Source organism: Thunnus albacares, chromosome 17 (assembly GCF_914725855.1).
Source record: "Thunnus albacares chromosome 17, fThuAlb1.1, whole genome shotgun sequence".
Classification (NCBI taxonomy): domain Eukaryota; kingdom Metazoa; phylum Chordata; class Actinopteri; order Scombriformes; family Scombridae; genus Thunnus; species Thunnus albacares.
The window spans coordinates 20984618-21272975 of NC_058122.1; the positions used below are offsets into that span (position 1 = coordinate 20984618).

Genomic DNA, 288358 nt, shown 5'->3' on the forward strand with positions numbered 1-288358 from the left:
AAACCTTCCCTGACAGTCAAGATATTTGTTTATTAAAGAATATTACAGTTCTGTACAGCATGTTAGCTCTTTGCAATTGTTAATGAGGGTTTTTTTTTGTTTTTTTTTATCAGAGTGATGGTGTGAAAATAATCTGCCAGCATGTTTTAACATTATTTCTCTCCTCCTTTCCTTCCAATGTACCATGAGGAAGAAATATTATAATGACTTATGAACTAATTGTCATGATTTAGTGTCTTTTATGCAGTATTAAAGTTTATTATGCTTTACAGTGAATATACAATGGACATGTGGCTTGAAGAAGTGGGCCTATTCTGTTTCCAACCATGTTTTTTTCCAATAATAGCACACTAGACTTATAGTCAAAAGATGCCAACACATCTGAAGAGTGTGATGAACTAAAAGCCAGGCTGAATCAGTGGATATTTTTATACCATTTTTCCCAATATACCCTTTAGGCCTACTGCACACGCACTAACAAAGACACTATTTGGAATTGAAGGCGATTTTATTTGTATATCCACATATCACAAATCACAAATTTGCCTCAGGGGGGGTTTACAATCTGTACAACATCCTCTATCCTTAGACCCTCGATTTAGATATGGAAAATCTCTCCCCCCCAAAAACCCCTTTAACAATGAAAAAGAAAAAAGAAACAGCAACAGAGGAGACAGACATGCAATAGAAGTGTGTATAGAATAGACCAGATAACAAATTACAGAAGTACAGCATGGAAAAACGGGATAGATTAATAACATATATGAAGTGTCTGAACAGTAGGACGCTGAGCACCGACGTTACCAACAGCTCAGTGTGTGAGTCTGCTTTGCTTGGACACCTAAATAACAGATGTGTTGAGATACTCACCTAACAAGGCTTTGTGTCCAATCATGTTACAACTAAATATAAAATCTTTATATTAAAATCATGAATAAATTAAAAAAGAAAGAATTTTGAATTGTGGTAAGTAAATAGATACAGAAAAATATATATTTCATTTATTTTATCTATTTCTTTTGAAAATATTCACTGGTAGTGTTAACATGCTACAATTCATTCAATGCTGATATTGCTGTTCATAATCACACAAATAATCAATTCAATAATAATTACACTGATCACAACACTCTTCCTGTTAGTCAGGAATTAAATGAAATATTGCAGTTCCCACTGTGACCACTGGAGGGCAGAAAACACTCATAAATCTAAAATACACTCAATTATAGTTACTCCTCTAGTGTCAAGTCCATGGGTGGATTACAGAACGGGTTTACCAGGCCCAGGCCCAGGGGCCCTAGGGCTCAGGGGGCCCCTAAGCCAAAGCCTCTGAGTGAAGTTGCTGTTTTTAACTTTGCATTTTTTGTTGCATAGTCAAAGGGCTTAGTCATTCATGTTGATAATAGAGCCCCAAAAGCCCTACTGAAAAACTGAAGGAACAGCCTAAACATTCACTTTGGAGATGTCACAAGAAAAAAGCCATCATGATACCTAATCCTGTTGAACAGGTGAATTTAGTTATTGTGCTGTTAGCTGCAAGTCAGTGTACCTGCCCTGCTGGGGGGGTGGGTGGCCCTTTTACGCATCCATGGCCAGGGGCCCATTGTCCTCTATCTGCCTATGGTCAAGTCAGACACGATACTATACTAATCCTTACTAATACTAATACTTCTGGTAAAAACTTTAAAAATACAGCAATAAAAAGAATGAAAGTACTCACCAGAAGTGTTTGTATGCTATTATGTGTTCTTGACACCGGTGGGAACATCTTTAAGCAGATAAACTTGTCTCCGCACCACAAAACTGTTTAAATAATTCTTTATAAATACATGTCCTTTATATATATATATATATATATATATATATATATATATATATATATATATATATATATATATATATATATATATGTTGCTGTTATAAAATCACACCACTGAGTTGATCATTCGCAGTATGGGAATCTGTCTGATCAAATTTGCTGATAAGTAATTTTCCATGGCTCCAAAGTGCACTGCAGTGATTTCCAGCTCTTTACACCATAGCTCTTGGACCGGAGCCCTCCAATAATTTGGTCCAAGAGTTAGACAACACAGATATACAAATGATTCACCCAGCTACAAATCAAACACCAAACACATATCCTAACACTAGCGGGCATTATCTGTAGCCATGCCTTTCTGTCACAAGCCTAAAGCATAGCTGATTGATGGTCCCAAGGGTCACAATGCAGGACAGAGATGGACAGATGGTGACGCACTGAAGCTGAGGGTATTTTCGTGACAATCGGAGAGCCTGCAGGCCACTGTTCACCCTCCTCTCCCACTCCGTCTAGATTTCAGGTGGCCAATTCTCCATAGAGTTGTTACCTTGGAAACAGCACCTTATGTATTTATAGAGAGCGACTGAGTAGACATGGAGAAGGGAGAGCAAGAGACACGGACTCTGGTACGGGTTTTCATTTAGCTTGGAGCGCACACACTGGGTTAGGAAGGTGCGAAGAGGGGTGGGAATTTATACTTTTCATTTGCCGAGACTGTCTTTAATTTACCAGCAGCTTAGCACAGGGAAGCCTATACCAAAGTGATGAACTAATGTCTGATCACATCCTTGTAGACACATCATTTCTCACTTCCAGTAGCTGCTGCTTGCCCTTTATATTGGTATTACAAGACGCTTGATGACTTGATCTGATCACTTTCACTGGTTGAACACATTTGCCATCTGCCCTCAAATATATCTCATCTTTCCTGCCAACATCTACCTCAGTCTCATATGCTCCGCCTATCAAATTAGGCTGAAATGACCTGAAATAATTCAAACAGGCTATGTAGAATCACACTCTGAGCTGCATTTGACCTTTGGCTGGTGCGCTCTGTGGATCCGCTAAGTCTCACCTGGATGTATGACATCACAATCCTTTGTTTCACAGCACATTAACCCTTCCTTCACCCCAACATGATGACGACTTTTCAGCATCCCTATTTATTACTTCTCCCTGACCTTCATCCCAGGAGAGCAGAGGCACTGCACCGTTGTTTGTCATCGACCAGCTGTATCAATGTTCAACCTTTTAAGATCAATCAAAGGATATCGGTTGTGAATTGTAAAGGGTAGGGGGAGTAAATGAAGAAGTAGTCGTATACACATCGTCCAGTATCTCATATCACTTTTACCTTTGCTTTGTGTGAATGTTGAGCAGCAACAAACAACAGAAAAGGAGGTGTAAAAGGTTGTGTTTACTATGGACTACAGTGATTAAGTTCACTGACAGTGCAGATAAATCTTTCTTTCCATCACAACATTTTCTATCTACGTGCTCAGACCGTGTATGTGTAACATTAATGGTCACTTGCATTTCTTGGCGTGCAGAAGTCACAGAAGGCGCTCAGCGGTGTGTCTGTGGCTGGGCTAGTATTTTATATCCTGTCCATACACCCACACAGACCAAGGGTAACAGAGTTCACCAGTGACTATACTATACTTTCTATAAAAGACAAGTCATTTCTAGCCTTTCACATTGCCATGGAAACACAGAATTTGTTCAGTTGATTGGTTGTGAACTAACACTGACCGAGGCTAAGAACTCTTTCATTTCATAATACAGTTGAATCTGTAATCTAGTGGTCAAAGAAGGATGTCTGCTGCTGTCAGCTAGATCATTTATTATGATTAAAACCTTACAGTAAATGCAGTCACTGTTGTGCGCTCCGTTAAATGTATTGCATGTCTATTCAAACTTTTTGATAAGGTTTTGTATATTAACAAGAATTATTTTGATCCAACTTTGGAGAGCAGGTCAACCATTAATTACAAGGTCTGTAGTTTGATCCTCGACTCCTCCTTGTCAACATGTGGATATGTCTTTGAGCAAGACACTGAGCCTAAAGCCTATTAATACAATCGATATACCGTTTTAACCTATTTAATCTGTACCCATCATAACAGGACATGACTGTCATGTAAACTGAAATATACTCTCTTTTATTTGTGGAACTGTACATGTGGTCATCATGCTTATTGTCTGGTGTCTTGTAAACCAGTATAGGCTGGGCACCAGAAAAGGTGCATGGCACTCAGATAAACAAATCAATCAATTAACCAAGTTAACAAAACACACACAAAAATACAGCATGAGTGACACTGTAATTTATACAGCAGAAAAACATTTTCTTTAATGAATAGTGTAGAAAAAAACCTTTTTTGTGCACAAAAGTGTCTTTGGCCCATCAGAAAGCTCATTAAAACACACACACATCACACACACACACACACACCACTGACCTGAAAATCAGCATTTTACCAATTGGGGATAGGGCTTTTGTCCCCGATTGCACAAGCCGTCCCCAATCAACTTGTGTGTTTGTGTCCCCAAAAGTGAGTTAAGGCATACTCACTCACACACACACACACACAAACAACAACATTGACAATATGAATGAATGAAGTGCGGTGCAAAGGTTGAATTATTCATTTGATGAAAGAAAGAAGAAATGTAAAATTAGAAAATGCAATTTCTGAAGAAATTGCGTGTGATTGCTGAAAGCTGAAATTGATTGAGTTGCATTGCTGGAAGCTGAATAGTATTGTAATTCTACCAAGGTACAACAGTCACATTTGTTCTTCAATCACTTTTACTGTTTTCCGATGATTGGCTACCAAATTGGAGTGGGCAGGGTTTTTTGGGAATAGAAGGCTCTCACTCTTCAATGCAATGACTAATTTCAACCAAAATTGGGTCACATGTGCACAGAGGCCCCTTGAGCGAGCCTATAAAATTTCATTCAATTTCGTCAGTGGGGGGAGGTGGGGTGGGTGGGTTGGGGCTACAGGAGGGTTTATGGGAATAAAAGGCTTTAACTCTTCAATGCAATGACTAATTTCAACCGAAATTGGACCAAATGTCCATCTGAGCCCTGAGTGAGCATATAAAATCTTATGCAATTTCACTACTGGGTGGCTCTACAGTTAATGCAAATTTTTGAATAACTGAATTTCTATTAACATTACAGGGCTGGTACTTGTAACATAGGTGCCCCCAGTCCATTCTCCGCATATTAACACAAAAGACTGATTGCACCACCTTGTGGCCATTTATGATGCAATTTGACTTTTGCCTTTGGCTTTCGGCCTGAGAAGGGTTTGTCTGCGGACTGCAAGACAGAGGTGTAACATGAAGGCAGGGTAACATGTAGCAGGGGGTGTAACTTGAAGTTGTCCAAATCACACAGAACCACATGAGATGTCAATACAAGATGTTGTCGGCAAGATGTCAGATTGTGTAGAGACAGCAGTAAGAATATTTTCCTGAGATAACTGTTCAAATTGAAGTGTATAAGTCATTTTTCATACAGTAGTAATATAGCATATATTGTGGCACATATGCAGACCCATGAGAAGTCAGCTGTTAAACATGGAGGTTTCAGTTTAAATAAATGTTGCAGATCTTGTGTACAAATGTACAAATTGTCCACTAATAATATTAAGCATTATATTTCCAAAGTTAATTTGTATAAAGTTTTAATTTTGAACATTGCCTTAAGAATAACGTATGTATGAGTAGTTTGTAAACCGGATTTCTCTTTGTTTGTAGGACAGCACATAAAATGTGGATGTGTCAAAAGCCACCATTATTGCTGCTGCTATTGTGCAAGGATTATAACCTGGCAAAATTTATTTTTGAGCCATGTGCAGAAATGTGGGTTAGCTGACCCATCAACAGGTCCCTGTGCCTCTGCACCTACCGGCGCCTCTTTAGCTACCACTGTCTCTGCAGCCTCCAGCGTCTCTGCACCCTCCAATGTCTCTGCACCCTCCAGCATCTCTGCAGTGTCCAATGTCTCTGCAGCCTCTGGTGTCTCTGCAGCCTCCAACATCTCTGCACCTCCAGTGTCGCTGTACCCTCCAGCCTCTCTGCAGCCTCCAGCACCTCTGCAGCCTTAAGCATCTCTGCAACATCCAGTGTCTCTGCAGCCTCCAGCAACTCTGCAGCCTCCAACATCTCTGCACCTCCAATGTCTCTGTACCTTCCAGTGTCTCTGCACGCTCCAGCCTCTCTGCAGCCTCCAGCACCTCTGCAGCCTCAAGCGTCTCTGCAACATCCAGTGTCTCTGCAGCCTCCAGCGTCTCTGCAGCCTCCAGGGTTTCTGCATCCACCATCATCTCTTCACGCTCCATCGTCTCTGCACCCTCCAGCAACTTTGCACCCTCTATCATGTCTTCACGCTCCAGTGTCTCTGCAGCCTCAAGCGTCTCTGCAGCCTCCATTGTCTCTGCAGCCTCCATCGTCTCTGCAGCCTCTAGTGTCTCTGCACCCTCCATCATCTCTGCAGCCTCCAACGCCTCTGCACCCTCCATCGCCTCTGCATGCTCCAGTGTCCAGTGCTTGACAGCCCGCAGGACAACAACTTCCTATCCAACAGTCATTACACTGTCTACCAGTGATGACACACCTGGCTGAATATCTTGTGTCTTGAATATATGAATTACAGGAAAATGTGTACAAAATGATGCACAAGAAATCTGTTTTTCTATTTGATGTAATGCAGCAGCCATAAAACAATGGCATCTTGGCTTTGAATATTTCACTATAATACACTTAACATCACACATGAAATCTAATATTGTAGGAGCATCAGTGGGTACATTTTTCCTTAAAGAGGTATCTAAGCTGAGTAACCTGGAAATTGTTTGTATCTGATATAAATGACAGCATTATCAACATGATGTAGCTTCAATGAAATGCTGCAACTAGCAAGACACAGAATGTGACCTTTTTTATACAACAGAATATGTTGCATTTTCATACAGTATGACGGAATATTTAGCTGATTTCTACAGCAACTCAACTCTCGCAAGATTTCAGAGCGAGACTTGGTTACACACAATAACAGACCGGACACTTACAATACCAATCTGAGCCTGTCAGTAGCAAAAACAAGCACTTTTAGTGGATGTATATTGATGGTGCACTACTGCCCCAAAGGATTACATTGCAGCCCTTTTATTGGCTGCCTGCAGCGCTCTCGCTAAATACTGGACCAGTTTCAAAAATTGTTGATTTCATTCTGCTCTCTGAAGCCAGTTAGTTACATTTGCCTCGTTGACAGTCATTTACATGTACTTTGACTAATTACCCTTCTGAGCTTGTCTGCAAAATGTTGACAACATAGCAGCGAGAGCATGATTGTCATACATTTTAAATATTGCCAATACTAACAATGACAAATTGTACACTCATTCATTACATACTCTGCGGTGGAGGAACTCAATGCACACTGCTCTGCACAGTTTTGCCTTTCTCCTTTTGCAACTGCTGAGAAGAATTTTAGTTTTACAGACACCTCAACTCACCAGTACTCTATGTGGTGAAACGACATACAGCAACATTTTGATTAAAAAAAAAAAAGAAGCTAGATTTACATTGATCAATCATGCACTTATCACATCTCTTTTAAGCAGCTGGTGAGATGGACACAACTGTTTCCCTTTGTTTAATGATTTGATGAATAATTGCCACCACCGCACATAAATCGAGTAAAAAAATATTATTAAACGTATCAGTTTAGTGTGTTGATAAACTATCATTTGCAAAAATCTTTTTTTTAATCACAAGTTGTTTTGATCTGTCAAAATGGGAGATCTAAAGGATGTTAGAGGCTGAGTCAGTCTGTAAAAAGCAAAGCAAATTTCACCTAAAACAAAGATAAATCTGAAACTTTTTGACCTACATAAACATTTTTTACATCAAATTATGTTGTGATTCTCCTCTCTGACATATTCAAAAATCATATAATCATATACAATACATTCCACGTTTTGCCAAGTCCTTGTGATTCTAACAATAAAAGAATCTCGCTCTGTAGGCTTATAGTTCTGGAGAAAATGGACATTATGTGGAAAAATGCTCCATTTGGGCTCAAACTACATTGTATCTTTATTTTCAAGGTACTTGAAGTTATCCCAGCAAGAATATAGCCTGCTTGGTAAGTTGGTGCTCGGCATATGGGAGCTGCTGGCTTGAGTCTTCATTGGTCTGTTGATTTTATTTTTTCTGATTTGTCTGTTCTGGGCTACTGTAGAAACATGGTGGTGCAACATGGCGGGCACTGTGGGAGAGGACCCTCTTCCTTGTGTCTTTTCCTTGCATCTTAGTCCCTCCCGCCATGCGAGGAGAGAGGACATGAGGAAATATATTTTTAGAGACATGAGACGTCATGTGTGTCATGTGAAGCAGCGTCCGTTTCTGATGATGGCGGCAATTGATCACAGCTGGATCAGCTGTCAGTCAGCTTTAACAGCTGTAGTGACTTCTGATGGAGGTCTGCACACATGTGCACTGTGCTAATACTAATAAAGGTGCACAGTTATCACTGCCAGCAGCTGTTTTCTCCCTGCAGCCTGTTACCTGTTCAACAAACACCTGCACATGAATAAAAACCTGCATTCAGTATTTATATTGTGTACTGTGTCCCACTCAGACACACATGAACCATTTCTACTGACAGAATGTGTTTGTATTATTTATTCATTATTTGCCTCTGTATTTATTGATATTCTAATTCTGAATTAATTGTTTAACAACCCAGAATATGATTAGGGTGTCTTTTGAACACTGGAAATTATTTATTAGGGTAAATGTTTCAGGAAAAATTTAAATTATGTAACTTATATCAAACCTGATGCTCATGAATAAAAGTTAATGGGGGAAAAATCTTTCTAATAAATGATGAAAGTTGTTCATGGTTCTTTTGTGGATCAGATTAACAAGTAACGGATGTTTAACTAGATGGTGAATTGGAAAACAAAGAAAATATAAAACTCGGGAGTGATACACTTGAGTTTAATGTGTAATCTGTCTCCACTCAGTGTGATGTTGTGATGTATCAGATCAGTCCGATCAGCTGCAGCATCCAGTCAATAACTGATATTGAAAAGACTTCCGTGAAGGCTGCTGTCGTGCATCCTTCTTGATCCTCAGAAATAAGAGTTTTGAAATGGCCTTCAAAATGGCAGACCAGAACGACTTCTGGTTCCACCAAGGAGCGAGGAAAGATGAAATAAGAGACTTGAGATGCACCCCCTATGTAGATATAAGGGGCTCATTCTAAGCTAACGAAAACACAACAATTCTTAGTTTTAAGTGATTATACACTAATGAAAACATATGGAGCCCCCTAAATATTACACACTGGTCCTTTAACTTTTCAATCATCCTCTATGATGGTTATTAACACAACGGGTGTAATTCTCCCTCCGACCACAGCGTTGACTGCAATGGCGGAGTGGCGCTGTTCGTATTTCCGCTCGTTCTATGCGGAGTGAAGACCGCAGAAGCAGCGACTCAATGGCTATTCGTTGAAAATTTTGACCAAACTATGAGATATTCCTGTGTTTTTGTTTGAATGAAACTCGCAAAACTTTCAGACTGTGTTAGTCTAAAAGACTTTTTAAAGTGTTAGTTATATAAATGACTGACTTTAGGAATTCTGCACGTTGTTGTCTGAGCTGTCAGAAAATGATCCGGAATCTTTCCAGACTGATACTGACACAAGACAGAAGAGTTACGTTAGCTTGTTTTTTTTTTTTTTTAGTACACATGCACACTTAGATTTCCCAGTTATTGACCTTCTATCATGAAATGTATTATTTTAATTCAGTTTCTTTCTTGCTTACACCTACCCCCCTAAATCTGTCTTCTGTGTTTTGATAACAGGCTGCAGGTTCAGTAAATCCAGATTTCTTTAGTTCTGCCTTTCACTGCTTTAAATCAGTGCCGTTCAGGTCCATTCAGCTGCAGAAGAACTATGAGGCAGGATGTGGAGCAGCAAGACTGATTGATATGTTTGTGAATGTATTAATGTATTTTATAACTTTGCTTATATGTCTTCTTGGTAAAAGCTGAGTCACAAACTGTTGCTGCAGCTGGAGCTACAGAAACAGCAGATAACCTGCTCAGCCTTCTTCTTGTCATCACCTCTGACCCTCAGCAGTGGCCTTCACCCGGGCCTCTAATCCTGCAGGTCTGGTGGCTCCAGGATGAGGATACCACAGTTTCAGCATCATGCTTTCTCCAAAGCTGATCTGTAGAGTGCTGGTAATCTCACTGTCTTGTGCATATTTTCTTTACAGTCACCAGAGACCCCGCCTGATCTGAACAGAAGGATTCTCTGTGATAACAGCAGATGGATGCATCTATAACTCTGTGACATCATCAGGAGATCTGGATCAATGGACCTGCTTCTGCTTGTCAAGTAAATATGCACTTTATTTGTTGATTTCATAGTGCAATTTTATTTTGTGTAAAAGTTGCTATTACTTAAATAATGTTTATTTTGCTTGTCTGCTTTTCTAAATTTAACCCGGTAGAAGCTCCTATGCCTCCTTGAATTGGTCTCATCTTCATGTCAGAGCAGTCCTACATTTTACAGAACATAATTTTACTGTGTGAGTGTTTGAAACATTGCAAATGATCTGAAAAAGACTAAATTGGACAATTTTTTCATTAAAATCTTTCTGTTGTTACTGTTATCAAAATTACATTTACACAGAACATTGTGATGGTAAATTAAAATAAATCAATAGCTACGGGAGTAAATATTTACTCCCATCGTCAGATACTCACAGGTGTCCCCCATCCATCCGCTCTACATATAAACAAGAGGGACTGATTGCACCACCTTGTGGTTGTTTATGGCACGCTGTGACTTCTGACTCATCTTGGTCTTTCAGCCTGTGATCTGCCTACAGCAGCGCATGCTTTGGGGGTGGCCACGCCAGGTTGCCAGCACAACTTTTCTAGTTACAGATTACCATATTACAGATGCATAAACACGAAAGCAGTATTTTAATGTCGTAGTTGGTCGACATGGAGCTAATATTAACAGTTTTACCCTCTTTGTCAGTTTGATTTATAACAAGTGAACGTATGTTATAAATTAATAATATGTTTTGTATAAAATCTTAATAAGAAGCTAAACTATAGATTTAAAGCAGATGGCAGTGGTGTGAAGAGTGAAATATTTCCCTCTGAAATGTATCGGAGTAAAAGCAGAAACTGGCAAAAAATGGAAATATTTGAATATTTAAATTTTGTCATTCTTTTAAAAAATAAATTTAATAACAAACAACAAAACAAATAAAAAAATAACTTAAAAAACATCAATAGACTGCCATATAAACATAAAAAAACCCTGGCACCCTGATATTTTCTTCCATTCTGTTAATTAAGACGTTGCAGCCTTAACGTACGATAATCATCACAGATATGGCAAGTTTTCAAGTACCTCAAATCTGTATCTAAGTACAACACTTGAATGAACTTTGTTATCTTTCTCACCAGGTTATGGGGTTTAATTGCAGCATATTGCATCTGTAGCTTGACGTGTGTGTTTTGTTTGAGTTTCTTTGCAGGGATGTAACAACGCTTGTTGTCTTGCACACAGACTATTGTATAGTTTCTATAGCTTTATGTTTTCTCTTTTTTTCCTGTTTACACTGATGGTCATCTGCTGCCTACCAATAAGAAGTGATTATCTGTTCCTAGCCATGAATTTCTGTGAGTTTAATATGTTAATTATCTGCTGCATAGCTGATGTGCCTTAGCCTGCTGCTGTATCTCAGGTGGTTTGCTGATTTTATATCAATCTCAATAGGCGGCTAGTGCCCGGTCGTGACACACAGTATATTCCCCTCGTGGTCTGAGGTGCCTTGCGGTACAGCGAACGCATCCCGGCCCACACATAATGATTTTTATTATTGTTCTTTGTGACCTGGCTGACTGAATGTGGCTCATTGTTTAAAATGATTAGATGATAAATGTTTGTCATATAACTGGAACAGTCTCAGTTCACTGTAGACTGCAGACTTAGGGGACATAAGGTGGAGTGATATCCATCATTGTTGACATTTAGGCCAGCACCATACCTCTTAGATGTCCCTCCTGTACCCAGAGGATGCCACATACAGCACCGCTAGCTCTGAATGAACAGTGTCATTGGATAGTGCTCTGAAGGTTGCAGTGAGACATGCAGCTGTGCGCATTAGTGCATGTGCATGCATACGGTCTGTTTATGCGTGCATGTTGCGAAGGCTGAAGGTTGAAAGACGATTGATGTGTTATGACAGCTACCTCTTCCTCTCATATACAGTGAGAACACCTCTGCCTCCTGCCTGACCGGATTGTCTTTTCTTCCTATGTCCGAGTCACACGCTTTCATTGACATTCTCTCTCAGCCTCCCCCCAATAACCTCAGGTGGCCAGTTTCCACTGAAGCGAGGGCAGATCTATTGTGCCACAGAATGTACTGAAGGGTTTCTGGGTCGATGAGCTCGTACAGGACAACCAGGACAAACTGGGATTTTCTTAACTCCTTAAGGACAACCATAATTTTCTTTAGGGTCATGCATATAAAACTTGTAAAATAATAATCTAAAAAAGAACAGGAAGTCATTTTTGATTCTCATAATTGACTCTGCACCATGTTCAGTTCCAGAGCCAACAATAAAACAGCAGATGTCACTTTATTAGAAAACAGTGGCAGAGTGTGCTCATCAACTCCACAGAGTTACTTACTCAGCAAGTTGTAGCTCTGCAATAAGCTGCTTCCTTCTTGGGACCAACAAGGCAGCCAATATACAGCGTAAAAGCCCTGAGGCGAAACATCTCATCAGCCTTACCTAATCTCCTATACCGCTTTCTTAAACAATGTATCAGACAATAATATGGTAATCTGTTTCACAAATGATGCAGATCGTAGCAATTATCACAATATGACAACTACAGTGTCCTTGGGCTGATCCTCTATGGCCTAATAGAGGTACCATTAAACAAACGAGCATAATGCATTATGTTTGTTTGTTTAACAGTACACAACATGAAATACAGTCACACAGCAGCGGTATATAAGGAGAAATCGAACATAGGACACTTGTATATATATTACCTGTCAAGTGCATATGTGTGGTGTGAGGTACTCCATGTCAACATATATCACATGAAATGGACCAATGAAAATGCCACCGCGGGATGTAAATAGTGGAAGCTTTTTGTTCTTGTTAGCAGCCTGCTTATGTTGTTAATCATAGCTTATTATAGAGAAATTTTATATTGTTGTATTGTTCTTGCCAATTGTCCATTGGACACTAGAGGAAGGAGGCACGGGCTCATCCTGCCCATCAAATCCTTCAATTGGTACACCTTTTGTGGGCTGTGTATCCTTTGAAGGATGTATTTTAAACGGTTAACAAGGCCGCTCCAAGTCAACCGTAATGAGGCTGAGTCCCATATTGCAGCAAGTGTGCACGAGTGCTACGGTAGGATAATATGAATACCTTTATTTTACATATTTAATGGGTTGATGAACAGATACTTGGTTGCAGATGTAATTGCAGTCAATAATTAATTGCCTGTATGATTCCTTCAGATCATACTCTGTATTTAAATTATAGTAGCCTTCAATTCTACATCATTCGGGTTATGAAATTTCAATGGGTTTTGGTGCCATAGAGACTATAAACTGCTATAAGATCTAGTCATGTAATTAAGGTACTGATCAGCAAAACTATCAGCCCCCTGCAGACATTTCATTCATGTGCTACAGTTGGAATTGCCACTTTAAAACTAATGTAATGTTCCAATCTCAATATGGGATCATTTGCTATAAATAGTACCAAACCCCTACTTGGCAATATACTTCTCACCATTTGTGTAGTTATTGATGGTAAACAGTAAATCTGCACGACCTTGTATTTTCCTGTGTATTTGTTTTATAAAGATTAATCCATGGTTGTTGTTGTGTATAATTGTCCAGAGATGGATGTTTTTTTTTGTGTGCAAATACACTTGAATTTTATGTATTTTTGCTAAATATGATCACATTTTGGTGACCTAGGGTGCACTTGCGAAAGACTTGTAAACTTACATCAGTTTTACTTTAACTTGATATGAGAAATAATGTGCTGTTTCGTGGTTTCGTCGTCTTGTTTGTAGATCGGGTGGACAGGCGCGAGCTGAAAGGCGGATGTATCCTCCCCATGAGCCTGTGAACCAGCTGGACATGACGGACAGGCCGGTGTGTTGTGTAAGTCAAGTGCAGCCTCAGCATACATTATTCATGGCTCTCATCATGAAGAGGCGCTCTTTTATCTCTCCATCTCCTGCCATTTCACTTCCTCTTCTCTCTTGTTCCCCCTCTTACAGTACTTTCTTATTTCATCAGCACCCATTATCCACTACAGCAAACTTTACAAAGAGTAGCCTCTCTCCATTTGGCAGCAGTGCACCGAATCTTATTCTCATCCACAATTACTGATAGTTTACAACTGCCTCACTATTTGTTCTTGATTTTAATGCATCTGTTTGCTTTTTTTAGCCACTTGTTGCTCATTTTTTGTCCTTTATCCTCCATCAGATACAATATTGTGCTTCATTAATTTCAGTGCGGATTTTTTTCCCCCCTGCATTGTGCTTTCAAGGTCATTCTTGAAAAGCTGACATAACGTTGGACTCTGCCCTAGTTCTGGGCTGTGATGACTGGAGGTGATAGTTGCCGGGATTCAGAAGAGTAATAATTTATGCTTGCAAACAAACATCCAGCAGGGCAGAGCCACAGGCCACACTGATGCTGAAGTTGCCCTCCCGTGGCGTCCTTGTCATTCTCACCTGCCACTGCACTCCGGTTGCCATGCCAATCCACTACAAGCTCGCCTTGGGCCCAACACAGCTTCATCATTAGCTGCTGTTGTCACTTGGGGATATTTCAAGTGTTCACTCTTCTCTCTCCCTTCCACTCACTCTTTCTCGCATCACCAGCATCACCCTCCCCCCTCATCCTCCCCCATTCCTGGTACAGTAGATGCTTCAAGCATTTCTCCACCCGCCCCCCTGCTAGCTCAGCTGCTGAGCCCCACGCAGGACCATGTCCCTGGACTCCCCTTTATTACCATATCATGAGATGCGCCTAAGGCATGTAGCAATGCAGCGTGCCGCCTGTGTCTTTAAGAGAGAGAGAGAGTATAATGTGTAATGGGGGGGAAATAAGGCATGGAGCGAGCAAGTGAGAGAGAGTGGGAGAGGGTGTGTGAATTTATCACGGGCAAAAATTTTGCGCTTCATTCTTAGCTGTGTGCTGAGCATCCCTGCACCGGCATGCTCAGTCTCCCAAGGCTCATACTGCTGAAGAGTACGCCCCTCACTCTCTCTCTCCCTCTCAGGCTCTCCCACCCGACCTCTCCCTCTCCATCACACACGCATACACACACACACTCACACACGCACGTGCTCGCAGTCACACACGCGCAGTGCTGTCAGGAGCGCCGCTGCTGGATCACAGCCATCTCGCGCAGGAGGTTCCAGAGGAGGGAAGAGAAAGCCAAAGCGAGAGCGAGACAAAGGGAAGGAGGACGGTAGAAGGAGCGGAGCGAATAGGAGCGCGGGGAACCGGCACAAGGAAGGAGAGACCTAGCGCTTTGTGAAGAACAGAAAGCGAGGGACAGGAGGAGGGAGGAGGAGAGAGGAAAAAAAGAGGAGGGGGAACAGGAAACGCGATCACTTTCAGCTGCAGCGGTCCGTGTCGCAGCATGGGCAATGCACCATCCCAAGGCATGTCAACCCTATCTCCATGCATACTTGTGTAGCAGGTATTTTTTTGATTCTGTGTGTTGTGCTGTCCAACCGGCTGGCTGTCCTCCTGTCACATCCTGTGAAAGCAGGGGATGGGGGTTGGGCTGAGGGCTCACGGAGAGAAGCATCACTTGAGGAGAGTGATGCTGTAAGGTAGCATCAGTTAATGAGTAGTAGGTTAGGAGTGAGGCACCTAGGGAGAGGCTCGCAGGGATGTTGAATATGAGGATGTGAGGGCAGAGGTGCTGGAAACACTGGGTGGAGGCACCATGTGTGGGAGCAGCAAGAAATGGGAGGGGGCTGGTGTAGAGCAGAAGTACCATCAGTGAAGCAGGTGGTGCTGGTGGGTGTGAGTCTGTGTGTATATGTGTGTGTGTATAAGAGAGAGGGAGGTGACTAGTGAGAGAGATTTTTGTCAGGTGTGTAGTTGAGCGCAAAGTGTGAAAAGTGTGACCGTGGTTGTGTGTGTACGTGTGTGTGTGTGTGTGTGTGTGTTGGAGTGGTGGTTGCAACTGCCGCTGTCAACCACATGGAAGACCTCTGGGAAGTGAAGCGCTTCAAGGGGTGTGTGTGAGTGCGAAAGACGAATGGATGGAGAAGAAACAAAGCAGAATAAGACAAATAACAAACAAAAAATCGGTGGATGTAATGATAGCTTAATGAAGGCACTAGGCAGCTTTGCCTAGAGAGAATGGGGGATGGTACTGTAAATGGATGAACGGGTGGGTCAATCCCTTCATGTGATGCTCTCTCTATTCCCTTTTGGCCACTATCTCTTTTTCTTCTCCCTCTTTCAATCTTTTTATCTGTCTTTTCATCTCTTTATGTCACACACGGGGTGAAATAGCTGTTAGGAGCTTTACAGCCTGAACATGCTGTGCTTGAATATTAACTGAAGGTCTCATTGATTCCTGGTTGGAGGCAGGCATATGTCTAGATACTCTACATGCAGTATATTCTGTGCATTTGCATTTGTGTCCGTGTTTGACCACCTGTGTTTCAAGGAGAAGGGCGTGTGGGGAAATGTAGAGACCAATGATAAAGAAAGAGTGGAAAGGATGTGTGGAAAGGGTGTGTGCGTGTGTGTGGGGAGGGGGGTTAAAATAAGGAAGAATTGAGGGAAAAAGATCACATGGCATGTAGAAACAATCCTGGGATGGAAAAGCTTCTCTGACAGGCAACAAAGGGAGTACATCCAGTATGAAGATGCAAAGAAATAAAGCAAAGAGAAAAGGGGAAAGGCATAAACGCTCACTTCTCTGAGAGACAGGCAGCACAGCACAGCTCGGGGAATTCATCCACCTTCATTTCCCTCCCTAACTCTTCATTCTCTCTCACCTCTTTCTCCCTATTTTCTTCCTCCCCTCCTCTTCATCCCGTGCTTGCCTATCACCCAGGGACGGTCTGGTTAGCTAGTGGAGAGCCAGAGACCGAGAAAAAGGATATGAAAGACGGGGAAAGAATGAAAGGAAGTTTGAAAGAACAAAAGACAAAAAAAGGGTTGGCACGTAGATGGACAGGTAAGTTGCGATGCCAGGTTCTTTCGGTGGCAAAGTAACAACGTAATTCTCTTTAACAGTGTCTAAATAAGGTCATTACTTCAAATGATTGCAAGGGCCCAACAGTGGAATAGCAAACAGCTCTTTGAACCCGTTTGCTTGTGAGCTTCTTCTGCACTGGTGTAGAATATTGATGCTGTCAACTTGTGTGGTCAGTTTCTTTGCTGCTGTGCTTTGCTTTTTTTGCAGATGACCTTTTGAAAGGTTCCTTGCTCTAGTGAGGGTTCATTTCTCCAAGTTAATATTTGAATTCGCTTGTCAGACACTCTTATCAGTCTCTTTTAATGCAGGGGAAATCACTCAGGTCAGGCTCAGGTGAAGGCAGATTTAAGTGTCATGAGACCTTTTGCGCCGGACAGAGGTCTGAGTGTGTATTGGATTTTTTTTTTTTTTTTGCGTTATCACTTTAAAGCTTGTCCTTGGACTTCTGTCTGCAGTCAGTATCTATCGTAGAGGGACTGACATGGATTAGGCTGAATACTGAGCCATGGGTGTCTTTTTATGTTAAAACAGAGAATAGATTCGGCTGAATGTGTTTGAGCAATTACATTATTTTTCATAGAGGCACAACAGTTTGAATGGTGCTGTTTTGTTTTGAACAATAATTGAATAATTTGCCGAAACAAAAGATTTCCAGCTGTATAGATCTGCAGTATTCAGAAATATCATTGCTGTCGGTGGCAATTAAAGGCACTAATTTAACCTAATGCGGCCACAAACAATGCTAATGGTTGGGATGTGCATTCAAGCCAACTGTGAGCCAACAATTTGTCAGATCAGGCTTAGCTTTACCGAGCTTGCCAGTAAACAAATATGGCATTCACATTTGGTAATCACAATTTAACCACTGCCCATCATGGCAAATAGAAACACCAATATAAGCCCATTAGAGTTGTTCCAGTTCACACAGCTAGACTAAACCGTAAAGAATAGATTAAGCGGAGTCAAGCATTAAGCCCAGTATTAGCCTGCTGGAGAGCTAATGCTTATCATAATGTTGCCATTGTGCAGAGACGGCAGATCCTGGTAGCTTTTTGCTTTCATGTTATACCTAGTATGTTCAGCTTAGGTTTATGTCAACACGCATGTCTGTCTATCTGCTGATCCTCTCTAGTGAGGCAAAGCCAGAGTTGTGTCTTAGAGCGGCCTGCAGTGACTGAGATGCTGTTATACGGCATACTGAAGTGATGATACACTATATAAAAGGAGAATGTGAGCCAAGACGTGAACATGGCATGGTTGATGATGACATATGATGAGAACTGTATGTGATGAAGGAGGGGATGTATTTGTATGGTAACATGCTGGATATAAACCAAATCCAATACCATCTGGACTTGGATGAAAGTGTGAGGTAATGTGTAGAGCATTAGACTCTTGGTCGACTGGTCTAATTGACATGCTCTCGTCCGACCAAATTCTCATTGGTCGAATAATCGATGTGTTACTTTCATTAAGAGAAAAGTACATCAGTAGCCTTCCAGGATTAATCCATTATTTCCTGCAGCGTGAGGGACAGACTAAGGGACCCAACCTAATGGAGACTTCTAGGTCTAACTGTACTCAATGTTTACTGAGCGTACTAAACATTTACTGAATCAGTGTTTCTCCTAAAATTATAACAACGAGAACCCCTGCCAGGCCAAAGAAATATTTTTTAATGCCAAAAGTAACGCCAAATGTCCATTCACCCAAATCAATACCGTTTGGGAGCCTCCATACAGTGCTGCTCGGATACGTGAGTCAACCTCTGTGCTGTTGCCTGGGAAACTCTTGGTGGTGTAGCTCCGTTAAGGAATAGGACACTGCGAAATATGTGTGCGTAGCAGTTGGGAAACAGTGAATGGCAGAAAAGTGATGGTGAACGCAGCAGAGGAAAAGGTTAGCAGTAAGTCGTCAGTCTGGCAGTAAATGTACAGTACAGAATACAGCGGGTTGCCACCCATTGTTGAATTTCTTCAAATTTGGCACAAACGTCCACTCGGACTCATGGATAAACTGATTAGGTTGTCAAAGGTCAAGGTCACTGTAACCTCACATCCATCCCATTCTCGTGAATGCGATATCTCAGGAACACCTGTAGGGAATTTCATTACATCTGACACAAACGTCCACTTGGACTCAAGGATGAACTGATTAGAATTTGGTGGTCAAAGGTCAAGGTCACTGTGACCTCACTAAACACGTTTTTATGCCTCCGACAACAGCCGTGGCCAAAGACATTATGTTTCCGGGTTGTCCATCCCATTCTCGTAAATACGATATCTCAGGAACACCTTGAGAGAATTTCTCAAATTTGGCACAAACGTCCACTTGGACTCAAGGATGAACTGATTAGAATTTGGTGGTCAAAGGTCAAGGTTACTGTGACGTCACAAAACATGTTTTTGGCCATAACTCAAGAATACAACTTTGCGGTCTATCAGAATAAGCTTTATCGGCCAAACATGTGAACACATACATGGAAAATACACTTCACACATTTTATTAAATTCCTTCAAAATCTTCACCACAAATAGGCGATTATATGAGTCTGGACAGACATGGATGTAAACTGCAACTCAACTGGTTGGCAGAGACATACAACCTCGAGACAATATTTCAAGTTTTCTTTAATTTGTTAAAATCCAGTGACAGAAAATGTGGTGTACTTTGTCTTCATAGTGGTGCAGACATATTGGCAACATGACGACACACTCTGTGCAGCCGAGTGGATATACTGTAGGAGTATGAATGTGGGAGGATGAACCTTTGTAAACTTTCCTGAGTGATTTCTCTCATATTTCTTTCTGACATCGATAAATTCCCATATACATCATAATAATTAGTACCAAACTGATGTAAGCTTCATGATTACATTTGGTAAGGGAAAGAAGCAGATAATTGTTTTTGTGAAAGTATAATAAATCTTTTTTTTTAAGGCAGCTGGGCTCTGTTGGTCTGTTTACCATCCTTTCATTTCAGAGGACAATACTGCAAGCAATAGACAGCTGGACTGCACTGAGTCATGACATCATGTGCCTGTCAGATATTTATCTAGCATGCAAGGACACAACCTCGAATGAACCACATTATATCCTTGAGTATTTGGTAGAAATGTTTGTTCATCACCAAATCCACAATTGCTCTAAGCTTTAAAGCATCTGTCACTGACAGCATCATGCAGTCGTGTGTATATCTCAGTATGTTTGTGGAGTCATTGTTTTGTAGTTATGCACCTGCTTATTCCCTAGGTCTGTGCCACACAAAGCTCCATGAATGCTGCCTTGTGATTGGCTGATGATGATGCAATGTTTTATGGCAGCGAAGCTGCATGTTTTGAGGGCATTTCTGAAGTAATTGACCCTGCTGGGAATAGTGTTGCTGGAGTTGTACTGATGTGAAAGTAAATCAGCTAAACAAAATATTAACATGATGTAGAGACTCCGCGCATTTTGGGTCACAACCTCTTCTGCATAAATGACGTTGAGCACATAATCATGGTGTGATGGGAAATTGCCAGACTTCTCTGTCCAAACCAGCAAGCTGTTCCTTATGTTACGTTTGCTTCATACAGCGTCCTTGTCACAGCAGGTCATAAATGCACCAGGGCCTGAGATCATGTATGTGCCCCCACATGCATGTGTGCAAATGTGCACTTTGCATTTGTGTACGGCAGAGGGGTAATGATATACATGCAGCAGTTGAGCATTGTAGGAGGAAATTGATTGAGGCATGTGTCAATGGAATATATTGTTCTATGAAAAATTGATCATTACAGAGCTTGGACTATCTTCACATCCCATGCGTGAGTCTTTGCATTTTCCCAGATTCCACGTTCTTGTCAGGATTCCTTAATGTGAACTGACGCCGTATGTCAAAAATCAGACTCTCTGTGAATGGTTTGTGCTTTTTACTCCTGAGGTTTGTGGCTTATATGATGAATCTCTCCATAGTTGCAGTGGTGAGCACTGTAGTAAGCTCTCAAGTTCATTAATGATTCAAGAGTTTAAATATTACATGCATTTTTCAAATCTCCTTGTTTCCATGCCACAATAATGTGTGGGGCAGAGTTTAATATCTGTGCACAATGATGGGACAGATAAGTATTAGCTGTTCATGCAAATTCTTGTTTTTTTTTTTTATAAAAAAAAGATAAGTGTCCAAGTTATGGTAAAATCACAGTATTTTAGCCTCTGTAGAATGGAAATAAAACATCTCCAGTTTCATTTAATTTTGACCTTTTCAGAGGAAAATATAACAAAGTAAAGAAAACAGAAAAAGAGAGATATTGACAGGTTACTGTTGCTAAGCAGTCTGTGACCTTCTGTTCTCTGAAAGCCCTCTGGTTGCTCTGTTAAATGTTATTGTGAAGTTATTTGTCCCACTTATCTACCTAAAAATATTAAGTCAAACATGTTGTGCTCGAATAAATTATTTAGTAGTAAATTACTGTAATTAAGGAAATAAACATCACTTTTATTAAGTAATATTTAAAAATTTCGCCTACCTGATGACAAGATCTGTTTGTTCTGGCCACATGTAGACTATTTCACCTTTAGGAATAGATTGGGTGGATGCAGTTAAAAATGTAAGAGACAGATGGAATAAAATGGGTAACTTGAGTGAAGCTGTATTACTACAACTCCTAGTCAGCCTTCTCTTAAACATCTGTAGTAGCTGCAGCTGGTTGGTTAGAATCCCAAAAAAAGAGCAGAAGATGAAAACAAACTTAAACCACAGCAGCTTGTACAACACGATCCTGAAGTGATTTCACTGCGGGTCCAACAGTCCAATATTTACTTCATTGTCCTTTAAATTTTTCCCCCCACTCACAAAGCTCTAGTCGGTCCGCCGCGATGTGTGCTTCATGAAAGCTCCAGCCTCTGAGTCATAAAAACAACTTGTCGTATATTCAGGTGTTCTGTAGTGAGACATAACAAAATGGACCCTAAATCAAAAGTAGCTTTGTGACGACTATTTTAGAGACCCGAGTGGTGCAGAGCTACTTTGTGCTGCAGGAAAGGAAAGAAAGAAGAGGAAGAAGATCCACATTTAGAAGCGGGGTTGTGATGTTCTTGGCAAAATGTAATGTGTGACACAAAAGTTAAGACTACAGATAATGAGAGTACCATGTCATTGCATATAAGGGATGCAAAATTCTGTTCCCTTTTGGCCACTATCTCTTTTTTATCCCTCTTTTTTTATCTTTCTCTTAATCTCTTTATTTCACACACTCTGGGCGAAATACCAGTCGTGAGCTTTGCAGCCTGAACATGCTGTGCTTGAATATTAACTGAAGGTCTCTGCGATTCCTGGTGAGAGGCAGGAATACGTCTAGATATGTAAACACTGTATTTCTACATGCAGCGTATTCTGTGCATTTGCATTTGTGTCCGTGCGTGACACGTGTTTCAAGGAGAAGGGGGGTGTGGGGAAATGTAGAGACCGATGGATAAGGAAAGAGTGTGTGTTTGTGTGTGTGTGTGTGTGTGTGTGTGGAGGGTTGAGGGAAATAGATCTCATGGCATGTTGAATCACTCCTGGGATGGAAAAGCTTCTCTGACAGACAACAAAGGGAACACATCCAGTACGAAGAAGGGAAAGGGATTAATGTTCATTTTTCAGAGAGAAGGGCAACACCGCACAGCTCGGGGGATTCATCCACCTTCATTTCCCTCTCTAACTCTTCATTCTCTCTCACCTCTTTCTCCCTAATTTCTTCCTCCCCTCCTCTTCATCGCATGCTTGCCTATCACCTAGGGACAGTCTGGTTAGCTAGTGGGGAGCCAGAGACTGAGAAAGAGGATATGAAAGACGGAAGTTTGAAAGAACAAAAGACAAAAAAAAAGTGTTGGCACGTAGACGGACCGGTAAGTTGCGATGCCAAGTTCTAGCGGTGGCAGGGCAGCAATATAACTCTCTTTAACAATGCTGAGTGTCTAAATAAGGTCATTACTTCCACTACTTTTCCGTTTGTTGGCTATTTCACAGTTTATTAGTCGGTTGAAATGTACCCTTCCAGTAATTACATTACTTCCTGACAGTATCTGAAGGCAGCATCTGCTTTGCTGCTTTAGTGACAGTTGGTACAGTGCAATCAATTTGTGAGAATTTAGAAGATAATGAGATAAATATTCAAATTTAGTAGGCAGAAGGCAATCGTTTGGCTTCAGATCTCAACTTTTTTTTTTTTTTTGCAGCGTTTAATGGTCACTTCTTGCCTTTTTTTTTTTTTTTGGATCTTTGAAAAGCTTTTCTGTTCTGCAGAAATATGAAGTGAAGCTGCTCAGACTACAGACTTCACCATGTGAGTGTTCACATAGATGACTGACTGGATGTGTGCTGTAGTCAGTGTTTTCAAGATGGTGACATCTTACTCATTAATGTTCATCCGGTTTAGTTCTGCAGAATTTAGGCATCGTTATAAAATCAGCCTGTGGCGATTTTAAAATCATTGGATAGTGTGTGCCTGTGTGTATGTGTGTATGTGAATTTTTAGGTTTGTACTCAGATATTTCAAACCTTTATTCACTGGATAAACCTCCTGATTTAGTCCTGCTGTATAGAACGGAGGCTCTTGACACTCTTACACACTTTTAGCCATTTTGCTGAGAATCTATATTTCTCTTGAATAGTTTTAACTGTCAATTCAATACTTTTGCTTCATCCACTTTTTTGCATGTTGCGATTTTTTCTTTGCAGCCATGTCACAGTCAAACAACCATCTGTTTATTATTTACTACAAGTAAGCCTTCAAGTTAAGAGATGTCTTCTCTGTCAGATTGGAGACGGGCTGTGAAGTCAGTCAGACAATCATTTGCCCTCTCTGGTGTTTTCATATCCACTCGCAGACAGACGCACATCACCCCAGTAAAGACTGGAACGTCAAATACGATATCAGGGCGATATTAAGGTTTTTGTACGTATAAAAGTATTAACTTTTTATATTTCTCTCTTTGTAGGCCTCAATCTAGAAATAAAAGACTACTGCAGGTGGAAAAATAAGTTGACATGTGAACCTTTTGACAAGATTTATGCACCAAGATGCTACTTTGTTTATGTAATATTAAGAGAACATTTATATCTGCAGAACCAAATCTCTTGTTGTGTAACAGAGACGTCTTACATCCCATATGAGCCTCACCTGGTGTTTTTGCATACCTGAAATAGCAGCATGCATAGACTCTGCTTTTAATAAATTCAGTAGAAATGGGACACACATTGTCAGATTCAAATACATCTGCTTCCTCCCTGCACGAGATAGCGCTAGTCTAAACATAGGGGGATGCAGATCATATTGCAATGTTCACCTTTCCCGCAAGGTTGTGTTTTGTTACAGGGGGACGTGTTTTTGTGGTTATTATTAAACATTTAAAACCAGGTGAATGTTTAAAAGCGTTGAGAGCGAGTTGAGCTGAATCACTTACGAACATGTTACCTCCGCGTGTAGGTAAGAGCGCGCGTTTCATATTTCAGATACCTCTGGGCTAAAGACTCATTTCTGGCATCTGTGTCACATCACAAATGGTGCTGAACTGCGTTTTTCCTCTTTCAGGTTTCTCAGTCGCTTCAGTCGTTCCTTAAAACTTCCCCCAGAAGAAAGGGAGAAAGGAAGAAAAGGGGGGGGGGGGGGAGGTAGAAGAAATGAAACCGGTGGTGTTAGTGAGTTGCTAGAAGAAGCAGTAATAGTCTTCTTTCTTCTCCCTCGTCTTCTCACTCAGACCGTTTCCTCCTACGTTCTCCTCCCATCACTTCTGATTTTCATTCCCAAGATGCTCAGGCAGGAATACAAAGCAGGCAGCGTAGGCTCTGATGATTTTGGGCAGATTAGCCTCCTTCTGCTACTGACTGGATCCAAATATCCCTCATCTCATTCTGGTCCTGGTCTCAGTAGACTCCTTCACCATCTCCCTCTTTTGCCCTTCCTCTCTGCATGACACGCCTGACTCTCACTCTCACCCTCTTTCAAACTAAAAAGATGTAAACTGAAAAGAGAGAGATTTAGTATCACTTTGCAAAAATTGAAACATCATGTTTTGAACTGCCCTCGGCTACAATTTAGATTTCAATCTTTACTCCGTCCCAGTCAACATTTAAACATCCGTAACATCTACTGTCATTTATGTTTCAATCTCTTAAATCCGATTGGTGTGGCATCCAATTTAAATGCTAGTTCATTTCAACATGTGCATATCCTTGTGTGTATGTGTGTGTGTGTGTGTGCTCTGTGCTGCACTTTCTTTCAAGTCTCTGCAGTAAGAATGGCAATGCTCTGCTGAAACCTTTAGGATCACTTCTCATTTCCTTCCTCATTTTCCCCACTAGGAGCTACCCTTCTCACAAGGAAACCAATTCCCAATGTTATTGCCCGCTAATATACATGTAATGACTTGTAACCAGCTGAGAAGCAGATACCGACTTGCATTATCCAGTAGTCCAGCCGAGCCTTAGATGAAGGATTTTTTTTTTTTTTGTGTGTAACGTGATGTTGCAGAAACATTGCATTTGAAATACATGGATGAGCCCAAACCCACTGCCAGAAACTATTAGAGCATCGAGAATGAAAAGGTCAGATCTGTTTTCCCCCGAGACGGACCTGTATCCCTCCGGTTCATCCGATGCTGCGTGTGTTTTGTGTCTCCGGATCGATTAGCCGGTTGGCATCCGTCTCCTCAGTCTGGGGCATTAATGGAAAACCGGGAGCTCTAACATAGTGCATGACATTGGCATTTTTGAAACATAGCCAGCCTGCAACAGGAATAAAAGACAGGCGAGAGAGAGATATATACACTTTCTTAGATTATGAGCAGAGAAAGGTGTTAAAATGGATTGGATTTCTCACTGTGGCGAGCAGAAGGTGAGAAAGAGAAAGAGGGAGGAAAATGGCTGTGCTGAAGATGACTGGTTATTGTTTCTGGTGGTAGTGAGTCACTCATTGATCATAATTGCAGCAGCAAGGAGTTGCCTTCTAATGTTTGACCTTGTTCAATAACAGGAGCTCTATCGAGGACTGCATGCAGAGGTAATCACAAAGCCAGAGCTCAGCCTGCAGGTTATAACAAGGAGTGTGGTCGTGTTCCTTCTTTTGGGTCTGTTTTTTTGTTTATTTCTCTGTTTTATGCATTTTTTTTAGACCGCAACTAATGATTATTTTCATTAGATTGTTTTGTCAGCTATTTTTTTGATTAATCAATCCCCTGCTTAGTCTGTAAAATGTTAGAAAGTAGTGAGAGAGCCCAAGGTGACCCAAAAATATTCAATTTACAATTATATAAAACAAACAGGGAGCTAATCCTCAACATTTTTAGAAGCTGGAAGCAGCAAATATTTGATCATTGTCGTTTTCTAAATGATTTAAACCATGAATCAGTCATCAGAATTGATAGGCTAAATGATAACCTCTCAGCACTACCCTGTATATTTTAGAATTAAAGCCTAAATATATTCCGATGTCACACAGACGCGCTGAAAATCATATGTGCATACACGAACACATGCAGCTAATCATTTGCAAATCAATGCATGCACGCACACAGCTGACAGACACCTGACAAATATAAAAGCTCCTCTGTGCACCGAGCCCTACATTCCTCCCACAGTTACTAGGAAACAGGAGGCTCACAGAGCGGTTGGCTGAGGCTGTGGAGGTGTGGCGAGGCAGCAGACCGGCAGCGAGAGGGTAACGTGATTATGAGGAGGGAGGCTCCGGGGTTAAACACTGTATAAATGCTAGATGCTGAATAGATTACTGTGTCATCCAGTTTGTTGGCATCAGTACGCTGACACCCGTGCACGTGTTGCACGCTCTCTGTTTTGGTCTTAAGCTTGGTTCAGTGATGGTGAATACATATCATAGCAGCTCATACATTATCTCCTCTTCTTCCTCCGCACCTAAACTCAGCAGCCATCCAGAACGTTTACTTGTTTGTTTCTTGAAGTTTGTCCCCTAAAGACACACCTTCAGAGTGTCCGACATTGTAAATTCACGTTATCTCCGGTGTGATAAATGCGTCTACATTCCTAATGACCCCACTTACCAGATCTTTTTAGACTGATAAACAATGTGTTAACCTCATTGTGCATGCATGTTGTATCGCCCGGCCATACATCAAGCAACCCATCTTCCAGTAGGTGTTTGGAAACAAAGTGCAGGGATGGCAGAGATTGTTTTGGCACACATCCATGTGTATCTGTTTAATGCACGCTCATGTCTATTTGTGTATTCGCCTGCCTTTATTTTGTTTTTGTGTAGGTAGTTTTAGTACAAGATTTTAGTTCTATCATTTCAGTCTCTGCAGAGGGGTGGGTACGACGGTATTGCTTCCTTTCGGTTTGGCTGATGTGCTTCTGCTTGGCTGTTTGTCCAATGTTACAGCTTTCTGTCCTGTCCCCGTGCTACCTCTTGGCACACCAGGAAGCCAAAGGCCATCATGGTAAAATATCAGCTCCACCTTCTAGATGGCAGCAGGAATCCTGCATCAACGGATGCAGCGAGAAGCTTCAGGGTCTGGCAACAGGGCTCATCCAGCCCGGCCCACTCCCTCCTACTGCCAAACAGATGCTCTGGAGATGGAGGAGCGTACACAGATGGGTCGCTGCCTGTCATTCAGACCTCCATGATATTTGTTCATTGATTTGAATATTGCCAGGAATTTAATTTCTAAAAATGTGGGATGGTGTCAGAGATAAAGTCACAGTCATATGAAGATTATTGTGTTTTGCATTTATTCCCTACGAGATTGTTTCTCTGTCCATATCAGATGTCTGTTCACATTACAGCTCATTTAATCAATATCACTCATCTCTTCTTAATATTCATACCTTCGTAGGATTGTTAATGCATGGTGTGTTCCGGGGATGAGTTTGTATTTTACTGGTTTCATTAAAAGACATTCTGTTTCTCAGCTGTGGAAAATGCCAGAAAAAGGTTGCTCAAGCCACTGTGGACCTTCACTTATTGCTTTGTGTCTTTAAAACTGCACACATGCTTACTTTGTCTCTCTCTCGCCTGCGTTGTGTCAAGCGCAACACGAGAGCACATCTCCAGTGGAGAAAATCACCTATGGTTAGTGTTAGACGCGTTGCCGGGAGAAAGAATAATCACGTCTGTTGACATCAGCATATAAAAGGCACATGTGTGTTACACTGTATACAATAAATCAACAGTAACACTCTTTGACGCGCTTGCATTGTGGACATTGACGTGTTTTAAATTAAATAGAGCCCTCAGTAGATATTAGATGTGATGTGTTTAATAAATTCTGACTCCCAGCTGAGTCCAGAGAACAAATTGACAATTCCGTTGTAGCTCACTGGGTTATCATTGACCGTCCCGTTGTTTGTCACAGCACAGCGCTTGTTATAACGCAAGACAATCGATGTCAAGTATGGCGATGAAATGTCGAGGACACAAAGTTGTCGTGCCTTTGTAGTTTTGTATCTCCACTGAGCACGTGCGCTCTGACTCACACACACACACGCACATGCACACACAAACCGAGAGAGAGAGAGAGAGATGGCGAGGAGTATCTTTATTTGAAGTCGCTTCTTCCTGCATTAGTAGTCTGTTCTGGTGTGGTGTGTGTAAGCACGTTAAACACAAACAGTTGTTGCACAGCATGCAAATGGGATCTGTAGGAGAGAGGTCTCACCTTGTGCAGGCAAACAAAGAGCTTTTGTGTGTTTGCACATGTTTTTTCATTTTACTCCAATGTTAGCATAGCTTCTGTAAAAAATCTTAGCGGATATATAAATGAGGGTTTCAAGTCTCGTTATCAATTAGAGTTGATTGTTTAGTCCGTAAAATGTCAGGAAATGGTGAACAATTTTCCAGAGCCCAGGGTAATGTCTTCAGATTGTTTCCTTTTGTCAAAAAATTTAAACATGTTCAGTTTACAATGATATAAAACAGAGAAAAGTCTCCTCACAGTGGTGTAGCTGGCATTTGTGCCTGATCATTTCAGCATATACAAGTGCCAGTATACAGTGCATATTTTTGCATGAATATTTTGTATTGTGTATATTTTTTTGTGTGCGTGCCCCCAAGTGTGACAATGTGTGTGTGTGTGTGTGTGTTGGTGTGTGTCCCCCTCTTCAGCTGTTTGTGATAATGACAGCCGGCTGTGTTTGAATGATTCATAGCTGAATGCTAATGAGACATGCTGCAGATGTCTTGGAAAAGCCATGCTGTGCCCTTTAGGTGTCACTCAGCCCTCGGGGATGCCGGTCACCTGCACATCTCGCTTTTGTGGCTCCATACTAACACAAGCTTAATGGAAAACGCCAACTGACACAGCAAGTTCTTACATTTCCTATTAAGTTGGAGGCTTGATTGAACTTTTTTTTTAACTCCGTGTGCTGTGCTGTCATGGCACTTCATGACACTTGTACAATGCGTACACGATTGAAAGCAACATGAAGGCCAGATTAAAATAGATTAATCATTTCTGCAGATGTTCTACAATAGATGAGTTGTTTGGGAAGAGAGTACAACAAAAATATCAGAGAGGAAGGTCACAGGGAGGAAGAACATCAGCATTGTGCAGTGGAGGGAGGCCAAGGAGCTGTCTAATAACAATAGGAAGCTGCTTTGGCCTTCAAAAAAGGCCTCATTGCTCTCTTCTTCTCTTCATCTCCTTCTTTGCTCTCTCTCCCTTTTTTCTTGTTTTGTCTTCACGGTCGAATATACCTGATGCTGCCTGAACATAGCATGAGTCGGTATTGATTTCTCTTCCCGCTGCTCTGTTGGTGGGTGTTTGACGCAGGAGTTCAGGGACACACGGGGCTTTGTTGCGGCACTTTGTTCCCTTTTTCCACTCCGGTCCAGCCTATCCATACATCACAAAAACGCTCTATCTCTGTGTGCCGCCCACCTGACAGTTTGCCCTCTGAATGCGGCCCCACTGGCGTCACAGTCTAGAGCCCACGGGGCCTGCGTGACTTTTCAGTGAAGCAGCAGGATGCACTGAAATCTCAGCGGAGTCTTTTAAATGGTGAAGAAAATATCCTAGTGATTGATTCCAGAGCACCTTGGAAATCCATGTATATTAAACAGTTTGAAAACGTGGAAATTCGACAGACTAATGGAGTTTAAAATGGCTGTCGATAGAGTTACTTGATATGAGTTTAGAGCCAAGAGTACGTATAATGTGTTATTTATTGCTATAAACCTCTATGTTTTCACCACTGCAAGATTGAGACTTTAGGTAGCTCTGGAGGGGAGCATGAACAGTGCATATATACCCTGTGACACGTAGCAAGATGCTGATAGAGAAAATAGGTTTTCAGGGTCTTTAAGTGTGTAGTTCAATCAATGTATAGTCTAGAAAATAGTTTGGAAAATGTATATTCTCTACCCCTACTTTAGAAAAACATTGATATCAAGGGCTTCTGCTCAGCATGTGACAGTTTCATTCATACATTTTCAGCGTAAACATGCTGAAACTGTACAGTCAATCGACAGATAGACAGATCAATATCAAAATTCTGAACACTTGCTGGATCCATCCGGTCAATTATGAAGATTGAGACTGCTTTTTTTCTGTTTTGTGTGACTTCAGTAGTAAGTAGAACAGCTTCAGGTTAAGGACTAGGCGCTGCGGTCATGTGATGTGCATCTTGACCAGTAGGCTACCAGGACACACCATGAGTTCATATAATAAAACAGGACTACAAAGAAATGTTGAAATAATACGAGAATATTTGTCTTTTTTATTTGGCTCAGTATAGGAATTAATAATCTTTAAACAATTTTGTTGTGGTTTGATTCTTGAAATATGCAAATATGTTTTCTCATAACAGAGACGGTGGCATTATGGTGTGAAAACTAAGCAATCTACTTTTCAGACTTGACGGACAAATCAAGACCAGTTGTAACATGTTTTATAACCAAGGGATTATGGAGCTTGACAACATTATTGATGTTTGATGAGATTTAATCATCCTAAAATAAGATATTATAACTTTCTTGCATTTCCTCAACCTTATATGTAGCAACATTTATACCACCCGAAAATATCAACAGCTATATAGAAAACCTGTACTGGGGAGCGTTCCAGTGGTTAGGGGGTTAAGACGCCAACCACAAACTCTCTCTCTCTCTTCCTCATTTCCTGTCATCTCTCCACCGGCTGTAATAAAGGCACAAAAAATGATGGACAGATTAGTCAATAATGAAAATAATCTATTTTAAATTTCATTACACATCAGACAGTTTTCACACCGACCGGAGACTATAACAACTGGTTTTTAGCTGATTCATTCAACTGGTAAGGCCAACTCTCTCAGCATACTATTAATTTCCTTGGCTTTGCTTGAATTAATAGCACACCAGTCAACCAGCATAATGAATTCCAGGCACTGTTCAGACCCTGTAGACCACTTAAACGGAAGCTGCTGGTGTCAATTCCCACAGCTTCTGTTGTAAATCAGCGTAAGAGCAATTAAGAGATATTGGGCTGTGACACCTGTATCTCCTTTCAGCATCAAGTGTATATTACTGTCACTGGGAGTTCAAGGGTCGGCTTTTTATCCCGTCTCTTTGCCCCGGTACGGTTACACGGTCCCTGGCTCTTGTGTGCAAAGTCCTCCTCTTGGGATAGAGATGCCTGGGTCTAGTTTTGCACCTGTGCCTCATTCACAAAGAGTCACGTCTGTCTTTCACTGTCATTAACATACCCATCATATTACTCTTCCCTCTCTGACACATAATCACTTTAATTGGACTAAAGCTAAAAAAAAAAAATGAGGCAATTTATGATGGATAGGAGATAAGAGAGGCGTTTGGCAGAATTGAGATGAAATCCTGTGTTTCTTCTCAAATATATGAGTAGGTTTAGGGGTTATCTCTATGTGTATGTGTGTTTTTGCATATTATCTCTGGGATTAAGAGGGGTAATTGTCTGTCTTGCTGTAGATTTGACAGCAGTCTTTTTTTTTTTTTTCTGTAGCCATTTTGTGCATGTGCAGCGTAACATCAGCAGAGCCAGGGGTGTTTTAATACTCATTTCTCTCTCATGTTATCATCCATCACCGGCTTCTGGAAATCTAATTCACTACAACTCATGTCTCATGACAGAAACACTCGTACCGTAAATCTAGCACACTGGTCAATTCATTTCAGTCACATTTGATTGATTTTAATCGCTTTTCATTGCAGTATCTTTGGCAGATTACATTTTTTTGTATTCATCTTAAAGCTGGAAAAACAAAAAGTAGGTTTGGGGTTAGATTACAGCAACATCACTCTGCATTATCGATCTGCAGCTTTTGCTTATTATAGAACAGACAAGGGTGTGCTGTTATTGTAACCAAGACGTATTGGGGGGGACTCTGTGTTACTGTGTGGTTTTGTTATATGACTGCAGGATATAATTAAACGTTTGCTCTTTAGTTTTGTTCTTTTTACATTTCAGTTTTTATCTTTAAAATCTCAGACAGAGCTGAGCTGTACATACATGGAAGTTGGGGAAAACCATTAGTCAAGTATGATTTGGCATCGCTGTCTCTCACTGGTTAAGACCCTGTAGCTATGACATCCACACATATGAGCATCAGATATCACAATAACAGCAAGAGAAATGTATGCTTCCACTGAATTCCTTTGATTATTTGCTAGTTATATGTATAAAGGATTGTTTCAGTGCCATCTTGTTCCCTGCATCAAACACAACGTGCAGTGTTTAAAATCTTGGCAGCTTCAGGCCGGCTATGAAGACACAGATCACAGAACCTTTTGCATTGATTTCAAACTCTGCTTTCCCGGTGGCTTTTGCTCACGAAAACTAAAGTGATCCTTGATTTCTCAAGAACATCTCCACTCACCACAGAGAGGTGGATATAGATTTTTTTTGCTGTCTGGTTTTCTGGCCATTTTCTGTCAAGTGTCATCTTCTTGGCAGTTTTGTCCGTCCCGTCGTCTAGCGTGTCCCGCTTTCTCTCCAAGGACTCGACTTCACATAAGCAGACTTTTGTGTCCTGCTGACTTCTCTCTGCACCGGACCTTTTACTGTTAGATTAGGAGATTAGAAAAAAGTGTGTGTGTTTGTGTACGTGTGCTGAAACTAATCGCATCCTAAAAAAACAGCAGGTATTATTCAGTAGGTGTAACTACGTTTTACTGTCTGTAGTTGGTATTTATCTCATTGTGTTCCTCCAGTGTGTGTCATCGCACGTTACATCACCCCCATATGATCTGACGTGCATATTCGTGTGATTTCCTGTGTACAAATACTGTGTGTGCACACTGCAGGAATATAAATACGTGTCAGAGAGGGACTGTTGAACTGAGCATCTTTCTGATGTCGCACACGCACAAACTGTGGACAATGGCCGCGCGCATCTTTGTAGGGCGGAGCGACTCTCTGAGCGAGCAATTCTGATAGCACCTTGGGCCGCCAGCGCTGTCTCTGCAATCATGCTCCCATTGAGGGCAGCCTTTCATCTCGGGCCTTTCACAGAAACCTTTCAGACAGAGAAAGAGAGCGATGGAAAGAGGGGAGATCAAGGGAGAGAGAAAGTGCAGAGGAAAGGAGAAGGGAAGTGCTTCTGGAGCCCCGAGCGCTCGTCTACAATCCCGACTCTGAATAAGCACGCTGCTGATGAAGAGCGCAGATGTTGAAAGAATGTATAGTAGTGTGTGTGTGTGAAGAAGAAGAAGAAGAAGAAGAGAGCAAGAGGTGCTGTTAGTGGAGCTCTCGTATTGTGGATGTTCACTGTGTAATCTGTGCTATATTCTAACTTCAGTGTCTCTTATAAACATAATCATTGAGGCGTAATGTTACTGTGGGAGGGGAATAGTGTTGTACAGTTTCAATACAGTAGATTGCATTACATTACAGTATTGTACAGTACTGCGCTATGCATGACTCAGTCGGCTGCACAGGTTTCTGTTGGGACGTTGCTGTGCTGAGCTGAGTAAAGCTGTGCAGGTTGAGCCGATGGATAGAGGGTGTTTGCTTGCCATGCAGGGGGAGGAGGGGATGTTTGGTGAGGACTACCAGGTGTTCGTATCTGATGGGCGGGCAGGTGGCCAGGTGTGGGTGCTGGGACGCAGGGATCCTGCTGCAGGAGGTAAGCAGGTCCAGCCACAGGGATCCATTCCCACTTAAGATTCAAAGCCAAGTTCTTATTTTCAAAAGCTACCTTTTTAAAATCAGTCACAGACACCACTGTCTGAGCCAAGGTTTTTGTAGCCCGCAGGTTTGAACTTTGGGACACTCCTGAAATGTCAGCGTGGAGCTCAGGAAAACTAGGCGCTCTTTTTTTGGGCCAAAAACTTTCATCTTTCTTTGTTTGCCATCATCAGGTTTGTTAGTTTTTGCTTTGTGTAGCATTTATCTAAAGCAAACAACTGGCAAGCTTTGTTGCCTCTCATAAATCATTTAGGCCTACTTTGTCTGCCAAGTGGAGCCTTAGAGAACATTTCACACAGCAGCTTGAAACACTTTTTTTTTGCTTTTGGATTCTCTTTGCTCCTGTATTTATACCCCTCTCTGTCTCTCTGTCATTACTGAGTGTTTGTGGTGTGTCAGTATGTATGTGTAAATGTGGTGTGGTCTCTGGCAGGTTTTCTGTGTGTGTGTGTGTGTGTGTGTGTGTGTGTGTGTGTGTGTGTGTGTGTGCTGTGGAGCTCATTTGATGTGCACGAGAATAATTTTGTGGCTTGAGTAAGGGGTGAACGGATGAGCTTCTGTAAAAATCTGAAGCTGCGATTGATCATCGGAGAAGGAATGGGAAAAGGATGTGTAACTTACTGTTTTCCTCCCTTCCCTTTTAACGTCACCGTCTGCCTCCCTTCCTTTCAAATACTGGGATTGTATAGACAGCGAGGCTAATTAGCCAACTCCAAACCATTCAAAATGTTCTTTGAAGCAAATGAAAAACCACGGACTACAGTAAAGAGTCCAATATCTGTTAGAAAAATGACAAGTGATTGTAAGGCAACTATATTATCTCTCCCCGCTATCATAATAATAAATGTGAAAACTGCTATACAGGTAAAAAAAAAAGAAAAAGTGCCTCTTCATGATTAGCGCCAGCATTGACATCACTTCTTTCTCAATATGATTTGGAATGTAGATATGAATTAAACTCATCCACAGTGCATTCATAAAATTAACATCTGCTAGTGTTTTTAACCACTATATTCTGCATACACGGGGAAATATGATGGTAATGACTTCCACCTCTGCAGCAAGACAATCAAACGCTGTTAATTAGTTCTGGCACTATGGCAGTCTCAATCAGGAGAAATTCTCTGCAGCTATGAGCTGTGATACAGAAAGGCAGTGTGTGTATGTGTGTGTGTGTGTGTGTGTTTGTGTGTGCGTGACAGTCCTGATTATTTGGGTAGATGATGATTATGACTGTTATTAATTATGATTATTAAGTCTTGATGATTTTAGCAGCAGAATTTTATCCTGTACTTTAGGTAGCTTATATCAACAACCTGAGATCTTTTTTTTTCGTGAAATTATTTATTTAATTGCAACTATTATCGGTGTGAGAGGATTCCCTGGGAGTGGAGACAGGTTTTTTCTCACATTAACCTGAGTAACCTTCCCACCACTTAGATGACAGCGCTTTCATAGCCGTGTAAAAACCTTAATTTCCATGACAAAGCACTGTCAAGCAAACATCGCTCCGGCCTGCTCTCTAAGCAGCTAGGGTTCATTTTCAAAGAGATCTCAGATGAATTAAGGCAACAAACGCCTCGGTCCCCTGTCAGTCATCATCCTGGTGACAGACTGAGAAATGTCCCTTTGTTTCGTGAAAAACAAAGTGAAGCAGGGCAGAGCTAAATGAAAGAGTGATATTTTGCTGCGTGTGACAGCATAAAAGAGAGACCGGGCGACAGTGGGAGGGATGGCAGGGGTGTGCATGATTGAGATAAGCGACAGATAGATGGGGAGCCAGGCGCGAGTCTTCTCCTACACACTGGGATCCCAGAGATACCTCCCACAGAAACGGTGAAGCACACTGCAGTCGCACTGTCACGCAAGGACATATGAAGGACAGAGAGCGAGAGAGAGAGAGAGAGAGAGAGAGAGAGGGAGAGGACGGCTGCACCTCTGTGGCAGAGAGCGTTCAAACTGAGTGAGAGAGAAAAAGACAGAGCTTTGCCTGCACTGATTCATAGCACTATAGCTCATGAAAACCTGTTATTGCTCAGTTTAAAGGACAAATTGAAAAGTAATTCCACTTTCTTTTTAAAGAAGTGAACAAAAGCACTTTACACTTTCTTATAAATAAATAGTGGCACATACTGTGGTTGGTAATGCCTCATAAATACCATTGTGATGGACGAAACAATCGAAACTCCTAACATCAGAATATCACGTCAAGGAAGAAGGCCACCCCCTGCCTCAAGAACAGATTGAATCCTTAAACAAATCCTTAACTGTGGGTGCAGTGGGATGTCTTTCTTCCAGATGGAAAGTCTTCAGTTCTTTAAGGGATAAAGAAGGCGCAGTTATGTTTTTTAGTGATGTTCAGATCTGCTCAGACCTTGATTTTTAGCCGTAGTTGGTATTCTGTAAGAATACTCATCTTTGCAGCTGCGTTTTGTAATCGTGACTCAGATGCTTAAATGAATTAAATTGAAATATTGGTCCAAAGCTGTTTCAGATTTGATACAGTACATTTATTTGATGCACACTAATGATTTAATGTGACAGTTGAACCACCTTTGACTGTTTGAAAGAAATACCAATTATAATATAATAACATAACTTTGTCCACCATGCGCATTATATTAACAGGTTAGATGTGATGTTTGAAGATCAAATAAACAAAACACCTTCATTCTGAGTAAGCACAGCATCTTGGTCAGCGTGAATCTTTCTCCGCCTCTTCCTGCTTTTCTGAGCGTGACTCTTCCTCATCGCCCGCCTTCTCCTTCCCTTTTCCCGCATCGCTCTCGCTAGTTCTCTTCACCATGACTAAACTGTGAATCCCTGTTAAGTGGCCATGTGATGATGAAATACTGCATCAGGGTCGCTGCTCAAACAACTCTTCCTTTTTTTCCCCTCACTATTTTCAGCCATGTGGACAGCGTGTGCGACTCCAGGGATCGCAGTGTCAGTCAATCAGTCCAACACTTTGGTCCAGATTGAAATTTCTAACTATTGAATCGATTAACTGAATTAACTTGATGCATTTCCAGTTGAAACAGGATGTTTTAACACCTGGAAAGTGTTGAAACACCTTCCAGGAAGTTACTTTTTTACAGCAAGTTGTGACATGGAGGTGACGTGACATTGAAGCATCTATCTTGGGTCTCTTACACACTTATTAACAAGTGTGATAGCGTTCAGGTCTAAGCATCTGAGTGCATCTTTGTCTTACGTAGTTTACATGACAAAGTTGATGCATATTACAGAGGATAAGACCTTTTTATTCAGATAACCATGCAGCATTTCATTGGCACCAAACTCTTTCCAAATGTAGATTAAAAAAAAACCCACCAGCCAAAATAATAAATTTCCTTTTTGTGTCACATATTCATTTGTTTCATTACATGTCATTGAGATAATAAGGTGGCAGCAAGTGACAGTTTAGTGAAGAGCTACAATGTTTAGTAGCTGATGTCCTGTACATTAAACGTCCCTTTGCCTTGGACCGTCTCAAGTGCTACAGTTTCATGGCACTCGAATGGTTTAGACGTGCGTAAAAAAACACATATAGTGCACGTATCTACACCGTATAGCGACAAACATGAGTAAGTTCCTCTGCACCATCATGCCAAACATTTTATTATATGACTATTTTGGTACAAACATTTATCTGCCAGTGTGGCAGATATCCCTCCATGATTTAATTGCCAAACAGAAAATCCACCTGAATTTGCCCCAGTGTTGGTACCAAAAAGCACAGTAGGCTCCATTTTTCCAATTCCCATCTCACCATTTTCTTCACTTGTGAGGAAATGAGCAGTGCAGCCCAGTGTGTCCGCTATAGCGACTTTATATTTTAGCCTTATTCATTGTCTTGACTCCTTTTCTGTGTCACATGCATGTCTTCTCTACTGCCTTCTCTCAGTGCTGCTCTCTCTGCTCCCCTCTCGCCTTCCTTGGTTACTGTAGCTATGCAGAAAGGTGTGGGCATGGCCACTCTGGGATTCTCTGTGATTGGCGTAGATGCTGGTATTTTTGATCCAGGATCAGATCTGACTGAGGACTACAAAGTTCAGTGATTTTTGCCTGGCACACGCCAGTAAGCAAATTAACTACGTCGCAGTGGCCTTTATTCCGTGGAGCTGGCCATGAATAAGTCAGCACCCTACCGTGGGTTACCAGCCTAATGAGCTGGTTGCCGCTGGTTTGCATTGCACTCCAGTCAGCCTTTTTCCCCTGCAGTAATGCAGCCTGAAGACGCTGACTAGACTGCGCCCTTGGCTTTACTCCATCCTGCTGAACCTCGTCTGGGAGGCGAGCGGTTTTGACTAGGGAGGATTGGTCTCATGGGTGAAGGGCTGAGATATCCCCATCATCCCGCTCCTCGTCCTTCTCCTCACCGAGTGAATCTGGGTCAGACCTTGCGTGACGGACAGCCTGCCATTATCACCACTCAGACACACAAAAGGGAAAGGCCAAGAGCTGCAAAGTGCTGGGAGGGTGGAGAGGAGGGGCTGATTGAGAGGAAGAAGACAGAGTGCTTTTCCCCCTTTTCTCCCTCTGGTGTGGCGACAGGATTGGACATTCCTCCCATGGGTGTCTACTCCTGCCTCCCTTTAACACGTTCTCACTCTGCCATCATCCCTGAAAGTAGAAGAGTAGATGCACACACATAATAAGATCACAGCACTGAGCCAGGGGAGTCAGTCAGGCGATGAGTGTATGATGTCTTGGTTTTCTTCTGTGTTGGACTGGTGGAACCGGGTCTTCTTAGGGCTTAGTCAGTGCAGGCTCTCATTTGTCTGAATTCTCACTCTAATAGCCTTAACTTGAAGTCATTCTGTGGTTCACTACACAGGCTGTCATCAACGTGATATTGAGATGACAGGGGCATGTGCCCCACTCTATTTCGAGTCTGTCAACAGATGACGGGGGTCGCGCCCAAACCTAGCCTAGCCTCTCTGTTTCCCCTCAATTCTTTCCCCCTCGCTGTTCACATCGTCATTCTTTTTATTCATTCTGCAAATCTGTCTCTTTCACAGTAACAAATCTTTCTTTTGATTTCTTCTCCATCTCTTTTCAACCATGTTAATGTCTCGCCGTTTACCTCTTATTTCCCTCACTCAGTAGTTATTAACACTTGGCACACTCTGCATGCTCCCTAATTTGTTCTGCCAGTGACACTGATGTGCAGTCAGGTAGGAGAGACAAACAAAGCAAATGTCAAGCCTTTCCTCTGACCTAAAGAATTGGGACTTGATTATTCCCGCTTTAGTGCTCCAGGTGTAAACACACAGGCACATAGACACACGCTGTCGTCGTGTACTTCCTTATTCCTGAGGAGGCCCTAATCACATGCATGCAGAGGTGTCAGCTCCATGGCAATAGCTTCTCTGCAGTAACCTGGGAATCAGATCTCCTATTTGATATTCATTCTGGTGAAGGAGCCTATCAGAGTTCACTAGAGTACTGTGGAAACCAATGAGGTTTATGGAGAAAGATGAGGAATCACAGCAGCAGAGAGCAGGATTAAGCAAGATAGATGGCAGCATTTGGTTGAAGTGTATTAAATATGATGAAGGTCTAGATGGCCGAAGGACAGTGAACCTTGAAACGTGCAAGAGATTCGCTCACATTTAACAGTCATGATAGCTGCAAAATGCACAAACACAAACACAACCTTTCTGCAACCTGATTTTGGTCGTGTGGGGATGTAGTGCGAGAGAATCACGATTCTTTGTGCTTTCATTGTCTCCTCAAAACACTGACTAATCTGAATTAATCCAGGATCTGCTTTAAATGATGGCTAATGTTAGCATGGCTAGACACAGTTGAGTTCTTTTTGAAAGGTTTTCTATGGATTTTTTCTCTTGGTTTGCCAAACAGTCTGTATGTCAGGTAATCCTCTTTGTTTCATTTTGGACCAGTAACACGGAGTTTGTTTGAAAGACTGGGCATTGTAAGTCAAACACCATTTATATCACAATGAAAACACCAGTGCCTCTCATACTGCACAGACTCACCATGGGTGGTTAGGCTTACGGAGGGCATATGATTACCTCGACTCCAGGGCTAGGCTAAGGCTGAAAGCAGGGTTTTAGGTAAAGTCTGGGAGTTCCTTTTGGATCTGTCAGGCTTAAAGTAATAAATCCACACATCTCCCTTGACGGAGGCCAGGATTACTTGTTCTGTACCCACCTGTTAACAGGAGAGTTTGCTTTGGTTTGCTTTGCTGTTTAGGAATAACAGGCTGGTTGACTCCAGTTGTGTATCTGTATAGAATAATTAGAGGTGTCAGAAATGGAAAAAAAGAAAAAGATCAAATCATTATGATCATTGTCATGTAGATGAACCTATTTGTAGCTGTAGCAAGACGAGACACAAGCTCCAGAAATCCCCGGAGACGCAACAGATCTGAGAGCCCAAAACGGCCTCTCAAGAAGAACAAAAGTGGTTGATCTTTTTGTGCATCTTTTTATGGATTTGTGTGCGTGTGTGTGTGTGTGTGTGTGTTTGGTTCATGTAAATGCCTATAGGCACACACAAAGAAGTCCAGAAATGGATCTTTCCTCTCCAATTTAAATGATACTTCAACTGCCAAAATGCCTTTTTGTCTCAAGTTAATCTGTGTACCAAACTGTTTCAAGCTCATTTGGATAATTTTATGTCGGCCAGCGATTGCTGTGGAAAAGCTGTGATTGTCACTCTTTATCACAAAATGAATAAAAGAATGAATACTCTGGGTATATAAAGGATGCACAAAATTGTCTTATAATGTACCCCACATCCTTCCAATGCTAATATGAGAATCAACAGGTTAAATCCTATGTTCCTGGCTTAAGGAGTAGTGTAAGAAAAAAAGAAGGCAATGAAGGCAGCAACAAAGTTTGAGGAACTCAAGGTCTCCTGGAGCATCTTCTAACACTCTGTAGCCATCAGAGGGCACTGTAAAGGCTGGAGTTTTAAAAAAAAAGGCAGACCATTTTGTCAGCAGAATATTGTTGTGTTTTGTATTTAGCACATTTTGTTATGGGGGCAAAGTGCAGCATTGAAAACTGAAAAACTTTTCATCAGTTCCTTAATTGCAAGCTGCACTCTTCTGCAGCGAGCCTATATGCAGATTTCTCTCCCAGATGGCTATACTTGCAGCCAGCTACCAGCTCAAGAGACAGACTCTCCGCCCACACTCATGGCTTTCTGCAACAGCAGACCTGACCTACCAGTCCACACACACACACACACACACACACACACACACACACACACACACACACACACACACACACACACACAGACTCCATATATCAGTCAAAGCTGCTGTATTAATGCTGTTGTTGCTGTTTTCTAAAGCTTTGCCTCCCCTCAGAGCATGTGGCTGCATGTAGTATAGCTGAATCTAATTCTTCCTGAATACCAACATTTTCTCCCTAGATCCTGATATTTGGATTGTTGTGTGTAATGCGAAATGCAAAAAATGATGACATGGGTGTTTTGAGTTCTCTGTGATTAAGTTATAAAACGTCTGTTTCTGCATTAGTTTTATTGAAGTTATATAGTAAAGTTATTTGATTTGAGGGGAAAACACTGTTTTTGGCTGCTGCACACTCAATATGATTTAGGTTTGTTGCTTAAGGATGCTTTGGCAGGTATGGCAGCGGCTTTCATCTCCCGCATCTATTTGGACAACCTTAGCAATCATTAGGCTTGTGTAACATCTAAAGGGACAATTCAACACATATCCAACACATTTTAAGGTGGTCAACATAATGCCAGTGTTGACAGTTATCATTAAGCCATACAGAAACATGATTAAAGAGCTGAAAGTTTTACAGCTAATTTAATCATAAAGCAAGCTGTGTTGATTAAGATAACAAATTTGGCATATGAGATTCAATTAATTTAAAAACATGCCGGTGCTTTATATTCAACCAATATAAAATGCATTTAGTCGTTTTATTTTTTATTTGCCGAGCCTACTCCAGTTTTATTTTATTCCTTGCTAACCAACATATGTTTTAGTGAAACTGACTCATGCTCGGTAGATACAGTGTTGTGGGGGTGTTGATAGTTGACACAGAGCCAGGAGTGAAGAGCCCAAATTAAATTTCATCAAGGACCCCCAGAAGGCCCGGGCTGCCCTCTTGTTCAGAGAGAGCAGAGCATAAACCGTGCAATACCCTCCATAAAACACACATTCCTGCTCTGATTCCAGCTCATTACTGCTGATATTTTAACTTGCTGTTTGATACAGATGTCTCTAACTGCAGCCAATTAAGCAGCCAATTAGTGTATACAGTTCTAGTGATACAGTCTCTTTCTGCGCATACAGATTATACATGTCAACATCTGCGCAGACAAAGACTGAACAGAAACTTTACTTTAACAATGTAAAACTCTCTTCTGGTGCCTCGTTGTCAGCAGAACCTTGTTTTTTTTTTATTTCTTTTTTCTTCCAAGGACGTCTGGATTTGCACTGATAAGGTTGAGAGTAGAACAGTTAAAAAGCTGCTTGCTGAAGCTGCAAAGCCTCTTAAATAGGAAGCGCTCATAATTTGCCACTCTGGAAATATTAATACTATAATGCAGCACATCAATATCAGTGTGTAAGCTAAAGCTAAGATGAATGTGTTTAAGTACGACATTATAACAGAGCAGGAGAAGCGGATGGAGGGTGATAATAGAAGGACAGATTTCAGACATATACAGTATGGTGAGGCAAGTGAAGGTGCACACACATTCATGCACAAAAGCATTCAGAGTGTGGATTTGGGCTCTGCTATCCCCCCCCCCCCCCCCCCCCCAACCTCCACCATAGTTAAAATTCCTGTTGTCATAGCAGCGGTTTGATGTAGTGGTCCTCTCCTGAATGTGATGGCTGCCAGAGTGTAGGGCAGAATGTTAAGATCCAGAGTACCACAAATTAACAGCTGAAAAGAGGGAGTGACAGAGTGTTGGCGTGACGGTGATGGAGCCCACAATGCAGTACTGCGTAACCAATAGCCGATCGATATGTCACACAGTCCTGTCCAACTTCCCGTTGAACAAGCCGGCCTACTCCCTTTGGATCTCCTTCAGACCTGACTGAGTCTTTGTGTCCTCCAGTGCTGAATGCTAATTCGTCCACTGTGCCAGGGGCCCATGTGCGCTCTCTAACAGTCATTAAAAGCTGCTTAGGGCGTCACAGAACACTGCGCTCCGTTCTTTTTTCTCTCTCTGAACCTCGTTGATGCTGATTTGGATGCATTTGTAGTCCTCCGTGCAACGCAATCTACATAATTAATAAAGTTTAATGCATCTTTGGGGTTTTGTGCGAGAATTGTGACAAATATGGTGTAGAGAATAAAATCTTCAACTCTTCAACTCTACGATTAAAAAAAAAAAGCTGATGTAGTTGTAGAAGACACAATGACGGCTCTATTTGGTGCGACCATCCCCTGAACAAGCCTTCAGTGGGTTTTTGAAGGATGAAGACTCCCCTCCTCCTCGTCAAATAACTGGGCGGTCATCAGGGACGGAGGATTGATGGATAGACCTTGAGAGGGCAGCTTCACAGAACTGCTGACGTAGTACAGCAACATGATTAATGTAAAGCCCTGTCTATATTTGGAAGCCTATGTAACAACGGCGTTCTTTTGTATGGAATATGTTAGGTTCCTTTTTCTATATACAGCATATTTAGAGCTTATTATTTTTGATTCAAAGAATAGCATCCAGGAATGTGTTAGTGTTTATTCTGGCAGTTTAAAATGGATCAATAAAACAATCAGACAAAACTGTGTGAACATCATATTTTAAAAATACCATTTGCAGTGCACTTTTTCGTTTAACAGTTTGTTTTTCCACTTACTTAGAGGGACTCTGGTGCATAATCAGCAGCTCATTTGTATTTTTCTCTAAAACTCTACTTACTCCACTAATAGAAAGTAAAAAATACTCTCTATTAGTGGAGTAAGTAGAGTTTTAAACATTGCCAGTGGACCTCATCTGCTGTCAACGGTGGTGATTAGTGTCCACTTGCAACTGGAAATAGGAAACAAATTCTGGTTTATATGAATAAAACAACATGAAATTGTATAAACTGTAATCAATAAGACTTAAGCATTTGGAGTACAGTATGTGGGATGCTGATTTTATTTTTTGTGTCAGTGTATAATTGGTTAATTATGGTTGTTCTCCCTGCTGCAGAACACCATGACAGCTCTGTGGTATTTCTCCTGAAGACCCACAGCTCTTCTCTTAAAATGACAAAGTGAAGCAAAAAAGCGAGAATCCTCCTGCACTCCTTCCACATACTGATTCATTCTCGCAATGATGCATCCATGGCAGGATCAAATCTTGTGATTCGGTAGTTTATAAATGGTGTTAACACATTGCCTTTTTCCAAATATCATAACAGCTGCTGTTTGCTTGCCTCTCAGAGAATTTTTCATGAGGCTAGAAAATGCCAATAAACAAAAACCAAGCCCTTCTTATCCTGGGCTTAGTACAAGCACAAGCAACGACAAACTACATTCAAATGTCTTCTTCCTTTTGCTTTGGTGTGTGCCGTTGTAGAAGCCCCTAGTTAAGTGAGAGGGAATTTCCCTTTGCAAGAGCAGAATAAACAGACAGCACTGTGATTCACTCGTGGTCTCACATTTTTACATTTAAAAAAAAAGCTAACGTCCCAACATGGCTCTGCTGCCTGTTTTGGATCCCTGGCGGACTGATCACATCTAATGTTAATACTATACTGCGGCGCCAGCTCTTCATTGATGGAGAAACTCACCCACACAGTGACGAACACTGACTGACACACATTCAACACCATGCCTGGAAAAAAAAAAACAGAAATACAAACAGTTTAAATAGTTGGTCTCATCACAGCATGTCAGGATGTCTGACTCACTAATGCCATGTCTGACTTGAGTCGTTTGTCACGAGGTGCGGCAGCCAGGCCTGTGGGGCTCCTGATCACATAAACTGAGTTATAGCACCCCCAATAACATTGGATTACCGCAGTGTGGGCGACAGTCAACAACCCCTCTGAGAGACCCTCTGAGAGGTACTGAGGGACAAGGGTAGATACAATATGTAGATGCTGTTGGAACAGAGGAGATAAAAAAAACAGATTAGCAAGAAATATAGAAGAGGGAAAAGAAGTTGGTGCTGGCGCGCCAACTGTACAGTAGCAGAGTGTAAAGGGCCAAACCCAAGTCAATAATAATGGTGTTTTGTGTGTGTGGGTAGTTGGGTATATGAGTGAAAATCTCACTGAAGGTTGTTCAGGGTCACTGATGTTCATTCTTGTGGTCTGCCTCCAGCTGGGGGATCAAAGGAGGGTAAAACTCAGGAAACACATTTTGAGTTGCCTCTGATTTTGTGTGCTGCCTTCACTCTCCTACTCCCCCCAGAGATGGATGTAGCTTACAGTATTTACACACCGCTCACATCAACATCTCCCTGGGTGTAAACCTAAGGTCAGGCTTTTTGACTACTATTGCAGAGAATAGTGTAACACAAAGGTGGAAGTTTGTTGTTTTGTGACTTAATACCTTGTATAAGAAAGCAGAAAAAGTCTGCCGTAAAGTTGGATGTGTTGCCTTTTTTTTTTTTAATCATTTGTCTCAGCACAGACCTCTCCATCTCTGTGACTCACATGTGAGTGCTTCTAGAGATTACCTAAACGATACTCAAGTGCCCTTATTTGAGGCAATCTGGACAGCCCTGCCTATCTATTACTGTTAGCGTCATGATGAGCTCACGGCCATTTACTCAGCAATTCCATCCATCCTCTCTCAGCTCTCTTAACTATCTTTCCTCTTGCACTTCTGTCGAGCTCTTCTCCTATTCTGCTCAACATTTTCCACACAGTTGTGTCCTGTGTGGCCAAGCTAGGGTATAATGAGACAGGTGCTTCTTCCTCAGCCACCCTCTCACACACAAAGATACCTGCTTCATCCCTCTTCCGCCGTCTCTCCCTATCTCTGTGTGCCACTGACTGTTTATGTGCAGCGTTAAAGTAAGATGCGGTTCAAAAGGTCACACTCGCTTTTTCCGTGCTGTTAGTTTAATTTCTCTCTCTGCTTTCTGCCTCGTCTCAGGATGTTGCATTTGAAGACAGCAGCACAGAGGTTGTTGAACCAGAACAAGGCAGCATTAATTAGCTGTATTCTTTGCATCAGGCTGATCTGCTCCTACTTAGCCCATAGCTAGACACCAATTGCACTCACCCATCAAAGTGTTAGAGGAGAAACTTCCTAAAAAGGTATTACATCTAAGGCCATGTTCAGAGTGACATTAGCACCGTGAAAAATATGCAGGGACTTCCAGCAAAAAAGTTAAACTTGTCTGAACATTTGCTCGAGGTTGGCCAGTAAAATAAGTGAAAGCTCACATTTGTGAACATGAACGCTGCTTTTCTTTACCTCGCAACGATCACATCACTGTGATGACTTGTCAGAGATAAAGACATCCTGTTTCCTAGTAATCTGAGCCGCTGCTACAGTATTTTGGCATCTGACAGTCTCTTAAAGTAATGGCTCTGTTTCTCAAACTGGACTTTGTGGATCATATTTCATTGAAACAACATAAGTATCACAGGTAAGATGGGTGTTACATCTACTCAACCAGCTTATTGATGCTGCTCTCACTCTGTCCCCCATCTTTTGACTTTTGGCCCTTTCACACTACCATAATAGAAGATTTTATCCATATTGCCCATTCCTACTTACATGTTTAGAAAGAAAATGAATAAAGATCTATCTGATGTATGAGTGCTGATGAGTGTTTGTTGACTTCTTTGAGGTCTGTACAGATGATCGCAATCCTTTAGTCGTGCTACATTCTACATTTTTCCCACATATGTCAAGAAAGGGTACATTGTTTTCTGACGATCGTGGTAAACACCTGCAATTTGATGATGATAGCTTTCCTACATCAGGCACGGTGGAGATAAGCTATAGAGTGGAGGATGCACAGGTTTCACCTATCCATCCTCATACAATACAAATGATACAGCATCTTCCAGGACAAAAACACTGCAAGGCAAAGAGCAAATGTAAGAGGAAAAGGCGACAGGCAGAGGCAAGAAGGTGTTGGGGGAAAAAAAAAACAATTGGAGAGAGATAGATAGAAATGGAAAGATGTGGGACTGTGATAAGTGATGCTGTGGTTAAGAGCTGAGACATGGCAAACATAGAGAGGAAGGCAGGCGGGACAGAAGGAGGGAAAACGGAAGGTGGAGGGCCGGTGGAAAGGGCGGAGAGCTGAATAAACATCGGGATGATTGAATGCGACGGAGAGAGGCGGAGACGGCCTGTTTTCCAGATGCCTCACGCTAAAGATAAAGGGAAAGAAGTCTCTCCGGGGAAATGCTCAGAGGAAGGAGGAGAGGAAATGGGGAATAGGAAGAGGAGGCAAACAGGGGGCAAGTAAAGTTCTCCCATAATGCAGCAGCAAAGAGCAGGACGGGGTCTTAAGTAGCAGCAAAGAGACGGACAATATATTGTACCCTATGTTCCATAACCAATTATGGCCTGTAATAGCCAAATCATTTATTTGCTGATAGAGCATAATTGCACGTCAGAGGGTTTGACTAGTGGTAACTGAGCTAATAAATCTCGGATGATTTACTGCAACCACACAGGCACACACACTGCCTCACACACACTCACCGTGGATCATTTAGTGTACACAAAAAGAAGGGAGTGTTATCCTATCTGCTTGCTGAATCACAATTCCCTCTTTACTGGAACATTAAGTAAACCTGCCGAGATGCTAATGCAATTACAGCATGCTTGCTCTGTACACAAATCAGAATAATTAAAAGGTCAAAGAGGACACAGTAAGCCATTAATATCTCATCTGTATGTATTTGTAGGTGCTAAATTGCTTGGTGGGTAGAGGGTTGTTTTCAAAGGTAGAGGATACGGTGTTTTGTTTACTTGTTGTTTACTTGTCCTTGTGCAGCATTAGCCCACCGCGTTAGCTTAACAACACGCTTTTCTTCTTCATTCATGCGCACATGCACAAACGTAGGCATCAACACACATATCCCACACAACACGTAGGCTACAGTACATGTCTACAGGCTTATATGCAGTGACTAGTTGAAGGGGAGTGTGTGTGTGTCTGCATGAATACTTGTGTGTGTGTGTGTGTGTGTGAACTCTGTGGGGAGTAAAGCTGCATGTTCAGCAGTTGTCAAGCCCTATGAGGCCATTGTTAACCTTGCATCGCTCAGCAGGTGTAGCTCTGCATAGGGTAAGATATCTGTGGGTGTCATCCTGTGCTCTTCAGTCTAGCCTTTGTCACACAATTACACACACACACACACACACTAAGGCTGCAATTAGACTGCAGCTCATGACAGGTTTTTTTAATCACAGAATTGATAATTTGTCGTCGACATTTTCTTATTTGGGCCACTTTAATATGTGCTTTTGAATTTGTATCTGATGTGTGAGAATGTGACCTCAGTCTAAACAGTTTCAAAATTTAGGCAGCTTTTACAACCGTTCAGTGGGATGTGCATTATGATTTTTTGCAGATGAAGATGTTCAGAAAAGGGGCAGTTTATCATTTTTTTCAATGAATGACCACTAGTAGCACTGTAGACCAATGTTTTTATGAGTGGACCTTCTGTACAAACATGGATGTTAATGCAGGATTGAAAAATGTTTCAGAAACTGGCTCTGCAAATGCTTTATGACGAATGTGTCTGACACATTTGTTAGAACTCGAGGGTAGACAAAGTGCATTTTGATGAGTAACACTGAATGTAAATGTCATTTTGTCTTCACACTTCAATGTGCTGTGCATTATGTAAAGCACTTTGAATTTTCCTTTTGTATGAAATGCGCTGCAGAAATAAACTCGCCTTACAAGAAAACTCAACTTTAATGTCGAAATAAACAAACAAAGGCATCAGTCATTTCATTTAATTACTTCTGTGTGATCCAATTAGCGATTCTAAGCAAACTGTAACTAAGAAGAGCTAATTAGTTAATGAAGTTTGTGAAGTTTTCCCTGAAAGTAATAACACTGAAAAATGGTTCAGCTTCAATCAGTTACTTACTTACTAAATAATACAAGTATGGCAAACATAGCCATACTGTATTACAATATTCATCAATATTGGTAAGTTATAAAATATTAAATCTGATAAATTTATAATATAGTGATATTGATTTAAACGAAAAAATGTAGAAAAAAAGAAAGTTACGGTTAACTGTGAACATGCCCTTGCAGACACACACACGCACACACACACACACACACTCACATACTCAAAGCAGATTCTCTCTCACTGCAGAGATTCGTTCCCTGCTATGCTTTCTGTAGGAGGTCTTCACCTCGAGGGCAGCCTTGACCTCTCCCTTCCTTTTATGAAGGCCTCTCAGGTGCAGATGAAGACTGAATCTAACATGTTAATTTAACATCATCGCTATCTCTAAGGAGCAGGGAGCCAAGCTTGTAATTTCAAACCCCCGTTGTTGGTCAGTGTGGTTCCTGAGCTTTGCCAAGTTTTAGTGTGCAGTGTTGACATGAACCTACAGTAAGCCCAGGCCCACTGGTGTTAATTACCGCACCGCTCCTCTCGCCTCCCCAGCCTGTGATTGGCTATCTTTATCTGAGCGAGGAATCACCCTGGGGGCCATATGTGTGTACACACAGCTTTGATGGGGCTCTTTTTATTAGAGAGGATCAAGATGCAGAGATTGACGATCTTTACTATTCCTGTGGGCAAGAGTTAGCTCCGCTGGTATAGATTTCGGGGATGGATGAAATTAAATTTAAAGACTCTTTCTCAGGTTACGTCAAGAGCGAGAGAAGGGAAAGGGAAAAAAGGAGATGGGGAGGGAGAAGTGGGGGCAGATGGAGGGAGAAGGGGGTGGGGAGAGATGATGATGAGCAGAGGACGGGGGAAGCAGGCAGGGAGCGGAGGTGTTGCCGGGGTGACAGGAGAGAAGGATGAAGTGGGACGTGCCAGTGGAGCGTCAGTAATCTGCTGCTCTGGATGGCTGACAGGACAGTCATACACACACACACATACACACAAACTCCTGCTCAATCCGTGGCCCCGAGCACACAACCAGTGTACACAGGTCCACAGTCAGTGGCTAGCAGGAGGTGGCCGGTCGGCGTGGTGTTTCAGGGCTACAGCAAGCCATGTTTTATCCTGCTGCCCTGCTAGCTTGGCACAGCCACTCAGATGGACATAATGAGGGAAATGGAGAGAGATAGAGAGGAGCGAGCAAGACAGACAGCCAGGGACACACAATCAGACAGAGAGAAAAGAGACAATGTTCAGAACTGGCAGCCTTACTTCTCTCTCTCTCTCTCTCTCTATTGCTTTCTGTGTCTCTCTTCCTGTGTTTTTTCCCACACTCCTCCTTCTTCCTACCACTTTCAAAATCCTTTTGTCCCTCCCTGCCTTTCCTCTCTTTGATTTTTTTTTTTTTTTTTTTTTAAACACAATATTCCGCCTAAGCCAGTGTCCCAGTGAGGTGGCGACGGCTGGGGATGAATGAGGAGATGAGTGGAGGGATGGAATGACCTAGACGAAAAAAGAGAGTGAGGGATAGAGGGCTGAAAGGAGCGCGGATGGAGAATGCTGGGAAACCCTCAGGTGGGCGCTCGGAGTGGTCCCCTATCCTCCTTTTTTGTGTCCCCGTGCCATTTGTTTTTATCTTTTCCCTCAATTTTCTATCCTCCTCCCTCCCCCCTGTTCTCACTTTGTTTTTAGGGCAACCTTTTAGTTGATGCATTTGCTTGGATGCTTGTGGTATTTAATCTTGATAACCTGCAGCATTGAGGGACTCGCCGGATGTGTATATGTGTGACAGTGTGTTTGCGGTGGTTGTCATGAGAGTCACGTAGCTCTGCTGTCTGCTTCTGCCTGCCTCCTGTATGTTCAAAGGCTGTGGAGCTTGGTGGCTCCTCCAGGACTCAAGCTGCTGCTGCTGCTGCTGCCTCATTCATGACGAGCTTCTTCACAAACTCTTTTATGGCTTCCCCTGTACCCTTTGGGACTTTTTAAGTCATTTGTAGCCAGTCAGTTTTAGTTCATTTGATATCTGTTGTTGCTTTTTCTGCTGCCACTAACTGATCGTATTTGCATGTTTGCAAGAGCAGAAATGTTTTTGTTGCTATTGAAGCTGATTTGGATTTTACGCTTACATTTTCTATGAGAACTCCTGCTATCCCGGCTTGTATACTGAACACGCCTGTTTCCAAGGAGATGTCAGTATAGCAAGATAAAAGCCCACAGTCAGTCAATCAGTGTTGCCACTCCCTATTCCAACTATGCCTCATTTTAATTTCCCTGTCCCTCTGCTGTCTGCTCATATTTGGTGACAGTGTATGATCCGATGGAACTAGTTGGAAGATGTTTCCAGGACAGCTGGGCCAGCTAGACTGGTTATTCTTCATAATTATACCACTCTAATGACCTCAGTGACAGCGTGTGTGGGTGTGTGTGTGTGTGTAGTTGGGTGACCAGAATGCTCACAGAGAGACGAGGACACGCTGACAAGCTACTGGGATTTCTCTCACTAGATATTCCTTCGTGATAACCTTTGAATGAAGAGGACCGGTGAGATGCTAACTCAACGCCCTCACACTCCAACACAGTGATGTGACAGTAATGGGTTTGTGTATGGTTGTTTTTTTTTTAGTGTGCCTGTGTGTTGGAGTTCTCATTAGCCTACCGGGTTTTTAGTCAATAGAGGCCAACAACTCTCCTCCCCTGTTATGTTTTTCCCTGAATCACAAATTAGGATGTCTACTTTAGTGTGTGTTTGCAGTGTGTATACCTGTGCATCTGCATATATATATATATATATATATATATATTTGAAGTGTGCATGTGTGAGTGTGTATGAAGCTTGTGCAGTGATCCTTGATTTACTACTTGGCCTTTGTTGCTTCTTGAGAAGAATCTTTTTCCCCTGTTAATTAGCCAAGAGAACCTCCAGAGTTTAAACCATTATTTATTCATCATGCCCTCAGTCCGATCCCATCACTGAAAAGGGTGTGTGTGCGCGTGTGCACGCTCGTGTGCGCATTTAGGATCAATGTCATAAGGATGCAGGGTTCACAGAGTCGGACCATCTAATACAGACGTACGCTTGCAGGTGCATACTTTTAGCAAAGCAGCAGCTTCAGAGATTAAAACAAGGTGAACTCTTCCTGCGTAAATGACTCTCCTCATCCACCTCTTCTAAACACACCCACACAAATGAGTTTACCGAACGCAAGGCGGCTAGAGAATAGGCTGTGGGAGATCAAAAGTGAGCTGCTGACATTTGTGTTTGTGCTGGGATTTCTTACGTCTGTGGAGTGGAGGCGTGTATCACTGTGATGGATCATTGACAGTATGTAAATTGGTGTGTGTGTGAGGAAGCTTGTGTGGCTGAATTTACTACTACCTCCCCACCTACTTTTGATTCAAATGCAGACTGAAGAGCTATTTTTGATTATAGTTGGTCTATAGTCTACAGAAAATATTTGAAAATGACTATCACAGTTTCCCAGAGCCAAAGGTGACATCTTCAGATTGCTTTTTTTGTCCGACCAAGACTCCAAAATCCAAAGATATTCACTTTACAGTATTTCAGCTTAAAAGATTGTTGTGCACTAAATCGAAGTTTCCATTGTTATATGTGTGGTATCAAGCCGTGAGGCACTTTAAAAGATGCAGTTTTCCTCAGCCTCACTTTTCTCCATGCACGGCTTGAACTTCAAACTCAGGATCTGCACTGTTTGTCACTATCATAGAGAAGAGAAGTGAGATGTGAGAGTGAAATTGGTCGTGAAGCAAGAGGAGATGATGAAGGGCTGTGGCAGCATTTCTGAGAGCTCTATCTTACACTCAAAGTGGTGTTTCCTTTTGATATATTTTCTTTTTCCTGTGCACTCACATCGATAGGACATCAACAGTGGACCTCTGGCACAGCTCCCTGTGTTCTCACCACAAGTGTTCAGACTATATTTACAGTCTATCAGCAATAGCAATCTTATTGAAAAATTGTTTTACCTCCGCTGCCTCACTCGCATGCATTCTAATGTACAACGTTCTCACTAATGGATGTACTGCAGCACAAAATCACATAAACAACATCATTAGAGTTAAATGATAATGTAACCGAATACTGTACTGTAGTGATGATACAATATTCATTTAATTATAGTATCACAAATATGATACTTCATTGATTTCTATCAGGAAGCTTTCTTCTCTTGCCACTCCTTTGCAAAGAAGGTCAAAGGTCAGCATTAAGACCATCACTGGAGCTGATAGTGACTCCATGAACCCACACAAGGAGTTGCTTGCTAAAAGCTGCTAAAAATTATACAATATAAAAAGACAAACATCAACCAACCTTCTTAAACAGGGAATGATGAAAATCTGTTTGGCTAGCCTCAATAATAGAATCTGAGGACTTTTATTCTCAAAGTTACAACAAAAATCAGGGCTGTATTGTCAAAACAAGAAAAAACCCAATATTTTGACATGGTAATTGTTCATTAGAACAAAGAAGAAAAGAACCCTGCCAAGACTTTCTCAATGTTTTTATGACCTCCGTCATGTTTTTCTGCCCTTTTTGTCATTATTTGTGACAAACTGTATGAGGTCTAGTTGCAGTCTTGACTAATAATGTTCATAATTATTTAGTCATGCGCTCTTTGTGACCATCAGAGAGGGTGAATGAAAATGTACGGTGCAGTAAAATGGAGTATGAGTTGCTTTCAGTCATTGGCCTGTATAACATGATGTTTACTCTTCTTTGTTGGTTTGTTTGCGATAAATCGATTTGAGTGTGAAACGGACTAGAACTAAATGGCAATATTATATCATTTTTCTGCCTCTATTTCAGGTGAACTGTACTAGAGGTGTGAGAGTGACTTTTACATTACTTTATGAAATCAAATTTATATAAATATTTATATACAATTGTATCAAGGATTTTTAGTAACTCGATCTGCAGCCTGTAACTTTATAGACTGAAGATACTGTTGGTATTTGTTTATTGTATGGAAAATTGCACATTTTTATGTCTATATGGATTATGCCACTTGCTAGGGGAAGTCAGATATCACAAGATAAGGTGGCAGTGAGGAATGAGTGGACCAGACAGAATCATTAAACCATTCATTAGTAATGATCCGTTTGTTTAAATCAGCTTGGAGTTAGCTGTTTACCCATGGCTTCCGGTCATGATTTAGCCGTAGCTTTGGGCCTCCGTCATTCCCTGGGCTCAGCGACAGCTTTATGTCTTGATGATCCACAGTGTTGCGGGGCCAAAGGGCTTTGCTGAGGTCAGTGGGGGGGTCACCTGCGTGACATAGGTTTTGGATGATCCGTGCCGATGCTTAGGGAGACTGGATTTGTGGAGCTTGAATTGACAGGAGGTGATGGTAGAGGGGGGGGCGACATGAGAGCATAGCTGAAACTAGAGGTACCATCTACAGACAGAGAAAATGGAACATTTGTACACATCTGCTCCAACTAGCCAGAGGGTGAGAGGAACAGCAGGTCACGAACAGAATATACCCAGATGTAAGCAGGAGATGAGAGTGGTTAGATTTTTTTTTTAATTAAAGGCAGTGAGAGTGTTGCATTTTAAGGGATTGTAGGAAGGGGATGCAAATAAGAGCCAAGCCAGCCTAAGAGAGACAAAGAAGTTGGAGAGCATGCCGTTAGTGACTGACAAGCTTTTAAGCGGGAACTGGAAATATCTCAAAAGCATCTAGCGAAGCATGAAGAGCTCTACAGTCAGAACTCAAAGGGAAAGTGAAAACGCTCCCAAAAAGAAGAGGGTGCAATAAGACGGAATGGAGGGAAGTTTTGCTTTTGATAAGTTAAAAAACAGCAATGTCAAAGGATAAAGTTGCTTCTGCAGAATCAATCAAATCAAGGTCATTTTTGGCTCGATCGAATCGTTTCAAACGGAGGCTCCGACACTGACAGGAGCACCAACCCGCGGATATAAAGAGACGTGATGGATCTATTTTACCAGCATCGCTAGCATCGTTAGCATAGCCGTGCCATGCTGTGTGTAGCCCATAGACTGTATAAAAATAAGGTGTGGCTGCAGTGTTTTCAGTTTAACAGCACTGTGCTGGGCAGGTGACAGGTGTGTTTACGGTGTTTGTGTGCTCTGAAAGACGTCGCGGTGCAGATATAAAGTCACATAGCTGACAGACTGTTAGCCTAGCATGCTAATCCTACGTACACCTATGGATGAGACCATATGTTTACAGACATCCACAGATAGAAACAGATGAAAAAGCATTGGGAGTTAAAAGATAATTAGAATAATTAAAATTAAAATGAATTATCTTTCAAATCTTTTAATCTCTTTCAAACATCCTAAGTTATGAGTGGACAGTATTGTTCTTGCAACTACATTTATAACCTTTTTTTTTGACTCAAACATAGCTTAACCATATTATGTGATATGCTACTTTGCTACTTCAGTAGAAATATTACCGGGACCACTACAGACCATTGCAGATGAACATTTAATATCCAGGAATTCACATTATAGACACTACCACTGACTAAGCCTGTAACAAACTGGCCACATTGACCATACACGGTCCAGCCATATACTAGGTTTTGACCTAGTATTGTTGCAAATGTGCCAGTCAAACAGGTTGATAGAGGATTTTGGGAGTTTCTGACTGATAGAATAGCGCGCATGTTTTTGGGAGACACTTCTGGTTGTCTATCCATCTGTCTTCCGGGAGTTCTCCGGTGAGATTAATGTCCCACCGTCAAATCCTAGACTCCCACCTGTCAAACACACGCTCCAAAGCCTATTTATAACCAGACACCCACTCACAAACACTAATGAGTCTCTGGGTGAGAAATGGATTTCGAGGACACCTTGCACACCTCTGCTTCCTCCTCTCTGCTCGCTCCTTTCCCATCCCACATCTGGCCCCTGGCCCCAATGCCTGCTTCTTCCCTAAATGTTTTTTTTATTCCTCCACGCCTGCGACAGCTGTGGCCAGAGGCATTATGTTTTCAGGTTGTCCGTCTGTCCCATTCTCGTGAGCTTGATATCTCAGGAACGCCTTGAGGGAATTTCTTCAAATTTGACACAAACGTCCACTTGGACTCAAGGATGAACTGATTAGAATTTGGTGGTCAAAGGTCAAGGTCACTATGACCTCACAAAACACGTTTTTGGCCATAAATCAAGAATTCTTATGTTAATTACAACAAAGTTTCACACAAATGTCTAATAGGATAAAATGATGAAGTGATGACATTTTATATCCAAAAGGTCAAAGGTCACCTTCATTGTGAAATCATAATGTTCCACAAAAAACACTTTTCTGGCCATTATTCAACGCCATTACAGAACAGGAACAGAAGTGGAGATTGTGATTATTTTTCATATTTGGTCGGATACTGAATTAGTGACACTAATCTTGAGTGCCCACCCTGAAACTGTGGTTATTGTGTAGATATTCAGTGCTGCTGGGTTGAAGATGTGCGTGAATCATCCGTGTTTTAGAATTTGTAGCTTCTTTGCAGCAACATCCATATCTGAAGCTTTGTCTGTTGTCATGACTACAACTTTGTGTTCTATCAGAAACGGCTTTATTGGCCAAGCATGTGAACACATACAAGGAAAATACACTTAATGCCTTTTATTAAATTCCTTCAAAGTCCTCACTACAAATATTATTTGAGTCTGGACAGACATGGATGTAAACAGCAACTCGACTGGTTGGCAGAGGCATACAACCGCGAGGTGGTATTTCTAGTTTTTCTCTGCTTCCCTGTGTCCAAACCTCCTCCTGGCTCACTTCTTCCTGTTTTTACTCCAGTTTTCACCTTGCTTTCAGCACTCTCCGCAAACCATCAATCTGTCTCCTCTTCACCAACTTCTTGTAAACCCATTCTCGTCCGTGGCTCTTTAGGGTTTTCATCCACCTCTACTCTTAGCCTTGCTCTCTCACTCGCTGCCTTTGTCTCTCTGTCTCCCTCTCTGTCAATCTCAATCTCTCTCTGTCTCTCAGCTACTTGTGAGTCAGTGCTAGTGCTCACTGGATTAGCTATGGGCTCCTTAGACAAGTGCTGTGGGGCTCTGGGGCAGAACACTTGCAATTGTCAGATTTCAGTTTCATTCAGCCAGCAGGTGGCAAAAAAAAAGGGGAGGAACAATCACTAAAATAGAGACATTTTGCAATGTCTCTATGTATAATAAATGGTAGTCTCACTTGTTAAAGAGCTAGGCCCCACAGGGGTCCTGCTTCAATTTCCCTTTCCATGTAGTGCAAAAGCATTTAGCTCTAAAGGCGTGATAGCCAGTCTATGTTTGTGTATCCAGAGAGGCAGCTTTCCCGTGGGTGTGATTGGCAGCATGGGGCCCGAAGAATGAAGGAAAACATCCAATCAGATTGCCCTCAGGAGTCATCACAAATGCCACTTTTATTTAGTTAAATGTTACTTGGTGCTCTGAGTGTCGGGAATTGGGAAATGTTAGCATGTCTGCATCAAAGCCCCGCAGCTATTGATCCCATCATACCATACAGTAACACTAAATTCAACTAGCAGGACGATTGCAGGGGAGATGGTATTCATTCAGAGATTGAAAATGTTACATCATTTTATATTTAACAACATTGGAATCAAGTAGTGCATTTGATCAAACCTGTCTTGATGTTTGAATGCATCTATTTTGTTTCCTATAAGTTATATCAACCAAAGGAAAAGGAAGGCATTTTTTAAATGCTGAAAACAACATTGCTCAAGTGAAAAAAACAAAGTAAAGTAACCAAATTGCCACAGGATATATTCGAACTTCTCTCATTTGGTTTGATCGGTTTTGACTGCTGCAGTTGAAGAAAAGTTTTGTTGTGGTGGCAGCAACATTTGCTAATCCCTGGGCTGCTGCAGTAAGCCATTTCTGAGTGAGCTGAGGGATCAAGGTTAGTCTGAAAGGAGACAGAAAACTTTGCTGCTCTTTCTTTGACCATCTGTAACTGCAATTTGCAGCAAAAAAAAACCCCTCTTTTGACACATACTTGGGTTTCATTTTCCTCTAAACACATTAATTTTCATTTAACTGGTCTGAGACTGACCTGCAGTTTGTACTTCTCCTCTGTGGGTGGAACAGAGCGTACGGCTGTTTGGTTGTTGTTTATAACACCAGGCTTGTCAGGGGGCTGTCTTTGTTGTTTTTGTTGCTGCAGTGGGCGCTGTGTTGTGTTGGCAGTGACAGCTTGTTAATGTCTAACTCGTCATCTCCTCCTCCTCTTTCGTGCCAACTGGCTGCTCTTCCCCGCTCACCTACAGTACATCACCACAAAAACCCACGCATCCATCTGTACGGCTGCCCCGCCCCTTCATCCCGAGCACCGGTGAAGGAAAAGATAGATAGGGAATCAGGCATTGCAGGGAGGAGAAGGAGAAAAACACAGTGTTGCTTTAAGCATCTGAAGAATCAGCTGATACCCTTTACGCTTGTGTACCGAGATCAATGGAGGTGTGAGCAGTGGATGGAAAAACTTGCGTCCAAACGTAGGCGCACACTCTGCAATGTGACATACATTACAGCATGGCCATTAGTGTCTGGACTAATGTGGTGTACAGGACATCCAGTCAATGACACACAGAAGAGGAAGAAGTGATGTATGAGCAGACTGTGTATTTATTCGAGTCACTCAGGGTCAAGGTAACAGTAAAATCTAGCATGTAAAGGCATCTCAGAAGCACAAGGACATTAAATAATGGTGCAGAATACAGAAAATGCAGCATACTATTATCTCAGCACAACACTATAAGTGAAACTGAATAAAAGCAACACCAGCGACAGAGGATGCAATTATTTATCATGGGAAATGTGTTCCAGATGCCCTCTAAACAAGCTACTCTGCTGCTATGTGGATCCTTGCAGCAACAAAACACTTCAAACTTGAAATACATGAGTTGTAATGAAGCAAAGCTTTTTGCTTTTTTTTTTTTTGTTGCTGTTTGTTTGTTTGATTTTTGCTACTCAGGAAAAAATGTAGACATATAAAAACGGCAGTGTCCACAAGGATCACAAAACTGTGTGCAATTGAAATATTTATACAGGATTCTCCAAGAGTGTGAAAAGTGATAAAAACAAAAACTGCAAAACATAGGCTACATGACTGAATGTTTTCATGCACCGTATTTCTCATAATGACTGTAACAGACAATGATTATAATAACATTTCTATTTTCAGTGGCTGTCATTCTCACTACATAGCAAAGAGCAAAGGTAGAGTTTAGTCTGTCAGGTATTACCATTTTCTTGGCCTCTCTTCTGTGACAGAGACATATAGGCAGGCAGCAGAGGATGATGGGAGATGTGAGGCAGAAGCTGTTTCGCAGGGTATTTTTTAAATTTTTTTTTTTTACCAAGCTCCTCTGCAGCCCACTTTCTGATACCCTCTGGGGAGTAGTGAAACAAGCAATTACTCTAACACCCCAGTAGGGACTGCTGTGTGCCGCTCATCTCCCCCACTCATTCTGGGATCACAACAGGCATGACAAAACCCTCCTAAACGGGCTGGGATGCTAGATATGGGATTTCATCTTTGATCCGTGTCACAGTTTTTACTCTACTTCAAGTGTAGACAGCAACTTTGTATTTGTGACACCGTTTCAACATGTGTCTTTTCTGATCTAACTTTACTCTTAGATCAGAGTTTTCCTTTAACACAAAAGAGAGCGGGTTTGAAAATGTGATTTGAAGATAAAAGCTGAGTATCTAATTTTGATTCTTGAGCCTTTTAAAATCCGTTTCCTGCACGGCAGTCGTATTAAAAACCCACCACCTACCTCCCATCCTCTGATACTCCATTTGTCTTTTCTCTGATGCCGGTCGACAGAGAACAGTTTGTAGTATGACACATGACTGTTTGAATCATAACACGGTAGCTGTGCCATGTTTACTCGACAACTTGTAATCTCCTCTGCCCTACTTGTGCCACATCTGTCACTAGCTGTGTCTCTCACCATCATGCGTGTGCAACCTTTTAAACTGTACGCGTGACGGACAAATGTGTGCGAAATGTGTGTATCATGTGTACGTGGGGGCTAGCTAACAGCAGACTAGTGTTGTGATACAGCTGGCCTGTTGCCAAGACGACCGCTCTGCAGTGACAGCCGCAGTCATACTCGTCTCAGCTAATGACTGGCTGTTTTGATTGATCCCTTTTATTTCTTTTTCAGTTTTTTTTTTTGAGGTCATTTTTTGCTTTCTGCTCTTTTAATAAATTAAAAAAAAAAAGTTCTGGCAGTCGCATTCCAATTAAACTGTCTGGGTAATTCTGGTCGAAGAGGAAAATTGGTCCTGTTATTTTTATGATTTGAAGAAAATAAGCACTTCTGTGGCTGTCCTTGTCTCCCCGTCTACTCTAGGTAGCAGACAGGAGAAACTAATCATATGAACAGAGCTTCTTCTCCAAGGGCTAAAAAACCCTGACAATGACTGTGCTAAAGCAGAGGTGTTAACTTCATGTTTTGCTTCTAGCAATTTGGGCTTGTTCAGAGGCTGTCAGTGCCATTCATTGCCTCTGTTTCACCAAAGTATCACCCCAATTTATGCTCTTCTGTTTAACCTCTGCCACTCTCCCTGAGGTCCCCGTCTGTTGCTTTGTTTCCAAGGCATCAGCTGGTGCTGCATAGTTTTGAGTTTTAATCGTCTGGTGCCCGCTACCTCTACAGCCCAGCTTTCCCATCACACCTGTCATCAACAAACACACCAACTGTGTGCATCAAAAGCCTTTCTGTATGCCTTATTGGTCAGCTACAAAGGCAGCAATCAGCAACTTTTATACATTTGGGTGTTTAAAAAGTCAAATATCAAGGCTACTGCTTAGATTTAATATCATAAGCCCATTAAATTATTATGTTGATGAGAGAAATGCAGCCAAATTTGATGCCAGGCATGCTTTTGTCACAGCAGCAGATGAACTCCAAACTCATTTTTCTCTGTTTCACTGCTCACAGAGTTGCTTCTGTTTGGCTCGTGGAGCTGAATACGACCTCTCTTTAACATTCCCCTTGTCTTTCAGTGCCTCTCCATCGCTCCTGCCTACATCTGTTCTGGTAAATCATTTAATCAGCTGATGTAAGTGATGAATGAATTTCAGTATGTAATGTAATTCACCACTTTGATTGATAACCCATGGCCAGAGCCTAACTAATCTGATAACAGATGTGTTCCTGTGGGAGTGTGCTTGTTAGGTTAGCCTCTTGGCTCTGTCTAGAATGAGAATGGCAGTGTGCTAATACTGCAAGAGGCTTGTCAGCAGGTCTGCAGGGAGTGAAGGCAACAAACTACATGTCAGAGCCAGCTCAGTAATCCTGCCCTGTAAAAGAAGTAACGTTAATGGTGCTTCTCCACCAGCAACTGAGATCCCCTTATTTAACCAGCAGCGATGACAAGATTTAGTGCAAATTACACATCATTACACGATCATTAAGAAACCTTAGGCTCCCAATCTTCGCAGCACAAATCAGAGTTTCAGCTTTCATTCAACCGAAATGATATTAGAATAATAATAATCTTGTTAAAGGCATTATTTTGGTGCCTAAGTGTTTAATTAGATACAAGAAAAACAAAAAAAACAACAGTAGATGCTGTTTGAATACCTTCTATTTCTGTTTGAGTGCTGTAATAATTAAACAAATAGATAAAATCCCATATTTAGTAAAGTCTTTAATGTCAGTAGTCATCTACTTAAGAGATACTCTGATTATTGTCTGGCCTGACAGATCTGACAGGATCAGAGTTGTATTTGCTGGAGTAGGAGTTGAACGTACAAAGTACTTCAGCTCTTGTTAATTAACTTAATGTATTATTTACCCTGTACAATGATTTATTTCCCACCACTGGGAAGGGAACACATAACACTTCCACCCTTTACACAGGTCTTGATTTTTCATGTTACGTCTCCTTTTAGTTTCATTATGTACTTGCTAGTTTCACCCAAAGGAGCATTTTAAGAGATTTAAAACTCTAACATTGGTTCATGCAGTATCTTTAAAAAGCCATCCTGGCTCTCACTCTCCTACATACAGTTTGTTTTGACACCTTTGGATTTCCTGCCGACAGTCTTGGCAACATGCCTGCAGAAGGCTGTTGTGTAATCAGCCTGATGCTGTCAGTATTTTGGCCTCTGTAGAAGAGAAACAGAAAGAGGCTCTGACCTGTCCAAGGCAAGCTTAATGAACCTACAGTCAGTGATGTACAGTAACAAAGTGGAAATGCTGTCTTACTGTACTTAAATATATTTGTAAGGATTTGTTCTTTGCTTAGTCATTCCTCTCTCATCACTTATACTCTGATTACTTGTACTGATATTTTTTAGTATATTTAGCAATTTGTGTGCCTTCAGTGTTGGTGAACGGACCAGAAGTGATGAGGAGGTAATGGGTAGGTATGGTGTCAAGGAGAGGAAAGGTAGTAGTGTAGAGTTGCTAGATGGCTGGGTAACTACTGCAGAAGTGGTGAGGGAGACAGCTAGGAAGGTACTTGGTGTGTGTCATCTGGACAGAGGAAGGAAGACAAGGAGACTTGGTGGTGGAATGAGGAAGTACAGGAAAGTATACAGAGGAAGAGGTTGGTGGAGAGGAAGTGGTATAGCCAGAGAGATAAAGAAAGTAGACAGGAGTACAAGGAGACGCAGCGTAAGGCGAAGAGAGAGATGGCGAAGGCTGAGGAAAAGGCGTATGGTGAGTTGTATGAGAAGTTGAACACTAATGAAGGAGAAAAGGACTTGTACCGATTGGCTAGACAGAGGGACCAAGCTGAGATGGATGTGCAGCAGGTTAGGGTGATGAAGGATAGAGATGGAAATATACTGACTAGCAAGGAGAGTGTGTTGAGAAGGTGGAAGGAGGTACTCTTAGGGGCTGATGGATTAAGAAAACGAGAGAGAGAGATGGTTGGATGATGTGGGGATAGTGAATCAGGAAGTCCGGTGGATTAGCAAGTTAGGGCAGGTATGAAGAGGATGAAGAGTGGAAAGGTGGTTGGTCCATATGACATACTTGTTGAGGCATGGAGATGTTTAGGAGAGATGGCAGTGGAGTTCTTAACTGGACCTCGAAAGTGAGAGGATGCCTGAGGAGTGGAGAAGTAGTGTACCGGTACCAATTTTCAAGAATAAGGATGATGTGCAGAGCTGTAGTAATTACAGAGGTTTAAAGTTGATCAACCACAGCATGAAGTTAAGGGAAAGAGTAGTGGAAGTTAAGTTAAGAGCTGATTACTGAGCAGCAGTATAGTTTCATGCCAGGAAAGAGCACTACAGATGCAATGTTTGCTTTGAGAATGTTGATGGAGAAGTATAGAGAAGGTCAGAAGAATTGTGTCTTTGTGGATCGAGAGAAAGCATACGACAAGGTGCCGAGAGAGGAGATGTGGTGTTGTATGAGGAATGTGTGGTACAGAAGTATGTAAGAGTGGTGCTGGATATGTATGAGGGTGGTGTGACAGTGGTGAGGTGTGCGGTTGGAGGGAAGGACGGGTTCAAGGTGGAGGTGGGATTACACTAAGGACCGCCTCAGAGCCCTTTCTTGTCTGCAACGGTGATAGACAGGTTGACGGACAAGATCAGGCAGGAGTCTCCGTGGAATATGATGTTTGCGGATGACATTGTGATCTATATAGTGAGGTTGGTCATGCACTGGAGAGAAGAAGAATGAAAGTCAGCAGGAGCAAGACAGAATACATATGTGTGAACAGGAGGGAGGACAGCAGAATGGTGGAGGATGCAAAGGAGTAGAGGTGGCGAAGGTGAATGAATTTAAATACACTGTTCGGAGTAACAAGGAGTGCAGAAGACAGGTGAAGAAGAGAGAGCAGGGGTGGAGTGGGTGGAGAAGTGTGTCAGGAGTGATTTGTGACAGAAAGGTACCAGCAAGAGTGAAAGGAAAGGTTTACAAGAGGGTAATGAGACCAGCTGTGTTGTACGGTTTGGAGGCGGTGGCACTGACAAAAAGACAGGAGGCGGAGCTGGAGTTGGCAGAGTTGAAGATGCTAAGATTTTCATCGGGAGTGACGAGGATGTACAGGATTAGGAATGAGTTTATTAGAGGGACAGCTCAGGTCGGACGGTTTGGAGACAAAGCGAGAGACGTTGAGAGATTGAGATGGTTTAGACGTGTGGAGGAGAGATGCTGGTTATATTGGGAGAAGGATGCTGAAGATGCAGCTGCCAGGCAAGAGGAAAAGAGAAAGGCCGAAGAAGGAGGTTTATGGATGTGGTGAGGGAGGACATGCAGGTGGTTGGTGCGACAGAGGAAGATGCAGAGGACAGGAAGATATGGAAATGGATGATCCGCTGTGGTGACCCCTAATGGGAGCAGCCGTATGAAGAAGTAATCTAAACTAATAGTGGCTAATAAGTGCCATAGGGTTGTTTGGTCCATCAGTGAGTGATCCCTTTCATATAACATGTAGTTACTTGATTCATTGTTAATATAAAACATACTTAAGAGAGGCTTTAAGCATGCATTTTTATTACTTTTTACACCATTGCCTACAGTATGTATCTCAGGCTAGACACACAGGAACATAGTCCTATGCTTTACACACACAAAAGAGAGGCACAAGTGTGAAAAGATTTATAACTCCCCTATCGTCCTCTTCCTCCAGCGTTGCTCCCTCCTTCATAATAACCCCGCTCGTCTCATGAATATGCAGACGCTCTGTGTATCAGCACAGATAGGAACGGCTTCTTAAATCTTCCGTTTATGTCCTTAGATTTTCTTTGCCGCTTAAGCTACTCGACAAGATTTCACCCCATCAGTCATATTGCAGTTAGCGGGTGCTTATGTGTATCTGTGTGCGTGTGTGCATGCGTGTGCAGGTATGTATGTGCTCTACTGTTAATAATACAGGGGCTATGGGACAGTTAGTATGGAGTCCTTGGCAGCCATCACAGGAGTATCTCTATTACCAGTGACCTCCACTTGAGTGTTTTTCTGCCCTCTTTTCAAATTTCTTGTTTCCAGTGGCTCCCCCTGTCTGTTGGACAACATGGTGCAGTATAGTAGCTGGAAGGCCTTTTATGTGTTCACATTTCCTTTCAAGTTGCAGTGCTTCCCGGGCGTTCCTTCATGTGGTTCATGTGTGTTCTGAGGAAGATATGTGGTGATGTGTGAGCAAGATAAAAGGACAGCTGGCAAGTTCTGATTGGGCGAATGTTGTCATCCACCTGCATCAGCCAGAGCTGGCCTGTTTGCATGATAAACAGTCACGTTCCAAGCCTCAGGAAAGTCTGGCTTTTCTATCTTTGGTCTATTTCTGTGTCCCCTGTCTTTCTACCAAAGTCTTATTAAATTATAATAAAAATCTGCTTGTTGGGTGTTTTTGCATTTTAAGTCAAAATAAATTGCTGTTTTTATTTTTGAGAAATCTACTGCTAAACTGTTCTGAATTTTATTTAATTGGTTATTTAATTGTCATTTATTGGCCCACTGTTTATGGAGGTCTATTGTGAAGGAATTCAAAACACAGTACAGATAATTACAAAATTGTATCAAATCAAGACAAATACCTAAAAGAAGTCTTTGTTTGCCAGAGTCTAGTGTGTCATTTTGTGAGGACAAGAAGCCAGTTGGATGGTAACATAGGTGATGCTGTTTCCCAACTGCAAAATCAGTCTTTTATGCTTTTTATGCTTTGTTTTGTTGCTGCTTTCATCACTCAGCTCAGTGGCTCAGCAGTGCACTGCATCGTACTGCTCTGCTGAATCCATTGAGATTAGCTTGAAAGCACACTGGGCACTTCATATTGAAGTAATGCCTCCATCTCCGACAGCTGCAGAACATGTACAGAAAGATACTGCTGTGTTTTCTGTCTTTCTTTGTGGCTACAGATTGTTGTTTCTGTGTGTTGTGCTGTGAATATTTTTTTGTGGATATGAAGAGGAAACAAGTAAAGTTTTTGTTTATTGGGGGTACTTGTAGATGGAAAGTAAAAGAGAAAATAAGGTAGAGATAAATGAATGCAGCATCTCTTCTATCAAACCAGGTCTGGTGTGCCCTTCTGTTGCTATTCTTTCAGCCTTGCTTCATTTCACTCTGCATACAGTAGCTCCACTGTGGTTACAGAAATACTGCAGACTATGTAGAGTGAGATAGCTCTTCAATTTCAGCCTTTGCTTTAGTAAGGATCTGCGGTATTGAAGTCTGGAGCAAGACGCTTAATAACTTACCAGCACCAGAGGCTGTTCTGTAACTGACACTGCACTCTGATCTGCATGTGGACAGGGCTCCGACAGGAAGAGATATTTCAAACGGGGATCAATAAGGTATCAGATTAACAATAATTATAATGTGTGGTAATTTAGCATGTTCATTTGCAGGTAGTTTAAAGGAAATATTTGAGTGCTTTGCACATTTCTACACCTCCTTCCAGTCTGCAAAGTTCTGTATGTTTATGCATTTTGTGTGCGAGTGTGTTTATGATCCATGATATTTATGTACATACTGGATGGCGGTGGGCCAAGCTTATTACATTTCACTGAAATGGGTTGTATTGTCAGCAACAGCTTTGTCGTGATGTTATGATGACTCAGGCCTGACGTTTGCTGCCTCTGTCATTCATACTCGCAGTGTATAATGTCCCCGCTTTAATACTTTATGGGCCTATAATATTACCATTTCAGTGTTAATCTGTGTTTTCTGTTTTTTTTGCTCATTTCTGTTGCATTCTTCATCATATGTTTTCAGAAATTTGCATGCTACTTAGTGGAATATGTAATGTGAATTTATAGCACAAAGATACATGTATATTTTAGATTGCATATTCCAAATCATACTATAGTGTTTTAGGACTTTTTTTCAAGTGACTGCTGGTTTCCAGATATTGTGTGAGAATCTACTATGAGAACCCTGAAACTTAGTTTTGATCAGTAGTCTGTTATAAGGAACATCATGTTTGCATTTATTTTGCATGATGGAGTGCAGACTTCAAATCAAACAATACAACTGCGTAACAATGTTCTCTGTGGTGGATAAGCTATCTCAAAGATTCATGTCCCTGCAAAGTGATTTTCATCACATGATGAAATTACTTGAAATGACATCAGCAATGATTTAAAGTACATGTGATTTGTTATAAATGATCAGGCATGCTACAATGCATAAATCCATTGAAGATTGATTTATGTTGTTTTTGACTGGAGTACCCTCCACCTGTGACTACCACTCAATGTTGCGCCCTGTGGAGATCAGAGGTCCAAGCACCACTGTCAGGTGGAGGTGCAGCTCTTTGAAGTAGCTCTGTATGCAAGCAGGCATGGAGCCTCGCTTTCCAAATACCTTATTTTCCATCTACCATCACTTAAATGCTATTACCTCTGCCTGTCTTCATCTACCTTCTTATTGAAGGTAGCTTCCACCTCCCCAGTGAGGTAAACTGAGCAGCACTGATGTAATGAGGTGTGGCTGGAGTGTCTTCTTCTTCGTGCCCAGTGGCAGCAGTGTGCTGGCTACCGTGGTTCAACAACAGGCTGTAATTAAGAGGGTCTGTCACCTGCTGCTGGACTGCCTGTTTTTCTGGAAAAAAAAACAGCTGCCTTTTACCTGGATGACAAGTGAAACAAAGAGGTGCATTATGCATGCTACCTCTTTGTCCCCACCTACCCCTGTGTTTCTCTGTCACACTTACATATCATCTCTTGCATTCATCCTCCAGTTGGATACACACACATTTGTTGTTTTCAGTTATAGACGGCCCCAGAGATGTTGCTGTGGAGCTGAAGCATGCTCTAATTGTTTGAATGCGTGCCTCTGTGTATTAACAGGTGCTTTGGTGGATACACATTACTGCTGCAATTTTAACGTGGCTGTCTCCACAGTACTCCCCATCGTTACCCAGGGAAACAAAGTTTGGAGGTGGGAGGGTTGGTGGGTGGGTAAAGAAGCAGATGATGGATAGACAGAGGGGAGCAATAGGTGAAAAGATGGGCACGTCACTTCTTATTGTATGTGTTTTAATGATCTAGAGGGCGGTCCCGTCACCTTGCGCGGTGCAACAGATTGCAGTTGTCTCTGTCAGTTTTACGCGAGGCTGCCTGGAGCCTTCTGATTGTCTCGGCCCGTTATTATGTCCAGCAGCACAGACATGCCGGCTGACATTCTTCTGATGGCTTGCTCTTGCTGCCTAGCCGTCAATTTCACCCCTTTTAACTCTCCTCTCCTGACACAGTAGTGCTTCAGAGCTTTCGGAGATTACCTTAATGGAGAGAAAAAAGTGAAGTGCACATGCCTGCTGGGTCATGTGTCTTTTTACCCAGAGCCTTGTTGTTTTTAGTGTACTGTATAGCACGCACAACCAGGGAGGATGCTGAAAGAGCGAGATAAGAGAGATGGAAACAAAAGTCACTTTTTTGCTCATTGAAATCCAAATGTCTGCCTTAATATATCCACAGTAGAAAATATCAAAGTCTGTGTCACAGCTCGCCGTCAGTAAGACAAGCATTAAGATTTGAATGATTAGAAATGATGTCATTGTAGCAACAACGTCATAGAAATTCAACAGCCAGTAGATGAGCTGGTTTCGGCAGATTATATGGCCCTCAGTTGTCATTTTAAGGTTTAGTACATGTGGAACCGCAACCCCCTTAGTTGGTTCATGAGTTGTGACCTGCAGGCTTTTAGAGACCTGATTGGTGGGTAGGTTATATTTAATCCTGCCATGCCTCTCTCTCCTTCTAGTTATTTGTGTTAACTGTTCCCACTGGAGCGTATAGAGTTACAATTGCCAATAGCTGTAGGCCTGGCTGATTGGCTTATTTCCTGTTGCCTGTAGACTTAAGAGATGTGCTGCATTTGCAGTTTGCTGTTTTCACCTACTTCTACTTGGTTTCACCTCTTCCCTCCTTCTTCTCTGGTTAATATTCAGCCAGCCTATCCGCCCTGTGCTGTCACAGCCGGCATCCCACAAGGAGCCCTGCCATGCTTGCAGTAAATTAGCCTGTGTATCAGAGGGAAGAGCTTGTCTTGCCTTCCCCGACCATCTGCGTAACCACAGACCTTCTGTGGAGGACACTGCACTATCAGAGAAACTTGGAAAAAACTGTCTCCTTTTTAATAACATAATTCAACATGAGAAAGTAGAAAATAGTCCCCAAAAGTAATGTTTCCTTCATCAGAAAAACTACAGATTTGATGGCACAAAGATGATCAAATGCTTGATTTAATTGCATGTGTAATAAACAGTGAAATATTAAAAGGTAAACAGATGTGAATATGAGATAATGAAGAAAAATAAAACACCAATTTCCCCTGGATATTGCCTGTACAGTATGTGAATAAATATGTTTTATTTATGTCAATCTCTAGCGCACATACATTAAAAGTGAGACAAACAATATGTTTAAAAAGCAAAGGTAAAGAAGTGCATATTGCCAAATTATTTTAAAAGAGTAATGAGGACCAGCCGTGAGTCACAGATCACTAAACACATAATTCTGCCTTTCTGTGGGACTTTGGTGGCAGGTTTCAGCACATTCATTAATACATAGTTTGCCTGGTAAAATGACACCAAAATGTGCTATTTTCAACTGTAGATCATTAATTTTAGCAGCTGTGAAAGTGCAAACACTTCAAAGTCGTCTTGACACGATGTTCTGGATAGAAAGTTTTGTTTCTGGGATTTCTTTAAACTGACGACATGTTTTGGATTTATTACCCTCTTGCTTATTTATTAACTCATGTCACTTAATTCCCCTGCTGTCTAACCGTGCACTATCAACACTACTGAAATCACAGCTAGAGAAGACCTTGTATGTGCCACCGAGGTGAGACAGACAGTATTCAAAGAGCTACGTTTCAAATAGTACACATAAGTAATTAACATATCGCTGCTACAGAGCCCACAAAGACAATCTGTCTGGCATCTGGGAGAGTACTTTATCAAAAGTGTTTGAAGTTTGTTGGGTTTTTTATATATATATATATATGCATTAATTACATTTGACACTGTATTTTCCGACTCACATCCCCTTTTATAGCAGGAGAAGGGAGTACAGTTATACTTGTATCCACCCAAATAATATTTACATGCGTGGGTAAATACAGCATTAAGACAGGAGTTACTCATGTAGCCTTAAGCTGTTACAAAATGTTTGATTTAATTTAGCTCTTAAAGAATCCAGAGCTGTGTTTGCATATGTGAGGTTTGCAGCCCTCTTATCATTCTGGGAGACTCGAAGCCTCTTTCACCCTCCGCTCCCTCTGACCCACTTGTTTAACATGCCCGAAATATAAAGCCACACCGCCTGCCTTTTGCAAATCCGTAAAAGCAGACCCAATCCACTTTTCCCTCTCGCCTCCCGATTCTCCTTACCATACCATATGTCCATGCATATAATGAGCAGCACCTTCTTTTCCCCTGAGTTGAAAGTCCAAATCAGCAGGTGGCTGTAAAGAAGAAAACTCCTTTTCCCACTCTGGGAGTTTGCGGTCTAGGCTTTGGCTGTGGTGATGCATAATAATATTCTCTGTGTTCGTGTGTGTTGATAGTTGTTGTGGGTGTGTTGGCTTAATGCCTCATGTCATGGTCTGAATTTCCCTGCATATACTGTATAAATAACATACTGAAGGCGGTGGAGACTGGTGACTCAAAGTGAAAAGTTGATGAGAATATGTCTCAGTCAAATGGAGGAAAAATGACTGTTAATTACAATCTATTAAACAATAAATAAATAAAAATCTTTCCTGTGATCTGTGGACCAACCTTTTCTGTTAAAAGGAGGTTTTAGGCGTGATCTTTTTTTGCAGAGAAAGACCAAATGGAGTCAGACTGCCTAATCAGGCTGCATTGCTTGTTAGAATTTGTTTTCTAGCTAGTTTTTTTTTTTTTTTGCTTTGCAGTATCTTTTTCTCCATACAGGTAATTTCTCCTCCCCTGTTTGTCTTGTCTTATCTCTCATTGCCCACAACAGCAGGCTCTTTTTATTTAGGCAGTGCAGCGCAGGCCTCATTGGCTGAGCTTACAGATTGTATCGGCTCTGATTGCGTCCTCCCGCTGTCATTCAGGTCGTCTATTATTTACTTGACCAACACGCTGCACCTTTTTCCAGAAGGCTCTGAATCTTTGTAGTTGCAATTTGGCCTGCTGCAGACCCAGACTTGCTGACAGACATTGCTTTCTTGTGATAAAGCATTCAACAGAAACCCACCCCATCATGGCTCTTTTATGTAGGTTTAAATGATGATGGCGTTGCGTGGGCTTGCACAGATTGTTTTGGCTGTCAGGGGTATTGTCTGCCAGCTTATATGGAAATATATTGGCACTGAATGACGAAAGAAAAGATGAATAACCTGTTCCCATTTTCTATTCTTACTCTCCTGCCCACACAACTTTTACTCTCGCCGTGTTCAAGATGAGGGCTTTATAGACAGCTTTGCAAAGTATATCCACAAACTGCAGTTTGGAAAGTTTCCGGGCTGTATCCCAAGCCAGTGGAATACAGAGGGATGCAATTTTGAATAGAATAACCTTGTCAAATTATTTTTGCAAGCCATTAACTTGTTTAGCTGATAACTGTCATATCTATAAATGTTAGTAATATTGTTTTGTTGATGCACAGTGTATTCTTTACACATTTTGTCTAGAGACAGCATAGCCTACTCAGCTTTTCACTGTTGTGGATGCTCAGTCACAATAATAAGCCATCGTACATAGGCCCGGCTCTGCCAGCCATTGTAATGGGGCTCTTGAGTCAGGTCCTTGTTAGCTGATGCACAATAAGCGCCAGCCTAATGAAGTGTAAACCAGAGATCTGGGAGGGTAGGAGGTCCAGATGAGTATGGCCGGCGGCCCCGGTGTGTAGCGGAGAGCTCAATGCTAATGCTATTAGCCAGGAGGTCAGTCCATTTCGCCTCACCCCTGCTCAGTTTATCAGCACTTCATAATGTGCTGGACGTAAGGGCAGGGTGTTGAAACAGCTGATCACACTTGAGTGTGATATCTCTCCGAGAATGAATAGAGTGAAAAACGGGTTCGCAACGAGTGCGCGGTTTGAATGCAGCTCTGTTGGAATGATCACAGACCTTCTGCCCTCAACAGGTTTCCTCTGCGTTAAGGTTTGTCCAGCGGAGAGCGTTGCAGCTCTGTTGGGCCTCCATCTGGCCGGCATTCTCCTCTCTTCCTCTGTGTTCGTTAACAGTCCATTTGTTGCTCCTGCCCCAAGGAGACTTCCTCTGCCGCTCACTTGCTCAGCTCATCTTAATGGTGCTGATGAGCCTTTAATGTACAGATGGTCCAATCCATTCAGCCCTATTAATCTTTGGCACTTTTTTTACTTTTTATGCTTTTAGTTTAGTGCTTTTCATTTATTATCCATCTCTGAAGTGATTGTTTTTTCTACGTGCTTAAAGTGGGAGGTTTATGAGTAGTTTGGTCAAATATGATTAAATATGTTCTGATTTTAAGCAATTTTAAGAATCGTTATGAGCTATTTCTGTGTAAAATTGCACATTTACCATTCTGGAGGTTATTGTAAGACACTATTAGCATTCATAGCAACTCATTTCCCCATACGTATGTTAACCCTTATGAATACATTATAATGCATATATAATGCATTAACTAATTGTAATTCAGAGAAAGTGCTATCATTTCACGATAGCTCTTTTCTGATGGTCATCTGATGTTCCTCTGGTGTGTTTGCTTGCACATCTGTGCACAAACACACTAATTAACCCTTGGCATGTTTTTCTTCTAGCCAACGCCGGGGCCTGTTTTCCCAAGCAAGGTAACTCACCGGGCGAACGGCTCCCTCCCTGCTCTTTTATCACGCTTGAAGTTCATTCGTTTTTCCAGTCACACATTTTTTGTGTAACCATACCGTCTCCTCCCGGCTGTCTCCCTTCCCGTCCTGTGTGCCTTCCACCTCAGGCTGTGTTGTCTGTCAGTTAGAGCGCTGATAAAAAGGCCATGGGCTGTCAAAGTGATGTGCCTCCTTAAAAACGGACATCAGAATCAGTAACCTCCAGACAAGAGACAGAGGGTGTCAAGGGATGGAGGGAAAGCTCGGATAGATGGACAAGAGTTGGTGAGAAAGAGCGAGAACAAGGGCAGAAATAACAGGACTGTTTCCTCGTGTTCCCACCTGATCTTGAAAAACCTCAATTTTTAGTTTTTTTTTTACTCTGTTTCAATAGAAAACTATGAAAGCCACCTAAGATGACAAGCAGACATATCACAATGGAATATCCAGCAAAACAAATTCCGTTTGAGTGTCTTCCTTTGATCTATTGCAGAAGCATTTTACTTTTCTCATTTTTCTTCCCTTCAGAACTTGAAATCAATACTTCTGCAGGGAACTGTTCCGTCCTGGTGGCAAATAGTCTAACATCCCATCCCATTTCTTTCTTTCTCTCTCTCTCTCTCTCTCTCTCTCTCTCCCCTGTCCCCTCTACGCCTTATTTTTCCCACTCTCCTTCTCTCTGCTTCATTTGTTCCCACCTATGTGTGCCTGCTCTGCGCGTATGTACGTCTCCACCCTGAAATCTTTCTGCATGCTTGTGTGGGTGGTGATTCACCTCCTCTTTGCACACTTTCCACCCCTTCCTTCTTTCTTCCCTTCTTTCCTTTCTTTCCTTTATCCTCCCTTCCTCTCTTCTTCTGTCATCGTCCCTCAGATCCCGAGCGTGGTGGCAGTCACATGATCTCGACAGATGATCTGGAGTATCCACGGGAGTACCGGACACTGGGGAACAGCGCTCGGCGGTTCTCCAACGTGGGCCTGGTGCACACGTCGGAGCACCGCCACACCGTCAGCGCCGCCCAGAGTCTGGAGGCCCTTACAAACCTGCACAAGGCTGACATGGAACGCAAGAGGGACGCCTTCATGGATCATCTGAAGAGCAAGTACCAGCAGCAGCAGCAGCAGCAGCTGCAGCATCCACACCACAGCCCACACCACAACCCACCGTCACCCTCGCCCTCCCACGCCAGCATGAGGGGCACGTCAGAGCGGTCTGCACGAGAACAGGTACACAGTTCATCACCGTCTTACCCTTGAACAAAATTGTGATTGCTGACAACATTTGCTGTAGATAAACATACTAATGTCATTGTCAAATAAATTATTTTTATTAGCCTTGCTACATTATTTTGAAATACGTTTGGCATTTAATTTGTTACTCAGTTTATGTTTTTTTGGGCAAGCGAACTGATCAATACTGATGACGTCAGTGCAGTGGAGTTGAGTTGAGTCATATGTATCGTCAGGCAACAAAAAGTCTCTTGACAGATGGCATCCAGAGTGAAAGCAGCACAATGCTGAACATTTTTCTCATTGAGGGAGAGAAAATACATGAGAAAAGCCTGTTAGGTGGTCTTTGTATCTTTATTATTAGAGGTCTTCACCAAACCATCACAGCCAAGCTTTTCTTTGTTTCTCTGCTGGAATTTGTAACACTTGGGTATGTTTCTCTTTTGCTCTTCATAATTCCAACAATTTTTGCATCTTCCAAATCTAGTTTATACTTTGACCACTTTCACAGCCTCAACCTCTTTCTCTCTTTCTCTTTTTCACTCTGTCTCTCACACACATGCAAACACATGCGCACACTGTGCTGTACACAAACACGCTCTCTTTTGTGTCAACACCATTGCTGTGTGTGTAATTAAAAAAGGTTAAATTCAGTGTAATGACATGACAGAAAAGCACATCAGGGGAGATGGGAGAAAATGAAAGGGAGAGAGAGAGAGAGAGAGAGAGAGCCAGTGAGCGTGGGAGGGTGGGTGAAAGACAGGTGGAGTCCGCAGTTGCCGTGGCAACCTCTCCCATATATGGCAAGTAGGGATATCGCATTGCAAAGGTCAGGTTGTGTAGAGAGGGAGGAATCGTACAATAATAAAGAAGAAGAAGGGAGAGAGAAATAACGAGTGGAAGGCAGACAGTTAAAAAAAAAAATGTAAGCAGCAGTCGGGAGAGTGGACAAATCCTGAAGTGACAGGGCATTTTCAGCGCATGGGGGGAGGAAGCAGCAAATCCCAGGATTTCTTGTCATCTCCTGGATGTGCAGAGCATGGACAGCGAGGAAGGAGGGAGGGGAGAAGGAGGGGCTGGAGAGTAGGGCAGCAGCCAGTCAAGCAGCCCGCTGCTCAATTAGCCAGCACCAGCAGGAGCCAGCCACCAATCTGCGAATGAGTTAATCGGCTGGTGTTGTAATGAATTAAATAAAGAGTTTCCGCCGCATGTGCTACTGGAGAGCGAGACAGAGAGCGATTGAGTGAGGGAGAGGGAGGGAGGAGGGTTAGAGAAGCAAAGGGAGGGAGAGAGACGTGCAAAAACGCGATGAGGATTCACTGCACCTGACGGACAGCCTGGGATGACTGGAGTTGTGGACAGGCACAGGTGCACTGCAGGTGAGACGGGACTGGAAGCTTGAAACTGGAAGCTGGAGGATGTTGTAGAGAGGTGTGTGTGTGTGTGTGTGTGTGTGTGCATGTGTGGGATAAGGATGTGCCAGCTGGGATTAGATTCCACGCCTGTTGTGTTTGTTGTGGTGACGTTGTGCATATGCTCAGCAGGCAGAAACCCAGGCTAGACGAAGGCTGAGTGGACGATACTGTAAACTGTACACAGAGCCTTTTGTGCATCTCTCTGAGTGAACGATTATTTGCCGTGCAGACCAGAGTGTGTTAGTAAGTAGAGAGAGAAAGGGGGACATGCTGCGGTAACATTAAAACGCCAAACTGGACAAGAGGAGGTAAGAGGGGAAAAAGAGTAAGAATGATTGAGATGGGGGGGGGGTGCAAAGAGGATGACGACAGAGAAAGAGACAGGGGTGGAGGAGGGGTGATGTGAGTACAGCCTGCTTTACATGCAGGTCAGGTAATACAGCGCTCCACTCAGCGAGGCTCCGTCCTTCTGTTGGAGCTCTGTGGCCATATCAAGTGAGTGCACATACACATGCCTGTGTGCAAATGCATATATGGGTGTCTTTACTTAGCAGTCAGGAATGCATTCATCCCTTCGGCTCAGAGTTCTAATCTGACATCTCAAACATCAGTAACTCTTTCTTCTTGGGGCTTAAAGCTTATTTAATTCAACAGGAGGTTAAAAATGACAAGATGTACATTTCAGCTAAGTAGTAGAGCCTGGGTCAAGAGTTTTGTCTGTCAGGGCTGAAGGAGTTGGTGATATAAAGATTGACAGTATAAAACAATGTCTTGTCAGCACAGATCTCTGCATAGCTTGCTGTGATGATTACCAGGATTGAGAATTGGTAAGGGGATGGGAAACAACATGCAATGAGATAGGCCCTCCTCAGTTTGCTCTCACACCGTCCCCGTGCAATATTTGCAACTCAAAGTCCAAGTTCAGTATTTCTGCAACTGTCAGCGGAGCAACAGTTAAAACAACACCAAGCGGTGAAGAATGAATGTGTTTACCTGAGAACTGTGAATAAGCCTCATTAAAGCAACAAACCGAAAAACACTGACAGAGAAAGACACACAAAACCACAAATCACTTCTGCACCATTAAAGCCAGTCCTCAGAGTCATTTAGCTTTGTGGGAAAATAAAATCATTAATGTCTGAACAAGTGAACAGAATTATTTATGAAGCACCAATAGTGCTCCTGAGCTGCTGTTAGTTCAACAGATCGTCAAGGACGAAGCTCACTGGCTGGTTACACTAAATGAGTGACTGACACATTATCAGATAGTCAAGGCCAATACAAGTCCAACCTGAAAATACATGGTGTATTATCTTTTCCCTGAAAGTGACCCACTTTACCCATGACCTCTCACCCCTGAGCCCGACTGAGAATCATCTCTCTGACCGCTCTTCTCCAGAGGAGGTGCAGATGGTTTATAGTTTCAGAGGTCTGTGGAAAACATGAACTTTTCATGAACTAAGACAAATAGCTTTGTATTGAACTTTGTGAACTTTGCATTTTTGAGATCATACAAGAGGTTTTTTTAAAGGCGTTTCTTTTTTATTAACCCATAATGGAGCATTTAATCCTTCAGACTTTGAGGATACATGGTCTTCATGGGACAGTGACAATATTGAGTCTAGCTAGGAATTACAAATTCTGCTCAGCGACACATCAGAGAGTTGTCTTTAATAATAGCTGCTTTGACATATGCTGGTAGAAAATATATATGCTATGGGGAAAAGGAAGCGTGGGTTGCGATTATGCTCATCATTTTGAATCCCACTTGTCTCAGTGCCAGTGCTAGGCACTTCCAGATATAGGCACTGTTTTCTAACATTTGAAATTATACAGAACACATTTCCCTTTTCCACCAGCCAAACAATACTTGATGGACAGAATAATGCACAATAAAATGCCTTGCAATAACTATTACCTCTTAGAATTGAGGTTATAATGTTCAGTTTTCTTATTCAGAGAACTCTATCAACACTGTTTTTACAAGATGTCATAGTTTGCAGAGTAATGGATTTCATGACATTGCTGTTATTGTGTCTGACTACTACCATTAATTCTAAGCAGGGTTTGACTATGTAGTGCGTTAACACTAGAAAAATAGTAGTTACCTGGATGTAACTGGCTTCACTATTGGTTTACACCTAATAAAAATTTCTTTGCACTCACTGCCTCATCGGGGGGCAGCACACACGCAGCACCCTACCCCTATAAAGCCCCAGTGCTCTTGTCGCTCTTCTCCCTTTGAAACTCAGCAACAAACAGCTGGGGCCAGCTGGGCTTGTAGTCAGAGGGCTAAGCATTTAATCATAGAACTGGTGTTACATCCAGGTAACCACTATTTCTATGTTGTGCATGCTCCACCTTCTAATGGGCTTCGCTATTGGTTAACACCTAAGGTGAAGGCCGTTAGGGATGAGATGTACCCCCAGCTGGACCCAAATCCAGCCACAACCAAGAAACAACAGCAGTCCAGCGGTCTCACACTGCTTGCCTGAGGGTCTTGCGCTGGATTGAAAAAACACCAGCAAGATATCAAAATTTATCAAAAAACACCTCAGTCTGCTCCAGATGAGGTCCCCCCAGACTATGCACTAAGCACTGAATAAGACACAGAACCAGCAGTCATGTCCCAGAGATATGACTGCACAAAGGTCAAAATGGAAGACCAGGAGGTGACCAAATAGATCTCTTCCACTGAGACACCCCTGAAAAGCGCCATAGAGGGCATGATGCTCCTTGTGGAGTGCCCCCTCAGACCTGGTGGGAGAGGGCGGCCCACCGCCTCATAACTTCTACAGATCACATCACAGATCCAGTGAGTTAGCCACACACAGAGTGTGAAGATGGTGAATTTGGAGAAGGTGCATGGGGCCAGAGAGTATCTTAATGGGAGGCGGCAGTATTGGTATCTCCATTCCCTCACTGTGAAGCGCAGGTACTTCTTGTGGAGCGGCAGAATGGGGATGTGGAAGTACACATTGGTCAGGTCTATGTATATCATCCAGTCGCCTGCTGGTTGCACTCCAAAAGCTGTCTGACCATCAGCATGCAAAAGGGCCTCTGCGCAATGTGGTCATTGAGGACGTGCAGGTCCAGTATGGGTCTCATGCCCCCTGATTTCTTGGGCACCAAGAAATATGGGGGGAAGAAGCCTGTCCATGCCTCCAAGTGGGGAACTGAAGATATGGATCCTTTTTGGAGGAGTGTGGCTATTTCCTCCTCCAAGGCCGCCCTCTCAGCAGGGATGGAAAGAGAGGTCTGCAAGTATGCTGCTGAATAGAGGGCAGCAGAACTGAAAAACGTAGCCCCTCCGCAGAGCCAGGCAGAGAGAGGGCCACAGAGCCACACCCACATCGAGTGACAGTCCGTGAGTGGCCGGGCGACAGGCTCGGCGGGGAGAGCTAGAACAGGCCTACTCATCCCGACCTTCCCATCTCAGGAGGGAGCACACGGGGGGCCCTGGCAGAAAGGGTCAGGAAGCAGCTAAGGCTAACAAACATGCCGCTACATCCCTTCCTTCATCCCCTAGCAAGCCACTTGTGTGGGGCGGTGGGAAAGATTTCTTTTCGAGGCTAGGCAAAGCTCCAGCTTCTCGCTTAGGTCCAGTGTGCACACTCAGTGAAGAAAGAACACTCACCTGTGGTGGTCGCCATCTTTCCTCAGAGCTGCGAGGCTAGTTGGGATAACATGTACGCGGCTCCCACCTCTGACCTCACATGTAGACATCTAAGCAGCTGAGCCAACATGGCGGTGGTTTCCGTTAGCTCTTGTATGCACTACTCGAGCCATACGCAGTGTGGAATGGCAGATAATAGCCAGGTGATGAGACATGAATCGGCCACTGGTGGTCAGCACGGAGCGCAGGAGGTTCCCACTTGATGAGGAAGCACTCACTTTAGAGGGTGCTACCCCCAGTAGCGAAGCCCGTTACAGGGCAGAGCAAATACAACATAGCAAGTGATAAAGCACCACTATGCATAATAAAGCTGCTTGATTTTTGACTGCTTTTGATGAACACTATTGTTCCACAATTCAATGTACAAAAGAAACAGAAGACTACTTACAGCTACAAAATATTAAAACAAATTAAGGAGAATGGTCAAACAGCTCCAGGTTTTATTTGCTGTCTTGTTCTGAAAATCGTTTGATTGACAGCACATGCCTTGTATAATTTCCTATATTGATTCCTTGCATACTAACTGCAAAGAATAGCAGTATATGTAAATTAGTATGTTGTACGTGTTGTATACTTAGTGTTTTGTATGGAATGGGTACACAGAATTAGCCTATACAGTATAAAATCTGTAAATGGTTACTCTGTGAGATTTAGGATTATTGGAATAATAACACTTAGTGTATCAAGACCAAGCAAGAATTTCCACCAAAATACAGAAAGAAAAGAGAACAAGAAATGGAGAGAGGGAGAGGAGCATCAAGTGAAAAAGACCAAACGAGGGAACATTAAGTAAAAGATTAGATTACAATAAGGTAATAATCAGTTGAAAACGCTCTCTCTGATGCCAGTGTTTACTGAAATAATCGAGGTCTTTGTTGAGACCATATTAAAATGGAAGGCTGATAATGAAAAACCTCCAACTATCATAAATCAAAACTTTCCTGTCACTGTTTTTTTTTATTTCTGCGCCAGGAGAGTAATATGGGTTCTGCAGAAGGGAGGCTGAATAGACTGAAAATTGCCTGTAGATAAGAATAAGAACTGAAATAAGAGTTTGGATTAGAATTAAAATTCATGAACTCTGTCCAATCTTTTTTAAATTTTCCATGTCATTTTGAGGTATTTCTGGGCCATCAGTAGCTTGGCCTGGTTTTGACTGTGGGGTGATTATGTTTTAATGGAAAGCTCACTTCCTGAGGCCTTGGCCAACATGTGAGCACCTTTTCATACATGGCAGAGCAGAGGGAAGAGCAAAGGAACAAATGAGAGATACAGCACGAGATGTTGAAAATAAGCAGTCGAGGTGGTGGAGTTCAGATGAAAAGAGCACGGCAGGAGAATCGAGAGCGAAAGAGACAGAAGAGAGCGAAGGGACGAGACAGAACGGTTCCTTGCCTGTGGTGGAGAAGTCTGGGAGAGAGGCCAACATCAGAACAACAGAGTGGGCTGCTGTGTGATTCGATTTCACTCTTTTCATTTCCTCCCCTTCACTAGTTACAGCCAACAGCGCAATCTTGTTTCAGGTGTGCTGTAACCCGATGCCTGCAAAACACAGCCACCCCCCCCTCTTAACTCCAATCAAACTTAATGATTGTTGGTTTAGATAGTTGCATTAGTTGCAGCTGTCGACAATATTAATGAGTTTCATAAATGGCCTGTCAGAAAAGGAACACATCACATGAAAACGATTCAGGAAATGCATTGGATTTTGTGTGAAAGGCCTGCAGTCAGACTCTGCCTCCTCTTTAATCAAGTTTGGTCAATGCACCATTCTTCTTTACAAAGGTTTATTTTTTTGTCAGCAAACATAAGCCATTATTAGAGTGGTCAATATCTAACTTTGTTCCATTGTTTCCTTCTCTTCCCTCTTTTGTCCTTCATGAAACTCCACAGCAACAGCCTAACTACTGGAGCTTTAAGGTCAGTGCTGTGTCTAAGTGTCCCTGTGTGTTTGTCATTCCCCCATCTATTGTGTGTGTGTGTGTGTGTGAATATGTGTGTGTGTATGTATTCTGTGCTGTAGGATCACGTCAGACTCCTCAGGCATCACCAGCCTATCTCTCTGATCCGCTGGCTCCTGCAACACCTAACTCACTTGGCATCTCCAGGCTATTCAAGTATATATATATGTGTGTGTGTGTGTGTGTGTGTGTGTGTGTGTGTGTGCGTTGTGGTGGCAGAGATGTCAGGGGTGGCGACAGCTTAAACTTCTCCAGCTCCATTTAATCTGCATAAGACTGCTCTTTTGGGATTTATGATACCTCAGTCTGCTAGCATTAATGGCTAGAAGCCATGTGACCTTGGTGATGTATTACTCAGACTGACTGAGACATTAAGAAGACATTTCAGACGTGCAGCTGAGACATTACTGAAATAATGCTGTGACATTAGCACGGAGGCTTGAGTCATGGCTGGGCTGCTGAATGTGTTTTTATCCACAGGTTGCATAGAGGAAAATCGGGTTGTGTATACTGGAGAAGGCCGGCATCATGTTTGTTCGCTGTTATGCTTCGCAATGTGTATCACTTTGGTGTGGCATTGTACCTCATAGCAGCTGGCAGGGAGCAATACTATCTAAACAGGAAGTTAAAGAACATATTGATGTGTGTGGGCGGGCGTGTGTACGAGGAAAGAGCCCCGGGCATATCTGTGGTGTAGTCTTCCCTGAATCCCTGCTCACAATATCATTTGGACAGGGTGGAAATATCACTGAATATCAATAGCCATATGCCGTGACCCATGGGGAAGGCTAAGCAATTTATCCCTCACTCCCACAAGTACTTTAACCTCAAACAAGAGTGATATGAAATAGAATTTAGAGCCCTGCCTGTCACATAAATCCATCGCACAACCAAATGATTTTAAATCCTGGAGGACTTTGAGGTGTGTTGCAAGGCCTTGTAGGTATGTGAAGAAATGACGCTTCAAACACAAAACAAACAGATTCTTTTTAGAGTTCTTTAGAGTTTTTTTTTAATAAAAGATCTTGAGGGAAAAAAACTGTCATGTTGCCAGTAATACTACAAAACATTTAACACACAATATGTAATATTGTACCGCTAGGGGTCTTTCAATCAAAACAGTAACAAAAGACAGAGTTTGATGATTTCATAACGTAGCCTGGGATCATGGGAGTTGTCTTCATTGTTAAACAACCACCAGTCTTCTGTCAGACAGTGCTCTGAAGTCAGCTGCAGTCAGCTGGTTAAAACCAGTAAAACCACTGAATAAAGCAGTTCCATGTTAAAAATCTGTGTTTCTCCGACACTGTTCGGGGGACAGAGGACGTCCAGTGTTTCGGTATAACTGGTGACCGTGTTAACTGGTGACTCTCAGCTGGTTGCTCATAGTGACGGCAGCTGGCTCCTGAAAGCCTTATCAAATTTACATTAATCAATATACATCTGTGTTTATTATCCAGGTGAACCATTTATGTAAGTTAGATTGTGCTCAGCAAGAAGCATTCACTTTTCTTATAATGTTGGAAACAAACCGTAGCCTATAAGATGGCAGTGCAGCTATGGCATTTTATACAGTTATCCTCAATTGTTCAGTTTGTGGCTAGATATTGTGTAAACTGTGTGGTCACCTGGTTTGACCATCAGTTTGGATACATAATAATAATAATAATATACTGCAACAACATTCAGCCTTTTCTCTAACTACTCTTGTCAAGCTAACATTTAAAACTGAAGAAATGTGAATGCTTCTTGTCGGCGACACCTTTTAATCTACATAATGTAAGACAAAAAGGAGCAAATGAATATATACTGAACATTCAGCTGCCATCAGTATGACAACCACGGACACATCCTGCTGAAAGTCTCCAGTTAACACGGTTTCTCATTAAAGCGAAACACTGGGGGGGCTGCGAGCCGAGCTGCAGCTAACATTTGCTCAGCTTGCTTCTCTGATAACTTAAGATCCAGATGTCTGATGACTGAAATCCTTCATACAGTTAAAATATATAGTTAAAGATCTAATCGTAAAAATGTGGCTTAAAACTTGATAAAAAGTCAATTTATCACAGACCTTCTGGTGGACAACCACAACACACGTATGTACACACAGATGGGGTAAAGGGGATATTATGCCATTGACAGGTAACCAAATGAAAGAGATCATTATCTTGACTTAAATTACAGATTTCTATAGGTTTGAAAATTGTTGGAAACATTTAGGGTGATGTAAGTACACATCTCAACAAAATATATAACATAAGTCTAGTCATTTTTAGACGTTTTAATGTGGAAAAGTTACATAATGGGCTTTTAAATGCTGAGCTTTAAAATGTGTTTCTTATTTTGCTGTAAGTTGCTGTTCTGTTAATCACTCACTATGTTGCTTTGCAGCAGCTAAAAAATGCATTAAGTGATATATCACCGAACAGTGAGAGTTAGAATTTATTTATTTGCTGCACAAAGTGCTACATCGGTAATAAAATGAAAAATGAAACAACCAAATGGTCCAAGTGGCAACAGATCTAAAGCTATTTGCTTTCAGCATATACACTGCTGTTGACACCTTTTATGTTGACACCTCATCCTGCTCAAATTTCACACTAAAGCTTTTGAAAGCCCCATCCTACTCCCTCATCCCACCAGCTCTACTCTAAGCTCAACTCTCTCCCTGGATTCCCCTGCCTGCTGAAAATGAACACCAAATCCAGCTACTATTTACTACCACACTACTCTCATCTCTTACCTTTTAAAAAAAATATTTATATCAAAGCTCTTATCACAATCTTAGCAGACATTTAAACCTTATTTGCTACAATTACAGACATGGGACAAAGAGCAATGCACAGTTAAATGGATAACTAATGAGAGATTGTCTGGAATATGTTTTGAGGCCACTGTTCTTCCTTTCACTCCTATCTATCAGAAAAAAAAGAATCACTACCAGCACTCTAAGGCATCATCTCCCCACCCGAAGAGAACGCCATTTTGCTTCCTTTCTTTCTGAGCAAACCGATTGCACACTCGTGCAATTCGCAGCAATTTGGCAAAGCAATTTGTTCCATGCATGATGACTCCTGGCATTATAAAGAGACAGGACTCGAGGGGTGTGGGGGTTGGGGATTGTGTGCCCAAGCAGAAGATTGTCCTGAGAGTTGGAAAAGATGGAGAGTAATAATGATAGTGGGGGAAGAGCAAGTAGAGACAAACAGATGTGAGAGATGGATCGATTTAGGGAGCTGTTTTCTCTTTCCATTTTCTGAAAATGAGAGGTGTGAAGTTGTTTTTTTGTGTGGAAAAAGAGCCAGGTTATGGGTAGGGGGGGGGGGGGGGGGGGGGGAAATAAATACAGATTCAAATGCAGACAGCAACAGCAAAAGCACCTGGATGCGGCTTTGGCCTCTGCCATGAGAGACCGAGTTAGAGGCAGACATGTTGACATAAAGCAGCTCAGAATCAAAGGTGAGCTTTGGGATTGGTGGGAGAGGACGAATGAGTGACGGGGGATAAAACGTGAAGAGAGGAAGACAGACACAAGCTTTTGAGCAAGAGAAAGAAATCATTAGCGGGAGAAATGATGGAGAAGCTGGAGGAAAAAAAGAACGGATCAAGAAATAGGGATGAGGTGCGAGGATTGTGATTTTATCTATTTAACACCTGTCTTTCGAGTATTATCCCGGAGACAAACACTTCATTCATTGTCATTTCACACACATCAAGCTGACATTTCAGTTGCTAGCATGTATTCTCTCGCTCAAGTCCGGGAGAATGTCATATCACTTAACAGGAAAATTATTACACTCAGGGGAGAAGAGCAAGAAAGAAAAGCCTAGCAGCAGCCACCGTGTGATGAGCCAACCTCTAGATCTCTGGGGTTAAGCTTTCTCTTTAGTCCATAGCCTTCACAGTTACAGCAGACTTTGTTGTATACTATAAGACAACATCATTCTATTGAATTTGCTTTTCTTGCCTTTAGTATCTTCACAATATCACATGAATCTGGCAGCTTCAATTCCCCTTACTTACAGGCAAAATGCATTCTTCTTAGAACATGACAGAAGATCTTTTCTAGACTATTTACAGATAAATGTACACTTAGTTTGACAATAATCTCTTTAAAACCTGGTTTTCCTTTTATTTTTTTGCACCTTTTTTTCCGTCAAAACATTCTTTTTTTTTAAAGTTGACATTTTATGGAAGAACAACTGAAAAATCTCTGTAGTCCTTTGTACAAGGCTATGAGGTTTGCAGACTAAGTAAGACAACATTGAAGTGTTGGGATGTGCTCTTCCAAACATAAAAAGTCATATATTCACCAAGGCCTCCATTACCTTGACCTTAAAAGAGTGTGTGTGTGTGTGTGTGTGTGTGTTTATATGTGTGCGAATGCGCTTATGCTTGTGTGTTCAAGTACACGAAACAAGAAAAGATGTGGTCGGAGGTTGCGTTGAGTTTAATGCAGTTTGTAGCCTAAGGTCTGTTGTCAGGCTGCCGTGTCCCGCTTTCCACTCCACTCGCTTCTGTTCCGTGTAAGATCATCCTGTTCCCTACTTGTTCCCCCTCTTTCGCCGTGCCCTTCTAACAGTGTAGAGTTCTCGACAGTAATTGAGTGCCATTGAAAAAGTCTGGATCGCTCTAAAAGAAAAGGTTTAGGTGGAAGGAGGGATGGAGGGAGGGGTAGAGGGAGGATTGTTGAGGAAAATAAGAAGGAGGTAGAACCAGTTTCCCCTCAAAGGACACTTTGAACACCATCATGTATAGCATTGGCATGTCTGGCACGACCAGATGCATGACCAGATGGTGTATTCACATATAATATTTACAATGTAAAATTACCGCAGTGAGACGATTTCAGTTTTCATATCACATAAACCACCAATATGGAAGTCAGTGTTTTGAGACTGTTGGAACAAGGCAAGATGACTAAGAGCATATATAACAACAGCTGTGGTGAGCTTACACACAGTCATACATGGGGTTTCATTGTCTTGTTGTTGTACATTCATAGTAGTCGCTGAGAGAGTAGAGCATTACTCATTCACTCACCCTACACAGATTTTTTTTTTTTTTCAGCTGGTCCAGAAATTTGACTCTGCACACATCGTGAGAAGGGAGCTCAGTCATCCAGCACCGTAGTCTCAATTCCCTTTTCCCTTTTCATAGAAAGATCCAATAGGTTATTTAGCCTTGAAATAAAATTCTCATATGCAGCAAGAGTTCGAAACACAAGGGTGCTCTGTCTTTCACTCTCAGCAGTGCAGAATAAAATGAACAGATACTCTCAGGAAAAATTCCCTTTGACATGATTGAGACGTGGTGGTCTTCTCAGTCGTTCCGATTCCTCCTGAAAGCTGTTATTGCATTACTGCGCCAAATCAATTGCTGGGTGTAACTTTTACTGCGAAATGGGGTCGGTTTCAGATAATTAGTTCCATTTGTGGCGACCCTTACCAGCCTTACAAGCCAGGTTGTGTCATATTACAGATTCAGTTCCCAGATGGTTTAATACCTGTATTTGTTAAGTGTAGAGTGTAATACGTGTCTTATCAAAACCTTCATCAGCTGCCTGTTTTTATTAGGACTGAGAAGTGATATTTACTCTACAAACTATCTATAACTTTTTTTTGTTCTTAAAGGAATAGTTTGACATTTTTGTGAAATACACTTATTGGCTTTCTTACTGAGAGTTATATGAGAAGATTGATACCATTCACAGGTCTGTACAGTAAATATAAAGCTATTGCAAGCAGCCATTAGCTTAGTTTAGCACAACGACTGAAAACAGGGGGAAACAGCTAGCATGGCTCTGTCTGTAACAAAATCCACTTAGCAGCACATGTAAAGGTCCCTAATAAACATGTCTAGTTTGTTTAATCCATACAAAAAAGCTTTGCTGTCTCACGGTGGGTTATGTGCCAGACTGTTTCTTGGTCGAGACCAGTAACTTCCTGGAGTCTAAGCTGGTTGCCTGGCAACTGCTCAGGGCCAAGATATAGTCGATTTCCCTCAGTTTCCAGTCTGTTTGCTATGCTAAGCTAACTGGCTGCTAGCAGTAGCTTCATATTTACTCCACAGTCAAAGTGGTATCAATCTTCTCGTCTAACTCTTGGTAAGAAAGAGAATAAGTATATTTCCCAAGGTGTTGAACTGTTCCTTTGAATATGAAGTTACTGCATTCATAACTTTTGCTACCTGAAATTGCTGAAACCTAAATGAAATTTATGGGATTCAAAGGGAATCTAATTAATTGAGAATTCAGCACTAGATTCAGATCAGATAAAATGCTTTGGAACCCCAACCCTACTAAGTATAGTATAGTATGTTCATTTTGAATTAACCTCCTACTTTATTTCAGGAGTACGTGCTGCTTCTCTGTGGTGCTGCTGGCTGTGTTGTTGTTCAGTGTGGTCACAGTTTAGATAAATGACCCTATTAGAAAACACGGTGGGGGTTATCTGTCAGCATCGCTGTCCCTCTGCGTGCTCAGACACTGTCTGCCACCACTATCACTGGACACCACCACTATCATTCTGTGTGGGTGTGACTGAATTATGTATGATAGTGACAGAAGGAACATACATTATAAAAAAGGGTTGTTCTGGTTCTCAGTGATGAAGGTTTGTAATTCGCCTAGTGAACACACATGTGACAACATAGCAGTTCATTTAAACAGCAAATGACAAATATTGGTAATAGTTACATGTGGCTACATCCCATGTAGTTAAGTTACTGTTGACTTAAGTGCTGCAACAATTAGTTGATTAGATTTCTATAATTCAATCAACTGCTATGAACTAATTTATATTTATTTAAATTAATATGCATTTATCAAGAAAAATGTAAAACATTTGCCAATTTTAGGTTGTCCAGTGTGACAATTTGCTGCTTTTCTCTAATTAATAATTGTAAATTGAACAAATTTGGGTAACCTTTGGACTATTGATTATACAAAACAACTGATTTGAAAGCAGCAATTTGGGCTCTGGGGCACATGTTTTGACATTTTATTGAATGATTAATCAATTACTTCACGAAAATATATCATTAGTGGCAGCCTTTGTTTACTGTGCAGCATTACCTCCTGGCTTATTGCCCAATTAACAAAATCTTAATGGATGTTTGAGTGTACTCTGTGTAGTATTGTGTGTTTATGAATGAATTCAAACAGCTCACTGCTGAGAGTCAATGAGCACGGAGATGGCCCTCTGTGTAGCTTCTGTCAGAGTTTCACATTAATTAAATACCACATTAATAAAAGCCACAGTAGATCTATGCAGCAGTTTGACTCAGGCAGAGAAGGCAAAGTCCTGGAAAAGTGAGGAAAAAAAACTGTTGTAGTGTCATGGTGCAAGGAGGAGGAGACAGGCACAGCTACTGTACTGTGGCTAAGGATGTTTCTGCCTTTGCCGTCCAAACAATCAGCAGACAGCATTCTGGGAGCTCATTACAGCATCCTCTGAGCTGGAGGAGATGCTACAGCGTAGGGGGATCAGGGAGCCAGTTCACTGAGCTCAGCCCCAGCTGCACTAACAGTCTTTCAGTGAGAAACGCCTGGGCATAGGCCAGCAGGATAAACCCACAGTGACAGCCCGGGATTTACATGAGCTTCTCCTCCCATCCCACAAGCACTCATTTAAAGTTCATAGCAGTGCAGGGACGAGAGTTTGGATAAGAGCATGTGGGAGGTGTGCAAAGTCAAGGAAACATGACTGAACTTATGCTAAGCTGAAGCACAGTTTCTGCCTTAATTTTCCTCATTACCCACCATAGGTGATTCAGGTATGTTGATGCCCCGGAGTGCTGGGCCACTTGAGTACAACTGTACTGTGTGTGTTTTGTGTTGTACTGCAGTATTGAGCTGATGTCAGATACTGTGACGCTAGTAATACTTAGTGAATGGCTGGTAGCTAAACCATTGTCAAGGTCTTGTTAATCTTGTTATGTGGTTCATTGTGTTCTGTCTCATTGTGTGTTCACTGTCTCTTTTCTGGTTGGTCTTACTCCATTGGCCCTGTCCAATCCATTCTCTCTGCCTCGATTTCACTTCTCAGTAAATGACTGTGTGTCTCCATGTGTGTTAACCCCCTGCAGAGCCGCAGTCCAAGGCATTCCCAGTCTACCCAGTCTGGGCTTGCCGACCAGGCCGCCAAGCTCTCCTTTGCCTCCGCTGAATCTTTGGAGACCATGTCAGAAGCCGACATCCCCCTCGGATTCAACCGGATGAACCGATTTCGCCAGAGCTTGCCACTGTCCCGCTCTGCCAGCCAGAATAAGCTACGATCTCCAGGTTAAGATTTGAAGCACTGCAGGCAGGATATGTCACAACATGCTGGTTGGACTTGAAGCAGATTTGCAGCTGTCTGTTTAACCTCATGAAGCCGGTGATGTGCACAATAATGTTTACAGAGGTAGCAGAATGGGAGAAAGTGTTACACTCTCACCTCATTTACTGTAACAGGTTTATTTTAATCTAATTGCTCTGCATAAGAGAACTGGAGAGTAGTCAGTCTTGAGATAACACAGCTTTTTTGAATGGTAAGAGAACAAGTTTAGTGTGAGACTGATCCAGACTCATAAAGACCAAGGTGTAGTGTTTCGTCAAGTATGGTGAGATGAAAAAGTGGCTGTAAAACTAAAGAGGCAGTGACTGATGAGGGCCATTATAGAGGAGGTCAGACAGAAGTAGAACAGCGGAGCTGCCAATCTGTCCTTTCCATGTCTTTATACTAACCACTGTCTTTGTTTTCTTCTCTCCACAACTCGTCTACAATATCTTATTTATTTTTCCTGACTTTTAATCACTGGTCTTTCTTTGCTTTGTGTGTTCTTTTTGTTTGTCCCCCGGTGTAAGAAGATGAATATTCAGGTTAGTCAGGCGTCAGACTCATTATTACCTATAAAATCAAGGGTTGGAGCAAGTTTTTTTATGAAGTGTGGCAATTTATTGGGTAATTCATTAAATATCTAGTATTACTAGATGAAATTATTGATGAAAAGTTTTTTTTTTTTAAAAAGTAGTTCAATCTGCCTCTTTGCACCTTAGCTGTGAATTCTCACACAGCTCCCGCAATCCTATTGTTACATTCAGAAAGAAAGAACTGGTGTTTAATCTGTCACCGATTATTCATGCAGACATCTGATGATAAAAATCATTATATGGATCTTGTATACCAAAAGGCAGAACATTTTGATCTTAATTGACAAAACTGTAACATTCAACATGGCAAAACACGCCACACATTGACAGAACTACTTTGCTACTTGTTCTTTCCATCCACTGTAGCCGTTGCCTTCTGACTAAACTTTTTTTCTCTTCATATCACTCTTTTTTTTTTTTTTGTAGGCGTGCTGTTCCTGCAGTACGGGGATGAGACACGTCGGGTGCACATAACCCATGAGCTGAGCAGCCTGGACACGCTGCACGCCCTCATCGTGCACATGTTCCCTCAGAAGTTGACAGCAGGTATGCTGAAGTCACCCAACACGGCCATATTGATCAAGGATGAGGCGCGCAACGTCTTCTATGAGCTGGAGGACGTCCGGGACATCCAGGACCGCAGTATCATCAAGATTTACCGTAAAGAGCCCATCTACGCCTCCTACCCTGCTGCTGCACACCTGGCTAACGGAGACCTGAGGGTGAGGAGAAGGGAGATGTGGGAGTGGGGATTTGAAGAGGGAAAACTGAGTTATTTGAGAAAGAATGCTGTCTGATCTCCTGTAAGTCTGATGCATGACAACTGAGCCGTCAGTGAGAACTGCTCTGTGCCTCAAAAAAAAAGGTGCTTCTTTGGCAAGGTAATAGTGTTTTTTTTTATATTTCAATGGTAACTTTGACAGGCTATTGCGGTGTATGTGGGTTAGTAATTTAACAGGTATTCCTTCTGGAAGTGTATTTTCTTATCTTCAAGTAGGCCATCTGTTGCTATGCAGACACTAGAGAACAATGTTCCTCTGTAAAATGAGCATATTTTAACATCCAAAGCTATTTCTGCTTCAGTGAAGATCAAGGAAGCCTGGGGGAAACCTTTTTTAATTATTTTTTACAAAACCCTGCTTACCATCTGCATTATTCACAAAATTCTGAGAATACAACTATTAACCATGCAAGCAGGCAGGGAATATATGACAACTGTGCCTGTGTATCTTGTGTGTGCATATACTGTGCTGTGCCATATGTGTTGTGCTCGTGTTTGTTCACGCTTATGTGAGTTTGTGCCTTTGTGTATAAGAAACAGAAAAGGAAAAAGTGGTAAAGAGACAGCTGACCAGCACCCATAAACTGCAGAAGCATATCTACATTTAAATACACCCTTAAGCTAAGTTTGATACCAGGAATGATTTAAGACTGTTATTAAAGAAAAACGATAATCATCATCAAGTTACCACCTATGCACAAGTCATCTCTTTTAATAACTGTTGGAGACTAAACATGGGCTGCATCTCAACAAGCATTTTTTGCTCCTGCAACTGCTGCTAATTTGTCGAGCAATTTCAGGTTTAAGCTGTGTTTTTTATCTATTTCATTGCTTGTTTAAACTGTGTCCACACAGTTTGTACGAACCAGACTACCTCATATAGCTGTGTGAATATATGTATATGAATTTGTCCCAAGGCATAAAGGCTCAGCGGCACAAATTCCTTTGTCACGCTCCAATATTTTCTGTGTATTACACTGTGCCACATGACAAGGTTAGCTAGGATGCTGAGGAGCAAATGAAAAGACGAAAAACAGGGATGAGTTAAGCAACAAAAGTAGTTCTGTGACAAGGGAAAGGAGAGTATTTAGTTTTTGAAAGGTGCAGAAATGAGAAAAATCACAACAGGAATACATCCACAGCATGAAAACAGGCAGCAGTGATTTGAAAAACGCATCTGGGCATATTTAACGATGCTGTACAAAAAAAAGCAGGTAGAGAAAATGAAAGCTAAATTGAAAATGGTGGACATGATTAAGTAGCTTTGTCACCATTCTACTCCAGAGAATAAATTCTTATTTTCAGATAGAGGATTGCCCTGAATACCTGATCAGATTAATTTCATGATGTACCAAAAGCTTTAGCAGAGGACAGAAGAGAAAGGAATACAGGACAACAGAGCTGGAATTGGGCGTTTGTGACCTACTGAAAAATTTCCATTTTGGCCAGACACAATCCATTTTCTTTGATTCTGCCAGATTAAAAAATCAAGAAAACATTTAGAGACTAAATTCTGCCAGTGGGACGATTAATTGGTCTTTTGAATTTCATCATAATCTGTTGGCATCCTCAGACTGTGACAGCCCGTCCAGTGTCACTCAGATCTCAGTGGTCTTCATGTCAAACTGACACAAGGGGAGCACAGCGCTCTCATCTGTAGGTCTCCATGGTAACTTGCATCCCTGCTTTTTCATTTCAGAGGGAGATGGTGTACTCCTCTCGCGATTCCTCCCCAACTCGCCGTCTCAACACCCTCCCCTCCTCCACGGCCTCAGCATCCTCTGGATCTCCATCCCGTTCACGTCTCTCCTACAGCGGGGGCCGTCCTCCATCCTTCGCCGGGTCCCACCCCCAGCATGAACAGCCACGACATCCCCACCATCCCTCAGCCGGCCATGGCGCCAACGCAGGCCTGTCTCCCTCACCCAGCGCCATCCTGGAGCGCCGCGACGTCAAGCCTGACGAAGAGGTTTCTGCGAAAAACATGGCACTGATGAAGAACGAGGGGCTGTACGCAGATCCCTACAGCTTGATGCACGAGGGCCGCCTCAGCATTGCCTCCACGCAGTCGTTAGCTACCATCGGAGACCCCTTTAGCTTCCCCGTTTCCACTGGCCTGTACCGCCGGGGCTCTGTGCGATCCCTCAGCACATATTCAGCAGCTGCTCTTCAGGGGGACCTGGAGGACTCTCTCTACAAGCCTGGAGGTTCGCTCTACTCTGACACGTATTCCTCAGCCACCCTGGGCATGGGTTTTCGCATGCCACCCTCATCCCCACAGAAAATCCCTGACATGCAGCTGAGGGACAGGGACTCATATTCCAGCTCACCCAGCAGAGCCTCTCCGGTCAGACAGACCTTCCGCAAGGACTCGGCCTCCTCCTCTGTGTTTGTGGAGAGCCCAAAGTCAAGGCCTAGCTCCAGTTCAGAGCCTCTGTGTCTGACAGCTGGGCCTGGGGAGGGTGGCAGGGCCACGCCTGGTTTTGGTTCTTCATTATCTGGACCAGACCCTGACAGTAGCAGGTCAGTATGAGTCTGTGTGATGAGGTTTATTAAGGTATCCGGTTGTCCTATTGTACAATTCACACAAGAGCTTTAAGGATTAATTCATATCTGAATATACTTTTTTTGTAACTTCAACTTTGATTGTTGCTTATTTTGTCACAAATACTTAATATTATAGAAAAATACTTGATTTGAAGCTTTGAAAAGTTTTACAGCTTACATTACAGTTTAAAAAAACACACATCTGCGTTAGTGCATTCAGTGTTTTGTGATACAGTTGTGGTGTTTACTATTCTAGGGACCATCGTCTGGAGCGCATGGAGGCCATGGAGAAGCAAATAGCCAGCCTGACTGGCCTAGTCCAAAGTGTACTGACCAGAGCACCAGACAGTGATAGCACGTAAGACTCTCCATTATACCCCATTAACCCTCTAAAAGTCACAGATACAGCTTCAGCTTGAACACATAGGCAGGATTATCGACAGGAATGGCAGCGTGCTATTATCAGGGCCATTATCAGCTCCATAGCAGTGAAGTGGTACACTACTTTGTGTGAGCACAGCACAAGTAAAGAGCACTAAACATTAGCCGCAAGGCACAGTGCTATTGATTTATACATTGATACATAGAGATGTGTAAGATAGCCTTTCTCTAGATTTTGAGTTCCTCATTCATATCGTACATTGTTATCACGGCACTTTACCCTTATGAACACAACAGGGGCTCATTAACAAGAAGATAACTTGTTGATGTAATCAGTCTGATAGTGTTCAGTAGTGGTGCTGTTAGCGTTAGCACTGTAATTGCCTTGCCCTGTGGCCGTTGATCCTCAGATGCGGCCTGCTGCGTCTCTGCATGATGGCGGGCTGCCCTCCGGACCAAGGGACGGAGTTCTCACGGCCATTACCTTTCTCTTCCAGCGAGAAGACCGAAACCAACAGCGACGGCTCCGCCACTGGAAGTGAGTACAGCAGCGTAATGGTGACTTGTGTACTGAACTGTTAACGCAATAGTCTACTTGTTACTAACACCGTTGATGTTTTATTTTCCTACTAACAATGCCCCAGAATTTAGCCAAGGATGATGGACACAAACGAGCAATGATGATGACCTTGTGGTTTAAGTCTGATTTATTCAAATTTGACAAAGCTCTAACAATGGGAGGGAGGACATCAGCCCTGGAATTAAGGGAGATTTTTACCTCATTCATCTCTTTTTCTGACTTTTCTGGCTCCTTTTCTGAGTTTCGCTTTCTTTGTCTCTCTCTGTTAACATTGAAGTGTTTCATTCCAAATTTGAAAAACGCTGATAATAAAAATGATGGCTGGCTTTATAGGCTTTTATGGCTTTATTAAATTGCTCAAGGTAGAGGCTTTTAAAGGGACAGATTAAGTTTTTGTTAAAGATACTTGATAATTGTTCTACCCAGATGATAAATTCAGTGTTAATTTCATCTGAATTTTTCCAGTGTAGAGAAGTCTTTATCCTCACTAAGCACAAATACAGGAAGCCAGGGAAAACGCTGGTAAAGCTCTGTCAAGAGAAGAGAACTGATACCCTCCAACAGCCTCAGAGCTGTTGAAAGGTGTTAAACAAACAAACATACAAGACTGTAAACATAACCTCCTTGGCAAAGTAATAAGACAGACAGCTTTGCAATAATTCTGGATACACAGAGATTGGATTTCTTTACATAAGTGTATTTCTCAAAATATACAACTGTTACTTTAACTTACAAAACAAATGTTTTTTTAAGGACAGAATTTTTGAAATACTGATATGAAACTTAGGAAGGAATCATTTTTCAAAACTGTATATACAGTATACTGAACAACCCTTTGATATCTTCTTTCTTTTCCCTGTTTCTGTTCTCTTTTTTGTTCTACGCTGTTGATATTTTTTAGCGCAGTTTTGGCTCACAAAGGCAAACCTTCACAGGGCCAATACAAGGATATAGTTGTCTTTGTCTGCACTGCCAAAAGACTAAGGAGTCATTTTCTCTGCAGTAGTCAATAAAAATGTTCTCCAGGATCATCATTCTGTAAATATGAACCTTTAAGACCTTCCTTTCCTCTCCCTCTTTGTCTCTGTATCGCCCTCTCATTAATTTCTCGGTAACAAGCGCACTCTTTCTATATTCTAGCTGGACGGCTGAAGAAGAAAGGTAGTTGCCATCTCCTACTCTTATCGCCCTTTTTTATTTCTCCTGTCAGACATCTCTCATGGCTCTCTGCCCTCTGTATGGGTGTGTGGTGTTGCTGGGTAGCTGGCGTTGTCTATCCTCCCGTCTTTCTACTGGTTGGTTTCCCGGAGTGCGGACCGCCCCTTCCCTCGTCCTGTCCCTGTCTCTACTTTTTGAATTTCTGCTTCTTTATGCTTTTGGAAATTTCAAAGGGTTGTTTTGTCATAGACAGGGCACTCCTTTGTGAGTGTGTATGAGATTGTGTGTGTGTGTTGAGGAGGCATATGTGTGTGTGACAATGACCGGGAGAGTTAATGGCCATACTCACAAAGCCCTATGTGATAAGAGCATGGTTATCCCCCCATGTGTCACTACTGAACTGACAAATTGCACTTCTGTATGGGTTACTAATAGCATGAGTACCCATTTCCCCTAGTGGGCCATTAGAGTTTTGTGAATATGGCTTTTTTTGCATTCACACACTTACTTGATCCAGTGTGTGCACATATGAGTGTGTGTCCAGATTTTTTTGTGTGTGTGTATGTACATTTGTTTGGGCCTGTATGCTGTGTGTGTGTGTATGTGTTACTGTTTGTATTGTGTGTCATGCAGGCTGACTGCAAATCTCACCGGAGCGCAGCCCAGCAAACTAACTAATTTGTTTCCCAACGACCTCCCGGTGACCCCCATGTCCTGCTCTGTGATTGGCAGCTCATACACCGTCGGCACCTCTAGCTCTCATGCCGCCGCCACCTTCTAACACGACCCCGGTGAACAGCGTCGGCCGCTTGCAGATGCAGCTCCACCTGCACGGTCTGCAGCAAAACGCCACCGACCTGCGCAAACAGCTCACCCAGCTGCGCAAGATACAGGTATATTTTATCCATCATAAAAACATTGTTCTGATGATTCTTAAACAGTCCTTTCTCGCAAATTATGAGCAAAAACATACAAATGTCATTATCTCGATTTGTCTGAATGATGCACTAAATTCTTTGCATGCTCCCTCCTCTCTCTCTGTAGATGACATGCAAGTCATACACAATGTGAAACCACATTATGCAGTTTACATGTGGTCTCCTTTTGGCGCAGAGGTCCACAGATTGCCTTAGAGTTGAAGGAAATGGCTTAATGAGTCTCCAGTATTTGAAGTATTTCCACATACGTTTATGATGTAGAATGTATGCTATATTTCAACACACATGTACACAGGAGCACTGATTTTGTTGTTTATTTGATCTCGACTTCAATGACGTATCTACTGTAAATAACACCTGTAGGTTCATATAGCAGTGATGCGTGACACATTGAGGGCATTGTATCCTTTGAGGATTAATAATGAAACAGAATGTATGAAAGATAAAAAGCTCAGGTTCAGTTCACGTCACCTGTTATTTTATGAAGATATGGAAAGTCATAATGGATTCAGAATAAAATGAAATGTCAGAAGGAAGGGTTAACAGAAATGGAGAGATGAGGTCCTCATTTATTCCATTTATCTCTGATGCGAGTGGTGCCATGGTTACTGTAGGAGGAGTCAGGTAGCGATGACAAGTTGGATGCTTTCAGTGGCAGAGGAGAGGATTCATGTCTCTTGCAGCTGAAAAAGAGAAAGGAGTAATGGGAGTGACAAAGGATAGGTATGCAGAGCTTTTATTCGTTCCATAACAGCAGTCACGAGGGCTTCTTGAACTGGCAAAGTAGTGAGACGGAGAGGCAAACCCATAGAGGACAGTTTGCTGTTTACCTGCCTGTGTGCCCAAGTGTGACCCTTGCACCTGGACAGTGTTGTTGCCCATGGCGATGGCCGGCAGCTTAAATTTTACATGTGGCTCATAAATTATACAGGCAGCGTGCAGGAGAGACAAGCAGCTTGGAGAGAGGGAGTACAGCGCTGTAAGATTTTTTTTTTTTTAAATCTAAAAATGTGTTTTTCTAGATATAAATAATGTATATTTTTAATATGTTGTAATAATCTCTGTGTTTGGCCAGCTGCATCATCATTCATGGCAGTATAATGGGGAATACTGGGTAATTTTAAATGTTAGTCATATTGTTGTCTTGTTTTACTTCCTGGAACATAAGGCTGATCAATTATTAATTTTTCTTGCTTACCAGGTGCTTTCATCTCAGGGAGTTGTATTACATGGCGCACTCCTGTAGAATATTCCTTTCATAACACTGAGAGGGAGCTGAGTTCACGCTCAGTGCTTCTGTCATGGACATCCTTGGTTCTCCTTAGGGCATCCCGGCTTTGAATGTTAGGGGAAATATTATTTGCTCATGCTAATGCACACAGGGAGACCACAGACAGCTCCTAATCTTCACAACTAAACTACTTGCTGCATTTTGCATTACCTTCAAGAACAAAGCGTTCGGTATGAAGGCTAAAACTGAAAAGCAGTGACTGAAAGAACACCTAAGCAGTCAAGGACAGAGCGAAATGTTCTTCTCGCTTAACAAAGCAGAGAAGGTCGCTCTGTAAAACAAGAGGCCACAGGCTGAACCCCTCAAGGATGTGGCAAAACAAAATGTGCAATATCTATAAATCACTGAGATCTATTTTGAAAAGTCTTGGCTCCATTTCTCCTCCTCGTTGTCCAGCTGTTATGTTGCAGTGGCAGCAATGGGAGATTTCATGACTTCAAAAGGCTATTCTCCAGAGGCCAGAAGGGCTAACATTGATCCAATACATTTACAAGTGAACAACATGCCCCTGCTTCGTAAGAGCAATATATGTTACTGTAACGTACTGTTTGAATGTGTGTGTGCACAGATGGACAACCAGGACTCGGTGCGAACTCTGTTGAAGCGGACAGAAGCAGAGTTGAATGTGCGCGTGGCTGATGCTTTGAGGAAGCAGGAGGATCCTCTGCAGAGACAGCGCCTCCTGGTGGAGGAGGAGAGACTCAAGTACCTAAATGAGGAGGAACTGATCATCCAGCAGCTCCAGTCAGTAACAGGATAAAAGTATTAAAGAGTATTGAGCAATAATGAGAGGGCTTTACAGTTATTGTAGAGGAGTACATGGTTGTTGAAATCCCCAATCTCTCAGTAAATCTTTAGTTTTTTTAATGAGTAATAACCAAAATGTGTTCAGCTCCAATTAGTACTAGTATGAGTGGTTTTTGATTAGTGTATTCATTACATAGTTATACGCTTTAAGGGGAGTTTTTTTTATCACATATTTCATAATTGCTTCAAACATGACAAAGTTCGTATCTGCTTTATAATTAGATGACTCACACTGTAACACAGTGATAGGATGGAATTGTAACTGTAATTAAGCCCGGCATAGAGCAAGATGCTTATTAAGATCTGAGGTATGAGACGGTCCAGCATCTAATTGAAGTGACTGCAGAACCAGAGCAGAGAGCTACCTTGACATTTAATAATCAGATAACTTGCTTCAGTAATTCCTGAGTCTCTCTGTGAGCAGCATAACAGCTCCTGAATCTTACTCTAAGCGGCATTTTGATTGCAGACTAATTGGTTGAACTGTTAGATGATCTCTGCTAATCAATGTGTGTTATTCTGCCTGGCTAATGGCCAATTTATTTTTGTTAATTATACATAGAACTTTGATTCATTTCATAACTTAAAGCAGATTTATTTGACCTAAGTTTGAACAGACCAGATACACATTGGGGCTGAGCAAACTTATATTTGTAAAGATTTTCTGTTACTGTCCATGCTCCTGAAAATGTTATATACAGCTACTCTAAAAGTACCACTTTTACCTCAGTTGTTGCATGAAACCTTTAAATACCCACCCATACTCCTCCAGTTCAGCTGTCTAGAGCTGTTGAGCTAGCTACCAGATGATTTAGACAGTTTATTGGCAGAGGTTCTACTGAACTTGAATAGCATAAATCTGAGATAAATATTCAGTCAAATTTAATTGTAACAGAGGAAAGCCTGGTGTCTGTTCCATTTCAGCGACCTGGAGAAGTCAGTGGAGGAGATCCAGAAGGAGTCGTCTGTCAACCACAAGCTGGTGACAGTGCAGGAGCTGGAGGAGAAGGCCACTGTTCTGAGAAAACTGGGAGAAACCCTCACAGAGCTGAAAAGTGAGTCATGCTGGCGCATTTCATATTATGTGCACAGGCAAAAAAACAGAAAACACAGTCTTTTACTCTGGCAGACAGTTTATAATGCTTTAATTACTCACCAAGGCATTGATTATCTTTTAGTCACCCGCAGCCAGTCTGTAAAACATTTAATCAGTCTCAAATTGCTCAGATTGCACATTGTCTTAATGAACTCCCTGACCATTTACTGTAGTTCAAAAATGTTTTGTTTGATTACCACAAAAGGCTTTCAACATCTTTGACCAGTTGCCTTGTTGCTTCCTGTGATACTCCTCCGCTTTCTCCTGCAGATCAGTTCCCAGGCCTGCAGAGTAAGATGCGGGTGGTGCTCAGGGTGGAAGTGGAAGCCGTCAAATTCCTGAAAGAGGAGCCACACAGGCTCGATGCCCTGTTAAAACGCTGCAAGACTATAACAGACACCCTCGCAACCATGCGCAAGTATGAACCTGCTCTGACTGACAGCAACAGTATATGAGTACCTGCTTTAATCTTACAGCCCTGAATGTGTTGAATTAAAAGAGCTAAATGTAAAGAAAATACTGATGAGCTGTCCTTACAGAGACTTAGTCTATTATACAATTTTAATAATCCTGTAAATACTGATGGAACAGCATTTGTCCAATAAATTCTTACATAGTGACACGTGTAGAGAAATATGTCCAACATTAGCTGACACGAAAAATAATAACAGCTTACCCATTTGTATTCAATTTGAGGAAGGCTTTTCCATTTGTACCTCGGCCAAAGAGATTATGTTTTCACCCCTCTTTGTTTGTGTGTCAGCAGAACATTATGGATTTTTATAAAATGTGGGGGGCAGACTGGCCGTGGACTGAGGAAAATTGATTGGATGTTGTTGTTGATCCAGATCAGAGATTTCCACCATTAAGTGTTTATTGTTTTTAAGCCAAAAGCTCTGAAACTAGCAAAGATGATCAACTTAGTGTATGTAGAAAAGTCCTGAAAAGTGCATTCAAGCAGTTAATATGACCAAATGTCATTATTGGTGACACCCTGATGAAAGACTCATTTCAGTCACAAGAATAAAGGTTTTTTTAATTGTATAGCGAGTACAGACTTGAACTTAAAATGTGCCTTTCAGCATTCTGTCTTCCATCTCATCATCAGCCTTTGGTCCAAAAAGCATCTCACATTCTGGTTTAATTAACCTCAATGATCAAAAGAGCTCATCAAATTATGCTTTTACTCTCATATTTTGTAAGTTAGCAAGTAGCAAATTGGAGATTTATTCAGTTTTGGTGGAGGTTTGCACTGTTTAGAGTGTAACTGTCATATTTTACAATAGTTTCACAGAGTTGATTAATTAATTAATCTCCCATCTCTTACCAAGGCAAGCAAATGAGGGCGTGTGGAAGAAGCAGGAGGACTTTTCTAGTCCTACATCAAAGCACAATGAGGATTTGCGAAAGTTTGCAGACTTTGACATCCCCACCAGCCCACCCCTCACCATCAATGACCTTGGTGGAGGAAACAGCCTGTCCAACTGGAGCCCTCACTCCAGCCTCAGCCGTAGCCATGGGAATCCATCCGGCCCGCACAAGGACAATCACCCACCTGTTCCCCACAAGGGCAAAGCCCTGGAGGAGCTGGAACGCCGTGCTGCTGCTGACAAAGCTTTGTCCGTGGAAGTCCGACTGGTAGGAATGATTTGTGCTACTCTTCACATTTTTTCTTCTCTCTTTTCAACATGTGCGTGGTCTGGATTACGAATCATATCACAACAGTACTGCAACACCACAGTGGCTGTGTTTTCATAAAGTGTTTATCTCTTCACTCCTCAGGCAGCAGAGCGGGACTGGGAGGAGAAGCGGGCCAGTTTGACTCAGTACAGCGCCCAGGACATCAACCGGCTGCTGCAGGAGACCCAGGCTGAGCTAATGAAGGCTATTCCAGACCTAGAGTTTGCTGCCAAACAGATCAAGCCCTCCTCCAACACACCATCCCCCCAGAACCCCCAGACTGGGGTGGCAACCCCAGAGCACCGTGTCAACAAGCCTCAGCACAACAAGATTTCTGGGAAAGAGGGAGGATCGAGGCGTGGCTCTGGTAAGATGGAGAGTTCAGGTCTTCAGTCTACAGCATTACCATGCATCATTGTCAAGCAAAAAAAAAAAAAGCTTCTTCAAATTGTCAACTTTTCAAGAACTAAAAAAAAAAACCTTGGTTACCATGGTAACCGCCATGTATTTTTTATTTAATCCAGTTGGTTTTAAAATATCTTTACAAGCCCTGCAGGTCATCAGATTTTCTCAAGAACAGATGTTAGATAAAACTTAGATAAATTATGAAAAACATCAAAAGTGAGTAGATACTGTAGGAATTTAAAAAAAAAAAAAAAAGTAAATGAAATAAGTCACTCAATATCATCATTCAGTATTGAGTAAAGTAGGTTTCCCACACCACTCATAAATGCCTCTTTGCTTGTTCTAAAATCACTGTTAACGTATTACTGACTCCTTTCTAAGATCGTAATACTTCCCTTTCCAGATGAGCTTACAGTCCCTCGATATCGCACAGAGAAACCCTCCAAGTCTCCTCCTCCTCCACCACCTAGACGCAGTTTCCCATCTTCTCCAGGCCTGACCACCCGCAGTGGGGAGACCCTTATTCCCGGAAAATGCATAAAGGTAACACAGTCATGCAGTTTTCACATGTTCGCCGCATTTATAAAGTAAGTATTCTGCTATTAAAACATTTTATTGACAAATTGACAACATCTTTATCCAACCTTATAGAGAGGCGGTAACGGAAGCTAAGCTCTTTTGTAGACCTAAAGAATATTCTTGTCAGATCAAAACACTATGTGTTAATAAAATGTTCAAGATGCAAACTTTAGACATGGCTTCAGAATCGTTAACATTTTGTATTTGCAGAAGACTGAATCTGAAGAGACCGAAGGCCAGAAGCCTCATGTAAAACTGAGGAGGACAGTGTCTGAAAACCCTCGTCCTGCATCAACACCTCCCACACTAGCATCTGGGGACAAGGAAGAAGGAGAGGAGGAGAAAATTGCTGCTGAATTGGAGGTAAACTAAAACATTGATTGTGCATTACATTGAGTATATCCTCAATAAGATGTTCAATGAGCGGGAAAACTGCACCCTTTTTATTATTTATGTTACAACTACAATCTGCCACTGGGTTTTGTGCGCACACATACTCACGAGCAGAGATGCTCACCATCATTACCACATGTTCAAGCAGCAGGTGCCATATGTCCTCCTGCCCCTGGCACTGGGAGAGCCCAAAGATCACATACTGCTCAGTCACACACATCATCACCCAGGGCTCACAGATCACAGCCAGACAGATGGACCCTAATGGCAGCTTGGACTGTGTTTGAGATGGCTTGCCTGAAATTTGATGGAACACAGAGACAACAAAAGCAGATTTTGATTATTCAGTGGCTGTTGTGTTTTTGTCCAAACATTTACAACCATTTTTGAACCTCCCTTTTCCCCTCCCAGCTATTTGAGAGAGCCCCGCTCAGGCTCGCTCTGCCCTCTCCCCTTTCCCTGCCTGTTAGCCCTCACACCAGGAAAGGCGCACCCCCCCGCAGACTGGACCTGTGGCCCTCTGAGGCCCCAGGCAGTGAGGTAACACTCTGGTTGAACCCGAGTGCTGTGGATTGCTGCCCTATTAGGCCTCTGTGTCTATTCCTTTAACCCCTCTATCACACACACAGAAATCAACAGCTACTGCTCGGCCACTAGCCACATCCGCTCATGCACTCCTCTCGTCTCCTCAAGCTGAAATTAATACAAAGTCTCCCTTCGGCAGATATTAATGCTCACCAGTGTCTCTTTTTGTTGCTGATGTGCATGCATGCTGTGTTGAAAGAATCCCAACCACAAATAGGCAGAATAAACCAAAGCGAGGTCTTATTTTCACACAATTTATGCAGTTATTTGATTGCATTCTGTGGCTTAAACTGGCTCGGGGACTGTGTTACCATATACAATGGAATTAACTTTTTTTTGCCACTCAGGGGCAGAAAAACATTGAAATCACCCGACACACATACAACAGACACTACCATATCAACACTACCATTTAGTTGTTCTGGCAAACATGTTAGCAAACAATTACCTAAGTATACATCCAGCAGAGAAAAGGAACAAATTAAGCATCTGGAGTGTAAGATTAATATTTGTCGCTGCTGTTGTTGTTGCAGCTGTTCAAGTTTATTCACTAGTTAATTGCTATTTGTGTCTGTCACTAGGCAGGTAGGGTACAGAATTTTTTTGCTGTGAATGCAGCTGCCTGTGTTGATGATGGTGATTGAGCCTTATAGTAAATGGAAAAAAGAGGCTTTAAAAAAGGCTCTGCAGAGAATTTTCTGTGGTTTTGACTCTGTGAGCAATAAACTTTTCTCATTAAAGTCATTTGAGTCAATGTGAACACCAAACATACTGATTAATACAAGTTTCACTTCACAGAAAGTAATGAACCACAGTTTTAATTAGCAACCTTCTCTATAACCCTCCTCGGCACATGGGTATTACATTTTGGACACAAACCCACTCACACAATTAGTTCCTTTATACACATAATGAATGCATCACTCCTTCACAACCACATAAAGAACATTCTGTGAGTGTTGTTGCAGTGGGTTTACGGTTGATGTTGCAGTGTTTTTTGTGTGTGTGGGAGCCAATTTGTACGTGTGACCAGCAACTTAAACACTGTATGAAACAGCTGTCCAGCTGTGCCTTACTGGACCGCTCTATACTTGCGAGGGAGCTGCATGAGACAGACCACACAGGCAGCATTTTGGCATCAGATGCAACAGTAAGAAGCCCACACATGTTTACTGATACATACGTAAAGAGGAAGTTAATCTAGAAATACATTACAAGTCAATAACATCACTTAATCACAATGTATCTTGTTGTATTTCTTAGTTGTGCTTTTTTTAAAAAAAACTTTTTAGGCAGCAATCTTCAATTTCACGCAGAAAGTTGTTGGATTGTGCTAAAGCAAAAACCAAATCATTGTGTTTAAATTTAAACTTCAAGTGCTTTCCTCATTTATAGGGAAGGCGCTTGTCTCCTGTCCCCCACATTGTGTTGACAGAGTGTTTGCCAGTTTCACCTACTGCCTCTGAGGATCCTGTCAGAGATACAGCAAATGACTCCGTAGAGGAGAGTCCATCACATGACTGGACTGGAAGGGATTCATTTGGAGGCCCTCCACAGCGAGAGTTGAGGTCTCAGCATTGTTTTGAGGAGGATATAGAATTAAAAGAAGAGTTGGCCCTGCTGTTGACAGAGCTGGAGGTGAGGGTGTTGTCTCTCCTTGAGGCCCAGGAGCTCAGCAGGACTATGGGAGGGATTCTGCAGACTCTGACCATCTCACCACACACTAAAGAAGTCTCTGACGTCCAGCTGAGCGACAGGCCACTCCTAGTGTTTTTCAGGGAGGAAAAAACAGTCAGAGAGGCCTACAGGCTGCTGTATTCTCTTTTGGAGTTGTCTAAGCCGGTGCCCAAACCAAGAATGAAATCCTCCCTCCATCTGGGCCAGCAGAGCTCTCTGGTGAAGGTTCTGAGGAGAGGGATCGAGACAGGGGAGAGGATACTAACACTTCAGCACAACACTGAAATTAAGATGACTCCCGAGGTACAGCAGAGTTCAGTAAACACTACTCCCGAGTCCAGTGGATCAACTCACTCTGTGGACAGTCAAGCCGAACAGAGCCAGAGGAAAGCAAGAGAAGATGTTCGACACAGCACCTACAGGAGGCTAAATAGTTTAGAGGAGACCATTCGTGAGCTGGAGAACACCTTGATAGAGATCGGTGGCCATCCCACTTCGGAGCAGTTCTACACTGAGACAATCTCCAAAAGCTCTCCTGTACAGATGACTGGCAGTCCGACCTCAGAGACCAAGAAGCCTCCAGTCCCACCCAAGCCATCCTCTGTGAGCCCAGCATCGATCCAGGTTCATTACTTACACCTGCTGTGCAGATTCCTGCTCTGAAGCAGCATGCTCTATTTTCTTTCTTCACTTTTTTCTGGGTGACTGTTGGAATTTGCTTTTCAAATTCTTCTGATGTCTGCTCCCTGATGAAATTGGCATCTAATTGTATTTGAAATTGAAAACATGCAAAGGGGACAGACAGCAGACATGTATGCTCTGTGATTAGTGCTGGAGCTGCTATCCTGCTGAGCTGTGTTGTTAATTGTTTCTTTATCAATCTGTCCTGGCATCTGTTTTTTTGTCATTAAATCTAGCCAATTTCACCTTTTGTTACTCTGAGCATACAATAAAAAAAAAAATAAATGCATAGATAATACAACATTTCTAATTTCTTATTTTTTCTCTTCTTCACTTGTCAGCTCGATCAGATGAATCTGTCTTCTCATCTTTGCCCTGCCTTGAAATCAGCTCTCTTTCCTTCAGAAATTGTTTTAAACAAAGTAATAATGGTTTTATGTACATCGTTACTTGTGCTGTACTTACACAAAAGCACAAAATGTCAAACAGAAAAAGCAAAAAAAGAGTAAAATAGCAAAAAAGTACAAAAAAGTAGTATTAGTACAGACAATAGACAAGACAAATATCGCTTTAAATGCACTAATGACCACATGTTGAACTCTATTAGCAGACATTGCGAGTAGCCTGCTTTCAACTCACCTCCAGTTGACCGCAACACAGCAAAGATTAGTAATTATCAGAAGACTTACTGCGTTCCCGTGTCAACTGCCACTATAGTGAGGTGTCTTGACAGCTCGCGTAGTATTCCCTGTAGCGTGTAGCCTCCCACTCAGGGCAGGGCTGCAATACTTGACAGTCACACTGTCACGGTGAGTTTCAGCCCTCTGATATAGAGCCAGGGAGCATTCCCATGGGCATGGCTGAGGATTACAGAGTCTTCACACATTATTTCATCACTCACAACTTCAACCATGTTCATCATTTCTACATGACCCTTCTTCCTAATCTTGTCCAACGTTTGCTAACGTACTAACCAAATTCACATTGACACATCCCCTTTCTAGCCCCACTGCAGTTCAGATTTTAATTAGCACATTAGAATAAGGGTTTATCCATCAAGCACCAAGTATACTGTATATTTTATGTCTGCTTCATATCAAGAGAAGGGTGGGCTAAGAGGGAAGACGAGCAGTTGCCAGTCTTTTTGCCTTGGCTCTTTGACACTTTTACAGTTAATCTTTTATTAGTTTTCCTGTCAGCTAATGTCTCTGTGTGCAGAGGAAGCACAGTTTGATGGAGATTTGAATGAATCTGTATTTGTTTTTTGTGCGTATTTGAGACAGCCGACAGTGTAACTCAGCGGGAAAGATCATTAAGCACACTGTCTCGTGGATCCTACGGAGAAGCGAGGCTACGCAACGTCAATTTTGATGCCCCATTTCTATATTCTTCTCTTTGTCATTTTCTATTGATGTGGAACTCTGTGAAGTGGATAGTTCAGTTACATCAGCTACATGCTATGATCTTAAAAAAACCTCAGTGGTCTCAGGAGATAGACTTGCTTGCCGAAATAAGACTGTACCGAGTTGATGTGTGTCTGAGACGTATACACTAAAGGCACTGAAGAGGAGAAATGACATGTACAACCGTGTACCGCGTGTCCAAGGTCTTACTCACACTCTCTCCTCTCCTTTTCCTCGCAGGGAGGGAATAGTTCCACTGTTGGTAAGGTTCTCCACTCCTCAGCTGCCTCCAAACTGAAGCACCTGCAGCAGAACAGCACAGACAAGTATAAAAGTGGCAAAAGAGATGACTTCCTGAAGATCCAGGGCCAGCAGCAGGTGCAGTATCATCTTTTATATTTAGCTCTGTCAAGGCACACTTGACCTGGCAGCATCTGTGCAGACGGACTGTGTGGTACTTTCCGGATTCTCTCAATAATGGTTGTCTTTTCTGGTGGTGATGGCCTAGGTCATAACCATTTTTTTAATATATTTTCATCATAACATATCATAAAAGTGAGGATGATGATCATTATGAAAACATATTGTATTTTACTATGCCTTCAGTCTGAAATTGGGGCAAAGAGAGGCAATGATCTGTGCCTGCTATAAATCAATACAGATGGGACAGAGAATTCTTTGGATGTGGAACAGTATTAAAAATGTTTCCACATATACAAGCTATGCTAGGATGACCTTGCTCTTCATATAGAAACATAATCTGTCTCGAGCAACCCCTTCAAAGCACAATATCCAGAATTGCCATGCAGCCCCTCTGTATTTTACACACCAAATCAAGCGCCTCCAACTCCGACACGCCTCACCTCCACTCAGTCCTCTCCTGGTCCCGCAGCATTACTGCATGTTCCCATCATTGCCCCCCCCCCCTGCGTAGCTTATATTCATCACACTATGTGTGGCACTCTTTCTAACATTCGAGACATTACCTCATTTTTTTTCTGTTTTTAGAGAGACAACTGCAATGATTAATTGAATTTGAAATCAGTTTAGCTAATGATCAAAAATTCTTTGATGGCAAAGTCAAATTATTGTCACAGTCTCATTATCGTGGGTTTGTTGAAATAGATCAAAGAATCCTCTGCATGCTCTGTGTCCCACAGAGAGATGTGTGTTAGGCAGGTTAAATTAGTGGAGGGTTAGTGCTTCAATTACCTAAACAGTGTTTTTATGTTTGAAATTCTTAAGCTATCTCTAATTATAGTCGCAAAATTCATTAAAAAGTAGAAAACACCTTCATTTAGTGTTATGTATTACCATGATATACCAGTTTAAGTCTCAAATTCTGTTTTAATGGTCTTGTCTGTAGAATGAAGTCTGGAGCCTATTATATTTATTTCTAACAAGCATAAAAAAACTTTTGATTTTTATAAAACTTACTAAACCTTACTGGAGCTTCTTTCTATATATTTATTGTTATACACTTGACTGATAGCCGGCTCTACATTTTTGCAGGTTTAATTAGTTTGCATTTTGGTGTCTTAAAGTAATGCGAGGGACTAGACGCTAAACTAGATGCTAAATGGCCTCTGAAGGCAAGGAAATTGAACTGCTGAAGCATGTCAGTCTAGTAAAGCCAAATGAAGATTTTTGCACCTTGCCTGTGCACAGGAGAGAAAAAAAAAAAAAAGCTTAATGTCAATGTCATTTCAAAAATAACAGGAGCAGTGAAGTGCACCTAAACCGCTATACCCCACAGAATTTGACAGAGCTTTCAGACACACATTCAGTCTTGAGGATTGCAGAAAAATGAATGTGTTAGAGAGAGAGAGAGAGATTGGCGAGATCGCAAGAGTAATGATACTTTGGTCGCCTCAGACTGAGAGAAGATTGGGAGGAATCTCTGCAGTGCTGTGTAATAATCGCCCCTTGAGTCACACTGGCAATCACTGATGATTCAATATGAGGAGGGCAGTTATCTTTCCCCACCATTTAGTCTTTCACGTTTCCTTTCTTTCCTTCTTCCGCTTTCTATACTCTGCAATTTAGGCACGATGCCCCTTTCTCCTTTTTGCTCGTTCCCTGTCAGTCTCTTTCATTCCCTGTGATTCGGAAGCTAAAGTGCATTCCTACACTTGTCTAATGAAAGCAAAATTAATCCCATTATTTCAGTATGACACTCGCACACAGTACGCTCTTTGTCCACAAACTTCAAAACAGTCATTGTGAAAAGCTGTATGTGTGAAAGCGCTATCCTCAGAGGGACAGTGGATACTCAAAGCTAATTGTCAGCGTGGGAAGTCGGTGCCAAGCCGTTTAGGGTGGCAATATACCACAACTGCATGACAAATAACAAAAGGAAACAAAGAACCAGCTGACTTATACCAAGAGAATAAATAGTCTGTCAGCTGTGGCAGTGTTCACAATGGCTAATAACCCGGAATTTGTGGCATTTTGACATATGATGTGCAGCCAGTTAATGAGAGGTCATGTCCTCCATTAGTACACCAGTAGGTAGAGAAAAACTGCCAACTGCCAAACAATGTGGTCCCACTTGCCTAAATAGTACTATTTAAGCAGATACACAATCCAAACTTTAAATGCTAACTCCGCTAACCATGCGGTGCCATGTACAGTAGTAGCGTTAGGTTGGGTGAAAACAACAACAAATATTTTAACACCCTTTTTTAAACCGTGATGAAGCCACGATGCTGAGAGTCTAGCATAGTGTTGTTGGATTCCACAAGCTGTTACGTTTTGAAATGACTTCTCTTTGGTCGGATATCTTGGTGTCTTTTATGTCAAACCAAGAAAACACGGCACAGATCCTGGCAAGTACGCTCCCAGATGGATGGAGAAAAATCTGTCTACTAAATCATTTTAAATTCAGTATAATGAAACAGCTGAGCATGGACTATGCTGAAAAACACGCTGATTATCTGCAGCTCATCTCATCAAATTATCAAGGCGGCTGGCTGATTTGCATAACAGCCTTTAAGAGCTAATTAAGAACTTTTGCCTGCTCTATGTTTACTTTACCCGGTGTTTTTTTTTTTTACCTGTCACTGACTTTTGGCTCATGATCTTTCTCAAGAGAAATCCTAATTATAGCCACTTAAGAATAAAAGGTGATGCATCGTGCTACTTTTTGACAACTAAAACATAAGCAGGTGCTTTTAGAAGAATATATTTGTGCAGAATATGTCAAGTGCAAAACAGTCACTGTCTTCCAGTGTCTGTATTTCCAGGATACCCATATTATGCCTTACAAATGATTTGTAACCTAAAAATTACCACAGTCATTCCTCTCACCCACATTTCACCCTCCAACTCACATTCGCCGGTCACACTTTTGACTGATGTTGTTGTTTTGACAATTAGACATGCCCACCTTGGGTGACTTCTCTTCTTGCCCCACAGCTAAAGGTAAAGGTGTTTCTTCTCTTAAACCTTTCCTGGGCATAACTCCCTGAATGTGACCCCAAACTTTTACCCTCCTTCCATTTCCCATTTGATGTTTAGATGTTCTATTTTCTTTTCTCTGGCCAAATGATAAGTGACATTTCTGGGGCATTTCGAATGGGGCACCAACACGAGGAATGAGCGCGGCACTTTGGCAGTCTCCCAGTGGTCTAATACCCCCCCACCCCTAGCTAATACATGAAAAGATCTGAATCTATAAATACCTTAGGAATCAGTGACACTATACACACAATGACAAATCCCACCAGTTCAGATGAAACGCAGTTGGTGCATATTAACATGTCATGAAAGCCAGATGGAGGGACAGTTTAACATTTTTAAGACATAACTGTGTACCATCTGCAATCAACTAAAACAAGATGCACTGGCACCACTTTTTGGTTTTATGGGGGTCCTGCCAATTTCAGTGCTTTTTTTCTCATCAAGATAAAATATGCTGGTTGAATGAGCTATGATCTATCTGCTCTATACTCTATTGTGGCCTTCAAGCACCTGAAAAGGTTGATCAGATTTCAGGGGTTTTCTCATGCTACCCCTGCCTCCTTCCTGGCCATGCCCATGCAAATGATGTGGTTGCATCAGTATTAGGGTTTTTGCAGAGCATCAGGTTCTTTCTTAGTTTCGCCTCTGATATTATCTGCGTGTGTGTTAGTTGCAGGTGTAATAATTAACAGAGCCTTTCTGATGGTGCTCTGTGCCGCTGTGCTCGGGCTGTCTGCTCACTACTCAGAGGTATTAGGGCATTCCAGGCATGAGAATCCTTCAAATCAGTGTGCTGGATAAGAACAGACAGTTCAAAGCCACAATTTCGCTCCGTTTGCTTTGGCACAGATCAAGGAGGGCATGACAATGTGAATCACTTTCACACTGCAAAACCCTGTTTCCATTTCCCATTTGGCCGCTTATTACTTCTGGCAGTAAAACAGGCTAGTTAAAGGTGCTGGGCAAGAGGTGGGGGTTGTGAAGACCTATCCTGGGAGGCTGTCGTTTGGCAGGCAGCTTTGAGCGCGTGAGATGAAGGGAGGCTGCTCTGCCGCACTCACAGACCAGAATAAATGTGTCGGCCAGGCTTGAGAGGAGTTCCTCGAGCAGAAGGAACAGCCCCGCTCTCTGGGGACGGTTGGCAGCACAGGCTCTGGAGCTGCAACAGAGCAGGTGAAAGCCTCCCAGCAGCGCAGTCTAGACTAGCACACCTGCTCTCCTTTCATATAGAACTAATCCCCGTAATCTCTAAACAAATGTCTTTTAAAACTTTTAGTGCCACAGCAAAACTTTTCTCCTGTTGCTTTTCAGTAAAAGCTTAAATAAAACTCCACGTAAGAATAAATCTTTTCATCACTCTGGTATCTCCTGCACATCAAACATGCAGTGACTGTTTTTACTTAGATTTTTTCACCCAGGCTCCACCTTTGAAACGGAGACAAATACATGTTATGAATGTTACCCATAAGTTTCATACTGCTGGAACAGTGCCATCTAGTGACTCATCCCAGCATTACACAAAAGGGACTAAAGGTGTGATGCTGTCTGTCAATTTGATTATTTTGCATTTTTTAATGAGTAACAATCATTAAAACAAGTGTCAAAATAAAGGTGTAATTCACACTTAGTGTTGCGCCCTATGACAGAAGGTGTGTTTCAGTGGTGTTGGTCATCATGTGGAGATGGCTGCCTGTCTCATGGCTTGCATCACACATGCTGATATCAACTTGAATAATGGTCTCCTGTGTTTGTCTCTTGTTCTATTTTTTTTTACCTTTCCCTCACCCTCACTCCCCCTTACCCTTCCACTACATGTTTCGTCTGGCACTTGTTCCTGCGGCGCAACCTCACCCACCCCGTCACCCTGTGTGAAAACCTGCACCTCCTGGCCCGCGCACCTACTCTCCCTGACTCTCCCTGTGCCTCTGTGACCCTGCAGCAGTGAGCGACCTGTCCATGTCCAGCCTCTTCAGCTTCTTCCTTCTCCTCCTGTTCAGCATCACCTGACTAGAGAGCTACACACATCCGTCTGCCCCCTTATATAATCAGTCCCTCATTCTGTCCCTGTAAGGATCAGGCTGAGACCTTCACATCTCTGGTGTTTACTGCAAAATCTACTCTGAACACCAATCTGTGTGCATTTGTTGATGTGTGTGAGTGTGTGTGTTTGTGTGTGTGTGCGCACAAGCATGCGTGCACAGATGCACGGTTGACTGTAATGGTAAGGGAAGGTGCTGCAGGGGACAGTGCCCAGCCACAACCAATTTTTAAGTCTTTAATTTTTCATTATTTCCCCTTTGATCCCTGAAAACCTCATCTCTTTGCGTTCCTCCCCACCTTCCTGTCTTCTGTGTCCCTGCTCTTCCTGAAGACCTCGGGGACCAACAGCTTCAGTGGCAGTATTGAGCCATACCTCTCTGGTATCAAAACAGGCATTTTGTCAGGCCGAGTGCCCTCTCCTGCAGCAGCGTTTGCCCCTGGCCTGAGGAAGTACCCCCAGGAGGGGGCAATACCCTCCCTGACAGCCTCCCCCAGCCAAGCGAAGGCCCTGCTGGCAAGCCTGTCTGCTTCTGGCTTGAGCGCAGAGGCCCTGCTCCTCTCCTCTACCCTCCGTCATCACCGGCGTCTACGTGAGCAGCGAGCCTCCTCCTTGCCCTTGCCCAGCAGCGAGTCCTCCTCCCCTACTCCCACTGCTACCTCCTCCTCTTCCTCTTCACCCACCACCCCTGCTCCTTCCCTGTCTCCCTCTTCTCCCACTCCTTCGAATCCCCACACCCTCTCCTCTGTGGTTGTTAAGCCCGGCGGTCGTAGCCTTGATAGCTCCAGCCTCAACAACTGCAAGGAGGGTGGCAATGAGTCTGTGAATAAAGACCTCACCCCTGGCAACTCTCAGTGATGAAGATGAGGAAGAGGAACATGGGAGAATGCAAGCACCATCACCCAATGAAAAAACATTAAAAGAAAACCGCTTCATTATGGAAAAATCCAGCATTTTTTTTAGTTTCATATTTTCTTTCGCAACTTTTTCTTCTTTTTCCTCTCTACTTTTGGCCTCAGTCCAGTATGCGCAATCTTCATGTTTCCATGGCAAGAACTACTGACTGTAAACGGAGTCACAATCTTCTTCTTGGACAATTTTCCTAGTCTGATCTGGTTCCATAGTTCCTCTGCAGATCTCCCACACAGTCATACTGCCAGTTTCCCAGATAGAGAGTACACAAATGGGCCTCCCCCTCCCACAAGCTGCCTGTTATAAGCTGATGTGGTCTGGATGGATTTACCGGACGATACCAGTCTCATATTTACCCTCACTCAATGGGCTGTTAGTGGAGTAGATAATATTATCTAGACTGTGACTTTTATCATAGAAGATAGAGCTGCAATAATCACCAAGTGAGTCCAGTAGTTGTGTGTGTTCAGGATAATATTGCTCTCACTTACCTGCATCACCTGGCAGAATGTGAGTCTGCTCAGAAGAGAAAAAAAAAAAAAAAACATGCAGAAGATCAAGGTGATGATTGTGATTTCAAGCTGTTTTGTGTTAAAAGGACATTTGTGGCTCTTATTTTTTTTTGCATCACCTGTGTTTTAAACTCTGAACTGGTGCTATATTTTCCCCTCTGTTCGTACACACTGTGTAAAGAGTTTACATGATTGTCCTCACTCCCCGATCTTAAACCTGTGCTTTGTTTTAACTGTACATTCCACTGCACTGACAGTCTGCATTGATTTCATGTCACAATATTTAAATGTTTATATGCATCCCTACAAAAAGAAATCAGTGCATCTAAAATTAAGAACAATTACAGACAATTTTAAATTTCAATTTCATTTGAAGATGACAGTATATATTGACAAAAGCACATTGTAGGGAGCAGTCTTACAACAGCACATCTCTATTTAAAATATGAGGTAAGATTACCCAGACAGAAGGGAAAATACGTATGATGAATTGTGTACAAATGTTGAATTTCTGTATATGTGTATGAACTAGTTAATTATGACAATCAGGATGTTTCTGCAGTAGCATCTTACAGGTTGCTCTGGCATTGTGGCGCCTGACATCACAAACCTTCCCAAAGACTCGAGCACACACAGTGATGAATAATACATTACACATACACGTTCTGTCACACATGCACTTGTAAAGCCAAGCTGTTTGCAGAAGCACAGACTCTGCCAATTTTTTTTTTTTTTTTTGTTTCAGCAATCTTGTGTGATGCTTCATTTTTCAGTCACATCTGTTGCACCGCTGATTATGAGCACTACTGGTAAAATATGCCATATCAACCAGAACATGATTTTACCCTTTAAGGAATCTGATCTGCAGAATGATAGATTTTCCTTTGGGAGACTTGTTTCTTTTGAACTTCAAAGTTAATCTGCTGGGAAGCAGCTTCCAAAGTTTCAGCAATTTGCTGGCCTTATTGTAGAACATAATACCTTCTTTGAAAAAGAAAAAAAAAAAGAAACGCGTCTTCTCACTGCAGAGAGTTGATCACACTTCAACATCTATGACAGTGTCTCAACTCTGAGCAGTGTTTAAAAGAGAAAGAATGTTAACCAGCACATATTTAGAGACTTCAACTACAGTTTGACCCTTGAATGGACTGAGAGGAGAATTTATAAATATAAAGCGAGCACAGTTTCCTCTCAAACACATGACCCTTTCTTCTAATTTCGACTTTTTGAATCTGAAACTATGACAAGCACAATGCTACAAATGTTTCTTGCAGGCAAAAAAAAAAATCCCCCTCATACCTGCATTTTTAAAATAATGGACATTAGATTACCAATATTAACGTTGCCTCATTTGATTTTATTACCTGCATGTTGAAATAAGAAACATTTATGAATGTTAGGCCTTTGGTGTGCCTCAATGACAGTGGTTGAAATGATCTTTTAAAGCACATCAAAGGCCTGCCAGTGATTCCTTAAATGCGAACCCTGCACAAGGAACCATTTTGAAGCTCCCTGTCTTGTGTTGTTGCCTCAAGGCTGCTCACTGGGGAGGTGACGAGGGCGAACGGACAGTCATAGACAAAGTGATTTTTTTTTTTTTTTTTTTTTTTTTTTTTCAGTTGTTCACCAGAACGACTGTGTGAAATCGATTCTTTGTGGCATTGAGATTAAAACATGTGCAAAGGAGGCTCGTGTCAAAGAGTAGGCAGCTTGAGGAGAGGGGATTAGTTTGGGGACATGTGAAGGCTACTTTAATAAGGTCAGCTTTGACTTGCCTTGTCTCTGTCGAGAGTGCTTGTGATATAAAAGACTCATAGAGATGAGAGGAAGGGTTTGACAGAGAGAGAGCCGTTAAGCGGCTCTTCTTTCCCTGCCCCTTTCACTTTGCTTTGTCTTTGGGGTGGTGCATCTGTGAATTAAAAGCCACTCATTTGATGTTATCCCAGGACAAACGTTAATGGGCCTCTATTATGAACAATGTGTGCAATATGTAATTAGCACTCTGGCAATTTTACCAAGGCAGTGCTCTTTGCCTTTGAGATACTCCTGCCTGTTTGTCTGCAAGGATCTGTAACCATGTTTTTTCCCAGTGCCTCTAAGACTTTCCAGAAAATCCCCGGTTGATCTTGTATTACAGTATTAGATCAGCAACAATGACAGAAAAGCACGTTTACCCAAAGAAGAGGCTGCGAAATTTGGCATGTTCCCATTTTTCGCAGAAAAAAAAAAAAAGAAAAATCGCACTTGAAATGCAGAGTGTGTCAGGTTGCAGCAGTGGCATTTGACTAAACACTCCCCCAGCTCTAACAATGTGTAAAACTGCAGGCTCACAGCACAGCGAATTAAGCCTCACCCTGGGTGCTCTGTAGCTCTGCCAGGCAGGTTCAAGCCCTGGGTTTCATATTGAGTGAAGTCAAATGAAAGAAATTCACTTACTCATGCTGTTCCACACTCAAATCCATAACTCTCCGAGTTAAATTTGCTGCATTTGCGTCTGGTGAGCGTTGGGGAGGAAGTATTCATGCTTGGCTGCTTTCTCCAAGTTAAGTCTGAGATGAAACCCCCCAGAATCGCGTGACAGTGCTCTCTGGAATGATTTTTAAGACAAGTGTTAGTGGACTGTGATTTCAACATGGCTGGAGGCTTAGAGGGCATGTCGAAGACACTCACAGTGGATGCCCCTGGCAATCAGAAAAACTCATGCAAACTTGAAATCAAACATAGAAGAAATATACATATATAAATATATCTAAGTGAGATGTTTGTGTATGATATTATAATTGTGAAGAAAAGTGTGATATATATAGGCCTAGATTAAATTATATACTGTAAAATGTCATCATCTCTTCAGTTTTATATATTAGTGATCATTTTGTACAGATTTTTCTTTTTTAATTCATTGAGAGAGATATTACATTTCACACTGAGATTATTTATTCATATGCAGAACATTTTTATATTTGTTTAAAAATATCTGTATAGATAACAGTTAGCCTCTGTAATATACACTGAAGTTCATTTTTAAATTCTAGGATTTTCTTTATGAACACTTGGTCAGATTTTATGTAATTTTCATTTATGAAAAGCTTGTCCCTGAAAACGCTTGTCCAGCTCATCTGCACCTTTGCCTCCTTACGTGAAAGGTCACTTCAAGGTGTAAGAGGCTGGACCAGTGCCTGTGCTTAGGGGCTTATTTTGCTACTATCTTTTTTTATTTTGTTTTTTGGGGGGGGTTGTTTTCTGTACCTGTGGTCTGTTGTTTTTTTTTTTTGGTTTCACCCCATCCTGTATTTGTGATTCAGCTGGTATTAGTGCTGTTGGAGATGAGAAACACAGATATTGTGGTAACTACTGTGAAAGGTCAGTTTATGGGCCCAAAGGCTTCATATAGAGCCTTGCTGCTTTGACAAAAAATGAAGTTACATGGCTTTAATATTCCTCTGTGTCATGTTTGCATGTTAACAGGAATGGTAGCAATGTGAATGTGCAAAAGCATTCAGAGGCTCTTAATCATCACGACAGGTGGAAGTAAATCTTGTTGCTTATTCTACTCCAGTTGTTGAGTAGCTTTAAGTAGCAGTTAAGCTAAACCACGAAAGTTAAGTAAAACCACCAAGATGGAACAATAAGGGAACTGTGTGGAGTCGTATGGATTTAAAGTTTTAACTCTTTCTTTGTCATTGTATCTTTTTTTTATAATGAACCTACATTCTATAGTATGTACTGTATATGAGATTTTTACATGAATGTGTGGATGTTCAAAAATCTTGGCATCAAACGTAGAAAAACAAAATTGACTTGTAAATAGGCCGAGTCATTCCTAGCGAGTTCAACAAATTGTTATGTCCAAAAGAAAATGTTTTATTAATATGATTAACTATGATGATGGGTACAAAGGTATATACAAAAACAATGCATGTATAGTCTCAAGCAATCGCACGGTGCAGTCGAAAAAATGTTGTCTACATGTTTTCTCAAAAAAATGAGAAAGAGAGAAATAGGAGACAGTTCCATGTTAGAGGTTTACAAACACGAAGAATGAGACATTATTTTGGTATCTGTGACACAGGCATGTTCAGTCTTACTGTGACGTTATGTGGCAATGAAGATGATGATGATGATGATGTAGTGGCTGAGAGTATTGAATGTCCAGAAGGATTCAGAATGCTTGAACGCACCCCAACCAGAATAGTCACCAGTAATGGTGTACTCTTTCCACAGAGTGATTCTCCCATTTGTAGAGTAGTGTGATATAAGAACAAAAATAATACAGAAAATAGATCTATAATACAATGATATATAAATTTTAAAGCCTACTGATACTGGAGATACTAATTTATCAGTGTGGATGCCATGATATTCTGTGAGAAATGTGTGTGTTTTTCCTGTGAGAAGACAGTAGGCAGTTGAACCTGCCTTCTTTTGTACATAATTTGCTGTGATTGTGTGTCCAATAAAGTGCAGCTCTCTTGTACAGTCGTGGCGTCTGATCTTGCTTTATACTGACTCACTGTGTGTCGTCCTGTCAGGAAACGACTGCGTTTCTTTAGCATCAGAAAACGTGGATACAACCTAGATGTTGCATCCGACATCAGGTCAAAGCTCTCGTTTTGTAGAAAAATTAAAATTACAGGAACAATGGTTAAAAAACAGGCTTATTTTAAAATGTTCATGATTTTTTTTTTATTTCTCGATATGTAATAGGTAATAACAGTACAAGTTTGAAACATACAAATCCATGAGGACCTACAGAAAAATGTTCAGCAATGTTTGGAACCAAATTCATTTAATTAAAAAATACAAGTAATTCAAACTTAAGTCTATGTACAAAGCAAATTCATACTAAAATGTAGGCAAATACACACCATGTAGCTATTTTGAACAAGTACATGAACATGCACTTTGACATAGATTATATACAGAACATTTTGAAGCAGGTTCTTTTGTGTGTATGCCTGAGTGTGATTCCAGTTACATTTGCAAAATGTCTTGGTCCAGAAATGGCTCAAGTCTCCTGGCGCTGAGCTGGCCGTCGACCATCTGTCCGCCTGTATGGTGTGTTCCTCAAATCTGAGGCAGAGGAAAGACAGGCATAATGAGATGAAGGTAGAATTTCAACAGCACGTACATGTTGAAATATCCCTGTGTGACTCCTCCAGGAGGCATTATGTTACTGTACCTGTGATGATGTCCTCCAAAGCACCGTCCTTCCCCTCACGTACTTGGGGTTTCACCTGCCTTTTCTTCAGCTCTGCTATCAGGTCCATCTGAGGCATCTTGGGCATCATAGGCCCCTAGAAAAAGTTAAAAATAAAATGAAATATATGATCATTTATGCTGAATTGAGTATTTCTGAGAAAACTGCATCTTTAAAATAACAAAAATACATTAAAACAGATTAACAGTCAATACAAATTTCTGAAATATAATTTCATATCATTGGACCTTAAATTTCTTACCTTTTGTGCTCCAGCCTTGTTAGGAGATGGAGAGTCTCTTACATCGTTGGCCTGACTCTCCATTTTCTTTTTCTGCTGAATCTCTTCCTCTGCTTTCTGTGTTCAATCAAGGACAAAAAGAATTAACTTGCAATGCAACACATCGTAATTGATAAATATCAGAAACCTACCACACATCCTCACCTTATAGGCCTTTATGAAGCGTCCAAACATCGGGAAAAACATTGAAGGCTGTGTGGTTTTCGAGTTCTCTCCAAAATACTCCACCACAGAGCAGTAAGCCTCCTGGAGGGAGCCAGACAGAGCGAGAGAACAACATGAAGCGTACGTGTAAATGCATATGATGAGGTGGGTTTCCAATTGTGTGAAAGTGTTACATGAATTATAGGCTAACCTGTGCTGTCTTGCTGTCTTTGATCAAAGAATCCAGCTGTTCACTGTTTTTTTTGATGAATTCCTTCAACACTGGGCTGTCATCCTGCACCAGGAACTCCTTTTTGGTCATCTCCATTCCTCGTTCTAATGAGCGGATATCTTGAAGAATACCGTCCAGAGACACTGGCGAAGAAACAGAAATTAGTTTATTACCATTCCTGATTTATATAACCAGTTACAAAACTGGATAGGCTGACTGTTTGTGTGAATGTACCAAGTGCTGCCTTGTCCACAAAGTGTAGCTCAGTGTGGAAGTTAGCCAAGTCGGCATATTTTTCCAGGATGATGTTGGTGATGAAGTGAAGCAGAGTCTGTGAGCGGTCAGTGGACTTGGTCTCCAACAGCTGAAAAGTAAAGACAGTGACATAGCTGATTAGTTTAATTAAGTTTTCTTGCAGTGAAAAAGTAAATGTACGAACAAAAGCTACTTACAAGGTCCAGACTCTGCAGCCGAAAACCGTAAGCTGAGCCCCTCTTACTGCTGTTCATATAGTTGCCAAAGGCGAGAACAATCTAAAGGGGAACATATGAGATGATTTATGCAAAAACACACATTTGGAAGCTACATCAATGTGTTGTATTCTCTTTTACATACTTCTAAGATCTTTTTCAATTTGGTTGAAGACTTGATGGACATGGACGCAGCAATGATTGAGTTCAGTTGCTGTGGATGAAATAAAAAACAAACTCAATACATCTGTTGAGGAAAGTTATTTCCAATTCTCTTCTAGTCCAAAATATAATGAACTTTATACACTGACCGGCTGCAGACGTTTCACAGTCTCCGGGAAGTTGCCCATGAAAGTGAGAGTGTTAATTCGCTGGCTCAGACGAGGAATCTTCCCAAAGCGTAAAATAAATTGGTCTTCATCAGTCAGATCATCGAGCGGACGGCCATCCTTCTCGTAGTTAAGCAGCAGCTTCATCTCAAAATCTGATGGTATGAAGGGCTCGAGCAATTCAAGGAAGTCTATGGACAAAGACTCCTGGTCATACCTGCACAAAATAGTAGTAACAGTTAGTGTAGGAGAGGAAGGGTACTGGAAGGGCAGGATGAGTCTGTTTATGAGGAAGATAGTTCAAACAGGTCATACGTCTCTATGGCGGTGCAGATTTTAGATGGGCTCATTCCCCCCTTGCGTAGAGTGATAGCCAGATTCTTTGCCTTGTTGGGGTCAATCAGGGACGTCTTGCTGGGGGCCTTCTGAACCTTCTTCTTCATAGCCGACAGGTCTGTAGGATTACCCTGGGCCTTAGTCTTAAAGTGCTCCTCAAACATCTCCATGTTCAACTCCTGAGGACGGAACAAGAGGCAGAGATAGGAAGCAGAGAAGGTGATGATTTTTTTTTTTTTTAAAAACTCACATAAAACTGCAGTTATCTGTCAGATCATCCTGTACAGTGTATGTGGAAAATCTGCACTTCTTACCTCTAAGACCTGCTCATCATCCAGGTCATTAAAGACGGTGCCTTTCACCTGGTTTGGTTTTAAAGCCTGCCAGTTAAGCAACGGCATCCTGAACTTGGTCTGAATGGTCTTCTTACCCTTAAGCCCTGTGAAACATGCCGTGATGCAGAGGAAGAGAGTCAGGAAGAGAGTGAGGAAAAGAAGAGGAATGATCAAACAGGTTAGATATTTACTGTTCCATCCCTTCTAATTTATGACAGTTTTCAGTATTTTTCAAATCCTACTGTCAAGCGTTTACCTTTGAGACAACGTCCTTACCAGATTGAGTGTTTGGTGCTCCAGGAGGGGGTGGGGGTCCACCACCAGGTGGGGGAGGTGGGGGCGGGGGTCCAGCACCAGGTGGGGGAGGAGGAGGTGGTGGGCCTCCTCCAGGAGCAGGAGGAGGTGGTGGAGGAGGAGGGGGCACAGCACTACCTCCAGCAATGGGTGGAGGTGGAGGTGGAGGAGGCGGTGGAGGAGAGGCACCTGGACCACCAGGAGGGGGAGGGGGAGGAGGAGGAGGGGGCGGAACGGCAGAGTCAGAGACGCTAGATGCTGGGGAGGGAGAATCACTGACAGAGTCTGGAGTGCTGGGCTGGGCGGCTGGGGCTGGGACTTGAACATATTCGACCACTTTGACAGGCACAACCTGGATGTCCAGACCTCCCGAGGCACTGCGTCCCAGTCGGATCAGCCCCTTGTCCTGCAACTCCTGGATCTTCTGCTCCAGCTCTGAAGTCGTCTGTGGGGTGGAGGTGCTCAGACGCTCCCTATCCTTCTCCCTCTCCCTGTCCAGCTCCCGCTCCCTTTCTCTTTGCTGCAAGCCACTAACCTGGGAACAGGACTCTCGCAGACTTTCCTATAAGATACAAACACACATATAGACACACAACTTATCACCACAAAGAGCATATAGAATCTTTCTTCAGGCTTTACATGTGTACATATGTTAAACACATATATGCTTAAAAATGCAAGTTTATTCAGGTTTATTTGATAAGTACAATGAGGATTATTAAAAGTATCATTAAAGTGAACTGCCACTCGTGACCTTATTCTACCTAATAACTGTGAAGATGGCACACCTTACTTGGCTAATTAATCGTATTAAACATTGTACATGTAATGGAGCAGCACTTACTTTGAGCAGCTCAGTCTCCTTGGTGGCCTGCATGAGCTGAGTCTCGAGTTCGGATATTCTCTCTGTGGCCTGACTGTTAATTTCCTGAAGCCGGGCACTCAGCTGCAACACAACATGTAGACAACGTTACTTTAATATCACCTTATACAATACTTTCCAACATCAAAGTCTCCTTTTATTCACCATGATTCCTCTTTTTCTTTATTTTTGCGACTTACCTGTGTGTTATGCTCTTGCAGTTCATCCACATGCTCCAGCACCCCTCCTCTGTTCTCAGCATCCTCCAGCAGTGCTCCTACATCTAAGACATTGTCCAGGTAGGCCTGTATCTGGACCTGCAGCTTCTCGCTCTCTGTTTGCTTCAGGCTCTAACACACAAAACACATATAGTAATGAGCTACGACATGCAGTTTAAGTTATAATATGTATGATAAGTATCCATGGCATGTTTAAAGTGATAATGTACATAGGCACATAGTATACCAATGCAAATCCTTCTGTACTATAATCATTAAAAGGAAATTGTTTTGTCAAATTCATTCATTCATTCATTCAATCTTTATTTATACTCAAGAGACCCTCATTTACATTGAGTCAATTACAAAAACAAAGAAAAGGAAAACAACAACAAAGAAATACACTAACAGAGAAAAGGCAATACCACAATTAGCTCATAAAAAGCCATTAAAACATACCGATTAGGGAAGATAATTTGATAGATTAAGATAAAATAAGATAATTCAGTTATGTAAAACAATTGCAAGTAGAGGATAGGAGGTTAAAGATCAAGTTTCTTAAGTGTCTAAAAGGTATGAGTGTATTCATTTTGAGGAGGTGCTGTATTTTGTTCCAGGAATCAAAAGCAGTCTTTCCAAGTTCAGACCTGACTCGTGGAACATGAAGCAAGAGCCAGTCAGTAGAGAGGGTCTGATAGAGCCCATCTGAGTAACAAAGCAGTTCTGAAAGGTAATATGGTAATTTTCCAATAAGGGCTTTTATGGATAAAAAGGTACCAGTGAGTATCATGTCTCCCTTGGAGAGGAGACCACCCAACCTTATCATATAAAATACAAGGATGTGTTTCATAGACATCACCAGTAATAAATCTCAAGGCAGAGTGATAGACAGTGTTCAGAGGTTTAAGAGTGGAGGAGGATGTGTGTCTATAAATCACATCACTTTAGTCCAAAACTGCCTCACCAAATTTCAGTGTGAGTTTTTCATTGATCCAGACGCCAAGATATTTATATTCTGTGACTCTCAATCATAAATCTGTTCATAGTAGAAATATTAAGGTCATCATAGTCTATAGCTCTGACTCTGGAAAATAGCATGAACTTTGTTTTATCAGCATTCAGTACAAGTCTTAGGTCTTTGAGAGCACCTTGCAGAACACTAAAGGAACGCTGTTTTTCAACTGCTGTCGATGTACAGAATCAGCAACATAATACAGTACTGTGTCATCCGCATACAGATGGGTATGACAGTTTGTCAAAGGTGAAACAATATTGTTGATGTAAATAGTGAAAAGAACTGGACCTGAAATTGAACCCTGTGGAACACCTTTTGTTATTGATAATAACTCAGAACGATAGCCTCCCAATTTAACAGATTGTTGTCTCTTTGATAGGTAGTTCCTGAACCAATTACATGCATTAATATCAAATCCAATATTATGTAGCCTCTGCAAGAGGAGGCAATGGTCTAAAGTATCAGATGCTTTGGTTAAATCAACAAAAAGTGCTGCACAGTGCTTTTTTTTAATCCAAAGCTGATACAATGTTATTTAGGACCAAAGTAACAGCAGTTACAGTACTATACCCCACTCTAAAACCAGGCTGAAATGGGTTCAAGATGGAAGTTTTGGACAGAAATACCTTCAATTGAGCATTAACTAGAGATTCAAGGACTTCTGGCAGCTACAAAATGTTTACTAAAAGCTAAACTAATCTCTTTATGGTCAGACAATAAACAATCATTGACCTTGACCTTGTAGGAACTGAGGGAAAGTTGTTATTTTATTGGAATTTACAGAGTTGAGTAATAGCTAAAGATTAATCAGGAAAATACTCAGATCTGTCTTTCCTCACCATGGATGTACATCTGTTTCTAAGTTGTCTGAAAGCAGTCCAAGGGGAATAATTTCTTTCACTTTGTTTTTTCATTTTTCACATGACTCATTGAAAAAGGATAGATGTTGATTATATTTGATCTTTTTTTTTTTTGTTTGTTTTTTTTTTGTTTTTCCAGTGGACTACACTGATCCCTAACCCAAAACTACATATCAAAAAATCCAACTCACCTCCAAATACTTGTCTAATCCGAGGTGTGTGAACTCATACTGTAGATGGACACGGAAGTTCATGTTCTCCACTGAATGGACCACGATGTTTATGAACTGCATGCATGCCACCTGGACACAGACACAAGGACAGTTAGATCTCAAATACATCCACAGTTTCTTGGAATATTTGTTGAATAGTCATCCTGTGGTATAGGTAAACATTTGTGGACCCACCATGAAGTCAATGTTGCTGTCATCATTGATGAAGTACTCCATCAACTTCTCAAAGCGGTTCCTTTCTTTGCTCACCTGAGGAAAAAAAAAAAAAAAAAACCTGATCTGGATGTGCACAGGGATATGCATTATAACTCTTCCCCACACGGGGGCGTAAGGGGGCATAAAAGCAAAATGAGTCTTTTTCTGAAAGGTCACATATATCATGACATGCAGTAGCTTATCTCAGTCAACATAAGTAGGATGTATTTCTTAATCTTGCATTGTACTTCCACTTAAAAGTACCAGTATAAACACATGTGTGACTGTTCTACATGTGCTAAAAACCCCACAGTGCTTGTGTCAGTCACAAGATGAGTAATCAAAGAAAGGAAGTCATGAACAATGGCGTGACTGAATGAGCAACAGTCAAGGTCAAATGAGGCCATTGTATTATGGGGAAATTAATAATACAAAATTCATTAACCTCTTTGAAGTTATCAAAAGCAGAGAGAATGATGTCATGTCCTCCCCTGACAAGACACACTGCAGCCAGCAACTCCAACACAAGGGCTTTGGTCCTGTCGCAGCAGAGGAGGGGTTAGATATGGATGCAGGCAGACAGATAACACATGTGTTCTCTCACATACAAAGGCACTCACCTGGGATTCTTGCTGTTGAGACTGAGGGTGATCGCATTCACACAGCGTGGGTGAGTCATCACCAGGTTAAAACCAGACTGAAAGCAGAAGGAAAACATAAACAGCTGCCCCCAAAAGTTGCAGGAACTGTGTTTGTGTTTAAGAGAGGAAACCACATTGCAGAATATTAAATATTAAATAACACTGTTGTGTTTTTCATCCAACAAGCAGAGCACTCAACAAACAGCAATGGACACAAGTGGAATTACATATATCACCGGCAAACATTTCTTACTTTGAGAACACATTTTATGACAGAATATGAACTGTTTCTGCACTGTAAGGGAAGCAGAGTATATTGAGACTCTACCTGGTAGTTCATGATGGCCCGCAGGCACATGATGCACACATGTACATCATCTCTCTGGCTGGATGAGTGGGACTTTTTATGCATCTTGTTTCCCAGAGTGTTGCTTATTCTGTAAAGTGATAACAAGTGTATGGACACATGAACAAATACTTAAAGAGAAGGAGAGCTGTGTCCAAATGGTTTGAAGTCGAGGGACCAGAACTGACATGCAAATAGGATTTGTGCACCCTTAGCAGCGGGCCAATTATAACAAGACTTCAGGCAGTGTTTTGGACACTCACTGTGTCTGTGTGACAAGTGAAATGTTGCATCAGGTGAGAGAAATAAATAAAATGCTCAACTAAAGAGCAAAGGAAATGAATGAATGAGAATATGAGAAATGTGAGGTATCCGTCATGGTTGGTAAATCAGCTTCAAGAGGAACTTCTGTCTAGCAATAAAAAAGCCATGAAATTTAATGAGATGGGCAGCAAAAAACACTGTGTTATACACTTAATATCCCCAATACTGAACCAAACCAAAAGGCACATTGATTCAGTTAAAAAGACATTTAGTTGTTTCATATTTTACAGAGACAAAAATCTTCTGCAATTGGTTAATCAACCAGGGTTGTTAATATTTATGAGAGCATTCGAAACCTAAATATGCAAATCATTTCACGAAAAAACAGATAAGGTTTAGTTTGAGACAGCTCAGCCCTTCTGAGAAAATGTCATCTGGTCATCCATATGCCACTATCACACCAACTCCCTTCATGATTCTATTTTCTGATTATATGTGCAACTAGATACGCTGAAAGTTCCTCTTTAATAAAAATCCGATCATATAATTTGTAGAACATCTCAGGGTTTGAGACTCTGTTTCTTTCACATCCTTAGCTTCTTACCTTACAGTCAGCGCTCGAGCAGCTCTGGTCATCCCATGCGAGTGGGAGCTGCTGGAGCTCTTGGTCAAGTCTTCCATTGACCTCTCTGCTGGCTTTCCTTTGTCTGATGCGAGGCTGCCATTTTCAACACTCTCCACATCAAACCTTCACAGTTTAGAGATACAAAATAAGCATCTGTGATGATAAATTACTTCATTGTCTTGCACCATCAGTTTCTGAGAGAGTTTTCACAGCCTGCCGGTACTCACGAGACGTCACACTGTGCATGGGACAGGTATTCCACCAAGATATCCAAACCTTTGTTATCATCATTGAGAAACTCTTGTGCCCATCTACAAAAAGACCCAAAGTAAAAAAAAGTGTAAAATTAACAGAGCACAGGCAGAAAACAGTCAAAGAATAATATTTTATAATTATGAGCCACAGATTCTGCGCTCAGATTGGTGCTTAGTGAACTCCAACTGACCACTAATCATTATAATTGTTAACTTTATCTATCTTAATGAATGCTTCCACAAAGAGTTTTAGACAGAATGTGCTAAAATATGACAAATTATAAGATGAAATATTTGAAAATTAATAAAAGGGCCCCGACAAAAAGCTATAATAAATCACATTACACAAATAATCAATAAACATCAGGTAGGAAAGTTAAAGTTAACATGCTCACCCAATGTGATTGGTGCGAAGGGAAATCTCCAAATCTTTAAGGACCTGGGTGGCTTCTTGGATCCGTTTCTTCTGCTAAAGAAGCAGTAGAGGTGACAGTCAAGACACCACTGTGCAGGTATAAAAACTAAAGATGCGTCAAATATGAAAAGAAGATGATGCTTCACACTGACCCTGCGAGTCACCCCTCCTTGATCTTGGTAGAAGCTCTTGATCTTAGTCAGGTAGGTGGATGGGGGGCTCTTTACTTGGAAACGCTCCTGGGAGAGAAGGGATCACAGAGAGCTGAGTGAAAATGAGCTTTTTACAGTAATTTTATCAACAACCGCAAAAGATGTCTGGACACACATTCACCAGAGTGCAGCATCTGAAGCTATAATTGCTCGCACTGGTAAACACAACAGACACAAACCGCTCTCTGTTTCCATGCCGACGCCTTTATCACTTGCCACCACAGAAACTGTGCTGCAAGGTTTATACACTGCACTCTGCTCTTTACCACATATCCACTCTTGGTGTTTATGCACTGCGTGTCAACTCACTGTCTTAGTGAAGCCGCTGGTGCAAGAAGTTTGCTATGTTTGATGTCATCTATGTTGAGGTGTAATTGTGGAAGTAACTTGTTGTCAATCTTTCAATGTGTGGATAGAAAAAAAAAAGCTCTTACCTGATCACAGACTAGCTCCCACTTCTTTTCGTTATCGTAATTACTCAAAAGCTTCAGTTTATCTGGGGGCAGATTCATGTAGCTCTGGAAGAGAGTGAGAACAAGTCAGTTCATCATAACAACTGCACGGTAATTTAGCACGCAAATTTTACATTTTGTGATTTCTTCACCCTGCCTGCTTATGCAACCATTTTCAAATTTATAAAACCACAGGTGCACTTTCAGTGTAAAACGGAAGGGTGTACACTGAGTGCCGGATGACTCAGTGTTTACATGTGTATGTATTGATGGTTGTCAGGTTACATGTACGTCAGAGAAAGTAAAATTTTACACTAGTTTTGCACTACAATACAACCTGTACAAAAGATGTTTGTCCTCATCATCCTCATTTAAGAAAACCCACTCCACTTCCCAATTTTATTTATTTCTTTGTTTATTTACTTATTTATTTATATGACCAGATTTAAAATATGATCTGTGTCAGCTGTTTATATATAGACATGATTAGATCATTATTTAGATGCCTTCCTGTCAGAAACTGTGTATAATATGTCTATAATCTTCCCAACCTCATGGAGAAGTTTCACATAAATCAAGAACCCCCACCCCCACCTCCACAACATTTCAGTAACGTTGACTCAACCATATACAGAGTTGACATATTGGTGCCTAAAAAGTGCCGTTTCAATTTGAGTTATCACCCCCAGTCTACAGTGAAATGTCTGACATTTAGATGACAGAAGAACTGAAAGGTTTAATGAATGACTGTGACACGAATGTCCAAGTCACCAGACCTCATCCCAAATTAACTTTTATGACAAAACCAAATAAGGGAGTTTGTGTAGAAAAAAAGGACAGTTTTAAAGGGCAAGATGCCTGAACAGATCTAAAGAATTGGAGAGTTGCAAAGCCTGTCTTTGGTCAGTGATTAATTACATTTCTCTTTTTGCACAATTCTCTTTTAGTTTCACAACACTGCATCAATCTACACCAACCCCATCACTTGTTATGCACCTGACCCAAGACTCCAGACACAATAATGACTTACTAGACTAGACATTTCAGTTGAAACTGGGTGGTGATCTAGAATATACCAGTTTGTACATTCAAACGGTGCCTAGTAGTTTCTTTTCCACACCCCAAAAAAAAAGAGAAGCAAAATCGAAAATGCCCCGCTGTTTTGCCGGGGAGTTGGCGGTTTGTTTCTGGCAGGGTAAAGGGAGGGGTCTCACTGTGGGTTTTGTGGCAAAATACTTACATCAAAACACTTTTTAATGACACATATAAGCGTTTGTGTGCCTGAACGTACACACACAACAAGTATAAATTCCCCCAAGTTTAGAAACTGTGCAGAAAAGAAGAAGAAGGCCCACTTCTCATTTCCTCGTAGATTTAGTTACACACACTTAAGGAAGGTACAGAATGGCGTCTCTCTAAAGTTTACTTAGGAAGTATTTTGCTGAAAGAGGAAGTGAGGTCATTCTCTCTTTTATTGCCTCCTTTGTTAATTTTTCCGAGTGAGCAAAATATGTCACACAGACATTGTGAAATGGTTAACCCTAAAGCCACACAACGTCTTCATGCTTTGTTGTATCTTCAAGTATGACGACATTGGAATTCTAACAAGACATTTTGTCAACTTATGTGAAATAATCATATGTGAATTTTAAAATAAATATCAGTATAATGCATAAATAAATAAAGTTACATATAATAATATAGGCCGCGCTTCACCTGTGCCTTGAATAAAACAAGTAAACTGGTTTCAAGTGAAAAAAAAAAGATTCCTTAGATACATAGTTTGACTTTCCAACGTGAGTTTTTGCTCATCTCTTTACACATCCACAGAGTACCTGGATGCTGTTCATCCAGAGGCAAAAGAAAAGATTTTGGCCCATCACTTAACACATGATGTCACACATATGTGGAGCATCATAAGAAGAAAAATAAAAAATATTTTGGGGAGCAGAGACCAAAACTTTAACCATTATGGTGTAAAACTTTTTTTTCTATTTCTTAAAATTATGTTTACACACATATACAGATGGGTGACAAATTAAAAGAAAAACCGGTACGGGTCTGAATGCTTGATCCCTACAGTGAGGGGATCTGATGGCTCCGTTATGCTGTGGGGGGCATTTTGCTGGCATGGTTTGGGTCCACTTGTCCCCTTAGAGGGAAGGATCACTGCAAATCAATACAAAGTTGTTTAGAGTGATCACCTTTATCTTATGATGAAACATTTCCATCCTGATGGGAGTGGTCTCTTCCAGGATGACAATGCCCCAATTCACAGGGCATGAGAGGTCACTGAATGGTTTGATGAGTATGAAAATGATGTGAATCATATGCTATTGCCTTCACAGTCACCAGATCTCAACATAATTGAGCACCTATGGGAGATTTTGGACCGACGTGTTAGGCAGCGTTCTCCACCACCATCATCAAAACACCAAATGAGGGAATATCTTTTGGAAGAATGGTGTCGGGGCAGCTGAGGCTCAGGGGGTAGAGCGGGTTGTCTACTAATCAGAAGATCAGCGGTTCAATTCCCGGCTCCTCCAGTCCACATGTGGAAGTGTCCTTGGGCAAGATACTGAACCCCAAATTGCTCCTGATGGCTGTGTGCATGTGTGTGAATGATTAGATTTCCTCTGATGTGCAGGTTGGGACCTTGCATGGTAGCCCCTGCAATAAGTGTGTGAAAGGGTGAATGTGACTTGTAGTGTAAAAAGTTTTTTGAGTGGTCGGAAGACTAGAAAGGTGCAACACAAGTACAATCCATTTACCATTTGTTCATCCCTCCAGAAGAGTTCAGAGACTTGTACAATCTATGCCAAGGTGCATTGAAGCTGTTCTGGCAGCATGTGGTGACCCAACACCTTACTAAGACACTTGGTTTTTCCTTTAATTTGTCACCCGTCTGTATATACATATAGCCATGGACAACTATATACTGTAAATAAAGCATTACTAATAAACATGCACAAACAGAGAGGGGAAAAAACAAAAAAGGGGGAAAAAGTAGTCAAGAAGTTTCTTTTTTAAAAAAAGGTAGAAAACTTGAGACAACCCGTACAGGTTGACAAAGTCAAACTCCTTATTGATGTTAATGGACACACTGCAGGCTGCTGTGTGTCAGCATGACATCTCTTCTGTTCACTTTTGAAGCTTTTGATGTTTATTAACATAGACCTGCCCAAGAAATTCAAATCAGAGCTTTAAACTGAGTTATATCTTTGTATCTTTCATTTGATATTTGTTTGTTTTTTTCTGCTACAAATATATAGCAAAACTAATCAAAGATACAGTTGCTTTACTGTCCCTTGTTTTGATGTCGTATGGTTTTATTATGTCCCAAACACTTTAAATATTCATCATGAGATTTTATGTTTTCCAAGGTCTTGTAAGACTGTTGAAAGAATGGTGAAACAGTTGCTTTCCGGTCTTATGGTCTCTCTCATGTAAATGTGTTTCTCAACTTCCCCTTGGGGCCAGCTGCCCATGCATGCACTAATCACCCTGTTCCTAGCCTGCCATTTTCAAATCACACAGTAAGGGAAATAAGTACTGATCAGTCTGAACACTTGTTAATGGCACTGGTTTATTTGTGATAAACCAGTAATTTGCTGTTAACCTTTGTGGTATTATTACTGGACAAAATGGACAGGTCAAATGATGCTTTGCTAGATCAAATTTGAAGCAGATACTTTGCAACATCAACATCAGACACATCAAGTCTGTATACAGCTTAAATTGTTTTTAGCAGCACACATTAGACAGAGTGTAACTGCTCAAAACAAGACTCAAAACACTTGCAACTTATAAAAACTTTAAATTCTCTGATAAATTAGTGTGATTTGTTTTTTTCTGTGCCTCTGAATCATATGTATCTGCATAGTTCTCCCAGCCTTTTCATATATATCTAAAAATCTAACTGGCATTATTACACTGGAAATACAGCAAATGCATAATATCTGTGTTTTCATGTGTAGTAAGGGTGTTGCCTTCCCTTCTCCTGTGCAGCCACTCACCAGCACCACGTTGAAGCGTGCCTCCAGCTCCTCCTCTGGAGGCATGGGCAGTTTGGGGGGAGCCGGCTGCTTCTTCTGCAAGGCTGGTGTGGGGTCACTCATACCTGTAGCTGCCCCAACTGAGTTCCTGGCCTCTCGCCCCTCAGCCGGTTCCTGCTCCAAGCCCCCTGCAGCCGCATTCCCCATCACTAATCTCCACAAGTAATCCAGGAGGAAAGCTTTACACAAACACTATTTTTGCTGAAAAATCAGTGTATTCCACAGAGTGACAAAAGGCGCTCACTCCAAATGACAAGATCAAGCAGGCCTATATCAAACTGAGTCTTTGGGCCTTCAGCGAGAGGAACATCAAGCCACTTGTTTACTGCATCCGTCTTGGTCCTGAGGACAGGGTGGATGATGAAAGAAGGTAGTTCGTCCTCATGTCTGTCTTCTCTTCAACCTGTCCCTCTCTGTCTACAAGTATCTTTGAGGATAAGGCAACAAGCCTTGATTGGGCTTGTTAGGGCACCAAGAAAGTAGCACCTATCTATTTCTCACTCACTATTCTCTACGCTAGTTGATCGAAAACTCCTCTGGTGAGTTTGGTATAGGACTGCGTGTGAGAGGAAGGAGAGGGGAGTGTGTGACACATTCTAACACAGACAGAAACCGCAGAAGCATCAAAAGCAGAAGCAGCAGAGTAACTTCCTGTGTATGACAGCAGCAGAACATAGGGGTGGAGGATATGGTAACCGTTAGGCACATCATAAAGTCAGAGGGTGGTTGATGAATTGAAGATAAGGTAGTGCAGGAATTACAAAAAGCACAATGTCCAAAGATGAGTAACCAAATGCTAACCAGGCAGGTGAAGATGTAAAATTAACCAGCAATTAACCAGACACTTTCTCCCACTTTACCATGAATCCACCTGTACTACATGGCAGACAGTCATTCTCTTGATGCCAGCTAAACCTGCATGGGTCAGGGGTTACATCAGGATTACATTTTTTTTGGTCATTTCCCTTCACCTGAGTCCAGATTGTTTGTGGCACTCAGGTAAAGGGGGATCCAGTGTGACAAGGTAGTGATGATTGTCCAACAGCGACCCTCTGTGCTTGAAGCCAATTACTGCATAAATCGCTGCTGCATTCGCGTGTCCCCGGAAACTTATCATTAACCTTCAGAAAACATAGCTACGAGATTTTGAGGCTAAATGAGAACGGTGGACACGGACCCTGTAATACAATTTGGTTCAATCTATTAATATGTATGTATGATAATAAATATATAAAAATTATCACCAGTTGTCTTCGTGCGAAGCCTACTTGCTTTTGGTAAATCTTACATACGAATTAGTTCACTTTAGGAAAATAATTATCGAGTTAGTCGTGGACGCAAGTGTGTAATTCGAGGGTTCACGAATTACTAAAATTTTTACGCCTGATCCAGCTGGGTCTTTTTGCGGATTTGGATATCTGAAAGTAAACGTTTAATCTGCTGCAACTTTTTAAAAGAAGAAATTACAAATTTACGACAAGTACGCGAAGGTAGCAGCGCTATCAGTTATTTAGCATTCCAAAATGACGGACCCGACAACGTCGCCAGAGGACCACTGGAAAGTAAGTATGTTTAACTGATGTTAGCTAACGTCAACCTTTTTGTGTGAAATTGATTTGCACCTCTGCTGTGTGACACCATAGTTGACTAACGAACCTCGTTTTCGTCTAAAAGATTAAGTTTTGCTAACATTACAGTTTAGCTGTGCATTGTTAGCTCGACTGCTAACGTTAGCTAGCTGACGTATGGTAACGTTGCAGAGCTATAGCGGTTGGCTGGTTAAGTAAACAAAATCATGTTCCCCAAATAGAATTTGTTTGTGTGGAAAATATATTATGTTTCTGTTTGTGCATTTATTTTAAACTTCCATGCGAAAGCAAAGTTTAAATTTGTTGAAGAGTCTGCCAGAATGTGCCATTAAGTTACCAAGCTTGTGTTCATTGCTGTTTGCATCACAATCACATGATAATTGAACCTGTGAGAAACACTGCTTCACAACATTGTATATATACTGTATGTGATTAAGAAATGACTTGGTCCACATTCCATTGTCAGAAGTATTGACTGCTCCACAAAACGGTGAATAAATGTCTTAATGTTGCACCTGATTATGATTTACTTAGCTGTCAATCATGCAAAAGCTGCGTGTGAATACGTTTGTGATAAAAAGTTATCAACAAAGATATAGGTCTCAATCTTCCTCATATCAGGGACTCCTAAATAAAGCTGTTGAAACATATCAAACTCTTTTAGGAGGGCAGCATCTGATATAGTTGTTATCAGAAATCCTCATTTATAAATATATGTTTCTGCTCCAGGTGGAGAGAATAAAATATTTGGTCAGAATAGACATTGTCAAATACTAAACATCTATCACGACTCAGTGCTGAAATTAAAGACAGTTTTAAGAGTTTTTACAGGTCGAACCACTTACAGACCCCCAGAGATAACCGGACCCAACTTTGGAGCCACAACTTTAATTAATAATTGGGTCGTGGTGCCCTAGATCAAACAGTGGATCTGTGATGGAAGTACTAATTTGGTGCAGCTCTTTATCCTCCTGCATACATGAATTGGACAAATAAGGGCAATGCTCAGTGGGGGTGTAGACTATCTATCAAGCAGGCAAGCTGTTGGCCCATTGTCAGCGTATTTGGGGCAGCACAATTTTCCCCCCTGTCATTCCAGCCTCTCAGCCTCTATTTTCTCATTTCTCCATCTTCTGTTGTTTGGTGATGGCTCGGCAGACAGACGGGGCTTTCAGCGACAGTGGCTTTGACCCCAGTGAGTATTCAGTCAGTTCATATCCCGTTGTTTGTCCTGATATTCAGGCTATGTGATGGTGAAGTTTTGTTTCTGGTCTTTGAGATTAGTATGTCAATCTATTTCTGCTCTTGCAGTGAAAGATATTTTATGTCTGCTGTCTTGCTCCGTAGGTTTCTTTGCTGAAACTGCCAGAAAGGGTACCGTTGTGTCCAGGGCTAACAGCATCGGCTCGACAAGTGCCTCTTCAGTACCAAATACAGGTATTGTTGTTTCTAGCAGATGGGATCTGACATTGCTGACGAGGTTAAAGAGAGAATTTATGCTTCTTTAACTGTGCCTCTCATTGAATGACTTTCCTGAAATGCATATATTTGTAGTCTTAATTCTGTAGAATATATAATAGAATATTTGGAATTTATAGAATATTATATTACCTTTCATGTCTTTCTACTCATGTGAGTTACTGTACTTTTGGTCAGATTCAGTAGAGGCTCACAGGAAAACAGGTTTCTCTAATAGGATATAAAAGGACAATAATTCTAATGGAGGGCTTTAAAAAAATTAACAGGACCATATACTGTTGTAATTGTTTCCACATTTTTAAGTGTATTACAGCAGTCGACATGACTTGACAGAAGCATGAATCAGCTTTTCTGCGTCCCGCTGAGATGAAAAAATGGCCCAGGGTTGGATAAAGACAGTCTCCATGGTTATAAATCTTATTTAAAGGTACTCTGTCACTGTTAAAGGCATGTTTCTTCATCAGAGTCTTAATATATTCTCAAATAGATGATGAAGACAGTGACTACAGGCATGAGACGTCATATAAGGACTCATATAAAGATCGGCGGAGACAAGCGCACACACAGGCTGAGCAGAAGCGTAGGGATGCTATCAAGGTAAGACTGTTATATAGTAGACTGCAGTAGGATGTAGGTCTCTGAGAAATATTTTTAGATTTTTATTTTTTTCACTTGTTAATAACAACTTTCTTTTTTTTTTAACTGCAGAAAGGCTATGATGACCTCCAGTCAATAGTACCGACCTGCCAGCAGCAGTCTGAATTTGCAGTGGGAGCACAGAAGATCAGCAAGGCTACTATACTGCAGAAAAGTAAGATGTGATCTACAGTTGCTCTCTGCATAAAGGCAGTTTTGTAAACACAAGGATTACCATCGTTATTCAAATAACTGTGACTTTAAGGTTAGAGTGAAATCTTTCAGATTTACACTCACTGGCCACTTTATTAGGTACACCTTGCTAGTACTGGCTTTGACCCACTTTTGCCTTCAGAACTGCCTTAATTCTTTGTGGCATAGATTCAGCAAGGTGCTGGAAACATTCGTCAAGAGATTTTGGTCCATATTGACATGATAGCATCACGCAGTTGCTGCAGATTTGTCGGTTGCACATCCACGATTCAAATCTCCTGTTCCACCCAGGGTCGGCTCTAGCACATTTGGTGTCCTAGGCGAGCTTCACTCGCCTCTCCCCACTATTTATAATTTAAATAGAAGTTTAAATAGAGCAGTTTTTAGTCTGACAGCTGGGGTCTATTCCAGAAAGCAGCAGTTTAACAAACACTGAGCCCAACTCTGAACTCTGAGATGGGAAACTCAGAGTTTAGCTGATCAGAGTCAGTTCAGTCAATTCTGAGTATGTTCACTCTGAGTTAAGCTTGTGCATGGTGAATAAAAAAAAGACATTATCAGTGGAGCTCTGATACTATGAGTCACCATGGCAACAGGTAAATAAAAGGCAGAGCCTCCATTTTAATCCATTGGACGTAGAGATATTAATGCACAATAAAGTTTTATTCAGTGTTGTCCATTAATTCATCATTTACCAGACTCATACTTCCTTAATGAATGATAAAATGGAATCTGACTGTGTATTAGGCTATAGCTTACATCACATTTTAAATATATTTATTCAGCTTTAACCTGACAGGTCACATATTATGCTCCTTTTCAACAAGTTAAAATAGATCTCTGAGGTCCCTAAAACATGTCTTCGAAGTTTTTTGCTGAAAATGCCACTGAGATTATGGATTCTAGCCTCTATACCCCTCGGTTTCAGTCCTTTTCTCTATGGGCTGTTTCTGTTTCTACTCAAATGAGCTGCTGCTCCCCACACCCCACTCCAGAATTGAGTGTGACTTCTGGCTGTGATAAGATGCAAGATTAAATGACCGCACCAGAAAAGACTGAGGGCTGTTGACAGTATTCATATTCAAACAGGAACTACAACAGAGCTGCAGTAGTATCACCGATACTAGTATTACAGTAACGCTAAGTGTGAATGGACTAATCAGCCAATCATGTGTCCATGTGATTGGCTGATTAGATATTAGCATTAAGGAGCAGTTGAACAGGCGCACCTAATAAAGTGGCCAGTGAGTGTATTTTGGAGTAAATCGTTTTGTCATTTTGGAGTAACACTTAAAGGCCACACATGCTAATGAATGTATTCGGAATAGTTAGAACATCATTTGACATCTCAACATGTCTGTCAGGACATAACAGAGTAAATAGGAGGAAATCAGTAAAGGTCTGTCCAACTTCCAACACTGGTATTATAATCTAGTTATCTAAACAGAGTATCCAATAGAGTCCTGATTGAACATGGCACAAAAACATGGTCACTGGTTTATCTCTCACTTGTGCCACATGTCAGCGCCCAATCACAGGTAACAGTCTCACATGCTCACATTATGAAAAGTGAGCCAAAAATAAAGACCATAATGGAAAAGAACAAAAGACATGAATTACATAAATATATATTGACATATATATTCAGATCACCAGAGTTCAACAGAAAGATGTTGGAGACAAACTGTCACACAGCACAGAGATATCTACACTTTGTTTCTTTACAAGGGGAAAAAGAGGAACTTGCAGAGTTTCAGCATTATGGTAGATGGTTGTTGTGGGATATCTATATGTATGGAAACTTAAAACCGTCTGTAATCTGTGTGCATTGAATCCCTGACTGATGCATTTCTGTATTTTATTTTTTTCCAGCAATTGACTACATTCATTTTCTTCATAAAGAAAAGAAGAAGCAAGAGGAGGAAGTTTCCGTACTAAGGAAAGAAGTGATGGCCCTGAAGATCATGAAAACGTGAGATAGTGGTCGAAAAACTTTTTCAGCCAAGCGTTTTTTTCCCCCCATAATTTACTCCACAGTCCCACTTGTTAGCAAACCAATATCTTCCTACATTTAGGGCAAACCCTGTCAAGATGTTTCCTTCATTTGCATTCTAAAGTCATGAATGTTTTGCATCCAAACAAATCGAAAGCAGGATTTTAAAAGAAATATTGATCACAGACAAAGAGAGAAAACTCTTATCTCAATTCTAAACTCGCATCTTAAATCAAGAATTTTAAGGAAGTGCAAGTGTGAAGGTAAATCAATCCATCCACAGTACGGAAAGAATAGCTCAAGTTCATTATTTCTTCCTGAATGAGTCATGGCCATTGATTAATTGTATATTTTGCACCATCTTAATAAATGGTGTTTGTTTTTCTTAACAGGAACTATGAGCACATAGTGAAGGCCCACCAGAACAACCCGCAGCAGGGAGAGGATCAGGTGTCTGACCAGGTCAAGTTCAACATCTTTCAGAGCATCATGGACTCCCTGTTCCAGTCTTTCAGCAGTTCTGTTTCAGTGAGCAGCTTCCAAGAACTCTCAGCCTGTGTTTTCAGCTGGATTGAGGAGCACTGCAAGCCCCAAGTAAGGAATATATTTGATTTATTGTGGTCAGCAGATCAGACACTATTGAGTTCTTGATGTTGAGGTAATTATAATTTGTGTGCTTCTTTTGTTCTTTACTAGACGCTGAGGGAGTTTGTTGTTGGAGTGCTCCGGCAGCTCAATGGTCAGCTTTATTGATCTATTGCAACCTCTGGACTGAACTTCCAGAAATTGACTTTGGGCTTGCTCTGGCCTCTCAGGGTGGAGTAAAAACTTCAATCAGCCTCAGGCCATACCACAGTATTTACACTCACTTCAGCTCATCAATGACTCCTTGGCTGCAATTGGATTACCTCAACCCACACCATGGCAGAGATGAAAAGTTGCATTGGTTTGAGCAGTTAAATGTTTAAGAAAGATCACTTTCTGATTGTGTAATGGTACATAAATACAGCATCTGCTGACTGTTCACTGACTGCTGACTGTAACTCTTATTCTGCTAAGAAATGCAGAGGAAACAGAGTTTCCTAATGAATGTATGATTTTAAAGGCATCAGGAAGACATCTAGTGCAGTATGAATCTTGTATTCACAGTCTTGAGAAACATGAGTTGCCCCCTTTTTTCTTTTTTTTACGACAAATCAAAACCATAACGAGTGAGAGGTTTCATAAAAAAGATTCTCACAGATGGAGTTTGATAAAACTGCTTCTGCAACCTGTCAACCTAACAAACGGAAATAGCGAGAAGAATGATGGGCAACTCATGAGCCTATACCTTCCCCTCTGTCATGTCAAGAACTTTACAGCCTAATGCTGAACCAGTGGGCTCCTCTCAGCTTCAGCACTCAAACATTGAGTCAGCCATACCACTCCTCAACTCTAGCAGACAATAGAAAAATACTCCACCAACTGTACTTTGCAGTGTAATTGTCACTTCTCCTGAGTGGGCTATCAGGAGCATGCTCTACAGAGCTTAAGCTTTTTATCATTGTAGCTGGATTACAACCCAATCTTTTACTGTTAGTGTCGCAAACTGACAAGCTGGCAGAGGCTGAAATTAGTCTCACTGGGTGACAGGTGTGCAATTTAGGCAGCATAACGGTCTAAAATGTACAGTTGTATGCAAAAGTTTGGGCAACCTTTGAAAGATATCATATTTTGGTGATTTTTTTTTTTTTAAATTGAGAAGATGTAAACAGTCTCTTTAGGATATGGAACATAAAACAATATTTTCAGCAAGCATTAATGCATACTTTATATGTCAAATTGATCAAAAATAAAAAAAGAAAATAAAAAACATTGTGGCATGTGCAAAAGTTTGGGCACTCTTAAGAGTTCCGAAGTGTCAGATTCTTTTTACGTCTCAGACCTTAATCAGCTCGTTAGGCCTGTGGCATGTCAACAGTTGTCATTAGGAAATGTCAGCTGGTGCCTTTACAAATACTCTTACTCTTCAAACCTTGTGTGAACACTCAGTAACCACGGGTTCCTCCAAGCAGCTGTGTAAGACTGAAAATGAAAGTTGTTGATGCCCACAATGCAGGGGAAGGCTACCAGAAGATAGCAAAGCGTTGTCAGCTTGCAGTTCCCACAGTCCAAAATGCAATTAAGAGATGGCAGATTAGGGGAACTTTGGAGATCAAGATGAGATCTGGAAGATCAAGGAAACTCTCAGAACTGCTCGTATGCTGGTTAGAAAGGAAAATCAAGACCCCCATTTGAATGCAAAAAAACCTGCAGGAAGATTTAGCAGACTCAGGACTGGTGGTGAACCGTTCCACTGTGCAGCAATGCTCGCACAGACAAGACCTTCATGCAAGAGTCAGTCAAAGAAAACCTTACCTGCGTCCTCATAAAATCCAATGTCAGAAGTATGCAATGGAATATCTACAGAAGCCTGATGTGTTTTGGAAACAAGTGCTGTGAACTGATGAAGTTAATAGAAAACTCTTTTGCCACAATCAGCAAAGGTATGTTTGGAGAAAAAAGAACACCTTGCCAACTGTTAAGCGTGGGGGTGGATCCATCATGCTTTGGAGTTGTGTTGCAGCCAGCGGCACAGGAAACATTGTACGGGCAGAGGGAAGAATGGATTCTATAGCTGCCCCCGACCAAAGATTTTCCTAGTCGACTATTAGTCATTAGTTCAAACCATTAGCCCATTAGTCATGGCACATTATAAGTTGGGGGGGCATCGGAAAATGGTTTGAGATCCAGAGCTGAGAAAGATAAGTAACATTGATAACACTGTGCTGCATTACAGAGAAATACAAAAACATAATAATACGCCTTTAAAATATAAATTTTACATGCACACGCACGAAGCCACAATGCTAACAGCAAAAGCGGTTAAGATTCTGAATGTTGGAACAAGCAGCAAGGAGATCAAACGTTTTGTTAATTTGTTTCAACACAGTATGACATAACATCATACAATTTATGAATTTATAACGGACTTGGTTGAAAAATGGGTTTAGTGATGTGCAAAGCTGCCAAAGCTCCACCTGGTGGCCATTCAGAGATGGTACCAAATTGAGATTCAACCAAATTCTCAATCAAACTGCATGTTTTCTGCGATGCTAGTGAAAGGGACATACAGCGCTGCTGCCTATCTGCAAGGACCGAATAAGTGAGGAGAAGTTGTGACAAGTGTGGAGGGAGCTGCAGCAGCTTTTTTTTTTCTGCAACTGACTGACCAATGAAAATTTGGTCGACTAAGACTCTTCTCATAGATAAACGGTTTGTTCGACTATTAGGGGGCAGCCCTAACGGATTCCGCTAAATACAAGCGAACATCATACCGTATATTTTAAAAAAAAATAAAAAAATCTGAAGCTGAAAAGAGGATGATGATCCTGAAATACCTCGAAATCCACCATGGACTACCTCAAGAGATGCAAGCTGTTGAAAATCTGTGGGTAGATCTTGAAAGAGTCATGCATGCAAGACGGCCCAAGAAAATTGCAGAACTAGAAGCCTGTTGCAAGGAAGAATGGGAGAAAAATCCAAAATACAAGAATTGAAAGACTTTAAGCTGGCTACAAAAAGTGTTTGCAAGCTGTGATAACTGCCAGAGGGAGCGTTACTAAGTACTGACTATTTAGGGTGCTCAAACTTTTGCACATGCTGCAATGTTTTCTGTTTTTTTTTCCCCCTTCAGTTTATGACATAAAAAGTAACTATGCGTAAATGTTTGCTGTAAATATTGTTTTATGTTCCATATTATAGAGAGGCTGTGTTTACATCTTTTCAGTTTAAAAAAAAATCACCAAAATGTTTGTCAAGGGGTCCCAAACTTTTGCATACAACTGTACATCACTGTTGACATATATCAACTTTGAAAATAATGGAGCTGCACCGCACATTGTGAAGAGATTATGTTTAAATACAAGCGGTTAATCAATTGCAATTATGTCACCTGTTTCTTTAGGGGATGATGTTAAATGCAAAGTGTTGATTTTGAACCTCTCATATTGCAAGTTTACCATAAACAGGCACTTTTAAAATGCAATTTACTTCACTTTCCATCGGCCCTTGTGATCAGGAAAAGTTCATTTCAAATGGTGCACTAGTCAGCCCCTCTGAACAGAAAATGTTCTGTCAGGCCGTTGAGGACTGATCATTTTCTAGAACCATCAGTGTGGCCTGCACTAGTCACAGGCGCCAGGTGAGATCCGTGGATGGGGCACTGCATGGAGAATTACAGCCACGCTGTGCTGAATGAAAGCAGAGGATTTTAAAGATAGATAACATGAAGCTAGTTTTCTTGATGGCTTTGACAGTTTTGTTTCCAGCATCTGAATCTGTTATACACAGGGGCCTGTTGGATAATGTGTAGTTTCTTTACTGTTGTTGCTTTAATCACGGGGAAATATTGATTTTTTTTTTTTTAACCTCTTTCATTTTTCTTGCCTGTTGCTTTAAATGTTGTCCTTTGATAGTTTAAAAAAAGAAGCCATCTTTATCACCTTCCAAAGAAAGATGTCAACCTATGTTAAATATAAGTATTGCATGTCTGTCCTGTTAAATTTGGCCAAACGTAAATGAGGAAACAAAGTGCATAAGACAACAGGAAATAAGCAAAAATGATGTGTAAAACCTCCGTGTTTTCAGACAGCTGATAAAGAGATGAGTCCTTCTTCTGGGAGAAATTCTGTTTGCACTACAGTGTCAAAAGTTACTGTCATGAACATTTAATAACTTGGCAGTAATACTGAGTGAAAAAACAATACAAAAGTATGATTAACAAAAAAATAAAGGGTAAAAAAAAATGGCACAAACCCTCAATACCTGAAGGTCATTAATAACAATCCATACTTTATACATTGCAAGTCTTATGTACAGTTTTCAAACAAAATAGCTACAGGATGGACTTGAACAGTAATAAGAACAACAAATAATGTGCAGTTCTCAAAGCTATAACGAATAATTTGTTGACATTTTCATCGTAGGCTCAGGATTGATTTAAATGGCTTTAAAAAAAAGGGAAAAATTAAACCAAGGTTGCCTAAGAGGTGACAAGCATCCCTCAGTGCTGTCTAATGATGTGACGTAGTGTTAGTGCCTCAACAAATGACAGAGCTATTTTTGTATGAATATACTTTCAATTACAAAAAGTTGTTTATCTGTTTGACATTTATGAAAGATGTACTGTTTGTTCAAAAGAAACTGGCTATAAATAAATGTACTGTGGCTCAGACGGTTCTGATGTGTAATCTTGTTTCCTTAGCGAAGCACTGCACAGGCTCACGTCGACAAAGTTGCTGAACGAGCACTTATTTGTTCTTGTTTTCATGTACTTGGAACAACCACCTTACAGTCCTCATCAGTCTCCACTCCGACCTCATCCTGTAAGAGCAGAACCACATATTATATCTATTATTGTATTATTCATTAGTGCTGTGACCAAAAACAGTGGCACACAGGTAAAATACACACAAGTGGCATGATGTCATCATTTGAAATGTATTTATTAGCCTCTTTTCACTCACCAGGAACTCTTTTTTGCTCTTAGGATACCCCTCCAGGATTGCATTCATCATGTCTGAGGCCTGAGAGAAACAAAGAGCAACAATTTGACTTTTCAGCACAAGTCTACAAATCTACAAAAGTCCTTTCTCATCTAATTTTCCATGCATATCTTCTAATATTGGCACTAACAGGAGGACCATATTGTATTTTTGCATTATCTTGAAATATTTAACATCTGGCATTACAGGAGCTACTAATGCAAAATGCTTCCACAGTTATGTAATTCACTCAAGATACACATTACCAATCTCTTCCTCTTCCTCCACTCTTTCACATAAACATCCCGGTCTTTATAAACCTGTAAAAGAAAATATTATGAGCAACGTTAACAAGGTGTCTGAGATCACATGTTATAATAAGAAAGCATAAATGCATTTCCAACCTTCTCTTTCTCTTCAGGTGTGACGTGATTTGTGGCTGACTTTATCTTCTCCAGACGCGCTCTGTACCCAGAACACTCCGCTTTCAGCTCTCGAATCTCTGAGATCATTTCCTCTGTTGTCAAGGAGCTGTTGAGTTCTTTAAGCTCTGTTAACAAAGATTTCACACTTCAAGGTTACACAACATCCTCTTCAACAAAATCATGTTCCTCATGCAAACTATTTACTGCGTATCAAACAGCAACATCCTGTGTCGTCTTACTGGTACTGTTTAGGCTCTGAGAAAACATAAGTCTGGGGAAACCAACTTGCAGTGATCACCAGTGTACTCCACCTGCATCTAGCTGTCTGCAGCTCTGGGTGAGAGACTGCACCTCTGCACTGAGCTCTGAGATCTGACAGTCCATTGCCTTCAGGTCTGCATCACTCACATCTTTAAACTGAGCCTGTAAGAAAGGTTAGCAGCAGCGGTCAGTTTCATAACATACATTATTCAAAGTGCATGTGTTAATGTCGGCGTCTACTGTCCACAGCAACACTGTATTTCATAAGAATAGACTAACCTGATCTGCAAAATATATCTTTTGCTTGCCGTACACTTTCTCTTTTATCTTGCCCTCCAGAGCCAGCAGATCCATGGCTTTGACCACTGCCTGGTGAATCACAAACATTCAATCAATCATTACTTGTAAGCTACACACACACCACAGCGTCTTAGAGATTACAGTATTATTCTCACCGTTTTCCCCAACCCATGCTGCTTTTGTAAATTACAAAAGACATCCTGAGCACTGTAGGGACGGTTCTTCTCATTCAGATAGGCGAGGATGACAGTGGTACCTGTGGATGACAGCAGTACAATCTGATTATATAACAATCCCAAATGATGCACGTCTTTAATATGACATTGTACTTGATACACTTGAAACATAGTACTGTATGGCAGCCAGATGTATGATCTTTATTTCTATGTTTGGTCTTGGTGAGCTTTTCTATTCTGTATAGCATCCTATATAACATCTGTAATACATCCCAAATACTGTTGGTTGCTTTAAAACACGCGTATCAAGTGGAAAAGAGGGCGTATTTGGAGTAAACACCTGAAAAGGTTTCAGAGTCCTGAGACCTGTTAGCTTATCATGCTCGTTATATATGTAGCTAACGTTAGCTGCTAGCTAGCGTCTACGCTAAACTTACTATCGGTAACATCTTACAGACATCGTTCGTTGGATAAGTTTCAAAAACAGTCAAAAACATCTTGCCACAAATCTAACTGTAGACTTACCGTTATCTTTTTTACTCATTTCTAATTAGTCCACTTTCACTTTAGCTCTCCAGACTGAGTTTCGCGCGAGATATACGTCACGTAAAAGATTGTTTACGATTCAAGATGCATCACACCAGTAGAAATACCCCCTCTGCTTTATGAGAGTCTTCGAGGATTACTACTTCTTCTCTGTTGATTTTGTCTCAAAAACGCTACTCAAAGACAAATATTTTACCTCTGCGTGTTAACAGCGCTCTTGAGCAATGTTTATTTGCCTCAAATGATTACTCTCTGTCGGCTCAGTCCTACTTTTTCATGAGGTCTGCCAAAGAAGCGCAGAGTGAGAGCTCTGTAATTTTGGCTTATCTCAGAGACAGTCATCTCAGGGTCATTGCCTTAAAAAAAACTAGAGCTGCAACAAATAGTCGATTAATCGACATTTGATGGTTTCAGCTTCTTATATTTGATGCTTTCTTTGCAAACTGATTATCTTGGCTTTGGGACTGCTGGTCAAACAAAAAAAAAACACGTACAAAGATGTCACCGACATTTTATAGACATAGTGATTAATCAAGAAAAAATAATCAGCAGATTAATAGATAATGAAAATAATTATTGGTTGCAGCTCTACCCCAAACAATTTGATAAATAATACATAGTTCAAATATGAGCTATTGTGTTAGAAAAAAAAATTAAGATATCATCAGCATGCTGATGTTACCAAGAATAGTATGGACACAGATCCTGGTTATGGGCTCTCCATGTGGGATCACAAGGGTCTGTTTGCCCTGAACAGAATAAACTATTAAAACAGATGGTGTTAATCATCTGAGCCAGTGATACCCACTGTGTGCTTGTGGTGCTCTATTAAGTTTGCTCAATATGTTTGGAAGTCCACAGCTGCGATCCATCCAAGACAAAACTTAACATCCAAAAATAAAACTGTGCATGTGAAATTATACAATAAGCATAAGGACAAGTGTATCAGCTTTACTGTATGTGTTTGCATCTTGCATCTTTCTCTCATGAAAGTTGTTTCAAAGTTTCAGTGCCTTAACTGCAAAGACTTTGATGCTTTTTTGTCTTCAACTGGAAACTTTAGAGCTATCTATAGATCTTAATCTGCCATCTGAGAGTAGTACATCTGTCACATGAAATAACACCAAAGGCAGACATAATTGCAAACAATTTATTCAATGCGATTTGCACATCAAAACATATCAAAACCAGTTACAGAGAAGAAAATACACTACTGTGCAGATTACATGATCAAACTGACTGCAGATCACTGAGGAACTGACTCTTCATGGAGCTGCAATGAGCAACATTCTTGTTAACTGAGGTGATCAACCCAGTTGAAACTTCTTCTCCTCCATCTCCTATCAGTGCACAATTATTTCTACTTCACCTCCACAAGTTTGGATCCAGCAGTTTGTTTGTTTTTTTTCTATTGTGCTAAATCTTTCGCAGCTATGATTTTCTTCTCAAAAATAACACAATGAAAGAGCAATATGTTGTTGTTGTTTTTTTTCTATTAAAAACCCAGCAGACTTTGATATATGCATTTCAATAAATCTCAACTGCGGCTCATTTACGTTTGGATGACCAAGTCGAATTTTGATGGTAAAAACGTTAACATACAGACAGAGGACTTGGTTTGGACAATCAAAAGGAAATCAGGCTGACCAGCGAAAAAAAAGAAGCCACTTTTACATACTAACACTTTTATAAAACCATATAAGGACAACTTTCTATAATTATAATTTTGATGTAAACATGTTTCCCCATTAAAATAGTAAGAGATCCATGGATTGAAGAACATTTCTATTAAAAAGTTCTGCATGACTGTCAACTACATGAAATACAAAATGACAAAATATATAAGGTAATTTGTTTAAATAATACTTTTGAAAAAGAAAAAAAACACACAAAGTGAGGGCTCATTCAAGGTATTAAACATGGACACAATATGTTTGAGCTGTATTACAGGGCAAGAAAATGAAAAATACTTAAATCCTGAACTTATCACACACAAAAAAAAGCAAAAAGAAAAAAGCAGCAGACCTCAACCTGGGGCACAAATCCGTGAATACAATGAACAATAAACATAACATCAAGTATTCCTCCGGGTCAGATATTTTAAGACTGCAATATGACATTATTTGAAAACAAAATAAGCTCCCAATAATGTATGGGAATATTTCTATATGTTAGTCAGAGGAAAGGGGGGAAAAAATCAAGAAAAAAAAAAGTAACTGAAGCTTTTAACCAAATAGTCTTCATTGTAGAAGATAAATACTGTCCAGATTGACAAGTGTTTAAACAATGTAAATCCTTCTCCGTAAACCTGTAACATCAAATAAATCATCTTCTGAAAAGATTACAGCCACATGTTACTTGGAAAGGACAGCAGAGCACTACACTCATAAATATGTTTTTCTTCTTGTTGCTACAGTTGGATATTTGAGCTTCACTGTGCAGAATGAAGCATGTGCAGAAGTTTGCTGAAAGCGGAAAGCTTCTCTGTGCTCATTGATGATCCGTTTCTAAGGGGCGGGGGGCCTATGAGCGTGATTTGTGACATCACAAAACAGTTTGGAAGCCAATCCTGGTCCGATATTCAACTTACACAAGTGTGATGTGGGCACTCGAAGCCTCCAGTGCACAAACACTGAGGATGGACTCTACAGTGATGTAGGAGACATCTTGTGTCCAGCAGTTGAACTTCTGAAATGAAATATATTTGCATATTTATAGAATCTGGAATTTTTATTGAGGGAGAAGAAGTAGATGCAAAAAAAAGGATAACAGAACTTTTGTTTTGTGGAAAAACCATATCTGACACAAATTATTCTTCAAGGTAGAGTATTTTATATATATATCTTAAAACTGGAGGGGATCTTTAACATGAGTCTATCCCAACTATTCCAATCACTAAACAAACTTAAACATAAAATGCTGTTCCACAATGTCATTACCAAAGCAACATGGCTCAGCTCAACCGACAGGAATGTCATATTTGGTCCCATGTTAAATAGCCCTGTATGTCTAAGACCTCCAGGTAAAAAAGATTTTATGGTCACTGTTGATCTTCATTTCTAGACACCAAAAAGTATCCTTGTAACTTTTGCGTGCATAAAATTACAAGACTGCAACAAGGCTCAATAATGCTGGTTATTTAAATGTTTCATTGTTTCTTGTTTTTAGTTTTTTTTTGTCGTAGTGTTTGTTAAATTTCCTATTGCTCAGCCTACAAACTATATGTTTTCTGGATGACCGGGGGTTTAAAAAAGGTACAGGAGAAAGAGCTTGAAAAGATAAGAAAAAAAATTAAGTACTTCACAGTGATAAAACTGATGCCAATCAAAAGCAGGGCTGCTGGAACCTAAAATCATCCTTCACAACACACTCATCTCATCAACATGTACACTACCCATGAAATTGCACTCATACACACACACACACACACACACACACACACACACACACACACACTCTCTCGCTCTCTCTCACCAGCACACACACACACACCTTACTGTGGTTTACCCAGCAGGCTAGACAAGAAGTTAGACCCCTGACTCTCTCCCCGTCTAGCACCTCCCCCTCCTCCTCCTCCCCCGTGGGGATCCATCTGGTTCAGTTCAGACTGATCCAGCATTTCAAAGTCTTCTCCGTCCAAGTCTGTGTCCAGCTCGGAGCTGGATTGCTTGCGATAGCTCCGTTGGGCCCCGGCTTTGGGAGGACCTTCTCTGCGCTGGGTAGTCGGAGGCCGAGGTTGCATCGCTCCGGCCAGCGCTGTCTGGATCATGCTGCTAGCAATGACTCCGGCCAAGTCTCCAGTGAAATCATAGGTAGTTGGCATGCCGCTGAGGGAAAGTTCTCCATCCAGATCCTCCTGGTCTGAGTCCAGATGAGCTTCCACATCCAGCACCGAAGCGCGGTGACTTCGCAGCCCAGATGTACCCAGACTAGGTAGCCCGATGCTGGTGTCGTCGTCGTCGTCCATCAGAGTGGCGTCAGGGTTTATGGAGGGGAAGTCTGGGAGGTCCTGAGCAAAGGACTCCTCAGCGTCACTGTGTCTGTCAAGATCTGACCAAAATGAAAGAGATGACAAGACAGGAAGTCAGGGACAAGAACAAACTAGAAAAAAAATTAAAAGACAATCTGCAAACAACAGCATACTCACCCTCAGAGCCCTCTGTGAGTGGAGTCTGGCCTCGCGATAGGTTAAATGTTCCATTGTCAGTGTAGGACACCTCGGCGTCAGAGTGCTCAGAGTCGGTCAGTGCAAGTTCCTTCGCAACAATTGCATCGTCAAACTAGAAGAGACAGCAGATTTGAAGGGTTAAATATTTTTAGTTGTACGCTTTTGTGTGTGTGTGTGTGTTTTTTTTAATATGTTTGTCAAAATGATTTCATACATATTTTGCTCTGCCTTACAGGATGTGCAAACTTTTCCACTGTTTATTCTCTGTCTCTCTGTTTGTTCTCATACCTTCTGCAGGCTTCACTACACACAAGCATTAAGGCGAAAATACACAGCCACATGACACACACAGCGCATCATGTGGAGTTCTTAACCTCAACAGGAAGTGGCTCAGATGTGCAACCGAAATAACACTGAGCCGAAGTACAAAACCAAAGAGTGGCAGTGAATGTTGTGTCTGTCACATTCAATATTATAAACTTTCAACTTTCACGCGGACAGAGTGCTTAAATTAGAAAAATCCTTATCAGAAATAAAGCATCTGGCTTTCAAAAAGATATCATTTTGAGGAGCGACAAACTTAAGATAATAAGGTGAACAGTCCCGATGTTGCTGCCTGCACAATTTGGCACAGATGACAACAATCCATAAACAAAGCGGAGGTGTTAACCGTCATTGGCATTTTAAATAGACGAGCATAGACATGTCACACGCATCATGAGTGTGTATCGTGCACGCTGAACAAATTACCACACGAGAACACAATGTGAAGAAAACATTTCATAGACGTGGGTTTGTTTTTAAGTTCTCTCTGGAAAAAAAACAACAACCCTGTAGCAGCAGAGAGAAATGAGATCTTCCGTCTCTGATGATTAACAAGTCTACTGGTGAATGTTGGCAACTATACAGAGAATAAGAGGACTATGTTCACTAGCATCATCGTGTCAGCATAATTATTGACAGCTCGACTGAAATACTGAGATTCTTTGGAAACAAACTGACCGTCGGGCAGAAAGCAGCCAACTCCTCCTCGCTGTCGCTGGCTTCACCTGAGGCTGCGCCATGGATACGCCTTCGCAGGACTGCAGAGAAGAATGACAAACAGACAGATGCCAAAAGATTATTATACTGACAGGCTGCAGTTATATTGAGATGGAGGACAGAAAGCTGCCAGTGATTCATCTTACCTGTGAAGAGTGTATATAGTTTGTTATAACAGTATAAAGAACAACTGGTTTTAGAGGAACAATACATGTGATGAGACGGTCCATGTTGTGGGAAACCATAATAATAATAACAACAACAACAACAACAACAACAATAATAATATCTGCTCAAATCTGGTATAAAATTAAGAGAAAGATAAATGAGTTAACTCACTTTGCTCTTACAAAATTGATATTTGCACATAAACTGGACTATTAAAGCTAACTGTCTTGCAGTTTACAGCCACCAGAGGGTGCTAATGCATTATTTATTATGATGATTTAATTGGCTAAAACTGATTGCCAGTGATGTCATTTCAGCTAAAACTGACAGTTGGTCAGTTGTAGTAAATGAACAAACATTAATCCCTATATAAATAAAACGTTGATTGTTACGAAAATCTCATGATGTTAATCTTAACGTTAAATTTATTTGTTAAAGATTCAAATTTTGAAATTGACTTTATCCTTCGTTTAATTAGCAGTGTCAGATCTGCATACAGAAAGCTATGATTATCAATATTGCCAATCATCATTGTCATTTTATTTTTCAATATTGACAAGTTTCAAGTCCGTAAATTGAAAACTCCTCACAGTCCTAAAAAAAAAAAAAAAAAAAATACAATGAATCAAGTATGACGCACTACTTACACTGATTATCAATGGGCTTTGACATCATGTAACCATGAATACCGAAGTCCAGCCGCTGCAGGACCGGCTCCAGCTTCACACACACATGCTGAAAAAGCCTGTGATGGGCTGCCAGGGGGGCCAGGAGAGTAGCCAATACTAGAGGAGAGAGGACGTTAATACTAGTGAGTATAGAAAAGTTGTTTAGTATGTGTGTAGACTGTAGAAAGACACCCGCAAGCCTGTGTGAGCTTCAGTAGGAAGACAAAAGCGAGGCATGGGGAGCAACAGTGAGATAACACGTAGAGTACAAGCTGCTGTGGATTGTTTCAGACGTCAGAGTAGAGGGCCTTGGCAGTTCTTGCATCCTACACTGGCTGGAGGTTAGGAGATTAGCCCGGTCTCAGCCTGACCTCCTTAGCTATCTGCCTGGCTCCCTTCACTCCCCTCCTTGTGTGTCTTATCCCAGCTTTAATCACCTCACAGCCTGTAGGCCTGCGGTACTGGGGCCCGGCGGGATCTGGTTTCACCACCTATGCATTTTTAATAGGACTAGTCATGCTGAGTTTCCCTGCCAACGTGGTCTTGCGAAGAGGCCTGGATCTGTAGTTAGAACTGGCTAAACTGCTCTGACTCACCAGCAGAGTAGGAGAGCACCAATCCAGGAATGTAGCGTCCAATCACAGCCAAACAGGTGAAAACACCACAGGTCATGATGCAAAACTAAGAACAACAAAACACATCATGAAGTCAGTCATTACAATGCATGTTGATTATGATTACAAACTTACATAGTTGTGCCTCTTTATTATTATAATCACTGTAATGATCCTTTGTGGTGCCTAATTTAGGATAAATGAGACTCCCTATCGTGTGTCGTCCTCACCTTGCCAGGGTTCAGTTGTTTGTACTGCTTCACGCTGGATGTGAGAACTACTCCGCTAACCCAGGCCTCAGCGATGTGGTGGCACACTTCAGGCACACTGAGGACGCCGGGCTGCACCAGACCCCAGCTGGACAAATAGATGATATTATTAACACCTTTATTCATCCTCTCATTACATCAGTATTATACTGGCTGGTGGTTACAGTAAACACAATATTGTTGCTGCAGTAACAAACCTCTCATGTTCTGATTCATCCAGTTTTCTGACTGTGGAGAGAGAAAACATCACTTTTAGAGACATTTCATTCCATTATTCATTTAAATATTACATATTAATGTCAACTAGGTGTGTTAACAGTAGTACAAATTGTGTTGCATGTGTTGCAATCTCTTCTTAAGCTCTTCTCCAGCCTTTGTTCTGATCAGGACTTTGTACACTCGGCGTAACACAAGTTCAAAAACAAGTGTAAGAGATTAACTGTTCCAGGTGAAATACACAATACTTATCAAGTCCGGAGTATATAACAGCTGACTGAATACGTTTGTTGTAATCACAGAAAACTGAAGAATGACAGACTAGATCTAGTGTACTATTAATACAAGAAGCCTCAGGGACTCCAGAGAGATAGTAAAAGAAGAGAACATACCAGAGTGTTAGAGAAATATAAAGAGCAATTTGTAAGCACCTCTAATCTCTGGCCAGATCTTGTTTCTCCAGGTATCAACACAGACTATCACAGCCAGACCTGAAGCCAGGAGGAACAGCACGCGCAATGAGGTCAGGGCAAAGAACCTGGAGGAGAAGAGAACAGAGCACACAATTCCAATGTCTGTTACCCCCAGTCGTAAAATGATAAAAAGTTATATAACTCAACCGTTTAGTACAGAATTCATTAAACCCACAAACCCTTGAGTAATAATCAACTGTTATTCCACCTTTTGATCAGTACTTAAAGTTGGTAATAACATAGAATAAGATTTATTACATTTTCTTCAAAACGGGTGGCTCAACGGTAATAAAATGAAAGTTAAAGGTGACAGTTGTTGTGAGTATTGATAAATATGAGTCCCATTCACTTAAAATGGAAAAGCTGAGGACTGTGCATCTAGATCATGAAATTTAGAAGGTGTTGTTTCATGTGGTTTTCCATCATTGAAGGAGAGCCCCAATAATTAAAATCCTTAAGTGTTGCTCCACTTTCAGATCACAAGACTTCAAAACTTTGTTGACCAAAACAAGTTGCTGCCAATCAGCAGTTAGAGATTAACCTAACAAAGAATTTGTTGGCAGAACAAGGCCTATTAGTGGAGAAGCAGTGCAATTAGTAGTTACAGGCAGTTAAAAATATAAAAGTGCAAATATCTATTTAGATTTAGCTCTGTATGCACTCAAAGACACCATCTGTGGTCCGCTGTCAGACAGGCTGCCTCCTCATCTCTATGTGACTTCCTATTGCTAGTCACATCATGCATTACAATGAGTTATGAATGCATCTCTTTGGGCAGAAACTAGCCTTCACCATGGAGTGTGTGCTGAAGCACAAGTAAAGGGAGACAGGACGAGCAGCCTGACATGCTCAGTGGTCTAATCGAATGAAGGCCAAATGCCTGAACTCCACAAGCGGGCTGGCTGGTCTGGTTTCCCATCCATGGACCAGAGGATCTGACGCTCAGACTCAAATCTCACTTAAAAACCTACTTTTATAGATGTGCTTTAATGTGATGTCATTTTTTTGGTGTGGTCCCCTTTACCTCATTCAGTGGGAATCAATGTATTTTGTTTTATCGCTGTAATTTAAAAATGCCTTGATTATTCATATGTGCTTTTGCAGTGTGCAGACGATGTTGAGCACTTTGTAAACAATGTTTTTAAAAAGTTCTATGTCATAAAGGTATTATTATTATACAATGATATGAAGGTCACCTAATTAAGACTACTTACCCCAGTCCAACAGTCTCCTCTATTGTTTTTTGTGGGTGTTCAGGGCTACATAATGTTAAGATTGTGTGATTTAAATATACGTGGCTAAACAGAGACATACATAAATAGACTATTCTTCGCTGACGTGATTTAAACTGAATGTCTAACAGATTTACTGCACCAGTGGCTCATACAAATTCAAATACTGAATTTCTTCTTCTGTGGTGACAAAACAAGGATCTGCAAATTGTAGATTAAACCTCACTTTACAGCCTCCCACACACACGGATCAACGACACTGGTGAAATTGGGAGTCCACAGCACCGCATTGTTTTCAAAATGAAGAAAAACGTCAAAAACAGCTCGGTTAGGAGCGACATTAAGTTAGGGGTGTTTGTAAGGCGCGTCTATAAATAGTAACACTTGCAAGCCATCTGTCCTGTCTTGAGTTGGCAGGTGAAACATTGCATTGTGTAGAAACACCAGCTGCTTTCAGTCACGTTGGCTGAACGACTAAACAGCCTCTGTATTGTGTGAATGCAGGCTGCTGTAACTCTAACACAAACAAGACTGATTGAAACAAGTTTAAGCACAAAGTTTCACTAACATTAAACTCACCAGAACACAACGTTGACCACAGTGTAGAGCAGCACACACTGGAAAGGTCTCTCCCACACCAGGACGGACTGCAGGTAGGTCAGGACGGGCTCGTAGGGCCCTAACCTGGACTGAAGAGCAGCTTTGACAGCCCGTACCTGACCGTCTCTCTCGCTGCAGCATGGCCGACTCCGCAGGCATACACTTGGCCCCTGCTTGGCGGAGCAATCCTCCATGGATGCGTCTTCCGTTGCCCCAGTGTGCGCCATCTTCGCGTCTACAGTCGATAAGGCAAGCCTGTAAAATAAGTGGAAAGAGGTAAACTGCTTGACGAGCTGCACCACAGCGCCGCGGAGCAGCTCAACTCATAACATCGGCCAACAGATGTCTAAGCTAACAGCTAGCATCACCAGCAGAATCGTCGATTTAGCGTCAAACACAAACCGTCCGATCGCACTAGAGGGCAAACATGTTATCAAAACCACCGTGTACATCTTTTTTAACAAGCTGTCACTTACTATTTTGTCATTTTTGCAGAAAATGTAGCGCTCTCGCCGGAAAACTAAGAATATGGCGTCCCCTGTTTTTCTGAGCCTTCTATCGTCCAATCAGAATCCACATGGCGCCTGCGTCACGATGCGTTCATGTGGAATAGGAATATATATAATTTGTTGACTTTAAAGCACAACGTGGACAAAAAAATCAGACAGCTATTAGTACTGTGATTATTTACAATCTTAAATGTTCTTTATCCTTCATGTTTTTGTATGGCTTTGTACTAGCCAGATAAAGTTGGAAATATATATACTGTTAAAAAGCTCCGTTGCTTCGGATTTGATATTTCGCTGATTTATGTGCAATAAGAGGGTAATACATTGCACTTTATGAATCCTGAATCTGAAACATTAAAATGTCAATTACTAACAAAGTCCAGCTGCAACTGAGCTCTGTCTACGAGAGGACCTTCAGTAAAAAGTTATTGTCTTATTTGACATCAATATATTCTATATTGCCACATATTTTAGATGAAAAGTGTTCACTGGCAGATTTAGCACGCCATTGTGTCTGTCTTCAGGCTTGGAGGTTTTTGGTTTGTTAAAATGAAAGGTTGAGAGGAGGTGGTCACGATGTGCCACTACGCCAGATTGTATAACCGGAAGTATTACAATGATATTGTGTCTTACTTGACCTGAGAATTCAGTTGTAGTTAGTCATTGTGACCGCTAGAGGACAGAATAACACATGGCTATTAATACTGCAGTAATATACAGCAAACACAATAATACAGTTGAAGTTGATTATTAACGGAATTATGATCACAAAAAACAAATCTACACACTGTTTCAGACCCATATAAAATCAATATTTATTTGGGGAAAACCGATGCCACCATGTAAGCAGAAAAATATATCAGAACTTGTCACAGCCGGAGAGATAAATCAGCAGAACAGAACATGAAACGGTACTGAGATTTTTTTAAATTTTATATTGTTTGTTTCTGTGGTTCTCACCATTATCGCTATATAAACTTGTATATACTACTGTTGCTATATACTACTACTGCTAAATAATAATTAAAATTAAATTATAAAAGAAACCCCAGAAAAGACAAGGAAAAACGTCCAAAATAGACAGAGTTGTAGTTACGCGCTGGGTCCACTGGGAGACACTGAATGACTCACACTTGACAACCGTCAATTTCAGGAGCGTCAAAGAAAAAATACTAGCATAGGATTACTTCCGGTGAAGTTATTGAAAATAAAGGTTTCAAACTGGGCAGCTGCGACTTGAGATTAAGCCCAAACCAGATACAAAGAGGCCATATTGACTTATTGAAGCGTCAATACATCCAGCGACTAGCATGGTTTGAACATGAATGTATTATAAGAAGAGCGTATACATGGTCAGTTAGCTTTTTGACTCTACTCACTCCGACACAGTGGGGGGCGGTGTGCAGCTTTATTGACGGTTTACAATCCGCCAATAAATAGAGGAAGAAGTCTGCCTTCAGCGTCACATCAGTACCAAGCGGGAACCCATATATTTTTTCCTAGGATGGCGAAGTCATGGCCCGCCCTACTCTGCCTCTGATTGGCTCACCCTGATATTCTTACCCTGATCCTAACCAATTGCACTCCTCACGCCCAAACCTAACCAATCCAAGCAACGAAGGCAACGAGTACTAGCCAATCAGAGGCAGAGTAGGGCGGGTCATGACTTCACCATCCTAGGAAACAAAAATTTGGCAAGCGGGAAGGAGTGTGAAGAGGTTTGGAGTCTGTTTGTCTCGTATTATTTAGCTAGCAAACAGCTAAATAAGGAGCAACTGAAGACTGAACATGCCGCGGGAGATCATAACGCTTCAGCTGGGACAATGTGGAAATCAAAGTACGTGTAAAAGACGTAGTTAATTCATTTTGCTCACAGGCATTGTCCAACATTTAAGTTCAGTTAGCTAAGATGCTCTGTCAGGCTTCTTGCTATGTAACGTTAGCTAAGAGCTAGTTTCAAGTCTAGCTACATTCAAAACATAAATACAATATAAACAATGACAACGTCAGTATGTTATAACCTACTTTACTCATTGCTAATGGGGTCTCTATATAGCGAATGTCATTTAATATAAGTTAACGTTAGCTACCTGTGCATTGTCATTCAGATAACACAGAAGGTGATGCTAATTGACGTTTGTCTAATAAACCTGTAAAGTCACAAACTGCTGATGAATATGACTCAACGTGAACGTTATGCTACCCTGCGCTTCTCTTTGTTGTGCAGTCGGGTTTGAGTTTTGGAAGCAGCTGTGTGCAGAGCATGGCATCAGCCCAGAAGGGATTGTTGAGGAGTTTGCAACTGAAGGGACCGACAGAAAGGATGTGTTCTTCTATCAGGTAACTGGAACAAGCATTTGCAGCTTCATTTCATTATCTTTCATGCCGTAAAGACCTATATTTTTTGTATACACCACATATACTGTAGTGTATGTTCAAGTCTTTGTCAGGTGGTGCTTGTGTGCAGCTGAAGTGCAACAACATTATATTTCACTAGATGGAGTGGTTGTAGTGTAAACTGCACTCCTGCAAGGCCACAGCAACCTACACAGACTGTGCAGCATCACCAGCTTAACCCCCCATGGTTGTTCATGTAACTTCACAGGCTGACGATGAACACTACATCCCCCGTGCAGTTCTCCTGGATCTTGAGCCCAGGGTGATCCACTCCATCCTTAACTCTCCTTACGCAAACCTGTACAACCCTGAGAACATCTACCTCTCTGAGCACGGCGGAGGGGCTGGGAACAACTGGGCGAGTGGATATTCACAGGTGATCACTGGAAACACTTTGTCATTAATTAAAGAAATAAACATTTAATGCATTTGCATGTTGCCCTGACTTTTTTTTTTCCCACAGGGAAAAAAAATCCAAGAAGACATCTTTGACATCATTGACCGAGAAGCAGATGGCAGTGACAGTCTTGAGGCAAGTTATCATTTATCACATACCGACTGCGCCTGAGGCTGTGAGCGATCGGAGCTGTGGCAGAGTGGAATTTTAAAAACGGATTATAAAGTAATGTGATATATCTGTGTGTAGAAATATTACATAGTATGTAGTCAACTGACTCTCTCACCCCATCTGTGACCTCAGCACTCTGTACGTTACTCCGTGATTTGGTCACATAGCGTTCCACACGCAAACCATAGGGGATTAGGCCTTTTTAAAGAGAACATTTGGAGCTTGAACTTCAAGCATGCTGGAAAGTATCAAAATCTTTGTTGTTCTTAGTGAATGTGATACATTTATTTCAGTAGTATGAGTTGATACTTGACTGTACACAAACATGACTTCTCTTTTCAGGCAGACTCTTGTGTAGGGCTGCAACTAATTATTATTTTCATTATCGATCAATCTGTTGATTAAGTTTCACCAGAAAATATTTACATTTGAGAAGCTGGAAACAGAGGATTTGGAAGTCTTTTCTCAAAACGATTAATTGGTTATCAAACTAATTGGCAGTGACTTTAATAGTTGGCAACTAATCAAATAATCGACTGATCATTGCAGCTCTACACTTGTGCTTGTTGTGGTAGAATGCTTGTGGAAATGAATGCCTTGATAGAAACAACATGTTCAAATGGTGCCAGTGCCTGTCATCTGAAAACCAGCAAAGCCCCAGCCATGCTTCATTATTATTCTTAGCCCCCTTTTTTTTGGGTGGGTGTGGGGGGGGGGGGGGGGGGGGGGGGGTTGAACTTTCTTTAGCTGCCAGCCACTCATAAAATAACACTCACATTTCCCCTCAAAGGTCTGCAATTTCTGTAAGTCATTCACATTATGACCCCCACATTATTATTTAGTGTGTGCACACATGTGTGCATTGGATTGGAAGGTGGGCCGAGCTGTCGTGTGTATGTTGGCAGGGTGTGGTGTGTAGAATGTCTGGTGATAATAGCCGGGGCGAGTGTGGAAGGCAGGTATTACAGGGCTGTCTTGGGGGGGGTGAGGGAGCCTATTTGTGAGGTTTTATATAACTGCCTAGGAAGAGAGGCATTTGCTCACCCACACACGGTCAGCTTTCTGCATCAGTAGAGTTTACAGTAAGCTTAACACACACGTGGCACGCTCTGTGGCTGTAAATTTGAACTGTAAGTAATGAGTAACCCTTTGTCTCTGTAGGGGTTTGTCCTGTGTCATTCCATTGCTGGGGGGACAGGCTCCGGGCTTGGATCTTATTTACTGGAGAAACTCAATGACAGGTCTGCAAACACACACAAAAAAAAAAACATATTTTTTTTTAGGTTTTAATGATGACTCTGCAGTCAAAATTGTCACTTACATTTCCTCTTGCGACCTGGTTTGTGTGTGCATTATGTATTTTTCTGGTCTCCAGGTACCCAAAGAAGCTGGTGCAGACTTACTCTGTTTTCCCAAACCAGGATGAGATGAGCGACGTGGTCGTTCAGCCGTACAACTCGCTGCTCACACTGAAGAGGCTGACCCAGAATGCAGACTGCGTGGTGAGCAAGAGCACTCATGAACAAACGTTGATTAATCCCATCGCTCTCTTTGCCTCATGACGCTCAGTGGCACCAAATAACCCCAATAAGCTGAGACAGGAAACGTGAATTATTTACCAAAAGCGGTCAGTCATATTGCCAATAAAATTATGCTGTGATGTCAGACAGTTAAACAAATTTGGTCTCATGTGTTCTGATGTAAATGGCAGAGGTCAAAGGGTAGCAAGTACGTGCTAGTACACACGTCAAACTGTATTAAGACATCAAAGACTTATGAAACTTTTACATTAATAAAGTTTGATTAAGTTCCACAGGCCTGTTACACAATTTTATCGCAGTGCTATTTAAAAACTATTTTATTAGCAAAAACCTATACAGCACTGGTTTCAGCAAGGCTTGTTTAATGTTTTGAGCAATTAAAGTGGTACTCCACCCCTCAAAACAAATTAAAATCACTAATATGAAGACAGAGATTGTTACTTATCCATGAAATTGCATGGTTTGGTAATTTGGCCTCCCACTTGTCATTCAAAGTCATGTAACTGATACTGCAGTACAGTTCACAGTACTATATGTTGTGATAAATCATTTTTGTCTTCAACAGTTAACTGTTGGTTAACTGTAGTGAATCAGTTAATCAGCTGTAGTCTAATGTTTTCACTTTCATCAGTTATTATTTTATTGAAGAGCTTCTTTTTATGCTCGTGTAGCAGACTAATAAAGACGCAAACTGCAGCGCCAGCATCGAGTCATTACAAATCAAACTTATTAAATTCTCCGTCTTAAATTGGTGATTGTATTAGTCTGAGATGCTCTGACAGTCTAATGGTGTTTCCTCCCTAATACCTACTTCCTCCAAGGTCTTGCATAAGGGCCTCATGTTGATTAAATTAGCCAGAGAGCTAATAGAATCTGCTCAAGAATTGGTCACCCTGTTGCAACTGTACACTGTGCCTTTTATGTTAAGGTCTCCTAACAACAGCGCACTGTGTTGCTTCTTAAAGAGGTTCCTTGACTGCGTCATTACACTGATACCCTCTCAATCTTTCTTTAATATCGTAGCAGTATACTGACTTTCACCATGTTGTTGTGCTGGAGGGAATCTCTTGGCCCTGTTTTCATTTGTCTAATAATTGCCCTCTGTCTCTGTGTCTGTGTCTCTGTCTGTGTCTCTGTCTCTGTGTCTGTGTCTGTGTGTGTGTGTTGTGTGTATCAGGTGGTGTTGGATAACACGGCTCTAAATCGCATCGCCACAGACAGGCTGCATATCCAGAACCCCTCGTTCTCCCAGATCAATCAGCTGGTGAGTGCGAGACGTCACTTCACCCCCTACAGCTGTTTTCAGCTTGTCAGCAGGTTTTCAAACGGTTCTAATTTTTCAGTCTACCTGTATTTGAACAAAGGCGCATATCAAGACAGACTGTACTAGAGACCTGTCAGCTGTCGCTCACTACAAAAATTACAAGATTTACAAACTAGTTTGGCAAGTCAGTTGCACGTCAGACTGGATTTCAGCTCTCTTAGAAATGAGTCGCACATGGCTGTGGTCTCTAAACGGTGCGTCGGCTGCTTGACGGGAGCCACACTGAAAGATTTTGAATTTCAGCTTGAAGTTATTTGTAAGCTTTTGACAGGTAGTTGTTAAAAGCTCTGTGTCTAATTGAACCTTCATGCACGCAGGTTTCCACCATAATGTCTGCAAGCACAACCACCCTGCGCTACCCAGGCTACATGAACAACGACCTTATCGGCCTGATTGCATCGCTCATCCCCACTCCCCGCCTCCACTTCCTAATGACCGGCTACACACCGCTCACTACTGACCAGTCGGTGAGTCGTGTTGAGACCGGTGGAGCGTTTGTTTACTCTTCATTCAACATTTCACGTTAATGTGCTATCAGAGGATTTTAATGGGAAGTATTGTTGAGATCAGCAGCAGCTTTTGAATCAGTAACTCATACTGTGTTGCAGGTCGCTAGTGTGAGGAAAACCACAGTGCTGGATGTGATGAGGAGGCTTCTGCAACCCAAGAATGTGATGGTGTCCACAGGAAGGGAGAGGCAGCCCAGCCACTGCTACATCGCCATCCTTAACATCATCCAGGGAGAGGTCGACCCCACACAGGTACGAATACACAGCATGTGTGTGGAGTCAAACCATATCCTTAAGAATGTAAATTATCCTAAAGCAGCAGTGTTAACATATTTAGAGAGTATTCAAATCTATGTCTGACTCTACTGTAGGTGCATAAAAGCCTCCAAAGGATCCGGGAGCGTAAACTTGCCAGTTTTATTCCCTGGGGTCCAGCCAGCATCCAGGTGGCTTTGTCCAGGAAGTCCCCGTACCTGCCCTCGGCCCACCGAGTCAGTGGCCTGATGATGGCCAACCACACAAGCATCTCCTCTGTAAGTGCTCATCTTGGAATTTTTGTGACTTCAGCCTGTTCAGTTACATTCTCCTTCAGTGTGTATTTATACAGTAGAGACGTGTCTGTGTTTGTTCTGAGTCAATACTTGAGAATTCACATTGTCCTGAAACTGAAGTTAAGCCGCCACTGCAGCAGTTCCAGGGCAAATCCCCAGAAATATAAGTTTTGTTATAATATGCTGCCAAACAAGACATCAAAACTTTTGGTGGTTCAAAACATGAGCTGTAAAGTTGAGGTCTAATGTAGTCCTGTGATATCATGAAATAACTTCATCTGAAATGATTGAGGCTAATTTAAACTTTTCTCTAATTATTTTAGGCTGTAAATCTAGATAAGGGGAAATTACTGTCATTCAAGGAAGTGATATCATAGGATTGAATTTACGTCTCTCTTGACATTTAATGACTGAAAACAAAACAGAAAGTTTTAGAGAAACATGAATTGGAACCTGAAACTTTCGAACTTTCAGAGCTTTTAGCTTTCGTTTTGATGTCACTTCTGTCACTGTCCCACAGCTGTTTGAGCGGACATGCCGGCAGTATGACAAACTGCGTAAGAGGGAGGCCTTCCTGGAGCAGTTCCGCAAAGAGGACATATTCAAGGACAACTTTGATGAACTGGACAACTCGCGTGAGGTGGTCCAGCAGCTGGTGGACGAGTACAGCGCAGCCACGCGGCCTGACTACATTTCCTGGGGCACACAAGAACAGTGAACAGACTTGTTGTCTTGTATTTCAACTACAACCCAGTTAGCATCCATGCTTAGCTAGTTTTTTTCTAACTCAATACTCTCCACATTAATTTTTTTCCTACATATGTGTCCCAAAATAGACAGGTATTTGGCTATAGCTGCTTCTCTGGAAAAAAATATTTATTGATTTGGTTTGTTATAGCATGTAATCATATTGTATGTTTGTGTCTAAAAATGGAAAAGAGACTGAGGGATGAGTGTTAACACCTACTGTCATTATATTAACCAAAAATTAAAAGGGTGAAGTTACAGTAAGTTCTTTTTTTTCTGAGATTGTCAAAGTCAGTATACATAAAGCAACCTTTATGTACTAGTCCAGTGAAATGAAAGTAAGAGCACCTCTTCCCTGCAAGTCTGTGCAGAAAACCTCAGTATGTCTTAAAAAAAATCTATAAATATCTGTTAATAGTTACTTTATTCTTTCTCCTAAACTAATCTTTCCTCCCCTTGAAGCCTATTTTAAAAAGTTTTCATTAATGAAAGACAACTTGTTGCCTTGTTTTGGTCTATTTTTTTTATACTGAGTACAGTGTTTTTCGTTTTCGTGCAGTTTATTTACAGTGAAACGTCCACAGTCTAGGGGATGATTGCCTTGAAATAATGGGAGTACAGATGGAATGATTTGCATGATGGTTAATGCAGGTTCTTGCATCCCACACATTTCTGACATGGTGCTTTGTACCGTCTATCTGCTGCTGATACACATTGCTCATTTGTTACCACTGTACACGACCAACAAGAATGTCAAGTTGAAGCTTGGCTTAAGCCAAAAATGATGTTTAAATACCTGCCATATAAACTGCATTGACATTTAAACAACAGAGAAAGTAACAGTTTGCACAGATGGACATTGTACAAGGATGGATCTCGTTAAACGCTTCATTTCTATGCCTGTAAATATACTTTAAAGAATAGCTGGTTCACTGGCCTTCTCTATCGTCTAAATGAATATACTGTTTCATGTTGCTTTGTTTGTTGGACCTGTTTGAAATGACGAATAGGAATAAACAAATTTTCTATTATTTTGTATCTTCTATTTGAAACATTTCTTATCTGTAGGCATGTTTGGTAGATTTTATGTGGAGAGAATTGTTCAAACCTGTATGTAAAATAATGAAACGCCATGTTCCCCCCCCGCCCCCTCACCTGGAGCTGTAGTGTACTGGTGGTCAGTAGCTGTTCATCCAACTCAGTTAAGGCTCATTACCACAGGGGAACGTAAAAGCACTTAGCAACGCTTGCTCAACCAACTGTTGTTCTTAAGCAGAAAAGCTACAGGGGAGGTAGCTTTCAGCTCCGCTGCTGGCGCCAAACTTGAGCCTTTTATAAAAATGTGCCTGGTTGAAAACAATAGTCTTGCACTGCTTCACTAGTCGAGGTACAAGAAAGCACATTCTCTGCAAATGAAACAAGGGAAATGAGAGCTGACGCTAGACAATAGTACCAAAGACTAAATATGGTAAAATGGTGCTGTTTTTATTAATTACATACAGTATTTATAGTCTTATTGCACTTCCAAGTTAGTTAAGAACAAACAATAGTGCAATGAACTATACACACATTACATAAAAAGGTACCATGCAGCATACAAACAAGCTTAATACAAAGCAAAAACATCCGCAATTTGATTTTATTTTTATTTTAATACATGTAGCTCAGAGCTGCCTGCAGCTGCAGTAGAAAAAGCAAAGGGCTGACTGTGCAATGACTCGTCAAGGCCTTCCATGGTGAGAGGATTTATGTCTTGAGTTTTGAGGCTGGTTATCACATGGGGTTGTGTAGCAGACAGGACTGTAAAAATTATCTATGGTCTCAAATTCCTAAAATGGTCATCTACTACAATTAAATAAAAGTGTACAATGTATACAACTGGATGTCTTCATATTTGTCTGATATTCAAGTTTAAATAAAAATGAATAAATGAAAAAAAAAAAGGAAAATATAAATTGGGGGGATCTATCTGCTTTGGGATAATTTCTTGTTATAAAAGCTTATTAAAAGAAAAAAAAACATCTTTGGTCCATGCTGAAACCCATGACTTGGCAAAACTTTGGCTTCACAAGAATACTCAAACGGTGAACACAAAGAAGGAGCTACACAGGATTTACACATGCTTTAAGGTACAGAACCAAAAACATCATCATGGCTCTGATCAGTTAAAGCAAACCTAATGAAAACACACATAGGTCTGCATTTAAGACATGAAGGACAGTAAAAAAAAAAATTAAAAAAAAAAAAAATCGCAGTCTGCATAAATAGTACTACAAAAGCATCCATGGCCTAATTAAAAAAGTGTGTTTGAATAGCAGATGGGGACAGATGGGGAACTTCATGGCAAATATTGTGATATCTTCAATGATCACTGACTGGGGGTTTTTTTTGTGTGTGTGTGTGTGTACTCAATATATACATTATGAAAATAACAATAAGAAACAGAGAAGCACCTGTTATTTTCAGCAGAGTCGAGCTGCATTAGGAAAGTAACTGACAATAAGCAAAATTATCCAATCAGTCAAGTGTTAACCAAGTTTCATGTCGAGGATTACGGCCAAGACAAGCAGCACAACTAAGGACAAATCAGAGCATTTTGGTGGAAACAATGTAGAAACAGCCCCTAAATCCTTTGGTTTCTGTGAAACACAATTAAGTCCCATCCAGGAAATTGTTTTCTTAATCAAATAGACACATACACGCACACACACACACACACACATACACGCACACAAAACTGATAATCCCATCGGTAAGAGTCTATATGGCCATGGCAGCCAAAGTGACTTAGCTACAGAGTGCAACATCTGTTTCCAGTTCCAAGTTCACATGGCTCACTGCATCAACAGTTCCAGGTAATGCAAGCCTGGCTGGGACCTTATGAAAACTGACCGTCTCTGATGAACAAGTCAGCATAAGGGTGCATGAGAGAGCAAGTGTGTATATGTGTGTGTGTGTGTGTGTGTGTGTGTGTGTGTGTGTGAGAGAGAGAGAGAAAGAGAGAGCCAAAGACAGGGGAGGGTGTGTGTGTATGTGTGTGTGTGTGTGTGTGTTGCTGAATGTTCTCAACACTATTCCAGCAGTGCATGAGGGACGATTGCCTTCTAGGAAAGGCAATACAAATATGGCACACTTCGAGAGAGAGAGAGAGAGAGAGAGAAAGAGAGAGAGAGTAGTGTTTTCACTCTAAGCCATACCTTCATGAGGGGAGTACCACAGCTTACTGTTGCCATAAGTCCTAACTCTTATGATGCTATCTCTCCCTGATGTAGCAAGGCTCACACCAACGTCTCACATTGTCAAGGGGGTGTGGGGGGGTGGAGGGGGGGGGGGTGGGAGTTGGGGGGTGAGGTTGGGGTAGCGTGTGTTGCCATGTAGAGTAACAGAGGTGGTTGCGTGACAGGATGGGGTGGGGGGTGTGTGACACCTCATCAGCAACCGCATTGGTTTCTGTGGGTTTCTGGCCTCACTTGCAAAACAGAACCCCTTGCCTTCCCGTCCCCTCCTCCCCTCCGTGTCGGCTAGCTCCTTCAGCTGTAAAGCTCACTGACGGTTTATTTTCACGGACGGGGAGCGAAAACAGCCCTCTCTTTGTTTTGGCTGCCGTGCCGTTCCCAGCGGAGGAGGCGCGGGGTCCTGAGGGCTGGGGCTGGGCCTCATAGGGGCCACGTGGAGGAGGACGGTGGGGGGGTTTTGGGGGTGTCTCCGGGTATGGGTCCCTCTCAAACAGGGTGCGACGGCAGCTCCAGGAGGGCGTGCGTAGGTGTCGAAGCCAGGTGATGGAAGCCCACCTCTGTGGTCTCTGCGATGGTGATGTCCACATCTTCCCCTTTCCCTCGCTGGCGACGGATGGCACTGAAATACGCATTCATCAGCTGCATGATCTCAGTCAGCTGTGACAGAGAGAGAGAGAGAGAAGCAGAGAGAACGAGAGAGAGAGAGGTCAGATTGGTGGCAGTCTCAGTGTCTGTCTGGCACTGTCACAGGAGGGTGGAGAGCAATGATGTCATCCGGCTTCTAGAAAAACTGGATCCTCCAGAAGACGAGGATGATGTTGTTTGGCAGATTTCTGGAGGACAAACACACCCCTCGATCATAAAAAGCGGTCTTACATGTGTGTGGATATTTCATCACTTTGACATATTTTGTTCAGCAGCTGTTGCAGAAAAAAAAAAAAAAGGGAGGGCGCTGCTGAGGAGTTCATTTGTTCATCTGTCTCTCCGTTACCCTGACCTTGGTGGACATGACCACCAAACCACCACAAGCCACCGTGACCATTACCCTTACTCTAGTGCTGCTAATGCTTGCCCAAACTGACTAAAACAGTCTTTGAGCTTCAACCTTCACCTACTCCTCAACTTTAACTGTTACCCTTGAATCAGCAGCTAATCTTGCCCTCACCCTTACCTCCGGTCCTAACCATAATCACCCCCTGCAAATCCACTTTCTCTTTTTCCCCTGCCCAGTAGCCAGCTCAAAACTCATGCACATTCATGTCAGAGCAAAACGAGGCCTTAAGTTCATAAAAGTAGGAGGCTTTCTACTGTAAGTTGTCCTTCAATTTGCCTGTGCCTCCAATAAATAAATAAATGCCACTTTTGTGCCCCATGAGAGATCACAGAAGGATTTTTTGTTTCCGTGTGGGAAGATGCAAGCAAATCTGCCCAGTGAAAGGCAAGATTTGTTCTCGACTTGAAAAAAAAAAAAAAGTCTGTTTGGAAGAACATCCATGTTTCTGAGAAATGTTTTGCCTAATATTTTAATCTAACCACTGCAATAAAACTCACCCCCAGTTGCCATTTAATGCCAGGAAGTTAGACTTTTGGTGGTTAGCGTCGGTTGGAGGGCAGGGGCAGGTTGTGTGCTCTCTATTTAGACCAAATTAATGAGTGTTTTTAAAGTGGGTCAGAGAGGTGGTGGTGGTGTGTGTGTGTGGGGGTGGGGGTTGGGGGGGGTTGGGGTGGGGGGGGGGGTGTCATGAGCAGACAGCGTGCTTCTTTCACATACTGTACAGAACACTGCATGGTGATAAGGCCACTGTATGCAAACTGAATCCTGACTACAGTAGAGATAGATTGTGTGTGAGCTCGGTGCAGACAGCTCCAATTAAAAAGAGATTTTTCTTTCTTTAAGCCTCAGTTTGTATATGGTGACTTGGGATGTGAACCAAAAATACCTTGGTGGTTTCAAACAGCAGATCCCGATCCCCAGCTGTGATCTTGAAGGTGTTGCTGTCAGATACACCGTAAGAGCAGATCTGGCCATAGGGGAAGGACTCCAGGGCCTCTGCCTCTCCCTGCCGATACAAAGAAACGGATGTAGCAGCTACACCCAGCCACAGCTTCTGGGAAAAACTCCCCGTCGAACTCTGGAGGGAGGAAGAGGTAAGCAGATGTCAAAACAGTTTTCTTCGAGTCCGAGTGACTCTTAAAAAGACCAATACACTAATGGAGCCCAATTTTTTGTTGTTTTTTTAAATCCTACAATGCTACTAAAGCATGACATCACAATACTCACAATATAAAAGTCCACTTCATAAAGAGTGCATCCAAATCCTGACCACTGGCGTGCGATTGTGAGGTAGGCGGCCATACTGTCCCTGTGGCTATAGCCAGCCAGACCTTTCCAACGCTCCAAGATGGATCCCATAACAGCTGCTGCCTCCTCCTTCAGCCGGCTCCGCAGGCGCAAATCTTGCTCCACCTTTTGCTTGTGCGCTGCTGTAGCTGTGTGGCTCCACAGCGTCCCCGCCAGGAGGCCCGTCGGGAAGCGCTGCGTCGTGGGGCAGCCCTGAGCTGCTACCTGGCAGGGAGGCAGGGCTTGGGGAGCGGAAAGGGACATGAGGACCCGAGCTTCAAGCATGTGACTCGGAAAAAGCTCATCCAGAGGCGGGCAGGGTGCGTGTGTGCTGAAGTCACCCATTAGACACTGAAGCCTCAGAGAAGCCAAGGCCTGGAGATCCTCTTCACAGGCTGGAAGCTGGCCACGCACCACCATCTCATGGCACTGCAGCACAAAAGGACAAGGACAAACAGGTAAGGAGAGACAGAGCAGGATGAAAAGAAGGTACAGTTTGTCAGTAATGGCCTCAGTCCTGCCATCAATCCTCCCAACCCCACCCTGTTTTATTTTGTCCCATAACTCTTTTATGGGAGTCCTCAGGAAAAATGTTCTAATGAAGCCAGTGTTGGCTGCCTTTTGCCCCCTCTGCACCGAAGCCAGTGTTCTTGGTCATGCTTTTTATGCACTGTATTTTATTGAAATCACAGCCTGTGAGACATTAATGATAGTTAAATAAAAACAGAATAATCTAATGAAATACGAGGAATGACTCACTGCAGGACAATAAATTATATTTCATTATCAGCACTGAATTGGTCACTCATAACAAAGATATTCTCAAAGGAGAACTCTGCCCTTTGTGGAGTTGTGTTCTGCTCCATTACCTGCTCAAAGAGGAAAAGATATTCAATGCTGTCCACTGATATGCTGTCAGCATCCAACAGGCAGTAGAGCTTGAAACACAGTTTCCATTGGGATTTAGACTCTGACTCTTTGGTGGAGAAGCTGAACAGAAGAGGGACAGAGAGGGTTAGAAAGCTGGGACAGAAAACAAATATATTAATATACTAATGGTATACCAAGAATCTTACGCCTAGATGTTAATATGTTACAAGATACCGCCTCCCCAATATTGTTGTTTAGTAACTCTGTGGTTTGCTGATCTTCATGTTTACTCTGTCACTCAACACTGTGAGGATACAGACACTATCGCCTACTAAAAAAAAAAAAAAAAAAAAACACAGATCCCTTTTATTCCAGCTGGATGCCTTATCGTTTCATTTGAGACTTTGCCTTGTACTACCAAATGACATCAGCTTCACCTTGGCTATCCAGACAGACATAGTGATACAAGTCCAGTTTCCCAACAGGGTGTCATGTTTGACCAATAAGACCAGACAAGGTCACCAGTTATCAAGGATACTGGATAATGTTCAGCATGGGAATTGGACAACTGAAGATAAATACACAATCCACCGCTCTGTTTCACATTCTTCTAATGAGTGACAAATAGCTCAGACTCCTGGCTGACTCAGACTCGGTTTTATTGTGTCTGACTTCCTTGCGGCGTCTGCCTGTTTTACAGGATGATGACTGACGTTTACTTTTCGAACCTGGTCAGGATGTCTGCGATCAGAGCGCTCCCTGCGACCGGCTGCTCCCACAGTGCGTTCTGCTCGTACAGTGCAAATGTGTTTTTGCTCTCTTGCAGGCCGAGCTTCTCCTGCATCCTTCGCACCACCTGTTGAACGACAGGGGGGGAAGTTGGTTGAAAAGACAGGTGGACACACAGATGGTTAGACATTAAGAGTGAAAAACAGAAAGGGCAGAAATGCATTTTCTGTGATTATCATGGCTTAGCAGTATGACTAGACTCTAGACAGACTAAGAAATTTGGAACAGGAGCATGTGAGAAGTTGACAGACTGCCCAAACCTCATTGGCTGTAGTGTGTGAGCTGATGTAGAGCTGGCAGGATCCGGGGCCAGGATAGTGCACAGTGCACAACATCTCCTGCCTGCTCATAAGCATCTGGATCTCCTCCCAGGATGGCACACACTCCCGACACTTGGTCTTCTCCAGAGCCTCGCTGATGAATGATGCATAGTTATCCATCTCAGACTCGGGACTCTGGCTCTGGATCCTGCAAGGAAAAGTGAAAGGGGTGGATAAGTATTAAGAGTGTGTGTGTGTGTGTGCGTGCGTGCGCGTGTGCAAGCACATTCAGATTTGCTACATATTTTCCAGCAAAATTAAAGAGCTCAATACATAAAAGGGTGAACTTGTTAATGATCGTGATGTTAACAGTGACTCAAAGTCTGTAAGGTGTTATGCCATGATTATGGACTTTGCGTCATCCTTCTGATTCAAGTGAGTTCTTTATTTTCTTTGGGTTGGCAATGCTAGAAAGTCAATGAGGCGAAGAATGACAAATGTTCTCACTTTAGCTCTTAGGGACTTAAAAGGCTCAACATCCCTCAATCCTTCAAAGAAAAGGAAAACGGCAAAGAAAACATGTTTGACTTTGGGTAGCACACGAAACAGGAAAAGGTGTTTCCGCTCCTGTGAACCAGAGTGACCTGCCACTTCCTCCCAGTGGAGCGTCCGGGAGCAGTAGGTGAGCGTGTGCGTGCACGTGTGTGTGCGTGTGATGATGTTTTAAATGAGGGGACACAAAGGCAAGCGGGCAACACGCTGAAATCCTTACACACTTTGTGGAGTGTGAAAGGTGTGAAATATAACCCGATGGAGTTATGAGCTCAGCCTTGTGTAAACACAGAGGGAAAAATAGGAAGGAAACAATTATACTGTGATGTTCGTCCCAAAATACACAAAACAGGAGGACAGAGGGAGGCGAACAAGAGGGCCTCAAACATTCTGCCAGACAGAGAGAGGCCCTCTCATTCCCTCCGATGTCTCGCTCTCTCATAACTATATGGCCACAGGGTGGGATTTGTCCTGCAGAAACATAATTAGGAATGTTCCACTGAGTCTGTGTGATCCCTCCTATACTCTTCTCTTTTCACCCCTCTCTGCTCTTTCCTCCTTTCTTGCCCCCCCACCCCCCCCCACCACCCCCCTCCTCTTCTGCTGTCTTTCTTCTGGCCTATTCTCCCTGACAGCAGACATTCCCTGGGGGTTTCTCAGGGCACTGGGGGAGTGGAGGAGGGTTTCTGGGCCCACTGCCCAGCTCCAGTCTTAGCTCTGCCCAGCTGCAGCCTCAGCACTGATCCACAGAGTGAGAGAGTGCGTGAGAGCGATGGCAAGAAGTATCAAAACACACAGGCAGTGAGTTCCCCCAGCATTATGAATTGCCATTGCATGCAACTGTTCCATTAGCTAGAGGGCGATTCCCAGTACAGACATATGTATAGATAGAAAACTGTAGTGGTTTGATGGCATGGCGTAAAACAGAAAATCTAGAGCAAGAGATTAGCACCGCTAATAACTTAGATTAGCATGCTTGACAGAGGGGCTAATTCAGACCTGCAAATCCAGCCCTAAAACACTGGATCTGTCTGGGGGAACACGCTAACAATGTGAAGGCATATCACGCTACTATATCTAAACTTAGGGATGCTGGCGCCTGCTTTTTGTCCTCTGTCTAGACCCCAGGTTTTCCCTGCTACTACTACACTGGATCACCTTCATCTCCAAGTATTCATTCTGTTCCCACCCCCACCCCACCCCACCCCACCCCACTCTCCCCCATCACCAGCAACTGAATACTTGTCTGATATCCCATTCATATCAGACCAGGATGGCGTCTTGTTGCTACAACTTGTGTTCACGTAAAACTGATTTCACAAATTTAAAATAAACACTGTGATATTACGTCAGGGAGAGAGTTGATTGTATTACCGTTACAGTTTCTATTACCTTTAACTGTCAACATTCACTGCAGGGTTTTCCACCTGTCTTCCACAAGTCATGTTTCCCAGTGAGAAATCAGAGCCAGCAAAAACAAGAAAAATCCATGTATTTTCCTTGTAATTACAAGTAGGAGATGATGTGACGTGAAAAGTCAGGAGGGTTTATTTGTGCTAAGTGAAACATGTATTAATACAACTTGAATGTAGCACATGCTGCATTACTATTATATTGTAAAAGCAAAAACTACAAGCTTCATACATGAAAGTAGACTTCATGTCAGCTGACAGGTCATACACCTGAGGTCTGGTGTCTGATTTTCCATACTATGCAGAAAAATATATTGCAATGAGGTAGTATATTCATGTGAGATGAATCATTTTAATTACATACCGCAACTGCAATACAATCATAGTACCTTACTTCTAAGTGGATTTTTCGATTTTGCCCTAGGTATCCTGTGTGTGAATCTCACCTCTTGAGGTGGAATCGCAGATACTTGAGCACGGTAGGCCCAGGCAGGAAGGTGCAGCTCATACATGTGAGAAGCTGCCAGTAGCGGAGGTGTGCAGCAGTGTACGGGGCAGGCGTGTAGCTGGTCTGCTTCACTAGCTGGCAGTACACCTCGTCGCGGAGGGGCCGCAGGTCCAGGCAGGTCTGCAGCACGCCCTGGATGATGGGAACTGGATCCCGTGCCGACTCTAGCTGCTGCAGGCAGTTGAAGAGCTTCACGGCCTCCTCACGCACCGAGCCATAGCCTTTGCCGCTGTGGTCTGGGTAGAAGGAAGAGGAACAGTGCAATATTGTGTTATGTTATTTTTCTTAACCTCTCCCGGATCAGTATGATGCTAAAATTATGTCATGTAAACATCACAGAGTTGCAGCAAAACTTCATGTTGCAATACAACAATATTTTACATCAGCATCTAGTCAGCAGACTTGCTTCATTTAAGGTTTTTTTTTTTATAATGCTTTTACTGTCAATTGTTATTTTTTTCTTTTGCAAGATTGTTATAGCAACATGTATTGCATTGTGTTTCACACTGCTCTCTATTCAAACAGCAGAGTAATGAAGATTACGCTACTTTTTTCCACTTTGCAATAAGTCCTAGTTGCAGAAAATGGTTACTAACTCCACAGAGATACAGGCGTGAGTGGTCAGTTTCTTATAGATAGCATAAACAACTGTTTATATGGTCAAGAAGTGCATTTTATATATTTCAAAACAGCTTGAATGAAGACTTAGCCAATCAACACTGGGATCCAAAATTTTCAAGCACTTTGTAGTGTTAGTTATCATTTTTACCTGCAACTCCACACATAGTTGATATGATAATGTATGCCATGTACATCTTAAGCACTTACATGTGTGCTCCAGGCTGCCGTAGGGGAAGGGCAGCAGGGGAGCGTACAGAGGACCCTGGGTGTACTTCAGGATTGGGTTGTGCTGGTAGATGTGCTCCACTACCTCTGGGTTGAACTTATTCTCCTGAGGGACACGACGAAAAAAAAAAAAAAAGTCAATAAACTTTCATATTCCTTCAATATGCTTGAAGCCAAGCTGGAAGCGAGTCAGTGAGCGGGGTGATTGAGAATGTGTTTGTCTGTCAGGGGTGACCGGGGTCGATTTGACCAGGGTCACAATTCAGCTCTGGCAACTTTCAAAGCAGCAGGAAGGTCAAGTGATGACCCAGCAAAGCACACCAGCATGACTGACACATTATATTTTATCCGCTGGTGTCAATGAGTTTAGTGTGCGTGTGTTTGTGTCTTTTGCTGCCCATGTGGATAGATGCCTTACAGCGGTACAGATGGCTTCCATGCTACTGCCCTCCAGCACCTGTTGCTCATTAGTAACGTTGCCACTGCTCTGGCTCTCTCCTGCCTCTGCAAACCCCCCCCCCCCACCCCAAACCCGCCACCCTTTCTCTCTGGCTACAAGACAAGCCTGCTTTCCCCCTCCTTAGTGGGGCAAAGTTGACACATTCTTCCGAAGTGTTTGGTGCACACTGGTGACAGGTTTGTCTGTTTGAACTGTGGGAATGAGATGCTCTGTGGGCCACGTGCAGCGAGATACAGCACCACAACATCCCAGATGATATTCATACGCTGCACATACATGATTAGGCCCATAGACTGTCTCTCATTCCCTTTGGTCTTCTCCTGCCATATGCATTCTCGAACCATTCCAGGTTTTACAACTCTGGTATTGTTTTCATAGTTTTGTCCATCCTTACAATAATGAATAACGTTGTGCTCACTGAAGTAATAGCAAGAGTCAGAGGCCTGACTGCACGTTTCTTGCCAAATCAGATATCTTTTTAGCAATGCTGCTGCATTGCAGCAATTAACTTAGGTAAGTACAATGTTATTACTACAGATCAGAGGGATGGCCTGACAGAAGCTGTAATAAACTGCAAGTGACTTGGGTAAGTAGAGTGTTATTACTACAGATCAGAAGGATGGCCTGGAACAAGTTGTAATAAAGTGGAATTATCTTATAATTGTAACGTGTGAGATTTTAAATAGAGCAGTTTAACCATCTAATCTATTCTTCAGATCCTCTCTCCATTTTTCTCTCTTTCACACATGGCCTCTGGCTGTAGGTCCAAGGCTAAAACTGCAATCGTTGCTCTCCTTTGTGTCTGTGGCTGGGACATGAATCTATGCTTCAAAGATAAGCGATCAGTCCTGTTCACACAAAGCCTCCTCTGTTCATTCTCTCCTTGATTTTTGCAGCAGCGGTCCTAATCTCACACTCGAGAGGGGAAAATGCCTCGCCTATTTGAGAAAGCGTGCCTGTGTGTAAAGGTGAGAGAAAGAGAGAAAGCAACAGACTGAGGGAGACTGTTTTTTAGACTTTAGAAGAATTTTCAAGGGGAAAGACCAAAACAATGAATGAACAGCACTTTAAAAGCAGGCCCCTTCTGTTCCTCCAAAATATAAGCTCGGCCCCTCTTGGTGAAGCAGACAGGGGCAGACGGAGGCAAGCAGATTAACCACTTTCTTTGAGATTAGAGACTTGAGTTGGGAGATTACGGAGACAGGAGGCCAGGCAAAGGACTGCTTATCTGGCCCTGCTGCTTCACGCCAAGCCCTCTTCCACCTCCTCTGCCAAAACTGCTCCTCTCTTCACTGCAGGCGCAGACTGATGCAAGACAAGTCATCTGTCTGCTCAATGAGATTCCTGCATGCTGTGTTCTCTAGCAACCCCTGGTCTAAAAATATGGCTGCCCCTTATAAAAATACACTTCACTCTCCGTCCACGTGAGAGGGTTGAGCAAAAAGCATCCTTTAAAAATCACACGAATCCAAATGACTGGAAATACCTTTATCTTGAAATGACCTTTCTGCTTCAGGTTTGGTACTTTGACTCTGTTATTATAGGGAATGTCCTGTCCCAGTGTGGTGGAATAAGATGAGGTCATTCAAAAGAGAAAGGCAAGCAGAGGAAACTTTGGACTCCTGGCCCAATGTGGCCGTGTGGTTTCCATAGTAACAGAGCAGGGGGGAATAATGTGTAGCCCGGCAGCCGTTTGTGTTTGGTGGCTCTTATCACAGGTAGTTTGGCAGCAACCATGTGTATATGTATTTGTGTGTGTGTGTGTGTGTGTGTGTGCTGTATGGCCCACCTCGATGTCTCGGATCAGGAGCTGCGTTGGTGTTTCCACGGGTGCTTTGGTATCAATGATTTTCTGGATGGCACATGCCCAGTGCACAGCCTCGTTGAAGTGCTTGGTGTACAGCCTGTAGCAGTGTTTCCGCCCGTATACTGTAATGCTCCAGTAGCCTGAAAGAAACACACAAACAACATATTATATGATTGACACATGTAATAAACGGCATTGCTGCACCTACTCTGAGAGTGAAATGTTCTCTGCACGGGACACCCCCTGCATATCTGGCGTGACTCCCACTCCCTTACTTCCGCTCTCGGTTTCACTGAGGATCAAAGGTCAGCCTGAGAGGAACCTCAGACCACGCCAAAACCAAACAAGAACAGTTATTCTACAGATGAGTTAGGACACAAGTGTTAAACCCCTCAGTAAGTCTCCTCTTGGACAACCTGCAATAAAAGTGAAAAAAGGCGTGCTTCCTCCTTGTGCAGAGGAAGTATTAGACATACCCCAGGCAGCCTGGCCTGATCTGCAGCCCCACGGCTGTTATCAGGCTTTCCTGTTACGTGACTTGGCACCATATCCTTCTTTGTTGGGTTCTTGGTGAAGTACAAACCCAAAATAAAGAGGTTTTACAACATTTCCTACTTTGAACCAGTTTGGTGCCTTGATATTAGCTTGACCATAAAGGGGCAATGATGCAAAAGATGGAACCCTTAATGGGAACTAGTATTTCATGATAACAACCAGTAAACACACACAGAGGAAGTAAATATTTCATACAACTCTTATGTGACAAATTTCTCAGTGCCTTAGGAGGAACACAAAGATATACAGTAGTGAAACGGTCTTGTGACAAAGCCACTGTTGAAAGTGTACTTCTGACCAAAAAAGTCCCCTGGCATATTGAGTTAATAAGAGCTATGTTTGAGTTTGGGTTTATACAACAGTTGCGACATTTTAAGTGGTTTGGTGAAGTTAGCAAGACATAATCCCTTCCATTGATCGACAGGCAGACTGATGTAGACAGATGTCGACATGTTTGAGTAATACAGAGACTCAAAAAGGACAAGTCATCCCTGTGTCTCTTCCCATACAGCGGACTTTCCTCTTTCTTCTTTATTCTCTAGGTCTTTGGTTTCTTTCATCCCAGAAAGGGAAGGGGGTTGTCCCCACTGATTACTCAGATGTTACGCTTCTAGACCAACCTTGAGTAACGTTATGGATGAAACACTGCTGGGGCTTCCCAAACTTACTCAGAATTACAGTGCTCATGGGAAGGAAAAGAGGACCACAAGAGGTCACGTACCTATCAAAAAACCCAAAGCGACTTCCTAGGAATTTTTGAAAATGTCCAATCACTACACCACATAGGGAATTAACACATGTCTTACCGGACTCCAGAGGGATTACCGGCAAATATAAATGGGGTTGAGTCAGCTATGCATCAGCCCATCTGTGTATGCTTATACGACTGTGTCGCTCACCCGTCTCCTTGTAGGTCTGCTTGTCTGGCCAGATGACAGAGCAGAGGTTGGTGAGGACCAGCGTGCCCAGTCTGCGGGCTCCTTTCTCTGGTCCGCTGTAGTAGTCGAGGGAGTCTTGGCTCAGCACAAACCAGTACCGCCGCTGCTTGATCCAGTTGCCTCGCACCTCCCGCAACAGCCATCCTTTAATAAGATACAGAAACATGCATCATAAGACAAATAAATGCCAGGATTAGCCCCGTACATTACAAGGGCTATGTAGTGAAAGTTTTCTATACTAGTGTGGATTGCAGTTTCTGTGCCAATATCAAAATTATTATTATTTTAAGAAATGTAGACATGGTTTTCTACACAACCTTTTTATTACTTAACAAAGGAAGCCAAGGTTAGTGCAATTTACAACATTTATTGCAACATGTTTAGAGAATCAGATGGCCTGAGTATCACCTTGGGGTATGTTAATCACGAAAATGCTTTTACAATACTTTCTGGCACTCCTTGTATTGTGCCATCAGACCAAGACTAATCAAAGCCCTGCCCTTGAAAGGTCTGGGCGGTAGGTAGGCTAGTCATGGAGCTACAAAATCAGCGCTGTGCACCATGTCTTCACTAAGAATAATCCCCAAGGCATGTAATTGTCCATAAAGTTTGTAGCAGTCTGTATGTGACTGCCTTGTTGGGGTAAATGCTAGGGGATAAAAATACAGCCAGCTAATGGCATAGGCATTAAAGCCTGCATGCAGCCTACATAATTACCACTTTGGGGGTTGACAGAGTGAGAAAAAGAGAAAAGGAGAGAGAGAAAGAGAGGGAAAGAGAGGTACTGGAACAGTGTGACAGAGAGAGAGACAGTAAAGCAGACATGCTTTCAGCCAGCTCATAGGCATGCACGTTGGTCTTGCCAGGTCTGGCTCTACAATGCAAGATTGTTGCGTTCCCAAAGTCCTGAGGGTTTTGAAAAGGCTGCAATAGCCCAGATCCACTGTTCCCAAACAGCAGTGAAGGTATGTGTGCAAATTGTTTCTAATAAATATATAATCTCTGAGTAGATAAATAAACTAGCTTGGCAGGGCTCTGTCTAGATGCTGCCTGGAGATTGAAGAGTCCTGGTAGGGGGGTCAGAGTTCATCCAGAGGGCTGACTGAGAGGCTGGCGAAGGATTGTAGCGGGCCACCTGGATGTTAGGCTGGGTGGGACTATCTGTGGGGGCAGGGCACTGCTACATACTGGCAGTGTGCCACTTGTGGGATCGCTGTGCCTGTGTGTGCATATGGTTTGTGCATGTATATTTGAGAGCGGCTTTTAAAGAAACAATTAGGCAATGTACCTTCAGCTCCTTGCCCTGTGAAACGGCAATGACGCAGCACCAGCATCACAGCTTCCTCTGTGGTTAGCAAGCTGCGTGCCACCTGTCAGCCAGCTCTCACTTTGCCTGCATCTTCCTTCTCTCTGCTTCGACTCTCTTCCTATTTACTTTCATTGCCCCCATTTCTCTTCTCTCCCTGTTTTACTTGCCTCAAAGTGGTTTTCCCAGGCAGTGCAAAGCTTCCACTGCCTCACTGCTACTCCAAAATAAAAATAAAGAGAGAGGAGGGGGTGAAGGCTCAGCCTCTCAAGCAATGTCTCCTGTTTGAGAATGCTTCTATATGATATAAGTGCCAGGTTTGAACCCACCATAAAGCCACCCAATATAGCCCAAAGTAAAAACCATGGAGGTACTTAACACCACATCAGAAGGGGGCAGCATCAAAACCCAACGTAAAACGATAAATAAAAACCATGAGGTAAGTCAGGCTGAGCTTGCTGACAGACTCAATGTGAAATGGGGGGTGCAGACAAGCTGACTGGGTGCGAGACATGGAGAGAAGGGCATGCCTGCTACCCTGACGCCAAGAGACACGGGACGTCCCACAGATGCTGCTCTTTTTTTGGGAACTTAAATCAGTGTGATAAGAAAAGGAAAAGGAGAGAGACAAAGAGAAAGAGAGAAGGAGAAGCAGAGTTTTGGGACCCCCTGTAAGCCCCTCCCATGGTCCCCCATCTGGATCCCATCTCTGTGGCCTGCTAATGCCTCCCCTGGGGGCCACGGCTCGCCCTTAATTTGTTTCATTTGTGACCTCTGACCCCCAATGCCCTGCCCCCTCAAACACAGCTTGAGCAAACAATCTCTCTCTGTGCATTTTCATCTCTTTACTGCAAGTCTCCTGTCATTTTCTGAGTACTGACTGTTTGTTTCCTGGATCTTAACATATTATAAAAGGCGTATAATGTTATTTCATTACAACATTGCAATAAAAAGACAGCTCACTTCAAAGGTCAATCCTAGAATCTATGTCATGCATACATGAGTCAGTAATATACTCTAAAAATCAGGCAGAAATTGATGAAAACACGTTTTACATTAAAACTAATGATGACCAAATATCGCTGGCCTGCTAATGTTGTTAGCTGGCTGTTCAAGAATTTTAACAATGTAAATTACTACCAATATGGAATAACATTTTAAATCCTTTGTACATTAAGTAATATTTGAAGTAAAGGAAGACATATTTGCATTTTAGACATTCTGAATCAGAACATCACATATTTAATTGAGCTTTACATTTATGTAAAAGCAACTTAGAACTAAACTCGTTTTCCCCTTCTAGATCAAACCAGACCCAGACAGATTCAGCTGCAGTTTACTGGAGCATGAGAAGATCTGGATCATGTGAGGAGCGGTTCATTTTTTACTGTAAATCAACAAAGGTATGTCAATAAACCAATGTCAACATCTCTTTCTGTCACCACTCCATGGGTTTTACAATTCATCCTCCCCTCATCAGTCACTATTTACAATGTTGGTGGCCTATTTTAGATACTGGGCCAATATTCACCCCATGTAGCCTCAGGGTACCCTGCTGAAAAAAAAAAGAAGAAAAAAAAACATACCAAACAAGAGGAAAGGCTCTAATGGAGGTACTCTTGAAAACATATCCTTGTGCAGCACACAGAAAGAAATAAGAGGGATTATCTAATGCCCTGAGGTGCCCTGCTGTGGTGGCTGTAATAGTGTGTAATAGTGTGGTCGGTTTAAAGGATGGGGGGGGGGGGGGGGGGCGTCGTGCAAAAGCTGAAATCCCAAGTGACAGTGTAATCAGTGGCCTAAGGAAGGTAAGCTGTCCTATGTTTTGGAGGGAAAGTGCCTCCCTGCTCTTCTCTTCCAAAGTGAGACAGGGACAGAGAGGGTACAGCAACGAGGGAGGGGCACTAGCCAAGAGTGCATGGTAACTGCTGTCAGAATTAGGCAATCTGACTGCCGCCATTCCAAACAGGACGTAACTTATCCAAGTGCTGGCATTTTATTGCTCTCCCTTGCAGAAGCGGGCCAAGAAAAAAAGGAAAGAAAAAAAAAATCATACAGAAATAACCTATGAGATCATTCCTCAAAAGCATCAGACACGCAAGACGGCGCTCCTGATGCCAGTAGCTATCCTTACATGAACACACACAGAGCAGGGTGAGAGTGGGAGCAGCTGTGGGCCACATGTGGCCAGAGAAGAGTTGGCTAAAGGGTGACAGAGCAGCATGAAGTTGTGACAGTACTTATTAGAGGACAATTAGGGTACTGAAATATATGCTAAACTTAATGAGACGGATAGCACCAAGCTAGCCCTGCAAGAAGTTATTTATTAAGAACAAAGTAGGGCTGCAGCTAAAGATTATTTTCATTTTTGATGCATCTACACATTATTATTTTTTTGATTTATCAGTTTGCAAGAGCTCAAGGTGACATCTTGAAATCACTCCTTCAGTCTGACCAACAGTCCAAAATGCAAAGGTATCAGTTTGCATCAGTATAAAACAAAAAAAAAGGAACCAGTGAGCGTTTCTCATATTTGTTTAAAGGATCAATCAATAATCAAAACTTTTGTGCATGAATTTTCTGTCAACTGACTGACTGATTGATCTGTTACTCATTTCAGCAGAATAATGATGCTCACTATAATCAAATGACCGAGTATAATGCGTCGTGTTTGTTGTGTGAGTCAGACTCACCTTTGACCAGCAGTTCAGGTTCTTCCTCCAGGCCCATTTTATTCTTCTCAATGATTAGGCTCTTCATCTCGTCAGAGACCTCTGAGACGGTGTGCCTGTGTTGAAGAGCAGACAGAGAATGTAAATAACTCTGCTTCCCTCTCAACTCAAGTCTTCCCCTGACTACTCCCTCCTATTGGATAACTAATTGGCCCAGAGACACACAGTTGGCTGTGAAGCCCCCCCATGTGACACTGCGCCAACTACAAGCCACTCTGATACTCTTAGGTGGGGGTCACGCAGGGGGGACTGGAAGAAGTTCCATGAATATCTGTCCTCCCGCGTTCTCCCACTTTCCCTTCCTAGCAGCACGCAAGCACACAAACACACACTGTTACATACCACGCCACTGTGGACAGCTCGTCTCTCTTTTATCACTTTGGCTGGCGAGCCGGGTGAGCGACTGAAAATAAACGTGACAGAGCGACGCCGGCCTGACTCCCAGCCAGCCAGCTCACGCTGGTCAGAGGAAGGCAGAAGGTTCAAGAGGTCACAGCCTTGAATAGTTAAAACCATAAACATCAAAAACATCTGTAAATCTGCTGAACCACTGTTCTTTCTTTCCTGCTTTAATGCCTCACTATCACATATACAGCTACCACCACACTTCAGCATTTGATTGGGCAATACTGTGGACAAACACAGACATTGTTATCTCAGGCCAAGGCCCATTTCCAGTCTATTAGATTGTTTAGAGGTTTTATCTGTCCTCATTTATTTATCTAATTACTCGTTTATTTTCTCTATTTCCTGGGTCTAACTAGCATGTGAGGTATACAAGTGACAAACCCCTCCTTCCTTCCTGTCCTCCGCCTCCTGGGATCACTGCTCAGGAAATGAATCTAGCCCTCCCTCCCAGGCATATTTGGCCTCCAGTTACCTAAACCTTCGCCAGCTGATTTATGTTCTTATTGATCTGATAATTCTGGAAGGTTCCTCCTCACGGAAGACGGCAGTCATCAATGAGTCTGAATATAGCCTTATCTGCTTTGACTCAACTTACATGACTGCAGAGGCCATTTCCTGTCTTTCTGTGTGTGCTGACCCGATCCTGCCTATACCATGGTTTATCCAATTGACCCTTTACTTTCAAACGGTGCCTACTATGCATACAATGTGTTCCCTTTATGACACGTATTTGTAGTGGTGGAGCCTTACCAAATGACATCAATCTCTAAATTAAGCTTATGTTCAGACTCAGTGAAACTCTATATTGTGCGCCAGTTTTTCTGTATGTGTGTACGAACTGGTCCAGGGCATCACCAGAAAGCAGAAGTGAGAAGGAGAGAGTCAGGATTCTGTCACATTATATTCTGTCAGGCTGTATAACTAAGCCCACTCGCCTGCTACAGCAGCAGCTTTCGGAGACCTCTGACAGTCCCTGCATCCACAGTCCCCGCTTAAAAGGCATTAAAGTAAACACAGAAATGTGAGGACGTCACTTATTTGAGGTTGTTAATAATCCCTGCTACATAACGGACACATGCACGCAGACAGAGTGTTAGTCTATATGCAGCCCAAATGGGACGGGGATTAGATCTATAGAAAAACTACGCCCAGACAGGAGAATATAGCCTCATGTGCACAGCGGGGTTGTTTATATTCAATGACTTGGATTATTGTGTACTATATCTGTGATGGGCTTGCATCCAAAATGTCAAGAGCGATATAAAAAAAGAGCATTCTTATACTTTGTTTTGGCTTTAATGCAGTGATGTTCAGGATTAAGCCATTTGTAAATCCTTTGATAGGTTTGGGTGTTCAGCTTTCACCAAGTTCTTAGAAACCATTAGTTCATTTCAAAGCGGTGATTAACAAAAATCAGGTTATACTGTAGTTTCAGATAGTTTTTCAGATTAATTTGAAAAGTATTGATTGAAAAGAAAGGTCCCATAATACATATTGGGTATGTCAACTATGCAAAACACAGTTTATGCTTACATCTAGCAATTGGTAGGTGTAAATAAACTATATGTGAACTATAGTTTTTATGCTGCAATCCATTTTAATTTTGTAGTAAGGAAATCTCAAATTAGTATAAAGTAATATTATGACTCAGCCTAATCCGAAGTTATGAGCAACGGATGTAACAGTCAAGCAAGATATGAACCATAGCACTAAAGAGGTGACTTTCAATTCTACAGTTTATTCTACAAGAAATGATGTGGTGCACATGGCAGTCCATCTTGAAAGAACGTTCAAATATATCAACTTTGACTCTTATGTCTGCAGATTTCTAAGAAATGTGGGCATTTTGCCATGCTAGCACAGACAGAATTCTGGCTTTCTGCCCCTAACCGGTCTGTCCCCATCTATAACTTGAACTATTTTATAAGTCAACTTCACCGCATCTCATAGGTCATGTAAAGAGGAAGGAGGGAGGAGGAGGAGGAAGCACAGGTCCAAACCCAGGATTTGACCTTTGGCAGCACAAACTAGCCTGACCTTCAATTTAAATGCTGGCTTGGCAGCGTCATTTTGACCATTGTGTCCAAAAACCCAGGCTAATGTCCAAAATCTCCCTTTGAGACTGTCTGGAAACCCCAACAGCGTAATGCTGCCTCCACAACAAAATCTGTTTAGTGTCTCATCATAAAAACCGTTGCTGTTATAACGAGACATTTCTCATAATATAACGAGATTCTTCCTTTCTCTCTTCCACATAACATTTCTCACATTATTGCAATTTACCAACTTATTATTTAAGCTCTAACTTTTGTCAACTTTTGGTATGATGTTATAAAAAGTAAAAGATGCAACCGCACACACACAAACCACATACATAGTGCATAGCTCTCTGTAGTTACTGAACAAAAACTGTAACTCAATAACAGGTACAGGCTTGATTCAAACAAACCTGATGGAAAAATAGATTATAAAACGATGTGATTTCTTCAGCTGAGGAAATTATGTGCAACCAAGCAGACTAATACATTTCTCAGTAACATTACAGTACAGAACAGGTAATGGTTCTTCCCGAGGCAACCGAATTATGTAAAACAGGTTATTTTCTTCAATGTCATTGGGGTAAAGTGTGACAAGGCTTTGACTGGATCTTTTTCCTCACCATAACAACATGTACAATGTTTTTTTGTCATAACAACAAACCGACTTGTCTATGAAGTGTTGCCTCAGTTGTCCAGGTCATAGGACACCTGAAGTGCAAAGAGAAAATCAATTGGATTTGCTTTGTTCTAGTCTTTCAAATGTTTCACCAATCATCCGATAGGCTTTGAGGATTGAACCAGAACAGACACAATAACATGGTTTCATACGCAGCCAGAGAAACCTTCTTTTAAGTCTTCTGGTGTGTCTCAAGCCTTACACACACTTGGAACTTGTCACTGAAACTCAGCATGACATTCAGTCTAAACTGTCTTTCTAGTCACACTCTGATCTATGGTGCACCAAAATAAAAGATGTGCTGACAAATAATTCATGTTGTACAGCTTGGGGCAAATGTTTGTGCACTGTTGATGTGGGGGCTTTGACTCTCCACAGCTGTCCAGCAGCCTTACAACCCCCACCTCCACTCAACCCCCCCCTCTCCCTCCCAGCCTCTGCGTGCTACCGCCCCCACATTCCCAGAAGCCCCAGCAGAGGCTGTGACGGTGGGGCCTTTAGTGGGCAACTTCCTGTGGAGTGCAGGAAACAATTTGACATGGGGATTAGACGGCACGGAGAATAGAGAGAGTGCACATCTACAGACAGCACCTCTCCCCCTCTCTCTTGCCCTCCCCTTGTGGACTAAACATCAGCTACTGCATAGGGAGGAACAGAGGAGGTACATCAGTTTAAATGTCACACCACCCAACTGTTGAAACTGGTCATGTGTTGAAAATCAAGGTATTTCTTCCGCCTTGTGTTAAGAGTCTCGACTGAGATGAAAACACTGTACAGTAGTTTTTCTTTCACAAGCATTGACAAGTTTTTGAGAAAAGTGCAAGTGCAACCTCGGTAACAGGCAAAATACCTTTGCAATGATTTGTTTATGAAAGTGAAGAGGGAAATGTCCACAGCCTCCCTCCCAGATTGCATAGGTCAGCTTAGACCAGCAAACTACCCCACAGCGTGAGAGAGAGGGAAGTTGTGAAATTAAAAATCAGAAAGGGAGAAATATGGTTAAAAATAAAAAAAGACTTCCCTATAGAAACCCACAAACCATATCCTACGATACATCTAGAGCATGCATTAAGATCCTGCACAGTCATGCAAGTATAAATGTTCTTTAGCCTTTGTACAAAAGTGAGAAACTTTGTGTGGTGCAAAGAGGAAGAGGAAGAAAAAAAAAAATCACATCAAGGTATCTAGCATGAGCATATAACACCAGGCCAACTGTCACATACAATAACTTCTGGTATTGATGAACTCTTTCCTTCTACCTCTTCAAAACAAGACTTTTTTTTTTTAACAAGGCCTAGTTACTTGGTATTGTCAAGTATGACACATGTTGACAGTCTAATGGATTAAAAATTGCTATTCAATCCCAAAAATATATCTTAGTACATACACAGTATAACGGTATATCATTAAATAATGCTCTTAAAAGCACTAATGACACTTTAATATACAACTACTGGGTTATTAATGGCCCTGCGTACGCACACAGGTATTTTTAGGTCAAATTTGGCTAACCCCTGCTCAGTTGGGTGGGGATTTATTCGTGGTTACATGAGTGATCGAGGTTTAAGTTGTTCCGCCCTAACAGGTGCAACAGAACTAACAAGAGAGTCAGGCAAATGTCAGTCAAGTGCAGCCTTACACACCCACACTTTCTTGAAAGGTCTAATCAGCCACAATAAGTGCAAACACCTTCGTGGCTTTGTGGCTTTTCTTTATCAACATGAAGCAATTAATTCTAATGCCACTGTACTCAAGGCTAGCTACAACAGTACAACCTCAATACTTGAAGATATTGTGCCAGCCCCGACGGTGCTCTGTCTTCCACTGTCATTATGTGATGAGCACAATTTCCAGTAAGCATTTCAGATCGACTCAAATCAACAGCAGGTCATCACAACTAATGAGCATATTGTCTGCAGTCCTTTCATGGTGACAATGACGGTGACACACTCAAATTCACCAAATATGAGCAGCACGATGAGTTGATTAGTTTGTGTCTGGTCGTGGCCGCTGGAGCGATCAGTAATTGATTTCAGTCCAGGGTCTAATCAAAACGCAGAGACGCTAATTAAAGTTAGAAAAGTAGTGTCCTTGCTCTCGGGCTTGGATGACCGCAGTGGAAACAGCAGAGACATGTTCCAGCATACAAAGTGGGTCCTTGTGACCACGAGGAAATGCACGGTTGCAAAAATGACCCTTGCACGGATGTGTCACAGATTTATCTGATGGATGAAAAACACAGATGAGTCCAAAAAGGCATTCAAACAAATGAACTCAAACCGGCTGCTTTTTTTTTTTTTGTTAACGTCCTGTTCCATTATGGCTCATGTACTGTACATGACAGCCATACATTAAGTTAGTTTATTAGATGATTAGAAGCACAGAGGAAAAAGAACACTATCTGAGACAACATTAATAAAAAATACAGGGGGGTCATACTGTAGCACTAAATAATCAGTTTCTCTTTATAGAAATCCATTCCTCTCTCTCGAGTCCCTATCCCCTCCCCCACAGTGCATGGGCTGACTGCTTGGGCCTCCAGCTGAAGCTGGGCTGGTGGGAAAATGGGAATGTGGTGATTAAGACTGGGCCTATATGACCTCCCAGCTAAAAATACGCTGTTTACTCAAGGCAACTGCCAAGAAACTCTGGACTAGGCAGAGGGGAGAGGAAAAAAGTCATGTTTTGAGAAAGGAGGAGGGGGGGGGTGGGGGTGGTGGTGGTGGGGGGGTTGTGTGTGACAGGAAGTCTGAGTTTGTGACTGAAGGAGAGTGTGTGATCAGCAAGAAATTTCGTGATAGGGAGTTAGAGATTTTTTTTTTTTTTTTTAAAAGTCTGAATGAAGTCGCTCCGGTGGTGAAACTTGATGTGAATTAAAACTTTCTATATTTGCTGATGTTGTAAACAGGGCCAGTTTGTGATGGTTGGATGGTTGGTTGGTTGGACAGACAGGCCGACAGACACTCAGACAGGCAATTACCAGGGGCCCACTTGTTGTGAAGTTTTTCACGCAAACACCCACATGTTTCATGCGTACGCACACAAGTCTCTCTCACACACACATATACATTAAATACATTCTGAAACAGTGGTCTCTTTCAGTCATGAAAGACAGCATACCAGCCCACACACCACACAAAAAAAGACAAAAAAGGGGGGGGGGGGGGCTAATGAGAAAGCAGAGGGAACAAATGGTGAGAAAGAGATGGAGAAGTCCTCAAGTGTTCACTTTCCTTCCGGTACAGTTTGTACTCTGCTCTGCCTCAGCTATGAGAAGGAACTTGAGAGTGAGGAAAGTGGGGATGAAAAAATGGTGATGATGTAAGACAGATCAGAGTGTGAGCACAGCAGGAGAGAACAAGCTGCTTGGCACTTTGCACTGACAGAGACAGACATGAGAATCTTGCATTGTCTTCTTGAAAAGATATGTTCATCGCACACCTTGACTTGAGGCTGCCTGTGACCGAGAGGGGTATGTGCAAACACAAAATCTATTACAGGACAGCTGACATAGGCCAAGATAACATTATCACTTAAAAACTTTGTTTCCTGTCTCTCCAGCTCAGCCTCCGCAGTTTCATTTTTCTTTTCATTTATTTATGTATAAGGACAACACGCATTAATCAACATTTCTGCAAATGTGCCAGTGTTAGCCAGCTGGATAATTTTCAACTGCAGTCCTTTGGAAAAATGTTCTTAACTTATAAAGTGAGAAAATGTACAAAATGAAGACAAGACTCCATAGAGACAGCAACAAAACATCTGTCAGCTTAACAGGCTGTTAATTCGTTTGTTTTAAACATAATAAAATAATGATCAATTGTATTGTAGTATGTTTGATTCACAGTTTGGATGAGTTTGGATTCACAAGTGATAGAATGCATGCTTCATACACCACCATGTCTGATTATAACAACAACACAGGGCTACAATACACAGTCTCATAAAATCAAATCAGCACTTGTAACTGTATTATAAAACATATCTTAGTAACAGTTCATATTTGAAATCGAAAAACAAAACCACCAAAAAACTTTCCACCTTGTGACTGTTGGTACAGAAGAAAATCTGGATTAGCTGGTTCTGCGTCACATTTTTAGAGACATAGCAAGATGTTACTCATATTGTGTCCATGTGTAATTATTGCTCATTACAGTACTATGATAAGAAAAGATAAAGAATTTGACTATGGACTGTTTTGACTGAAGACTCAGAAACGCATAAAATCATACAAATCACAGCACAATCAAATATAGCATCAATGTATATTCTCATGCACTTTTAGCATACGATATGCAAAATATGTTGGTAATACTCCAGACGTGTGTCTGCATCCACCAGCCTGTTTAGACACGGTCGGGCCTATCTCCTTTCTAGCCTAACCATATCAGGCCAGCGGCATGACGAATTATGTGAGCATTACCAAATTAACCTCAATCCAGTATGGTGAACATAAATCCCCCCAATTCATCACCATCACATCTCAGCCACTTTTCAAACTAATGAGATTAATGTTTCCTTCTGGACAGTTCAATTCAATAGCTCAATAAAAGTATAAGTTAAACCAGAGCTGCCCTGTCAGTTACATGAGACTAAAGATAAATGAATATGGCAGCATTTACGACATCACAATGCCCTGACTTATCAGAGCCTGGCTTGGCTTTCCCTCCATACAGCTGAACTTCTGGGCGTGTCCTGTCATTGGCCAGGTAATGATCAAGCACCATGCTCTCTAATCTTTGTACTCAGTGTGATGATTACAGCCAGGCTTTTAACACACTCCCTTAAAAACCTGTAGTTAATTATGCCATGTGGCCTGAGGCCACCTCCACAATACTGTAGAAGTGACACACACACATACACACATCCGAGCCACACCTCATCTGGGAGTGCTGCTTAGGTAGGACTGAGTCACTCAGTCCAGTTAGCCTACCTCCCTCCACACTTCTTCCCTTTCTTCTTTCCCTCAAGCCTCAAGAAATGGCACGTCCTGTATGATTGCAGCAAAATGTCTCAGCTTTCCTACCCACTTCCTGGGGCAGCTCTCTCCTTGTAAAGAGCTGTTGCAGACCCTATTCTATTCATTTGATGTGTATGATAGTCCTACAAGTCGAGCTTTGTGACTCATTTGTGAGTCGGCAGATGTACAGTAGAGATTGTGGATGAGGGATGAGGGGTGGGGGGGGATGATAAGGGCACGATGCCAGAGATAGAGTGGAGCAGAGCCTGGCTACATCACTGTCTGAGATCACAGCCCAGCACTAATAGTCTGGATCAAGCCCTCCATGAATCACTCTTTTTTCATTGTCACTAGTATTCACTTGTCAACCACATGACCGTTTGAATTTCATTATTCAGGAGAGGCATAGTGGGTTCTTGTAACCAGCAGTTTGAGCCTTCAAATGAATCTTGTGATTGGATGTGGAAGTGGATAGTTAGCCTGACATTACAACTGTGAATGGTCACAATCATGTAGGTTGACTACTGAAATACTATAGACCAACGTATCCTCTAACGACATCCAAGTCAACTGTTGAAAAAACTCAAACACCCAAGTGGTGAATGTGTGAAAACCGACATTATCTATAAGCAATCAAAAGAACAGCTGCAGCTTGGAAACGTCAGATCATTTGTCAATAAACATGTGAGTGGATTGTGAATGTGTTCACATGTGAGCATGTGTGTGGATATGAGGTCAGGCACATGAGATAACACACACTGCGGAGGGAAGTGAAAAAAATCAAGTGATTGGATTATAGTTACACATGTGCCTGCCTCAGGATAAATACAGAAATCCCCAGAACTCAGAGGAAGTATATGAGCAAAAGAAGGAACTATTACTTCCTAAAATTTGTGGAAAAAAATCTGGTTCTCTCTCTCCTTACCCATTTGTTCCATTGGCTGTGCGAGTTGGTTGAGAAACAGTCACCTCAGCTGGACTCTGTCAACAGAAGAGAGAGAATAGGGTAAATAGATGATAATGCAACACAAACAGTAGTCTGTCCCTATAACTGGTTCACAGGTTGAAGTGATCCCTCAAGGGTTTGCCTTCAGTGGCTGTGTTACAGTAGAGCATACGGCCGTTCCTGGCAGTCTAAGCACATAGCTGCTCTGTTCCTGTAATGCTTGGCTTTCACTTGCAAGGGGTGAGCTGGTGGGGAGAAATATGGCATGCAAAACAGGCTCATTTAATACAGGAGTGGGGAACAGAGGAATCTTTTGTGCAATAGCTGCATGCACCCCAACCAGCAAACCCCAAAAGCTTTTATGCAGATCAATCATTTCTCTGAAAAAAGGTTGTTAACCTAAAAATAACCCTGGTCTTTCAGATATTGCCCTCATAACAAGCACAGTTGCCTTCATCTTCTCTATCCACATGTTTATATTGCCACAGGTTTATGGTAAAAAGCTGTTCACATGATCAAAACAAGTGAGAGAGACAAAGTGACCTCTAGGGGGATTATATAGAGACAGGATCTTGTGTAGTAAAATGATACTACTAATGATAATTATCTGCTTAACACAGCCAAAAATCTTACACAAATTACTAGCTAAATGTAAGAGAAGTTATCTCGACTGCAAGCCAGCTAGCTTTCTTGGACATCAGATTTGTATGAAATTGGGGCTGCCACTGGCAGACACGTAAAATTAAATTTCATGGGTTGAACAATGAACTTTTCATTCCAGGACTCCCCTGGTAAGCAGAAGATGGGAGAGGATGTTTCCTTTCACAGAGTTTAGGCCTCTAGATTCCCAACCTGACCTTGGAAAACCCCATCAGACATCAGAGCTTGCCTGTGTACAATTTGGACTGATTCCCTGGTGTGCAGGGAAGCACTGTGTGTCCCCATGGCCTGACTTGTTGTCTCTATGAGCCACAGCCTTGAGCGAGCTCCTGTGGCTGCCCCGGCCCAGCTCGGGGGTGTTGGCCTACCTGAAACCCTATCCAGGTCAGCTCTGGGCCCCCTCACAGTTCACACACCACACTTTACTACTGGGCAAACTAGCCTAAGTATAGCCCTTGCCCTGGAAAAACAGTCTACTGCTTCTTTTTGGATGGCTCAAAAATAACAAAGAAAACATGAACTGCAAATTTATAGGCTAGTATGGAATCTGTGTGATATTTATAAAGGCCAGTTTAGACCGAAGATTCGCAACGTGACGGGTTGAAACTTGCAACTACTTGCAATTCGCCAGTCTGCAACATTCTGAAATCTGCCAGTTTACACCTATGCGACTAGACGAGACGGTATATTGTTTCCATAGCAACAACACGCTGTACTTCCGTTCTAACTGCCGGCTTTTCAGGCTTTTTTGTAACTGGATACTTTGTAGTGTGTCTTAAAATATGAATAAGGATAGTGACATTGAGTTACTTGCTACAATTACAGTTCTAGTATTGACGAAATGGCGAAAACATTAAAAAAACGAGAGGGTTGAGAATTTGGATTGCGCTTTTATTGTATATAATTGCAGAAATGGCTGTTTCTCAAACAAATTGATAAAGTGATCCTTTCTTTCCTCCCTCTAAAATTCTGCCATTTTGACCAGCTGACAGTTTGTAACTGACTTGACCAGCAGACTTCGCTATGAGCTGATTGGCTGTTGAAACAGGTGACATGCCTTACGTTCTAAAACCAGCCACTGGCAACTTGACAAACTGAGTGGCAGGCGACACCACCAGCCGGCTCGAGTCGAGCTGAGACGGGCCAGTTTACACCGCTGCAACTTTTCCCTGCAATGTTCTAAAATGGTTTCGTCTCGCCGTGAGCCTTTGGTCTAGACTGGCCTTAAGGCAGATGTACTCAGAGGCAAAAGAGGAAAAGATGAGATGTTTGTATAATGAGATCTAATTAATGTTTAACTCAGGGAGAGGTACTGTAAATGTCAAACCAGACAGACAAGAATAACTGAACAGTGTCAGAGCGCATCTTGTGAATGGAAGAGAGTGTGAACGTTAATTCCCTACCCCTGTCTGTTAACCATAAATGATTTAGCCGAGCTAACAGCCCCAGACTAGAAAAGTCTAACAGACAACCATAACTGAAAATGACAAATCAATACGAATCACATCAGCGACTGCAAAGCTATAATTCCATGATATAAACTAATCAAAAGGATCAATAAGCTAATGGGTCAGGTAGATCAAGTTAAAATATTCTGTGTAATTCTCCACAAAACGTGACTTTTACGCGAATTTACAGAAAAATAGCTTTCCAATGGAGTTAATGGGCTGTGGGATGAGGAACAAGGATAGCGTGCGATGCAGAGCCCTGGCAAAAGCTCTCCCTTTGGACGGGCAAGGGATGAATCACTCCAGACTAGAGCAGAGCATGGAGGGAAAGAGGGAAAGATGCCGTGATGTGTTCGTTCCGTGGCTGACTTCCGCTCTCGCTTTCCCCTCGTCTACTCTCTCTCTCTCCCTCCAGCTCTCCTGGGAGGCTGAGTAACCAGGAGGAAATGCTTGGGCTCAGCCAGTGTCGGCCTGAAGACCAGATGTGTGGCCTGGAGGTGGTGAGGCAGAGACGCAACGGAAACCAAATATAAACCAGCGTACCATGACACCTCTGAAGACAGAGGGCAGTAGTGATGGTTAATAGGACCCGCACCCAGCAAAGTTGATCTGTGCCCATTTATAACAGGCTGCACTGTGGTACACCGGTCCATACTTACAACTGCCTGGGCCTAAACACTTTGTGGTGGTAGTTAAGTGGTAAACGTGACTGCACGTCGCATACAAAATTGAATAAAGTTTCAGTGGAAACATGGAAAGAAGAGAGAATGACGGATGTCCTGTCCTAAATTTAGTGACTTGCTGTCCCAACACTGGAGGCATTCAGCTCAGTGTGACTGTTTGGGCAGCTGTTGGAGAGCAGTTTCTTTGAATGAGGACTGTAAACATGCAGGGAAAGACATGGCCCTGTGCTCTTAAGGGCCAAGCCTACACAAGCGTCAGCACTGACTCATGATTCCAACCTCAGTGAGAGGAGTCCTGGCAAGGAACACTGTGTCACCTATGGCTTTGGTACTGTGAATGCTACACATCGTGGCATCCACTGGCAGTATATTGGAAATGATGCTGGAGATTGTGGTGAGGGTTTTGGATGTTTTAAGCTGGGGAGACTCCACCAGACCTCTGGGTTATTGTGGTCATCCCTGGCAGGAGCTGGACGGAGGCCTACTAAATGGGGTATTTGAGCATTACAAAGCCCAAAAGATATACACACATACACCCAGGGAGGTCTGACCTGCTGTATGAAAATGTGGCTTGTCGAGCTCTGAACGAAGTGGAGCTCTCTGGGTAAACGATGGAACGTTGCCCTGAGGGGCTTTCCCTGGGAATCATTGCAGACCATCTTCATCCCTCACTGCAGACCATCTTCATCCCTTTTTCCTCCCACCATGGAAAACCAAACAGTATCAGCTAGATCTGTATATTCTGAAAGGAGGGGCTCTGGGGAGCATAACGAATTGTGTTGGCTGAGAGTAGGTCAGCTGATGAAATTGGCATAGAGTGGTTCAGCTGTGGTCTTAATTTTTGGCTCAGTGTGAACTATTGATACAGAATTACAATATCCAGTACAAACCAGTGACACAGATCAAGAGGAAACAGGATTTGTGGAAGTGGATTGATTACTTGCAAGTGGGAAGTAATCAATAATCAATAACTTCAGGTCACCTGGGTGCATTTATTATGGCAAAAAAAGGGCTTGTTTAGTCCAAAAGTGCAGTTTACTGCTTTTTCTTGCACGGTAAAACACTGTCAATTACATCAGTCAATAAAGTGGTTCCTCCCATTAAGAAGTAATCTGATAAACTGAACAGGCCAAACCACATGATAGATTAAGAGGAAATGTTCCTCAAAGGGAAATATATCACTCAGATTAAGAGAGGCAGACTATTATTTTTATAGCTCAGAACAAGTCAATTCTATTTATGAATATTTACGAGCAAAAAAAAAAATCAATAGAACCAAGAGTATAATCAGTGATGTAACACCGTCGTAACAGAGATCAGCTCTAAAGACAAAGAAGCATTATTAGCTTCACATTAGACATTCGTTTTGCACTATCATACCTAAGCTTATACCAATAAATAACAAAAAGCAGCTTTCTTTTAGGAATTATTCTGGTGTAGGTGTTACATCCTTGTGAATATAGCTGTTCCTCTTTTAAGCGAGACTCCAGATTGGCCAGAATGCAAATCTCTCAATCAAGGTCATCTCATAGAGCTGCAGTCTTCTGCAAACATCACGTCCACAATTTAATGAACCAACGTTAAATCCCGGTGGAGCCCAATTCTGCACATGTAGAATAGTCTGCATTTTTAACAAGAGACCTGAGAAAGTTACAGGAAAAGGAGATCTCTGTGTCTCATTTTAAAAGGCCATCAGGCGTCTCCATTAGAACATGGTACTATGATCTTGTATTGATTGCAGATATAGAGCACCAATGGCCAGCCAGATGGTATATTATGACCAAGCCGGGGAGTGTTTGCCAAGAAGACGAGTGCTACACACCAACACCTCTCTTGATACCCCCTGAGCAACAGATGTTGCTCTTATCGGGCGGCAGCTCGTACTGTTAGACTTCTGTTGAGGCAATAACTGTGTAAAACTTATCTGTTCCCAACGTTTTCATGCAAATCGCCGTGGTGCCGCACTGGTTGGTTGCAAGCAGACAAAAGGGCCCAATAAATAGATAAGCAGGATATGCAAGTAGTGGCTCCAGGTGGTATTAGCCTCATCTACAAGGGTGTACTGTTAATGTAAATCATGTCTCAGCAGCCCAGAATACCTAGGCCTATTATACCAACAAATTCTGCAGATTAAGTCAAAAGACTAAACATTTATGAGAATCTTCTCCTTAAAAAGAGTGAGTGATGTGAGAAGCGCCCAGCTCCAATAAATATTTGAACATTTTTGTAAGAGACTGTACATAAAGAGCTGTGCGTCGGGTCATACAGAAAGAGCCTACCTCAATTCAAGGCAACAATGCCCCCTCACAAGTGGGTGGACAATGCTGAACTCTCTGTGCCTGATCAGATGACTAACATTACAGAGAAGACAAGGCCGCAGTCTTATTTGCAATTGAGCGGACGGAGGCCAAACACACAGGATCAGTTCAACACACTGGGTTTTACAGCTTGCATCAGAGTGTGTGTGTGTATGTGTGTGTGTGTGTGTGTGTGTGGGATTGCTCAATGTTTCCCAAGCCTCCAAGACCATGCAAACCTAAACATCAAAAAACTGCTGCAACATTCAGTGTCCTCCATCAGTGACAGAGGTTTGCATTGAACCGGTTGAGGACAGTTAGGTTAACATGTGAACTCACATGTGAAGACTGTAGCCTTGCAACTGCAAAATTATGGCAATCTTATGAACACAGGTTGCATTTCTTACCATGTCTTTAAGTCCAATCCATATCTACTTTTCAAAATCGATCACTTTCATATCAAGAAGTGTAACCACATATCTATTTGCACAAAACTGAAATTGTGCCCCTATAGTTGACCATGTTTTGTGATATGTTATTAGGAAAAGGTCACAGGACAGTTATTACAGTAACTCTTGACATTTTAAATATATACTCTATAAGATTATGTTATGAAATGTGCAGCCTACATAGGAAGATGCACAGGAGGTGTTGCGGTGCAGGTGGAGAGTTTTTTTTTTTACCCGTCCATTGGAAGTCAAGTCCTCCTTGTTGCGCAATTCAAAAGACTCTTCCTCCTCTTTCTCCCCATAGTCCCGTCCGAGCAAACTGAAGCCCTGCCTGCAGCACAGAAACCAGCAAACCCCTTGCAAAGGCATTCAAATGAGGTTAAGTGTGTCGTCTTCTGCTATCCAGGTCGGGGAAATCAACATTCACGGTGCTGTCTCGACCGCAAGTAAGTCCAAGAGCTGCGTGAGAGCATACAGGATACCCTCTCCATAGATATCCAGCGAGGAGGATGAAGGGTAGCATAAGCTTACTCTCGCTCCTTTTTTGTTGTCAAAGAAGCGGTAAAAAGAGTCTAGTAACTGTACTTGACAGCAGTCATACTCCAGCAAAACTGGTTCAAGGAAAATCCTCCCCCCTTCTTCCAGGACTCCGGTTGCTTCGCTCACGACACCTTGCTGTCCCTGTATGAACAACTTGAGGCGACACAAAGTGCAACAAAAAAAAAAAAAGAAGAAGAAGAAAAAATTATTTACTCTCCAAAAGTGGCACTGAAGGGTTAAAGTACGTCGAGTTGAACGCGTTTAACCACGTCGACGCTGTCGCTGCCAACATTTTTTATAAACACATTTTGTTAAAGTTACGCAGGAGCGCACCTCTGTACAGGAGCGACTGTCTGACTTTCTGAGTTTGAACAAAAGCGTGCTGCAGCTGGGACAGGACAGTGTGGGAGGGGTGACCACGCCCACAGACCTCGCGTCTGTGATCTGATTGGCTGGATACAGACACTCCCCGGAATGACACGCCCATAACACACGCCTCATCCACATTGACAGAGCATCACATGTCATGATAATAGTAATAAAATCATCCAAATCATCAAGACGACCCTGCAATATTTCGATAAGGAATGGCTGTAGTACTAATTATTAGGGTTGCTTATGAAGTTAGTAATAGTATTTATATAGGGACTTAAATATATATAAATGAATAATTATATAATGTAATTAAAATTGACTTAAAGTTACAGATATGCTGAATATGTACAGTAATTCAGATATTTTATGTAATAATAATGAAGCCATTCAAAAACTCAAAGTATGGTTTACTTTACTGCACTTTATGGTGTTTTTAATCACTGTTTCCTATTGTTATTGTTATTGTTGATATTCATAAATTTCATGCTCATGGATACTCACTGTTGTGTTATGGTATTTGCATGGCAGCCAGGACAGTATATACTTACTTTTCTCATGAAGCTGAAAACAATATTGATTAGTGAAAGCACATTTGAGCATTTCTGGCATGACTTTGAAAATTTTATGTCCCGCAGGAGCAAATATTTTGACAGTGGCATCGCTACTTACCCAGGCCAGGTGTTGTTTTTGGTTACAGTTATTTCACACTTTATCTTGCTTTATGTCTTTTTTTTTCTTTTTTTTTTCTCTCAGTTTACTTTTTCTTGCTTTTCTTACACACACACAAACACACACACAGATGCACACACACTCTTCCCCCACTCTTTCCTCTTCCACTTTGCTGAACAGTTTATAAAGATACAGCAGTAGGAGGTAGGAGGACTGGTGCTAAATCCAGACACGTGATATATCCAGCCCCCTCGGTGCTCATGCTTATTTCTCCCTTAATATCCCTTCATTTCCCCTTCTCTGCTCTGTGCAAACTCCCCCCACACATCTCAGTCAGCTGGCTTTAACTCATTCCTCACCAAGAAGAGCTCCTAGCCACTGGTCTACCCACTCTAGCTTTTATGGATAAACTCCTTTGGCTCTGTTCCCCCCACACAAACACACACACACACAGTTTTTGCAGTGTTCATACATGAGTACAGTACACTCCCCATTCAGACACTTTTAACCTTTGTCCCCACTGTTCCCCAGGGGCTTTGTAAATCAATAAAAAGGCTCATGGATGCACCTTTTCAGCTGGGGTGTACTCAGTGTTATGAGCAGCAAGCCTCACCACCCCTCACCCAGTCTCACACACTCACAAACACTTTCAAACAACACACACACACACACACACACACACACACTGCCCCACATTTAAACCCTCAATAGTTACAAGAGAAAAGAAATGACTATTTGAGCTACTTAAGAGAATTCGCCTCATTCAATTTTCCTGTATTTGTGTTTTGAACATGTAGTTGTACATTAAAAGTCCGCCCGCATTTTGGCAACTGCCATATTAATATGCAAGAGCAAATATTTCCTCAACTCTTTTCTTCAAAGTAAAGCCCCTTCCATGCTTTCTCTCTGTCTGTATCCATTTCTGTAGTATCTCTCTGGGCCAGATCCTCCCTGTCCTCCCCCATATCCCAAAACAATACGCTGGGGGCCCCCTGCTCCCACAGACCTGGAGGAACATATGTTTTATTTTTAGAGCTCACTCCCTCAGCCCACGCTAGTAAAGTGAAAAAAAAGAAAAAAGAAAAGCCCTCCCTCCATATATGGTTTCTGAGGGAGCTGAAGTCAGTACAAAAGGCAAAAGTGTATCATCACTATCCTCAAATATACCTAAATATTGTCTGTTGTGATTGTCTTTTTTTATTAGGTGACAAAAGAAGCATCTGTGATATCTCTTAGTCTCTCTAGTAAACTCTCCTATGAAACTCTCCCCCACTGTTTCAGTATCTTAGCGTCTTCCTCTGTCCCCTTCTTGCTATGGCATCCAGTCATTCTCTTCCCCTCTTTCCAGGAGATGACACATGATTCTCACACAGGAACACACATACACCCACTCCTTCTCTCTCTCTCTCTCTCTCTCTCACACACACACACACACACTTACATACACGCAAGATAACCTGATACACTGTGTCAGGTTGAGGCACCAGATCAGGAGTAGGGCAGATGATTTGGTTGGGTTCCCAGAATGAACACAAGCCAGGCCTGCTAGCCTTAAACCAGAAGAGAGGGAGGTGTGAATCTAGTTCTAGTACTTACTGAATGCCTTTAATATGATGGGATGTTGCTGCTGGATGTTGTGGTGCTACATTGTGTGTTACATTTGCTCTGATAAGAAAAAAAAAGTGATTGAAAGCATAATAGTGCATGTTATATTTCAAGCAACCTAAACCATTAGATATTACTCTTTTTCTTTTGATACGCACAATCATGTGTGTGTTATCTTTACTGTGGTCTTAGTACAGCTCTGGGCTCCATCTTTTCATTTTTATAGCTGGCTGGTTCCCTCCACTTCCTGCCTGCCACTCCTCTCAACACCGTTTGTTGAAATTGGCGTGTGGGGTTTCCAACGGAGACATAGAGTAGATGCAAGTCACACATGTCAAGTTGATTGGAGACAGAACAGAGCAGAGCACCGTTCCCTCCATTTTCTCTCTCTCTCTCCCTCTCTCTCTCTCTCTCACTCTGAGACTCTCTGTCTGTCTCTTATTCTTTCCCCTTTTGAGTTTCTGCTCACAGGATCCTGTTTCACTGCAGCCCGCATTACAGTCAGGCTCTGATGTTGGTGAACCAGATTGATTGTCAACAGAAAGGGATGTGAAATCTAGTCTGCCAAGAAGCTCCCTGCATGGTTCACATTTGGGTGGCTTTATGTTATTCTCTCCTCTGAGCGGTGTCTTCGGGTGATGATTGATCGAATCTTGTACTGTGGGGTTTCTGCTTTTGAGGTTTTATTTGAAATTGAGCTTCCAATGCGGTCGGCAGGCACATAAAGAAATTATTCAAAAAGAAGCTCTGTGTCTGTTCTGTCTTTGGTGAGCTTCTCTTCAGAAGACTGGTCTAAGGTCAGAGTTTATCTGACAACCCCCAAACTAAGGATTTAGGATAGGAACTGACCCCCACTGACCCCTCACCCACGACTCAGACAGGATTTCCTCCCTGCTGTGTCCAGCATTGAACTTAACCCTCATCCTGCCGTGCCACCACCAGCCCAGTCTGTTTAGGTCCAACAGGGGTTTAGGCTATGGGTTAGTGAACAGAGGACTGCTGTTTGACGGCTGTTGGCCCTTGTAATGGGATAGGGCTGCTGTGGAGCCCTTTAACTAATGCACCACTTGACCTGAAGTTCCAACTGTGAAACATCCAGCTGTGTATGTGGATCGTTTGTGACAGTCAGGCTGACTATGTGTAAACTCAGGATGAAATGACGATGGAAGGGGATTAATTAATGCAACGATAAAGAAATGAGAAAGATCTGCTTTTAACTGCACACACATTCTGCCACAGAGTCTTGTTACAGGGTTTTCAAATCAGGGACAGTGGGATTCTAAGGCAAAGAGTTTGGTTCCCATCAATATTATGTCCAGTACCTTCTGTCATCCCTCAGGAACAGTGTTTACCAGTATTAGCAACACCATCGGGAGGGAGGTGTTTCTAACCCAGGTTTTGGGCACATCTGTTCCTAGGGGCTATGTGGCACACGGCCTTGTGGTAGGGGAAGGCCAGGCTGGGGAAAACATTCCCAGCTTAAACTTCTGACCCTCTCGCCCCAGTTAACCCCTTGCATCCCCTCTTTCCTCCAGCTTAATTACAGTAACCCTTAGCATTCCAGACTCTTACACACTGGCTCAGCCTGTCAACACATAAACTGCCTGCAGAAGTTGTGCAATGGGTGAATAAATGGCTGAGTTGGGAGAAGGCTTCTCAGGTTTTAAGAGACTGAATGATATTCTATACCTGAGGCATCTGTCTTGGGTACTATTAGACTATGGATCCATTATACAGCAGCTAGCTGTTTTTACAGTACTACAGTTTGGAAAATACACAGTTTACAGTTTGTTTGATACAGCTATTTTGTGTATGTGGGCAGCAACTCGCACCAGTTTTCTGTCAATAAGATATCATATCATCACTCTTTAAAAAAAATATTGCGCCTGTGAGTTGTACAGCGTTTAGATATGCCATCACCATCATTCAAGCCATCCATTAAATTCATGTAGTTACATTTTTCTTCCAGTCTTTCATAGCTCTGGACCATAATTCCCCTATTACTGGAATTTTAAAAGCTGACATTCCACAGCACGGGGTAAAATGAAAATAAGAGGAGACACAATACCAGAAGCCTTGTTATCTCTAACTGTCATCAAAAGCCAAGTGAGCAGGAGTTGTGCTGGAATCAGAGAGGCAAAAAAAAAAGATGGGGGATTGACAGAGATGGATAGTCAACCAGAGCAGATAAAAAGCCAGGAGAGCTGAGACTACAACTTGGAGAGGAGACACAACAACTGACAATGCAAACAAACAGCAAAGATATGCCCTCATATTGTCTGGTATTTTCACATCAAAGAGGAAGTTAGGAATTGAGACTCTGCTAAACATGTGCTTCAACATCCTTAGACATGCACTGGACAATCACAAGTTTGCCAACAGACATCAATTCTTCTCTATTCCTGTATAGCTTTCCCTTAATTTAACGGAAACTTGGTGTATTATCACATACTTGAAGCAGTCCCAATTTGAATAATCTACAGTTAACTTGTCGTGTTTTAGAGACGGTGCTGTTAATGGTTGTGGCACTGTAGGTTAAAAGCTGACTGCGAGAGAGAAGATAACTTATTGACAGTTAGGGGAGGCTGGGCAGAGAGCCAGAGTCCTTCAGCTATTTTTAGGACGCTGACTGTGTGAAAGTGCGCTGAATACAGAAGGACACATTGCCAAAATCTGAACCTGTGCTGGATTAGTGGTGTCTGTGTGCACTTGTGTACTGTATGTCTGCATGTGCATGAGTGTGCTTTGGCGCAGATGCACATGTATGCACGTGCAACCAGTACAAAGAATGCAGAACTATGAGCCTATATCTTTGCGTGCATGTTAGTGGCAAGTATGTTGATTGGTGGTCAACATAGAGAACTACTGAAAGATAGACATGTCAAATGGATTTGCAGAATCAATGGAAACGGTCTGCTATTTGTGAAAAAAGTCTAGCCCTGTGCGACTGTGCTTAGTCTTGCTCTTGTTTCCTGTGTTTAGATATCAGCTTTGAGAGTGGCTCTTAGCAGTACAAGCAGTATAATTACTGAATATGGAAAAAGTGCCCACTGCTTTACCTCAGTCTGGGCAGCAGCCCTTCACAGAGCAACTGAGTAAACTTCAATTCCTTTGGTCCAATTTGCGAGTATCTTTACAGGGAAGCCCACCCTAAAACAGAGCTGTGTACTCCTGTGATCTCCCACACTTAAAACATTATCATAAACAGATCTCAAAAGAAAAAAAAAAAATACTAAGGCTCCAGTCACAATGAAGGGGAAGCTAATCTACTCGATAATCACTTATCTTGTTTGAGCTTCTTATGTTTCAATTAGTTCAGTTCAAGAGTTCAAAAAAAGAGCTGGCATTTATATCACCAGGAAATCATCAAACATAATGTGACATTGCGCACGATGGTAGTCTGCTTTTCATGGTTAAAGGGAGACTAAACAGTAGAATACTCTGCAACTTGAGGTCAACATATCACAAGAAACAACATGCAAAAAATAAGACAGAGAGAAAAAAAGTTTCCAGTTAAGTTAGTTCAATCAGGGTGTGTTTAAGAAAATGTATGTTACTATATAAATGGCGTGTGTCTGCCTGTGTCTTGTCTCATGTTTCCTTCAGGACTTGATCCAAGCTGTTGCTAGGTGCCATGACCTCCAAAAGCAACATCCATGGACACTGAGGGTGAACCCTGCAAGAAGTAGGGCTGTATTTTGTTTCTTCACCCTCCCCCTACCCCAAACACACACACACTTAGACACACACACTATATACCACTAACTCCCTATGGGTTCAGCCCGTGGCTAGGTTTGATCATTAATGGTTCATCATCAGGCACAATATCTACTCACACCACAGCTAATGATCTCTTGCTTTCTTCATGACCAGATGAGGCAGAGGAGGTTCAGATCTTAAAGGTTTAGTGTGTAGGATTTAGTGGCATCTAATGGGGAGCTTGCAGACTGCACCCCCCTTCCAATTTGCCAAAAAACATGAAAGGCCCTCTCTAGAGCCAGTGTTTGGTTTGTCCATTTTGGGCTACTGTAGAAACATGGCGGTGCAATATGACAGGCCCTGCTCCCTATGTAAATATAGAGGGCTCATTCTAAGGTAATGAAAACATGATTCTTATTTTTAGGTGATTATACAATTAACTACTAATTAAAACATACTTATGAATATTATATTCCATTTCTGCCAAGTCCGTTCCGCTAGATGCCACTAAATTCTACATACTGCACCTTTAAAAGGTAGGTACTGTGGTGTTTTTCACTCAGACTTCAGGTTTTAATAGGACATCAATGCAAACTGGTTTAAACACTTCCTACACTGCAAACTCTAGAGTAGTATAAGTAGTACAAGTATAAACTTTAGCATAAGAAATAGGTCTCCCTTCCATAAGCGCACCAATTGCTGCCCTCCAGATGCCCCAACCCCCACCCCACCTGCAAGCTGTGAGTGGAGTGGGGCCCAGCATTGAGAGGACAATCCGTTCTGTAGCCTCGCTGCCAAAGGTACTTTACTGGAGCTCTGCTCCAAGGAACTGAGCTGGGGAGGGGGAGGACACAGTTTGCATGTCTGGCCAGATTTCCCAGTGTGTGCATAGCACAGTACTCAGCAGAACCTCTAAGAAAAGATACGTCTGACCTTAAGAATTACCCATTGCCTTGTTGCTTTTAACTTGCTTGCAAATGTTAGAAAGCTCTTGTCTAAGTTAGTTTGGAGTATTTCCCAGTATACTGTTGTAGCTGGATGTGAAGAGAACCATTCACATGTTGCTTTTTGAACACAAACATAGAAACATTGCTGTTTATTCAACCTGACCACCTTCATACTTTATCACTTGGCGTGGCCCTTTTCATCTTCACTCATCATCCTCCCAGCTGCAACTGTCATTTTACTGGTCATTTGCTACAGTCAGCAGTTCACATCAAACAAAGCCCAAGGCAGAGCAACAAAAGAGAAAAGACAGTTGGCAAACAAACTGGGAGGCAGACTAAATAACTGCGGCTTGTCTGCTGTGTGAGGGAAACACAACCCAGTGGTGTGTGTGTGTATGTGTGTGTGTGTGTGTGTGTCACTGGCTGCGGCTCTGCATCTGTGTATGTGTGAATTTCTGTGTGAGCGTGTATGTGTGCTCATGTTGGCAGCAAACATGGAGAACAAAAGTGTCTCAGCTCCATGCATCTCCAGTAGGCCACAGCTGTTGTTGGTATTTAAACTTAACGCAGGTGTCTGTGCTGCTGTCTTTGTGGAGCGTTTGTGGTCGTTGTTTGTACAACTCCTCTGTGAATAAATCAGCTTTGAAAATGTTATGTGTATGTTCATTAACCGTATGTGTGTAAACATGGCTCAGTGACAACAGTAAGTGTCATGACTTAAACACACAACCATCACTTGGCTGCTTTAAGAAAGAAAGTAAAGTGGAATCTGATGAGAGCTTAAATGGTTTACAGACTATTCTATTGTGCTGACCAGGCAGATACAAACAAACTAACCTTTCCAACTGGACTGAGGACATTGAATAGAATGTGAACATAAAACAATTAAATATGTTTATATTTGTAGTACTGTAAAACAGAGAAAAAATAAAAATATCCTAAAATAATGAGATTACAATAAGACAGAGGATATCAATCTAGAAAACACTAGAAAACTAAAATTCGAATGACAGAAACAATGTAGAGTTAAATTGGGCAAAAGGGAAATAAAACTACAATAAAAGTGGTTTACAAGATGCTATTTATCTGGCCTGAAATGTTCAGGCATGGAGATCCAAAGCTGAGGGTTCCCGAATTTATAGACCTGGTCAGCCAAAGTTGGAAAGACCAGAAACCCCCTTATGAGAGGCTCTCAGGCTGAGCTGGGGCTCATTGAGGACTGTATCTAAAATTTTAATGGTGACAGGAAATTGACATGCGGTTGAGGCTTGAATAAAGAGCAACAGCCCAAACAAAGGAGACAAAAGCATGTACAACTATCCTCGAGATGCATGGTTGTTAAATTTTATTTAAGCCAATCCACTATCCCTTGGACTTGTAACATTCCCTTGACCCCTGCTCTGTGTCCTAAACTCAGTTCATTGGTGTGTCCACTCTGAAGTGTGAGTGGTCAAACAGGTTGTAGCAGCTGTCTTGGATACACCAGTTGAGCTAACACTGGGAGGGGGGCAAAGGGGGGGGGATCTTCAGTGGTGGGATCCCAGTCTGTGCATCCCCTGCTGGGCTTATTTTCAGCTGGGATTGGACCTCACCAGCAGGAGGTCATACTGGTGTATGGACACCTGAGAGCAGGCTGTTTTAATAGCTCTGTTTACAGCCGCTCAGCCATCAGTATGCAGGGACATCGGGTTCCCATAGGTGGCGGCCAAAATAAACACCTGTCCCTGAGTCCAACTAGAGTGTAATTTTGCTGAATTCCCCAGATCCTCACACTCGTTTTCAAACCAGCCGTCGTCAGCATTATTCGCTTCTGTTTTGAGTTTGACATATCAGATACACATAAATAAAGCCAGTGCTCATCACACAGAACTTTACAGATTCCTTCATCTATCTTCATGACAAGTAGCACTCATCCATGATAACAGATCAGCAAAACTATCTCTTGGAAACATCTGGGCATGAGTCATGACTGACCCTGTTTGTGAGTTGGTGTGTGTTTGTGCGCCCGTGTTCGCGAGTCAGTCGATGTATGTCTATGTGTGAGAATGTCTATGTGTCCATGTGTTTGTTTATGTGTTTTCATGCTCATACCCACAGCACATGTTCTATGTTCAGTGTACAGTGGCACCCCTATGGAAAATACACACAGTGCTAATGGGGGCAGACCAAAGTACAATCTGATCCCAAGAAGAAAAAAAAAAAAAAGTCCCTGTGAGAAACAAGCTGATTGCGGGTCTCCATCTGTGAGTTTGTTTGTGCATTTGTGCATTTTTAAAAGAAGTTCCTTAAAAGAAGGGGACAGAGAGAGCCTGACATTTTACAGCATGTGTTTAGATTATAAAGAGGGGTAAAAAGAAATGGTGTGAGAAAAGCTCATTTCTCTTAGTGCATGTGAATATCTGACAGCTTTCTCTGGTGTCAGACTCATTACTTTTTAATTTACGTGCAGGTTCAATGCATTTTGGCAGCATGATATATCATTTAAGACATGTAGAGTAAAGTTAAGTGGTTAATACATTGTGGAAGAGGATTGCTTATCAGTCAAACCATAAGCTGCTGTCATGAGTGAGAGAGAGAGATCCAAGTCTGAGCTTTGTCTGACATCCAGTGGTCAATTGTTGACACTGCAGTTTCAGTTTGACTCCCCTGCTGCTGCACCTGCAAAACATATAGTTCAAATACACATGAATAAAAGGGAGTTGTGAGTCATATTATTCAAAATAGGTTTATTACTCTTATAATTAACATTTCCCTTACTTATCCACTGCATTTATGTTCCCCATATAGCTTTTAATCTGTCTTAAAAAGCTCATTATTGACTTTTACATCCACCGCTGAGGTTACATATATTTAAATATATGTACCGTATATCACCCAAATTGATAGTTGAATGTATAAAGGTAATTTATTGTGAATTATTTTAAATAGACTTTTCTTTTTTTTCTTTTTTTTATCTCAAAAGAAGTCAAGCCTTTATTGCGAATAGATGGATTTATTTCATCCCACTGGCAGAGCTATTCACATGAAGAAAAATAAGCAGATTGTATCTGATAAGACAGAAATATTTGGGGTTTGTTTTGCAGCACACATGTTGCCAAAAGTACCATGAATGTGAGTGAGGTTGGAAAGCCTGAGTTATGTTGCAGGAAATGTTTCCTCTGATTGCTCTTGAGCTTGTGTTATTTTGTCCAGATGAGTGGTTTAACCCTAACTACATCGTATTAGACCTCCTTTGGACGGCGTAAGGTCAAATGTAAAAGGTCACTGGGGAAACAGATGGCAGTCCAGCCTAACCACAACCCTCCTATCTATAAGCTAGGTGCAGATGTGTAGGAGGGAGGGTGTACATTTGTTTGTGTGTGTCCATGTACTGTGCATGTTATCAGAACACAGCAGCAAAACAGTTATCAGTGGACAGCATTTGGTTTTGAACTCTTTCACTCTGATATTGCCTAATAGTTCAACAGAGATAATTTACTGAAGAAATAAACTAATCCTGTTTGCTTGCTGTTTGACATTTCACCAGCTTTACTTTAGCACATGGTTTCATGTTGAAAAGCCTGTTCAACCTTTAAATCTCACTTTTCTTCAAAAAAATTTGAGAAAACATCAATATTGTGAGATGATTACGCACTTATAAATGCCATTACACATCCTTTCAGACTTATCTTGAAACAAATGTGAAACATGGATCACTGCACACTATTAATAAGAAGTCCTCCCTTAAATATCAAGAACACTCGGGGAATATATTGATTTCCATTATGAGTGAGATAAATTACCCCAAGAAATAAGTCTGTACAAGTCTCTTGTCAGTTAAATAGATATCTTTGCAGTGCCTGCCAAGGCCACATCTGTAGGCAGTTTCCCCTGTCCTATTTTACTCTTTCATGTCATTTTCTTCTGTTTGCCATCGTCCTCTCTGTGCAGACATAATTCCCTACTCTTATTGTATTTTTCAGGGAGGAAAACCAGTGGCAGGGAGCTTACAAACTGACAATCTGATTTGATTGAAAACATGGTAAATCCCACGCTGGCCTGGGCATTCAATCTCACATCATCACTGACACACTGACGTCCCATAAACCCACTTCTTAATCCCAAAGCCTTTTTATTTTGTGGTCAGTGTGCCACCCATTGCAATAAATCCCCCCACTGCCTAAGTCTCACCCTGCCCCCATACCTCCTGTGTGTGGGTGTGTGTGTGTGTGTGTGTGTGTGTGTGTGTGTATGTGTGCATGCCTGTGCCTGTGTGATGAGTCTGAGTTCAGGCACAGCTGGCAATATCATCCTGTAACCTGTTCTGCTCTGGGAATACACTGGCATGGGCTGAGTACCTGGACGAGGTCAAATCAGAGCTGTGCAGCCTGCTGGTCTGCTGTTATATTCATTCGCTGTGGTTCTGCTGCGGATACAGGATATTAAGGATTTTCATCCTATTTTTGGGATAAGTCAATATCAACGTTCCTGGAGAGAAAGACTCCTTTACCATCTCCTCACTAACGCAGTGCACACTTGGCCAGTTGGCAAGCCTGAGAACTCTGCCAAAGGAGGATGTGAAATGCCAAGGCAGAGGAGAGGAGGAATAAATCTTTTGTGCATTGGTGATATGATCTACAGCCTGGATGAGAATTTGATGTTTTTAACGGTCCCTCAAGACTTGTTTGGAGATTGAAGGCAAAATTTATTTTTCTTGAAAAATCCAACCAATCTGCAGCGAACAGAAAAAGTTTCTTTCCTCCCTCCCCTCCAGTCTCCTCTGCATCTTAAAAAATCCTGATTCCTGTGGAAAGGACAGAAGAGAATCCCGCTCTCACCTGGCCTCTGCTAGTGATGCACATTTACAGATACGTGGAGCACAATGAGCAAGCTATTGCATTACACGACGGCCATGTAAATAAAACAATTTAAAGGATATAAAAGAAGAAGCGCGCGCACTCGGCGAAGCGCAGCATCAGCGCCAGCAACCAATGCGCGTCCCCGCCCCGGTGGAGGCTGTCCGAGATCCCGGGAAGAGGAGTTGGAGCCGTGCGAGTTAAAGTTGGGCTAAAGGGGGGTGAGAGGATGCTGCAGAACAATCTACGATCTAATTAACATAGCCTATGCGGAGAAACGTGTCCTAAGTGAAGGATGACTTGCAAAATACTGAGCATATGCCTCTTATTTTTGGGTTTTCAACATTGCTCATCACGTAAGTCTTGTGAAACAGTAATTGTTCATCTGTTATCATTGCTAGAATATTATTAAAATATTTCAAGGTGTATATTCATGCTATTATCGGCATATTGTTAAGCGTCTGATATGCTTAAGAAAAAAGTTGCAGGATAACATTCGGTAATAAGTGGAAAATACCACTGGAGGGCAAAATGCAACCTAAGGTGTTGTTGAAGGGCAACACGCGTTGCGATAAAAACAGGCAACCTTAAAACACAAATCATTCAATTTCATTGCTTGTCTTAATTCTATTGCAATGTCAGTAATGCATTGTTTTTGTGGGATCACACACAAAAAAAGTGCAAAAGCAAACAGCGTCGGTCCCGCAGAGGATGCGCACGGACCGGACTGTCTGCATTGCAGTGCTTTCTCTCAGCCAGCACGCAAGTTTCTGCAACGTGCGGGTTAAACTCTCGACTTCTTTGCACAGCACGATGCTCGACTCTGTTTTGATGCATCCAGTAGGATAATTAAAAAAAAAAAATCTCAGTAACACTGTATATGTCGTTGTTGAAAAATCCGTTGAACACATTTTCAAATTGGCGGTCGAGAGAGCAGGACTTCGCGTCCTAATCGGGACCAGCCCACTGCAGTACTTTTTGGGGAAGCTTGTGTTCCCATTACCTGTGCATAAAGCGCTGCACACGACGAACAGGGATTCACCTGGCAGGGAAATCATTACTGCAAGATCAATGAAGCATTCATATGGTGGATTTAGTTTGACAGAGGTGGGGCTGTGTTTGGGGGCTAAAAATTTGGTTAGGGAAAGGTGCTATCTACCTTTATCTATCTCAGAGCTTGTATTCATATAATACGCTTTATGTGTGATGTCAGTGTCAGAATGACCACAGAGGAGCTTGACCGTTAATTAGCCCCCTAAAGTGAATTGCATGACTCATTAGTTTTGACATCAATGGGAGATCGGGGGGGGGAGGGATGGGCTGTCATGTCATGTGACTTTTGGATGATGCAAATTACAAGGAATGTAAGTTTTTGTATTGTCCAATATACCTTCATTTTGGTGAGTGTAAGAGCTCAGCCAGGGTATTTGCACTGTACTGTAAGAGAACTCACTTTACATTTATGTTATGCATCTTTCTGAGCTCTCTGTTAAGTTATAATATCGTGTTATTTCCATAATGATTTTTCAAAGATAAATTATTTTTCTGATGAAAACATTTTTTGTGTGTGACGTCATGTTACTGCTGATTATGAGAAGCTCTGTCACATGGCTTGTTTGCAGTGCTTGGTGCTATCTTGTTGTAGGGGTAACAGGATTAAGAAATGAAGAAATAGGAAGGATGTCAGTTGAGTGGATGACCAAACACTAACCAGTAAGTTGAGGCCTGTGGGTTTGGCTTGTCGTAGTTCCTGCTGATGCTTTACTGCAGGCCAGGCCAACAGCACATCTGCTATACGGATGTGCACAATGGAGCTGTTCCAGATTAAAATGGAGCCTCAGATCCCAGAACACAGCGATCCAGCATGGGGTGGGGCTGAGACTCAGCAACGAGTGTGTATGTGTGCGTTTGAGGAGTTTTAGGGTTTTTTTTTGTTCTGTTCATTATGTTATGATTAGCAGGAGACTGGCTTGTCCATGTAAGGGGAATTGAGAAGGAGAGGCAAGCTGCTCTGTGTGGAAATTTAGCTGTTCTTTTCTTTTAGAGTGAATGAAGCTGCTGTTTGAGATTTGAATTTTGAAGTTTGAATGTGATTCTGATGTGCTGCATAGTTTGTGCTCTTATCCCGGGCAGTATTCAGACACCACCCACTGTGATGCCTGCTGGGTATGAATAATTTAGTAAAAAGAACATGCTATAGTTTTACTAAACCTTGTGCTGCTCTGTGTTAGTATTTTTTTTGTTGTTATAATGTTGGTGGACATCTGCATTCAGTTGAGATCTGCCCATGTTCAGGGTTGCTGTCTGAGTCCCCCAGCAGCCACGCATCACAGGCCAGTGACAGGCAGAGGAAGTGCCTCTCTGCATACTGTATGTAACCGTAATGATGTGTCAGCCCAGACAGACCAGCTTACACTTACAGCAGACTGATGATTCAGCAGGAGTGGTGCTAGAGCTCTACATAGCCACACTGTTCCCCACAGACCCTTAATGATAAATGGAGAAAGAGTATTCTGGCCCATGCGGTGCAGAAAGACTTGTGGTCCATGTGGTGCAGAGAAGGGGAGGGGGAGACGCAGAATCAAAAGGAGAGGGGTGAAAACCTGGTGAGTGGATGCTCTGCACAGGCCTCAGGTACACTTTAGCCACTGCAACATGACAACGCCCTCTTGGTTAGGAGCAGAGAGGGAGAGGCAGAGCAAGAGAGAGAGAGAGAGAGAGAGTAGTAAAAAATAGATAAATGATGGGTGAGTAGATGAGGTAATGGGGTGCTGTAAGAGCAAGATAGAGTGCAGGCTTTCCGGATTTGGGATGGAGTTAAAGAGAGAGGAGTCAGAGTGAGGGAGAGGAAGCAAGATGCTGAATAGGTGGGGGCGTAGAGTGCGTGACAGTCTTGCCATAAGGAGGAGCTGAGGAGCTGCGTGGCCTGGGTTAACCTGCTGTAGCCCAGGATGTAGCTGCTCTTCACATTTCAAGTCAAATTCCTCTCCTTCCTCCTAACCACTACTTGAGGAATTAAGACAAATCAATACACTTTAAGCCATTAGAAACAAATGAGTCTCGTAACTGCAGCACAAAACTTCGGAATATTTATGTTTGAATGTGAAGTGGCTCGACAGTACAGTGATAGAATGATGCAGCAGAGATCTTTTATCGATCATCTGCAACATAGCAGGGATCCCTGTATGACAGAGATGGTGAGAAAGCCTCTTAGCGGTGAAAAGGAGGCAGACAGAGCAGAAAGTCAAGGTCATATTTCCCTTGCTCAGCAAGTCTCTTCCACCTGAATGTGCAGAGTGTCCTTGCATGAAAGGTGACAGAAACTCATGTGACCAACTCATTCTTTCCAGATGAGGGAGAAAATGGTTTATTCATGCCGTATGTTGGCTCATGTATGCTTTACGTGTCATTTTGTGTAGTCTAAGGCATTGGATGAAAAGCTCTACTTCCTCATTCATATTTCTTCCACTTCAAGGATCTGCTCTTAACACACTACTACACTCTACTGTTCTCCTCTACATAGTTACTGTATTGCCAAACTGAGGCCATGCGGCACCCTTCTTCATCTTTCTCCATCTGTCGCCTGCATACTAATTCTGCTAACGTCTCCTGTTTCCATTCACTGTTTACTACCTTTCCTTCTGTGCTCCATGACCCCTGTGATTGTAAGAACAGGGACGACAATGCCAGAACTCCTGCTTACCTGTAAACCACTCAATTACTCAGCTACTTTAATTTATATAACTTCTACATATATTTCTATATATTAGTTGGTCCTGTACAGTCAGTTTTTTTGCATATGCGTACATTCATATGCAAGTAAAACCCAGCCCATCTATATATTTTTTAACCTCTATCCATATTAAATCTCTGAGGATTATTAAAGAGCATAGTTTGGCACTTAAAATGAGACAGTGTTTTTCTTGCAGCTTGAGGTCAGGGCAACGCACATTTATCCTCAGCAGTGACACGAGCAAGATTAGGTAGAATTATGGTCAGTTTTAATAGCCGTAGGCCGGAGAGGGAGCCGGAGCAGATGGGTGACGGTCCTATCAGTCTTATAACCACATGCAGAATAGCAACTCACCATTGCATAGCTACAGTCTCTCAGTTTGACTTCAGCGTTCTGAAATGAAACAGCATGTACTTTTTCAAGAAATGACACAGGAATATACAAAGACGCAGACATCTATAGGGACATGCACACATCTAAAAAGACTTTGATGTGATGCTGCAACGCTTTCATTCTGTCTCTGCAATACCAAACAACAAGACCTGAGCCATTTTTGTATTCTTTTGGAATAAAAAGTGGGTGTTGGCCTGCATGAAATTTAAATGTAGTCAGCTGTAGTCTCATATATTACAGTTAGTCTCAAAAATAAAGATGCACAGATGATACACTCTCTGAGTAGATGTCAGGATACTTAGTTAGATTTATATGTCTTGGTCCACCCCCCTATAAAGTGGCTATTTAGGACTGGGCACTACTGTGGAATATGAATTCTTGACTTTGCTTTCTGTATCCTGCAACTGACAGAAAGACCGAATTTCTTTGTGCTGCGCTGTGATTTTAATTTGATTGATCCAGCCAATGTATTTTGTGTCTTATGGAGCATGTTCTAGCATCAAATTAAAAGGCAAAAGGTCTTTTCTTATCAGGCTGTGCAACTGTGCCACTCTTTGTTGTTCAGAAATGAATTGTTTTGAAAGAGATGTGGGAATGCTTAGATAACTTTTAATAAATTCTTATCTTGCTGTCTTTATTATCACCCCAGGAGAATGTGTTGATCCGCTGGTCTCTGGGCTCTATGCCTCCTCCTTCCTGGCCTCCTCCCGATATAACTTTCTGTACTCTGCCAACTTTGCCAAATTGTATGGTAAGTTTATAAATGTAGTGTAGATTTTACCCATTATTTTCACACCATTCACCTTATAGACTGTTCTCATATCAGTAACTTTAACTTATCACAGCGGGAAAAGCATAGGGGAAACTAATAAAATTAAAGATAGCTCTGTTCTATTTAGGTGTACCAGTATGCCATGCCAGTGAGCGAGCATATACAATACAAGTGCCTTGGCATTGGCACATCTAAATGGAATGGACCCATTGTTAATGTTACCTCCTTTAGAAGTCAAAATAGCAGCCGTGAGAAAAGCAATATTAAACTTGTCTATACAGTCTGTCACACTCAGAGTGGGGGACTCTACTTTAAACACTATATACTGTATATAAATTCTACTTTCACATTACGAGGGAAAAGAGGATTTAAGATTACATAATCTCGCAATTAAACAAGCAATTATACTGACTGTGTGAATTTAGTTGGGAAGTCTGTTAACTGTTAGATATAAGCCGACATTAATTAGCTTCATTTGGCAAAGTATGTTAGCTTTACACTGGAGAATCTGCAAAACGCTAAATGCTGGTCCAATCCTGGACATAACAGTAGGATATCAGAACTGCTTAGTAGAGTTGTACTGAAGTTCAAAATGGTTGCCATAAGATTTAAGGCCAGTTGAGATCACAACTGCATTCTTCATTCAAACTGTATGTGTCATCCCACGCTCAAACAATCTTCTTTCTTCCTTTCAGGCAGCAGTGGCTGGTCCCCATCCCCTAGGGACAGACAGCCATGGCTACAGGTAGACCTGGGCAGGAAGTACAGACTGGTGGCCATTGCCACTCAGGGAACCTTCAACTCATATGACTGGGTCACCAAATACACCCTCCTCTATGGAGACAGACCAGACTCCTGGACGCCGTACATCATGAGAGGAGGCAACTCTGTAGGTGCTACTGAGGCAGAACGGTTGAAGGGGTGGGAAGAGGTCCATAACAGGGATGAGGCAGGGATTAACTAGTCAAACGTAATCCTTACAGCTGATTCTGCTGTCAGTGGGTGTTCTATTATATTCATCGTCACTGGCACTGAAACAAAGACAGCATAGCATATTATATCTCTCAACACTGACAAAGTTAATCTCATCATCAGTTCATCTCCAGTCTCTTAATAAGGCTTTAACACCATTGCAGTGACTCAATAATTCTCCCCCCTCTGTCTCTGTCTCATCTGTTTGCAGACGCTGCCTGCAAACTGGAATGATTATCAGGTGAAGAGGAATGTCTTCCATTACGCCTTTACTGCTAAACACATTCGTCTGCTGCCTCTGGCGTGGAACACAGAGAATGGAGGGAAGATCGGTGTGAGGCTGGAGCTGTTTGGTTGCCCTTATGGTAAAAATTACTGATGGATGATATGCAGGGATTTACTGCCTCTGATTCACATCCAGGGACATTTCACAATTCCAGTACTTAATCATATTTGATAATGTGCCACTAAATCTAAGTGCAAAATATGCTACAATATGTTCCCAGTTAATAGATAACTAAGCTCAGTATCACCAGAATCATATTTAGGAACATCCTTCACCAACACACCTGAAGAGATCCAGTAAATGTGCCATGTAGCTTTTTCTCAGATCATTCTTAAAAGCTCAATAAGTGCTACATATGACTGTATATAATATGCACCTGATAAAACAACATGACCAATAATTAAATCTAAACACTGTATTTTGGAAATCCTGAATCCATTTTGAAAATTTGTCCCCTTTTTTCAGATTCCTATGTCCTACAGTACAACGGGGATGACTCAGTGGTCTACGTTTACCCAGAAATGAAGTCCCGCACACTGCACGACCACATTGCCATTAACTTCAAGACTCTGGAGCAGGATGGTCTGCTGTTACACAGTGAAGGGGTTCAGGGAGACCTCTTCACTCTGGAGCTGAAGAAAGGCCGTCTTTACTTGCACATCAGCCTTGGTATGGCCTGAGCCATTTGTTGGATAAATTAAATTTATGGAAGGGATCTGGTTGTGGAGGTTTGAATAAAGAAAATATTGTCCTATCTGACAGCCATCTCAAAAAGAAGCAGGCTTTTCTCAATCCGTAAATAAACATGTTAAGCCGGACTGTCTGGCAGGAGATCTTAGTAATGGCGGTTAGATTACTGCCTGGAGCCCTGCCTGCATTCCCTTAATGCGAAAAATTCAGCATCTTATCGAATTTCTTCATGGCTTATAGCTGATTAGAGCATTCTATATTTATTTTTACTTCTTCCTGTACATGTTCTCTGTTTTTCAGGAAGCAGCGTCATACACAAAGTTGATGGTCGAACTACATTAACTGCTGGCAGCCTTCTTGATAACCTACACTGGCATTATGTCACCATCAAGCGCTATGGTCGACAGGTGAACTTCACAGTGGACAGTCAGACAGTAACAGCCATCTGCAATGGAGAGTTTACCCACCTGGATCTGGATAATCAGGTACCTCAGCAGATTAATAATCCTCCTTTCATTACTTAAAATAATACTAGTAAATATGGATTAATGAGGGTGTCTTTTAGTTGTATGTAGGTGGAGTAATAGAGGAAAACTTCCCTCACCTCCCCACCACGCCAAATTTCCGGGGCTGCCTGGAGAATGTCTTCATCAACGGCGTCAACATCATTGACAAGACTCAGAGACAAGAACCTGACATCCGCATACCGCGAAAAGTAAGGCTTTGTACAAAAATGATTATTATTAATAATGATTGATGATGATAATTAAATCTAATTACTTTATCTGTTTTATACATACAATACAATCACCACTGATGAAAATGAAACTGATGAGGTATTTTTTTGATTTTTCGTTTTTCTCTTCAGAAAAAGATGCATTTTGCCTGCCGTGACATTCTTCTCAAACCAATGACCTTTGCTGGGCCCAACAACTACCTCCAGGTGCCGGGCTTCTTCAGGAAGCCTCGAATGTTTGTCAAGTTTAAGTTCCGCTCCTGGGACTACACGGGGCTCCTAATGTTCACTCGCTTTGCCGATGACCTGGGTGCACTTGAGCTGGGCCTGAGTGAGGGACAGATTAACGTCACTATATTTCAGCCTGGCAAGAAGAAACTCCAGTTCGCTGCAGGTGGGCTTCTGCAGTCTATGTTTTGTCAGATATGACAGAAAAGATTGAATTTAAAGATTTTGGAACACACAATGCCTCATGCTTTATAACATGGGATGAATGTGATGTATTGTGCATGGGATCTTTCTACTGATAGTAGAGTCACTGCTTGACAGGCTTGTCTCCACTTTTTAGGATACAGGCTTAATGATGGCTACTGGCATACGGTGGATTTGGCAGCCAGAGATAATCTGCTGACTCTCACAATCGACGAGGAGGAGGGCTCCCCGCTTAAGATCACCAACCCTTTCACAATTCGAACAGGGGATCGCTACTTTTTTGGGGGTGAGCTGATGACTTAAATGGTTGACAACTCCCAAAACTTAAAAAATCTCTACTGTTCAATTCATACATTTGCCTTCCTGCACACAGGTTGTCCGAAAACCAATAACACTATAAGGAAGTGTGAGACCAAGCTGAATCGCTTCCATGGTTGCATGCAGCATATCTTCATCGACAATGAACAGCTTGATATCGACATTATTCTGCAACGACAGTGGGGACGCTATGCTGAGCTGTTGTTAGGCACCTGTGGCATCACTGACAGGTAGGAAAAGTCATTTACAGTATGTACAACAGAGCATATATGACTGATTCAGTTTCATTGACAGCAAAAAATGGTTATAATGTAACAGACAAATAGAAAACTGCAAAACTATCCATCCTCTCAAGTCATTTGAGTTTAGCCAAGCCATTAAAGTTACTAATTATTGTATGTATCCCCATCATAGTCCTATAATAACACATAGAATCGTATAATGATTGGTACATTTAATCATATTTGCTCTTTTATGGTGTCGTCAAAATAATGCGTTCTCATTGTGGATGTTTGTGGAGCATTTGGCTTGAATTGTAAGAGTCTTTTGAGTGGGACATGAATAGTTTAGAGTTGAAAGTTTCATCACATAGACCTTACATAACGGCTCTCAACAAGACAAATATCACAGAGAAAAGAGAGGATGTGGAAGTGAAAGAAAGAAAATAGCACACTTATGTAAGCCTCTCACTTTTTTAAACATCAAAATACTCAGTCTAAGCACCTGTTCTGTTTACAGATGCTCTCCAAATCCATGTGAACATGAAGGCAGATGCATCCAGTCCTGGGATGACTTTATCTGTCTGTGTGAGAACACAGGCTACAAAGGAGAAGTGTGTCACATGTGTAAGTGCTGGCTGGTAATTTTATCACTTTAGCAAGTGTTTCTTTAGAGTTAATTAGACCTGACTAAGCTATATTTCTTCTCCAAATAATAAGAAATTGATCGTCTTTTTCCTCAAACAGCGGTTTATAAAGAGTCATGTGAAGCCTACAGACTCAGCGGCAAGTATTGGTCCGGGAACTACACCATCGATCCTGATCTCAGTGGACCGCTGAAACCATTCGAGGTGTACTGCAAAATGAAGTGTAAGTAATCACTGTCAGTAATAAAATACGGCTTCATCAGCAATTTGTTCAGAATTTGCTGTATCCTCTGTGGGTTGTTATATAATGAAAAGTTGGACAGCAAAATGTCAGGTTATTATTCCTTATTTCTGTAATGAGTTGGGTGCAGAAATTTCATGGGAAATTAAAAGGGTTCATAAAACAAGATAGATCGAGCTGTATCTGTGTGTGTGTGTTTTATGTATGAGCACAGATGGGAAAAGTATGCATCCTCAGAACTGTGTCTAAGCTTTAATATCTTTTCATTCTTTCATTTTTCTTGCATCATTATTGACCTTGTCTTCCTCTTTGAACATTTACCGATGGTGACCTACATCTGTCATACCTCTTTACAGCGTACAAAGCTTGGACAGTGATTATGCATGACCGTGTGGAGGGTACCAAGGTGACTGGGAGTTCAATAAACCAGCCGTACATAGGAAATGTCAACTACTGGAATGCCTCCTGGGATGAAGTCACTGCCCTAGCAAACACCTCCATGTACTGTGAGCAGTGGATCGACTACTCTTGCTATAAGTCCCGTCTCCTCAACACCCCCAGTGAGTGGGATTAGTCCATTTATTAATTTAGTACTGTACTAATGGAACCGATGGAAAAACAAGCAAGACATGAAACTTGAATGACACATTAACACACCTCTACATATGTTTAGATGGAAGACCTTTTGGTTACTGGATTGGTCGTAACAATCAGAGTCACTATTACTGGGGTGGAACCTTTAGAGAGGTCCAAAAGTGTGGCTGCGCAGTCAACCAAACCTGCACTGATCCGAGATTTCAATGCAACTGCGATGCCGACTATAGACAATGGTGAGAGAACACACATGGAGCAGGTTTGTCTTGTGTCTGTGATGCTGACAGGTTTTAACATCCCCAATGTGGCTTTTCAGGTACTCAGATAAGGGCTACTTGGACTTTAGAGACCATCTGCCTGTGAGGAAGGTGGTGGTTGGGGACACCAACAGAACCGGCTCAGAAGCACACTTCACAGTTGGACCCCTGCGCTGTCATGGCGACAGTGAGCAAAAATATTATGTGTTGTGCTAACACAAAAATGCTTTGATGTGCTTGGAGGTTTTTTTGAATAAATATTTCAATGTTTCCCACAGGAAACATCTGGAACACCATATCCTTCACCAAACCCACTTACATAACCTTCCCAACCTTCAAGCCTGGCTCCAGTGCTGACATCTCCTTCCACTTCAAAACCTATCGTCCCTACTGCGTCTTCTTGGAGAGCTCTGATGACCACCTTCGAAACTTTATACGGATAGAGCTCAATAGTGAGTTGACTCACCTGTTAGCAGGGAGCTATTCTCCTAATATAGCTGAAACATCAGACTGGATATTTAAGATCTTAGTCTTTTGTAACTCTTTTTCCTTTCTGTTTCTTCTTTTCTCTCCCAGGCACCCATAACCTTATGTTTATATTTATGGTTGGCGATGGCATCATTAATGTGACCCTAAACTCCCCCGTGCCACTCAATGACAATGAGTGGCACTTTGTCCAGGCTGAGATTAATGTGAAGCTGGCCCGTATTAAGGTTGATTATCAGCCTTGGGCTGTCAAACGTTTCCCAGGTCAGACCTTTGTCACCATGAAGTTTACAAATCCTCTGCTTGTAGGTAGGTTACCTAAGGTGAACTCTGAAATTTGGAGTTTAAAACTGGCATGACATACACTAAACCTTGAATAAAGATGAATACCCACTAATTAAAGTGTTTTTATATTAGGCGCAGCCAACAAGACCCACAGACCTTTCTTAGGGTGTCTTCGAGGGTTACGAATGAATGGTGTTCCTCTGGATCTAGAGGGAAAAGTAAATGAAGAACAAGGTATAAGGAGGAACTGTACTGGACAATGTCTCAATGCTACCATACCATGTCGAAACAGTGGCCAGTGTATTGAGGGCTATGCTTCCTACACTTGTGACTGTAACAACACAGCCTTTGATGGTTTCTACTGCCATAAAGGTGAGTACAGAAATGCTTCTCTTGACAAATTGTTTCCCTAACATAACCTGAACTTAGTGACTGATGTTATGAAGGCCATACTGATGAAAGAAATTAAAAGCTGATGTGGTCAATAACAATAATAGAAGCAGATATCTAATTTCACAATGCTCTTGTCCAAGACATTGGAGCCTACTTTGAGATTGGCTCGTGGCTGAGGTACAACATACGAAAAAAGCCCATATCAGACGAAGCAGCATGGGCCAACTGGATTGACCCGCATTATGACAACTTCAGCCTTGGCTACAATGACACAGCAGATGACATAGAGTTCAGTTTCAGCACCGTTCACACGCCAGCTGTGTTGCTCTACATCAGCTCCTTCGTCCAAGACTACATCGCTATCATCCTCAAGACTGATGGTAGGAGAAGTTCAGAAACAATTTGTCTGAAAATGTGAAATGTGATTTTCAGCGCAGCAGATTAATTTCATCTATTAAAAAACTCACAGTTTCAAATAAACTAGACCAGTAGTTGATGCAGTGCAGTTATTCATCAAAACAGTATATGCTATACACGTCTTTTGTTGTTTCTCTCCCCACAGGTAGCGTAGATCTGAGGTATAAGCTGGGACTCATAACACACAAGTACCAGCTGACTCACCGAAACCTGGCAGATGGATACCCCCACTATGTCAACATAACCAGACACAACAGAACCATCAAAACACAGGTACATGATCCCACTGCTGTCACTGTGTGAAGTGTGATCTGTGGTTTATGTTACTTTGAGTGAAATAATGTGTCATGTCTAGAAAAATAATCTCTTCGTCAACTGAAGAACTTTTCCAAAGTAGAGCCTTATTTTCTTTAAACTACAAGGCATCTCAATACATTACATACACAACACTTAGTCCAAATTGTCCAGTTGCTGCAGTTGTGCTTTAGTGATTGCTCACATTAAGAAAACGGACTCATGTTTTTATCTTAATGCAGTTTTTAAAACTTTGATATATTTTAAAGTTCTCCACTGTATGTACAAATGTTTTATAGTATTTATTTATATTATAATTACATCTGTTTATAACATATATGTTTATATGTTATATTTGTATTAAGGTCATTTACATAATTTTTTTTCATGCATCAATTCCCCTCCTTTAAAGATGAGGTGTATAACTTATTTTGTTACCCACAGGTGGATTACATGGAGCCCATAGTGGAAAAGATAACCTTAGTGGAGGATGCCAGGTTTGACTCTCCAAAGTCCATGTTCATGGGCAGAGTGATGGGTAAAAGTCTTATTTACCATTTGTTGATAAAAACATGTAATGCATTCATCATGCATTATTTATTAGTAGGAAGTAGGAACTCTCTTGATGTTTTCATGCTTGTGTGTGCTCATCCAGAGGTCGGTGACATTGACTATGAGATCCAGAGGCATAACGCTCCAGGCTTCATAGGCTGCATATCCGGAGTAAGATACAACGTCTACGCCCCTCTTAAGGCCTTCTTCCGTCCAAATGAAACTGACCCTCCGGTGACGACACAAGGCTACGTCTCTGAATCCAACTGTGGCGCCTTCCCTCCTGTCCTGGGTTATGTACCATGGGAGGCAGATCCTTGGTTTACCGGCATAGGTGAGTTAAAATGTCCCATAATGCATCAATTCATGCAGAGAATATTATTTGTGTTCATCCTCTTACTTGTGTAACTCTCCCTTTTCAGAGTATTTATATATCCATGATGACCTAGGGCTGTTTTGGATAACAGGTAAGAATATTATTTTTTCTGTACTTTAATACTCTTTGATCAGATGTTGCCCTGAATACACAAATAGTGCATATCTGTCTTTGCTGAATTGCTACAAAAATAAGACAGTGAAGTAATATTTAGCAGATTATTCAGTTCATTTTAAAGCACTGCTTCTCTCCCTTGTGTCTATTTTACTCACTATTTCCATCCTGTCCCAGATCACTCAAATCAGCCATTTGAAATTCTCTGTCCTTTTTTCTTTAAATCCTCTAATCCTAAATTAGAGCAGGGTTGTCAGATTCCAATGTAGGCTTTTGAGTGTTTAGTCAAATGTCTGACTGCAAGCTCCAACTTATTACATCTGGGACAAAACCAAAGAACATACTAATTGAAAAGTAAACAGCCAGACTTTTATGATGCATTGTTTTTCATACTGAAGATTATCACTGATTCCATTCAGTTGGTGTCAAATGATTGATTGTATTTATTTATTGGGACAGTGTACAGTTTTTAACATAAAACATGCACTGCACCAGAGTTAGCTCAAAGCTAATTTACATCCGCAATCCCCCACAATCAAAACATACAACAGCACAATAACAAACAGTACAAAGCAAAAAACACATAAAACACACCATACAAAATACAAAGCTACACACAACAGCACATCACATACACCCACAATGTCAATTAGAAATTACTAATGTAAACTTGTCAAATTAGTTTAGTATATGAGTAAAATGATAATAAGAAAAATATACCCATATGCCTTTACCAGAAGTACTGTATATTGAGCTAATATTAGAAAATTGCAGTCACTTTTTACAATGAGTACAATAACAATAACAGTACTTTAAGCTGCTATTCTATCACTATAATTAAATCCCAAAGTCATATTGCAGTGACAAAAGCACAATCATGTAAAAGCAACAGATTATGATGATAAAGATAATTTAAGTACATGTACTTAAAACTGAGTAAAAATGTATTTTATTTGACAGTCTACAATAAAATTAAAAACATGTTATCGAGATGATTAAATTTCTTTGCTGCCAGCCAAACAGCTTTGTTTGTAACTTTATTATCATAGAGATTACATTCATTCTGAGAGTCAAATCAATTTGATATAATACAATTAAGTCATCATAACAAAAATGCATGACGATAATGAGTCGTCATATCCGTCAACACAGAAATGAGTATGGTAAAAGAAGTTTTCACAAACAAGCATGAAACTGAAGCTGAAATTTGTTTTTCTATGCATATTTATGGATTTCTGGAAACCATTAATATTTAATATATTTCTTCATCTGTTTAATCCTCATGTCAAAATTGCACTTTATTACAAAGAGGACATGTCGTCGTGAGACCAGATGAACAGTCTGCACACAGTATTACAGATGAAGGGAAAAATTAGAGCAGGTCCCCTCGATGAGTAGGAGAGGCTAGAGTCTAAGGATTAAACTGCAGCACAGAGACTCACTGCTCCAGCCCTGTCTGAGACCTTTACCGGATCAGCTATATTTAGTCTGCATGGGCCCAGCTTACTGTTCATCATTGATAGATGCTTCAGCTTAATAGATCATTTAGATTCAGAGGTATTATGCTAATGCAGGACATCAGCGTGTCATTAAAGATTAGTGCGCCATTCATTCATCCCGACAATGGGCCCTCATAGTTATCAGACATTACCCCAGTCCGATATACTGCTCAGAATAAGACTGAGAAATTATATCTATATTATTATTATCTTGTTTTATATGTACTTGACGATTGGTGAACACATTCGGGTGAACATACTATACTCGCATGCATTGACAAAGGCTGCACATTTCGCCAGTCTGTTACACAGTGAACACACTGATTGACAAACAAATACACATTAACCTGGTCTGTATGTGTTTGGATTTTGGGAGGAAATCGAAGAGAACACAGCAGAACATTAGAACGACACCCAAAAAGGGCCAGGCCTGAGGTCATTGAACTTTTAGCTGTAAAACAACAGCCTGAACCACTGAGCCATCATGCTGCAAACACCAACAATTCGGGTTGTGGTTGCCAGAGGCTCAGAGGCAGCTGGTCTTTGATGATTTTGGATGTAATCACATTAGTGGCATCACTTTGGTTGCCTTTTGCCGTCTGAGAAACATCTCAAAGATTGGTGGGGGGGGTTCTATCCCAGTTGCAGGTGTTTGAAATGTAAACACATAAATAACAGCAACGTAAATGTCATTGTTGTTGCATCTTTAATTAAGTCTGCACACCCTCTCATAATGGGGGCTCTAGCTGTGTTCAAAGTTAACCAATCACATTCAAAATCATGCCTGTAGGTAAATAGTGTACACTTGCCATCAATGATAGTGATTCTGATTAAAACCAGGTTAAAGTCAGCTGTTGCTGCAGGATTTACTTGAATGTTTGGGGGTTGATCTGCGAAGAGTTACCAAAGAAACTACAAGATCTAATTGTTGAAAAGTACCAATCGGTAGAGGGATATAAAACTATAGCAAAGGTATTGGATGTACCACAGAGCACTATCAAAACCATCATCCATGAGCGGGGAAAATGTGGCACCACAGAGACATTGCAAAGATCAGGACGACCCTCTAAAGTTGATGAGAGGATTAGGAGAAAACTTATGAGGCTACCAAGAGGACAACACAATAGCAACATTAACATTCTGGCAGGTGCTGGTCACTCCTTGCATGTGACCACCCTCTCCCATATTCCCCACATGTCTGGGCTATTGGATAAGATGGCAAGACAGAAACCTTTTTTTACAAAAAAGAATATCCAAGCCCATCTGAATTATGCCATAAGATGTATTCAGTCACCCCAAACCATGTGGGAAAATGTGTTATGGTGATGAGACAAAGGTTGAACTTTTTGGTCTGAATTCTAGAGGATAATGTTTGGCACAAAGCCAATACAGCTCATCATCCAAGGTACGCCATACTGATTGTGAAGCATGGTAGGGATACCGTCATGCTTTAGGGCTGCTTCTCTTCAGCTGGGTCAGGGGATTTGTCAAGATAGATGGGATAATGAATAGCTCCAAATATCAAGATGTTTTGGCACAAAACCTGCTGGCCTCTGTCAGAAAGCTGAAGATGAAGAGGAATTTCACATTCCAACATGACAATGACCCAAAGCACACATCCAAGTCGACCAAAGCAAGCCTTCAGAAAAGGAAAAACAATGTCTTGGAATGGCCCAGTTAGAGCCCAGACCTCAATCACATTGAAAACATGTGGAATTAAACAAAGAGAGCTGTACACAGGAGGTCGCCTTGCAATTTGAAGGAACTTGAACTTTTTTGCAAAGAAGAGTGGGATAAAATTCCAAAGTATAGATGTGAAAAGTTGATGGAGACTTATTCACAAAGACTAGCTGCTGCAATAAATGCAAAAGGTGCTTCCGCAAAGCGTTAGTAAAGCGGGGTGTGCAGACTTTTTATTTATTTAAAATGTTCCTAGTAATTAACTATTTGTTTTTTTCTCTGGATTTTGTTTGTTGGAAGATCATATTTAAAGATGGAGCAAGTCTGACATTTACATTGTTATTATTTCTGTCTTAACCTTTCAAAAACCTGCAATTTCATAAGGGTTTGTAGACTTTTTATATCCACATATCCACAGTTTATACCAGACACAATATGCATTCAATTTACAAACCCAACAGGGAACCAGTCTCCTTGATGTCATGAGAACTAAATCTGGTGAGATTGCATTCAGTATTTATTCACCAAATGTATAAAACAGTTTACTTGCTGATCCAAGACTTGCACCCACACTGGCATAAACAACCTTAATGCAGTTTGGCTGTATAATGTAATTATATAACACTCAAACAGTGCCTGCTCCTCATCAGTATTTCTAGGAGCACATCTCTCCTTACAGTAGTGCAGATTAAGTCTGACTGTGCTATTTTTATCCTACAGTCATTGTCATCCTGGCTTTGCTGCTGCTCTTTGGAGGCCTGTACAGCATCTACGTTTATACGTACCAACAGAAAGGCAGCTACCGCACCAATGAACCTAAGAACCTGGAGTCACCGAGCAGCTCCAGGCCACTGACCGAGACCCTGAGGAGAGAAAAGAAGAGGCTCCCAGAAATTGAAGAGGAGTTCAGGAGGGACTAACATCACAGGACCTATGGGACAGTGGGCGGGGTTTGACTGTGGGCCAGGGAGAGAGAAACAGCATTTACAACAACCAGAGATACCTGTATTAAGTTTTCTAATTCTTTCAGGTTTTTTTTTTCTTTTTTTTTTGGCTGGACCGCAACAGCAGGGCCAGCCCTATAAACACGAAAGTCCGTGACCAAGTGACTGACTGACTGACTGACTGACTGACTGACTGACTGACTGAGTGATGAAGTTACACCATTGGTCAGCTGCATGCTGCCGCTTCCTGTATCCATTTCAAATGAAAGTCCCTCTAGTGTTTCATACATGGTCCAGACATATACTAGGTTTTGACCTAGTCTTGTTCATGGCTGGACCAGCCCTATAAATGTGAATGTTTGGCCCTTCGGTCGACCAATCATGTAACTTCATCATTGCCTCGGCAAGTAGGTCTTATCTGCAGACTCGCAGTATCACCCACTTGGTTCAGTTTAGGCATGAGCAGTGAGATGTTTAGGGGTCGGGGGTGGGGTGTGTCGTTATGGTGACAACATGGAGGGTGTGTGTTGTGTAGTAAAGTGGGCGTGTCATGTAGGTCAGCAAGACTGCAGATAGACCCTTCTCCAGGTGTCCCCACATGTCGCCACTTCCTGTATCCGTCGTCTCAAATTAAAAGCTCTCTAGTGTTGCATACATGGTCCAGCCATATACTAGGTTTTGACCTAGTCTTGTTCATGGCTGGACCAGCCCTATAAATGTGAATGTTTGGCCCTTCGGTCGACCAATCATGTAACTTCATCATTGCCTCAGCAAGTAGGTCTTATCTGCAGACTTGCAGTATCACCCACTTGGTTCAGTTTAGGCATGAGCAGTGAGATGTTTAGGGGTCGGGGGTGGGGTGTGTCGTTATGGTGACAACATGGAGGGTGTGTGTTGTGTAGTAAAGTGGGCGTGTCGTGTAGGTCAGCAAGACTGCAGATAGACCCTTCTCCAGGTGTCCCCACATGTCGCCACTTCCTGCATCCGTTGTCTCAAATTAAAAGCTCTCTAGCGTTGCATACGCGGTCTAGCCATATACAAGGGTTCAGTTTACTTTTGTTACATTTTGCTTTGTGTTTCTTTCCCCGGTTGAGTGGGATCTGATGCCTGGTGCTCTACATAGTATGTATTTTTGGTAAGTTCTAGTTTTGCTGGATTCAAAGTTCAAATCAAGCTCCATGTTGCGTGAGTAGCCAACAAGTCTCACACTGTATTGCAGGGTGAAATACTGAAGTGCCTCATCTGAGCAAGCTTGATCTAAAGTAACCATAATAGCTTATTCAGATAGGGTTTAGATTAGACACTGTGGGAACAGAATTTTAAGGGATGTTTAATTACAGTTGGAACATCAGTTTGAAGTATTCAGGCTTTTATTTTTTTTCCTGAGCCACTTTTGGGACTGATTAAAGCTACCAATATCTTACTGTACTGGATGTATTGCCATCCAGAATATACCTTTTGAAGACAATCTCTCATGGAGCCATTTTTAACACCATAGCTCACAATCTGTCTCGAGTTAGAGCACATCTAAGCGCTGGTGAACCAGTGCAGTGAAAATCCAGATCGCAGAAAAAAAAAAAAAGGTATTCATGGATAAAAACAACAAAATGAAGAGAGAATACACCGACAAGCATGGAGCTTTGAGATGTTAAGCTTTGAGATGATACATATAAAGATTGTAAGAGGTATATACGCTTATATTTGTTGTATTGCAGCCTATAACAGTGCATTACCTATACAGAATGGCACATATAAGTGGTTCAGAATTGCAGTAGATAGCAGCTTTGCCAATCACAGTATGCTCAGATTCCTAACACATTCTAAACCACGGGGCTTCAGAAATAAGAGTGTGATGATAATGAAGATACCGTACCTCTAGTTGTGAGAGCTAACAGTTGGTGTTGTAATACAAGAGGATGACTGTTGGTGTACTGCAGAATCAAAATAAAAGTTGAGGTGATGAAGCTTGCCAGGGACAGGGTGACCTAAATACCCAAGTTCTTATTCCATCTGTCTTACTTCTGGTCGCTTATACTGTATTATGGTCAAGCTGCCAATAGCTTGGTGCTAAAGAGTGTTTTTCACTCAGCGGGTATCTTCAGTATGCGGCAGTGTTACAGCAAGATCAGACTTCTCAACCCTTTCATCCCCGAATTATAAGAATCTCTCAAGAAATAGCTGCTCCCTATGGTCATGTGGAGAAGCGTATATATAAACACACATGCACACACACAATTATGTACAGAGGACCACAAGAGTGTAAATGCTAATATTTTACTTCAAACTCACACTGCTTGAATATTTTTGCATTTGCTCTAGGACAGTAGCTGACCACGCTGTCATTATTGCTGCTGCTTGTTTAGCTGCTTTCTGTGGAAAGTTTAAAAATTCTACCTATAGTCCAATGAAAATTTCTTCTCTGGCAAGATGAAATTTCGTTTGATGTGTGGTGTAACCAAAGCTTAGAGCGTTCATCACTCACTGCAGCTCTCCTCAATACTAAAGCACTGTTGTGTATGTGGAAAAAAATAAGCAAAACATTTGCTACATATTTGCTATGCATATGTAGAGCATGAGCGCACTTTGCAGTAAAATGCAATAATATGAGCTTCTTTCAACCACCAGTGATGTTAATGTCTCAGTTTAATTTGCAGGTTCACAATAGCAAGTAGGATGTAATGAGTGTATACATGAATATATATGAATAATGTGTTAAACGACTTTTTTATTCCTATGGTTTATACAAAACTGAGTGCTTTGAATGTAATCCTTTGACTCTGTAATGTATGAGCAGACGCTACAGTGAAGACTTGCTCTTATGTTTTCATTGCAGGCTGCTTAGCACTGAAAGTAAAATTATTCATGGTAGCTTTTTAGAATGCTCAGGATAAAGAAAGTACAGTACTTGATCTCTGTGGCTCTCATACACCTCCAAAACCCAACTTTGTTGGTTTCCTCCGTTGCAGATGGACAGGACTGTGCGAAATTGTACAGTGAAAGCATGTACAGTAGATGTAAAAACTGTACAGATTTGGCCAAAAAGTGGCATTTACAGGCTATATTTTTAAGAATGTGCAGTAATAAGATGAATGAAAATGAAAAAGTGAGCAAGCAAGGGGAAATTGTTGGTTGTTGTGATGAGTACAAAGAATAGTGTGTGTTTTTATTAAATGGACAATCACCACTCAAGGCTCATATTTGACACAAGCCAACAAACTTGGGTCAAATATGCGTTGTTGCCTATTAGGAAAGAGTCGATTTATGTATTATATAAATGTATACACCCTTACTGTATTCAATGGTAAATGTACTATAAATACTCGGCCTAGCAGTGTCACTTTAATGCCATTCACTAGTTATTTCATGCGTGGTCCCTGGAGCGTGTGTATGTGTGACTGACCGGATGTTTAAATGTTTGTGAATTCATAGTTTGCCCACCAAGATACAGCCTACCGATGTTAAAAACAAACATGTGCACTGATGCCAACTATTCCAACTCACTTATTTTAGTGCACCAACAGTAGTACAGTGTGACAGAAACAAGGCCAGGGCATAGTTTAGAGTGGCTCCTCCATTTTCAGGCATCAGGCGTCTGTATTGGACATTTCAAGCACAGTGGAGAAGTGCGGAACTGATCCTGAAGTGTCCACCCTGCATCCTGATGATGGAGGCGAGGATGTGGGTGAAAGGGATTAAGATAAAATGCCCACTAGATGGAGTAGGCCAGCAGCATGTTGTTAGCTCAGACAGGGTATCTGCTGATTTCACAAAATGAGACTTTTTTTTTTTAAATGCCGTTTAATCCTTCCTGGAGTTAACTAAAAAAAAAAACAAAAATGAAGCATATTTAAAGGGCCATACAGTTAAATTAAGATCAGTTAAAAAAATCCTGATTCGCAAGTAATTCTGTTCTGTGTTCCATTAACACTTATCATAGAGATTTTAATACATATAAAGGCCTTATAACATGCTTCATAAGAATCTGCAGATACCCTGTCAGCAGTCAGGTGGTCAAATCAGATGGCAATAGCACCAGAGTGAGGAGTAGGCAGGTTAGACTTCTCTGCACCATCAAACTGAATCCTCCTGCAACAGGTACCAGAACTTATGATTACAGTTGTGTTTGTGATCACATGGAAATTTAGGAATTTTTTTGTTCTTCAGTATGCTGAAATTTGTTTTGTAATACTTTCACTGTAAATGACCATTACTGTGTAAATCAAGGCAAAGCCAAACTGTCACCTCAATAAAATAAGCTTGAAGGAAATTGTTACTGTGTTATTTTGGGTAAGATGTTTTTTGAACACACTCAAGGACTAGGACAACATGTTTTAATGTATAAAGTTAAACCTTTATTTTTATAGGCATACACTGTACATAGCCGTAAACTCCATTTTGTTCATCTCTATTGAGAAATCTCATTTCAACATGGGCTTTATTGTTTTAATGAATGAAAAAGAGCGTGAATAACAAATCTGGACGTAAAAAAAACAAAGAAAAGATGATAAGTGATATTTTACATTCACATGTGGGGGACTTTTAATATTTGGTCAAACACTGATAATTTTGCTTTTCCCATAGTCATAACCTTGCAATGGTTACCTTTAACACAGCTGTTAATTATGCAACACATCCACATGGTTTCAGTCTTTTTCTGCGTGGAATTATTTGGCACTTATTTGATTTTTTAAAGGAAGACATTTACTGTGTGACTAGTTCATTTATGAATGATTTGCCTCACAAAGTGTGAAGGCCTCAAGATCATGTAAACGTGATGAGAAATGGTAGATTTGCATGTGCGTTGCTTTGAGTACCAATAGAATGGGGAAATGTGTAAAATTATAACAGAATGAGATCTCTTCACCATCATCTACAGGTTACATTCAGTCAGTCGGTTTCTTGTCTGGTTGCCTATTTTTGCAGAACAATGATATAAATGCACAATAACTTATTTTGCCATAAAGATGTGGTGGTGATGCTAGCTGCTGAAAAGGTTCACAGAGGAACACACCAAGATGTCAAATCTGGTCAAGTTCTTCTGAAGAACAGCCAGCGGGTAACATCACACTACGATACTGAGTGACTGCACAGAGCAGCATCTGACTGAAGCTAATGCTGTGGCTAACATGTTTAATGGTTTGTTTATCCAAGAGACAGCACATGCATTTCACTGATCATCATTAGGTACGATGTAAAAGCTTGCATTAAGTATTGAGAGGTCAAACAAAAGCCAGTCTATAAGTACAGTAACAAAACTGCCGAGAGAGTAAAACGCTGTATGATGGGCAATCGCAGCCTCTTTGCTTTGACAAGATGGAACAAAAATAAAATGTGTGATCCTCTTGGTGCAGTAAGCAATACAGATTAAGAGTATTTCCACTTTAAATAGTTTCATTTCATAAGCTTGGCGTATACAGTCTTGCAAGGTGGTTGAGTTTGGGCAGATGAGGGGGAGAGCCGACGGCTGTCACTGAGGGAGGTGGTACGCTGTCTGCAGAGCAGAGGCACCTGCAAACAGCAGGGGGGGGGCTTTCTATTTTTGGAAGTGCAGCAGAGAGAGCAGACAAAGTGCCTGCACATAGAAACTCATCAGCTAGGTGTGACGCTGCAGAGAGGGACAGAAGCGTTAGTGGGTGGCTGAGGAGTTAAGGACAGGTTATGGAGGTAGGCAGCAGGTGCAGCTAAGTCATGTCTACCTCCCTCTCTATGCCCACGTATTTGAGGGCATCGGCTTGGCTGTATCTGTGGGAGGGAGATGAAGTAAAAAGTCAGAGTTAGTAAATGCTATCTGCAGAAACCAGTAATACAGTCACAAAAAGACAGCGGCCTTCTTATTTTATTTTACTTTGAAGCGGCTGGAGAGTCACAAAAAGGCCTGTGACTCTACCTGTAGTCAAAGAAGAGCTCCTCTCCTTGCAGGATTGCTCGTTTGGCAAAGATTCCAATACGGTGGTCTCCATTCACCATTACCACTGCAATGGCAGCAAACACAACATCAGCCAAAAAACACTTTTTTTCAACCCCCCCCCCCCCCCCCCCTCCCCAAAATCCTCTGCATTCACATTTCAATTCAAAGCAGAACAAGCTGACTCAGTCTTACCTTTTGCGTAACAGTTGGGATTAACTGAATGATTTGCGAAGCGGATTTTGTTCCCTTTTCGTGTGGCATCCACGACAAAGTCTGGTGAGAGAAACAGTCCATTAAGGATTAATTAATACACTTTAACTGTGGTATGGTTGGCTTATGACACCAGAATAAGAGCGAGGAATACTTGCCATTGTTCAAGTTGAAAAGGAAGCTAGACATGTATTTGTCATAGATTCTGCCACGTCGGTCCGCCTCATCCTGAGAGATCAGCTGCTCATGCACACACACACACACACACATATTAACACTATACGTACAAACTGAGAGCTTATGAATACCACAAAATTGCATGGACTTGCCTCTCCGCAGTACTCTGAGATGAACTCATTCTTCTGAACAGGCTCTTTGATGAAGGTGCCCCACCCGGCGACATCTGATGGTGCCAACAGCAGGTGCTGAGAGAGGTCAAATACAGGTTAGAAGACACCACAAGCCAAATGAGGGATCTATAGACTCCTAACTTCACCTTGTCTCAAGAATAACTGATTATCAGATTTCAAATGTTTGACCATCAAGACCTTGAAAGGTTCTGCTGTACCTTTTTTAGGCCTCTCTGAATGCTGCAGTTCTTGCAGGAGACCACTGTGCTGTCCCAGTGGTCCGCAGCGCCGCAGGTCATGCACAGATCTGGGTCACACTCCCTCACGGCCAGGTAGCAGGGACACTGTTTAGTGTTACACTGTGTCTTACACCTGCAGCCTGGGAATCGGTTCTGGCCTGGAAAACATTTAGATACACGGCTGCCTTGAAAGGGGACGTGACGAGAAGGTTTCGGAACAGACTGCATGCGGCAATACAGAAAGATAATACATTGTATGACTTGGCAGAATACAATATGAAAATGACAGATAATTCCATTTTAAAATGCAGTTGCAGCACAGAGGCTCAATGGCTGAGTAATGCTGAGAAGCTCATCTGTCAGGGACCTCTGCTGGCAGATATGCTGAAATACAATTTTGCAGAGTGTAACATAACACCCTCCGGGCAGATGAACGGAAGGATCAGGCAAGAATAACCGAAATGTCTTTCCAGCAGCCGCTGCCTGGGGAAAACCGTCCATAACAGGGGCTCCAGGCTGCATTTGTCTTCTCTGTCTTGCCGTTTTAACCTTCCATTCCCAGCCAGAGTGGATTTTATGTGTCTGTATCATCAAGCATTGTTTAGCTGGAACTGTCTGACTCATACTGATGTTGGAAATTATGTTGTATATCAGGCACGGAGCCTCTCACATCCCTTTGATTTCTCTCCAAGTCTTCAGAGCACACACATGTGCAACTGGGGCTGCTTCCTGTTTGACCCCAGCTCTCCTCCGCTACGGGAAAAAGCCGAGGTAACAGTCAGGTAAGGAGGAGGAGGAGGGGGGAGAGAGAGAGGGTGACTGAGCCACAACAGATGATTTAATGAGGCAAAACCATCTTTTCCAAACCATAGCAAAATGTTTACTTCATCTTATCCTCTGTCTCCATTGTATACTCTCCAGAGGGTGAAATACAAAATGCATTCCACCACCATGTGGCCATTTAGGAAAACACAGTTCTGGGTCATTGCTGCTGCACCAAATGCTTCATTGTGAACGCAGCTCTGTATTAAACAGACACCCACCTATTCCCGCCAGAGGACAGTTTCTCCTCTGACTGCTCCCAGAATACTGCAGAATTGTTTTACATTCTAATACCCTGCGCTATTGTGGCCTGGCAAAATGGCTTTAAAGCTACAGTGAGCTTTCAGTGGAAAATGTGGTTATGACAAACTGTCTTCTCTCTTTTTTTAGCATCAAGGCAAAAGCACACTAGGTATGTGTTGTTGTTTGCATTGAAAAAGAAAGGAGCACACAATATGTGACAGATTGGTGACACAGGCGAATAAGAAAAGTGACACTCACACTCGTTCTCGCACTGACAGAACTTCTCACAGAAATTCTGTGTTATCACACACGGGCAGGAGCTGTCGCATGGGTGGTCAGGGTGGTCACATGGCTGGTAGTTGTACACCTGATTGGACGAGTTATCTGGAGCAACAGAGGACAAAGACCTCAGAATGACACACTAAGCTGTGCTGTATTTTAAAAAGGGATGTTTTATTGTAGGATGAACATACCTTTCTTTAGCTGAATCTTTGCCCATAACCTGCCTCATCAAACAAACACAATGAAAGGGTTTATTCAGTTTTGTCAAAAACTCCTTTCACTTGCTCTACATGGTATGAATGGCAGGACAATAGAATAGAAATTTACATATTAGACGTCCAATTAATTTACGCTGCACAGACTTAGTGACAAATATTGGGGAAGACCAAATGCAGCTTTAAAACTATTACATACAAAACAGTGCAGAATACCCTTTTTAATCTAATTGTTATAAAATTATCTCTGCATGACTTAATCAGTTAATTAATTCATTAATATTTTTTATTTATTCTGGAAGTGTCACTGAAGGCCAACCTCTGTTTTGCAAGAGATCATGTTATCATGATGTTTCCATCATAGAACAACAGGTGATATCTTGCCTGTGTTTCCTTTTCTTCTTCTGGGGAGAGATGCCTCCATCCTCCAAAGGGACGCGATGAATCAGGACCTCCTTCACTGCAAACTCGTAGACCTGGGGGAAATAAAAATGACGCAAGCAACACCACAATGTGAAAATCTGACACAAATGTACGCAACTTTTAAGAGAATTCTTTCTTCATTGTAATTATCTTGTAATGTAGTGGCTCTCAAAAGAAAAGCACATCGCCATGATTACGCCACAGAACATCCTGCCCCCGCCATCCTCTGCTTTCAAAACTCCACTGCAGAGGCCAAACACACACACACAAACACACTCATACACAGACACATATACACACACACACTACCACTTCTGGCAGCCAAAGCCCAGATTTGGCCTCTTCCCTAGGACACGGACATACATAATGATGCAGCTGGTTTCTGCTTTTCCACTCAGTTAAGCAGTGGGCGGGGCCCTCTGGATACCAGCAGGGCTTTAACAGACAGTCCAATACAGACTCTGGATTGTGTGGATGTAGGAAAGAGGCACTACAAGGGTTAGATGTAAAGGGGTGAGGCTGTTTTAAAATTTTTCAGATGGATCTAGATTTGTTTTTCCTGCTCTTTATTGGTAGAATTGTGCTCAAGTAACTCAGAAGCTGTAATTTTCTATAGAAGCCTTCTTATACTGTACATAACACATATGACATTTAGTCGACATAAAGCTGGGAATGTCTATGGCTGAATGACTGCATCATGAGAAAGCATGTGAGACGTCACATCTGGTAAGCATCCCTGTTTATGGTGCCACATGCTATTCTCTCTGTAGTCAGCCCAATTACCCACACCATAAAACCGCAGGCACAGGATACATGTGTTATTATACTCGCACTGACGCAAACGCAACAGAAAAAAAGCAACAAAAGTATGTTGTCTACTTCATTTCAAAACAACTATGTATCAGTCATAGAAGGTCCGAGTTAATTGCTTAACATTTAAAACTACATTTCATAGCTAATATAGCGTGTAAACGACAGATAAAACAGCTAATAACCTACAGTTGTGCAACTATTAATGTTAATGCTTTTTCTCCGAAATTAAGACCTAATTTCTCATAAATGCCCCTGCCCCTCCTTCCTTTTTGTCACCATTCCCTTTGCTTGGCTGTGGCTCCATTTGGGCTGTTTTGTACACTAATTGCACCATGTTTAGGTGGTAATGATGACCTCTTTATGTTAAAATCCTACATGTAACAACTTAAAAAAATAATTTGTGTAAGTATAAGCCAGAATTTGTTTAAATATATGTACGATTAATTATTATATTTCAGTAACAGCATATTATCTTTTCAAATGGTGAAAGAATGCAGCAAAACGTGTGCAGTGTCTTCTGCTTATTGTATCAGTGGAAACATGCTGAGATGGGGAAACCTGTAAGATGTGTGAACATTTCACCTCTTTGCAGTTCTTTGTACCGATGAGGCGAGCGATGGAGCAGAAGTTGTTGAAGTATGTGCCGTGCAGCACCCTAAACAGTGATTCCTCCGCCCCGCTCCATTGGACCACACAGCATGCCTGCTGTTCCCCATCATCATCCCCTGGACGTAGCTTAGTGGGAGTCTGGCATCGCGAATTCCCCTCTGTATCATACATACACATACAGAAACACACCTCAGTATCACTGACTACTCTTGGCAGAAGTTTTGGAATCTACAGACTTGAAGCTGAATACACACATAAACACTTTTCTATTACTTGGTTTTGGCAAAACGTTTATGACAGTTTTTATTTGCACATGAACATCAGTATTGCTGATTTAACCATACAAGACACAAATACTGCTAATTCTGGATGCCATTTTTGTGTATCTGTATGTACACGCACACGTGCACACACATGCAGGCACACATACACACACACACATACACTCACACAGGACCTTGGGCTTTGATTTATCTTTTTGGATATTCAAGACTGATGCTTGCACACCCACAGCTCAAGGCAGAGAGCCGAATGTTGCTTGGCAACAGGCTGAATGCAGCATTGCTGCGGCCACATGCTCCGTCACCCAGTATCTTTATAAATCAGCTCAACAATCTGTTTTTTCCATATTATCTCAACACGTGTGAGAGAGTCTGCTGAGTCACTGGCTGAGCACGAGCGATTTCCAAACCTAACAGAGGCTGCACTGATGGTGATGAACAACAACCTGAGAGCTCAAAGAGAAAGAGAGAAAGATAAAGAGCCCGAGGAGATTGCTCTTATTTCCCTCCCACTGCTCTCCACATGAAGATGTCAATATAAATGAAAAAAAGAGAGAAAGAAAAAAAACCACAGTAGGAGGAGGGGGAGAGGGAACAAAGTGTTTGTGTTGGGTCTGAAGCATGCAAAACTAATGGTTGGTTTATTTTGCTTGGCAAAAGAGAGCTGATACTGAGAGGAGATGGAAGAGGGGAGACAGAAGAGAGAGCAGGATATGACTTAAAAGCTTTCATCTCTCGCCAAATTTCACTATTCTGTAGGGCTGCAGTTAGTCAGGGCAAACAGCCTTACAGAAAGGGAGGGATCTGGAGGAGCTTATGGTAAATGATGCATCTACTTAGTCATACAGTGACTCAGAGCCTGAGAAACACATTAAAATAACTGTGAATGGAGCAGACAGACAGTCTTCATTGCACTATGAAAATTTACCAGATTTTTACATTTATATATTATCAATACTTTAATAAACTTTAACCACTGTATTCACTTACACCTGTCTAGACAGAGCACCTGGTGGTTTCAAAAGCGGTGAGATCAGAGTCCTACCTGAGGAGGATGTGGTTTCGTGGTCACTGTCACCCTCTTTGCCTTCCTCAGCGGACCCAGATGGCCCGGGACAGTTGGAGTTGGTGGCACGTTGCTGCCTCCGCCGTTTCCGAGACCTCTGTGACCGCAACATATTCTGATCTACAAATTCTTTAGCCCCTTTCTTCATAAGAGGACATGAGATAGTAAAAAACACCAGCGCAGAGTAAACAGCGAGATATAGAGAATGCCACAGTGTACAGAATGCATGAATGATATAGAAATGATTAATCAACTGTGGGCTTGGCGTACCTGTAGCAGGAAGCAGTCTACACCACATGGTTCAGTCTCCATTCGGATCTCCTTACTTTTCCTCTTGTAAACATTGGGTGTAGCATGAAAAGCTTTATGAACAGAGATAAAAAATATTTAATAATAGGGTCAGTGAGGTAGTTAGTAGTAGCAACTGGTAAAAATTACTTGAGCGTGAAACATTTCTAAGTATAGATAGGCATTTGAGAAATTAATGTGCTGCAGGAGTGATAATAAAAAACAAATTAAGCCATTACGGTGGAGGAAACAGTCGTATTTGAAGCAACGCCTGCAAAAGAGCGTGTGGAAGGAGTGTAGCGACTGCTCCCGCTGCACAGACTTAGCAAAGGGTCCATCTAGGTTGGGGGTGCAGAGTGGGGGCAGCTTGACTGGGCTGGGGGGCTCCAGGAGGTCCTTGTACCTATGGAGGTTACAGGGAGAGTTTTAGTAGTGATCACCTGTTTACAGTTCTTTATGCCACACTATTAGTATGCTCATTCTGTGTTAGGGCAAAGATGTAGATGTTTCCTTCTAAATAAAGCTCTTTTAGAAGCTGATATAACTGCTCCTTTGAGTCAGAGAGCCTAAGAGGGAGCCACCATTATTACTCTCCTCCCTGACAGCTTGCGTCTCCATGGTGAACACTAAGCAACGGTCTGTTCAGCATTGTGCACACAGATCCCCCAGTTTCATTTCACTTTTCTTACTTTTCCTTCAGCTCCTCCGTGGTGCCCTTGTAAGGGAACATTGAGGCGATGGCTGTAAATATTGTATCATTGGGGATCTTCTTGCTGCTGGAAAGGTCCCTCGCTTTGGGAGACAGAGAGAAACAGTGAACAGAATTTGTTATACAAATAAGCCAGTTTTGTCTACACACCAGGTTTTGATACAGATTCTCAAATAAATCTTATGTAATATGTTCTCTCAAACATGTTGCAACGGTACAGGAGTTTTCCCAAAGCTCAAGGCCGGTCAGCAATAACATGTTCCGAAAACAGTTTCTCTGTGAAAAACATGACGTAATGTGAGCAGTGTAGTTTTCGTTTTTCATAATATTTTATTCATGAACCCTTCATCCATGTACGTGATTGTGTACCAGTAGCTGAATAACTGTGTGTCCAGGTATGCTTCCATTTCACTATCACTAAGTATTGGCAGAGTGTGTATACAGCCTAGTTTCCCATAAAACCTGGTACAAGAGGTCATTAAGTCCTGTAATTAGAGATGGGTCATATCAGTGTCATGGACAAACAGGTTCCCTCACAAACAGTACCCATGTGCAGGGACACAGAGGCAGCTTTAAAGTAAACAATGCCAGTTCAGGAACTGCTGTGGCAGGGCGACCCTGTGGCAGCTGTGCAGTGTAAAAAGATGAACAGTACCCGCTTTGTTCACGCTGCAGCCCTCTTGTTCTCTCACAGGACAAAGTCTGAACTCAAAAACGCACCAGCTGAAGACTTTCACACTCTCACCCTCAGTAGTGTTCCTCCTCTTCCTTCGGATGAACGCCACAGTCCCAGCTTTCGTCTCCTCCGAACCCTCCACTGAGCTCCTCCTCATCGCTCTCTCTTCCTCCTTCTTCCCCGCCACCTCTGTCGTCGCCGCTGCTGCTGCTGCTGCTGCTGCTGCTTCCTCCTCTTCCTCCTCCTCATGGTCAGAGTACTGGCTCAAGGCCTCCACCAGCTGTTTAAAGATCTCGTCGCTGATAAACCCCCCCTCTGGAAGACAATTATTGTGTAAGAACCTTACAAATGTCAATGTCTATCCCTTAAATATTTGTTTTCCACAGAAAGGCTTAAGACTGATGTCAGCTGTACCATCCGCATCTAATAAAAGTAAAAATAAACGTTTTTGAGAAAATGTTGCGCAAATACACAACATATCAAACTGAAAGCAAATACAAGATGGGATTATGCTGTCTGTGCAGACAACTTGATGGGATGGAGCATTCAGCACACACCTCTGTCACCATGGACACCATCGTAGTTGTCAATGAGTTCCTCCAGGAAGGCCTCGTCCTGCTCCAGCACCTCATCACCCATGTATGGAATGTTGTGAAGGAACGTCTCATCCTCTACCTACGACAAAAAACCAAACAAAATTAACGATATTAATTAATACTACATCATGCATACAAATAACATTTGTGCATTGTGCCTTGCCACTCCCGACAAGACAGGTGTGCAACTACCTCATGCCACACTTCACAATGCCATATGTGATGCTTCTGAGGAGCTAAAGCCAAAAATATCAAATTAACAAACAAGTACATGAGTCTGTCAGTAGTAAATGTACATAAACGGACCGGAAATAAAATAGATACATTGTGTTCCAGTATAATCTTCTGCAGATAAAAAAAAAAATGCATTTCCATCATAAAACTTTTTTGGAACAAAGTAAAACCTCTTAAATGATGACATGTGTTCGTGAGTTTGATAAACCCGAGAATCGTCCATTTCCATTTAACTCATGAAAACCGTCAAAATTGGAATCATCTGAAAATGATGCAATAACATATAAAATCTGCCTGCATTTGTAATAAAACTGTAAATGTATCATCTACAAGCATGATTGATGTCATACCATGAAGTTGTGCTGCAGAGGTGACCAGGAGTACATGAAGGGGATTCCTGCCACTGTTGACAATGGTCTCATGGCAATGGCTTGAGCTTTGAATGCTGGGAAACCAAACTCCACTGTACACATCTGTAAGAGGTGGGGTTGGGGTTGACAAGACGATAGAACAGTCCTCAGGATTATTACTGTACAATCAAACACACATGCTGCTCAACCTCCCACAGGGAAAATAAACCCAGTAAACACAATAAAGCGGACCCTGACAGCATGTGTGAGGAGAAGGATGCTGTTATGCCCTCTGGCTGTTTGTATTCTGAGCTCCCACAGGGCCACAGACCAATATTAGACCTCTGTGTGATCCGTTTCTGGCACACTGCTCTGTCCTAAGATATTTAATTTTAGTAACACCTGAGAGCCAGGTAGGAATCAGAGCAGAACACTGTGCTGGGGAAGAGGATTCAACATGGTTGCGAGGAGTTTTCTCACAACACATTCACACAGTAATAATAGATTGGATTACTACTTGAGCCTTCAGGGATATGAAGGCAGAGCTGGACAGTGTTGTGTGGCCTGTAGCCTCTCTCTCTTTAGCACACCATACACACACACACACACACCTTCTTGTTGGCCACAGCTCCACTTGAAGTTGACAAAGGGATGGACTGAATCCTGAGCTTGGACCAATCTTCATTCAGGAGATTTGTCTGTTGCTCAATTTTTTGCCTGTTGGTCATGAACAGGGTCTAGAAACAAACAGAACAAAGAGCACGTCAAACATACTGTAAGACACACACGCAACAGGCACATAAACATACACAGTGAGCGCTGCATATTAAACACACACCTAATGCAGGTCCCCCATGCTATGCATACACACACGCACATACACACACTGGCCTTTCGAAACAGAAATTACACCTTACTTTTTTATAAGCAGAACCGTCAATACCGAGTTAACCCACCTTGACCTCCTCTGCTTTTTTAAGGCGTTTTAACTGGCGAAGGCGCATATACTCAGACTTGACCCTCCGTCTCCACTCCAGCAGACTACGGGAGGGTGCATAGGAGGACGGCTGAGGTCTTGGGGTTGGTGGGGCGGCACCGGTGGCAGGGGCTGCAGTTTCAGCAGCTGTTTCCTCCATGGCTCTTTAAAAGGACAAAGATACAATTTAACCTCCTTAGGTTATAAGATGCATTGTCAAATTAAGCTTTTTGATCCCCAAATATGAGTATAAAAGGTGCAAGAGAATGATTGTATTTAATATTTTCATTAGAAAAATACAATAATATCTCTAAAAGGCCTTACATAGTCTCTGTGGTACTCAATAGTAAGTGTATAATGAACTTAAAACTGTTTTCATCACTTATTCTATCATAACAATCCTCAGTAATACTACAAACAGTTGTATGCTCACAGTCCTTTTCTACATACTGTTGTTAGAACACTACATACTCTTAAACAGATATAAAACTTCCCCATTCACCCTCGCTGAAAGTCTATTTGAAAGAGTGCCCCCCTCTGTTGGCAAAACAAAATTGTCATTAATGTAAAAAAAAAAAAAAAAAAAAAAAGCCTTCCACGGTAGTGCTTTAAACTGCTTAAGGGTACGACTGCTTTCAGGCCCCCCTTTTTTAAATCAAAGAAGGCAACTGACCAAATAATGAACAAAGAGACCCATCATGTGCACATGAATGGATAAAGTCTCGATTAATTTAACAGCACGGGGCATCCACATTGCTCAGGAGTGGGCGTGCCTCTTCAGAAATGCAATATGAAGCGGAGAAGAAAAGTGCGTAGTACAGTTTTTCTATGTTTCATAATCACCTTAGTGGACATCAACTTCCTTGTCTGAGCGAACACATAATCAGAAACAAGTACAAAGGCAAAACTGAGCTCGGGAAACTGACACAGTGCATTTTTTTTCCGGACTATGAGTCGTGCATACGTTTCAGCCACAGCTATGAAGTGCGCTACGTCCTGTAGCTGCAGCCCTGTTCAAACAGAGGCTACACCAGTATCCATTTAAATTTGGAACACTTTAAAGACGTGCGCACCGAGCACCACAATGACAGCACGTTATTCTGGCGGACGCGTGTGCACGTCTACGATCTACATTCAGTGTCGCAGTTATTAAATACCTTCAAATCCACGTCTTGCGTCCTATTTGTTGCGACAAGAGCCCCGTAACACGATCAAGTCCCTCTGTCTCTCTGTGTGTGTGTGTTGTTTTTTTTTTTTTTAGTAGAGAGATCCAGAGGAATTAAAGGCTGTCTTTGCTATGGATCTGACGCAGATATCGTCTCCGCACGGCGAGGGGATCTCAGAGAAATCCCTACGTTATCCATGGGCATGGTGCTGGAGGTTGTTGTTGTTGTAGCTTACAAATAGCTGCGCACTTGGCTTGGTTGAGCCAACCCGAGCAGGAGGGTGACGTCTTTATTATGCCTTTCCTAGCAGAGGAGGATTTATTACTATTCTGCGTCCTGGGAATAAAAAGTAGCGTGGAGCAGCTACGGCACAGCACAGCTATTTACACGCACACACAGGAACTGATGCAACTGTCCACAGCGCTAGATCGCCATCTAAATGCGTGAGGGCATAACAGTCAATGGGTTTTAAACGGCGTAATCGCATAATGTTTAAAGATCCCACAACCTATTTAACAGCAACACACAACTGAGGAAGTGAACATATAGTACAGTGAGGTAAACTCGGTTAAAAAAGATGCCATAAATAAATGAAGCAATGTTACATTATAGTGAGTTTTGGTTGAAATATAAGCATTATGAAAACTGAAACTGAAAAATATTCACATACTTGATCTGTATCACCGGAATGTGCAGATTCACGTTACAATACGGTTAAAAAAATAAAATGAATGACAAATTAGTTAATAGTTGAAAACTGTCCCTCTGTTTCTTATCATTCCTATGGACTTGTATCGGATGAAAAACAGTTCAGTTGTTGTTCCACCTTCCTCCTCCAGGGAGAACCCGGCGCATTTTAATTCTTCGTTTTGAAGACGCTGGATGAGGGTCTTATGGCCACTGATGCCATCACGTACTTCACGTAAAATGTTGATTTAGAGTTCCTAAATTGAAAACATGTCAAAGAGCAAAAAAAAGGAAGAAAAAAAATTTAAAGTGGGGTATTAGATTTAGGAAATTATCAGCCTGAGAATGATTTAAAGCCACTATTTTTGGATATCTAAATCAACCTCTTATATGAAACAGATCATTTGAAATGTTTGCACACACAGTAGTGGAAACATTTTTATGGGGACTTTTCAAAAACGTCACATCCTTTTTGGAGGGGGAAGGGGTGAACCACATGTATCCTGATGATGCATCAGATTAATAAACACATGATTCTCTGCTCTAACCTGATTTGACCTCATTTACAAGTGCTAATGTGGCCACTACTTGTTAGCTAATTTACTAATTAACCTACACTATAGCCTAAAATAAAAATACACAGGCCTATTATCAGCCAATAATGTGTATATATGTGTATATATGTGGGTATATATATATATAGATATATATAGCAAATACCAATTTCTAAGTTACAATTTATAATCCACACCTACTAGTTGATTTCTGTCATCCAAATGAAGTTAATATTCTTGTAAGTAAAGTAAGCAAAGTACTTGTAGGTATTTCTAAACGTTATATAACTTCTAACAGTTTAATTTAACAGAGGAACATTTCATTCACAGCATCACATTTTACATATATTTAAAGTGACAATGTGGAAAAACAAGACTAGGCTACTTGTTTTTTTTTTTTTTTTTTCTAGTTTAGGAATCAACAGACATTCCTCAAAATGTGTATTATAAATAGTCTATAAATACTCAAAATGCACACGGCTGCTTTGACAAACATGCCTGTTTTCACTCTTCACAATAGAGGTTATAACAAAACATTTTTTGTTAGCGTCTCTAACAGACAACAGACATTAAAACTCAGAATATTTTTCAAGAAAACATTTGATATTTAGTTTCACCTCAAAGAGAAAAAAACAAACATTTTCTCAGGACTTGTGCTAAAAGCTAAAGCAGGAAGACAATGTTGGGCTTATACAGAATTAGTGTCATTTCTCAGGACTGTAAATAGTGTCCCATCTGTCTCCATGACAGTAAACAAAAGGGATGCAACATCTACAATGGGTTACGGGTTAGACAAATAGGCCCAGAAACAGGGAATGTGATTCAAAAATGTGTTTAATTTTGTATTTAGTATGTTGAGCTTTATTTTTTTTATCCTCTATTTATATTTAACATCCAAGTGGACTAGTATGTAACACTTTAAAGATCCAAAACCATGGCTCGCTTCATTTATTTATTTGTTTATACGCTTGTAGGTTTAATGTTGTGAGTGTATCAGGTCTGGTCAAATAACTAGTTTATTGATAAATGTAGGCAATACTGTAACATGTAATATGTGACCTTGTGCCATATCTAACAATTAAGACCTTATTATCCATTCATAATTTTCAATGAGGTCATTGTCTAGGTTAGGGTGAACTTTATACAAAACTATTATGGATAAAAAGAAACACAAGATGGCACTGTTCAGCTACTTTTCATCCTACAGTGTGATGGAGCACATGCCCCAACATGCACACACACTCACACATTTGTATGTCTAATTCGAATAAAGGAACCAGGCTCGGCCATGATTTGTCCTGATATCATGCTATACCGGTATAACTGACTCAGTATGTTTCTCTCTGATCATCGTGTTGTTGCTAATCCTTTCTTCTCACCGCTTTTGCTGTTTTATGCTGTGCATTCCTGGTCACTAATTATGCATTCAATGAGCAAAAGTAGCCTATCTCAGACGATACAGCATGTTTGGCGAGTCTACAGTGGGATTTGAAATAGCCCGTGCCATGTTGATACTGAACTGTCAAACAAAAGCAAACACACACAGGAAGATAAGCCCTTTCAGCAGGAAGTTTTTAGATCTGTATAATGTAAACTGTGCGTGTTGGTCTTGGCACCTGCTACTGGGATTCATATCTTCAAATATGTTGCAGCATTTATGATCTGTGACAAAAGGCTTAGAGATGAAAAGATGCACAAAGTAGTTAATGAAACAGCTACTTTTAAAGTCATTTAAAATATTATCTGACTATGATGCGTGAAGCATTGATTCACATGGAAGAGAGATGAGCCAAGTAAACTTCCACTTATTCTTCTTTCTCTGAACAGGACACTTGAAATATTTCTCTTTCCTTGCAGGCGAATGCACTCAGCTGTTTAACTTCACTTCCGCTGTAAGTTTGATGCAGATGTATTTAAGTTTCTATTTGTGGGGTTTTAAAAAATTCCATTACATGAAAAAGAGCGGCCTAACCAATCTGAAAATGAAATGTGGAAGCAATTTTGGCCTCAAGATACCTGGCCCCGTCCCAAGCTCAGCAGCTGAGAAAGTGCACTCGTCCTTCAGTGACGTTGATGAGTGCATCAGTTTCATACTGGAGATCCCTGCTGCTGCCTCTCTTCACCACAGAAGCTCGGTGTGACGTTAAATCCAGAGGTGATGGGAGGGAGGTGCCTGTTATCACCAGTGATGGTACGATTTAACACAGCACTGATACAAAAAGCATTCCTTACTCACCACCAGTGATATACTTGTACAGTAAATCTCATGCTCCATAGCAACAGACATAGCACCACATAATCTGTGTATCTGTGTTAAAAATGTAGTCCCCAGTGATGACTGATAAAAAATATACATCAAAATAATATATTTTGAGTGTTAAAAGCGTAGTAGTAACATGCTTTTGGATCGCTACTGACAGGCATGTATGTCTTTCATGCTGTGAGTTGGCTTCACAGCTACTGGTTGTAACATTTAAGCAGCACAAAAATTGCTGTTCCAAGCTGCCATTCAAGCAAAACATGCAAAACATAAAAAAAAAAGAAGAAGTTTTCACATATCAAAATAGCAACATGAATCATTTCAGTTCAGCCAGGATTTTAAGAAACCATTGCAGTGTGTATTGCTTGTGATGATAAAAAGCACCAATCAAAGGCAAAGAGAGAGAGAGAGAGAGAGAGAGAGAGAGAAAGAGAAAGAGATGGGTCTCCCCCCAACTCCTTTCTATTTGAAAACAGAGGGTGGGATGATAGAAATAGATGTGTACCGGTAGACCACAGTAGTTCTAATCTTATCAGAGGCTCTCTGTCCCGTTGTGGGAATACGCCCATCCTAGGAAATGAGGGTTTCCTGTTGTTTTATAGAGCCTTCCTGCAAAAAGGTTGAGATATGTAATCCCTACTCACCAGGGAAGACGGACAGAGCATTGTCAAGCAAAATGACAGCCACCAGTTTCTCACTTATGTTTTCTGGATGTTTTGTGACTCTGCTCATCTGGGGTAAGTAGAGGATTTACAATGTCCGTTTCTTTACTCTTATGATATAACGTCTTATAACTGCTTGCCCTCTATCTCACCTCTCAAGAGGAATGCTTAGGAGCTTTCAGTGATTGAGTGGCTTTTAGAAAGGAGCTTAGCTAGTCTCATGATTGAGTTTTACACTTAGACAGTTTGGTTTAAGGGTCATAGAGTAATTCTGATCAAGCTGAGACAACAAATTTGTTTTTAAAAATGTTGATTTAGTTGGTTGATATCATTTATTTTTACAATGAATGCTGTAGTTATTATTTGCTCCTTTTTTTAATTGAATAAGATCTTATATTCTTGTGAGAGGGGAGTTATTATACACATGTTTAAATGTCCTTCAGTTGAATATATTAAGATTTCCTCATAGCAGTGGCAGACAAAGGGAGGATGCAGGTTACTCTTTGTTATTTCCTTTACCCCCTCTACTTCTACAAGTTCTGATGTTTGAATATAAGGATTATCTGTCATAATTCAGTATAGTTCTTGTTTCCAGTTTGAGCATTTTTTACTTTAATTCTAATATTCAATTTATTTCTCTTATAGCAGGGCACACAACAGTGGTTTGCCTGGTTGATGAAAATGAAAATTTAGCCGCGCAAACAACCACAACAGTAGGTATGTGTATTTTTAGTTGTTCCAAATATGAAGAAAAAAATATCTCATACATAAGTGGAAATACTTTTACTAACCTGATATCCTTTCTCCACAGCGTATCAATCAACAGAGATGACGAACAGTAAGTTTACAGTTTAGCCTTTCCTCTATTACACAATTTTAAAGACCCTTAATTATTCTTCTGTGTCTCCCTGACTGTGAATGGTCAGGTTCTGATTAATTCCTACTTTAATCATTGACCTGACGTACATTAATGCTATTAGCATTTAATATGTTTTATAATTATATTGTGATTAAATATTTGTGTCCGCTGGGGGATTGTTTTGGATCAGTTCCTTAAACTCATTTGCTTGGCCTGGAACTGACAAACACAGAAAGCAGAGCTCAGAGATCCTGGTTTCTGCCAAGATCTCCTTGTGTGTATTATCACGAGAATCCAAGACAAACTCCTGGGGAGGTCTCTACCAGTAAGGGGTCAACAGCAGTAGACACAAGGCCCATAATGGTTTGAGGTTGAAGGTTAACTGAAACCTTATTATGAGCGTTCCCCCCCCTGGCTCAACTTCCTGAATTTGTTCGTCATTCACCCCATGCAACGTCTGTGATCAACGCATGAACTCCGAGTTGTGAAACAACTGGAACTTTGGAGCAGCGCCCCTTTCACTGTTCCTCATCCTGTGCCTTCCTTTTTTTTCTTTCCCCTGACTGTCCCCCCTCCTTCCCCTGCCAACTCCCCCCAACTCTGAACTCCTCCTCTGCTGAAAAGACACATTTCCTGATGTCATTACTAAATCAAAATGCTGCTCAGCAAACAGATGTTGTGAGAGGCCCAACATGTGGATTCAGTGACATAAATTAACAAGTTAGTTGTGAGAAAACATTAACCATACATTTTGTTTCCTTTCAGTCAATGAGACCACCTTTCTCACACTGCTGACAGTGAGAAACAACCTTACAGATGTAGCACACTCATGAGCACCCCATGACATAAAAAGCAAAAAGTTTCCCACACTTGCAGTGGGAGTATGGGAAAGTTTTGCTTTACTATCAAGATATTAAACAGCTGATCAGCACTGACTAACAAATTCTCCCAGGTTTGGTCAAATTAACCTAAATATGAAAGCATGGCTGTCTGCTCCACACACCCTGCAGAGTCATGATTACATCCACCCCAAAACGCTAAGCCCTAAATGTTTACTTATGTTTCCTATTTGGCAGAGGCAGCCCAAAAGGCAAATAAATCACATGCTGTGAGCTGGCCAGGCCTTCGACTGTGAGAAACTGAGACTAAAAAGCAGAACAAGAGTTAAAGAGTAAAGGGTTTTCAGATGTGAGTCCAGCCCAGCTTGGGTGTGCTCCCTTTTATTTGGGAGAATGGAGAGGACAATCTTTGTTGCCTCCACCCCTTTAAAAAAGGAAGAAAATCCTAAAGAAACGTGTGTTGGAGAGGGGAAGAGCTGCTGCCAAGGCGCAGGGCCGTCAGACAGATCTTCGAAGAACATCTGGTAACCGCGGGTAACACTGTTTGGACATCTGGTAACCGAAGGTTACACTGCGTCTCTTCCATCCTGTCGGGTTTCCTGTTATGCCTCGCTGTACACAGTTTAAGAAGTTTAGGTTTATTATACATGGTCCGCAGTTGGGGAAAAGGCACCTTTATTCATTTTTTCTGACATGAAGGGAGTACTTGGTTTCATTGGGGTATTCCTCTCCTTTCTCTCCGGTGAGTGTGTGGTCTCCCTTCTACAGCTGCAAATGCCTTCCTCAGTACTGTGAGGGGAACTCATGAGCTACAATAGACAAAAACATTCTTTGCATTGAAATTTGCTAGGATGCATGTCTTTTTTTTATTGATCTGAACTACAAGGTGTTACCTAGCAAATTTTTAAAAAGCTTTGTGTTGACTGGCAGTGCCAATAGTCTACATTACTGTTTGATGTAATTTTTTTTTTTTTTTTTTAAATCTAAACATATTATTTTTCTCCATTTTAGATGCCACTCATGGAGACCCTGTCTTGTCATTTGGTATGTGACATAACCTTATAACCATATGTAACCATACAACATATATATAATTCTGTGAACAAAGAGTTCTTTATTCAATGCAGATGTCCAACACGTCTTTATTGTCATTTTATAATCTGTCTCTCTCATTTTTTTTACTCTTTCCCCCTTTCTCTTCTCCTCTTCATTTCATGCAGGTTGCGGGAATGGTTCTAACTGTAGGGAATATTGTGGCATCTGTCAACAGTATTATAGTGGACCAACAATGGATTGTCTTAACACATTATTTGCACATCTATGTTTCCGCAAATTTCAGAACGCAATGACATCACTAAACAGCACTGACTGGTGCATTTGGGGTAATGTGAGCAAGTAAGTAGAATGTGCTTAGTTCTATATTTACAGGTTAATATCTTTAACATTAAAAAGTGTTGTTAAATATTTGCCAATTTCTGAATTGTCTTTCTCAATCTCCCTGTCTCCACACTGCAGTTTCTATAGTAACTTCAGCCTTTGCACAGAAGAGATATCTGACTGTCTCCTGATCCCATGGCCCAACCCTCTGGTGGAGAAGACCTTTGTGGACATTCACTCCAAGTTTTTCATGGATTGTCCTACAGAGGAGCTAAGTGACCCACCACCAGTCATTGTTTTTGCCCTGGTGATAACTCCCATCTGTCTGATCCCTGCCATGGTTAGCCTTGTGGTGTTCAAAACAAAGAATGGGGATGGCAGCTCCTGATAATCTGGAATCTCTGCTCTGATCATGATCACCATCAAGTTTTTGACCTATGCTTCCCCATCTCTCCTTACCTGAGGACCGCAGCTTGTTTACACGTAGACCTCTGCTGCATTTTCATCTCACCAGAGACTTTGCAGAGCACTGAATCTTCATGCTAAGTTTACCTACGCTTCACAACATGGACGAACTCTAAAATATCAGCCATTGAGGAAACCTAACCAGACACAACACTGATTCAGCGTGAATGACATAATTAGTCGCATCACAATTATTGCAGCTGTTCAATAACAAAGTCCTTGGTGTTAACAAAGACTTACTGTGATAAAATCTCTTATTATAAATCCTTGTACCATACTGTATCTCATTAATGCTTTTAAAGAAATGATTGTGACAAAAGTTTTGTTTTCAACCACTGACTTGAGATCCGACACTGATCGTATTGGTCACATCCAATTTGCACACAATATTCAGAAAACAGAGCTTGATATTGATTATATTGAAGAACCCAGTATTCAAGGTTATGATGACAAAAGCTCTGGAGCTTGCTAAGTTGAAGGCAAAATATATTTGTGTTGACACTCCTCATTATGTGGGACACCAGTTGTATTGATAAAAGACAAGGTAATTTTTTTTTTTTTTATCACTGAACTTAACTCTGCTCTTGGCTTCTATTAGAAAATATATGTATGCGGGGGACATATGCTACCTAAACTGTTTGATGAATTTCAGTTTGAATTGGATGAAGATATGTTGAGCTATGAAAAGGATTATCTATATGTTCGTAGGGAGGACAGAACAATGACTATAGTCCGAAGCATGGACCTGGTTATGTGAGTCAAAGTGTATGGAAGGTTTGGAGGTCAGAGGTTACAGATGGGACACAATGAGCGGGTACGCCCAGAAAAGGAGCTCTCTTTCCTATTTCCTAGTATGAAATCCTTCAGCACTTTCCTCTGTCCAAACACTGACAATCCTCATAACCATATGGTGAGCTAATTAAGGTGAACTTTATCTAATATCTCCAAACAGTCCAGACAAAAGATATTTAACTTGTCTGAGCAGCTTAGTGATAAACACTGAGTGACGACAGGAAGAAAAAGTATTATCTTTCGCCTGAATCATGACAATGTGTTATATATATATATATATATATATTTGTTTTTTTTTGTTTTGAATGACGATAAAGCCATTGTAAGGGCTTTCAGAACTGGAACAAAATGTTTATTTATATACTGAGTTTAATTTCTGCTATTGTCAGGACTTAGTGGACTTACTGTCTGAGAGAATACATCCTTCCTGCTCTCACACCATGTACTGTATACAATTTGATATACTTTTGAAAAATATATTTTATACAATTGAACATAAGTTTGGATTGTTGGCTGTCGCTTATTTTTTACTCAGAAGCAGATTGTTTTTAAAATTCTGGCTAAAGCACCCTTTAACCTTTGTAAGTATTCGATTAAACACTCATTTCCCTTGAGTGCTGTACAGATGGCATTGCTTTGTGCCTCAGGTAATGTTTCACTGTATCTTCAGTGAGTGGTATATTATGGTGCAGTTGCTATGCTGCGCAAGTGCTGGTGTAGTGAAGGAAGCAGTGACAGCAGTCATGTATCACACCCTCATCTGGCACACACAACACTGCAGGGTGGGCCTGTGTTTGTGTGAATGTGTGTCTGGCAGGGCTGGGTGGGAAAGTGTGTTAGCTGACCTTCTTCCTCTCTAGATGTCGGGTCATCCTCTTCCCCACCCCCTTCTGATCTCATCCAACTCTGTGTTACTCCTCATTATTACAGCACACCAGAAACCCTTTGTGATGCCATTGTGCAAGATGTGGTTGTGAAAACAATATTAATCATGTTCTATTAGTCACATTACATCAATTGTTTCACAAAACAATATGTGCGTGTGTTGAGTACACATGTCAAATATCCAAGCTCATGATATATATGTTTAAAACATATTTTCAGTCAGGAAACTTTGCCCTCTAGTGGTTTTTTTTTTTGTGACAAATTGCTTTATCACTCAGTAGCAGGTTTTCATACCAGCATTTACCAACCTGACTGTCATCTTGAAAAAAGTTAAATGTGTAAAAAGACAGCTCAAAATCACAGACAAAATGTTAGTGTTTCCCAGGGAACAGTGGTATCATCACAAACCCCTAGTTTACAGTAACAGATGACCTGTTGTTTATCTGTGTATACACATAAGCAGCATATTAAATACATATCATCTATAGATAGAAAGAGGATGCCGAGTCAACAAAGCTGATAATTAAAACTTAACTAGGGTCTGTAGTGTTCACATCTATACTATCCATCCTTGAAAAATACCAGCTAACTGTATCAGAGCGATAATGAGGTCGGTATTTTACAAGAAAATCTTTTTCTTTTCTAAAAACATTTTTAAAAAAATCCATATATTGTGTATGTATATGTCAGCAAGAAATATAAGTTACTTCAAAATTCAAACTTGGTGTGCTTGCATGTGCCAGATATCCTCTGGACTGTGCGACAGTGCTGTGCTGTATCACTGGGAATCCTTCAAAGCAGTATATAAGGCCAATAGGTTATTCTCCAGCCCTTCAGCTGTGCCACCACACAGTTACATAACATTTTGAGATGCCCCAACTTGTACTGTATATAAATCAGCTGCCATGAACACAATCCTATGGGCCTCAGTTTCAATGATCTGTGCTGACACTCAAGTGGGTTGACTTAATGCTACGGGGCTGTAAATGCTCTCTGAAATGGACCAGGGAGCATGTCTGCAGTCCTTCAGATATATTTTGTTATGTAAAATCTGTTGATCTGGGATGATCTGGGAATAAAAAGTCAGGAATACTTATGAAATTAATACCACCGAGTTTGCTGTACACGGCAAAAGCACCAGTTAAAAGTAAGTAGAGTAAAAGTAAAACTGACGCTAAACATCGTTTGCTTTTCACTTTGAGATTGTGATGTTCCAAAAAAACAAAAACTACAATGACTAATGACTCTTAAAGTGGCTGCATGATAGAAACAAAACTAACATCGCAGACGTTCCTCAGGGTCAAACAATCACATACTCAGACAAGTGAATTAAACACAAGCCACAGCCACATCTGGTTCCCTCATTACAACTGTACTCAATAAATAAAGTCACAGGATCTATGCAAATAGATTCTCTTGAAACCTCCTTTTAAAAAAAAAATCATCTACTATTGGGGATTCATCTGGTATTGGTAGCATATTATTTATTAGTATTGGTGGTATATGGTTTCAAGAGGATCTGTTTTTTTACAACGTAGTTTCTTTACTATGATCTATGACATGGTGTTTATTATATTTTCGAAAACTAAGACACAGACTGCAGTTTGTTTGCACAGCACTTGAAGATACTAGACCTGCAATAGTGATCACACCCATGAGCCACAGCTGCGTCTTCAGTTGCAGGGTGGCGGGTTTTGGCTCCGGAGCCTCTGTGGGAGTCTCTGGGTCTTCTCGCCGTGGTAGCCGATGACTGTTTTGTCCCAGGGATTTGGCAGAGTGGAAGTTGGAAGAATAGTGGATAAGGGAAACTGTGGCTTTGGCTGCGGAAATAGTGGAGGTGGCTGATAGTGTCAGTGTGTCTGCTTTCCTATGAAGTAGCATTCAGCAGCATCCATGACAGCAAATCAACCTTTTCAACCAGCTAGAGCAAGTCAGTTTCCTGGAGTGGGTCTATTCCAAACTGGAGAGGCAAATCTGTAGAAACTTAAGAAACTCAAGTACTCTTCATCACAGGTTTTCCTCTACGATGAGTTTATTGGAGCATGTGCACAGTGGACTTTTGCCAGACTTGATGAAAATTAAAAGATTGTACCCATTGATGCGAGTCATTCAGTGTGACATGAGTAATTACTTTGTTGTGCGAGATCCAGGCAGCTGGCAGTGCTATGTCAGAGCTGACCCTTCAGCTGGATGACACCGAGCTGGCAGCAGATGACTCTATATTCAAGTAGGTTTGACATCAAAACTGCTGCCCGATCAGTCAGAATAAACTCAAAGAAATACAAAGCATGAACAGTCATTTTCTACAGCCAGATGACAATTTCAGTGACAAGAGACAGAAATATTCTTCAGTCACCCAGTGATGATGGAGAAGAAACAGGGTCTGCTCTAATCTGTGAAGATCCTTTATGAGTAAACACAGTAGTTTTTGTACAGCTAAACTTTAGTCTGATATTCACAGGGGGAGATACAATAAATTCCAATATTTTTGAGGATTTAAAACAATGAGAAACGGAATTGAATTGTTTCATGTTACAAATCGACCTTTTAAAATACAACATTTATGGGAAGATTCACCAACTTTGCAGCCATAGAAGCATTAAGAGAGAAACATCATGGCGGCTTGGTGTCTTGCAATAATGGACTATAGAAAACAGGCAAAGTTATCAGTATTGTTACATGATACACATCTGTGCCACTCTGCATGCTGAGAAATTCCAACATAACAAACTAACATGATGAGACAATTTTCCAAAGCCTGCCAGGAATAACATGACCTTTGAACTTCACATCTCAGCTGAGTGAATTATGAACAGTCTGTGGAATATGACCCACAGAAATTTTGGAGTAACAAAATAAACCTGCAGAACAATGAGACACATTTTAAGCTCAAAATATTCTACTTTATTGTTTTACCCTTGTGGACTCTCTGGAAGGGAACCTAATTGAGGCCTGTAATTGAGCTCTGATAACTGGGCTACAGGCGTTGCTTGCCAGTCGGACACACATCAAGGCAGACACAGAGTGAACTATCTAAGAGTACCCAGCCGTGCTGGATGTCAACACGTATTTGGAACATTAATACCACTGTCTGCTCATAATAATGGGCTTTCTAAGGACGCAAAGACAACTTTAATTTCCGTCTACACATTTGTATGCATTATATTTTACTGTAGTCGCTGTCACTGTCACTGTAGAGTCTGGATGATATTTTGAAACTGTTAAAATAGCTCCGGTGTGCCTAGAGTGCTTAGAGCAGTAAAGCTGTGAATTGTGTGAGTACATTTCATAAAATGGGTGGCCTCTAGATGGCAGTCTTTGAGAGCATATTGTAGCTGAGGGCAGGGAAGAAAAATTATGTATTATATTTCTAATTGTGCCTTTGGTCACAAGCATTCAGTCGTTTGCAGTTCACATGCAAACCTCAGGTTATGGTAGTTCAGACATTAAGTGCTTCTGTTTGGACACTCCCAGTTTGAGTCAATATGTTTGAGTCAATATATTATGAAGTTCTTAAGTACAGTAGGCTTTGTTTGAAGGCAAATAGTATGAACCATTAAGGCAGATACATTTCTGTTGATCAACCCAGTGTAAGAGTGTCAGAAAAAAAAAATACAGGTGCTGATTATAGAAGATAGTTGTAATTCACACATGAAGCAGAAAGAGAAGGGTGTTGCAAGCTGTGTTGCAAGCTTGTGTTTACTTAACTTTTCAGTCTTTTTTCTATTCATAGCATAAAACTATAACAATTAACAGAGTTCATTTTTTTTAATGTTTTCTAATTACAGAAAATACCAAGGGAAAGTGCTTGCAAAATTGAAATAGACTGTAAAAGGCACTTTGTTGGCTTTTAAACTACCTTCCATGTTTTCTCTGAGGTCTTCCTTCCAGTGTGGTGCATAACAATAATTTTCTCTCTTTCAGCTCTGCACATTTTCCTTCAGTGGGTTTAACCAGAGCCTCACTGTTGTTTGGTTTGATCAGCTGATTTTTCTATCATAAAAAAACATGCCAACGTGTTAACTTCAATAGTGCACCTGCATTTATCCACCTCCCTTTCCTCTTAATATCAAAGACAAATTTTTGACAGAAGCTTTTACCATGAGAAACAGCTAGATTCACTCTTGTTTAGAGGCAAATAGTATCAGTTTCAATCCACAAATGCTGAGCTTCTTATGTTTATCTGCACAGGAAGAAGCATTTTTCCACATATCTTTTGTTTCCTGTTTAGTAAGCCTAATCCTATACTGCTCTTAAATTTTTTTTTTCATGCCCTCTTAATACAAATCACATAATGCACACAAGAACGTATTTGATATGAAACACATATCTGTGAGCCCAGGTGCATGTTTATGTATACTCAAAGATGCTCATCATTACACAAGCATGCACACAAATACTGTATGTAACAGTGCAGACACAAACCCAGAAGCACTGACTCTCAAACACACACAAACAATATAATTCAAAACATGAAAGAGGACTTATGTGCAGGTATAGTAAACCTAGAGGGGGGATTGAAAGGAAAAAATATGAAAGGAATGTGTATGAACTTATCCCTGTTTTAAAGCTTTTAAACAAAAGTTTCTGCTCAGTGTCTCCACCAGTTTATAGGGACTATGTGTCATTTCCCCAATACACGCGACAATGCTTCAGGGATTGAGCCTAAACAGGCTGAGTTTATGCCTCTATATTATGTATGGCTTTTATGCAAATGCAATGGTGACAGTGAGCAAAAACCTTTGATCTGGGCTTCTTTGTGGCTGGAACAGTTAAAGCTGCAAAAGCATCATGAAAACAGAATCAGGAATGCAGCATAGATATTGTAAATAGAATCGAGGAACCTGATAACTTAACCTGCGATTTGAATAAAGAGCTGATATGTTGCCTCCTCCTGTAAAACCCCATATTTTTGTAAGGTTAATGATTGCATCCATACAAATTGGCTGTGCCATTACTGCAAAACAAGTTGTTTGATGACAAGATAACACATCAAGATTGTCATTTCTCCCCAATTAAAGAAAGCTTTTAGTAAAGCTTAAAGCTTTTAGAAGGTGTAACGAGTTGCTGAGCTGTCATAATAATAGGGTCTTAACCTAAATCCATTCCTGTCTCATTCATTACTACCTTGTAGTTCCTGCCAAGATCATAATTGCAAGAAAAAAAAAGAAAGCTAGCGTATCTTTTCATTTTCTTTTCTCATTTGTTTCATAAAAATGAACCATGTGATAGTGTCTTGAGCAATAAGTGCATAACAGAGAAGGTTTTAGGGGCAACACAGGCGGTTGACACAAGCTTGCACTTAACCAGAACTGACTGTTCTGTTTTGTTATTTCATTGCAAAACTTATCTGATCTGTTCAGTCATGTTGTGTTTAAAAAGGAAACAATGGGTTATCTAATTGGAAATCTACATCTGCATACCACGGGCAAGATAGCGGGACCGCAAATATTTAGACTATTATGTTCTGAAAAAAATCATACTGAATGTTAATTTTGTGCAAAATGACAACCAAAACAGAAACATTAGAAAAATATGCAAGTTAACACAACTTTTTAAATGTGGTATTTTAAAATCTTTGGCATACTGTATATACAGTATTAGCAATGATAGATGTGCTTTGCTGAACATTACGAGGAAGGGCGTGTCCTTACTGTATGCTCCTCTGATGCAGCCACTATGGAATAAAACTGCACCCTTTGTTTCAAATTTCAGCCCCACTTCCAAGTTTAATACAAACACACAGAGCATGCTATGGAATCTATGCATGCAACAGAAGCATAATTTTTTATTCATAAATTTCAATCAGATTTTTTTAAACGCTTTTGCACTCAGTCAACAGACACTCATACAAAAATAGCTCGAGAAAAAAGGTTTATTTTATTCCTCAGACTACAGTGTCAAGGTAAATACAGACAAGCTCTCAGTGTGTTTTATTAAGCTATGTGCCCTCGTCCTCCGGTGAGTCATCCTTTGATTTCCATTTCTAAAGATGCCATTCTACCGGATGCTATTGAAACAGACAGAGGCTTTGGCTATAAAAGGGGGATATTGCTGCCTGGATTTATAAACAAACTAAACTCTGATCTTAAGCAGATTTACAGAAGGGTAATACCCGGCTATACAGACACATGTCAGCAACAATACATCTGTTAAATCATGCACGTTGACTGTATTGGAAACAGTCTGCCAGGTAAAGGCTTGAAGTAGAGGGATGAATTTGCTCTCCAGACACATGACAGAAATACTGTTAGGAGGGGTCTCTAGTATGCCTGCTGGCCCATGGGCGTGAAAAGCTTATCCCACACCTCCACCTTCATGATGGCTTTCCCCAGGGGACACATGGTGGCTTTGATATCTAGGTAGTTGCCCACATAATTGATTCCTGACCCAGTTGCTTCCTCCCTGACAAACCCATGCTCATGCTGGTTTTTCTCATAGTACATTTCTTTATACAAATCCTTATCACAGTTACGGCCCTTTTTGTGGATGCCCACTGCATACCAGTTCTTGTACAGGTTGTAGTCCCAGGGAACTGAGAACATGATGGCCAGAGTCTCAATGTAGTCGTTCCGTGACTTCTCGAAAAGGTCGTAGGTCATCACACCAACGCTGCCTGTTGATTTGCCGCTGGACTTGGTGAAAGTGCAAACCTCCGTCTTTAGAGGACGCACTGTGGGTTGAGGTGGGTTGTATGTCTCCCCATTCTCAAGGTACACCCTAACCAGTACACAAAAAGACACATACATTGATCTTTTTGATCTCTTTAATACGTTTCATACAAGCCTGAAAATACATGTTTCCAAAACAGTCAGGGCTTACCTGGGGTTGATGAGGCAGTAGTTGTTAGTGAGATTCGTGATTTCAATGGTGACACTTCTCCTGCTGGTCACATCTGCTGCTACAGCTTCAGCTGACTCCGTCATGTTGGTATGGCTGTGAGTTCCGCTTAAAACAAAAGTCATTTAAGTGTTAACCAGCTGAGCCAGTCAACTTCCCAGCTGTGACTAGCACACTGGGAATCATCAGAGTCACACTTATTACAGTATAAAATATCCTCCTGACCTCTGCTCTGCTGACATGCTCTATTGGCATTACATTGACCTTCAAAAGCGAACATAGACTGGCTCTGAGTTTATCAAAAATGCATTTCAGAGGCTAATGAGATTTCGAAACAGTTAACAACCAGAGAATGGCTGCAGACTCTCTTTGCCTCATTAGAGAATGTACCTTTTCAATTACAGCACTAAGTACCATGCAATAATGACATTAGAGTGAAAACACTAGGAAATATGATCACCCCTTTTATCAACAGATATGAGATAGAAATCAAACAAATGCCCCATCAGGCTGCTATGCGCCTCTTCAAACTGCTTATTTGTTAAGAGTCATGTGATTATTGCTAATGATCCATACTCTGTGCTGTATCTTCTTTATCAAAGGCTTTTTCCCCAAATATCCTGAGTGACTTACCTGCTGAGAACCTCTGTTGGTGCTTGCAAGTCCCAAAGTGGGAAAAAAGTCAGTAAAAAGGTGGTGCCAGTAGTTTTTTTTTCAACAAGGATGTATACCAGCACCCAGGAAACCCTCCCACTTGGAACACAATCACAGTTCAACAGTATACACCCTCTTTAAACACACGTTGATCAAACAGCCATCGCTCATGCAAAAAGACTTTGATGGCAAATATTACCATGTTCCCCCTTCTCTGGAATAGCACAGCCGCACCCTAATTGTGTTAACAGACCTGAACAGTTGGGTAAACCAGGACCATTCACTCACACAGGTGGTTGGCATCCTCATTCCTGTGGTATTGTGCAACTGAACAAGTCGGGACAGACATCTCTGTAGCAACTTTGCTCATATCCTCTCTTTTGTTGAACTTCTTGCATTCCAAATACCACACAAAAACCACACACTCAGAGCAAGATGGAGAGTCTCGCAGCCAGTGAAGAACAATATTGTTACCATGCCTATTAAAAAAACATCTATGCAGATATTCCATCTGTTGCTACTCATTAGAATTGGATGGATCCAGCTAAAAGATTAAAAAATGATCACTGTTCATCAGTAATAATGAAAGCATACTGAATGAAAACATATCCCACACAAAGTAACACAAGCATCGGGTCTGAATGTTTTATTACCATAATCAAAGAAAAGAGAGTGTACAATATACATAAGCCCAAGAAATAAGCTAATGGAGAATCAATGAGCTGGCTGTCAGATATTGATATCTTTCAGCAGACACAAAATACAGATGACAGCAAAATCAGTCTTCCTCTCCTCTGGATGTTTTTCTAAATGACAACATGCAACAGTAGTCAAATTAAATGGAGTTTATTTACTCTGCAGGGTACAAAAGCAACATAAAAGGAGTAGACTCTTTTACACTAACGACCCATTTTATCGTAGAGCTCCACTTTAACAATGGCTTTGCCAATAGTAGACATTGTGGCCTTCAAATCAACATATGTGGCTCTGTATTCCAGCCCACTACCGTTTGTGTCAGAACGGGTAAAGCCACTGAGGTCTTTCCCATCATACATCTGGTCGTACAGATTTTTGTCACAAGCACGGGACTGCTCAACCATGCCTACGGCCAGCCGGTTATTGTACAGGTTATGGTCAAAGGGCACAGAGAACATGATGGCCATGCGCTCGGAGCAAACCCGGCTCTGCATATGGAACAGGTCGTAGGTCAGCAAACCGACAGCGCCCGTGGCAGTGTTGTCATCCTTGGTGAAGGAGCACACTTCGGTCATGTTGGGACGAACTGTAGGCTGGGGTGGGTGGTGACTGAAGCCACTTGACATGTAGACCCTATACAGAAGAGCAAGAGACAAATCCTTACTATCACTGATAACTTTCAGTTTGATTTCCTTCAGACACCAGTGTTTTGTTGAAAAAAAAAACAGAGTTTTGTAAGTTTTGTGGAGATTGTAGGTGTACTTTTAGGGTGTTGGGCTTTCCAGTTGTGAAACACCTTATGCTGATGGATGAAATGTGACTGTGCAAGTACTGCTGTGGACTTCTAAGCAACAGTGAGTGTACCTGCTTGAGATGTGCAATGAGGCGGTGTGTGTCACTACATGATGGATAGGTGGATGTTCTCAGCAAAGTGATGTCACACATGAAAACCACCCATCCAAGATATGGTCTGTCCTGCCACAGTTAGATAAATGTAGAAGCATGACACAAATGCCAATAGACGCATCGTTTTTATTTGTTTTATTGTTTTGTTTTAATTCAGGTAATAAAGCAAATAATTTCTATAGGGGAGAACGGGGTAACATGAGCCACTTTTTACATTTGATGATTTTACTGCAAAATGAAAGTGTATTTGTTTCAAATAATAGTTACTATATATACCTCAGGTTGTTGTGTACTCATGGAAATTATTATGGTTTTAGAACAATGAGCCATCAAAAAAAGTTGTCCTATGTCCTATGGCACAACTTACCCCAAGGTAGGGGTAAAATGAGCATGGGAATGGGGTAAATTGAGCCCTCTATGGGTAAATAGTGTTACCATTAAATACTGATATAAAAATTACACAAAATCAAACAAATTTGAGATAATTTTGAACTTTATTGATGTCATCAATTTGAAAAAGGCAAAAACAGACAGGTGACAAATCAAAGGAAAACCTGGTACAGGTCTGAATGCTGGACCCCTACAGTGAAGGGATCTGGGGGCTCTGTTATGCTGTGGGGGGCATTTTGCTGGCATGGTTTGGGTCCACTTGTCCCCTTAGAGGGAAGGGTCACTGCTAATCAATACAAAGTAGTTGTGAGTGATCAGCTTTATCCTGTGATGAAACATTTCTATCCTGATGGGAGTGGTTTCTTCCAGGAAATTTAAGATGAATTCACAGAGAGCAAGTTGTCTTTCAGAGTTTTATTGCAATATCCAGAATACATATTTGCAAGTCCAGATCTCCCAGTTTGCTAGGCTGAAGAGATATTGAATGAAGTTCAGTGTCGGTACTTGCATATACAGCCAAATGCATCACAATCATCCCATATTCATCACCCTAACAGTTATTTTTAATTACTTCACTGTATCTCTTGGGAGTTTCCTTCAGTCTCTGCTGAGAAGTAAGAGTTGAAGGCCAAATCTGTATCTGCCTTTCCTCCCTGGACATTCCCTCTAAAGTTACAGTTACCGAGTCCCACACCTCACCTTTGATAGTACCTGTTAGGAACATTTTCATACAGGAAGCAGAGATCATAAAGTCTTACAATGAGCTTTTGACTATAAGGCAGTGTAACATAATCTTAAGACAATAACATAAGTGTATATGTTTCCATTTCAATGACAATGCCCTCATTCAAAGGACACGAGGGGTCACTGAATGGTTTGATGAGTATGAAAATGATGTGAATCATATGCTATGGCCTTTACACTCACCAGATCTCAACCTATTTGAACACCTATGGGAGATTTTGAGTTGACGTGTTGGACAGCGCTCTCTACCACCATCATCAAAACACCAAATGAGGGAATATCTTTTTGAAGAATGATGTTCATCCCTCCAGTAGAGTTCAGAGACTTGTAGAATCAATGCCAAGGAGCACTGAAGCTGTTCTGGTGGCCCAACACCTTACTAAGACACTTTATGTTGGCTTTTCCTTTAATTTGTCACCCGTCTGTATGTACAGCATGTTCGTGTGGCTTAAACTTAACATAAGTCAACAATTAGTTATTTATTCATCAACATTGTAGCACTTGTAACAGGGATCAAACATGAACTGTGTCTCTAGTTTCTAGGATATCAGAAAATAATTTTGGGGGGTAAATTGAGCCGTTGACTCAACTTGCCCCAACATCACTGGCACGTTTTACCCCACAACCTCCATTTTGACAAAACTGTGGTTCAGGTCCACAGTTATGCTAAGTTTATTACCTTGTTTTGTAGCTTAGACTGACTTAACTGACTAAACACGTAATAATGTCCAAAACTTATCTTTTTTAATTAAGATACAAGACTGATACAAGACTTTAGTAACATGATGAATTCATTTGGCATGACAAAAATCTTTTTTTCTTTGCTCTGTTTTGCTGACCACTCTCTCCATGTGCTTGAGTCCAAGATGGATTGAGTAACTATTCTTTCTTAATTTGTGATCACATACTTTTTCTTATGGTTACCTAGATAAAGGGGGTGGCTCTATTTACCCCGTTCTCCCCTATATGAAATAGATGGCATACTTTCATTTCACTTGCAATATCATTGAGCTTTACTTCTAATTAAGTACAGCATAACCACATAGAATTAACAAAGACAAATCTGTGCCTTTTCTATGACTACCAGAGAGACAAAAAAAGTTGCGAATACTTCATTTTTCTGAAGGGAGCCCATGCTAATAGTATCAAGATGTTTATTTGAAGCTGTAATCAGTCAGTGGACTCTCAAAGCACTTCAAAGAAATGTATTCAGCCTTTTGAAAATAAATGCCTGTCATTAGAACCAGTCGAAGTTTAGTATATATTCAGGCCATGACACTCTGCAGCAACTCATCTGTAAGTGCAGAAAACAATTGCTGGTGCAGGAATGATAGATTTGCCAACCTGCACTGACCTCTAATTTAGAGATGCATTTTACCCAAAAGACAGAAAGAAAATTAAAATCTAGTTTTTCATTAACTGCAAATGTGAGGAGACCTAATTACAGGTGCTTTAGGGAGTACAGGTTAAACAGTATGGCCAGTATAGTAAATTACTTTATTGTATTATCTTATGAAGTTGCTACACTTTTAATCACATTATCTCTGCAAATACTGCATGATGTCATTCATCAAGTTGTATTTTTATACATTAATCATTCTTGTGTCTTTAATCAAACCAGTCAGGTTTGATTTTAAATATTATGTTGTGTATTATGTACTTTTGTAACATGTATTAAATTGGTAAATACATCGACTTACTTGGGGTTGATGAGGCAGTAGTTGCTGCTCACATTGGTTATTTCTATGGTGCAGTTTCTGTTGGTGGTGAGAGTGGCTGACACGGCTTCTGCTGTTTCTGGCATCTTGGCTGCAAGAAGATCAGGACTGAAAGCTTAAAACAGTATATCAAGATATATATCAAAGTTAAGTTATCTTCCTTTGAGTAAGTTATATTCACCTTTTTGGAGTTAAATGCTGGAGTTGAGCTAGTCAGCAGCGTCAAGTTCTTCTTTCTCAGATCCTGCAGAGAGGTGGAGACTGTCACCTACAAAGGGCTTGTTCCAACACAAGCACAGGCGTGTCCACTGTGAAATGAACATACACCATCTTGAATGGAAAATCCTATCTCAAAAAGAAGCACTTCAGCCACTTGCAGTAACGTCCTATGATCACAGTATATAGCAAAAATGAGGTGATTCATTTAGGTAATATATATAATACAAACAGTAGAATATGATAAGACAACATCTGTCAAAACTGTCAGCACATTTCAGCCTGTTGCATATTTGCCCTCACGTCATATGTGGGCGGTATTGATTCCAACTTGGTATCCGTTATTGTGAGTTCAAGAAAATTATTCTATCTCACTAAACTTTATGCCGTACATTATTGCAAAATCTTATTAGATTATCTAATCTATAGTTTAAACCTTATTTCATTTATTGTTCTTCAACTATTCAATTAGCTATTATATTAAATTTAATTGATTTAATTTCACCGTTTTTCAATGAACTCATCTCTTTGCTCTTGTGGGACACCATTGCTGCTCAGGACATATATTTCATAAAAACCCTTATGGAACATTTCATGTTCTGTCTTGCTTGAAACTATAATCTCACAGGCATTGCACAACTGATTGCTTGTTGTTGTTGCTACAGGTGATGGCTAGCGACAGATTCCTGTGGGAACCTCACTACATCAGTCACAAATTTCAACACACTGTCTCACTCTTATATTACTAATTCTTTTGCTGCCGATCTGCTCCCACTGGAGTGTGGAATGGAAAAGGAGACACTCCCCTTTTCCATGTAGGAGCAACTTACAAAAACAATGGATTATGTAATGGAGCACAGCACAGTGCAGTGTTATAATTATCCATAATATTACAGGGCCTTAGGGTCTCCCTAATTATATATGTTTTGCAAACTTTGTGTGTGCTGAGATGTGTTCATTAGACCACCAATGAATTCAAGTAATACTACAGCAGCTGTTCCGTTCCATACAGTACATCAGGCGCCTAGAATTTGATTTAAATCCTTCAACTTCAGTGCTTGAAGTCACCAGATGGCACCAAACATGCATTTGCAAAAATACATTTGCACTACACAGACTTTGTAAGTTAGTATTTGCTCTCTGATGGTCAGCCAGTGACCATGGCAGAAAATCTCTCTAAAAAAAAAAAAAAAAAAACATTATACAGCATGCCCTTCATAATGTCCTGTGATAAGGGAGTCACTGCATGCAAATAGTTATAACATAGGCGTAATACTACATATCAGGAGCTTTATAGGTCTAATGCAAAATAATAAAATAGAGTGGATATAACCAGTAATATAATAGTGTGTGTGATACATTATATATTATTATGAAACTAGAAATACCGCCCTGTGGTTATACGCCTCCGCCAACCAGTCAAGTTGCAGTTTACATCCATGTCTGTGAAGACTCATATAATATTTATAGTGAAGACTTTGAGGGAATTTAATAAGAGGTATTAAGTCTGACCTTTGACCTTTGACCTCCAAATTCTAATCAGTTCATTATTGAGTCCAAGTGGACATTTGTGCCAAATTTGAAGAAATGGGATGGACGGATGGATGGACAACCCGAAAACATAATGCCTCCGGCCACAGCTGTCGCTGACGCGGAGGCATAACAAAATGAAACCTCAGCAGGACCTGTAACACTTTTCATCCGTGAAATCTTACTAGGTAATGATACAGCAGACTGAGCCTGACCAGCTGAATTTGAGATGTCCCAAAATGACCACCATACAGAAGATAAACCCTTTTGACATGACCTCTCCTCTGCTGCCACCCTCAGGGCAAACTTCACAGCTTTACATTTACAGTTTTTTATTAATTTTTGTTGTCAAAGCACTGTTTTCCAATGTTAAGAACAAACTTTAATCTGAGACTAAGACTAGCAATGCTGCCGATTTTTATCCATCCAACAATTCTGTTTACTGTAATGTTAGTGAGCACAACACTGTCCGTGCAAGACCTTAAGTAATGTTCAAGAATGCATATATACATACAGCAATAAGCAAAAAACCACAAGTGTTGACTACTTTCTTTTCAACTGCATTTTAAGGGATATAAACTGACAAAAATGAATTTTAATAGCCTTTAAGTTGTACAGGTAGTAAGAGTTGGGTATCCTTTATCCTGCAACACTTGACCACCCGTTTAATAACACACACACACCATCATCCTCAATTGATTTATGTCAGAATTAAGTTACATTTCCTCCTATTTTAAGCAGGTCTGTAAATTTAATCACACTGCAGTGTTATCTTTGCAGTTTCTGAGAACAGTTTGTAAGAGGCAATTAAGAAGGTGACAAAAGGACAGAATATCAGTGATCTCTATTCGTCGGTTGCTGTAGCATTTAAAGTGTTATGATGACAAAGATAAATGTTCGCTGAAGATGAAACCGTATTTAATTATAGTGGCTGCAGTATCAGTATCTCAACATGTCACTCACATTGCTTTTTTTGTCTGTTGGATATTTTTTCTCACATTTTCTCTACTTACTTCCCTCTCTCAGTCAGTCTTGACTGTCTGCAAGTGAGTGTCAGGTTAATGCTTTGCTGGACTGACACTATAAATTATTTTACTCAGAATCATATGGTAGACTGTAACAGCCATCGCAGATACACTATTTAAACAAAATATTACTAAACACTACTTTTCAGTCAGAATGCTTGTTTACTGTTTTGTATTGAGTCTTAATTAAACAGTAAAGTGAAATGCTAAGTCAGTATGTTGTCACCAGTGAAAGCTGTGCTGCTCTGAAAATAGCTGAGCCATTACCAGAAATGTCATCTGTACAGTATTGCACCACAACCAAAATCTTGTTGGAATATACCTCTTTCACAGCAGACATGTTGATTTTTCATAGCAGGAAAAGCACAGATGCAATTAATAACATTGATGATGGCTCAGGTCCATTTAAGTATCCAAGGAAGCCATACAGTCCACATAATGCACTATACCAGGGTTGTGAATTTCGAAAAACTAAATGGGATGCAGCCATAAGTAACTGCACATGTGCATTTCCTGCTTTGGCATGTCAAAATGTCTGTTTTGAAAAAGTAAAATTTGTGACAAATACGTTAGGCTACACCTCTGTAACAATCAAAGACGGGGCTTGAACCCATCAGTGCACTCAGTAGAAAGGGCTGATAGGGTGAAAACAATCCTTACTTTGTCAAATGCAAACTAAAGTTTAAAGTTAAAGGTAAGAAGAGGTCAAAAGAAAATGGCGAATAGGTCAGCTGCAGTCAGACTGAAATCTGCCTGGCGAAATTTATTTGCGAGGTGTGGCCAAGAGCAAGGAGGACAGGAAGCAGTATGGATTGGGTTGTAAACATAAACTGCGGGAACTAGCACAGCTAGCGTGCTAACAACAATAGTCCACAAATTTGTGAATTATACAGCATTTAATTAAATACTTCACTGTCACTATCCTCTGCCACTGTCCTTTACTCACTGCAGTCAAACGACATCTCTTCTTCTCTGCTGCTGTTATTACTCAGCTGCACAGTTATAAAACAAGAATATAAATAAACAATATTTCCTGAACGGGAGGTCAATCCCACCCCTCTCTCAAACCAGCAGGATCATGGGGGGAGCACAGTGATTTCACACGTCAAAGTTCAATCAGATTGAACTCTTCGCGAAGCAAAGGATGTGGATCAATTCGCAACCAGAAGTGAATGTGTCTTGCCCAGTTCCACATAGACATGAATGAGAAGTGAATTTTGGTGTGAACGCACCATTATACAACATACACATCTGATAAGCAGTAAGAGCTAACTGATATCTATTAAGGCTAATGGGCAGTGAACCAGATCTCATGAGAGAAACAAGCCTGAAAGAAGCAACTTAGCTCTCCAAAAAAAAAAAAATTAAAAAAGCCCGCGCTCTGAGACCCTCAATCCAATGTGCGTAAGCCTCATTGACGAGAACGGTGCTGCGTTTCTTTTATGTTTATCAGTGCTGGCATGTTAAACAAGATCTGCATGATGTGCACGTATTTCACACTTTTACAGAATCTGCACACTGCCTTTGAATCGTCCCCCACTTGAGGTTGAATCCTGTCTTTTAATACACTCTCTTGCTCACACTCTTTGTTGAAGTTTTTTTTTTTCCATATTTCACCCACTTAGAAATGTAAGAAGTTACACTTGTAGATGGACAAGTCAATACTGATTGAATAATCATGAAAATGTAATTGGCTTCTCTTATGTATCCTTATCCTGCTAGTCCTCTCATCTTACTTATATACTGCCCTTTACACTTGTAAAGCATGAACTGTCACTCAGTTTAGTGTTTAAGAATAAGTTCAAAAGCAGTTGATCTTAGAGAAGCACTCAGTTCAGTTTTCAGTAATGTATGTTTTTTTTGACAGCATTAAATAAAACCTAATGTGATGTAAGGTGAAGGTCTTTACTTGAATGTTGAGCAGAAAACTTTACTCTGGAGTTCTTTCACATATACTGTGTGCTCTTCTAATAGCGTGTACTGCCAGAGTTAAATAAAAAGTTTTTATTTGCACAAAAACAGGAACAGGAAAACAGGACTTTTGGTTGACCCTACAAACCCCTGGCTATACATTCACTGTGGGGAAAAACAATGAGGAAATCCATCAGGTGGAAAGGCTGGTGTAAAGGAAAGGGTTTGGAGAAGATGGAAGAGGAAGGGAGAGGGAAAGGAAGTGAAAGAACTGAAAAGTATGATGGCTACCCTTGTATGTAAATAAATGAATAAACGAAAAAGAGTGCACATCAAACATCACATAATGAATACAAATCCTGGCGTCTTTTTTTGCTGCTGAAATTTTGGTGGGAAATCCAAATCCAGCATCACCCCACTGGATTTTGTCTTTCAGCTACAGGGCAACAGGTTTTAAAAATACATCATTTCCCAGAGGGGTGAAATAAACTCAGTCATGCAAAAAATGGCCGGGACCTCTATGCTTTATCTGAGGATGATGTACAATGTTCCACCAATAGACAAAACAAAGGTAGCCATGCATCACACCTTCTTCTTGGGATGGGCAGACCTCCACTGGTATCACTGGATGATGGCAGAGAAGATGATTTTCATCTGAGGGAATTGCTGGTGGAGATCTTGCAAGTCCTGCTTGATCCCTGTGGTCTCCCTATAAAAGAAAAACAAAAAAGAAAACAGTATCACTTCCCTATGAAACCTTGTGCTGGTGTGTTATTAAATTTACCATATTTCATTTAATATTGTTATTTTATTATTTAATATTTTACCAGGCTATAGTATGCACTATGAGTGTATAATTTATTCAACACTATATTTAAAAAGCCTTCAGTTGTAGTACATCCAGCAGGAAAACAGCTTGGTTTGTCCGAGTGGTGTTGCCATACCTAGCTGTCCTAGATGGCAGACCCGCTCAACTAATTATATTTGGGGATATAATGGTGACTGGGTCTGTCCACTTACTGCCAAAAAGAAGAACCAGTTGCGAGTGAGCAGGTTTTGCGAGCAGGAGAGCAGTGATAGTAGTTGTACAGGCAGGAACACACTGGGGACCCCTGGAGGGCAGGTGTGAAACAGCAGGTTTGAAACAGCAGGAAATGTTATATCAGCAAAGTCATTTACTGTATACACTTAATGTACCACTACAGCATCCATATTCCAATACCCCAGGGTAATAATTTGCATGTGGCAGGAGGTAAACTCTCATTTTCACTGTATTATTTTATCATCCTCAATTTACATTTACAGAAATTTGACTCTGCAGGCATTTATTAGAACATGTTTACATCATACTTAACAATCAAACACATCATATTATGCATTTTTGCACAAATCTGCAGGAACGTCCTGTTGATTCTTAGAGGCAGAAATTATACCAAACAATTTTGATTTTTATTATTTTATGTAGCCTCTGATATGTACCTAATAATATGAACAATATGTTTTTCATGATGTACTCATAAAGATGCCTCTCTGCTCTTATGTCCATTATCAGACTCACAGTCCAACCGTGTCATCCAATGCTTGACGTCTGGTTTTGTTTTGACCTTTTCCCAGAACCACTCTTTCTCTTCCAAATGTAATATCGACATTATGGAGCTCCGGGATGTAGAATTGGCCACTTAGGACATGTGAAAACAACCATGATCATAAATTGCTCCTTTGGCACTAGCTTAGGCAGACGTGCCTGACTGATTTTAGATTGATATGACTTCGTGCTTCCAAGCATCAGTAAAAAAAAAAAATTAAACAAAAACATGCATTGTTGCTTAAATCCCCGCTGCTTTTTGATTGTCTGGAGACAAAAGGTTTAAGTGATATTTTTAACGTAGTACTTTAAATGTGAAGAAAATAAAACAGGTTTTGCGTCAGTTAAACACTAACACCTCATGATTTATGGACACATTCACATTCCATCCCGTTCAAACCTTTTTTTTTTTTTCAGCACTGCATATGAAGTCAACCACTTCGCAGCTCTAATGATGTGCAACATCAGTGACATTTCTGCCTCTCGAGGCCACGCTTTGCGTCTGTCTTAATCTCTTTATCTCTGCTGTTATGCCTGACGATAATTGTTTTTCCTGATGCAGTGCTTTTTAACGGGCACTTTTTGGACAAATCATTTTATAAAGCACTGCCCATCCCGAGCTGCTATCTTAGGTTTATATCTCATTCATAATGTAAAATGTATAAAAATAGCTCTCAGATCACCTGCGGTCACAGATCATTTTTATGTTTATGTGTGTTAAATGATGATGTATGTAATTCAACAGTGGGACATAAAAACTCATCCTTGTACAGAATACTGTTCACTGATTTGGAGGTATTTTGATTTTGGACTTTGGATGCAGGATAAATTGCAATAACTTCTGTGATATCCTGACTTTACCTCCAGCTTCTCATGAGGTTGGCATTTTTGCCTTATAATGAAATGTCTTGACAATGGATCACCATGAAATTTGGTACAGATATCCATAGTGTCCAAATTATGTATCCTAATGACTTGATGCTTCTCCTGACTTTTTCTCTAGGTGCCACCATAAAGTTGGATAGATTGCAATAACTGTAGCGATATCCTGACTTTTCATCTAGCACCATCATCGGGTCACAATTTCAATTTGTCCAATTCTTTGGTTTATAACAAAATACCTGTAAAAAGAATGACATTCCACTAGCCTGCTGTACTTTGTTTTTAGTGCTAATTAGCAAATGTTAGCATGCTAACATGCTAAACCTCATTGTGAGCATGTTAGCATACTGACATTACCATGTAGCTCAAAGCGCTGTTAGCATCACTGTGGACTCTAAGTCTCATCAAATAATGTGCACGCAGAATTTCAGCCTTCATACTCTCATTTATATCTCTAGTCATGCTGTAAACAAGGTCCCCCAAAAAAGAAAATAGGTAGCTGCCCACTTTTCCATGTTAACATTTCAATACTCAGGCTCTTTTGGGTTTTAATAGATAGCAATGATCAGAAGAAGAGAAATTCATGATCATCAGAGTTGAATACTTTCATTTATTTCCAGACCATATACACAACAGACTCTTTCTTTGTTCAAGGCAGCACTGCTCAGAATTTGTGCAGTTTCTCAAAAGTAAAAAATCTAAAATTCCAGACAATCAGTTAAACCAGAGATCCAAACACTGGATATAAAAAACCCCTTTTTTAAAATATTTTTATATATATTTAATATTACCGCTGCATAAACTCTTACAATTTCATCTTCCTTCAGAATAGAAGAATCTGATTAATCCCTTCAGTCATCAAAATGGTCTTCAAAGGTAAAGGTTCTCAAATGTGGGGTAATGGGCGGGGGGAAGCAGAAGGGGATTATGCAAACTTCACAGTGATTAATTTTGGCCTGAGACGTATCTCCACTGATGGTAGCCGGGAGAGGAGCATATTGATTGATTGCTGCAGGGGGCGCGAGGTTCTGCACATTTACTTTTTGATGAATAGGCTGTCAGGGCCACGAACAACCAAATATGGCCCCGTAAATGAATGTTTAAGCGATTATGGTATAAGTGTAAATATTACACATCCATTAAGGAGGATTACATTTGGTGCCACTTTGAAGAGGGGAGGAAATAAAAGGGACAAGCACGCAGAATATCCCACAGCAGAGTAGGTGCATGGAGAAATGTGGTTTTAATCTGCATAATGTTTAAGAATTCTAAATGGGAAAGTCCTTGACATTAATCTGTGTGTGTGCGTGTGTGTCTGAGCATGCATGCGCGCGCGTGTGTGTGTGTGTGCGTGTTTATGACGGCTGGTGTGTGTTTTTCAAGAGAGCAAGGACTGAAGAAGGGGGCTTTAAGTTGACAGAGCATGCCAGTGCATCCACCCGCTCAAATTACCACGCGACAAAACGCATCTAGGGTGTTGCACTGGAGGTGAGAGTGGGAATAAACGCCTGCTTCAAAGATGATTTGTGCTCGGCGTGGATTAATTCCCCCACCTAAGAAAAATCAATAACACCGTGTGCAATAGGAATACATTTGTGTCACCTCTTTGGGAAAAAGGAAGTGAAAACACAGCTCAGAAGCAGGTTTAGACAATACACATCACAATGACTAAAACCCAGCTGGTTAGAAGGCTCATTCTGGAGAGCTGCCAGTAATTAAGGACCTTCTCTCTTTGTCTCTCTCTGTATCTCTCTCCATCTCACAGCTCAATGTGAATTAAATACATTCTTTCCAAAATAGCACTTGTGTAATCTTTAACTTTTGAAGCTTCAGCATTTGATCATTCTAAATATGCAAATATATTCACCATCATTCATTGTTCAAGTAAGCACTTTCCATCTCATTTTTGGCATGCAATCCCCTACATTTTTTTTTTTTTTGCCGTCATATCAGCGATCTCTTCAAATGGGAGACTGACTATTTTGTTGATTTATAATGATTGGGGAGCATACTTTATGCACATAAGCTCACACATGGATGCATGTAAACACAAGCGGCTCATACGAACACACAGAAAACACACACACATCATGAACAACGCAAAGAGATACTGATTTCAAACACATACTGAAATTCCATTGGGAGAAACCCAGTGTGTTTTTCTTCTCAACAGCATGTCAAAAGACTGAAATGTAAACAAATCTGTTATCCTCATTGTGGGCTCATTCTGCTACATTTCTGCTAATTAACAAATATGAATAATGTTTTTTTTTTCTATCCTTTAACTGCTAGCTATGTTTTTCTGAAAAACATCTTGACTTTTGCCCTGAACATCCACGTTATCTTTCAAAGACATTTTGGGACAATATCCGTAAGTGTTCATGCAAACATGCAGAGTTTGCCATACATTTCCATATCCCCAGACAGAGCGTCCTCATCCTGGCATTGACTAAATGATAAACACCAGGGCCTCTGTTTGCCACTGATCTTCTGAAGAGAAGACGGACAGAAGATCAATAAACTCCCCACCCTCCATCCCATCTGTAGGCATTGGCTTTTCTTCTGTTCTCCCCCTCCCTCCCCCCCCCCCCCAACCGCACTCTTTCCCCAAATTGTCGCTCTGTCATCGCATCTTTCATCAGCCCTCGTGCGGCCTCTCTGACGGCTCGATCCTCTGCCTTTCACTCGCACGCCCACAACCCTGTGCCGCCCTTCCTGCCGCCCCCACCTTCCTCTCCTCCGTCCTGCTTTATAAGAAATATAATCCCATTGATCCAAAACCCGATGTGAAGCGTTGATCTGTAAACAGACGAGTGCTCAATAAGAGCTGTCCAGTCCTCTAGAGAGGAGATGGAGGGATGGAGGGTGTCGGAGGGGCGAGGGTATTCGAGGTGCAGCTGGTTATGGAGAGGTGTGCTCGTGAGAAGGGATGCTGTGAGAGGAGAGAAGGTGGTGATGGTGGTGATGGTGGTGGTGGTGGTGGTGGTGGTGGTGGGGTCTTAGTATCTGTGTGTCTCGGAATCATTTATCAGTTTTATTGCTTTCTTGTCTTGTTGTTGGCTGCCATCGCCCCTCACCTGGCCCTCCTGCTCCCACTAAACCTCGCTCCCAATCCCTGCTGCAGCTTCACTTCGATCAAACTATGTTCTACCCGTGCAATTAAAAGTCTGCAGCTCAGGGTGAACAGATGAAAGGTGTGACATTTTGCTTTTGACTGACGATGAATTCAGAGTGACGGGCCGGACAGACGCATCCAGGCAAGGATATGGATTTATTTTTTTTCCTCCCTTATGTTCCCACACTCTCCCCACAACCCCTCCTCCTGCCTCCCCTGTTGTCTTATTTGCCTCTTTCTGAGGTGATGGGGCCTAGCTGTAAGGGAGTGTGCCCCACACCCCACCTCATCCTAAATCATTACTTGACAGTTTAAAAGGGCACAAAGCAATGGATGGCTTTTTTTCCCCCTCTGTGTTTCCATGGTTATTTTCTTTCTCTTAACCCTTTCTCTTTTGTGCCTTTGATAAAGTGAGTGGGTCTATCTGTACTTACACTGCTTCTGTGTCAAGGTCATTTGTCACTGAGAGATGGAGGCACAGACTCTCTAGCCAGATGGAGGGTTTTTTGCTGGCTGATGTCTGAGGAGCAAAATTAGGATTTTTTCTGGCCGTCACATTTTTAGTACAGAGAGCCAGTGGTGTCGTTAGAGTCTCATTATATTCCAAAACAGGATTTACCTCTTCCATCTAAACCAAATTTAGGTTAACCTGGTCTATCTAGAGCCACAGGTGGGAGGAAGCTTGTTCAGTAATGGCTTTTTGTGGTCAGGCTATTGATGTAGGGCATCCCCTAGCTTTAGAGTGAGCTTCATTCGACATGATCAAAGTCAAAAGAACTGAAATATACAGCAATAACCATAAAAATGCTGGAGAAAAATGAAGAAATCCGATCCACCTTGAAAATTTTAATGAACTTACACAATTAATTGCATTCTGGCTGTGCATTCATTGATTTTATTCATAGTCAGAAACTGCAGTCATGTCAGATGGCACATTTTTAGACTAGAAATTTTTTTTAATACCTTGTTAACCTTGATAACCTTTTTCTAATGATCAGTCAACAATCTGGAAAATGTATTTTGATTAATTGGGCACTGAAAAAAAAAAAAACACCGGCCGGCAACATTGATCTATACTCCAACATCGGCACATTCGTGGACACACCCAGAGCATCGATCGGAACATTTCAGAGAACAAACAGAGACCTTAAGGTCAAAGGCACATTCTTGCTAATGACCTGTAAAACAAACTGTACTGTTAAAAGGTGACATCAATACTGAGACCCTGAACTCTTTCTACCCAGGTCCCCAGCAGAGTGTGTGCCCGCATGAAAACTCTCCATCTCTGGATTATTTAATCCAAATCCAATCAGACTCCAAATGCAGCAGCTTGGACATGCTGTGTGAAACAGGTGTGCGCAGAATGTACACAGTTCTGTTTGAAAATCTCCTCATTATACGAAACTCAAACAGCTAGGAGGAGACGGGGGCTGTCTGCACACCTCACTCTTTATCCGGTGGACAAGTGTATAATCAGCTGATTTGGGTGACATTGAACAAGTGTGTACAGTTTGAGCTCTTTCTGTAAGCGTGCCTTTAACATGAGCACACAATCCACACGTTCAACCCAACTCTTCTTACTTTGGCGCACTGCACTGCTTCTCCAAATGTTGCGAATACTCCAAACATGCCGTATACACAGAGATCAGCAGATCTCATTCTGCTCTAAAATGGGGTCAGCGGCTGTCCAAGGTGCATGCTATGCACACAAGAAGAGTTGTTATTTCCAGTTTGACCCATGACTCGTCACACAACTGGCAAGAAGAAGCTTTTTGATTCACAATTAAGTAGAAATAAAAAGAGAGAAAAAAAACCCCACTCTCTCCTGGTATATATAACATGACAAACATTGTATTTAAGTTGTGTGTATGAGTCAAAAAACGTCTCTGTCTATTGAATTACTGGACAAATCATAAGTGGCAAGCCATCCATCACGCACCAACATGACCAATCTGGACCATTGATCCACAATTGTCCCCAATCAGCAATAATCAGGTGGCTCTCAGGCTTTAAGCTTATCATGTTTCAGAACCATACCCATTGTCCTATTTTCTGAAGGAAACAAATTAATTTCCATATGGGCAGAGAGTAGCAGAAATTATTTTTAGGTAAAATTTGAGAATATGGTAGATTGGTCCAAGAAATGCTGGCAAAAAGCAAACCTCACTGATCAAAGAATGTGCAGTAATAATACTATTACATAATTAGAACAATAAATTATCATCTAATGTGAGAGGTTTATCAAGCATGTGTTTTTATTTGACTTGAAAATAACTAGAGTGTTGCTAAACTTGTAAGTTATCCAGAAAAGATTATCTCATAGAAGAGCAGGAGCCAAAGAATTTAATAAACAGATTTTCCCCCAAATCTGTGCTCAAATTGGATATTTTATTATTATGGTTATTGAGGCAGCTGTAACCTTCTTTTATTGCTGTTTTATTGTGCCATCTTGGATAAAAAAAAAAAAAAATTCTGCTGTTACAAGTATGACATATTGAGGTCTCTGGCATTTCTGGACAAATTCTTATTAGTTGACCTGCTTTTTAAACAGAATAAAAATGTGTGGTCTTGACCGGATTGCTGCTTTTTTCTATTTCTGCGGTTTAGGTTATTAGTGAGGAAGCAGGTGCCTAAGCACTCGATGGCCTTTTCTCCTCTTTTTTTATGACTTTGACTCAAAATTTGCACAGTGAAGCGATCAGTCCATGCAGTGTTCAAATTATACTGTGGGGGACAGCTGCAGGAGGGAAGGGAGAGGAAGAGTCTGCTGCACTATACCGCTGCCTTATTTTTTTGTTTATACTGAAATTTTATTTTTGTGGCTGACCAGAGGTGTGTGGCCAGGAAGAGCAGCAAGGTTTTCACTTATTTTCACACAGACAGGAGGTGCTGGTGAGGAAGAGTGGGTAGGAGATGTCCGTTCTTGTCTGATAACATCTTTGCTGACCGGTAGCCAACACCACATGGACCAGTACCAGTCTGCAGCCCGATTGCTGCGAGTCACTGATATCAAATCCACACAATGTATGTATATAGCGCACAAAACAATACCACATGAAAGCAGCCCTCAGTCACGATATATAGAAAACACCCTGCACATGTCCAGACCAGTCATGTTATACCAATTATTGGCAAGAGATAAAGTCAGCCACACTGACCACTGCACACATTTAAAACAGAGGACAGACATTGGAGTTTAATTATATTTTAATTATTCCTTAAAGGCTATCATTCATTATAATGGTTGGATATGATTGGATGTTACTGTCCACACAGCTGTGAATGAGCCAACTGTTGCGAAACATATTGAAAACAGCTGACGCCAATCAGCCAATACAAGCACAACGTCGGTGCTCTGCCTGAACTAACACTGCATTTATATTGCTGCCAGTCAGCAGCACTCAGACTAGATCTGGAACAGACTTGGCTCTGGGATTCATTCCAAGCATAATCAATATACTGTACAGTATATAAACTTTTATTTCCCTCAGTGACCTTGAGTTTAATGAGTCTTTCACTCAATTAAAACGAGTTTTGTCAAAAAGCACATTTTGCCTCTTCTTCAATACATGCTTGCATATTAACCTCTGGAGAATGTGATATTTGTGGGATACCCTCTTTCTTCTGCCATGTCACAACTTTAAATAGGAACTCTGTTGTTATTGTACCAAAAAAAAAATATTCACATTCAAAATCTGATAGATGATTCCTGCATGCTTGATCTCCTAGATAGTGTAATCACCTCCATCAAGAAATGACTGCAACTGCCAGGCAGACCCCAGAGTCAACTTAACAAGTAGACAGATGGCTGGGACTGAAAAATCATAGTCGTGCAATATTCATGAATATTAATTGGTGGGTATGTGGTTTGAACTAGATATGTGTTATTCTAGTATTTTCAACTATCAACCAACAAACAGGCTTGTACTGTGATGGCTCTCAGGACATTTTTGTTTGTCTGTTTCTCCCCTAGAGCTATAGCTATTGCAGGTTTGATGAGGAAGAGAAACGTCCTGTGAATCCTTTGAAATAGGCATGAGGCTGGCAATTCAAATTTGTTGTTCTTGAAACCTGACCAGTAAAATTCAGTACAGTTCCCAGAAGAAGAAAGGAAAACATCTTATTTATTGCACCCTGGGTCTTCATCCACTATCAGCGTCTTCTGAGAAACTTTTACTGCATCTTCAGAACTCTATTTCATTTGATTATTGCTGCAGGATAGGCTTGGCCGTTTCAAAAAAAGAGCACAAAAACAGTATTGGGGAGACAAACAGGGAGAGGCAGAGGCTACTGTTCTTAGTGATCGATTGGTTATTGATGATAGTACACGTTCTGGATCTGTTAACACAATAGCTACGCAGTGACACAAACAAAGTCAGAACAAATCTGCTTGCTGGGAGTGAAGGTGACATTGGCACAAGAAAAACAAATGTCATAGGACTAAATGTGCCATAATGTAAAGCTTAGTAAACAAAAATTGGCAGCTCTTTAGTTTTTGGCCCTTGGTTTTCCAGTTATTCTAATAATGATATGCTTTCCTTTAAAGAGACCATGTCATTATGTAGTATGAAACTGACACAGTTGGTAGGCACTTCCTAATTTATCTGAATTTCTAATAAAAGCCACAAAATGGAGCATAAGATTCATACAAAAGGGGAAGTTTGGTGATATCTATAAGAAGATGTTAATTTTGTAAAAGAACTTCTGTTAACTTAAAAAATATGTAAATGTGCGAACTGATAACAGGATAAAAAGACTCTATTTCTTACATCTTCTTGATAATTTCATGTTTTTTTTTTGATTTCCAAATGAACATTTTCTCTACAGGAAGAAAGGAAACCTCCCAAAAAATCTAAAGAAGAACTCCTTTCTAGGAAATAGGAATTAACACACACAATCAATAAACCTAAGTTTGTGTAAAAAAAAAAAAAAACTTTTGGCATGGGACAGATAAATTGCGTGCAACATCACTTAAACTGATGACTGATATCGAGACGCTTCACTGGTCTTTAGTCTCTGTTCACATTGTGCTTGTGATGGAGAACAAAGGTGTTCAACAAAGAACAAGAGGAAATCCCTCAGAGGTAACCTCTACACCAGTGCCTGAGGCTAGAGAATAAATACCCGGCGCCTTTTTACTCACTTACCTTTTGATTTCTTTGATTGTCTTCAGTCTCCACTACACCTCCCTACAGGCTTCTGAGCTTTAACTGAAGGACTTTGATGCTGCAGGCTTTACTTAATTGTTTTGTTCACTTCAGAATTCATTGAGTGTGTGTGTTCGCAAGTGCGTGCATGTTTGTGTGTGTGTGTGTGTGTGTGTGTGTGAGTGGATGTGGATGACAGGCCATCTTTCCAGCCCAAGGAATCTGGGGAATAATCTCCAATTGATCCAGTAGAACTCCCAGGCTGTTTTGGCACCTGCTCAGATGGCAGACCTTAAAATATCAGTTTCCTCGCAGAGGTTAGAGCGCGAGAAAGTGAAACACCAGGCTCCATAATAGAAACTCACACTAGCACATTGTCAGGGGAGAGCGAGAACAACGTGCAATATGCAGGCATGGTGGGCCTGACATAGATCTTTGATTGTGCAGACTAACTATAAAAACAGAAAGATACAGAATAGTTGAATTTGAGATAAATGCTAAAGATTTTTTTGCTGGTAAGACACACACTTGTTTAGTCATTTGTCTTTACTATGCTTTACTATTTTCAAACTACCCTAAAGAGAAAAGCTCAAAGCAGTTCTAATGCAATATCTATACAAAGAAAAAACACAGAGGGGGTAAAACATTATGATATAATAAATATTATAATCCTATTTCCATACTCATGTATTCATTGGAGTAATTTAAGTGTTGTTTAACAGTTTTATATCTACTGATTAACTTGTCAGTCATCTGTAAAGCTGCACTAACCTGTGTGAAATACAAATAAAGTATTGGCCATAATCAAATCATTGTGTGCATGCATAGTCAACATCTTTAACATCACATTTACCAAAGGCAGTGTTTTCCATGTGCCGCATTAGGACTGCATTGACGTGTTTCGCCTGTTAGGTAGAGGTGGTGATGAGGACAACGCAGCAGACTCTGTGTTTGACAACAGAGATACATCCTCTGTGAATTGCCTTCTGCCGTCAGCCTCGGACACCTTACTTGGCTCTAACTCCGTCTCTCCTATTCAGGTCAAATAGGCAATCTGTTTGTCCCTACTATCTTCAGCCTTGTGATGGGCAGCTAATTAATCACAACTGTGCAGGTCTCTTTTTTTTTTTTTTTTAAACTTCTTCCACCTTCCATCCCTTTGTCCGTGTGTTGTCTTTTTAGCTACGCAAGCGGTGTCGCTCTGGGGACGGCAATGTCGCTCTGTCAGTTGGTCTGTCGGTCCACTTCGGTACAGAGTAAAATATCTCAATAACTATATAATGGTTGAAATTTGACATATCTGACTTTTCATCATCACATGAAGGTCAGCTGTATGTTTCCTGTTTTGCATCCATCCAACAATTTTGTTTTCTGGTGTGTAATAAACATTAAAGGATATGGCTTTTCTTATTGTCAAGTGTAAGTGGGATCAATTTATTGTTGGTTTGGCTCTGCACATGAGATTTCTTGACAATAAGAAAAATATAGAAAATTGCCAGCCATATCCTTTAACCCAGTAGTAATTTTACCCACCATGTTCCATAGTGTGAGATCATAAAGAGACATGTTGCACATTCTTGTGTTTATATATGAGTGTGAGCATATACAAACAAGATTATTTTTTAGCACTAGTCATGTGTGCACAGGCTGTATGCATGACTCAGGTTCACAGATATAATGATGTTTTGATGATTGAGGTAAAATCTGTCTGAGAATATTTTTCTTATAAAGCCTGAACTGAGAATCTGCAGCATGATGTTTGTGATTTAAATGAAAGTGACACTGGACAGACAGTCAGGCCGCCTCTGTGAAAGAAAAGGAGAGGTGGAGGATGCCAAAAACAAAGAGCGAGAGAGAAAGCGGGAGGCAGACGGAGGCAGGGAAGAAAAAGATGGGCAGATGAAATTACACCTGCAGGTCTGTTAGCTTTAGCAGCCAGAGTCTAACAGTGTGATGTCCCATAACATACCCCAAGGGTCCGTAAGGAATAAAGAGTGAGTAAACCTCACATATCAAAGTTTCTTTTCTCTCACACTCCTGTTATTGCTCCTGTGCCTCTCCTTGACAGCCCTGTGATTCATTTCCTCCTGCCTGAAAGACGGGAAATGAATAGAAAGCTTGGATATTGTCAGCGGCTAAATGGGAAAGCAGTTGCTCTGGAGACACAATGCAGGTGCAGGTAAGAATGGTGAGTTCAGTTTAAAATGCCACTCAGTCCCACTACACAGCACACAGCAGCACCTGTCTCACATGACTGAGGACAAAGGAGGGACGGTTGATTGGGTGTATAACATTCACATATCGGGATGGTTTATGTTTGAGTGGGATATTCATCTCTCCGCTGTCAGTTTGCAGAATCCTTACTCTTTGTTATACTCCTGCACCGGTGAATGAGAAAAGCCTTTTTTTCACATTTGCATGTAACTAAGAAGAATACAACTGACCTAAGAGTTTAACCTCCTCAAGAACAAACTGGCAACTGGTCAAGTCTGTGCATTGGCTGCAAGACAAAATGTGGTGAGATTTTCAGGGGTGCATGTGGGTTGTGCATTCCCACAAACACCTTTGATGTTTCCTTAACACCTGCTTAGATGTATGCATCAGCGCTGAACCATGAAAACACACACATATTTGCTCACATACACGCTTACGCAGCAATATTTTACAGTACGGAGAAAAGAATATCACACAAATTAGGTACAAAACTGAAATGTGCAATGATTATGATGACAATGACAAGATGGCAATTGGAGAACCTCCATGGCCTGGATGGGCTTGAAACTCTCCCAGTTGAAACATCAATATAGCAGATAAAATACCTGCTACATTCTGTTATGTGCTGCTACTGGCGAGTAGAAGAAGATAGAGGATAGAGGAAGAGGGTAACATCAAAATTAAAATTTCTAAATGGTAATTTACAGCGGGGAAAAAATACTTCAGAAACCAAAAGCTCATCCTGTTTCACAACACTGGGACATTTTATAAGAAGAGTGGCTGAAAGCTGCTATAATGACTCAATGTCAACAGCTCAAGGCTTCCATGCTCAAGGATACTGAGCCACACTTTAGGTCATTGAGACTTGTGATGTGTCAGAGTAGGGTCGCAATCCAAGCGGCTTCCCTGAAGTACATTTGATATAATCAAGATTAACATATCAGATTCAGAAGAACGCTGCTTGTATGCTTTGAAAAAATATAGACGCGTGCTCTCAAGCCTTGTTAGAATAATAGATTTTATGTGACTTAAATGTCTCCATACATTTTCATTAGGATGAGCGTCAGGCCACACAGTGCTAGGATGACAGTAATATACAATGACAGGCACGGAGCGACCAGTGGATGTCCAGAATCTGAACTAGGGGCGGCTCTACAAGACACGATCTCAGACAGGGTAGATGATGCTGTTTGTGTTCGGCTGGTTCAGCACGGTTTGTGACCTTCTCTCCACATGTATGCTCCACAGGGCCTCATTCTTTGTTTGTGATGGTATTGGTCTCACTGGGGTGTGCTGCTCAGCGTGGCTGTGCCTGAGGTGGCTACCCGCTGGGATCTGGACTCTTCCAGATGTGAGGGAGTGAAATGCAATGTTCGTTAGGCTAAAAACAATCCTCTTTCCCTCTTTCCTCGTACTCCGCCGATGGTCGAGCGCTGAAAGATGAGATTATATTTGCATATTGAACTGTTTTGTTCCTTCGCACGTCTAGCAGATGTTTGTACTGTGTTTACATGATGTTGTTCAATTTGAATTCTGATCTAGCTGTGTGGATTAATGCATATGTTTGCATAGATTGGTTCAAAAATAGATTTAGACTCATCATTATACTATATTGAAATCAGTGTTAAGATTCAGAATAGCACTGGATAAGAGATACAAGCCATATTTTGAGTTTTCAGTAGACAAAGATGTTTCGTTCCATGAAATGTAAACATTGAAAACATAATGTATATAGGAATTAATGAATAGAAATCTATTCTTATGACCCTTAATGCAAGTTTGTTGACGTATGGCTATTTGCCTGATGTTTTCAAGTGAATTAGAGCAGCACAGTTTAATGAAATCTCTCATTTTGTGCAATAATTCTTCATTTTCCTCTCCTCTGTGTTTGATTGGCTCAAGGTTGCAAAAAAACAAAGTTGTTTTATTGTGAGGGAAACCCTTCAAACCTCTGCTTTGAGTAAAGCTGGCACATTTTAGGTTGCTTACACTGTCTATTAAGACTTCCATAGACACCACAGCTTGTTTTCTAGACTAAACTGTATTGTTAAATCAATCCCTCAGAAACATGTGAAGGTGTTTGTTTGTGATTATCGCGTCTCAAAAAAAAAATTTGCAAAGGCTTTAAAAAAATGTTGTGTAACGTTTGTTTTTTGTGTTATCTTTCAAAGACCTGCAGTAATGTGCCTCATGGAGGTGATTAAGACAGACAAAATGGGGAAAAGCAGAAATGAGTTGACTGATTTATTGAAATGGGAGATTGCTCAGCTGAGCAGGAGCAGCAGTGTTAATTCAGTGAGAAAAAAAAAGGTCTTGTGTCCAGCTTTTTGCAAGACAATAGACTAAAGGATGAGACCAGAGAAAGAGCACACAGGGAACGGATGCATCAAGCATGACAAAAGGTTTGTGTAATGATGTCGTTTGCAATTACTAACCTCTGTCACCCTTGGGTGTCATGTATGAATTTTCACCGTGAACAAAAAGGCTCAAGTGGGCAAGATCAATCATAGAGATGCATCACTGAAATGGGCTGATTTCACTACTGCTGTGCCGCTAACTGCGTAATTGACATTTGTTTGCTGATTTTTTTTAATGTCACGTACAGCACTTTCAAACTACTGTACTGCACAGTGAGAGAGAGAGTGTGCGTTATTGTTTGCGACACTGGGGATTACATGTAATTCTTGTCTGTGCCAGAGCCTGCTGCCACAGAGTCAGGCCGACACTAGATTTAAAAGTCCTCATGCCGGGATCCTGAATTAAACATTGCATGCATGCCATCCTCAATCTGTGCCCCTTCAAACATTCCAAGAGTGTGTAATTAGTCACATGGAGCTGTTCTCTCTTTTGTAGACTGAACACACACAAGGCTAAAGTCGGGATTACCGCATATGGACAAAGTGTCCTACAAAGAGGAAGGACAATTATGACAGCTTAAATCTCACAGCATCACTTTTGAAAAAAAAACAAAAACCTTTTCCCAACTTATTTTGCCACTGCTGCTGCTTTTAGACAATCAAGGCACCTGTCAATTACTGGAAAAACACTTGCAGGGGAAGATGACAGAGTTTCCAGTCAGCGGAGACACTGCAGAAAAAGTTATTCTGTTTCAACCGTGATGCATGGTAGTGTGGATTCATGACAACCCTCTGAAGAAGAGAGATCAAGATCTGTGCTTCTGGTGCCACAGAGTCAGAAGAGTCAAGTAGCCCCCTGTAGATGAGCCATATGGCCTAGGAAGAGTTTCATGGGTGTATATGTGTGGCAGCAAGCACCATGCCAGTCTTTCTGCTGATTTCTCATTATCGAGGAATAAATAGAACAAGACAACAAAACAGTGACCCTGTTGTGTCATACCCATTCTGACTTCGGTGTGAGACAGATGGTACAAACTAAATAGCAAGATTTGAATAGTTGGGAAACTGGGCAGCATCACTAAGCACAACAAACAACAAACTGCGATGAAGAGAGCACTCTATACTGCTCATTTTCTCCACATTTTGTGAATAACACCATAATTGTCTTTTCATGTCACCTTTTTTTTTTTTTTTAACAGTAATCAGAATGACTGCACCTGCACTAGGTCTTACTTTATTGCCTGTGCAAGCAGAGTGTGTGTTTGTGGCAGTGGCGTGGGTGGCTGTAGGGGAGTCACAGGGAACAACAGATGCCAGGTCTCCTCCAAGGTGGCTGACAGGCAAGGCAGGCAAGGCAGACAAGCGCACGATGCAAAAAAGCTGAGGTAGAGAGGCTACCTGTAAATATAGCACAGCAGCTCAGAAATTTCGGTTTCCATTAAATAGCCATGTATTTTCCAGCTCCTGGCTTTATTGCACCGTTGCTTCGGGAGCGTGAGCCCAGGAGGCTCTTCAACATTATTAGCAGCTCACAGTACATAATCCCACAGCAGATTCTCGTCTATCTTCAGACCAGGCCGAGATATATAGAGAGAGGTGAGGAGTGAGAACAGCGGGGAGAGGAGCCGGGTATAGGGCGGGAGACGAGGAAAGGGTGGATGCCAGTCTTTGTGGGTACAAGCCATTGACGCAAAGAGCCACAAAGAGAGGCAGACATACATTGTAAAGCCTTCGTGCTCCTCATCACGCTGTCAAGTTAATTCATTGACAGACACCAGATGGTGGTCTGTCTCCAAAGGTCCCATCTGTCTTACTAAGTCATGAGGCCAGACACCGTGCCAGTGCCCTCCTCTGCTATTCCCTTAGAGGGGGATGAAGCCACCTCGTTCGGCCTCCCCGATGTCTCGGCCTGGTTACACTTCTGATGCTGCTGGACACTCTCAGGTGTTGTTTGCTACCAAAGAAACTGAGAGGGGCTGAAAATGTTCTTGTTTGTCAGAGGAAATATGAAAAAAAATAGCTTTAACTCCCAAACATCCTCCATCTTCACGTGAACAATGAGAAAAAAAACCATAATGGGGTTTAATGCATCATATTTAAGGGTTGCACAGTGAATCTGGCCTAGCAGACCAGACACTGACTCATCACTATTTACGTAATATGGAAAAAAAACACATTACCCATAGATGCAGGACAAAACAAATTCATACTAATCCCTGTTCAGTGTGTCATCTGTAGACATTTGCTTGTTTTTTTTTTTTATTTCTTACAAGGTGGCAGATAGCCTACGTATGTGTGAATCAATAAACAAAGTAATGAAAATGTAAACAAGTTGCTCTCTGGAGGTTCTTTGCATCTAAAGATGCTTCAGTCTGATCAGCCTAAGTCATCAGCCACAGTGACCTCAGAGATTTGAGGTCACTGTGGGTGAATTTTAGTGAGGTATACGGTCACTTCTTCACTTACAAGAGGTAACAGACTGAAACAATCGCAATTAAAGGGATGATTTCCCGCTTAAATTTCTGCCAGTTCTGGAGGCTACATCAACAAACCATGCAACAAACTATAGTAGTAGGATTTCACTACTTTTTCTTGTTCTTTCCTTATCAAATACATCTGTAAATGTTTGAGCTGAAAGTCAATCCTAAATATGAGAGTGGACAGTGCAAACAACACATGAAAAACCTTAGCAACAACCTTAGCAACAACAGCTATGGAATGGACGGCCATTTATGGGCATGTGCAATGAGCTGACCTCAGCTTGTCGGCAAGGTAGAAAAAACTGTTGCAAATGAAGCGTTCAGAGCAAGTTGAACTCTGGGCTTTTGACTTACTTTCTATATACGTTAACATCAAGTTTTGGAAATGTGACCACATTTAACATAGATATCCAACATCATAACAGTGTATAAGTGACAGAAAATCACAAAAAGCATAATATGTCCCCTTTAATTTAGTGAGTAAGCTAAAAAGAAAAAAAAAAGACAGCATGTTTTGAGGCTTTTTTGTCCCATTTGTATAGTGATCAGACAGCTCAAAAATGAAAGTGCTTTGTGTAGTTGTTTTTAATATTCTTGCCGTCACTTGGGGACAACATAAAGCTGTCTGACTGGCTGTAAGGCTGACTGAATTAATGCAACTAAAACATGAACACTATGAACTTTTCCTTAACAGCAGCTATAAGGCCTTTGATAAAAAATAAAGTATTGCCTTTGCTGAGTGTAAAAAAACTAGGAGAAAGGAAGGCACAGAGCACAAACTGGAACTCAGAGCTACACAGTCACATGAAAATGTGTTATGTTCTTCAAATAGATGAGCCATCAGGATGCCGGCATCCTACAATTAGACACTGTACACACCAGCTCGTCACACACTGTGTCGTTGACATCCTGTGTCAGAAGGTGAAGATACAATCTTAATATCCTTCAGCGAAATGTCTCATTAACATTGGTAACTTACGTGGTAGTCACGATGCGTGGCAACCAGCCTGTTATTAGATAATCACTAGATTAGAAGCAGCGAGGCATAGGATGTCTCAGAACAAGCATGGCATTATAAAATCCCTCATACCACAGGCTTTTCTGATGCGTTGGATGCAGAGAAATGTGCTGCTATAGAACACAAAAAAAAACACCTCATCAACCTGAGAGGACTCTCTGTGTGCTCTCCATGATTATAGGCCATTGATGGCACAATACAAACAGTCTCAAACCATCAAACCACCCCACTTGCCTGACTTTGTTCTCCTCCTTTTAGCTTGTCATGTAGAACCTGTAATCTTAGCCACATGGGTTTGCACTTTTGCTCTCCTAATCTTCTGAAATTTTAATCAGAATTTAAGATTGTAGGCAAGACATTTGTTGAAGTATTGTTTGGGCAAGAAAATAACCCAGGGTCTGTGTTATTAGGCACCATTTTTATTTCAAATGGGTAGACTTATCCGTAAATGGTTATGCACAATCACAATTCTTCATTTCTGGTATAATCTGTGTGACAAGGATGAATGCGAATAGGATGACATCTTTTAAACAAATGTGCACTGACTTTTATCCAGTCATATCATTATATTTATTAATGTAAAATGAATCAATACAAAAAAAAAGGATCTTCACAATCCATTCCTCTGATTATGATAGTAATTACATTCACTTTATCTTACTTAAAGGACGACTCCATCAGCGTTTTTTTTCTGGGTTGTACAAATG

At 41.5% G+C, this 288358-nt stretch overlaps 13 protein-coding genes across 30 annotated transcripts; 6 read left to right on the forward strand and 7 right to left on the reverse strand.

Annotated features, from left to right (window-relative positions):
* Positions 1 to 9327: 9327 nt before the first annotated feature.
* Positions 9328 to 118627, forward strand: si:ch211-278a6.1 (SRC kinase signaling inhibitor 1). Of its 11 annotated transcripts, none has more exons than XM_044331822.1 (24): positions 9328 to 10019; positions 10129 to 10250; positions 13988 to 14078; positions 73921 to 74273; positions 81261 to 81287; positions 89417 to 89612; positions 90180 to 90191; positions 90669 to 90964; positions 92723 to 93546; positions 93827 to 93928; positions 94362 to 94489; positions 95672 to 95692; positions 96422 to 96582; positions 98487 to 98662; positions 99650 to 99780; positions 100092 to 100239; positions 101153 to 101459; positions 101604 to 101868; positions 102310 to 102449; positions 102696 to 102848; positions 103290 to 103418; positions 104859 to 105764; positions 107465 to 107602; positions 112626 to 118627. In XM_044331822.1, exons 4-24 carry the CDS (start codon positions 73944 to 73946, stop codon positions 112629 to 112631), a joined length of 4596 nt encoding a protein of 1531 aa, XP_044187757.1. In that variant the 5' UTR covers positions 9328 to 10019; positions 10129 to 10250; positions 13988 to 14078; positions 73921 to 73943; the 3' UTR covers positions 112632 to 118627. The 11 variants fall into 11 exon arrangements, with proteins under 11 accessions (XP_044187757.1, XP_044187760.1, XP_044187764.1 ...); XM_044331825.1 differs by having other exon boundaries at positions 112629 to 118627; XM_044331829.1 differs by having other exon boundaries at positions 94449 to 94489.
* On the forward strand, positions 112834 to 113582 carry LOC122966993 (putative protein TPRXL). The gene is made up of 2 exons (XM_044331342.1): positions 112834 to 112839; positions 113058 to 113582. Exons 1-2 carry the CDS (start codon positions 112834 to 112836, stop codon positions 113580 to 113582), a joined length of 531 nt encoding a protein of 176 aa, XP_044187277.1.
* Positions 118628 to 118922: 295 nt separating the features above from the next.
* fmnl1a (formin-like 1a) lies at positions 118923 to 133412 on the reverse strand. 2 transcript variants are annotated; one of them, XM_044331836.1, is made up of 25 exons: positions 132395 to 133412; positions 128361 to 128444; positions 127867 to 127953; positions 127695 to 127765; positions 127273 to 127356; positions 127025 to 127168; positions 126139 to 126247; positions 125790 to 125866; positions 125615 to 125708; positions 125149 to 125223; positions 124933 to 125043; positions 122849 to 122998; positions 122631 to 122732; positions 121769 to 122348; positions 121472 to 121596; positions 121137 to 121336; positions 120804 to 121038; positions 120638 to 120706; positions 120475 to 120555; positions 120257 to 120386; positions 120002 to 120165; positions 119791 to 119892; positions 119608 to 119703; positions 119328 to 119442; positions 118923 to 119218 (listed from the first exon to the last, which is right to left on the reverse strand). In XM_044331836.1, exons 1-25 carry the CDS (start codon positions 132578 to 132580, stop codon positions 119154 to 119156), a joined length of 3336 nt encoding a protein of 1111 aa, XP_044187771.1. In that variant the 5' UTR covers positions 132581 to 133412; the 3' UTR covers positions 118923 to 119153. The 2 variants fall into 2 exon arrangements, with proteins under 2 accessions (XP_044187771.1, XP_044187769.1); XM_044331834.1 differs by having other exon boundaries at positions 127695 to 127768; positions 132395 to 133410.
* Positions 133413 to 133760: 348 nt separating this feature from the next.
* mlx (MAX dimerization protein MLX) lies at positions 133761 to 139367 on the forward strand. The gene is made up of 8 exons (XM_044331837.1): positions 133761 to 133995; positions 135181 to 135217; positions 135370 to 135459; positions 135989 to 136098; positions 136210 to 136312; positions 138223 to 138322; positions 138736 to 138937; positions 139040 to 139367. The coding sequence occupies exons 1-8, from the start codon at positions 133957 to 133959 to the stop codon at positions 139094 to 139096; spliced, it is 738 nt and encodes a 245-aa protein (XP_044187772.1). The 5' UTR covers positions 133761 to 133956; the 3' UTR covers positions 139097 to 139367.
* Positions 139368 to 143515: 4148 nt separating this feature from the next.
* LOC122967285 (PSMC3 interacting protein) lies at positions 143516 to 145708 on the reverse strand. The gene is made up of 8 exons (XM_044331838.1): positions 145595 to 145708; positions 145049 to 145149; positions 144873 to 144962; positions 144644 to 144755; positions 144312 to 144457; positions 144174 to 144227; positions 143890 to 143949; positions 143516 to 143746 (listed from the first exon to the last, which is right to left on the reverse strand). Exons 1-8 carry the CDS (start codon positions 145611 to 145613, stop codon positions 143690 to 143692), a joined length of 639 nt encoding a protein of 212 aa, XP_044187773.1. The 5' UTR covers positions 145614 to 145708; the 3' UTR covers positions 143516 to 143689.
* Positions 145709 to 146751: 1043 nt separating this feature from the next.
* retreg3 (reticulophagy regulator family member 3) lies at positions 146752 to 155734 on the reverse strand. 2 transcript variants are annotated; one of them, XM_044330140.1, is made up of 11 exons: positions 155541 to 155734; positions 155044 to 155319; positions 153191 to 153297; positions 152741 to 152771; positions 152505 to 152631; positions 152257 to 152341; positions 151640 to 151777; positions 150786 to 150865; positions 149763 to 149895; positions 149072 to 149665; positions 146752 to 149041 (listed from the first exon to the last, which is right to left on the reverse strand). In XM_044330140.1, exons 2-10 carry the CDS (start codon positions 155289 to 155291, stop codon positions 149109 to 149111), a joined length of 1506 nt encoding a protein of 501 aa, XP_044186075.1. In that variant the 5' UTR covers positions 155292 to 155319; positions 155541 to 155734; the 3' UTR covers positions 146752 to 149041; positions 149072 to 149108. The 2 variants fall into 2 exon arrangements, with proteins under 2 accessions (XP_044186075.1, XP_044186074.1); XM_044330139.1 differs by having other exon boundaries at positions 146752 to 149665.
* Positions 155735 to 157200: 1466 nt separating this feature from the next.
* Positions 157201 to 164241, forward strand: tubg1 (tubulin, gamma 1). Its single transcript, XM_044330141.1, has 11 exons — positions 157201 to 157410; positions 157801 to 157913; positions 158179 to 158346; positions 158434 to 158502; positions 159700 to 159779; positions 159914 to 160040; positions 161257 to 161343; positions 161721 to 161870; positions 162012 to 162164; positions 162284 to 162445; positions 162984 to 164241. Exons 1-11 carry the CDS (start codon positions 157362 to 157364, stop codon positions 163179 to 163181), a joined length of 1356 nt encoding a protein of 451 aa, XP_044186076.1. The 5' UTR covers positions 157201 to 157361; the 3' UTR covers positions 163182 to 164241.
* Positions 164242 to 164350: 109 nt separating this feature from the next.
* On the reverse strand, positions 164351 to 197322 carry plekhh3 (pleckstrin homology, MyTH4 and FERM domain containing H3). The gene is made up of 13 exons (XM_044330138.1): positions 196623 to 197322; positions 190831 to 190886; positions 181784 to 181878; positions 177746 to 177928; positions 176274 to 176431; positions 174007 to 174130; positions 173117 to 173414; positions 170707 to 170914; positions 170386 to 170513; positions 169657 to 169777; positions 168728 to 169216; positions 168387 to 168578; positions 164351 to 167103 (listed from the first exon to the last, which is right to left on the reverse strand). The coding sequence occupies exons 1-13, from the start codon at positions 196755 to 196757 to the stop codon at positions 166933 to 166935; spliced, it is 2358 nt and encodes a 785-aa protein (XP_044186073.1). The 5' UTR covers positions 196758 to 197322; the 3' UTR covers positions 164351 to 166932.
* An 11366-nt stretch (positions 197323 to 208688) lies between these two features.
* cntnap1 (contactin associated protein 1) lies at positions 208689 to 230654 on the forward strand. Its single transcript, XM_044330438.1, has 24 exons — positions 208689 to 209414; positions 213834 to 213935; positions 214652 to 214845; positions 215140 to 215293; positions 215680 to 215883; positions 216205 to 216389; positions 216470 to 216619; positions 216773 to 217034; positions 217209 to 217358; positions 217446 to 217620; positions 218129 to 218235; positions 218356 to 218478; positions 218853 to 219056; positions 219170 to 219326; positions 219407 to 219534; positions 219626 to 219799; positions 219924 to 220142; positions 220251 to 220490; positions 220652 to 220891; positions 221074 to 221201; positions 221667 to 221760; positions 221878 to 222108; positions 222197 to 222241; positions 226164 to 230654. The coding sequence occupies exons 1-24, from the start codon at positions 209354 to 209356 to the stop codon at positions 226361 to 226363; spliced, it is 3927 nt and encodes a 1308-aa protein (XP_044186373.1). The 5' UTR covers positions 208689 to 209353; the 3' UTR covers positions 226364 to 230654.
* A 663-nt stretch (positions 230655 to 231317) lies between these two features.
* Positions 231318 to 243699, reverse strand: ezh1 (enhancer of zeste 1 polycomb repressive complex 2 subunit). Of its 4 annotated transcripts, none has more exons than XM_044330441.1 (20): positions 243514 to 243699; positions 241658 to 241841; positions 241313 to 241438; positions 240702 to 240824; positions 240079 to 240196; positions 239591 to 239836; positions 238826 to 238928; positions 238376 to 238539; positions 238119 to 238210; positions 237828 to 237990; positions 236475 to 236659; positions 235041 to 235132; positions 234633 to 234661; positions 234418 to 234543; positions 233074 to 233252; positions 232835 to 232930; positions 232664 to 232745; positions 232488 to 232568; positions 232275 to 232359; positions 231318 to 232129 (listed from the first exon to the last, which is right to left on the reverse strand). In XM_044330441.1, the coding sequence occupies exons 2-20, from the start codon at positions 241835 to 241837 to the stop codon at positions 232069 to 232071; spliced, it is 2331 nt and encodes a 776-aa protein (XP_044186376.1). In that variant the 5' UTR covers positions 241838 to 241841; positions 243514 to 243699; the 3' UTR covers positions 231318 to 232068. The 4 variants fall into 4 exon arrangements, with proteins under 4 accessions (XP_044186376.1, XP_044186374.1, XP_044186378.1 ...); XM_044330439.1 differs by lacking the exon at positions 243514 to 243699 and adding an exon at positions 242835 to 243281; XM_044330443.1 differs by lacking the exon at positions 243514 to 243699 and adding an exon at positions 242835 to 243281 and having other exon boundaries at positions 232233 to 232359.
* A 3169-nt stretch (positions 243700 to 246868) lies between these two features.
* Positions 246869 to 251837, forward strand: ramp2 (receptor (G protein-coupled) activity modifying protein 2). 3 transcript variants are annotated; one of them, XM_044332400.1, is made up of 6 exons: positions 246869 to 247081; positions 247655 to 247723; positions 247818 to 247844; positions 249716 to 249748; positions 249925 to 250099; positions 250220 to 251837. In XM_044332400.1, the coding sequence occupies exons 1-6, from the start codon at positions 246922 to 246924 to the stop codon at positions 250467 to 250469; spliced, it is 714 nt and encodes a 237-aa protein (XP_044188335.1). In that variant the 5' UTR covers positions 246869 to 246921; the 3' UTR covers positions 250470 to 251837. The 3 variants fall into 3 exon arrangements, with proteins under 3 accessions (XP_044188335.1, XP_044188334.1, XP_044188336.1); XM_044332399.1 differs by having other exon boundaries at positions 246871 to 247081; positions 247652 to 247723; XM_044332401.1 differs by lacking the exons at positions 246869 to 247081; positions 247655 to 247723; positions 247818 to 247844 and adding an exon at positions 247900 to 249446.
* A 6246-nt stretch (positions 251838 to 258083) lies between these two features.
* apnl (actinoporin-like protein) lies at positions 258084 to 259896 on the reverse strand. Its single transcript, XM_044332008.1, has 3 exons — positions 259697 to 259896; positions 259046 to 259171; positions 258084 to 258943 (listed from the first exon to the last, which is right to left on the reverse strand). The coding sequence occupies exons 2-3, from the start codon at positions 259147 to 259149 to the stop codon at positions 258487 to 258489; spliced, it is 561 nt and encodes a 186-aa protein (XP_044187943.1). The 5' UTR covers positions 259150 to 259171; positions 259697 to 259896; the 3' UTR covers positions 258084 to 258486.
* A 452-nt stretch (positions 259897 to 260348) lies between these two features.
* On the reverse strand, positions 260349 to 269523 carry LOC122967349 (bryoporin). Its single transcript, XM_044331951.1, has 4 exons — positions 269442 to 269523; positions 264353 to 264479; positions 264154 to 264262; positions 260349 to 261046 (listed from the first exon to the last, which is right to left on the reverse strand). Exons 3-4 carry the CDS (start codon positions 264255 to 264257, stop codon positions 260617 to 260619), a joined length of 534 nt encoding a protein of 177 aa, XP_044187886.1. The 5' UTR covers positions 264258 to 264262; positions 264353 to 264479; positions 269442 to 269523; the 3' UTR covers positions 260349 to 260616.
* Positions 269524 to 288358: the final 18835 nt, after the last annotated feature.

Bases quoted from the DNA above. Each gene is read 5' to 3' on its own strand.
- si:ch211-278a6.1 (XM_044331822.1), top strand. From the start codon at position 73,944: ATGATCTCGACAGATGATCTGGAGTATCCACGGGAGTACCGGACACTG. The intron at 94,490-95,671 runs GTGAGTACAGCA...TCTATATTCTAG, and splicing joins CGACGGCTCCGCCACTGGAA to CTGGACGGCTGAAGAAGAAA. The intron at 96,583-98,486 runs GTATATTTTATC...GTGTGTGCACAG, and splicing joins CCCAGCTGCGCAAGATACAG to ATGGACAACCAGGACTCGGT.
- fmnl1a (XM_044331834.1), bottom strand. From the start codon at position 132,580: ATGGGGAATGCGGCTGCAGGGGGCTTGGAGCAGGAACCGGCTGAGGGG. The intron at 125,044-125,148 runs GTGGGTCCACAA...GTCTGTGTCCAG, and splicing joins ACAGCAACATTGACTTCATG to GTGGCATGCATGCAGTTCAT. The intron at 119,443-119,607 runs GTAAGAAATTTA...AACTTTTTCTAG, and splicing joins ACAAGGCTGGAGCACAAAAG to GGGCCTATGATGCCCAAGAT.
- mlx (XM_044331837.1), top strand. From the start codon at position 133,957: ATGACGGACCCGACAACGTCGCCAGAGGACCACTGGAAA. The intron at 133,996-135,180 runs GTAAGTATGTTT...ATGGCTCGGCAG, and splicing joins CGCCAGAGGACCACTGGAAA to ACAGACGGGGCTTTCAGCGA. The intron at 135,218-135,369 runs GTGAGTATTCAG...CTTGCTCCGTAG, and splicing joins CGACAGTGGCTTTGACCCCA to GTTTCTTTGCTGAAACTGCC.
- LOC122967285 (XM_044331838.1), bottom strand. The intron at 144,756-144,872 runs GTTAGTCTATTC...CCTTTCTTACAG, and splicing joins AGATATATTTTGCAGATCAG to GCTCAGTTTAAAGATGTGAG. The intron at 143,950-144,173 runs GTAATGTGTATC...TGTTTCTCTCAG, and splicing joins GGAGGAAGAGGAAGAGATTG to GCCTCAGACATGATGAATGC.
- retreg3 (XM_044330140.1), bottom strand. From the start codon at position 155,291: ATGGCGCACACTGGGGCAACGGAAGACGCATCCATGGAGGATTGCTCC. The intron at 153,298-155,043 runs GTGAGTTTAATG...CTTCTCCTCCAG, and splicing joins GTGGTCAACGTTGTGTTCTG to GTTCTTTGCCCTGACCTCAT. The intron at 152,632-152,740 runs GTTTGTTACTGC...CTATTTGTCCAG, and splicing joins GATGAATCAGAACATGAGAG to CTGGGGTCTGGTGCAGCCCG.
- tubg1 (XM_044330141.1), top strand. From the start codon at position 157,362: ATGCCGCGGGAGATCATAACGCTTCAGCTGGGACAATGTGGAAATCAA. The intron at 161,344-161,720 runs GTGAGTGCGAGA...TCATGCACGCAG, and splicing joins TCTCCCAGATCAATCAGCTG to GTTTCCACCATAATGTCTGC. The intron at 161,871-162,011 runs GTGAGTCGTGTT...ACTGTGTTGCAG, and splicing joins CGCTCACTACTGACCAGTCG to GTCGCTAGTGTGAGGAAAAC.
- plekhh3 (XM_044330138.1), bottom strand. From the start codon at position 196,757: ATGCCTTTGCAAGGGGTTTGCTGGTTTCTGTGCTGCAGGCAGGGCTTC. The intron at 177,929-181,783 runs GTGAGTCTGACT...ATCTTATTAAAG, and splicing joins ACCTGAACTGCTGGTCAAAG to GATGGCTGTTGCGGGAGGTG. The intron at 168,579-168,727 runs GTGAGTATTGTG...TCCTCCCTCCAG, and splicing joins ATGAAGTGGACTTTTATATT to AGTTCGACGGGGAGTTTTTC.
- cntnap1 (XM_044330438.1), top strand. From the start codon at position 209,354: ATGACTTGCAAAATACTGAGCATATGCCTCTTATTTTTGGGTTTTCAA. The intron at 209,415-213,833 runs GTAAGTCTTGTG...TTATCACCCCAG, and splicing joins TTTTCAACATTGCTCATCAC to GAGAATGTGTTGATCCGCTG. The intron at 217,035-217,208 runs GTGGGCTTCTGC...TCCACTTTTTAG, and splicing joins GAAACTCCAGTTCGCTGCAG to GATACAGGCTTAATGATGGC.
- ezh1 (XM_044330441.1), bottom strand. From the start codon at position 241,837: ATGGAGGAAACAGCTGCTGAAACTGCAGCCCCTGCCACCGGTGCCGCC. The intron at 238,540-238,825 runs GTAAGAAAAGTG...TAACCTCCATAG, and splicing joins ACGGAGGAGCTGAAGGAAAA to GTACAAGGACCTCCTGGAGC. The intron at 233,253-234,417 runs GTGAGTGTCACT...AATGTTTTCCAG, and splicing joins CTGTCAGTGCGAGAACGAGT to GCCAGAACCGATTCCCAGGC.
- ramp2 (XM_044332399.1), top strand. From the start codon at position 246,922: ATGAGGGTTTCCTGTTGTTTTATAGAGCCTTCCTGCAAAAAGGTTGAG. The intron at 247,082-247,651 runs GTAAGTAGAGGA...TTTCTCTTATAG, and splicing joins TGTGACTCTGCTCATCTGGG to CAGGGCACACAACAGTGGTT. The intron at 247,724-247,817 runs GTATGTGTATTT...CTTTCTCCACAG, and splicing joins GCAAACAACCACAACAGTAG to CGTATCAATCAACAGAGATG.
- apnl (XM_044332008.1), bottom strand. From the start codon at position 259,149: ATGACGGAGTCAGCTGAAGCTGTAGCAGCAGATGTGACCAGCAGGAGA. The intron at 258,944-259,045 runs GTAAGCCCTGAC...TGTACTGGTTAG, and splicing joins TACTGCCTCATCAACCCCAG to GGTGTACCTTGAGAATGGGG.
- LOC122967349 (XM_044331951.1), bottom strand. From the start codon at position 264,257: ATGCCAGAAACAGCAGAAGCCGTGTCAGCCACTCTCACCACCAACAGA. The intron at 261,047-264,153 runs GTAAGTCGATGT...TCTTCTGTATAG, and splicing joins TACTGCCTCATCAACCCCAA to GGTCTACATGTCAAGTGGCT.